General features: G+C 43.0%; 2 protein-coding genes across 7 annotated transcripts; one reads left to right on the top strand and one right to left on the bottom strand.

Moving 5' to 3' along the window:
* Nucleotides 1–19,645: 19,645 nt before the first annotated feature.
* Nucleotides 19,646–35,175, bottom strand: RFC2 (replication factor C subunit 2). The gene is made up of 11 exons (XM_075852886.1): nucleotides 34,972–35,175; nucleotides 34,058–34,127; nucleotides 31,090–31,131; nucleotides 30,900–31,006; nucleotides 28,946–29,047; nucleotides 26,701–26,801; nucleotides 26,459–26,616; nucleotides 25,745–25,810; nucleotides 25,109–25,189; nucleotides 22,593–22,706; nucleotides 19,646–20,068 (listed from the first exon to the last, which is right to left on the bottom strand). The coding sequence occupies exons 1-11, from the start codon at nucleotides 35,070–35,072 to the stop codon at nucleotides 19,958–19,960; spliced, it is 1,053 nt and encodes a 350-aa protein (XP_075709001.1). The 5' UTR covers nucleotides 35,073–35,175; the 3' UTR covers nucleotides 19,646–19,957.
* Nucleotides 35,176–51,058: 15,883 nt separating this feature from the next.
* On the top strand, nucleotides 51,059–179,766 carry CLIP2 (CAP-Gly domain containing linker protein 2). 6 transcript variants are annotated; one of them, XM_075852882.1, is made up of 17 exons: nucleotides 51,059–51,482; nucleotides 79,626–79,849; nucleotides 97,689–98,227; nucleotides 116,623–116,747; nucleotides 138,497–138,710; nucleotides 140,554–140,751; nucleotides 142,756–142,859; nucleotides 147,503–147,563; nucleotides 151,310–151,414; nucleotides 158,869–159,810; nucleotides 162,215–162,272; nucleotides 163,947–164,030; nucleotides 164,368–164,524; nucleotides 173,568–173,727; nucleotides 173,872–174,057; nucleotides 176,003–176,065; nucleotides 178,879–179,766. In XM_075852882.1, the coding sequence occupies exons 2-17, from the start codon at nucleotides 79,738–79,740 to the stop codon at nucleotides 178,888–178,890; spliced, it is 3,120 nt and encodes a 1,039-aa protein (XP_075708997.1). In that variant the 5' UTR covers nucleotides 51,059–51,482; nucleotides 79,626–79,737; the 3' UTR covers nucleotides 178,891–179,766. The 6 variants fall into 6 exon arrangements, with proteins under 6 accessions (XP_075708997.1, XP_075708996.1, XP_075708995.1 ...); XM_075852881.1 differs by having other exon boundaries at nucleotides 51,060–51,283; nucleotides 158,866–159,810; XM_075852880.1 differs by having other exon boundaries at nucleotides 51,060–51,482; nucleotides 158,866–159,810.
* The last annotated feature ends 108,592 nt before the right edge of the window (nucleotides 179,767–288,358 follow it).

Raw genomic sequence — 288,358 nt, 5'->3', positions numbered from 1 at the left:
CCCAGTGCTGGATTCTCAGCTACACTGCTCATTACTGCTGTATAATCTCCTCCATGTTGCTGCTTTAATATATATATATATATATATATATATATATATATATACACATATATATATATAGAAGATCCATATATATATATATATATACACATATATATATATAGAAGATCCAAACATAGGAGCAGCACTGTGTCAATAGCCAGAAACGGTTGGTGCTAGCTTCAAAATATCAAGGAGTGACGGGCTCCTCATGCATATATCCAAGAAAAAGAGACTGGAAGCAGCACTCAGCAAAAAAATGAGAATTTATTCACCCAACACAGCAACGTTTCACTTCCTCCATGGAAGCATTTTCAAGCAGTAAATGAAAACCACACATTGACATATATAGACAGAGCCTCAGCTCAATTAACAGGTGTAATGAATCGTAATAGTTATATAATGTATCAAAAAATACGATATATTATAAAAGTGTAGCAAAAGATATCGTACAGAAACATATGTGTCAATAACTGACATTTAGATGTAAATAATCACAACTGTATTAACCCGTTAGTGACCGGCCCATCGTGTTTCTACGTCGGTCACTAACGGGCCTTATTCCGATGCCATAGACTTTTTACGTCGCGGCATCGGAATAAGTTTACAGAGCAGGGAACTGTCAGATCTCCCTGCTCTCAGCTGCTAGAAGCAGCTGAGGGCTGGGGGCATCCCTGCTATGCCGTGTGAGATCGATATCAGTATCGATCTCACCCGTTTAACCCCTCAGATGCGGTGCTCAATAGCGTGCACCGCATCTGAGTGGTTTTGGAGAGAGGGAGGGAGCTCCCTCTCTCCCCCACAGACACCCGGCGATACGATCGCCGAGTGTCTGTGTCTCCAATGGCAGCCGGGGGTCTAATAAAGGCCCCCAGGCTGCCCGAAGTGAATGCCTGCTAGATCATGCCGCAGGCATGACCTAGCAGATGTTTGTCCGTGTTAAACGGACAGGCAGTAATACACTGCAATACAGAAGTATTGCAGTGTATTATAATAGCGATCGGAGAATCGCATATTATAGTCCCCTAATGGGACTAGTAAAAAAGTGAAAAAAAAGTTGAACAAAGTTAATTAAAAAAAAAAAAGTGAAAAAAATGAAAAACCCAGCTTTTCCCCTTACAAACAGCTTTACTATTAAAAAAACAAAATAAAGTAAAAAAGTTACACATATTTGCTATCGCCGCGTCCGTAACGACCCCGACTATAAATCTATTATATTATTTAACCCGCACGGTGAACGCCGTAAAAAAAATAATAAAAAACTATGGAAAAATTGCTGTTTTCTGCGAATACTGACTTTAAAAAAATGTAATAAAAAGTGATCAAAAAGTCGCATCTACTCCAAAATGGTACCAATAAAAACTACAAGTCGTCCCGCAAAAAAAAAGCCCTCATACAACTGCATCGGCGAAAAAATAAAAACCTTACGGCTCTTCAAATATGGAGACACAAAAACAAATAATTTTGAAAAAAAAGCGTTTTTACTGTGTAAAAGTAGTAAAACATACAAAAACTATACAAATTTGGTATCGTTGCAATCGTAACAACCCGCTGAATAAAGTTATTGTGTTATTTATACCACACGGTAAACGGCGTAGATTTAGGACGCAAAAAAGAGTGGCAAAATTTCAGATTTTTTTCTATTCCCCCCCAAAAAAAAGTTAATAAAAGTTCATCAATAAATAATTTGTACCTAAAAATGGTGCTATTAAAAAATACAACTTGTCCCGCAAAAAACAAGACCTTATACAGCTATGTCGACGCAAAAATAAGAAGGTTATAGCTCTTGGAATGCGATGATTGAAAAACGTAAAAAATAGCTTGGTCATTAAGGTCCAAAATAGGCTGGTCATTAAGGGGTTAAGTGACATGTATGTGTATATAATGGTGAAAACATATTAATTACAGATTAATCAACAATCACAGTATGATACACAGAAGCTGGCACTCACCAATCTAGGTAAATAAGGACCATCTGTCCACGAGATGTCAGTGAAAAAAGAAACATTACGCCGCGATGTACAGGGTCATAGTGCTTGGTTGTGCACGTGTTGGCAGTAGCCAATAGACGGTGTGAGTTGGGGCATGCGCAATATGGCGATTATGGCGCCGAAATTCTTCTTTCTTTTTTCACTGACATCTCGTGGACAGATGGTCCTTATTTACCTAGATTGGTGAGTGCCAGCTTCTGTGTATCATACTGTGATTGTTGATTAATCTGTAATTAATATGTTTTCACCATTATATACACATACATGTCACTTAATACAGTTGTGATTATTTACATCTAAATGTCAGTTATTGACACATATGTTTCTGTACGATATCTTTTGCTACACTTTTATAATATATCGTATTTTTTGATACATTGTAATAACTATTACGATTCATTACACCTGTTAATTGAGCTGAGGCTCTGTCTATATATGTCAATGTGTGGTTTTCATTTACTGCTTGAAAATGCTTCCATGGAGGAAGTGAAACGTTGCTGTGTTGGGTGAATAAATTCACATTTTTTTGCTGAGTGCTGCTTCCAGTCTCTTTTTCTTGGATATATATATATATATATATATATATATATATATATATATACACAGTGAAGGAAATAAGTATTTGATCCCTTGCTGATTTTGTAAGTTTGCCCACTGTCAAAGACATGAACAGTCTAGAATTTTTAGGCTAGGTTAATTTTACTAGTGAGAGATAGATTATATTTTTAAAAAAAACTGAAAATCACATAGTCAAAATTATATATATTTATTTGCATTGTGCACAGAGAAATAAGTATTTGATCCTCTACCAACCATTAAGAGTAGAGATGAGCGAACTTATCAAAAGTTCGGTTCGGCTAGTTCGCCGAATTTCACAAAAAAGTTCGGTTCGGACCGAACTAGTTCTGACCGAACCTGTCACTTACGTGCGCCGAGCATGCTACTGTCCGGGGTGCTGATAGAGTTAATGGGCTGCACTAACTCTTTCAGCAACCTTGACAGTACATGCTCGGCGCGCGGAAAATACAATTTAAATGTAATAAAAAAAAAAAAATTATAATTATCCTCCTGTCTGGCCTCCAGCGATGACGTTTCATCCCTTTCGCCGCTGCAGCCAATCACAGGCTGTAGTGGCGGTCACGCACGTCAGGATGACGCTTCATCCCACGTGACCGCCTCTGCAGCCAATCACAGGCTGCAGCGGCGACATGGATGAAACGTCATCGCTGGAGGCCGGACAGGAGGAAAGTAAGTATGAACGTATTATTATTATTTTTTGGCATGTATGTATGTTGGCATGTATGTATGTATGTATGTATGTATGTTAGCATGTATGTATGTTGTCATGTATGTATGTATGTGCATGTTTGTATGTATATTTGCATGTATATATTTGCATGTATGTATGTATGTTTGCATGTGTGTATGTTTGCATGTATGTATTTTTGCATGTATGTTGTCATGTATGTATGTATGTATGTTGTCATGTATGTATGTATATATGTGCATGTGTGTATGTATATTTGTATGTATGTATGTATGTATGTATGTTTGCATGTATGTATGTATGTTTGCATGTATGTGTGTTTGCATGAATGTATGTTTGCATGTATGTATGTATGCATGTTTGTATGTATATTTGCATGTGTGTGTATATATATATATATATATATGTATGTATGTATGTTGTCATGTATGTATGTATGTTGGCATGTATGTATATATGTGCATGTGTGTATGTATGTATATTTGCATGTATATATTTGCATGTATGTATGTTGTCATGTATGTATGTATGTATGTATATATATGTGCATGTATGTTTGCATGTATGTTGACATGTATGTATACATGTGCATGTTTGTATGTATATTTGCATGTATATATGTTTGCATGTGTGTATGTATGTTTGCATGTATGTATGTATGTTTGCATGTATGTATGTTGTCATGTATGTTTGTATGTATGTTGTCATGTATGTATGTATGTATGTATATATGTGCATGTATGTATGTTTGCATGTTTTTATTTTTGCATGTATGTTTGCATGTATGTTTATATATATGTGCATGTATGTAATTATGTTTGCATGTATTTATGTTTGCATGTATATTTGTGCATGCTTGTATATATGTATGTATGTATCTTTGCATGTTTGTTTGTATGTATGTATGTTTTCATGTGTGTGTGTATGCATGTATGTATGATAGTTTGCATGTATATATGTGTGTATGTTTGCATGTATGTATATTTGCATGTATATATGTGCATGCTTGTATGTATGTTTGTATATATGTATGTATGGCCATGTATGATACTGTCTGCTGGCGCCCTGTATCTAAGTCAACTTCACGGCAGGCTTCTATACATGGTATAACAGTCAGTATCACACATTAAACTGAATCTAAGCCTACGACATGTTTTATTTCATTTTTTTTTACAGGTTTGGTGTTTGGACTACGTCGGTTTCGAGGACTACTTAGATGACGTTTTTTTTCTACAATAAAATGGTTAATGAGGGTTGTGTTGGGGGTGCTTTATTTCAATTAAATATTTTATCTATATCTTTGTCTTTTCAAATTTTATTACTACCACTTTAGTAATGGCCGCTGTCTAAGTGACAACATCCATTACTAAGGCGAGGCTTAGTGTTAGCCGGTGCAGAGGCTAACACTAACCACCATTATTACCCCGGTACCCACCACCACCAGGGGTGCCGGGAAGAGCCAGGTACGATCCAGTACCCGACCATCTGTTGTGATGGTCGGGCTCTGGGGCGGCCGCAGGCTGGTATTATGAGGCTGGGAAGGGCCAAAAACAGTGGACCTTCCCACCCTTGTAATGCTAGGCTGCTGCTGCTGTGTTGTATCTGGCTGGTTATAAAAGTGGGGGGGACCCCACGTCATTTTTTAAAATTATTTATTTACATTTTTTTTTTTTTTTAAAAAAGACATGGGGTTCCACCCAATTTATCATAACCAGCCACATACAACACAGTGTTATTAGCCTGGGAATGGACAAAACCAGTGTCCCTTCCCACCAATGTAATGCCAGACTGCAGCGGCCTTGTATATGGCTGGTTATTAAAAATGTGGGGGACCCGTCTATTGTTAAATTTGTTAAATTCAAAAAAAAAACGACGTGGGGGTCCCCCCGATTTTTATAACCAGCCCGATACAACACAGCAGCAGCAGCCTAGCATTGCAAGGGTGGGAAGGTCCACTGATTTTGGCCCTTCCCAGCCTCATAATACCAGCCTACGGCCGCCCCAGTACCCGACCATCACAACAGATGGTCGGGTACTGGATCGTACCAAGCTCTTCCCGGCACCCCTGGTGGTGGTGGGTACCGGGGGTAATAATGGGTGGTTAGTGCTAGCCTCTGCACCGGCTAACACTAAGTACCGCCTTAATAATGGACGCTGTCAATCAGCCAACTACCATTATCTAGGCACTAATAAAGTTTAAAAAAAAACACAAAGACAATTCTTTTTTATTGAAATAAGAAATCCCCAACAAAACCCTCGTTAACCATTTTATTAAAATTTGAAAAAACGTAGATCTACGCAGTAGTCCAACGAATCGAAGATGTAGTCCAATCGGTACATCAAAATCTGCAACAACATAAAAAAACAGTTATCAATGTGAACAATACCAATACTTCTACTCACCTACACACATATATACACGCACACACAAACAAACAAACAACCATACACAGACACACACATATATACACAAACACAACAAGATATACACACACACACACACACACACACACACACACACACACACACAAACACACACACATATACACGAACTCACACATATACAAACAAAAACACACATATCCAAACACACACACACACACACACACACACACACACACAGTTATACACACACATACACGAACACATATACACAAACACATATACAAACAAAAACACACATACCCAAACACACATATACACAAACACATATACACAAACACACCCATATATACACACAAACACACACCCATATACACAAACACACACATATACAAAAACACACACAAACATCTACACACAAACATATACACAAATACACCCATATATACACAAACATATACACAAACACATATACACAAACACACCCATATATACACACACAAATACACAAACACACATATAAAAACAAAAACAGACAAAGTCACATACCCAAAAACACACATATATACACAAACACACACATACACAAACGCGGTTTCTTTTAAATACTGCTGGGGAACCCGCTCGATACACTATATAAGGCTGCGCTACAGTGCAGCATTTAAAAGAAACAGGATCCTGACCTGTCCATAGAGTTTAAGGCAGCACAGAGTATCTCAGGAGATGAGCGTGCAGATTCAGTGCTGCTGTGAACTCTGCTCTTACCATTACGTAGCTCTCAGTCTGTTACCTCTCCTCCACTCCTGTCCTCCAGAACACCTTCACATGATTGGCAAGTCACCACGTAATGGTAAGAGCAGAGTTCACAGCAGCACAGAGTATCTCAGGAGATGAGCGTGCAGATTCAGTGCTGCTGTGAACTCTGCTCTTACCATTACGTAGCTCTCAGTCTGTTACCTCTCCTCCACTCCTGTCCTCCAGAACACCTTCACATGATTGGCAAGTCACCACGTAATGGTAAGAGCAGAGTTCACAGCAGCACAGAGTATTTCAGGAGATGAGCGTGCGGATCTTGTGCGGGGTGGTGACTTGCCAATCATGTGAAGGTGTTATTGAGGACAGGAGTGGAGGAGAGGTAACAGACTGAGCTACGTAATGGTAAGAGCAGAGTTCACAGCAGCACTGAATCTGCACGCTCCTCTCCTGAAATACTCTGTGCTGCTGTGAACTCTGTTCTTACCATTACGTAGCTCAGTCTGTTACATCTCCTCCACTCCTGTCCTCTATAACACGTTCACATGATTGGCAAGTCACCACCACGCACAAGATCCGCACGCTCATCTCCTGAAATACTCTGTGCTGCTGTGAACTCTGCTCTTACCATTACGTGGTGACTTGCCAATCATGTGAAGGTGTTCTTGAGGACAGGAGTGGAGGAGAGGTAACAGACTGAGAGCTACGTAATGGTAAGAGCAGAGTTCACAGCAGCACTGAATCTGCACGCTCATCTCCTGAAATACTCTGTGCTGCCTTAAACTCTGTGGACAGGTCAGGATCCTGTTTCTTTTAAATGCTGCACTGTAGCGTAGCCTTATATAGTGGATCGAGCGGGTTCCCCAGCAGCATTTAAAAGAAACAGTATCCTAACCTGTCCACAGAGTTTAAGGCAGCACAGAGTATTTCAGGAGATGAGCACGGGCAGCCGTTCGTTTTTCCGAGCCGTGCTTCCATTATGCACACGACCGTAAAAACACCCATTATTGCGGGTCGTAATTACGACCCGCAATAACGGGCTCATAGACTTCTGTTACCCACGGGTACCTTTCCGTTTTCTCACGGGAAGGTGCCCGTGCCGTTAAAAAAATAGAACATGTTCTATTTTTCTATTTTACGGGCCGTGCTGCTATAATTATAATGACAGCACGGTTCGCAAAAGCGGCCGGCTGCCCGTGGCCGGCCGGCCGTGCTCGTAGTTACGAATCGTAATTACGAGCACGGCCCGTAAAATAAAAAAATAGAACATGTTCTATCTTTTTAACGGCACGGGCACCTTCCCGTGAGAAAACGGGAAGGTACCCGTGGCTAACAGAAGTCTATGGGCCCGCTATTTCGGGTCGTAATTACGACCCGTGATAACGGGTGTTTTTATGGTCGTGTGCATGAGGCCCTGTAATGACGGGTGGCTACATGTGTGCACCCGTCATTACGGCAGCGTTGCTAGGCGATGTCAGTAAGGGTATGTGCACACACACTAATTACGTCCGTAATTGACGGACGTATTTCGGCCGCAAGTACCGGACCGAACACACTGCAGGGAGCCGGGCTCCTAGCATCATATTTATGTACGATGCTAGGAGTCCCTGCCTCGCTGCCGGACAACTGTCCCGTACTGAAAACATGATTACAGTACGGGACAGTTGTCCTGCAGAGAGGCAGGGACTCCTAGCATCGTACATAACTATGATGCTAGGAGCCCGGCTCCCTGCACTGTGTTCGGTCCGGTACTTGCGGCCGAAATACGTCCGTCAATTACGGACGTAATTAGTGTGTGTGCACATACCCTAAATAGTCACTGTCCAGGTTGCTGAAAGAGTTAACTGATCGGCAGTAACTGTTTCAGTACCCTGGACAGTGACTACCGATCACAGTACCTGTAAAAAAAAAGACGTTCATACTTACCGGGAACTCCCTGCTTCCTCCAGTCCGGTCTCCTGGCCGTTGCCTTGGTGACGCGTCCCTCTCGACATCCGGCCCGACATTCCATTATGACGATGCAGCCCATGTGAGCGCTGCAGCCAATCACAGGCTGCCGCGGCCTCTGCAGCCAATCACAGGCTGCAGAGGCCTCTGCAGCCAATCACAGGCTGCCGCGTCAGAAAAGGTCGGACTGGAGGAAGAAGAGGGACTCGTCACCAAGACAACGACCGCGTACGTATGAAATGCTTTTTATTTTATTTTTAATCAGCAGCCTCTTTTCTCTATCAGTGATTGATAGAGATAAGTGGCTGCCGATTTGTATAATGTTTTTGACCGGGTTCGGTCAAAACGGGTTCGGCCGAACCCGGTGAAGTTCGGATTCGCTGCGAACCGAACTTTTCCGGGGGTTCGGTTGTCCCGGTTCGCTCATCTCTGATTAAGAGTTCATCCTCCTCCAAACCAGTTACACGCTCCAAATCAACTTGGTGCCTGCATTAAAGACAGCTGTCTTAAATGGTCACCTGTATAAAAGACTCCTGTCCACAGACTCAATTAATCAGTCTGACTCTAACCTCTACAACATGGGCAAGACCAAAGAGCTTTCTAAGGATGTCAGGGACAAGATCATAGACCTGCACAAGGCTGGAATGGGCTACAAAACCATAAGTAAGACGCTGGGTGAGAAGGAGACAACTGTTGGTGCAATAGTAAGAAAATGGAAGACATACAAAATGACTGTCAATCGACATCGATCTGGGGCTCCATGCAAAATCTCACCTCGTGGGGTATCCTTGATCCTGAGGAAGGTGAGAGCTCAGCCGAAAACTACACGGGGGGAACTTGTTAATGATCTCAAGGCAGCTGGGACCACAGTCACCAAGAAAACCATTGGTAACACATTACGCCGTAATGGATTAAAATCCTGCAGTGCCCGCAAGGTCCCCCTGCTCAAGAAGGCACATGTACAGGCCCGTCTGAAGTTTGCAAATGAACATCTGGATGATTCTGAGAGTGATTGGGAGAAGGTGCTGTGGTCAGATGAGACTAAAATTGAGCTCTTTGGCATTAACTCAACTCGCCGTGTTTGGAGGAAGAGAAATGCTGCATATGACCCAAAGAACACCGTCCCCACTGTCAAGCATGGAGGTGGAAACATTATGTTTTGGGGGTGTTTCTCTGCTAAGGGCACAGGACTACTTCACCGCATCAATGGGAGAATGGATGGAGCCATGTACCGTCAAATCCTGAGTGACAACCTCCTTCCCTCCACCAGGACATTAAAAATGGCTTGTGGCTGGGTCTTCCAGCACGACAATTAAAACCACAGAAAAGGCCATACTCACAGATTAGGAGGTGGGTAGAAAACCCGTTCCAAACAGGACGCAACCAGGTCAGAGAATGCTGTTGATGGGAAGTGCCCAGGTGTGTTTAAATAATGATAGCCACTCCCACTAACCTTGAGGGGAGTGGTGTGTTGGGCATGGAAGTAAATGTGTAATAATAATAAATAAATAATAAAGTACTGTGTATAGTGCACATGTGAGGTATAGGGGACATGACTAAGTGTAGTGTGTAGAAATCAGGGCTGGCTGTGAGTGAAACAGAAAAGTGAGTGTAGTGTGTAAAACATGGAGGCATAGTGTTTGGATAGTGAGGCACAGCATATATCGCCGAATAGCAGCCTATTTATAACGCCCATACTGTAAGAGAGCGGGCTGCCCTGCATGCAGTGCCAAACATCCGCACACCAGGTTTTTTTTTTTTTTTGTATATCTTATTTTATTTTTTTTTGTATATTCCAGCATGACAATGACCCGAAACATACAGCCAAGGCAACAAAGGAGTGGCTCAAAAAGAAGCACATTAAGGTCATGGAGTGGCCTAGCCAGTGTCCAGACCTTAATCCCATCGAAAACTTATGGAAGGAGCTGAAGATCCGAGTTGCCAAGCGACAGCCTCGAAATCTTAATGATTTACAGATGATCTGCAAAGAGGAGTGGGCCAAAATTCCAACTAACATGTGTGCAAACCTCATCATCAACTACAAAAAACGTCTAACTGCTGTGCTTGACAACAAGGGTTTTGCCACTCAGTATTAAGTCTTGTTTGCCAAAGGGATCAAATACTTATTTCTCTGTGCACAATGCAAATAAATATATATAATTTTGACAATGTGATTTTCTGTTTTTTGTTTTTTTTATATAATCTATCTCTCACTGGTAAAATTAACCTAGCCTAAAAATTCTAGACTGTTCATGTCTTGGACAGTGGGCAGACTTACAAAATCAGCAAGGGTTCAAATACTTATTTCTGTATATGTGTGTGTGTGTGTGTGTGTGTGTGTGTGTGTGTGTGTGTGTGTGTGTGTGTGTGTGTGTGTGTGTGTGTGTGTGTGTGTGTGTGTGTGTGTGTGTGTGTGTGTGTGTTTGATAGAGATAGGACAGCAGGATTCTACACTTCTCTGTGTGCTATATATAGAAGACATGATAGCAGTTAGGCTCTGTCCACTATCTCAGAAAAAACTGAGAGTTAACAGCCTGCAGAGGGGTAAATGTCTAAAAATGCAGAATAAAAGTCATGCAATGTCCAGAAATAGTGTTATTCCTCATATGACACATAAGACAGCTTATTTTGAAAAGTCACCTGAAAAGTTAGGTATACTTTAAGGTATTAATAGTCCATATGCACTGACATACGACTACTCATGGAGACATGAATTATCCTGTATTTCACATAAGGCGAGCCTAAGCTGCCATCTTCCTTGTCATGGGCCATTGCTATGGTATGTAGTTAGAACTACCCCATCTAAAACGGAAACTTTAGGTTTTCACTACAGCTACCAGCAAGCTCCTGCTTCAAGTTTTATTAATTTGGGTACCAAGTTGTACTATATTAGAACTTATGGCTGGGGTATACTTATTAACATCTTAAATGGAGTCTGTCAGCAGTTTTGACCCTTCCCCCATACTGCTGACAGCGCAAGGTAGGTGACGTGGAAACCTATTTTAACATACCTGTTCATAGTAGTAACGTAACAGAGAGTTTTAATCACTCACGTGCCGTGATGCAGTGTCGGAGCTTTTGGCAGTAAACCTCCCCCCCCCCGCAAACCTCTCCCCTCTGCTCTTGAGTGACAGCTTTAAAGGTCCCCTGCGCCATACAATGTGCTACACCAGTTTTGATCCATCTCCCCCTTTCTTGCAGCTGAAAATATTTTAACATTTCTTTTTTGTGTGTTTGTATCAGGACTAGAAAAACAAAATGTGCTGACACCGATGGTATGGATTTTAAAATCTCCAACAATACAGTAAATCAGAAATGTGAAGATGACAGACCGCATAGTGCATCCTGTAGAGTGAACTTTTCAATCACCTCCTAATTTCTATTTTCAAGACACTGAGAGTGGAAACGAAGATGGAAAAAAAATTTCAATCAAGGAATTCATAGAAACACTACCGAGTTTACTCCCGAGAGCAAAACCATACAATGCGTTCGATTCAGTCTGGCTAAAAAATGAAATCCTGCAAAAAAAGTTGCCATGGGCAACACCATGCAATAGTTTTTATACCAGGCACTCTAGCTGAATGAGCATTGTATTGTCGAAAAACTGTTACAATTACATTGATGAACCCATGTATTAAAATTGTACATAAAACAAGGATTCTTAATTATTTTTAATATGGGGAAGTGACGCTCAAGTTTAGAAAACGTTTGCCTCCTCTGAATTATTTTGTCCTTTGAAATATATTTGCTTTCCATAAAAAGTACAAATGGAAAGTCATGGAGGTGTTCCTACTGCCGTTTGTGTAATAAAAGGCATTATTACAATGCAGCCACAGAACAGACCAGAAGCTCACTGCTATTTTCTCAGGACTAGAGAGTAAACTGCAGGATAAATCTGTATTAGCCAGCAGGGTACGGAGAGAGTACTAGAAGCATCGCGCATGAGCGTTCCCCCTGTTGTGAAAATACACACTCCCGAAAGGACACGTCACTAGTGACGTGCGGTATACTGGGCTAGGACTATCAGCTCCTAGCCCATGTGATCGGTATACAGCACGTCACTAGAGATTGATGGAAAAGGGACGTCAGAGGTCACATGACGCGCAGCGAGAACAGAGAAACAGCACTTTGGAAATAGTAAATTACAAGGTTAGATTCCGGGAGAGACACTAGATAAAGTGCCCCGATATCAATTTAACTCGGAAAACCCCTTTAAATAGCATCTAGCACTCATTTTCTCAGTAGATCCACTAGCAATCTGTCAGAGAAACTAAGGGTCAACTCACACGCTGTGCTAGAGCTGCGGTTAGAGCCACATTGAAAAACTGCATGTGTTTTACCGTGATTTGGTGAGCTTTTTGTTGCGGTTGCGTTTACCGCATTGAAAAACTAACAAAATCCCGGTAAAATTGCATTTTGTTTTCAAATGCAGTTCTAACCGGACCTCAATTGCAATGCGTGAATGGACCCTTGCAAACATTTGCGAAAGAATGGCTCGTTCTAAAGAGCTCACTGAACTCCAGCATGGTACTGTAATAGGATTCCACCGTTTGCAACAAGTCAGTTTGTGAAATCTCTTCCCTCCTAGATATTCCACCATCAGCTGTGAGTGGTATTCAAGTGGAATCGTATAGGAACCCACAGTCACTCAGCCATGAAGTGGCAAGCCACGTAAAGCTACAGAGCAGGGTCGCCAAGTGCGGAGGCGCATAGTGCATAAATGTCGCCAACACTCTGCTGACTCAATAACTGCAGAGTTCCAATCCTCCGGCATGATCAGCACATAAACGGTGTGGCGGGAAATTACATCTCCAAAGACAATGCCAAGCGTCGGATGGAGTAGCGTAAATGTGCTCTGCGGACTGGCGACTCACGCTTCTTTATCTGGCAGTCTGATGGACATGTCTGGGTTTGGCGAATGCCAGGACGTTTCCTGACTGCATTGTGCCAACTGTAAAGTTCGGTATTTTGAGAAAAAATACGGATTTCCCTGGCGCTACTAACTGGTAAAACCCCTGTTGAGTAGCGAGGATTTAAAACAAGCAAATGTAACATCAAATATTGTTTTATTTACTAGACCGGCCTCTTCATCAGGTAAAATACAAATGCTATATATTCCCCTTGCAAAGGTGAAATATATAGCCAACACAAAGTGGTAAAAAAAGTGTGAAAAGGTGCCAGGTCACATGGATGAGTCATGCAGAGGTGTTTGGATGAGTCATGCAAATGTGTTGGACAGGTTAAAGAAACTCAGGGCACTTATAATGTAGTGACAATCTCCTACATAAGGAGATGGGCGATGTAATGTAGGTGACAGCAGTGCTTTTATTTAGAAAAATGATAAATTTTTACCACTTTATGAGCGATTTTTAGCTTTATGCTAATGAGTTTCTTAATGCCCAAGTGGGCGTGTTTATACTTTAGACCAAGTGGGCGTTGTACAGAGGAGTGTATGAAGCTGACCAATCAGCGTCATACACGTCTCTCCGTTCATTTACACTGCACTAGCGATATAGCTATATCGCTATGTGCAGCCACAGAAACAAACACACTATAACGTTACTGCAGTGTTCTGACAAAGAATTTACATTCCCTCCAGCCAGGACGTGATGTGTATTCAGAATCCTGTCACTTCTGTAGCGTCTCGGTGAGATTTACAGCAAGGCAAGCATAATCTCGCGAGATTACGATGTAACCTGTCATTTCAAATGAGATTACATTTGCCTTGCTGTAATCTCACAGAAAAGATTCAGAAGTGCCGGGATTGTGAATACACATGACGTCCAGGCTGGATGGTCATGTGTATTCATTGTCAGGACACCGCAGTAATGTTAGTGTGTGTGTGTATGAGGCTGTACATAACTATATCGCTATCTGCAGAGTAAATGGAGAGAAGTGCATGACGCTGATTGGTCAGTGTCATACACTCCTCTGTACAATGCCCACTTGGTCTAAAGTAATAACACACCCACTTGGGCATTAAGAAACTAATTAGCATAAAGCTAAAAATCGCTCATAAAGTGGTAAAAATAGATTGTTTTTCTAAATAAAAAGCACTGCTGTCACCTACATTACAGCGCCGATCTTCTTATATAGGAGATAGGGCACTTATAATGTGGTGACAGAGCCTCTTTAAAGGAACAGTGTCATCACAAATTATTTTTTTATATGTTAAAGATGTTAGTGCTTTATTAAAAACGTTTATATTCATTTGTGTGTTTGTGTTTTACTTTTTCTTATTTTTACACTTTTTCTTCCCTATGGGGGCTGCCATTTTTTTTCCATTTCTGTCTGTGTCGATTAACGACACATACAGACATGGAATACGGCAGCCACAGTCCCATAGGGACTGCGAACGGCTCCCGTCCCATTGACTTCCGTGTACGGCGTCTGTGTGGGAACTGCGCATGCGCCGCTCCCACACACTCCAATTCGAAATTGGCGCCGTCCGGCGCCATTTTCCTGTGGACCGGAAGTCGCGTCCGGACAGTAATATTACTACTTCCGGTCGCGGCTTCCGGATTTGTGCACTTGGACCAGCGGCAGCAAACGGAGCGGACGGGCCGGAGGGAGCCGCGGCGGCAGGAGCAGGTAAGAGATTTCAATGTATGTTCGTGTTTGTGTGTGTTTACTACTGTATGTAAACCTACTACACTGTGTGTTAGCTCAAAAAATGGCGACACACAGTGTAGGAGGTTACACCGTTCAAACCCCTCGTTTATCCCGGCACTAGCCAGGATAAAGGAGGGGGGGATGCTGAGAGCTCACTAGAGCGAGGGCTTTTAACCCAATGTTGCAATGCTGCAATTTTGGGAATAGCCCCATCTAGTGACCAAAAATGGGTAGTATTATAAATTAGAATTAATTTATAATATTTCCTGACTCGTAAAAAAAATAAAAAAAATTTGAACAATGTTTAATCACCCACACACTAAATGTTTAATTTTTAAAAAAAAAACATGTTTTTCTGGCAACACATTCCCTTTAAGGCTGGATTCACACGAGCATGTTCGGTCCGTAAAGGACGGAACGTATTTCGGCCGCAAATCCCAGACCGAACACACTGCAGGGAGCCGGGCTACTAGCATCATAGTTATGTACGACACTAGGAGTCCCTGCCTCTCCGTGGAACTACTGTCACGTACTGAAAACATGATTACAGTACAGGACAGTTGCCCCGCAGCGAGGCAGGGACTCCTAGGGTCGTACATAACTATGATGCTAGGAGCCCGGCTCCCTGCAGTCTGTTCGGTCCGGGACTTGCGGCCGAAATACATTCCGTCCATTACGGACCGAACATGCTCGTGTGAATCCAGCCTAAAGGTTACTTGGTTTGAAAAGGTCATTAGATAAGACAGACTGTCAAAGTAAAAACAAACATCAAAATACTGCAGAATAGATAAGAAAGGTAGAGGATTTCACGTATTTCACCAATCACAGTGGCATGTACGTGTTAATAAAGTATATAGGCAGAGTTGATAACTGCCGTATCGTAGCATATTTTAAAAGAAATCAAACCTGTGTATAAAATGAAGAAACTGGCCTGCTGCAGTCTGCATGATCGTGCCACTGGAAATGGTAGTGGTGTGTAGCCTGGGAGTTGGAGGCTATGGTGGAGTTATGGAGGGTTGGTGAGTGCTCTATAAAGAGTTACTGTAATGAAATGTAGTCCCATTTTGTAACTAAGGTAACCTGACGCTAGCTGGGACTGTGGAAGCTCAGTGGAGTCAATAGGGAAAAACGAAGAGACGGAGCGGAAGTTTATGTGGTGCTGATTGCTATTTATTCTGGGTCGGTAGCCGTTCTGCGGGGGAATTCAATGATAATCCTTAGATTGGTAAGTTGTGCACCTATTGGGGTCACAGGGTCCAGATCAGTAAGGGGACTGTTGTATGTGCTGGATATACATCAATGTGAGGTAGACATAAGAAAGGAGGGTAAGGGACCTGTTCACAGGGAAACGGCTGGATACGCTAGATGATAGTTTCAGTCAATTCGTCTAAACATGGGGCACCAAGGTATCTAATTTGTAGATCCAATAGACCTCTCTTTTGCATAAAGAGTTGAACCTATTGGGAAGGTGTGCATCTATTTGGTCAATTGGGGTTATTTTTAAACACCCAAAATCCCCTTTATGCTTAAATCTGCAATATTTTGAGACACTGTGCATGAGGAATAGTTTGTTAGTTAGACCTATGTTTATTGAGTCTGCAGTAAAGGGGTTGAATAGTTCTCCCTACATATTGAGCTCCGCAGACAATTTATTAAATAGATTATGAACGGTGATTGACAGTTGTGTGTTTTCTTTATGTTAAATGTATTCCATTATGATTTGAACAAAAGGTGGTAGTATTGTGGGTGATAGTGTGACAGCATAGGCACCTAGGTGTGCCACATTTAAAACACCCCACTTTGATCTTAATTTGGGGCTAAAAGTAAGCACGTTTGGTCCCAATTTGTGGAAAATTTACCCTACTGGGGACTAAAATATTTTTAATAGTGAGAGCTCTCCTAAATGTCAGGAGGGGTTACGGGGGGAAAGTTTTAAGAAAGGGGTCGTGCTGTAGGATGTGCCAATGTTTGGCCAGGCGGTCCTTGATTGTTTTTGTGAGCTATATTGTATGTGGTGATAAAATTAAAATTGAGCTCTGGTTTAAGAGCCGGGGCCCTCCTTGTATTATGTGGATTTTGAAATGTGTTTTGTTTTTCTTGTTTCGGAAGAATGCATTCTTTGTGGGTTAATTTGCGCATTCTTTTGTAGGCTTGGGCTAGTACATATTTGGGATATCCCTTCTCTCTGAAACATTTATACAACACCCGACTCTGTTTTTGGAAGTCTGTGTCTAGTGTGCAATTCTTCCATATCCTTTTATACTGGCCAAAGGAGATATTGCTTATCCACTTGGAGTAGTAACCGCTAGTATAATTGAGGTAGCTCTTAGTATCTACAGTTTTGAAGTGCGTACGGGTGGTGATTTTTTTCCTCTGTTATTGAAATTGATAAATCAAGGTAATCGATAGTGTAAGTAAAATTAATCCCCCAATTGTTGATATTAAAAGGGAGTGACAGAAATGGCTAGCACTTGTTATTGCCCCACATCCGTCTATATAGCAGATATATTGACTATTTTCGATCTGGGATGGGGACGACGAAAGTGCTAGCCATTTGAGTTTGAGAAAAAAAAAAGTAGATTTTCATTTTCACGGCCTAATTCCACTAAATTCTGCAAAAAACCTGTGGGGTCAAAATGCTCACTCTACTGCTAGAAAAATTCCTTGAGGGGTATAGTTTCCCAAATGGGCTCACTTTTGGGGAGTTTTCACTGTTTTGGCACCAGAAGAACTCTTCAAACCTGACATGGTGCCTAAAATTTAATATAAAAAAAAGAAAGAAAAAAGCAGACCCCAAAATCCTGTAGGTGCTTTTTTTTTTGCTTCGGACGCCGGTGTTTCGGTAAATTAGGACCACATGTGGGATATTTCTAAAAACGGCAGAATCTGGACAATAAATATGGAGTTGCGTTTCTCTGGTAAAATCTTCTGTTACAAAAAAAAAAAAAAAACATGTATTACAAATGAATTTCGGCAAAAAAAATAAAAATATGAAATTTGTAAATTTCACCTCTACTTTGCTTTATTTCCTGTGAAACGCCTAAAGGGTTAAGAAACTTTCTGAATGCTGTTTTGAATACTTTGAGGGCAGCAGTTGTTAAAATGGGGTGATTTCTAATATAGAAGGCCCTCAAAACCACTTTAGAACTAAACTGGTACCTGTAAAAATAACCTTTTGACATTTTCTTGAAAATGTGAGAAATTGCTGCTAAAGTTTAGCCTTGTAACGTCCTAGAAAAATAAAAGGATGTTCAAAAAACGATGCACACAAAGTAGGACATATGGGAAATGTGAACTAGTGGGATTTTGTGTGGTATTACTATCTGTTTTACAAGCAGATCCATTTACATTTAAATTCATTTTTGCAAATTTTCTCTAAATTGGTGTTTTTCACAAATAAATTGAATTTATTGACCACATTTTTCCACTATCATAAAGAACAATATGTCACGAGAAAACTCAATCGCTTGGATAGGTAAAAGCATTCCCAAGTTTTAACCACATAAAGGGATTAAAGATTTGAGAAAAAAATCTGTTTCTCCACAAGGCCAAAACAGGTTGCGTCCTGAAGGGGTTAACCTGCCAAACACCTCTGCGTGACTATATACCTGGCACTTTTTCACCCATTTTTTTTTACCACTTTGTCTTGGCTATATATTTCACCTTTGCAAGGGGAATATATAGCATTTCTATTTTACCTGATGAAGGCCGGTCTTTCCTTGAAACGCGTAGTAAATACAACTAAATCTGATGTTACATTTGCTCTTTTTAAATTCTCAAACTCAAGAAGGGTTTTAACATTTAGCAGCGCCAGGGAAACCAGTTTTTTCCTTAAACTTCTCAAATTACCATTTACCACTGGGACCCTTTGGATCCGGATCGGAACCCAGGCTGCAGCGATATTTTAAAATACGCTTTCAAGGATGTCGTGCTCCTAGCACAACCAACCAGGTCAGCAGAACTGATCACCTATCTGTGGCTTTTTTACTATATCATTTGATGCACTATGTGAGGTTTGTGTTGTTTTTTTCTCCTCTATGGTTTAATTGTAAAGTTTGGTGGAGGAGGGATAATTCTATGGAGTTGTTTTTCAGGGGTTGGCCTAGGCCCCTTAGTTCCAGTGAAGCGAAATCTTAATGCTTCAGCATACCAAGACATTTTGGACAATTGTATGCTTCCAACTTTGTGGGAACAGTTTGGGAAAAGGCCTTTTTCTGTTCCATCATGAATCTGAACTAGTGTCCATAAAGTCATGGTTGGGTGAGTTTGGTGTGTAAGTACTTGACTGGCCCCCACAGAGCCTTGACCACAACCCCATCGAACACTTTTGGGATGAACTGGAACAGAGATTGTGAGCCAGGCCCTCTCGTTCAACATTAGTGTCTGACCTCACAAATGTTCTTCTAGATGAATGGGCAAAATTCCCACAGACACTCTCCAAAATCTTGTAGAATGCTTTCCCAGAAGAGCAGAATCTGCAAAGTAGGGACTAATTCCATATTAATGCCTATGGATTTAGATTCAGAGGTCATAAAAGCTCCTGCAGTTGTAATGTGTAGGTGTCCCAATACTTTTGTCCATATAGTGTATGTCTATCAAATCTTGAGTGGTTTCCTCTAAAAACAACTGCAGAGTATGGAGAAAGTTTGTGAGATGCACTTTTATTTTTTTTTAACTTTCAACATAGTCCAATGCAAAATGATGAATAAATCATTAATATCTATGTTGGTCCATTATTAAAGGACAATACCATTCCACATTTAACAAACAGGTCATCTTGAAAAAAAAAATATTTAAAATTAAATCAAACTATACATTTTGAAACCTGAAAATATTTATGGAGTACACTATACAGCAATAAAGTATATATATATATATATATATATATATATATAAAAAACGCAACTCAAAATACTTGTGTCAAATCCGCAGCTATAGAACAGCAGTACTGAAAAAACACAGAACGCTATGAGCTTGTAGGCACCGCAGTCTTCTGACATAGCCGAGCAAGGAGTCCAGCCATCTGTAGCAGAGAATTCACACCCTCTGCAACTTTCATGTGCGTATAACCAATTTCCTGAAACAAAGATAAAGGTCAGTATTTTCACAAACACTATAACAAGCTTTAGAGGACTTGCCACCTCTCCTGACACGACTATTTTTAGTAAATACTTGTATTACTCAGAAAACAACAATTCTGGAACATATTTTCTTAAAACCCCTTGACATGGGTCAGGCAGCGTACTCGGCGAGTTCACGATTGGCACCACAGTGTAGTGAATGCGCATGCGTTCCTACATCTTAGTATAAAAGTAAGAGTATAAACAATATGTCCGCCATTGTAATTGCCACTACTGCGCATGCGCTGAGGATGCCCTTGTTGCACTGAAATGCTTGCATAAACGTAATAAGAGTGTTTTTAATGCAAAGCAGGCACCCTGGGGAACAAGGAAAACATTTAAAATCAGGTTAGCATGAACTATATTAGCATACGGCTAGTTCAAAACAGAAGTTCTGGTGACAGACTCCCTTTAACGGTTTCGGCAATTTTTTTTTAACTTTTAAAAAGTTAATGTAAACCATATTTACTAAATTTTTACCACCAAAAGAAAGTACAATATGTGACAAAAAAAACAAAATGTCAAGAGTCACTTGGATGCACAAAACAATTACATTATTCCGATAAATTTACACGTCAGATTTCTAACATTTGTATGTGTCCTTGAGGCCCAAACAGGCTGGGTCCTTAAGGGGTTAATGTTATGGCTGAACGGTGTAAACTGCAAAAGATTCCCATGACGTTGGTCTAAGGTTTTGTATGTGCTCATGGCAAAACACGATTGTGAACAGAACGGTGGACAGGGTCTCGTTCACTGTATGAGTACATACGATGTTAAACATTGCAGAATAAGCGGGCACTGTTACATGGATTGTACATGTCTATCTACATATTGCAGATAAGGTTTGCAGCAGAAACCCGTCCCATACATCTGACCTGCTGCAGAAACAACCTCATTCAGATGCTAGAACTGAAATCACCGGAACCTTCAATATAAAAAGTCTATTTTAGGTCTTGTTCAAGGTGTGATTTGATGCAGATTTTGCATGTATTTTTTAAGCCAAAACCAGGAACAGAAGAAACACATAAAGGAGGGCCCTAGGGTACACAAAGTATAAATACTGCACAATTTCCAACGGATGTTCTGTGTAGAGACAATGCAGCATTTTTGCACTTCGTTTCCGCTAGTCAATTTCCGCACTTCATTTCTGCATGTGGATGAGATTTGTTGAAATTGTATCCACTTTACCGCTTCGGTCATATTCCTCAATAAAATCTGCAGCCAATTCGCCCTGTCTGCACATACACTCAAAGTTTCTCCTCTCCTGGATCGAAATTCTGCTTTGGGCTTAAAGAGGCTCTGTCACCAGATTCTCAAATCCCTATCTCCTATTGCATGTGATCGGCGCTGCAATGTAGATAACAGTAACGTTTTTTTTGGTTTTTTTTATAAACATTAATTTTTGGCCAAGTTATGAGCTATTTTATATTTATGCAAATGAGCTTTGAAATGGACAACTGGGCGTGTTTTTTTTCGTATGTCCAACTGGGCGTGTATTGTGTTTTTAACTGGGCGTGTTTACTTGTTTTACTAACTGGGCGTTGTGAATAGAAGTGTATGATGCTGACGAATCAGTGACCAATCAGCATCATGCACTCCTCTCCATTCATTTACACAGCAGCATCACGTTCTTACTAGAACAATGTGCAGCCACATACACAAGTGTCCTTATAATGAATACAGATGACCTCCAGCCTGGACGTTATGTGTATTCAGAATCCTGACACTTCTGAATCTTTTCTGTGAGATTCCAGCAAGGGAAACGAAATCTCGCAAGATTACGAGGTAAACGAGATTTCGTTTCCCTTGCTGGAAATCTCACAGAAAAGATTCAGAAGTGTCAGGATTCTGAATACACATGACGTCCAGGCTGGAGGTCATGTGTATTCATTATCAGGACACTTGTGATCGTTCTAGTAAGAACGCGATGCTGCTGTGTAAATGAATGTGTTAGCATGATGCTAACTGGTCACTGATTCGTCAGCATCATACACTTCTATTCACAACGCCCAGTTAGTAAAACAAGTAAACACGCCCAGTTAAAAACACAATACACGACCAGTTGGACATACGAAAAAAAACACGCCCAGTTGTCCATTTAAAACCTCATTTGCATATATATATATATATATATATATATATATATATATATAAAATAGCTCATAACTTGGCCAAAAAAAAACGTTACTGTTCTCTACATTGCAGCGCCGATCACATGCAATAGGAGATAGGGATTTGAGAATCTGGTGACAGAGCCTCTTTAAAAAAAAAAAAAAGGCAGAATGCTAAAGGCCTATGTCTGTGGAACTGCTGCATACATTTAAGTCTATGTTCACAGCAGATCCATAATCTCCCATACAAAATTGGTGAACCACATTGGTGTATTACAAACGCAATATTCTAGAGCATGACTTGGATATGTATACATCCCCTTTATTAAATACCAATATTCTTATAGAAGTCCAACAGATTGTGGAATACCTTAATAAACTCCAGTTTGAGATACTCTGCCATCTGGAAAGTCTTACAGACCCTGAAGATATTGCCTATAATATCTTCTGGGGAGTAACCAAGTTTCCATAGATGAGCTAAAATCTGTAAAAGAAGAAATACACAGTATTTTATTGTTAATCTATGGTATGACATGGGCTCCGGTTGCAACTTGTGTAGTAATAATCTTAAGCAGTGTTGAAAAAAAACAAAACTACAGTAGCAGTTCCACAGAAACAAAACCAGCTTAGTCTTATACTTTCCAACAGTCCAAATAGAAAGATTAGCAAAAGAAATCTGCACGCTTCAATGCATACAGGTGTACAGCGGCAAGTCAGGGTCAGCGAAACGAACAGTAATGAAGACGTACGTTGAGAAATAGCCAAATGTTTAAGATCGATTAGTCAGGGTATATTCTTCCTGCGCCAGGAATAAGTCCATCGGGCCCAGATCTTGCAACTTAGCCTCTGCATTTCTATGTACACACATTTTTAAAGGACAGGGATAAATTAACGTTATATATCCAATCCTGTAAAGACGATATCCTAGGTGTTCACCAGTAATTTACAACATTTTTACGTGCCTGAAATCGTACTTAATTGACAGAAATCTTATCAACTTGGTGTGGAAAAGTATCAGGTGAATAATAAACAGAGTTTAGGATCCTCTGTTATTGGGACACCCAATTATCACCAGATCCTAGGAAAGGACCATAGCGGGTGTTCCAGATTGGGTGAGACACTTGGCACACACATCAGGAGAATCTGTCCTTTATTTATGAACTCTAGCCTACCCTGTAAAGAATATTATTTAGTTAGGTATAATTAAAGTAACCAGCTGGGGAACATATAGGGTGAGCTTACACTCATCGGTCAAACTCTCAGTCTCTCTCCCACTGCTCCCTGGTCGAAAACAGCTCAGACATCAAAAATCCATGAAGTCTGCATAAAGAACAGATCTATATCGCTCTCTCTCTCTTAACAGGGGCATCGAGGAGGAAGCAAGGAATGGAAAAATCATTGGTGACCAGAGTGATCCCCGGGAACTACATCTGTATAGCGTGGGGCACAATTGTCGGTAGGGCAGATGGAGTAAGTGCAGTATGTTCCTTTGTCTATAAGCTGCTGGATGGATCTGACAAGGTTCCCTAAGAATATCACCCATATAGTGGACTACCACAGCTGTACATTTCTGGACACAGCATTGTGTAGTTAGGACACAAACCAATTACATATCTATGGTACGTTCCCACGTTGACGGAAACCGTGCCAAGTCTTAAAATTGATTTCAATGGGAGAGACACGTTTTTTTCCTGTGAGTAGAGAAAACGCTTGCAGGAAAGAAGCATCATGCCCTTTATTCAGGCGTTTCTGACCTCTTATTGACATCAATGGGAGGCAGAGAAATCGATTTTCGCAGCGGAAAAAGGAAGGAATTTGGTGGCAAATTTTTCCGCCTACAAAAAGCTCAAGTGTGAACTAGGCCTTAAACAGTTGTGTAAATTTCAAAAATGTACAGACGTTGTGAAACAAAATGCTGCATTTTAAGTAAATAGAAGTATTTATTATTCTCTGCTTCCTGCCATGGTCTTTTTTTTAACCCCTTAATGACCAGGCCTGAAAAGGTCTTAATGACCAGCTACATTTTAAAGTTTTTACCTCTCTGCCGCCTTGTTTTATGCAGGAGAAATTGTATTATTTATTTTTTTATGGCGTGAATATAGGAAAAAGCGATTCTCTGCATAGTTTTTCTTGTTTATTTTTTATCCCGTTCAGGTTTCACGCTAAATATCCAGTTAGATTAATTCTTCAGGTTATTACGGTAGTTTAGATACCCAATATGTGTAGGTTTTTTGTTTTTATTTAGTGTAGGGGCAATAAAACATTTTATGCAAAATAATGTTTTTTTTGTTTTTTTTTAACCCCATTAAGGGATGACTATTTCTAACTTTATTTTTTACTTATAATGTATTAGCATACTCCTGTATGCTAATACATTATACTGTGTCACTATGACACAGGCTTCTTTTAGGGCAGCACATAGTGTGCCCTTACATAAGGCAAACTGAACAGACAGCTCTGGGGTCCTTTCTAGGTCCCCAGGGCTGACTGCAGAGGGATTCCCTGGTCTTTGATCACGTCACCGGGTTTCCAGTGTCGCAATAAAAGTGGGGAGTTCCCTTTGATCTTGCCGTGGTCACGGACCGCAGCGATCAAAGGGTTAAACAGCTGGGGTCTGATTGTTTTCCGACCCCAGCTACGTTCAGCAGGTGGCTCTAAGATCAGGAGCAGTTAGTTACAGCTCCTGCTTAGAGGAGGAGCGCTCATCAGCCTCTTCTACAGCAATGCCAAAAGACGTCGCTGTAGATGAAGCACTAGCACCGCCGTCAAAAAAGACGGTGGGCGGTCGTTAAGGGGTTAATTGTAGTTTACATGCTCAATCATCAAAACAATTGGGTTAACTTGGTATAAAGAGGTGTAACAAATACCATTAAATATAAAACAAACCTTGTATGCTTCATCTATGTTTGCATTCACACAGTGCTGCAACATTTCTTTCACCAATAATGGATGTGGTTCATCACAAACCTGGATAATTATAAATAATTAGGTTAGGGTCCAACTTCTTATAAAAAACAAAACAACTAAAACCCTAAGATTCAGGAGATTTCTTAGCTCAGCAAACCCCATTACAAGGGCAACTCAATAGTGTTCTAAAAATTCTTGCAGTTGCCAATAACTCATAAGTAGAAGACTAAGGCCCCATGCACACGACCGCAGATTTCATCTGTAATTACGGACCAATTCATTTCTATGGCCGGCGTACACCTTCCCATGTGTTTAAAGGAAGGTGTCCGGGCCATAGAAAGCTTCCGTGGAAAAATAGGACATGTTCTATTATTTTTTATTTTACGGACCGTGCTCCGATATTTAATAATGGGAGCACGGCCTGCAAATGCAGACGACTGAGTGGCAGGCCGTAGCCACGGACTGGCATTACGGCTACAGCCATGTGCCTTAGATGTATAGGCTTTCTTCCAGAAATAAAAACACCTAATGAAATTCATTAACATTTTAGAAGGAAGGAAAGCAAAATATAGGATGGTATTATTTTACTTTACTTATTTACTGGGAAGCACTTGCCTTAAATACATTTGTACTGTTTACAACCCCAAATCCTGTATGTGTGGACTGCACGTTATTCAATGCCTAGAAGAGGGGGGGGGATAAATGTTAAATACATATACATAAACAAAGTCAACCATAATGGAAAAGTAAAAAAATAAATATATGAAAATTATATATACTCCAAAGTATATCTACAGTAACTGCAAAATAACCAATTTGACATTTCAGATTTAACACTTGTTAAAAGAAATCTGTAAGCAGAACAGGCGCCCTTTAAAAAGTTACGGCATCCAACAAAGGCCCTAAGGAAACCAAGCAAGCAAAAAGCACAACATATTTGGTAATTCACGGAACCTTTGGCTGACTGGTCCTATATATGTAGGCGGCAGGTTTTCTACGACTAAAAATAACCAGTTCCACTCATCTGAATAGAGTGTTTTTTGCAGCAAGAACAGATTTCTGAAAGCCCCATTCAAATTGATGCAACAGTCGCAGACATTTTTAGAAGAAATCTGCCACACGCGACTTCCCCCTAAAACTTAAGTAATACATTGTATGTTAAAATTTCATATCTAAAAACTGCTACACAGGTGACTGAGGATAGATCTACAGGGAACTCGTGTATAAATGTGCACTTCATGCTTTGTAACCTAACTCAAGATTAGTACAGAACGCCGACGAGCAAATTCAGAAGGAATCCTCCCAGACATACAAACGCCATATTGGTACCTGTCTCATGTCTCCTTGTGCAGTAAATACAACGGCCTCAAGGCCATCATCTGTACATTGAACATTCTCTTTTTCCACAACGGTCATCAACCTAGCAAGAACCTGTGCGTCCGTTAATTTTGTGTAGCGGAGAACAGCACAGCGAGACTGGATAGGCTCTGGTTAGAAAATAAAGAAAATACACGCAACAACTCAATATCAAAACTAGATACTCAAAGCATGTAAAGCAATTTTAAAAATACCTATAATTTTATCAGAGGCATTGCAGGCCAGAGCAAAGCGTGTTGTTTTGGAGTAGATTTCCATGGTTCTTCTCAAAGCTTGCTGCGCTCCATCTGTCATGCTATATGTCAAGAAAAATAAAACATTTCAGCAAACAAGAAAAAAAGTTCATGGGTAGGGAGTATGGCAACAACAATATTCAAGGAGCGTGATGTATAACATTATATATATATATATATACACATACACACACACACACACACACACACACACACACACACACACACACACACACACACACACACACACACACACACTACCGTTCAAAAGTTTGGGGTCACCCAGACCATTTTTGTGTTTTCCATGAAAACTCACACTTATATGTATCAAATGAGTTGCAAAATGACTAGAAAATATAGTCAAGACATTGACAAGGTTAGAAATAATGATTTTTATTTGAAATAATAATTTTCTCCTTCAAACTTTGCTTTCGTCAAAGAACGCTCCATTTGCAGCAATTACAGCATTGCAGACCTTTGGCATTCTAGCTGTTAATTTGCTGAGGTAATCGGGAGAAATTTCACCCCATGCTTCCAGAAGGCCCTCCCACAAGTTGGATTGGCTTGATGGGCACTTCTTGCGTACCATACAGTCAAGCTGCTCCCACAACAGCTCTATGGGGTTGAGATCTGGTGACTGCGCTGGCCACTCCATTACAGATAGAATACCAGCTGCCTGCTTCTTCCCTAAATAGTTCTGGCATAATTTGGAGATGTGCTTTGGGTCATTGTCCTGTTGTAGGATGAAATTGGCTCCAATCAAGCGCTGTCCACAGGGTATGGCATGGCGTTACAAAATGGAGTGATAGCCTTCCTTATTCAAAATCCCTTTTACCTTGTACAAATCTCCCACTTTACCAGCACCAAAGCAACCCCAGACCATCACATTACCTCCACCATGCTTGACAGATGGCGTCAGGCACTCTTCCAGCATCTTTTCAGTTGTTCTGCGTCTCACAAATGTTCTTCTGTGTGATCCAAACACCTCAAACTTCGATTCGTCTGTCCATAACACTTTTTTCCAATCTTCATCTGTCCAATGTCTGTGTGCTTTTGCCCATATTAATCTTTTCCTTTTATTAGCCAGTCTCAGTTATGGCTTTTTCTTTGCCACTCTGCCCTGAAGGCCAGCATCCCGGAGACGCCTCTGCACTGTAGACGATGACACTGGCGTTTTGCGGGTACTATTTAATGAAGCTGCCAGTTGAGGACCTGTGAGGCGTCTATTTCTCAAACTAGAGACTCTAATGTACTTGTCTTGTTGCTCAGTTGAGCAGCGGGGCCTCCCACTTGTCTTTCTACTCTGGTTAGAGCCTGTTTGTGCTGTCCTCTGAAGGGAGTAGTACACACCGTTGTAGGAAATCTTCAGTTTCTTGGCAATTTCTCGCATGGAATAGCCTTCATTTCTAAGAGCAAGAATAGACTGTCGAGTTTCACATGAAAGCTCTCTTTTTCTAGCCATTTGGAGAGTTTAATCGAACTCACAAATGTAATGCTCCAGATTCTCAACTAGCTCAAAGGAAGGTCAGTTTTATAGCTCCTCTAAACAGCAAAACTGTTTACAGCGGTGCTAACATAATTGCACAAGGGTTTTCAAGTGTTTTCTAATCATCCATTAGCCTTCTAACACAGGTAGCAAATACAATGTACCATTAGAACACTGGAGTGATGGTTGCTGGAAATGGGCCTCTATACACCTATGTAGATATTGCATTAAAAACCAGACGTTTGCAGCTAGAATAGTCATTTAGCACATTAACAATGTATAGAGTGTATTTCTGATTAATTTAATGTTATCTTCATTGAAAAAAAACTGTGCTTTTCTTTCAAAAATAAGGAAATTTCTAAGTGACCCTAAACTTTTGAACAGTAATATATATATATATATATATATATATATACACACACACATACACAATGCCGTCGTGTGTGCCCCATGGCAGAACAATATTCACAAATGTGCTATAAAAATATTCCACTTCACAAAGAGGACAGAGTAGCTGTACGTGACAATGATCATATTTGGTTGATTTATATTTTATATTGTATGTCAGTGCCTGTATTTATGCCATTATGTTTAAATGCTTGGGTTGGTGTGCAGTGGAGGTGATAAAAGGAGTATTCCAGTTATAACAAGTTAAGTAAAACAATTATCACAAGGAACCGAAAAAAACGTTATAAACTATAAATAGAGAAAATCAAGCACCTGTCCGCTTCATCCAAGATGATAACTTTATGCCGACCTTTTGGAAGTGTAACCTTTTGCTGTGCAAACATTTTAATTTTGTTTCTCACCACATCAATGCCTCTGATAAAGATAAAAAAAAAAAAAGGTAAGGCAACACAATTAGCATACAGTGTCTTCCTAGCATCATCATCAATTGTTAGAAATTGTAAATTAAGGAATATGTACAATAGGACTCCTTTAACCCTTTCAGGACCAGACTAATTTTAGTTTTTAGGCTTTTGCTTTTTCCTCCCCGCCTTCAAAAGGTCGTAACTCTTACTTTTTCTTTGACACAGCCATATGAGGGCTTTTACGGGACAAGTTGTACTTTCTAATGATACGATTTAATATTATGTGTGATGTACTAGGAAGCTGGAAAAAAATTGAGAACGGAATGGAATTGGGAAAAATAAATCATCAGCTCCTCAATTTTCTTATGGGTTTAGATTTTACAGTGTTCCCTGTATGGTGAAAAAGCACACGTTATCTTCATTCTGCGGGTCTGTACGACCACGGTGATACCAAATTGATATCGTTTTTGTTATGTTTTAGTACCTATAAAAAAAAAATTGTAAAGGTTCGAAAGAAGCTGAAAAAAAACTTTTTGCATCGCCATATTGCGACCTCTGCAACTTTTTTATATATTTCTGTGTACAGAGCGCAGTCGACTGCACTAATGATTCAGTCAAGACAACGGAACCTTTTCACAACAGTGACAAACGGAAACCATTAGCAAAGTTTCCGTCACCATTGAGATCACTGGTGATGAAAACGGAAGTTAAGGTTTCCGTTTGCCTTTCCGTTGAGGGGTTAACCCAAAGGAAACCTCAGACGAAACCCCTCCACGGAAGGGCAACGCGGATGTGAACAGGGCCTAAGGCGTCTTTTTGTACGTGGAAAGATGTAGTTTTTATTAATACAATTTTGGGGAATGTCGGGTATTTAGATCACTTTTTAATTAAATTTTTTGGAGGGGATTGAAGTGGCCAAAAAACAGTGATTCGGCCATTTTTACCTTTTTTTCCCGCTGTTCCAGATGTTCACTGTATTTGGTAAATATTTTTATCGTTTGCGCACTTTCGGACGTGGGGGATACCTAATGTGTTCATGTTTATTATTGTTTATTTTTATATGTGATCAAGGGAAAGTGGGGGGGTGATTTGAATTTTTTAAAAACGTAACTTTTTTTTTTACTTTTATTTAGATTCCTTATGCCATAGACTGTAATATTACAATATTGCAGTCTATGGCAAAATCAGTGCATTGCTATTGATACCTGCCACAAGCAAGTCTCAATAGCAATCTTCCTAAAGCAGGCCTGGGAGAATTCACAAGGCTCCCAGCTGCTATAGGAATATACCGGCTACCCACAATCTCACCGTGCGGGAGCCGGTGACCGGCCACGAAGTGAATGTAAAAAAAACCCTCAGATGCCGGTGGTCACGTCTGACACCAGCATCTGAGGGGTTAAATGCTTGCGATCAGAAATGTTTACACAGCAGGGACCCGGCGGCTATGGCGCCCGCTCTGCTTCTGAGCGTGCGCCATATTTAAAACATCCTTTCCCGACGTAAACCTACAGATTAGTGACAGGAAAAGGTTAAAGGGGTTTTCCAGGATGCGAAAAACAGTGCCACATCCATCCACAGGTTGTGTGTGGTATTGCGGCTCACTTCAATGAAGCTAAGCTACAATATTAGATAACCCAAGGAATGGCAGGGGCGCTATTTCTTGAAGAAAGCAGCCATGTATCTATAATCCTGGACAACCCCTTTAATTCAGCTTCAATGCGACTAAACAGATGCTGCATTAAAAAACACACAGTGAAAGTGATCTTAGATTCTTTTTTCACAGTATATTTCAGCTATTCTCGTTTTTTTCCATCTGTAATTGGTGATCTTGTATGGAGAGAGTGAGCAGATATTTAACTTACCGATCATTTGAGGCATTGAGCTCCAGAACAGCATCTTTGAGTGCTGGACCCAAGAGTGCACGAGCTAAACATAAAATACTTGTTGTTTTACCAGTTCCCGGCGGACCCTGTGCAGGAACAAAAGTGGATTACTATACACAACTAGACATTAGATTGCTTCAAAAGAGGGAATGCAAATATGGATACTTACAGCAATGATGATATTTGGAACATTTCCCTCTCTTGCAAACACCTAGTAAATGAGATGTCTTATTAGAGTGGTTCTGTAAGAGTTCACTAACAGTAGGTCATAGACAAACAATTAGGTTATTGTAACAGATCCGGAAAAAGAGGTCTTTTCAATTTTATGTTTTTTAAAACACTACTACCTTTTCAGGATGGCACCGCAGAAAAATTCAAACTTAAGTGGGCGTCCCGTCCCCCCGGATCGCCACGAAAAGCTGCGTGATATTTGTTTTTATATATGGGAAATGTACAGTTGCAAACAAAAAGCAAGCAAACCCTTGGAATTAGATGGATTTCGGCATTGTTTACTAGTAAACATGGTCTGTTTCTGATCGGTGTCGTGATTTTAGACAAATACTATATAAGGGTTCTCTAACACGGGCCGACATGGGCAGTGTAAACAAGCACCGATTAACCAGACAGCTCGTTGATCGGCGCTCGTTTGTTCCTTCCACAAGGAGCTATGGTTTGGGGGATGAGCGATCGTTACTATGATCGCTCGTCCCCATAGATTTTTAGGTTTACACAGGGAGATGTGCTGCCGGTTTATCGGCTGATCGTTGGCCTGTTTACACGGTTTATATGAACGCTCGTTTGCCCGATAATTGGCCTTTGTAAAAGGGCTTTCACTAAAAACACAAACCATTTAATTGTTCATGTCTTATTAGGCACATTGAGTAAACATCAGTGTTGGGTGAAAACGTAAGTGAACCCTTGAATTGTATAACGTGTAGTTCTCCTTTAGCGGCAATGACCTCCCCCAAACGGTTTCTTGTAGCTGCAAAAAAGATTTGCACAAAGTCGAGGAGGAATTCTGCACTATTCTTTCCTGCAAATGTGTTTCAGTTCATCAATACATCTGGGATGCCTTGCTGGAAAAACCCTTGGCATCCCAAAATACAAATCTTTTTCCACCATTCTTTAGTTGATTTACTTGTGTGCTTTGGGTCATTGTCTTGTTACATCACCCAACATCTCTTCAGCTTGAGTTCATGGACTGCTCCCAAACATTCTCCTGTAAAATGTTTTGATACACCTTTGAATTCATTGTTAGCGCAATGATCGCAAGGCGACCAGGCCCAGAGGCAGAAAAGCAGTCCCAAACCATGACGCTTCCTCCACCATGCTTTACAGTGAAGGCCCCTTTACACCGGCCAGTGCAGCGAGTGCCGATCAATGAGACATCGTTGATGGGCTCTCGTTTGCTCCTGTCCCACGGAGCTATGGATGGGGACAAGCAGTCGCTCGTTCCCATACATTATTATGTCGGCAGCACTTCTCCGTTTACACATATAATAATATTACTTTTGCACGATAATATTTAACTTTTTTAAAACGATACGGCCAGCAGATTAAGCATTTGCTTGTTCATCTGCTGATCGTTCCCATTTACATAGGGCAATTATCGGCAACGAGCGTTCTATAAACCCTTTGGGCTAAGGTTTTGGTGTTGTGCAGCGTTCATTTTCCTCAAAACATAGCGGTGTGCTGAAAAGTTCCACTTTTGTCTCAGTTGTCTGTGGAATATTTTCCCAGCAGCATTGTGGAACATCCAGGTAGTCTCAGGCAAACTTGAGACAGGCCACAATGTTGATTTGGACATCAGCGGCTTCTTTCGTGGTGTCCTTCCATGAACTTGCAGTTTGTAGAGTCTTCAGTAGGTCTTTTGCTATTACCCTTGGGTTCTCTCTCACCTCTTTCAATATCGCATGCTGTGCTTTTGGAGTGATCTTAACAGGACACCCCCTCCTAGGGAGTAGCAACTGTCAGGAATGCTCCCTTTATAGAGAATTCATCTAACCGTGGATTGATGTACACCTAGGTCTATAGCAATGCTTTTGTAGCCTTTCCAGCTTCATGCACCTCTAACACATGTTCTGAAAGTTGTTTATATCAAGCCATGGTTCACACTAACCAATCTTTCTTACGGAGAACAGATTTGTCAGTAACCAGGCAGTGTGTGCCTTTATTTAATGGGCATTTCACCTGTGTAACCCACACTTCCAATCTCATCACCCAAATTAAAAACACCTTTTGCCAACTAGCTCTTGGTGAAATCAGTAAATGGGTTTTCCCATAAATCGACACTTAATCACCTATCCGCACAATAGGTGATAAAATTCTGATCGGTTGGGGGTCTAAGCTTTGACCCCCCCCCCCAGCGCTTTCTTGGTCTCACCTTTTGCGCCCCATATGAATTGGGTGGTACTGCGCATGCTCGGCCACCGCTCCATTTACTTTCTATGGGACTTCTGTAGATCGCGTCCAGCAGCCCCATGAAAAATGAATGGAGCGGGAGGGGGGGGGGACCCCTTTAACACTAATTGCTCAAAGATCTCCACACACTGTGGATGTTTACTCAATAAAAGACATGAACAGTACAACTGACTGTATGTTATTAGCTTAGTTACATTGTGTTGGTCGATAATTGCGAATAAGATAACAACCAGACCACATTGTATTGGTAACCAATGCAGAAATACAGGCAAATCCAAAAGGGTTCACTTACTTTTTCTTGCAACTGTAAGTAACTATATGGAATAATTGAATCAAAATTTAGTTCGGGGAGGTTCCCCCCATGTAAACGCTGGACATATTGCACAAACGCGAGGATCTAAAACATCAAAGGGATTTTCAAATTTGCTTTGACTAGAAAATGGTCCCTGATCATTCGCTACGTTTACTTACTATTTGATCAATATCTTGCGACCTCCATTTGCATTAGCGGTGTAATGTGGTTTATGACTAATTGTATCCGTATTTTTATTTCCTACACCGGTTTTGTATGGATGTACATAACTCAGTGTTTTGTGCACCAAATAATCATTGTTAATAATGTAATATTTTAATTATTTTTAAAGCACAATGGCACTATTCAATCGTAATATTCCCTGGGAGCCTTCAGTGTTCAGATGCGAAGAGAAATCATTTACCTCAAGTCTGCTAACCGTTTCTTCATTGCCAACAATTTCATTCAGTTTTATTGGCCTGTATTTCTCAACCCTAGGTAAAGGAAGCACTTATCAGTATATGATTTTGATGCAATTATTTTTAATATATGGCTCTTGTCTCATCATATTGATAGTAGCAGAGCGGTGTAGATGTACATCTTCTCCTATGCATGGACGTGCCTATTCTACCACACACAGGTCCTAGACATGTATAGGACAGTCCTCATCACCAACTCTCCCCCACTTTGTGTACAGTGAGGCGGGATTGAGACACCAACTGCTGCCTAAGTGTGGGACCCTCTTATCGCCCCGTGTCCCACAGCAACACACCGTTAAACATATTATAGAGTATGAGCCCATTTACAGTGAGCAAAGCAGCGATCCAGGCAACCTCCTCTATAGTGAACAGGAATTTTAGGTTGAGGGTTTTGCGAAGATCAACTACAACTTTTTTCCTCATAGAGACACACTAAACTTACAGTATGGTCATGGCAATTTCACTGTGACTCACAGGTGACATTGTGACTCACAGGTGACACTGACACCCAAGCTAAGTTTTCTATAGCTGTGTCAGAATTGTATCATGGCCCCTAGTAGCTCAATCTGTAGTGGCCTGATGTGCCCCTTGTCTGCAGTGGAGAGTGACGTCATCATGTATTCCAGCAACAACCCTCCATGCCATCTCCCTGCTGACATCAGAAACTATTCCTGTTTACTGCAACAGATGAGGAACTTCAAATGAATAGCGGAGTCTTAAACGTTTGTATTCATTTTATCTCAACCAACAAAAAAAGCGACAACTGCTTCTCAATGTGAAGGAGATGCAGCGATCCTGACTGGACTATAAACACTCTATGAAGCCCTCATGCTGCCAGTCCCGTTCTCATCGAACTCACCAGGGCAGCTCGTACGTTACAGCCGGACCCTTACTCCCTGATACAGTCTGCTCTTTGCTTCCCTGCACCCCGGGTTGCACGTCCTCCATTTCTACTTCCATGTTTATTTCCCGCCGGCGCCACACGAACGCAGCGCGCTGTCAACATTACGTCAGCAAAGCGCGCCTTCTTCTGAGTCTGCGCACTGGGGAAAGTTATGACTAAACTGTAGCTGGCGCTGGTTTAGGGGCAATCATGCATCGCTAGAACGTCGCGTATCTAACGACATTATCCAAAATATGAATACAAAAAATCCGTGAAGGTATATTTCAGAGCGCAGTATTGTATTTGCCACGTTCCTTGCATACTGTACTATTCACGGACACTTTAGTGTCTTGCGCCCTCTAGCTGTCATATTTCCACATAGCATGAAGTGAGATAGGTCATAGCCCCATTCTTTCTGTACACTTTGTAGCAACCTTTTTATCATCAAATAATGTAAAGAAACGTATTCCTACAGGAATGCACTTGTTAAGAGCTGTGCAAGAACAAGTATAAACTATATTGTTTACTTACAGGGAGTAAAAATCTATACTGACACACTGTCCTTGTAATCCATGCATCCCTGTCACATGACAAGGACAGATTTTTATCTCCTGAAAGTAAACAATGAAGTATAATAGACGAATGTAAACAATGAAGTATACTAGACGAAAGTAAACAATGAAGTATACTAGATGTTGCCGACGCTCTGGGTGGGGATTTCGCTCCTGGAGAAGCCCCTGGCGTCTCTATCCATATATTGACAGTGACGTCAGGGGCTGCTCTTGGAGCGGAATCCCCGGCCAGTGTTGCCGACGCTTTGGCTGGGGATTCCGCTCTTAGAGGGAGCTCCAATGGCGCTATCTAAGTGGGAGTAGCACTATCTTCAAGGGGTGAGGCATTATATGGGCACAATCTACAGGGGACACTGGCGCTATCTACATGGGCACTGTGGGACTAAGTGACCACTGGCACTTTATATGAGGACACTGGGACTAGGGGCAGCTAAGAGGGCATTATACTGTATTTGGGCAGCTATAGGGGCATTATACTGTATGGGGGCAGCTAAGGGGGCATTATACTGTATTTGGGCAGCTATAGGGGCATTATACTGTATGGGGGCAGCGATGGGGCATTGTACTGTATGGGGCATTGTACTGTATGGGGCAGTTAAGGGGGCATTATACTGTATGGTGGTAGCTACGGGGGCATTATACTGTATGGTGGCAGCTAAGGAGACATTATACTGTATGGTGGAAGCTAAGGGGCATTATACTGTATTTGGGCAGCTATGGGGACATTATACTTTATGGGGGCATCTATAGGGGCATTATACTGTATGGGGCAGCAGTGGGTGTGTTATACAGTATGGGGCAGCTATGAAGGCATTATACTGTATATGGGGAATCTGTGTGGGCATTATTATCGCGTGTGCCCCCTCCATACATCGCCCCCACCACCATGACATGCAGTTATTTCATGGGCAGTGAAGGGGTTAAAGAGGACCGGTTACTTCATGAAATAACAATTCTGGAGCATCTTTTCATAGACCTTTGAGTTGTGCAGTTCCTCTGTTAGCATTTTTACAGGTTTACATATTTATTGTACAAGTTTTACCTGTAAAAACCGCACAGGCAAAAACCACTTCGCAAACCGCAGCAATTCGTGTTAAAACTGTGTGTGTGTTTTGCCGCGATTTTTGACCACGCAGCCAAAAATCTCTCATCTAAATTCTAAACCCTTAGGCCTCATGCACACGACCGTAGCCATCTGCACGGCCTGGATTTTTGGGTCGGCCGGCCACGGAATGTCAGCCACGAGCCGCCCGCAAAGGCCATTATTTTCAATGATCCCGGACCGTAGAACACGGCCGTAATAAGGCTTGCCCGTTCTTTCTGTGTTCCGGGCTCCGGGGCCATGCACGGACTGTGAAAATCACGGTCGTGCGCATGGCCCCATAGGAATGAATGGGGCCGCAATTTCCCCGAAAATCCATGGGGGAATTGCGGCCCCATTCATTCCTATGCCCCATGTCCGTGTGTCCGTCCGTGTGCATGGGGCCTTATTCCTCCTCGAAATTTATGAATAAATTGACAACTGGGTGTTACCAGTTAGGGGCATGTCCCTATACAGTGTGACACTGTCCTGTCAGTGCTGACATTGCCAGAACGTGTAGGGACACACCCCTTTGATAAGGGGAACAGTAAAGCCTAGTTGTCAATTTGTTCATACATTTCTAGGAGCAATAACAGAGGAACAACAGAGACTTCTAAGAAAAGCTTCCCCAGAATGGTGAATTCATAGGGAATAAAAGTGTAAGGGTATGTTCACACGCAGCGTTTTCAGATGTAATTTGGGCATTTTACGCCTCGAATTACGCCTGAAAAAACGGCTCTATTACACCTACAAACATCTGTCCATTGCTTGCAATGAGTTTTACGGTGTTCTGTTCCCACGAGGTATAATTTTACGCGTTGCTGTCAAAATACGGCGCGTAAAAAGACGCCCGCGAAAAAGAAGTGCATGTCACTTCTTGGGACGTTTTTGGAGCCGTTTTTCATTGACTCCATTGAAAAACAGCTCCAATAACGTCCGTAAAATACGCTGCGAAAAACGCGAGTTGCTACAAAAATGTCTGAAAATCAGGAGCTATTTTCGCCTCAAAACAGCTCCGTATTTTGAGACGTTTTTGGTCACTGCGTGTGAACATACCCTTACATGTCAAGAGAGCCAACAGGTCCTCTGTAACCACATTAGTGACCAGCTTATTTTGGCCCTTAATGATCAAGCAATGTTTTACATTTTTTCATCGTGGCATTCATACTTACATTGATACTAAATATGTATACGTTTTTTATGTTTTACTAATTTGCACAATAAGTATACTTTTAAGGAAAATTATTTGTATTTGCATCGCTGCAATCCAAGAGCCATAACTTTTTGATTTTTCCATCGATCTAACCATATGTGGGCTTGTTTTTTTTGCAGGACGAGATGTAGTTTTGATTGGTACTATTCTGGGGTACGTGGGACATGTTGATTAACTTATTACATTTTTTGTGGTAGGGGGTTGGAAAAAAACAATTCTAAGGTTTTTAGAATTTTTTTTCTTTTGTTGTTCACCATGGGGTTTAAATAAGTGTTAAAATTGTCCTGGCTCACTTCCGGGAGGCGGATCTAGTGGCTGGCCGCATTTTAAGGAGCTCCTGCGCCCAATCACATAGATGGACCCCAGCGCTCCTACAATATAGTGGGTGATACCCAGAATAGCCAGCACGGCGCAGGAACGTGTCGGGCATTTCCCGACCAGTTCACTCTTTATCCCCGGATGTGGACACGGTCTTAATTCCGGCTGGACCGGGATGCAGCGGCCGGTATCGGCCATCTTCTTTTTTTTTTCCTGGGCCATTGCGCACGGAGTAGGCGCGAAGGCCGCGGGCAGCCGGGTGGCCGTGAGGACGGCCATAGAGGCAAACACAATCTGACCAGATGACTGTGTGCCCGGAGGAGAACGTCATTATAATTCGGGCTAGACTGGAGTGCAACGACCTATACGAGCGGCCTTCTTCTTTCCTAGATAGAGGCACACAGTGCACGCGTGGAGGCCACAGGCAGCCAGGATAGAGGACTGGTGGTGAGTGCAGCCACAAATACACACAGTCTCTAGATCGTTCTTAGGCTTACTAACTTCATATAACTGACAGTCTATTGCTACTTGTTTATATATCTCACCTCTAGTGAATCTATAAGCTACAGTGTGATAACTGGACTTTCTCATTTCAACAGTGCTGTTTCTGAATACCATTGTTAAAGAGGCTCTCTCACCACATTATAAGTGCCCTATCTCCTACATAATTGTATCTGCGTCCTCAGGATGCACATACAATTGAATACTATGGCAGAGCAGTAACTATCTGCTTTCTGCTCTGCCTTTCACTCCTCCTGGAGCACCGGAATTCCCGGCTAAAGCATTGCCGATGCTCTGGCATAGGATTCCGCTCATAGAGGGAGCCACTGATGACTTCACTGTCCATATATGGCAGGGGATTCTGCTCATAGACAGAGCCCCTGATTTCACTGTCCATATAAGGGCAGTGACGTCAGGGGCACTTCCAGCAGCGGAATTCCCGACCAGGACCGGCCTTAGGATAAATGGCGCCCCGTGCGAAATTATCTTTCAGCGCCCCACACCATCATAAAAAAAGGCCCCTTAAAAAGGTATAATGCCCCCCACAGTATAATGCCCTATATAGTGCCCCCACACAGTATAATGCCCCTTTAGTGCACCCCATACAGTAAAATAATATTTAATAATATAATATATTATAACCACTTCAAGGACACAGTACTTTGTCCTCCAATTGTGCCCACACTGTATTATGCCCTCTAAGTACCACACACAGTATATTGCCCCCTGTAGTACCCCTACACAGTATAATGCCCGCTTAGTGGCCCCCACACAGTATAATGCCCCCCACCCCTGGCTGCCACACACAGCCCCCTCCCCTTGTAGATAGTGCCCACCTGTAGATTGTGGCATACAGCCTCCCTGTAGACAGTGCCATAATCCCCCAACTCCTCCTTGTAGACAGTGCCATACAGCCCCCACCTCCTCCTTGTAGACAGTGCCATACAGCCCCCACCTCCCCCATGTAGACAGTGCCATAAACCCCCCCACATCCCCCTTGTAGACAGTGCCCCGAAACAAAAAAATAAAATAGGCAACTAGGCCCCGATCCCGACGAACTGAGCTGCTCCATGATGGGATCCTTGTGTAGGCCAGCGTGATCCTGTAGCCTAGTATAGAGTTTCCCAACATTTTCGGACTTGAGGCACCCTTGGAGAAAAAAAAATTCCTCAGGGCACCCCTGCCAAAAATTGTTTTGAGAAAGACAGAAAACAGCTAAAACAAGCACTAGACACGTAGGGTATGTTCACACAAAAAAAATGATCATCAGCCCCAACTCACAGTAAAATTACCATCAACCCCCCACCCACAGTAAAATAACCATCAGCCCGCCACTCACAGTAAAATTACCATCTGCCCCCCACTCAAAGTAAAAAAAAACATCAGCCCACCACTCACAGTAAAATGACCATTAGCCCCCACTCACAGTAAAATGACCATCAGCCCGCCACTCACAGTAAAATGACCATCAGCCCGCCACTCACAGTAAAATGTCCATCAGCCCGCCACTCACAGTAAAATGACCATCAGCCCACCACTCACAGATTCCCCCTGTAGATAGTGCCACACAGCCCCCTGTAGGTAGTGCCACACAGCCACCTGTAGGTAGTGCCACACAGCCCCCTGTAGATAGTGCCACACAGCCCCCTGTAGGTAATGTCACACAGCCCCCTGTAGGTAGTGCCACACAGCCCCCTTCTAGGTAGTGCCACACAACCCAAAACCCCCTTGTAGATAGCACCCCCGCTCCTGTAGATAGCACCACTGTAAGCTCCCTGAAGGAGCGGAATCCCCCTGTGGGTAAAATAACCATCAGCCCCCACTCACAGTAAAATGACCATCAGCCCCGCACTCACAGTAAAATGACCATCAGCCCGCCACTCACAGTAAAATGACCATCAGCCCGCCACTCACAGTAAAATGACCATCAGCCCGCCACTCACAGTAAAATGACCATCAGCCCACCACTCACATTAAAATAACCATCAGCACGCCACTCACAGTAAAATGACCATCAGCCCACCACTCACAGATTCCACCTGTAAGTAGTGCCACACAGCCGCCTGTAGGTAGTGCCACACAGCCGCCTGTAGGTAGTGCCACACAGCCCCCTGTAGGTAGTGCCACACAGCCCCCTGTAAGTAGTGCCATACAGCCCCCTGTAGATAGTGCCACACAGCCCCTTGTAGGTAGTGCCACACAGCCCCCTGTAGGTAGTGCCACGCAGCCCCTTGTTGGTATTGCCACGCAGCCCCTTGTAGGTAGTGCCATGCAGCCCCGTGTAGGTAGTGCCACGCAGCCCCTTGTAGGTAGTGCCACACAGCCCCCTGTAGGTAGTGCCACGCAGCCCCTTGTAGGTAGTGCCACGCAGCCCCTTGTAGGTAGTGCCACGCAGCCCCATGTAGGTAGTGCCACGCAGCCCCTTGTAGGTAGTGCCACACAGCCCCCTGTAGGTAGTGCCACAGAGCCCCCTGTAGGTAGTGCCACACAGCCCCCTTGTAGGTAGTGCCACACAGCCCAAAACCCCCTTGTAGATAGCACCCCCCTCCTGTAGATAGCACCACTGTAGCTCCCTGACGGAGCGGTATCCCCCTGTGGGTAAAATAACCATCAGCCCCCACTCACAGTAAAATGACCATCAGCCCCGCACTCACAGTAAAATGACCATCAGCCCGCCACTCACAGTAAAATGTCCATCAGCCCACCACTCACAGTAAAATGACCATCAGCCCGCCACTCACAGTAAAATGACCATCAGCCCACCACTCACAGATTCCCCCTGTAGATAGTGCCACACAGCCCCCTGTAGGTAGTGCCACACAGCCCCCTGTAGATAGTGCCACACAGCCCCCTGTAGGTAATGCCACACAGCCCCCTGTAGGTAGTGCCACACAGCCCCCTGTAGGTAGTGCCACACAGCCCCCTTCTAGGTAGTGCCACACAACCCAAAACCCCCTTGTAGATAGCATCCCCGCTCCTGTAGATAGCACCACTGTAAGCTCCCTGAAGGAGCGGAATCCCCCTGTGGGTAAAATAACCATCAGCCCCCACTCACAGTAAAATGACCATCAGCCCCGCACTCACAGTAAAATGACCATCAGCCCGCCACTCACAGTAAAATGACCATCAGCCCGCCACTCACAGTAAAATGACCATCAGCCCGCCACTCACAGTAAAATGACCATCAGCCCACCACTCACAGTAAAATGACCATCAGCACGCCACTCACAGTAAAATGACCATCAGCCCACCACTCACAGATTCCCCCTGTAGGTAGTGCCACACATCCGCCTGTAGGTAGTGCCACACAGCCGCCTGTAGGTAGTGCCACACAGCCGCCTGTAGGTAGTGCCACACAGCCCCCTGTAGGTAGTGCAACACAGCCCCCTGTAAGTAGTGCCATACAGCCCCCTGCAGATAGTGCCACACAGCCCCTTGTAGGTAGTGCCACACAGCCCCCTGTAGGTAGTGCCACGCAGCCCCTTGTAGGTAGTGCCACGCAGCCCCTTGTAGGTAGTGCCACGCAGCCCCGTGTAGGTAGTGCCACGCAGCCCCTTGTAGGTAGTGCCACACAGCCCCCTGTAGGTAGTGCCACACAGCCCCCTGTAGGTAGTGCCACACAGCCCCCTTGTAGGTAGTGCCACACAGCCCAAAACCCCCTTGTAGATAGCACCCCCCTCCTGTAGATAGCACCATTGTAGCTCCCTGACGGAGCGGTATCCCCCTGTGGGTAAAATAACCATCAGCCCCCACTCACAGTAAAATGACCATCAGCCCCGCACTCACAGTAAAATGACCATCAGCCCGCCACTCACAGTAAAATGACCATTACCCCCGACTCACAGTAAAATGACCAGATTTTGCTAACCCTACACACCCCACCGCCCCCAAGGGGGTGTGTTTTTTTTTTTTTTGGGCGTTAACTGGTAGATTTTAGGACCTCATTAAATCCCACCAAATTTCAACCCTCTACCTTGAGCCGTTCAAAAGGTATGATTGTGTTCCGGAACTTTTGATGTGCACTGTATATATATATATATATATATATATATATATATATATATATATATATATACATACAAAAAAGAGAGATAGAAGCAGCACTCAAAAAAACTCTGGTTTATTCATCCAGCATCCACTGCAACGTTTCACCTCTATGAAGGCTTTTTCAAGTCAGGTGTGTTAAAGCATACACGTGTATATATAGGGGGCAAAGCCCAGACAATCAGTGTTACAAATCAGTACATAATTAATAAAAAATATAAAAATACATAAATATTATAAATATAAAGTGACAAGTGAAACAAAATTCAGATAGTGAACATGAGTTATGACATGATGCAATAATACAAACAGATGACGCAACATGGCTAACATATAAAAATTGATCTTTATAATTGATTAAACCAACACAGTGTAATTGATTAAAAATTAGATCATCTGGCACTCACCGATCTATGAAAGGAAAAAAGGTAATCATGAGACTCATATGTAACGCACGTAATCGTCCATAGTCATCCAAACCGGCGTTAAACAAACCATACTGCGCATGCCCGCAGGGAGCGCATAGATTGGATAAACTGAACGTCAAATCAAATAACGTCAGGGCAACATGGAGCAGCAGAACCTCAAGTATATCTCGCGAGATTCAACTATAGAGACATCCCTTGTTTGGTATTCAAAACTGCCATCTTTAAAGAGGGAATATCGCAATCCCAGCCAGGTAAATTCATAGTTTAACCATAACCTATTTTTGTTACATAAAAGAGGATAGTTATCTCAAAAGGGGAATTTATAAGATCCAACATGTCATTCCAACAAGAGGGAAAACGGTCCGTTCGCATTTACGCAAACAACGTCATTTAGACAATTTTCGTTCAGGCACTTATAAGGTATTCAACATCCCGGTACAGATTACATCTCTCATTATCCATAAGAGAGTAACCTGTCTCCAGTCACCACATAGACCTCCAGCGGATATATCATCCCCAAGAGATTTTATAGTGGGTACTATTAGGCGAATAAACCTAATTGACTCTATCAGAGCGTGTCATATTCTAATGACTATTATTATTAAAAGTTTATTAGTACCATCACTGCTGCCAATCGAGACGCCACCAACCTCATAGTGGATACACATACAGGATCAGAATTAGTCAGATTTAAAATATAGAAAAAATGGACAGATTAATCCAAGGGTATTATTCATACTTGTTTTACTAGCTGGGCGTTGTGAATGGAAGTGTATGATGCAGACGAATCAGCATCATCCACTTCTCTTCGTTAACACCCAGCTTCTGGCAGTGCACAGACACACAGCGTGTTCTCGAGAGATCACGCTGTGACGTCACTTCCTGCCCCAGGTCCTGCATCGTGTCGGACGAGCGAGGACACATCGGCACCAGAGGCTACAGTTGATTCTGCAGCAGCATCGGCGTTTGCAGGTAAGTCGATGTAGCCTCTGTCGCCTGGTGCCGATGTGTCCTCGCTCGTCCGACACGATGCAGGACCTGGGGCAGGAAGTGACGTCACAGCGTGATCTCTCGAGAACACGCTGTGTGTCTGTGCACTGCCAGAAGCTGGGTGTTAACGAAGAGAAGTGGATGATGCTGATTCGTCTGCATCATACACTTCCATTCACAACGCCCAGCTAGTAAAACAAGTAAAAACGCCCAGATGTTACACACACAATACACGCCCACTTGGACTAAACTTTAAACACGCCCAGTTGTACTTAAGAAAGGCTCATTTGCATAAATATAAAAATGGTCATAACTTGGCCAAAAATGCTCGTTTTAAAAAAAAAAACGTTACTGTAATCTACATTGCAGCGCCGATCTGCTGCAATACGAGATAGGGGTTTGAAAATCTGGTGACAGAGCCTCTTTAACATAGGACCCCTTCTTTGATATCACCTTCACAATTCTTGCATCCATTGAATTTGTGAGTATTTGGACAGTTTCTGCTTGAATATTTTTGCAGTATGTCAGAATAGCCTCCCAGAACTTCTGTTTTGATGTGAACTGCCTCCCACCCTGATAGATATTTTGCTTGAGGATGCTCCAAAGGTTCTCAATAGGGTTGAGGTCAGGGGAACATGGGGGCCACACCATGAGTTTCTCTCCTTTTATGCCCATAGCAGACAATGACACAGAGGTATTCTCTGCAGCATGAGATGGAGCATTGTCATGCACGAAGATAATTTTGCTACGGAAGGCACGGTTCTTCTTTTTGTACCACAGAAGAAAGTAGTTAGTCATAAACGCTACGTACTTTGCAGAGGTCATTTTCACACCGTCAGGGACCCTAAAGGGGCCTACCAGCTCTCTCCCCATGATTCCAGCCCAAAACATGACTCCGCCACCTCCTTGCTGACATGGCAGCCTTGTTGGGACATGGTGGCCATTCACCATCCATCCACTACTCCATCCATCTGGACCATCCAGGGTTGCACGGCACTCATAAGTAAACAACACGGTTTGAAAATTAGTCTTCATGGATTTCTGAGCCCAATGCAACTGTTTCTGCTTGTGAGCATTGTTTAGGGGTGGCCGAAAATAATAGCTTAATGCACACATGCAAACCTCTGGAGGATCCTACACCTTGAGGTTTGCGGGACTCCAGAGGCACCAGCGACTTCAAATACCTGTTTGCTGCTTTGCAATGGCATTTTAGCAGCTGCTCTCCTAATCCTATTAATTTGTCTGGCAGAAACCTTCCTCATTATGCCTTTATCTGAACGAACCCGTCTGTGCTCTGAATCAGCCACAAATCTTTTCACAGTACGATGATCACGCTTAAGTTTTCTTGAAATATCCAATGTTTTCATACCTTGTCCAAGGTATTACACTATTTCACGCTTTTCGGCAGCAGAGAGATCTGCTACACGCAGATATCAAAGAAGGGGTCCTATGTTAACATGTAACTTGGCCTGTTACGTTTTTTTTTATTGAAAGAGCTGTTGATTTCTGTAAATATGACCTCCTGATGCTGCAAATTCAACAAATTACCATTTTAGTTCTCTTTACAACCTTTAAAATGTTTTGATCTCTGTTGTCCACAATAATGTGAAACAGTGCATTTTGAGTTTTTTACTTCTAAACAAAATCTGTTATCATTAGTAGATTTGTGCAATAAAATTTGCATTATACTCCAACGGTTGATGGCTTGAAGATTATACTGACTGCCATTTGCATCGACTATTTAGGAAAATCAGCGAAAAATAACATTTGCATAATAATTTGTAACGCGGTGTAGTGCTACACCGCACCGCCACCACTTGTATATAGTGCTACACAGCGCCCCCATTGTATATAGTTCAACACAGCACCCCTTGTATATAGTGCTACACAACACCCCCTTGCATGTAGTGCTACACAGTCCCCCTTTGTATATAGTGCTACACAGCGCCCCCCTTGTATATAGTGCTACACAGCCCACCCCCCGTATATTGGCAGACAGCCACCGAAAAAAAATTGTACTTACCTTGCCCCGTTTCCGCGACGGACGGGTCAATGCATTACTTCTGGGCGGGACACATGCGCAGACCAGCATGATGTAGTTACGTCATCACGCTGGCCTGCGCAGGGAGTCTTCCCAGCGCCTTATAGGCTGCAGGCCTAATGTGGCCTGCATACTATAATATTCATGTAATGGCGGGGTGGGGAGACAGACTGGTGAGCCCTAATCTACCCGCCACTCTGTCCCTGCCTACTTGCACGACCTGTCCTAGGCGACGGCGTACAACTGGGCGACGGTCCCTACGCTCAATATGTGCATGACAGACAAACAGACAAGGGTACACAGAAGTTAAGGGAATTGGGGCAGTTGCCCATGGCAACACTGTGAGCATCAAGAGTAGTGAACGAGCCGAGTCAAACCAGGAGTGTACGAGGTACCAAACGCAGAGCAGGGTCAATTTGAAGCAGAGGTCAATAGTAGTAGCAGTAACAGCAGAGCCAGGAAACAAGACAGAATCACAGGCAAAGGAAGAGCAGGAAATGAAGGTATAAATAGACCGAGGGCGGGAGCTAGCTCCGTCTGGCCAGGCTGTGATAGGTTCTCCCACTCCTCAGCCAACCAGCCTGAGTGGTAGCAGACCAAGTCACTCTAGCAGGCCTAGGAACAGATGCAGGGTGATTAACCACGGGCGTCGACACAGAAGCTGTGTCAGGCAAATCCTTTACAATACGGGTCAGGTGGCGCGGGCCCCGTAGCAGCTGCGGGCAGGATGCCCTAAGAGGATGAGAGTCCTGGGCAATTCTCCAGTTTACCCCCCTAATGCCAGCCCTGCCCATTACTTTGGCGGAGAGAAGGGAAATAATGAACGCAACTTTGGCCTCATCAGAGGGGAATAGGTGAGCACGTAACCTGAAATGGATGGTACACTGATTGATGAACCCTCTGCAGGTCTTGGGATCACCGTCATAGCGAGGAGGTAGAGGTAATAAAAGTGCAGGACCAAGGTAGGCATGAGGAATAGCAGGCGGTGGAGCAGCATGAACAGCCAGAAGAGGTGCAGGAGGAAGATCCAAACGACTTAGGATGGAGTACACCGCATGTAATAGTTGATCCTGACGTGCCCGCTGGTCACGCATGGCCGTTTGCATAATTTATACGTTGGGCTTGGGGTGGCCAGCGGGGTTCCATGGCCTGAGCATACTGTCATGGTCCTGGGGTATGTGGACCCACTAGGCCGCTCCGCCGTAGCGGAGTGGCAGCTGGCCAAACAATAGTTTAAATTATGCAAAAGTCCTTAGCACAAGAGTACCTGTAAGAATCCGGACAAACACGAGGTGTAGCAGACGCTTTGGCACAGATGGTTCGTGGCACAGATTATGCTTGGTGTGGCAGATGACACTTGACGTAGCAGAAGACACGGGACGTGGCAGATGACACTGGACGTGGCAGATGACACAACACGACTCCAACACTAGACTTCAGCTCAGGAACAAACACAGTTACAGGATATGGGAAGCAGGATACGGGAACACTGGGAACAGAATACAACTAAGGGAATATTTGCAATACGAACATAGGTAGACAACAACAATGCTCAGAGTGGAAGGGCAGTCCCCTTTTTATAGTCCAGGGTGATCTGGGGTTTGATTAGGTAACTATTTGCATGTGTGCGCGCTTGCCCTTTAAGGCCGGGAACGAGCACTCGCGCACCCTAGAGGACAATGCAGAGCAGTACGGCATCTCCGGGAGGGAGACGCTGGCAAGAAGTCAGAGGTCTACGGTCACGGCCGTCGGGAGGTGAGGGCCGTTACAGACTGCTCCAGAGTCCAGTGGTGGCATGCTTTACACCACTCCAGCCGATGCTTGGCATTTCGCATAGTGATTTTTGACATGTGAGCAACTGCTTGACCATGGAAACCCATTTCTTGAAGCATCTGTTGCACTGTTCTTGTGCTGCTGTGACTTCCAGATGCGGTTTTGAACACTGGAGTGATGCAGGATAGGCTATTTTAACGTGCCGAGCACTTCAGCACTTGGCAGCCCCACTCTATGTGGTTTGCATGGTCTTCAATGAGTTTGTGCGGTCTACCACTTTGTGTCTGTGCTGCTATTACTTCTAGACGCTTCTACTTCTAAATTTCACAAAGTGACTTGAGACAAAATATATAGGCGTGTTTATGTTAGTGATATTATTATTATTATTCTATTATCCCCAGGGCCGTATTTAGAGTTGATACTGCCCTGGGCACTTTAAGTGCTAATGCCCCCCCCCCCCCCCCCATAACTCCTGAAGTTACAGAAACAGCATAGCTCGCTGACATGGCGGCTCCAGCGCTGGACCCAGGAAAGGTAACTATAATAATTGTTTTGCCTTTTATGTGTTACTAATGTTTTTCTTTTGTGTTGGTTTGTGTTTTTTTACAGGTTTGGTTGTTGAACTACGTCGGATTCGAGGACTACTTCGATGACGGCGTTTTTATTTTCAATAAAATGGTTAAAGAGGGTTGTGTGGGGGGGTTTTATTTCAATAAAATATTTTTTCTGTGTTGGAGTTTTTTTTAACTTTATTACTACTGCCTTAGTATTGGCGGCTGATATACAGCGTCCATTACTAAGGTGGGGCTTAGTGTAAGCCGGTGAAGAGGCTAACACTAACACACCATTATTACCCTGCTACTCACTTCCACCAGGGGTGCCAGGATTAGCCTGGTGCAATCCAGTACCCGACCATCTAAAGTGATGGTCATGTACTGGGGTGGCTGCAGGCTGGTATTATGAGGCTGGGAAAGCCAAAAAAACGTTGGCCTTCCCACCCTGGTAATGCTAGCCTGCTGCTTTGTTGCAACTAGCTGTTTATAAAAAGTGGCGGGGACCCCATGTTGTATTTTTCAATTATTTAAAAAAAATAATTACATCACTGCTTAGTTTATTGAGCTCTGACTGCTTAGTTTACTGAGCCAGAATTTTGGCACATCTCGGGTTTACGTAGTGTGGGGAATCCTTCAGATACAATGGAGTCCCCATGCTAGGTGTTACTAGCGTCGGCGGGGCTCACCAATTATATTTCCGTTGATGCAGGCCTGGTTTGTTCTGATCAGGCCTGCTCCAGCAGAACGACGGCAGGCGGCGCGATAATGTAATTTTGCGCGCCTACGCCACAATAAATGCGCTGAATGATAACAAAGGGAACTGATGGTTTCTTTGACTTACCAATGCTTTCAATTGTATCCGCTTCCTGAGGCGGATACAATTGAAGTACATTTATACATTACATACAGTACATTTATACATACCTGACCTGGTACGGTGCCCTCCTGCTATGCCGTCTATTCCCCACAGCACTTATTAAGTCTTAAGGCTCTATTCACATGACAGGGTCCAGGTGTTGGCCGATAAATATGGCTGTTTTGATCAGTTTTCCCCTCTCCCCCTGTAGATAGCGCTACTGTAGCTCCCTGCAGGAGTGGAATCCCTCTGGCCAGGGATTCCACTCCTTGAGGGAGCCCCTGACGTATCTGTCCATATATGGACAGTGACGTCAGGGGCTCCCTCTCACCCTTAGAGCAGAATCCCTTGCCAGAGCGTCGGTAACGCTCTGGCCAGGGATTCCGCTTCAAGAGGAGCCCCTGACGTCACTGTCCATATATGGATATTGACGTCAGGTGCCTCTCTTGGAGCAGAATCCCCGGCCAGAGCGTCGACAACTCTCTGGCCGGGTATTCCGCTCCAGGAGGAGCCCCTGACGTCACTGTCCAGATATGGACAGTGACGCCAGGGGCTCCTCCAGGAGAGGAATCCCTGGCCAGAGCGTTGGCAATGCTCTGGCCAGGGATTCCGCTTCAAGTGGAGTCAATGTCCACATATGGCAAGGGATTCCGCTCTAAGAGGGAGCCCCTGATCTGATGTCACTGTCCATATATGGACAGATACTTCAGGGGCTCCCTCTAGGAGCGGAATCCTCGGCCAAAGGGATTCCGCTCCTACAGTGAGCTACAGTGGCGTGCTATCTATGGGGGTGGGGGTGCTATCTACAAGGTGGCTGTGTGGCATTACCTACAGGGGACTGTGTAGCACTACCTACTGCAAAAAAACCTCTCCCTCCTCACATGCACTTCGACTATCCCTGCAGTGTGAATTGGGCCTTAGACACACCCAGTGTTCTGGGATTGGCCACAGCTGCTCATTATTATTATTCTAATATCCCCAGTGTTGAATATTTTTACATTATTATTATTATTATGTAGGCATGTTTACGTTATTAATATTATTATTCTATTATCCCCAGTGTTGATTATTTTTACATTATTATATAGACGTTTATGTAAGTGATATTATTATTCTAATAGCCCCAGTGTTGAATATTTTACATTATCATATAGACGTGTTTACGTTAGTTATATTATTATTCTATTATCCCCAGTGTTGATTATTTTTACATTATTATATAGATATTTATGTTAGTGATATTATTATTCTATTATCCCCAGTGTTGATTATTTTTACATTATTATATAGATATTTATGTTAGTGATATTATTATTCTATTATCCCCAGTGTTGATTATTTTTACATTATTATATACACATTTATGTTAGTGATATTATTATTCTATTATCCCCAGTGTTGAGTATTTTACATTATTATATAGACATGTTTATGTTTATTATAAATATACTAACCAAAACAAATCTGAATTCTATGCCTATGACTCATCCAGTATCATATCCATGGCCATGGCACACAAGAGGAGCAGCAATATTCTCTTGTAGCTATAACTGAGGAAATCTGAGCCTTACAAATCTGCCCTTCCTCCTGGCTTTAAAAAAAACTGCCGGTCTGGGAAACAGAAGTCCCCATTCTGTGCTGCCTCATAAAAACAGCTGGATTTCCCCTCCTCCTCCTCCTCCCTGTGACTGGCGATCTCCCCTCTGCTTCCTCTTTTGTTTCATACATTCAGTAATGCAGACTGAGTGCTTGTGAGGCAGGCAGGGAGGGCATCCACAGCACAGCTCAGCCTTCACATTCGTTGTAAGGACAAGTGACTAGACACAGGGCACCCTACTATAATCCATACCATGCCACACAGCTCTGCCTGCTGCATAGGTTCTGTATGTGCCCTCCTTGGATCCCAGGAAGAACAAGGTATGATCTGAGCCCTGTGACCATAGTGAGCTGCTGCTGTCACTGCTGTGCCCACTCTGGCCACGGCTTCCTCCCCCACGTTGAGTCCTTTGCCTGCAGGGAGTGGCTTTGCTGGGAGAGCAAGGGGCTGACTGCAGGGCTGGGCTGGGACTCACAACATCTGATACCCAGGCTTCAGTGGATGCTGACATGTCAAGAGGTAAGGGCATGATCTGCGGGCATTGCTCGGGTAGTGGGGTGGGCATGGCAAGGGTGTGTAGAGGAGTTACCAGTAACCCTCAAAGATCTGCAACAAAGGAGGTAGAATGCAGCTGGTGTGGCACCGGTGCTCTGCTCCATGCTGCCTGGCAGATAGACTGGGCATGTTGCTGGCCGGCTCTGGGGCATCAAGGGGTCTGAATGGCACCTAGTCACATCTTGAGACCTTAAATCGCAGATGTGCGGCCGCTGAAAAGAGTATAAAAAAAACAAAATGACATTTTCAGTTCCTGCTGGGATGAAGGCTGTATGGTTAAGACACAATGCATCTGTTATTATTGTGATGAGAGGAAGACTGGAATTTATGACACATTGGAAAACAATCAATCAATAGGTAAAGACATAGATAATGTATTTAATATATAATATAAGTAATGGGATGTCAGTAGATTATATAGATAACAGATGGAGTAACAGATTATGAGATGGATGGATGGATGGGCGGATGGGGAGTCTTATATGTGCTGCTACATTAAAACGAATATATGTACTTATATTGTAGCTACTATTTTCAAGGGACAATGGAAGATGGGGTTTGTTGTATACAATGCTGCAGCTGTGAAGACCATATAGTGCTGCAAACTATTAGTGGCCATTTATGTCACTTCTCTGCCCTTCCTGATAGAAAATGTAACATGGTCCATGTGGCAATATTATGTTTCAATGTGACTCGTATTATATAGTCTAACCCAATGACATGCAGCTTGTTTCTGTTGAGACTGACATCTCTATGTTCTTTTCTGATCTCGTAATGTAGAAATATGACCATTTTTGTTTGATTTTTAGTTTATTTTTGTTGAGATAGTAACATTTCTCAGGACCTACTGTATCACATATAAATCTTTCTGACAAAGCTCTGTGGGAAAATATGGCCCATCACGTCACTGTATCCTGGACTGTATTGCAGCAGTTCTCATATTTGGTAGCTACACATTTCTCCTGAGATCTAATCTAGAGTTAATCACTTTTTATTTTCATTCTTACTTATTTTGTCACTTTATCCATACATATTAATTGTGGTGTAGCTGACTGGATAACCACCTGGTTGACAGTATAACCACCCGCCTGACAAAGGGGGCAAAGCCCCCTATTCTGTTTATTCTATCCATGAGTAAGCAGATGTATCAGAGCCAAATTCCACAGCCACTTAGATGAGGAAGCCTCCTGGACTTAAAGCTGATGGGCCATCCCATTAGGGAGGACCCATTTCCTGGCATATTGGACCTCATATCAGGATGACACTGCAGTCATACTTTTAGATCCTGACATAACAGTTAGAGGAATGCAGTACCAGAGCCACATAATAAGTGTATGATTTGTATGTCATATAGTCTGCAATTATTATAGTCATATATTATTATAGCCATATAGTCTGCAATTATTTTTCACATGTGGGTACCCACTATTTAAGTGTAAAAGTCAACTCTAATGCTTGCTAATTTTAATAATGTATTTGTTGAATAAATTCAATTATTTTAACATCCAAATTTCATTCTCTAGGTGTAGATTCCTACTAAATAGTAAATGTGTACTATATTGATGCCCTCATCATACTATGCCATGACACTAGAATTTGCAGTGGAAGATCTTTGCCCTGTATTATGTAAAGCTGAGATGATAGTATGTGTAGACTTATTTGGACATACTGTTATTTAATTGAAATACACGTCATACTGTAGGGTCTGGGTTATTGTTATTGCTTGAAATAGTTGCAGGAATTTGGGCAAGAGATTATGTTGTAATTCGTCTGTTGGGGGAGGGTAAACGTTTTTAAACAGCTAATTCCATAGATTGGGAATACAGGCCAAACTCCACAATCCGCAATAAATAGTGTAATTACTTCCTGTCTCTCTTTACGCTCCTCAAGTGCCAAATCCAATCAAAGAAATTCGACTTTTTTTGTTTAGTATAATGTTTCATTCTTTAGTCTATTAACGTCTGGTGTATTATTGTAATGTGTTTTCAGTAGAAGCCGGATAAATATAATTATTATACAGTGTTTCCTATCACATAACCTTAGATGGAAGGTTCACCCGACCCAAGAGTGCATGTGGGGAATAGGCAGAGTGCATTGTGTTTTATGATCCTACCTACTTCCTGCTGAGCAGTTCGACTTAATAGCTGTCTTAACCATTAAATATTATGTTTTACTTTCTTTATTGGTGTTTTGTTGGTTTTTGAGGGTGTGTGCTCATCTTTGGTGAATTTACATGTTAGGGGCTTGCATAAATAATTACAATTAATATATACTTATCATCAAACAATCATTTTCTTTCTGGTCTTCAAGGAATTGTAATTCTCTTCCTCTTCCCTATAAATAATGCAAGTTGCTAATGGGTTGACGGCATTTCCAGACTAGGATACCTTGGCTATACTGAAAAAGTGCTTGTCCATTTTTTTCATAAACTCTGCTCATATCTTCAGTAGGGAATTATAGGTTACTTGTAATAGTAAAAAATCACAGCAGTGAAGCACTCACTCAACTGTCACCTTAAGACAGGGTTGTCCATTGCAGCACCTCATGGACTCTATGGTGGATGGGGCCCATTATCATGTCAGTGTCTCTATGTGTGTCCTTTCTAATTTCTGTTGTTCCTTTACTCCCAACACGTCAGGGACGTTAGGGAAAAGAAGGATCGGGCATGTTGGATATTTACATGTCCGATATTTTATTCCCTCCAGAGATAGTGTTTCTAGGGCGTCTGGCAGTGATTTATTCCCCACTCCCAATTAAAATAAACATGTTTGCTCTCCTGAGCCGAGTGTGCAGGTTTATAGGCAGATATAGCTGTTGGTCAAACAAGTTTTTGTTGGAAAACTGTCTAATGTGTATGGCTGGCTAACTCCACACATTTGTTGTTGCAAGTAATTCATGCTTTCATTAGAGCTAGAAGTAATTCCTCTAAATCTAATCTGAATTGATAATACTGATATGAATATTTAGATAATAAACTATAAGGATCAAATGTTTGCAGGCTATATTTGAGCTTGGTGAAGAAGGCCTATGATTTAAATCCATTCATCGTTGTAGAGATATTCTTTTTTTTTAGTTTCAATCTTACCTATTGTGAACACGAATAATCTTGGTTTGGATACGTTTTTATAGCTGGACATACATTGTGTGATCACGCGAAGAGTCAGCTACCATAAGCTGGAAGGCTCATAATAGCTGTGCCAGAGAAAGGGAGCATAAAGTTGTTTAAGGGATTACTGGAGGCAACATATTAAATTAATAAAATACCACAAGTCTCCAGTATACTGAACCTCTAGGTCATCAGGAATAGAACAGCAAAGAGTGAATGGGAGTGGATGCTGACCTCGGTGAAGTCCGCCATTGCTGAAAAAATGAGGGGCTCCAATTCCCCATTCTTGGTTGTCCCTCTCCATAGATATAAATAAGAGCGTCTGAAACAACCGAGCACTCTTAGTTGACTGTTCCCTACGGTCCCATTCACAGTGACAGCTGAGTGAGTGCACTTTGCTGTTTACATATTACATATTCATATCTATGGAGAGGGACATCGACTCTCTGGTTGAGAACGGGGATTTGGAGCCCCTCGTTCTCAGCAGGTGACGAAGGTTGGACCCCCACCTAAGGTAATTTATGACCTGTCTGATTGACATGCCATAAAAGTTAAAAGAGAAACCAAGCTCTGAATCCAGGTGCTTTTGGAGCTGATTTTCAAAGCGTTTTTGTTTTTTGCAAGTGTTTTTTAAGCGTATTTTGAGGCATATTTTCAATGCAATTTTTGAAGTTTCAATGGGAAATGGGGAAAATCAGCTTGTTAAATGCCTTAAAGAGGCTCTGTCACCATATTATAAGTGCTTTTTTATTTAGAAAAATTATCAATTTTGACGGAGTTATGACCTATTTTAGATTTTTGCTAATGACTTTCTTAATGCCCAACTGGGCGTGTTTTTACTTTTTGACCAAGTTGACGTTGTGGAGTAAAGTGTATGACGCTGACCAATCAGTGTCATACACTTCTCTCCATTCATTTACTCAGCACTTAGTAATCTTGCTAGATCATGATGTGCAGTCACTTACTCACACATTAACGTTACTGAAGTGTCTTTAGAGTGAATAGACATCACCTCCAGCCGGGACGCGATGTCTATTAACAATCCCGACACTTTGGTAACGTTTGTGTGGGACTTAATGACAGCAAGCGTGATCTCGCGAGATCTGCCTGTAAGCTGCCATTAAGTGTTGGGATTGTGCATAGACATCGCGTCCTGGCTGGAGGTGATGTCTAGTCACTCTCAAGACACATCAGTAACGTTAATGTATGAGTATGTGACGGCACCTCGTGATCTAGCAAGATCACTATGTGCTGAGAAAATGAATGGAGAGAAGTGTATGACACTGATTGGTCAGCGTCATACACGTCTCTTTACAACGCCCACTTGGTCAAAAAGTAAAAACACGCCCAGTTGGGCATTAAGAAATCATTAGCATAAATCTAAAATAGGTCATAACTCCGTCAAAATTGATAGTTTTTCTAAATAAAAAACACTGCTGTAATCTACATTACAGCGCCGATCACATTATGTAGCAGATGGGGCACTTATAATGTGGTGACAGAGCCTCTTTAAGTGCCATGTACTCTTTTTTTTCAGGGTGTATTTTTACCCACCTTTTTTTTAAAACTGGTGTAACATTATGTCTTGTATGAACTACATTACTTTTTACCATTGCAAAGCATTTTCAAAGTGTATTTTGGAGTGTAATATGAGCGTTTTACGCTTCGGAAATACGCAGGAAAATATTGTTGTCTGAACTTGTCCTCAATGGTTTATTATGTGATTAAAATCTGTCTCATCTGCCAGAAACTTTATCTGATTTGCTTAAAACTTTTGGTATGACAATCACTATTATCTCTATGGTTATAGTGTGTCAATAGCAAAAAAAGATCAGAAAGAAAACTCCATTATAGGGAATAGGCTTTTACTTTGTCATGATGAGAAAGAAAATTAGGCGTCAGTTAGCTGTAGAAATTGGTGACATTTATGTACCAATATTTTGCCTGATGCTAGGAAATCACGTGTATAGACAGGTGTCTGTTTTTATTTGCATCTTAGGCCATGTTCACATGGCACAAATCCTATGTGGATCTTTTAGAAAATACGCAGAAGAAATCCACAGCTGAATCGGATTTCTGCAAAATATAGGCTAGCGGATCCGCATGTGGATTGGTTCATTGTTCCACGTGTATGTTTTCCTGAGTCTGTGAATGGGCTATAAAATACTTCATTTACATGAAGTGCCGATGGAATGTTTGTAGATTGTGTCCGAATTTAGGTGTGGAATCTGAACTGAAATCCTGACAGAATCCTCAGCATGTGAATATTGTTTTAAGTTGATCTGACCTAAAGCTACTTTATCATAAAATATTTTTAGTAATTATTATCAGTCTCGCATGTAATCTGGTTGTCAGGGTATGTCATTGTCTTGACACCTTGTAAGCTGTCAGCAGCACTCAGCTAATAAGACTGGCGTATTTTATACCAGTCTTAGTAACGGAGATAATTGCCATGATTTGCACCAAATTTATTAAAGGGTTTATGCCTCTTAATAAATTTGGTGCATTTTGTATTGTCTAAGAATCAGAAAACCGGATCAAGGACACTGAACAATTCTTATCAGCTAAGGTTGTACAGATATGATTTTTAAAAGAAGTTTATGGCTTTCACTAGAGAAATGTGGCAACCAAATCGACTTAAAGCAGCGGTTGACAGGTTTTTAGGCTACCACCATATTAAGAAACGTAGGTGTTATATATACTGTGCAAACTACACCACTGGGGCTCAGATTGTGTATGAATTTCCGAGTCAGGTGGACTTATACTATCAGACAATTCTCTAACAGAAACCCACATTAATGTAGTTAGTATTTATGCTTTAAATGGGTTGATTCATCACAGACATTGGTGGCTTATCGCTAGAATATGGCATCAGTGTCTGAACCGCAGGGGCCTGACAACTATGACCCCTGATGATCGCTAGCATGAATTGGCAGTAGTTCTAGGAAAGGTCACAAGTATCGGACCCCTGACTATAGGACGTTAGTGGGATATCCTAGCTATAGACAACCCATTTAGTACATCACAAATTGATCATACATTATAATCAAACTTTTAAAGTTATGTACAAATTGAGTTGCCTATCACCACAAAAACAATGCTGTCTTTGATTTTGGTTTATAAGGCATATTCGTTAACCTGAAGTATATACAGGGTATCTACTGTATGTCATGCATTAGCACTTAGTTACGATTCTGCAGCAGTGTCTTAGGGAGAAACAAATATAATGGGGCGGGACAAGAGCCACTAAAAAAGACAAAAAATTCCATTAGACTATAAATGGGGAGCAATCATGCTTGGACTGTCTGTGTTCAGCCGACCCCCCCCCCCCCCGCCCCACCTCCCTGAGCATTTGTATGTTTCTCTGTCATGTTTTGAAGGTTTTTAAAAGGACCCGGATAGCAAGTAGCAATGCTACTTTGAAGAGGAGGCTGGCAAGGTGTGGTGAAGGTCACTGCTTTCCTTATATACGTAACTTTGTATCATTGGTCCGTTGAAGTAAACTTGTTATGTCAAATACATCTCTTTGTTACTGGCAGAACTGAGTCTAAGCAGATAGACAGGGTGCATTGATGTCTGTCCATGAGAGAATGTGCTTTCCTCTGAATGAGCTTTGATACAAAACTAGTGCAGTCCTGGAATGCCTCATTTGTATTCAGGGTGGATGTAGTCTGCACTACATAGTCACAGCTGCCACTTACACTTTATGTAGACTTCTCCTATTTGGTTTCTCTATCATCCCACAAATTCATTGACAATGGTATTGTCATTGTCATTTGTTAAAGAAAATTCAGTATCATTATTTAACTAAATTAAATCACCCGTTTTTGTTTTCTTTAGAATGGAATTGAAGAGTGGGTTTATATTTCTATATTTCTATGTAAAGACATATCTTGAGGACAACTCACCTACTATTTTTTAGCCTCTTTTCCTGTAAACTTCACTAAAATTTTCTTATAATAGCTTATATATTACCTTAGAGTTTGTATCCTGAGCCAAAGAAAATGACTATATCCTTTTATAATTTTCACAGGATTGCACCACATTTGTGACTCACGCTTACAATAATTGAGTTTGGGTTCTCTGGCTTCCTGTTAGTGCTACTACTACTTTAATTTCATACATGTGTCTCACTGTATACCCTTCTAGTAAGAGATGACAAGGCCCACTCAGCTCTAATCTGCCTCCCCCAAATTATAGTATATGGCACATGTAATGTATAATAGAACATGAGGGCAGAGATGACAAGAAGCAACGATAAGCTATTATTTCCTGTTGAAGAAAAGCCAAGGCATGTTTTCCTGGAATGCTTACCCTATTCTAAATTTAGTTTGCAAAAGAGATCAGTAACTGTAATGGTACAGTAGCTATTGAATGGTACAACGGCAAAAACTTGATTGAACTGCAACTTGTGGATACACTAATTGTATCTGGTATTCCACAATTTGTTAATTAAAGGGGTATTCCCAGAATCGACAATTAACACCTTTCCACAGGCAACTGGATAATTGTCTGATCGCAGGGGGGCCGCACCGCTGGTATAACCACCTATCGTGAGAACACTGCTCCTATGCCCCTTCATCTTCCTCACTCCTCAACCACAGTCAGGAGGACATTGAATGGTAAGTATAATGTTACTTTCTGCAGGGCCCTGTATCTAAGCCTACCATATGTTAGGCTTAGATAGAGGGCCCCAGCAGACAGTAATCCTATACAGTATGCATATTACTGTACAGGAGACGTTGCCAAAATGACACCCCCCTTCTCTGACATCACTTCCTGCTCTGCAGCTATTGGCTAACGCTGTACCTCACAAACTTCCGGCTCTGCTCGCCCCCTGTACACACTCTGCACAGAGCTCTCTGCTTCATATCAGGTTGTTTTTCCTGGTCCAAATTCAGGAGCATAGTGCTCTCAGTATTACCAGTATTAAGTAAAGAGTGCTCTAAGATGGCAGGCAGACTCGGAAATCTATAAAGTGGCTTCAGCCTGTAGCTGCAAAGCATGGGGTGAGTGATGTCAGAGAAGGGGGCGTCTTATTGGCAACTTCTCCTGTACCAACCAGTAGAATGCATACAGGACTTATTACCTTGCAAACTTGCACTTGAGGAACAAAAGGAAATAAATAATGAATGGCCCCAGTATGTCAAAAGACCATAGTAGCTCCATTTTACCAATGATGAAACATTTTAAAGTTTCCCTTTAATAAGGGTCTATTATATATTTTTCAGTCACCTGTTAGTTGCCCATAGATTGTAATGGAAATCAGTGTCCTTATACACAGCAGTAAATCTGAACAAGCAGAGCTGTAAGTATAGGGGAGAGACACTGCAGCAATCTGGGCCTCTGATATGAAAATGGATTATACACTAGCATTAGACAAAGCATCTAAAACTGCAACCACACATTATAGCTGTGTTCTTATTGGGAAAAGCTATGCCAGGAGAAAGGAGGGGATTGAATGTTCAAACCTCCTACACTGTGTGTTGCCATTTTTTGAGCGAACACACAGTGTAGTAGGCTTACATACAGTGTTAATCACACACGAAAACACGAACATACACAAACATAACTTACCTGCTCCTGCCACCGCTCCCTCCGGTCCGTCCGCTTCGTCTGCTCCCAGTGCTCGCTTCTGAACAGATGTCCGGAAGCCGCGACCGGAAGTAGTCATCTTACTGTCCGGCCACGGCTTCCGGTCCATAAGAAAATGGCGCCGGATGTCGCTCGGCCGAAGACCTTCCATTTGGACTGTGTGGGAGCGGCGCATGCGCCGTTCCCACACAGACGGCGTACACCATAGTGAATGCGAACGGCTCCCGTTCGCATTCTCTATGGGGATGTATGTGCCGCATTCCATCTCTGTATGTGTCGTTAATCGACACATACAGAGATGAAAAAAAAAAAGTAAAACACAAACACAAATAAATTAAAAAAAAATTAATAAAACAATAAAAGCAAATTGATATAAAAAATTTTTTTTTCGCGACACCCTTCCTTTAATGTGTTAAAAGTCAAGATAAAGACGGCTACATCTGTAAGCAAAACTTATGGGTTAGTGAGTTCAAGACCACAACTGAAAATCTACTTCATGCCATTATATTTTGTATCATATTACATTAAAATTGTAATTACCCGGCATTGATATTGTATGCCCTTCAAAATTTCTTAAAAAGTCTGTCTGTATGAATGACACTGCACCAAAACTATGAATGACGACACTGCAGCTTCCCTTTATGGGGCCCCATCTTCCTGTGTTGCTGTTTATGATTGAGCTGGACCAGGGAGGATAAAGTGACTTGGGTGTATCACAGACAACAGCGAGCTGCGAGCCCTTCATACATGGCCTGCTTGACATTCACCAAAAAAAAACCTAGAGATACCAACCAAAATTAAAGATTGGTACACAGAAATGGTGAGTTCTTCTAGTGTACTCCATATTACTTACATACTTACTTACCTTTAGGCTCGCTATACTGTATGGCTAGCTTAAAGGTAAAAGAGGTATGTAAGTAATATTCTGAACGAGCATGGGCCATACACATTACATAGCTGTCCACCAAGTGCTCGTTCAGCTAACAGCTATTTCCTTTGACCTCCCTATAAACATGCGCACCTGTCTTAGGAGAGGGGAATAGAGAATGGGGGTGACAGAGATGTTTTATTTCCTGCGGGAACAAAATCAGCACATGGAAATCAACATTAGCAATCCTCCTTTCCCCTGACATCTGCTGGGGACTGTCGAGCTGCCCCATACACATTAGATCATCAGCTGTTCGCTCTGAAATCGCCAGGTTCAGCGACCTTTGATCTAATGTGTATATAATGTGTAATATTGCTTCCCAGAGAACCCCTTTAAACTGCAATTAAATAATATAATGTTCTTATGGAAATCTTTCATGTGAACCGGAGGAGCATTACAATAATGATATGCGAACTTAATGGGAAAAAAAATATGAGCTTTCTCTTTACATAATATCCCTGTGTTAACAATATAACCACACAATATTTATCATCGTGTCCAAATGGAAAGTGGGAGGCATTTTTGGCCATTTTTTGGAGCATTTTCGCATGGACGTAAGAATTCAGACCTTTTTCTATACCAAATTTAGCTCTGGGGGCCTCCCATTTCTCTAGATCATCTTTGAAATGTTTCTACACCTTGATTGAAGTCCATCTGTGAAAAATTCAATTGATTGGACATGATTTGGAAAGACACACCCCGATCTATATAAAGTCTCACAGCTGACAATGCATATCAGAGCAAAAACCAAGCCATAAAGAGGAGGAAAGAACTGCCTGTAGAGCTCAGAGACAGGATTGTGTAGAGGCACAGATCTGGAGAAGGGTGCAAAAAAAAATTTTGATGCACTAAAAGTTCCCAGGAGCCCAGTGGCCTCCATAATTCTTAAATGGAAGAAGTTTGGAACAACCAGGACTCTTCCTAGAGCTGGCTTCCCCACCAAACTAAGTAATCAGGGGAGAAGGGCCTCTGGCTGAGCTCCATAGATCCTGTGTGCAGATAGGAGAAACTTCCAGAAGGTCAACCATCACTGCAGCACTCCACCAATCTGGGCTTTATGGCAGAGTGCCCACAAAGAAGCCTATCCTCAGTAAAAGACACATGAAAGCCCGCCTGGAGTTTGCAAAAAAGCACATAAAAGACTCTCAGACCGTGAGAAACAAGATTCTGCGGTCTGATGAAACCAAGATTGAACTTTTTGGCCTCAATTCTAAGCGTCATGTCTGGAGGAAACCAGGCACTGCTCATCACCTGCCCAATGACATCCCTACAGTAAAGCATGGTGGTGGCAGCACCATGCTGTGGGGGTGTTTTTCAGCGGCTGGGACAGGGAGATTGGTCAGGGTTGAGTGAAAGATGAATGGAGCAAAGTACAGAGATATTCTTATTGAAAACCTGATCCAGAGTGTTCGGCATCTCAGACTGGGCTGAAAGTTCACCTTCCAACAAGACAATGACCCTTAGCACACAGCCAAGTCAACACAGGAGCGGCATAAAGACAACTGTGAATGTCCTTGAATGACCCAGGCAGAGCCCTGACTTGAACGCAATCGAACATCTCTGGAGAGATCTGAAAATGGCTGTCCACTGACGGTCCCCATCCAACCAGGCAGAGCTTGAGAGGATCTGCAGAGAAGAATAGCAGCAAATACCCAAATTCATTTGTGCAAATCTTGTTTTTCCTTTTCAATAAATTGGCAAAGATTACTAACATTTTGTTCTTACTTTTTCATTATGGGCTATTAAGTGCAGAATAATGGGGAAAAACTTGTTTTTTTTATTTTAGCACAAGGCCTCAACATAATAGAATGTAAAAAAAATTGAAAGGGGCTGAAGGCTTTCCGAATGCATTGTATACTTGTTTTACAATTATGTCAGTGTTACTGTGTGGGCCATGCCATATGTCTGTAAGGAACTCACCTGTTCACATATATGCACCTGTCAATAGGCCTGGCCGTTGTTGTCACTGTGAGCTTTATCCACTCGGAAGTCAAGCCAGCTTCTGTTTCTGGCCCTGTCTGGTGCTAGTTGTAGTTTTAGGCCCTAGCTTTAATTTTCCAGTTTCTTTAAAGAGGCTCTGTCACCAGATTTTGCAACCCCTATCTGCTATTGCAGCAGATAGGCGCTGCAATGTAGATTACAGTAACGTTTTTATTTTTAAAAAATGAGCATTTTTGGCCAAGTTATGACCATTTTTGTAGTTATGCAAATGAGGCTTGCAAAAGTCCAAGTGGGTGTGTTTAAAAGTAAAAGTCCAAGTGGGTGTGTATTATGTGCGTACATCGGGGCGTTTTTAATACTTTTACTAGCTGGGCGCTCTGAAGAGAAGTAACATCCTCTTCTCTTCAGAACGCCCAGCTTCTGACAGTGCAGACCTGTGACGTCACTCACAGGTCCTGCATCGTGACGGCCACATCGGCACCAGAGCCTACAGTTGATTCTGCAGCAGCATCAGCGTTTGCAGGTAAGATCGACTTACCTGCAAACGCTGATGCTGCTGCAGAATCAACTGTAGCCTCTGGTGCCGATGTGGCCGTCACGATGCAGGACCTGTGAGTGACGTCACAGGTCTGCACTGTCAGAAGCTGGGCGTTCTGAAGAGAAGAGGATGTTACTTCTCTTCAGAGCGCCCAGCTAGTAAAAGTATTAAAAACGCCCCGATGTACGCACATAATATACACGCCCACTTGGACTTTTACTTTTAAACACACCCACTTGGACTTTTGCAAGCCTCATTTGCATAACTACAAAAATGGTCATAACTTGGCCAAAAATGCTTGTTTTTTAAAAATAAAAACGTTACTGTAATCTACATTGCAGCGCCTATCTGCTGCAATAGCAGATAGGGGTTGCAAAATCTGGTGACAGAGCCTCTTTAAATATGGACTATTTGACCTGACCTTAAAGAGGCTCTGTCACCAGATTTTGCAGCCCCTATCTGCTATTGCAGCAGATCGGCGCTGCAATGTAGATTACAGTAACGTTTTTATTTTTAAAAAACGAGCATTTTTGGCCAAGTTATGACCATTTTCGTATTTATGCAAATGAGGCTTGCAAAAGTACAACTGGGCGTGTTGAAAAGTAAAAGTACAACTGGGCGTGTATTATGTGCGTACATCGGGGCGTGTTTACTACTTTTACTAGCTGGGCGTTGTGTATAGAAGTGTCATCCACTTCTCTTCACAACGCCCAGCTTCTGGCAGTGCAGCACTGTGACGTCACTCACAGGTCCTGCATCGTGTCGGCACCAGAGGCTACACTTGATTCTGCAGCAGCATCAGCATTTGCAGGTAAGTAGCTACATCGACTTACCTGCAAACGCCGATGCTGCTGCAGAATCATCTGTAGCCTCTGGTGCCGACACGATGCAGGACCTGTGAGTGACGTCACAGTGCTGCACTGCCAGAAGCTGGGCGTTGTGAAGAGAAGTGGATGACACTTCTATACACAACGCCCAGCTAGTAAAAGTAGTAAACACGCCCCGATGTACGCACATAATACACGCCCAGTTGTACTTTTACTTTTCAACACGCCCAGTTGTACTTTTGCAAGCCTCATTTGCATAAATACGAAAATGGTCATAACTTGGCCAAAAATGCTCGTTTTTTAAAATTAAAAACGTTACTGTAATCTACATTGCAGCGCCTATCTGCTGCAATAGCAGATAGGGGTTGCAAAATCTGGTGACAGAGCCTCTTTAATTTTTCCTTACAATTCCCTTGCCTAGCCCTCTTCTTCTGCTTTTGTCGGACTGTTCCTCATCTTCTGTCCAGTAACTCGACTTGGTCCTGTCCATGATTCTGTATTGCGTTTTCTGATTGCTGCCGACCCTAGATTGTTTGACTAAGATTTTGTCCCTCTGATTTTGAATTTACCTTGGCCGTCATTGACAATTCGGCCTAAAGATTAGAGTTTTGTGTCATTGCCACTGGCAACCACATGCTCCAATGGCTATTACTTTGCCTTGGTTTCTACAAATGTATCCATAGGTTAACTCCCGGTAAACCATCCTACACCAAGGTTGGAGTACCTAGACCCAAATCACTGTTTGGGCTGTCCTGTAGGGTAAATTGTACAATCCAGTAGTTTCTCTGGGTGTCTCTAGGACCAAGCATTACAGTGACTACACTATAACCATACAGAGAATTCTGTAGTGCTTTACACTTAATAAAGGTTAGTAGCGTTGGTTGGAAGGGTGATTATCATAAAAATTATTGCATACTTAATTACTTGTTATCATGTGTACTTTTAAATAAATTAACTACTGGGTGTTACCGTTCCTCTTTTCAAAGGGGTGTGTCCCTATACCTTCTGACATTGTCAGCACTGATTGGACAGTGTCACTCTGTGTTGGGACACACCCCTAACTGGTAACACCCAGTTGTCAATTTATTCATATATTTCTAGAAGGAATAACAGAGAAATGACACAACACAGAGTTCTAAGAAAAGATGCTCCAGAACTATTATATCATGGACGATACAAGTATATACTTTAACAGACATGTCAGGAGAGCAGACAAGTTCTCTTTAAGTTACCATGTACATTATTTTTCCCATTACAATATGCTGACTTACTGGGATACCCATCATTGTATCAACGTTTTTGTCTCGTATCTTATTTGCGAGCTAAGAAACGTCAAGCTCCTCTTACTTTGTAAGCAGAAGAAGTCAGCAGACTAGGATTCCCATCCATGGAACTAAAAGTTAGAGACCTTTCAACTAAAAGCAACATTATCTTTGACTTTCTATGAACATTTGCTCAGAATTTCCTGAGAAGGATGAGAAGAGAAAACTTCATGTTACAGTGCATACGATGTAGAAATCTTTAACTTGATTCTGATAACTTGCTGCAACGTGATATCACACAACAAAAGCCATTGAAAAGTCATTGAAAAAGTCAAGATAAGAGATCTAGCCATTGCTTATTTAATGCATTAAAAGTCAAGGTAAAGACGGCCACATCTGTAGTTAGCAGGAGTTGATATTTGGTATGCTTGATGTGGTACACTGACCGCAGAGGGGGTAACAAAAAATGGCGATAGAGGCAGCACTCCTTGTGAACGATTCTTAATTTTTACCTTTGCAATGTTTTAGCTCATAGAGAGACTTTTACAATTGTGGTATTTCTTTTAAAATAGGCACTGATGAATAGGTGAGTAAGAATCAGTTATTCACGTAGCAGAGGATAATTATATGGAGCTTATTTATACTGTTTTGAACGTTGACAGAATATCCCTCATAGTTCTATTGGGAATTGTCATCAGCATATTGGACAATTTGTTTCTTTTTTCAGGGAAACACCCTAAGAATTGGCTGGAGTGGACATGATTTCAATGTATGATATATCCCATTTGTTCTATCACGACTGCAGTTCATAGTAAACAGGTTCTAATATCAGGTTCTAGTACTTTGTAATATTTGTTATAGATTTTTTCAGGGTATACTGGTTCATGTTAGTGAAATAATGTTGTTAAAACTTGGCTTATCTCTTGGTCTGTACATAAGACATAAAGATTATAAGAACACTAAAACACTAAAAATGCAAACAAAATAATAAAATAACCCAGCAATTCCTCCCCTAATCTCCTGCTTTTTGTTGATTCTGTTTGGTCTCATATTACAATTAATACTGAGAAATATATAAATACCTTTTTTTTGTGTGTCCCAGGAGATCAGCCATTCACCCCTCGTCACAAACCTGTGTCTGGCTAAAAGACAACTGGCTGCAGCAGGTTCCTCCCCCTCTCCCCGGTCTGCAATAGGACACAGATTGTTAAGCTCTGCCCCTTTGCTAAGTCCGCCCCTCAGCCTCCCACCAACAGAAAATTAACCCCTGTGTTCTCTGCAGAATCTCTACAAGACTGTTTGTTTCAGGAGTATGCAGAATATTCTGCAGAGTGACAAACAGTGTGGGAAAATATATCTCTTTTAAACTTTTATCACTAATTTCTAGGTTTAGTCTTTAAGGTGGTGTGCAATGCCAACATATGTTGCACACCTATCATATGCATTCCCGCCATGAATTCTTCCCCATATATCAGTTGTGCCCTGCCACAACTGACCCCTGATCACCAGCAGAAGACAACCCCAACTGAAGCGGTATGTGGAACAGATAACTTGCCACTAGAGCCTGTCATCACTTGAGCGTTAATTGACAAATAACTTTTTAGTCCTTATTGATTATATTGTCTACGTGTGCAATTGTATTAGAAGATTTTACAAAGCAATTAAACTGTAGAAATAGCACATAAAATCATATTCTCTAGAGGGCCCAAAGTATCTTTGTCCAACTCCATCATTACTCATCTTGACTATTACTTTTTATCCCATTTACCATTCTGGCTTAAAGAGGCTCTGTCACCAGATTTTGCAGCCCCTATCTGCTATTGCAGCAGATAGGCGCTGCAATGTAGATTACAGTAACGTTTTTATTTTTAAAAAACGAGCATTTTTGGCCAAGTTATGACCATTTTCGTATTTATGCAAATGAGGCTTGCAAAAGTACAACTGGGCGTGTTGAAAAGTAAAAGTACAACTGGGCGTGTATTATGTGCGTACATCGGGCCGTGTTTACTACTTTTACTAGCTGGGCTTTCTGATGAGAAGTATCATCCACTTCTCTTCAGAACGCCCAGCTTCTGGCAGTGCAGATCTGTGACGTCACTCACAGGTCCTGCATCGTGTCGGCCACATCGGCACCAGAGGCTACAGATGATTCTGCAGCAGCATCAGCATTTGCAGGTAAGTAGCTACATGGACTTACCTGCAAACGCCGATGCTGCTGCAGAATCATCTGTAGCCTCTGGTGCCGACACGATGCAGGACCTGTGAGTGACGTCACAGATCTGCACTGCACATACAGCAGACATAGAATGGTGACAGCACCCTGCGACACTAATGCCACCTAAACCACTAAATATAAATAAATATGCACTAAAGCTAAATCTACTTACAAATAGGGAGGTTCTTAGTGCACATTTTGATCAAAAAGTGTTAGCCCACCTGCCCCGTTCTGCAGCATGTATAATGAATTGACAAACTTTGCACCCACTAATATAACTCTTTGAAGACGTCTTAAAAAAAGTTTTGTCGTGCATGTGATAGATGCACTTTTAGAGGGAAACAAAGGGGCACGCCATACTACTAAACACTCCCCCGCTTCTCCTCCTATCCTTTAGATCACAAGGTTATTTTTAGAAATATATATTTATATATTTAGTGTATACATATATATGTATATATATATATATATATATATATATATATATATATATATATATATATATATATATAACAGGGATCTGCAGTAACTCTCTTTGGTAACCCATCATAATGTTATAGTTATAGATCAAATCAAATACGGAAAAACACAAGCGTGACGCAGGAGATTCTAGCAGTAGAGGTGGAGAGAGCAGACATTTGGCTTTGCAAGTGACAGTAGAGGTGGAGAGCAGGCATTTCTGCCAGATGACTATACTCAGCTAATCCATTTTGTGCCAATTTTTGTTTATCTGCCTATTTGTCAGATATAGAATGTGCGCCCTGTTTTCACAATGTAACCAAAGAAGCAGCTGTCTGTCCTTTCTCTTCATACATCCTACATGTCTAGAATCTCAACAAAACATACTGTATTTGTATGTCATAACCAGGGAGAGAACTGCACATTTTTTAATTCCATGATTACTAAATATGAAAGGCTTTTTCCCATCTTATAAAGTGATGGCATATCGCTAAGATATGCCATCACTGTATGATCGGTGGGTGTCCAATATCTTGGACCCCACTGATCCTTAGAATGAAGGGGTTGCTGCGTCCTCAAAGTTTTCCCTGTGCAGCGGCGCTCCCGGTTATTTGATTATGGAGGGAAAACTTAGAAGGGGATGCAGCTTTGTACCCCCTCTATTACTTTGCAGTCACTTTGCTCCTATACGTTTTATAATTATATGGCACATGCGATTTTTGCTTCTCACAATGTGAGATGCAGCAGAAGATTACATTCACAATTTATTTCAAAACCAAAAATAAAGGCCTATTTTTGTATGTTCTGGTCTACAAAGATTTGTACAACATCTTTTTAGAACTTATCACCGAATATAGATGTGAATATTATACTTTGCGTTGTCACAGCTCTATTCCGTAAGTTTCCAAACTTTGAATATAGTGAACTGGGACAGCTTCATACAAGCATACATGAAGTATATTAAAAATAATTTTAATTTCTTGTTGATGCCACGCCTATGTGGTAAGCTAAGTATCATCATGGGAGGAGGAACAACTTTTCAGGTTAGATTTTATTTAGAGTAAGCAATGAGAATTACAAAGCTTAAAGAGGCTCTGTCACCAGATTTTGCAACCCCTATCTGCTATTGCAGCAGATAGGCGCTGCAATGTAGATTACAGTAACGTTTTTATTTTAAAAAAACGAGCATTTTTGGCCAAGTTATGACCATTTTTGTAGTTATGCAAATGAGGCTTGCAAAAGTCCAAGTGGGTGTGTTTAAAAGTAAAAGTCCAAGTGGGCGTGTATTATGTGCGTACATCGGGGCGTTTTTAATACTTTCACTAGCTGGGCGCTCTGATGAGAAGTAACATCCTCTTCTCTTCAGAACGCCCAGCTTGTGACAGTGCAGATCTGTGACGTCACTCACAGGTCCTGCATCGTGACGGCCACATCGGCACCAGAGGCTACAGTTGATTCTGCAGCAGCATCAGCGTTTGCAGGTAAGTCGATCTTACCTGCAAACGCTGATGCTGCTGCAGAATCAACTGTAGCCTCTGCTGCCGATGTGGCCGTCACGATGCAGGACCTGTGAGTGACGTCACAGATCTGCACTGTCAGAAGCTGGGCGTTCTGAAGAGAAGAGGATGTTACTTCTCTTCACAGCGCCCAGCTAGTAAAAGTATTAAAAACGCCCCGATGTACGCACCTAATACACGCCCACTTGGACTTTTACTTTTAAACACACCCACTTGGACTTTTGCAAGCCTCATTTGCATAATTACAAAAATGGTCATAACTTGGCCAAAAATGCTCGTTTTTTAAAAATAAAAACGTTACTGTAATCTACATTGCAGCGCCTATCTGCTGCAATAGCAGATAGGGGTTGCAAAATCTGGTGACAGAGCCTCTTTAAAGGGTTATTCCCAAAATCATTAAATGTCACCTAGACACATTATAGGTGATAATTTTCTGATAGCCCCCCCCCCCACCGATTGTGAAAATGGGGTTTCCGAACCTCCATATCCTCCTCACTGCCTTACCACAATGAGGAGCACATTGAAAGGAACGGCAATCTAGCACGCACACTCATTCAAAGACTATGGGAATGCAGTACAGTGCTCAGCTGTTTCCGGTAGTCCCGTAGACATTAAATGTAACGGCAGGCGCATGCTCTACAGCCTCTCCATTCAAGCTCCTTTTCACTACAGGGGGTACAATGAGGAGAATCTGGGGGTTGGGGATCCCCGTTCTCATGATCGGTGAGGGGTTCAGCGGTGAGTCCCCCAGCGATGAGACAATTATGACCTATCCTGTGGAAAGGTGTTCATTGTCTATTCTGGGACAACCACTTTAAAGCAGATCAAAGTGAAGCTTTGGGCAAATTTTCATAATGAGTTAAATGGACCTACTGGAATCATTTAACCTACATACTCTGGTCCCTTGAATGTTAGTTTTCAAGGTGCACTCACTATACACTATAGGTCCTTAAAGAGGCTCTGTCACCAGATTTTGCAACCCCTATCTCCTATTGGATCGGCGCTGCAATGTAGATAAGAGTAACGTTTTGTTTTTTTATAAACGAGCATTTTTGGCCAAGTTATGACCATTTTTATATTTATGCAAATTAGGCTTTCTAAAGTACAACTGGGCGTGTTTAAAGTTATGTACAAGTGGGCGTGTATTGTGTATGTACATCTGGGCGTTTTTATTCTTTTACTAGCTGGGCGTTGTGACTAGGAGTGTATGATGCTGACGAATCAGCATCATCCACTTCTCTTCGTTAACACCCAGCTTCTGGCAGTGCACAGACACACAGCGTGTTCTCGAGAGATCACGCTGTGACGTCACTTCCCCAGGTCCTGCATCGTGTCGGACGAGCGAGGACACATCGGCACCAGAGGCTACAGTTGATTCTGCACCAGCATCAGCGTTTGCAGGTAAGTAGCTACATCGACTTACCTGCAAACGCTGATGCTGCTGCAGAATCAAATGTAGCCTCTGGTGCCGATGTGTCCTCGCTCGTCCGACACGATGCAGGACCTGGGGAAGTGACGTCACAGCGTGATCTCTTGAGAACACGCTGTGTGCCTGTGCACTGCCAGAAGCTGGGTGGTAACGAAGAGAAGTGGATGATGCTGATTCGTCAGCATCATACACTCCTAGTCACAACGCCCAGCTAGTAAAAGAAGTAAAAATGCCCAGATGTACATACACTATACACGCCCACTTGTACATAACTTTAAACACGCCCAGTTGTACTTTAGAAAGCCTCATTTGCATAAATATAAAAATGGTCATAACTTGGCCAAAAATGCTCGTTTATAAAAAAACAAAACGTTACTCTTATCTACATTGCAGCGCCGATCTGCTGCAATAGGAGTTAGGGGTTGCAAAATCTGGTGACAGAGCCTCTTTAACAGCACAAGAAATAAAAGAATGGCTGCATGTTACTGGGCTGTGCAGGAGAAGTTGCCAAAAATGTGTCGTCTGCAGCTTCTATGTATGACAGAACATAGCTTTCTGAGCCTAATCTGTCAATGAGCTGCTTTGACTGCTCGGCTGACAGCGGGTCCTGTGTGCTCCTGAGCGATTTATGAAGCTCAGTTCTGATCAAGTCAAAGTGGATCCAAATGTTTAGAAATGAGCTTAGATAATGAGCAAACTGTCAGCTGAGACGACAGTGCAGCTCACTGACGGATTTGGTTCAGAACGGCTTTTTGCAGCTTTTATGTATTGTAAAACATAGAAGCTACAGAACTGAAATTTTTATTAATAAACATTAATTAAAAACTTATTTTTACCACTAAATAAATTCTTTCCAATATTAATTTTAAAAAAAGCTCCAAAGGTGTCCATAGTCTTTAAGGTAACCTCTAGTCTATGTAGCTGTATGATGGTTTTTTTTTTGTTTTTTAGGTTTAGGAAAACTTTCTTAGGCCCTATTCACACGACCGAAGATTTTGTCTGTAATTACGGTCCGTAATTACGGTCCGTAATTATGGACCAGAATTATGGACCCATTCATTCCTTTGGTCGACGGACACCATCCCGTATATTTACGGGAAGGTGTCCGGGCCGTAGAAAGCTTCCGTAAAAAATAGGACATATCCTATTTTTTTTTTACGGCGCGTGCTCACATACTTTATAATGGGAGCACGGCCCGCAACTGTCCGCGGTCGGCCGTGCCCATAATCATAGACCGTGATTACGGGCACGGTCATGTGCATTTTACGCACAAATTTTACGCAGCGTGTGGATGCCATTTGTTAAATCACACCCACTTTGCTGCTACTGTATTCTGCTGCGTATTTTCCGACTGCATTTCTGGACAGAAAATATACAACAATTCCGTTACGTATGCACAAGCCCTAGGGCTACTTTAATCATCTAGGAAACCCTAGTGATAACAGTATGCCATTAAAAGTGAATACATAGAATACATGAAACAGGAAAAACATGTCATAAAGGCTGTTAGTAATTTTATCATAATCACAATGCTACTATAAAGGATCATAAAGCTTTATACTTAATGATAGTATATATTCCAATAAAACTCACAAAGTACTTCTCTTGTATATTTCTTGGATATGAATAAACCCCACTTTTTGAAAAATTGTTCAGCCCTTTAGTTTTTGTGTTTTTTTGCTTCTATTTTGTCCATCTCCAGGAACCTTCTCAATGGTGTTAGAATGTCATCCATTTGTGGGAGGGAAGGTTGTAGGCACTTCTGTAATAGACACCATTTTAAAAGTACTGCTACTATAATTAATGAATATGAACCTGAAGACAGCGTTGCATAGAATAGCAAGGTTCCATTGGCAGCGAGACGCTAAAAATTCCTATGATAAAAGTCAATATGGCTTTCCAGAATGACTTCACTTGATCACATGTGCACATGCAATGAAGTGGGTCAGCTTTAAGGAGGCTACACTTGGGACAAGCAAACAAGCGATCTATAGAATTTGGATGTGGGGGATATTAAAAGCATATCTCTCTCTCTCTAAAAAGGACATGGCTGAACTAGAGCGGGTGCAAAGACGGATGAGGGGCGATCTAATTACAGTGTACAAACATATAAATGGACAATACAGACATCTTTCTAATGATCTTTTTACCTAGGCCTGTAACAAGGACTAGGGGGCATCATCTACGTAGAGAAAAAAAGGTTTCCCCATAATCATAGACGGAGATTCCTTAATGTGAGAGCGGTGAGATTATGGAACTTTCTGCCACAGGATGTTGTGGTGGTTGATTCTTTGAACAAGTTTAAGAAGGGCCTTGATGCCTTTCTTGAAAATATAATATTACTGGGTATGAGAACTAGATTCTGGAGATGGGACGTTGATCCAGGGATTTATGCAGGGACATATTTGCAGTCAGGGAGGAATTTTTCTCCTAATTTGGAAATTGGCATCCCCCTTATTGGGGTTTTTGCCTTCCTCTGTATGAAAACATTAGGATTATAGGTTTGACTTGATCAACCTGTGTCTTTTTTCAACTTTCTCAACTATGTAACTACATGTATAAGACTATCAAACTAATTTGTGAGAATATATGTCTCAGGTTTTTTTTAAACAGATAGCCCGAACTAGAGAATATTGTAAATGACTGCCCCATTGGAGTTGGAATTGGGCCAAAGAGCTCTGTGAGGTTGAGCCATCTATGGTCCTCACTATGCCATAAATATTTTAAACAGTAAATGTAATTTCGCCTTCAATTCTGGAACAATTTATTGGTGGTACACTGCGTAAAACAAGTGTTATTTCATAATGGTAAATACTTCAAAATTTGTAAATATAATTTAAACTTACGATGGAGCTCATTCTATCATTTCACTGTTAAACATATTGTGCATTTACAATGTATAATTAATGTTAATATCACTTAAAAATATTTGCAGCAGCATTATTACATTGAGTGTAATTTACCTATATAAATCATTAATGCATCACATTAAATTGTTACATATTAAATTTTGCAAAAATGATTAGTGTTTTTGCCTATTGGCCATAAAACAGCTCTTGGAAGCGAACGTTAAGAGCATTTACTTGAATCCCATCTTACAGTTTTGGAGTTATAAATCATCTCTATAGCTTTTCGGAGTTCCGCTGTTTACTTTATAGTCTAGATAATATTAAAGGTAGGATAACAGTGTTATGCTCTGTTCACATCTGCGTTGGGGTCCCGTTCTGACGTTCTGTCAGAGCTATCCGTCAGAACGGGACCCTGAACAGACACAAATTGACACAAACTAAAACCTCTGGTTTCCATTTCAATGGTGACGGATCCGGTGTCCATGGTTCAAATAGTTGACTACGCTATTTACGTTTATGTAGACTTTTTATACTGTTTGGATTATTAACATATAATGTCTGTGTGTCGAGGGGGAATGTCTAATGTCAGTCTAAGACTTTAGGGTCACATTTGTGTCTCCTTTTAGCAAGAATTTTAACGCTAAGGCTACATTCACACTACCATTAGTATATGTTTACTTCTCTTCCGTCAGAGGAAAAGAGGATTGAAGGATTAAACGGAAAGCAACGGTTCGGTTAGAATTACCATTGCTTTCTGTTTGTCTCCGTTCGCTAGGTTTCCGTTTTGTTTTTTTCATGGAAACAAATGTTCTGCAGACTGCACTTTTGCTTCCGTCAAAAAAATAGGAAACCTGGCGAACGGAGACAAACGGAAAGCAAATGAAACAAAAGAATTACCATTGACGTCAATGGTAATTCTAATGGAACCCTTGCTTTCCGTTTAATCTTTCGATCCTCCCTTCCTCTGACGGAAGAAAGGTAAACGTATACTAACGGTAGTGTGAACTTAGCCTTAGGTTTACCTTTGGTGAATTTGTGTGTATTAGGGATATCACAATTTCCTAATATAAGCATATTTTTGGAATTGCTCCCTTTATGAGCAAACAAAATGGATAACAGCCCATGCCTCCTAAAATACTGCATCGGGGACTGGGGGAATATAAATGTAGTCCTGTTCTATTATTGAATCACTCCTATTTATAAAGGGAGTGATTCTGATAATAAGTTAGGAGCTGTTTTTCAATCATAGGTTCACCTCTGACCCATCAAAAGTGAATCTACACCTATAGACTTGAAGTACACCTATTTAGCGACTTCCTCTGGCCATAGTACTTTATTACGTTGTATTAAAAAGTATTATTTTTTGATAATCTCAACTCCATATAAATATCACAAAACCCCTGAATGTACTGGAGAAGAATAATGGCTGAGATGGGTCACCTTGATGAAATGTCACATACAGTCAGAGACATGACTAGCTCGAAGCTTTGCAGCAGTAGTCTTTATCACTAATAAATCAAACATGACATTCCCTTCTACAGAGCCCATATTTGCTTCACTTTCCTTATCTACCAAGTCAAAGCAGATGTGATAAATTAGTTTGATAACGTTATTAAAATCTGTTAATCTTCTACAGAATCGTTGGCAAAAAAAAAAAGTTTATATGATATAATGGCCTAAAAAATAATTTGAAATTGTATTATGACATTTATTGTATTTTTTTCATTGCGCTAGTTAACCCGTATGTACTTATAAAGCTATACAGCACCCAGAGAGATGTTAGAGCTATTTCAATTATAATATTAAGTAGATGTATACTGAAAAGGGGAAATTCATAACCACTCATGTGATGCCCTCTTCTGGTGGTATGGCCCATGAAAGCTGAGCTCCTTTGTAAATAATAATGTCTCTTTTTTTGTAACCAAACCTTGTAATGATAAAACAACCATGTTATCTTTATGTTCTCTCTTTTTTTCTTTGACTGTTCTAATTCTAATTTTCTGAGAGACTAAATTTTGGGTTTTCATTAACTGTTAGCCATAATCTTCAACATTACAAGAATAAAAATGCTGGAAATAGATCACTGCGTGTAATGAATCTATATAATATGGGAGTTTCACTTTTTGAATTGAATTACTGAAATAAATTAACTTTTTGATGATATGCTAATTCATCGAGAAGGGCCTGTATACGCCATATGTTCAGTTTAGGTATACAGGACACCAAATTGAGTTCCACTCTTCATCCCTATTAAGCTAATGTAATTGCTGCAGTCATATAATGGCATTTTATGAACATTATTATTCCTGAATAAAAAAAATTATAATAATGACTTTTATTTCTATGCTGCCAACACAGTCTGCAGAGTTGGAAAATACTGCAAGACAAAATCATCTACAAATTGTGAAACCATAGGAGAAAGAACCCTGCCTATTAGAGCCCACAATCTAAACCTCTGGCTGTCCAACTGTTGTTAAACTATAACTCCCAGCAAAGAGAGAGTTGAAGCTGGGAGGAAAGGCACAGGTCGGAGACCATTGATCTAAAAGAATTATGTTGTCAATATGTTGCATCTGATAGATAGTATCTTTGAAGGCAATGTAAACCTTTTAAGGAATTTTTTTTTATAAATCAATGTTTTATTTTATTTGAAGTTTTGAATTGGATTTTATAAAAAATAAATTTTTACATTTTGACATACAGCTTCTATGTATCCTTGATACATACAAGCTGTATCTTGCGGTCACATCTGAATCCGTTTGGTTCATGAACTTAGATGTGATCGATAATAGCTGGATCCTGCGTGTCTCTGACCAGCGCTTACCCAAAGCCATCATTCCCTGAAATGACGCAATCACAAGGTACAGCTTCTTTGTATCCAGGATACAGAGGAGCTGTTTGTCCAAAAGTTAACATTTTTTTTAATAAAAAACAATTCAAAACTTATTCCAAATAAAATAAAACATTGATTTATAAAAAATAATAATAATAAAAAAAATGCCTTCAAAGGTTTACAAAGCCTTTAATGTAGTTTTAGCATATTAGTAATGCTGCCTTTTTGCAATTGTTTTGGGAAGGTACGTGGCGGTATGATAGTGATATGTTTGTGAAGGGGTGTACTAAAAATAGTGTGTTATATGTATATTTGTGTGTTTTTTTTAGCAGCTACTAGCCGGATAGACTTGCCAATTTTCTTTTTTTAGAAGTTATATTATTTAGTTCCTGCCAACTTCATTCCCATGCTGTCTGCCTGCACTAAGTCTTTCATTATGTGACTGTCAACTGTCTGCCACATGCCATACAGAATTTGGAACTGATTATGTTTGATGGATCTTCCTATAAAATGTCGTTTGCTTTTTTTTACAGACATGAACTAACACGCATGCTGTGTTGCCAAGTTATTGGCTTTTTTGAATAGCTCATTTAGAGCTGTACTTTCTAATAATACATATTATTGTATTATTTTAGTGGAAGCCCAAAAAGTAATCAAATAGATATATTTCATATTGGAGTATTTTTAACATTAGTTCCTGTGGATAGGTAATAAATGAGGATTATGAGAAGACCCCTTAAAAGTCAAGTGGGCGATCTCACTGAATCATTGACAGCCATGTCAACATGAGTTTGCATACAGAGATAGCTGTCAATTACTGAGTAGTACAACCCACTGGACTTCTAAGCCCAAAGTGAGCCGGGATTTAACGGAATACAATACAAGTTATACAATCTTTTCCCACATAACAAGATATATCAAGCTGCTCGGCTCCTCCTGTTCTATAAATGCTGCCTGCAGATCAGCATGTTCAATGGGACAGGTTCCCTTTAATTTTTTCTGCTGGAATTCTTCAGAGTGTGCTCAAATCCACAAAGATATTATCTGCCGATTGTGAATGGGGTTTTAGAGAAATTCTATTAACTGGTAATTGTACTGTACATTTTGTAGTGAATTTTTTTTCCAAAAAAATCTCCAAAAATATCTGTGGGAATACATGCATAGAGGACTGAAACCATTGTGTACTAGCAATACTAACACGCCAGTGTTTCCGTAAAATCTTGACTGTATAAATGCAAGCTACAGAGCTGACTCAGCAGAGACCATTGTTGCATTTTTACCACTGTCAATATGTGGAGATTGTTGCAGAACAGGAGCAAACATTTCATAGTTTCAGGTTTCTTTCACGCTTATTACAATATACATAGACATCTGCTGTAACACTTACCATAAAACAATCCAGTAAAATGCTAATGCTTTTCACACATGTGCAGCTGTGGCTACTGGTGCTACCAGCTTAAACCTCTGCAAGTTGGCTTTATATCGAAACAAAATAACAGACCCTTGAGTCAGCTTCCCATGACAATGATTGCTTTTTTTTATTTAGTAGTATTAGTACATTTACATATTTTTACTATTAGTTATAGGCTCAGTCGACCCTAATTACGGGAAAATAGAAACTTTTGAATGAGTGAAACATTAAAGGGAATCTCCTGTTCAGAACCATCTTAAATTAAAGAGGACCTGTCAACTCTCCTGACATTTCTATATTAGTAAATACTTGTATTCCCCATGGGATAACCGTTCTGGGACATATTTTCTTAGAAAACTGCATTGTGCCATTTCTCTACTATAAATATATGAATATATTGACAACTGGGTGTTACAGTGCCATTCCCCTTGTCAAAGGGACTTATCCCTACACAGTCTCATTCTGTCAACACTAATTGGACATAGTCAGTCTGTGGGACCCCCCCCCCTTTTTCAATTGGTTACACCCAGTTGGCAATTTATTCATACATTTCTAGGAGGAATAACAGTGGATCGACACAAAGTAAAGTTCTACGAAAAGATGCTTTCGAATTGTTATTTCATGGGGAGTCTCATAGACTTACATAGAGAAACTGGCTTCCGGTCCACACATAAGACGCTGTGTGAATCGGAAAGTCAGTTTACAGGTCACGTGACTGAACTGGGGAGCCGAACAGAGCCCATGGATTGAAAGATAGACACTCAGTGAGAAAAATAAATATAATTTACATGCATAAGATGCCCATTACAAACGGGCATAGCAATAAAAATTTTCATGGGAGTTCTTCTTTAAATGCATTAAATCTTAAAGGGCTCTTGTCATGGCAGAGGTGCACTTTAAATAGTGAGATCTACATGATTTTCCTAAAAAGTTAAACTAGAGGACACGTCATCCAGTAGAATTGGACAGCAGGGGGATACAGCAGCGACTTTTCTCAAATAATTTGTCTCAGTGAAGAAAAAGATTTACTTCCATCCTAAGAGCCAAAATGTAACCCCTTAACATTGACGTTAATGGGTTGTTGTTTGGCTTTTAGGACGGAAGCAAAGTGCAACCATATAGCTATTCCATGATCTTTCATCTTTATTTGAATTCAGAATGCACAGCAATGTAAAAATTATCACTTCTATCTTTTAGGTAACTAAACATGGAAAGCAGTGTCCATTACACAGCAGCCTAACAATTCCACGTGAAAAGATTCTGACGGAAGAAGACAAGCTACGGAGAGGTTGAAACTACTGCTGCAATAATGCTGAAACCAAGCGGACTAAAAATCCCAGGGAGGGGAGCAAAACACTCCAGCCCAGTCGGAAGGTCTTCAGCTGGATCTGGTGTTACTGGCAGCACCAGTTCTAAAGAAGGTACTTGTTAGTCTACATGTGGATGAATTGCGTGAGATTTTCCATGATTTTCTACAGTGCTGAGTTACAGGTTACACCCAGATGTTCTTGGATGGTCATAGAAAAATTAGGTTAGGGCTACACAGTGACACAGAACTGCTGTCTTTAGGAATACATAGAATAGCAGGTGTTGCTCTCAGTTTAATGGGATTCTTCAGTGATCTTTGGGAAAGGTTTTCCTGATCTAACATGTCAAGATATGATCCCGTCCTTGACTCTAAATAGACAGCTTATGTACACAGCTGTAATATGGTTGTGTTCATGAGTGCTTAGACTAACAATCTCATCTTTAGTATTTGATTGTAGGGTTGTCACGATACCAGAATTTGGACTTCGATACCGATACTTTGTGTAGTATTGTGATTCTCGATACCAAAATGATACTTGGCCAACAATAATAAAAAATAAATTCCTTCCATTTTCTGTGAGGCACGTGGTGTGATGAATTTTGAACCTCCATGTGCCTCACATTAATAGTAATTAACCCCAGCGTCCACATCATAAATGACGGCATCAATTTGTTGTGCAGGTTATTACGGTTGTGATTATACTGAATATGTGTATATTTTATCTATTGAGACTTTTATTATAATGTTTATTTTAAAATGTGTGTGTATTTTTTTTAATGTTTTTATTAAAACATTACAATTAACAATATTTTTTTTTATTTTTCGATTTTTAAACGTTCATTTACTGCTATATATCTATATGCCAGTACATTAGTCTGTGTAGTGATAGTACACAGGCTGTTAGGACATACCTAAATATGCCCTAACAACAGGAAATATGGTCAGACAGCCCTGGGGTCCTTCAATGGACCCTGAGCTGTCTGCCCATATATAGTATGTCCCTAGATCACGTCACAGGGATTCAGTGTGACGCGATCAAATGGGTATCTGCCTTCTGATTTTCCGGTCAGCTTTGATCGCAGCATTGAAGGTAATAGCGGCAGAGATGAGAGGTTTCTCTGATCTCTGCCGTTAGAGCGGGGCTGCGGCTGTGAAATACAGCCACGGGCCCACTCCTGAAAACAAGTGTGTGCACGCGGTCAGCATATGGGGATGCGGTCGGCGCTGCACTAATGAGCGGCGGCGCAGCCACTGAAGACAGAACATGGGGGTGTTTTGCAGTGCACCCACCATGTCCTTTGTCTTCATTGTTGGCGCTAATTATTGCAGCGCCAGCCATATCACCTCATGCTGAACGTGCACGCACACTTGTCAGGGGCAGGTCAATGGCTGTATTACACAGCCGCAGCCCCGCTCTGACTATATTCATGTATTACAATACTAAGCTTTACGGCCACACAACTTAGTATCGAAATACATAAATTAACGGTATTGAACCGTTTGAGGGTGCACGGCATAAAAATAGTATTGATATTTCGATGGATCGTCAAACACTACTTGATTGGAATGCATGTTATGGGCCTAATCATTGTTAACCCTTTAAAGACACAGCCTGTTTTGGCCTTGTGGACACAGATGATTTTTTCAAATCTGACATGTGTTACTTTATGTAGTAACAACTTTGGAATGCTTTTATTTATCCAAGCCATTCTGAGAAACTTTTCTTGTGACAAATTGTACTTTATATTAGTGGTAAAAATTGGTCGATATCACTGTTTATTTGTGAAAAACACCAACATTTTGAAAAAAAATTGCAAAAATTTGCATTTTTCGAAATTTTAATTATCTGCTTATAAGAGAGATAGTAATACCACACAAAATAGTTACTAGTTAACATTTCCCATATGTCTACCTTATGTTGGCATCATTTTTTGTACTTCCTTTTCTTTTTCTAGGACGTTACAAATCTTATAACTTTAGCAGCAAATGCTCACATATTCAGGAAAATTTACAAAACATAGTTTTTTAGGGACCAGTTCAGTTCTAAAATGGGGTTGAGGGCCCTATATATTAGAAACTCCACATAAATCACCCCATTTTAAAAACTGTACCCCTAAAAGTATTTAAAACAGCATTTAGAAAGTTTCTTAACCCTTTAGGCGTTTCACAGCAATTAAAGCAATTAGAGATGAAATTTACAAATTTCATTTATTTGCAGAAATTTTATTTTAATCCAAACACAACTCAATGTTTATTTCCCAGATTCTGCAGTTTTTACAAATATCCCACATGTGGCCCTAGTGTGCTACTGGGTTCAAACACATGGTTCAGAAATTAAAGAGCACCTAGTGAATTTTGTTGGATTATATTTTAGGCACCATGTCAGATTTGAAGGGGTCTTGTGGTGCCAAAACATAGGAAACATCCCCAAAAAGACATTATTTTGGAAACTACAGCACCCAAGGAATTAATCTAGTGGTGTAGTGAGAATTTTGACCCCACAGGTTTTTTGCTAAAATTATCGGAATTAGGCCTCATGCACACGAACGTATTTTTTTCCTCCCGTAAATACTGGCGTAAATACGGGTCCTTGGTCACACGTATTCGACCCGTAGTGCACCAGTATTTACGGACCCGTGCCTGTAAATACAGGTCCAGTGTCACCAGTATTCCACCCGTATTTACGGGCACGTTTTCGCTGCAAAATTGCACTGCACTAATCGGCAGCCCCTTCTCTCTATCAGTGCAGGATAGAGAGAAGGGACAGCCCTTTCTGCAGTAAAAGTAAAAGAAATTCATACTTACCCGGCCGTTGTCTTGGTGACGCATCCCTCTTTTGACATCCAGCCCGACCTCCCTGGATGACGCGGCAGTCCATGTGACCGCTGCAGCCTGTGATTGGCTGCAGCAGTCACATGGGCTGAAATGTCATCCCAGGAGCCCGGACTGGAGGAAGAAGCAGGGAGTTCTGGGTAAGTATGAACGTCTTTTTTTTTTACAGGTTGATCTATATTGTAATCGGTAGCCACTGTCCAGGGTGCTGAAAGAGTTACTGCCGATCGTTTAACTCTTTCAGCGCCCTGGACAGTGACTATCCACTGACATCGCCTAGCAACGCTCCCGTAATTACGGGTGCACACATGTAGCCACCCGTAATTACGGGAGCCCCATAGCCGTGGCCAATAGAAGTCTATGGGCCCGTAATTACGGCCCGTAATTACGGGCGTTTTTACGTTCGTGTGCATGAGGCCTTAGGAAGTGAAAATTTTTCATCTTCATAAGGAATAAACGAGAAAAAGCACCCTAACATTTGTAAAGAAATTCCTCCCAAGGGAAATATTACCCCATATGTGGTTATAAACTGGTGTTTGGACACACAGCAGCGTTCGGAAAGGAAGGAGCCCAATTTTTGAATATTTTTTCCATGTCGAAATTTGCAAAGCCCCTGAGGGACCAAAACAGTGGAAACCCCCAAAAATTGACTGCTTTGGGAAACTTCATCCCTCAAGTAATTCATCTAGGGCTATAGTGAACATTTTGACCACACAGGGTTTTTGCTGAATTCGTTTGAATTGAGTGGTGAAGATGAAAATCTATGGTTTTTTCTAATAAAACGTAGCCCACTTTCCTCCACAAAGGATTAAAGGAGAAAAAGCACCCCAACGTTTGTAAAGCAAGTTGTTCAGAGTATGGCTATACCCCATATGTGGTCATAAACTTCTGTTTGGACACACGGCAGAGTTCAGAAGGGAAGGAGCGCCATTTGGCATGTGGAGCTTCAATTTTGCTAGAATGATTTTTGGGTGCCAAGCCCCTTAGGTACCAAAACAGTGGAAATCCTCCAAAAGTGACTCGACTTGGGAAGCAACACCCTTTAAGGAGTCTATCTAGGGGTGTATTAAGAATTTAGACCCCACAGGTCTTTTGCAAAAATTATTGGAATTAGCCCGTAAAAATGAAAATCTAAAATTTTCCACTAAAATGTTGAATTTTTCAATTTTCACAAGGCATAAAAGAGAAATAGCACCCTAAAATGTGTAAAGAAATTTTTTTCTGGGTATGACCTATGTGGTCATAAAGTGCTGTTTGGACACACGGCAGGTCTCAGAAAGGCAGAAGCGCTATTTGGCATGCAAATTGTGCTAGATTATTTTTGGTGCGCCATGTTGCATTTACAGTGGTCCTGAGGTACCAGTACAGTGGTCCTGAGGTACCAGTACAGTGGTAACCCCTTAAAATTGATTCGATTTTGGGACATACACCCATTAGGGCATTCATCTAGGGGTGCAGTGAGCATTTTGACCCCACAGATGTTTCATAGATTTTATTAGAATTAGGCAGTGAAAATGTAAAAAAAAAATTTTTTCCAAAAATATGTCATTTTAGCTCCCAATTTTTCATTTTCACAAAAGGTAATAGGTGAAAAAACTCCACACAATTTATTAGTCAATTTCTCCTGAGTACGGCAATACCCCATATGTGGCCCTAAACTGCTGTTTGGATACACAGCAGAACTCAGAAAAGGAGCGCCATTTGGATTTTGGAGCGCAGATTTTGCTGGATTGGTGTTTGTGTTGCATGAAGTGACTCCGATTTTGGAAACTCTACACCTTAAGGCACTTTATAAGGGGTGTAGTGAGTATATTGACCCAACAGGTGTTTTTTCATTAGAAATTAATGCGCAGCAGAAGGTGCAAAGTAAATATTGCAATTTTCCACTGATATCCCATTTTAGTGCACAATATGTTATGCCCAGCTTGTGTCACTGAAGACAAATACCTCATAAAATGTTAAGCAGGTTCTCCCGTTTATGGGAATGCCATATATGTGGACGTAAACAGCTGTTTGGGCACGCTGTAGGGCTCAGAAGGGAGGAACGCCATTTGGATTTTGCAGCGCAGATTTTGCTTTATAGTAGTTCTGTTTAGGGTTTTACTGGTATTTCAGTTTATAATGTGGAGGCATATGTAAGCTGGGCAGAGTACATCAGGGCATAATAAGAGGGTATAATAATGCGGTAAATAAATAATAATTCATGTCGCACTGATTAATGGTGCCGAATCTTATCCCTCTTTTGTGTCGCCATATTCTGAGATCCATAACCTTTTAATTTATTTGTCGACGGAGCTGTGTCAGGGCTTATCTTTTGCGAGACAATCTGTAGTTTTCATTGGTACCATTTTTGGGTACATGTGACTTTTTGATCACTTTTTATTCAATTTTTTGGCAAACAAGGTGACCATCAATTCTGGCATTGTTTTAAGTTATTTTTTTACGGCGTTCACCGTGCGCTATAAATGACATATTAACTTTATTCTACCGGTCGATAATAATTACAGCGATACCATATGTATATAGGTTTTTGCTATGTTTCACAGCATTTGCACAATAAAATCACTTTTTTTAGTCATTTATTTTTGTGTCACCATATTCTGAGAGCCATAACTTTTTACATTTTTCCGTCAAGAAAGCTTTGGGAGGGCTTGTTTCTTGCGGAGTAGGCTTTAGTTTTATCGGTTCCATTTTGGGGTGCATGCGTCTTTTTGATCACTTTTTATTCCACTTTTTTGGAGGGGAGGTGGCCAAAAAACAGCGATTCTGGCATTGGTTTTTTTTACCGCATTCACCGTGCGGGAAAAATAACTTCAAAGTTTCATAGTTCCGGTCGTTATGAGCACGGCTATACCAAATATGTATACTTTTTTAAATGTTTTCATTTTGTTTCTATAATAAAGGTCTCATTATGGGAAAAAAAGGCAATTTACTTTTTTTAACATAAAACTTTTATGTTTATTCTTTTGTACAACATTTTTATTACCTTTTTTAACTTTGTTTTTTGTTCCACTAGGGGACTTGAAGACCTGCACTGCTGATCTCTATTCTAATACATTGCACTGCCTACCTAGTGCAATGCATTAGAGCTGTCAGTGTCACACTGACAGCGAGTCTATTAGATCTTGTCTCTGCCAGGGCTTAATAGGCTTCTGTACTCAGCAACTGTAGGCATCCCAGCGATCGTGTCAATGAGGTGCCGATCGGCCACAATCCACCTAGATGCCGCAGTGACTTTTGACCGCGGCATCTAAGGGGTTACTGGTGGGGATCAGGGCTAGCTGCCATTACAGCAAGGTGTCAACTGTAACATACAGCTTCTGAGCGAGCGCACAATCACTGCCACTTACAGTTACGTGCTGTTTCATTAAGTACTAAACTGCAAATTGTAACTCTACGTGGCATGACGTTAAGGGCTTAAATGCATAAGTGAAATATTCTGCCCATTTTTTTAAATGAAGGCTGACCTATGAAGGGCTACTCTAACATATGAGCCTCTTATTGGAATTGCTCCCTTTACAAGCAGGAGCCAAGTCGAAATTTCAATAACTTCCCTCTAAGACTACCAGTAGACACTAGGAAATAAAGAAGGTAGGCAGCACTCAGAAGGTGGAGATAAATCACCAATGGTTTATTCCAGTGTTCGATGTTTTGGCTTATGAAAGGTATGCTTTATAAAGGCTTACACAAGCCGAAACGTCGCACACTGGAATTGTGCTTTAGCTCCACCTTCTGAGTGCTGCCTACCTTCTTTATTTCCTTGTGTAATTTTCGGGCTGATTGGGACCATGCCCCAGGTTTGGTGCGCCATAGAAGCCATAGGAACTACAAGGAGTGTTGTTCCCATCATTACGTTATACCAGTAGACACAGTCTATTTTATGAAAGCCTTAGTCGACTACGCTATTGATTCCATCAAAATGACAGAACCCTTGCACAACTGAGACAAACAGAAAACATTGGCACTTCATCTGTCATCATTGAAACCTATGGAGGACATAGCAGATTGCAGGTTACAGCCTGTTTTGCGCTTGGAATAGCGCTCCTTCTTACCTCAATACAAAGAACTGGCACATGATCTGTTCCTTCCAAAGACTTTACAAAGGATCAGGGGACATTAATTGGTATGGAAGTTTCAGACATCAATATAGGAAAGGGTTTTTCACAGTTAGAGTGGTCAAACTAGGGAACGCCCTTCCCAAGAGGAAATAATCGCAGATACTATGTCAGCATTTAAAAAAGGGTTAGATGATTATTTACCGAAAAATGGCATTGAGGGTTATAATTAATCTAGATGTGTATCAAGAAAGGTTAAACTTGATGGACCTGTGTCTTTTTTCAACCTATGTTACTATGTAACTAACTTGCTAGACATATTAAACAGCTTTACTTATGTCAACTGCGCCAAAAAAGTGAAGCACACAATTGTAGGGGTTGTCTCATTAACCCCTTCCCGACATTTGACGTACATGTACGTCATGGAAAGTACTGACTTCCCGCATCTTGCCGTACATGTACGTCAAACGTTTGGCACCGGCTCAGAAGCTGAGCCGGTCCCATCATCACCGGATCTCAGCTGTATCTTACAGCTGACATCCGACTGTAACGGCGGGGACCGAAATTAGCTTCGATCCCCGCCATTAACCCCTTAAGTGCAGCGCTCAAACGCGATCGCTGCACTTAAGGTGTTTGCAGCTCATCGGAACCCCAGTAATGAAATTGCCGGGGTTCCGGTGGCTGCAATGGCAACCGGAGGCCTAATACTGGCCTCCCGGTCTGCCTAGCACCGAAGCCGGTCAAGATCCGGGTCAGGAGCTGATCCGGCGTCATCAGCGGTGGAAGTCAGCTGTACTGTACAGCTGACATCCACCTGTAACGGCAGGAACCGGAGCTAGCTCCGATCCCTGCCATTAACCCCTTCGATGCAGCAGTCGAAAGCGATTGCTGCATCGTAGCGGTTACAAGCAGATCGCCAGCCCTGACAGGCAATCGGGACTGGCGACTGCTGTTATGGCAACAGGAGACACAATGGTCTCCTGCTCTGCCATTACGGAAGCCGATTTAGGCCCCGCCGGGAGGCGAAGCCTAAACGGCTTGCTGTCAGTGAATGACTGACAGATCTAATACATTGCACTACATAGGTAGTGCAATGTATTAGAAAAAAAAAAATCTGACCGTTGGACCTTCAAGTCCCCTAGTGGGACTTGAGAAAAAGTGTAAAAAAAGTATAAAAAAGTGTAAAAAAAAGTGCAAAAAATAAAAGTTTGAAAACAATAAAAGTTTCAAGTAATCAAATAACACACAATCCCCCTTTTACTCTTATCAAGTCCTTTATTATTGAAAAATAATAATAAACCATATGTATTTGGTATCGCCACGACCGTAACGACCGGAGGTATCAAAATATTATATTATTTATTGCACGCGGTGAACAGCGTAAAAAAAACCCGTAAAAAACGTTACCAGAGTTTCTGTTTTTTAGTCACTTTGCCCTACAAATATTACAATAAAAAGTGATCAAAAAGTCGCACGTATCCAAAAATGGTACCTATAAAAACTATAGCTCGTCCCGCAAAAAACAAGCCCTCATACAACTCCGTCGACAAAAAAATTAAAACGTTATGGTTCTCACAACTTGGCGACAGAAAAAATACATTCTTTTTACAAAAGTAATTTTATTGTGCAAAAAGTTGTAAAACATAAAAAAGTTCTATAAATGAGGTATCGCCGGAATCGTACTGACCCGCAGAATAAAGGTAACATGTAGTTTATAATGCGTGGTGAACTCTGTATAAAAAAAAAACAAAAAAAGCTGTGCCAGAATTGCGTTTTTTGGTTTACCTGGCATCCCAAAAAATAGGATAAAAGGTGATCAAAAAGTCACATGTACCCCAAAATGGTACCAATAATAACTACAGCTCGTCCCGCAACAAACCAGCCCTCATACCGCTACGTCTATGAAAAATAAAATTAGTTATGGCTCCAATAAGTCAGGAAATAAAAAAATATGCAGTTGTGCCCGAGGAGAACATTTCTTCTGTTTCAAGAGGCGATTTATCAAGGACCTAAAATTAGGGAACCAGGAAGGGAGGGCCCAATCATATCCGATGGAAGCGACGGTGCCCGTATTATACCAGGATAATACTTTCCCAGCAAAATTCCCCAAACTACAAAGGCGCGGAGTGTGGACCAAAAGGGGGATAAGAAATGACACCATTTATCAGTGCGACACCGGCCTGTGCAGAAAGGATTGCTTCACAGCGTAACACACATCTATGGATTATTTTTATTTTTTTATACCACCTGACTATGCCCCTTATATACTCCGCCCCGCTTACATGTACCCCCACATTATAAAACACCAGCAATACTCAAACAAATATAGTACCAAGCAAAATCCGCTCTCCAAAAGCCAAATGGTGCTCCCTCGGCCCTGAACCCTACAGCGTGCCCAAACAGCAGTTTCCTTCAACATATATGGCACCGTCATACCCGTGAGAACCCTTTTAACAATTTTTGTGGTGTGTGTCTCCAGCGTCATAAGCTGGGCATGACATATTTGCCACTGAATGGCATATCTAGGGAAAAATATAAATTTTTAATTTGCACCATCCGCAGCGCATTCATTTATGGAAAAGACCTGTGGGGTGAAAATGCTCACTACACCCCTTAATAAATGCCTTGAGGGGTGCAGTTCCATAATGGGGTCACTTATCAGGGGTTTCTTTTTATTATTTCACATCTGAGCCTCTGCAGTTGTGAACCAATACTTTGTAAATCGCCAAATTAGGCCTCCACTCCGCATGGTACTCTTCACTTCTGAGCCCTGTCATATGTCCAGACAAAAGATTAGGGCCACATGTAGGGTGTTTCTAAAACCGGGAAACACCGCATAATAATTAGAGAGCTGTCTTGTTATGGTGGCACAAGCCGGGCACCACATATTGGCATATCTATGGAAAAAAATCCCATTTTCACTCTGCAACATTGAGCGCACACTAATTTCTACAAAACACCTGCAGGGTTAAAATGCTTACTACACCCCTTGGTAAATGCATTGAGGGGTGTAGTTTACAAAATGGGGTCACTTCTGGGGGGTTTCCACTGTTTTGGGCCCACAGGTGCCCAGAAACCAATCCAGCAACATCTGCACTCCAAATGGCGGTCCTTCCCTTCTGAGCCCTGCCGTTTGCCCAAACAGCAGTTTATGACCACATATGGGGTATTGCCGTACTCGGGAGAAATAGCTTTACAAATGTTGGGTTCTTTTTTTCCTTTATTTGTTGAGAAAATGAAAAAAATTTGCGCTAAAGCTACGTCTTATTGAAGAAAAAGGACTGTTTTTATTTTCACTGCCTAATTCTAATAAATTCTATGAAACATCTGTGGGGTCAAAATGCTCACTACACCCCTAGATGCATTCTTCAAGAGGTGTAGTTTCCTAAATGGAGTCCCTTTTTGGGCGTTTTCATTGTTTTGTCCCCTCAGGGGCTTTGCAAATGTGACCTGGCCTCCGCAAATCATTCCTGCTAAATGTGATCTCAAAAAGTCAAATAGTGCTCTTTCCCTTCTAAGCCCTGCCGTGTGTCCAAACAGCCGTTTATTACCACATGTGGGGTATTGTTTTACTCGGGAGAAATTGCTTTACAAATTTTGTGGTGCTTTTTCTCCTTTAGTCCTTCTGGAAATGAGAAAAAATTAGCTAAACCTACATTTTCTTTGAAAAAATGTAGATTATTATTTTCAGGGCCTACTTCCAATAATTTCTGCAAAAAAACTGTGGTGTCAAATCGCTCACTATACCCCTAGATAATTTCCTCAATGGGTGTTGTTTCCAAAATGGGGTCACTTGTGGGGGGTTTCCACTGTTTTGTCCCCTCAGGGGCTTTGTAAATGTAACATGGCCTCCGCAAACCATTCCTGCTAAATTTGAGTTCCAAAAGCCAAATGGCGCTCTTTCCCTTCTCAGCCTCGCCGTGTGTCCAAACAGCCGTTTATTACCACATGTGGGGTACTGTTTTACTCGGGAGAAATTTCTTTACAAATTTTATGGTGATTTTTCTCCTTTAGTCCTTGTGGAAATGAAAAAAAATTAGCTAAACCTACATTTTATTTGAAAAAATGTAGATTTTCATTTTCACAGCCTACTTGCAAAAATTTCTGCAAAAAACCTGTGGGGTCAAAATGCTCACTATACCCCTAGATAATTTCCTCAAGGGGTATAGTTTCCAAAATGGGGTCACTTGTTTGGGGTTTTCACTGTTTTGTCCCCTCAGGGGCTTTGTAAATGTGACATGGCCTCCGCAAACCATTCCTGCTAAATGTGAACTCCAAAACCCAAATGGCGCTCTTTCCCTTCTCAGCCACGCCGTGTCTCCAAACAACCGTTTATTACCACATGTGAGGTATTGTTTTACTCGGGAGAAATTGCTTTACAAATTTTGCGGTGCTTTTTCTCCTTTAGTCCTTGTGGAAATGAGAAAAAAAATCGCTAAACCTACATTTTCTTTGAAGAAATGTTGATTTTAATTTTCACGGCCTACTTCCAATAATTTCTGTAAAAAACCTGTGCGGTGAAAATGCTCACTACACCCCTAGATAATTTCCTTGAGGTGTCTAGTTTCCCAGATGGGGTCACTTTTGGGGGATTTTGACTGTTTTGGCACCGCAAGAGCCCTTCAAACCTGACATGGTGCCTAAAATATATTCTAACAAAAATAAGGCCCCAAAATCCACTAGGTGCTCCTTTGCTTCTGAGGCCGGTGTTTCAGTCCAGTAGCACGCTACGGCCACATGTGGGATATTTCCTAAAACTGCAAAAACTGGGCAACAAATATTGAGTTGCATTTCTCTGGTAAAACCTTCTGTGTTATAAAAAAAATTGTATTAAAAATGTATTTCTGCAGAAAAATATGAAATTTGTAAATTTCACCTCTACTTTGCTTTAATTCCTGTGAAATGTTTAAAGGGTTAAGACATTTTCTAAATGCTGTTTTGAATACTTTGAGGGGTGAAGTTTTTAAAATGGGGTGACTTTTTTGGGGTTTCTAATATATAAGGCCCTCAAAACCACTTCACAACTGAACTGGCCCCTGTAAAAATAGCCTTTTGAAATTTTCTTGAAAATGTGAGAAATTGCTGCTAAAGTTCTAAGCCTTGTGAGGTCATAGAAAAATAAAAGGATGTTCAAAAAACGATGCCAATCTAAAGTAGACATATGGGGGATGTTAATTAGCAACAATTTTGTGTATTATAACTGCCTGTCTTACAAGCAGATACATTTAAATTGAGAAAAATGCTAATTTTTGCAATTTTTCGCTAAATTTTGGTGTTTTTCACAATTAAATACTGAACATATCGAGCAAATTTTGCCAGTAACATAAAGTCCAATGTGTCACGAGAAAACAATCTCAGAATCGCTTGGATAGGTGAAAGCATTCCGGAGTTATTACCACATAAAGTGACACATGTCAGATTTGAAAAATGAGGCTCTGTCAGGAAGGTCAAAAGTGGCTAAAGAGGGAAGGGGTTAAGGCAAACCTTGTCCATATACTCTACTAGGTATGAGACCCGGGGCGATCAACCGATCAGCTGGTCTCAATTGAAACAACTCCTTTAATACAGCTGTCCTATATTACTAGACACATTTCTAGACACTTTTATCGAAAGTTTTATGGCTACATTTAACTTCCCCCCGTTATCTGTACATCTATGGCTCCCAGATTAATTTGATTGGGGCTATTATCATTAGGAAATAAAAATGTAGGAGACAATTGACTACAAATAAAAGGAATAGAGAACTGGCCACAAGAATGAGCCAAGAGAAGACAAACATAAACATTGTGGTTTGGATGCTACACTCAGCTGTTCAGTGGAATTCCCACAAGCAGAAACTTCTCCATTCTAATATTGAATTTAATAAATCTAGTGTATTCTGTGTAAAAATAAATATGTGAGAAATATGTGGGAACTAATGGGATGAATGCAGTTTATGTTTAATGATCATTGTCATACAATGTAAATAGTTGCTAGAGATAACAATGGTAATAATAAAATAAAGACAACCGGTAATGTGTTTTGTGCTTGAAAACTATGATCTGAATTACAACGGAATGATTGCTGATGTCAGTGCTTTGTTTGTTGAGCGCATTGCAATGCTGAACAAGACCAGAGCTGAGGCTAGCATTTGGCTCAGTAACAAAATCTCACAATGAATGATGCGGCTTCTTTTTATTCTCTGATGGAATTTAATGTTACTGGTGAAACTTGGTCATCATGTTCCCATTGTGGATTCCTGGCTGGAATCTTGCAGGACTGTTTATGCTTATGGATTTCTTTGTATGGCATTTTTTTATACAGTAACTGGGTTAGAGATCATGAGTAGGCAGACTATTCTGCATACATAAACTTTAGCATAGGAAAGGTCTGTGCAGTATGGTGCAGTCATAGGATTTCACCTCTACCCCAAGGCATGTTTCCACGGTCAAGCAACCACACACCAACCTAATGTTACCATGCACAAAGCTGTGGGTCATCTATAGTGATGTAATCATCTGGCTTTTTGACTCTGGAGCGGTGGAAGTGATGAATGACACTTTGCCGTCTACCAGTCACCTGGGTGAATCTAAGTTTGGCCAGTAAAATTGTTGCTGCATAAATGTGTAGTGCCAACTGTAATGTTTGGTAAAGGAGGAATACATGTCAGGGAAGGGAAATTGTAATGCTACAGCATACAATCACATTCTAGCAAATTGTGTTCCTTCATCTTTGTGGGAACATTTTGCAGAAGGCGGAAACATGCCAATACCCCAATATACAAAGCAAATAATTTGCCAATATTAGTGTGAAAGAACCCCATTAATCACAATTGGGATGTTAGAGAACATTGACTGCTAGTCTTCTGGCCTTTGTTTTGAGATTATTTAAAGAGGCTCTGTCACCAGATTCTCAAATCCCTATCTCCTATTGCATGTGGTCGGCGCTGCAATGTAGAGAACAGTAACGTCTTTTTTTTAAAAAAACGTTCATTTTTGGCCAAGTTATGAGCTATTTTATATATATGCAAATGAGGTTTGAAATGGACAACTGGGCGTGTTTTTTTTCGTATGTCCAACTGGGCGTGTATTGTGTTTTTAAATGGGCGTGTTTACGTGTATGACGCTGACCAATCAGTGACCAGTCAGCATCATACACTCCTCTACATTCATTTACACAGCACATAGTGTTCTTACTAGAACGATGTGCAGCCAGATACACAAGTGTCCTGATAATAAATACACATGAAATCCAGCCTGGACGTCATGTGTATTCAGAATCCTGACACTTCTGACTCTTTTCTGTGAGATTTCCAGCAAGGGAAACGAAATCTCGTTTACCTCTTAATCTCGCGAGATTACGCGTGGTTTGCTGTAATCTCAGAGAAAAGATTCAGAAGTGTCAGGATTCTGAGTACACATGACGTCCAGGCTGGAGGTCATGTGTATTCATTATCAGGACACTTGTGTATGTGGCTGCACATCGTTCTAGTAAGAACCCTATGTGCTGTGTAAATGAATGGAGAGGAGCGTATGACGCTGACTGGTCACTGATTGGTCAGCGTCATACACGTAAACACGCCCAGTTAAAAACACAATACACGCCCAGTTGGACATACGAAAAAAAAACACTCCCAGTTGTCCATTTCAAAGCTCATTTGCATATATATAAAATAGCTCATAACTTGGCCAAAAATGAACGTTTAAAAAAAAACAAAAAACGTTACTGTTATCTACATTGCAGCGCAATAGGAGATAGGGATTTGAGAATCTGGTGACAGAGCCTCTTTAAGTGCACAGTAAAGGTGGTCAGAAATGGACAGCATTTTTTCATCAGTTATTAAAATAATTGTACTGTTAAAGAATATCCCCAATATCGCTGGTGTTCTTGTCTCCCACCAGTAGTTTCAATCTAAAGGTGGAAAACAGTTGGCAGATGGGGAGGTATTGCCAAGGCAATTGTAGGGCACCCAAAGCCCTTTTTTTCCAAATCACCTATGCAGGAGAGGCTTTAGGTACCTCATCAACTACACCTCCTAATATGCCAGCTTTGTCTCCCCCGTCACATTAAAACTTCTGGCAGGAGATGAGGGGGCTAGCATAATTGGAGATACAAGTGTTTTTATAGCCATGTAAATGCTAGTATTGAAGACCTCCTATCTAACGCAACTGTTATTGTCTCTAAACCTCCTCAGCCCATGATAAGGGAAAGTTATTTCCTGCCTATTTTTCAATTTCCAGCAGTTAATGTAAGAAGAAACATAGGATAATGCGAACAAGTCTGTTCCTGGCTTCGAGTACTTTTCCATTTTGTGAGCTATTTCATATTTTATATGGGAAATAAAAACCAATGCAGGAGCAGTTTCCATGACTGCCCCATAGCTTTGCTATTTTTATTCACTTTAGGGCTCTGTTCACATCTGTGTCGGAGGCGCTATTGCAGATTCTGTCAGATTTGAGTGGAAAAATGTATATTGCATTCAGCACTATTCTTTATGTCAAAACAACGGACACTACTATGGAACCCATCTGCCCCTATTGTAAGTCACTGGGGTCCATTGGTCGCCAGTGGTATTCATTGTATGATAGATCCAGCACCACGTACAGGTTTACATTATAAACGGAAACCAACAGCATGTGAACAGAGCCTTACCTAAAGTTGTTTTAAAGTAATACTACCATTGTGGTGAATGTACAACATTGTATTTATGAAGAAGAAATCTGTCAAGCAGTGAATTTTCTTATTGCTAAATTATATTATATTAAACTTCAATAACTGAACAGTCAAGTTACTAAAAACAAAATCTGTCATACAGCTCATATCAGTATTTCTGCCATCACTGACATTACATCTGGTGCTTCCAGCATACACACTTATATATATATTTATACAATTCCTAGAAAGTGAACCTTTTTATTTGGTAGTCTCTGCATTAGAGAAAGTGTGTTTTTAATGGATCCCTCTATTGTTATAGATATTGAATTTATTTATTTTAGTTGTCATGGTGACAGAGTCAGAGAAATGCTTTCCCCTCTTAGCTGCGCTCATTGTCTCTGATTTTCCTTGATACAATAGGTGTCCTTCTAGTATACTGAGCTATGGTAAAGCTAATGTTTAAACCATTGTTTGGTAATGTACTAGAAAGCAGCAGTGTTGTAGCAGGCAGTTACGATTATACCATGTCTTGAATGCTCCTTCTTAAAGGGGTTGTCTCATTATGACAACTCCTGTCCATACTGTATGTAAGAGGGGGGCACCACCCCTCGATAAACTGGGCACTAGCAGAGGATGGGAAACACTGCGCTACCAGAGCCTTTGAAGCTCAGCTGCCATCAGCTCCCTGACTCTTCATCTAAGAAAGTACTCTATGCTCACTACCGTCCTCGTTTTAATAACCTCTGTCCCGTTCCTCCTATACTACAGTACGATGTCCTATTGGATGCAGCTGTAGTGCCACCCCCTATTTTCCACTGCGCTGACAGTCATACACATTCTCTGCAGTAACGGGAGAATTTCCTGACAGAAACGGATCTTGTAAGGCAACAGAGACTCGTCGGCTGCCCAAGTAGAGATAGACTATCCCAGCATGCGGCTGCTAGTACCCTCAGCTGCTACCCGCATTGCCACCAATGTTAGGCCAGGATCACACAAACACTTTTGATGCAGTTTTTGGCTCCGTTTTTTGAGCCAGACATAGGAGTGGACACAAAAGAAAGGAGATGCATCAGTTTTTTCTTTATACCTTTCCTTCCTTTTGGATCCACTTCTGGCTTTGGCTAAAAATAACGGAGCCAAAAACTGCATCAAAACTGAGTGTGTGATCCTGGCCTAATGCTGACAATAATTCACACTGGGAACCATCAGAGAAAGACACCAGACCAAGTGAGCATGCAATCAAGACACAAAAGGTATTCTTCGACCTGCTCTTTATCGAGGGGATGTGTTTACGTCACCTCCCCTTACACATATGCCCAATTAGGACATATGGACACGTTCTATAAGCCACAGTAGAGAGCCGCTCTAGACAAACTCACTCTGGAAGATCCGGTCTGTCCTGGTATTAAATAGATGCCCATTTATTTGAATGCTCGATAAAGAGTAAATGTAGTATCAGCCAGTTCAGGCAATAACAGCTGATCGCTTGAGGTTTCTGAAGCTGGACCGCAGTGATCAGCTGTTCACCACCCTAACTTCAGTATAAACAAAACTTATAATAGTCCTTCAAATTGTCTGGGGTATTAGGCTTTGTTCATACCAAATAAACCATACGTTTTGCCAGGACATTGGATCCTAATGGAATTCTACTAGTATATAGTAATTCAAGTATTATATAGTAAGTCAATAGTAAAAATAAGCATTGAGATCAGTATGTGGACAGTGGAGCCCATGTTGTGACCCTTCTGATGTGTGATTTGCTTAGCTACTATTGACACCTCAGTTGATGTTCTAGCATCTTAATACATAATGTAAAGACACATTCTGCCTCTTTCTAAAACCAAGGAATCCTTCCAAGGATTCTCCTTTATTTATGTAACTGATTTACTGAGGCAGGAAGAGCAAAAAAATTATCTTCACCTGCACCCAGTGATCACTAATATTATATGAAACATAAGTGGCATGAATTAAATCCCCACCTTTCCCCTGTCACTGCCAGTGACAGACAGTTCATGACCAGTGTGCCTAGGAGATATGTAGCTGCAGACCAGAATTTGATCTCTTTATTACCAGCTTTTAGTAAATTAGGTCATATGGTTATTAAAGGGGATTTCCTATTACAGATGTTTATAGCATAGCGACAGGATACACAATAAAGCTCTGACTATTCTTGGGATTGGTGGGGTCCCAGGGTTGGAAAAACCCCTTTGAGGTATACTACTGGCATTTCTATACAGCATTCTACATGTTACTTGTATAAATGCATAAGGGAGGGGAGAAATTGTAGTATGTAAAGTAATAGTATGTTTTATAACTCTCCCAGTCCTGTTAATTTGATAACTTGACAGTCATTTATGTTCACAATAAATAATATGTATTATGTGGGTTGCTTAATATTTAAACTTTCTTTTCTTACATTCTTTTTCACAGGTTCACCATTGCACAAACAGGGTTCAACTTCTTCAGTCGGTGCTGAAAAATCAGGATCCAAGATCACTGAAGTGGGGGATGAGTTCCTGGGAGACTATGTGGTTGGTGAACGTGTATGGGTCAATGGAGTAAAGTCTGGAGTAGTACAGTATCTAGGAGAAACCCAATTTGCTCCAGGTCAATGGGCTGGTGTTGTTCTGGATGACTTTGTTGGAAAAAATGATGGATCTGTAGCTGGAGTACGCTATTTTGAGTGTCAATCACTACAAGGAATATTTACCAGGCCTTCTAAGCTGACCCGACAACCTGTGGCAGATGGTACAGGGAGTGATTCACATTCAGTGGAGTCTTTGACAACTCAGAACTTGTCTTTGCATTCTGGAACTGCCACGCCACCTCTGACCACTCGAATTGTGCCACTGCGGGAGAGTGTGCTAAACAGTGCCATAAAGACAGGAAACGAGTCGGGTTCTAACCTTTCAGACAGTGGGTCAGTGAAGAAGGGTGACAAGGATCTGCGCCTTGGAGATCGTGTTCTGGTCAGTCACTTTCCTAATTTTTTTTTTTAATATCAAATACATTTTAGCTAGAATTGTCAATTATAAAATGTTGTTATTTGGAGTAGTTCACCCACCAAGTATTTATACATGCATGAAATCAGTATCTACAGTATATAAAAATACAACATAAGGGCACTGATCAACATTGGTAGGTTACTAGGTTATTGTGCAATAGGTTTTTAATCCAGAAGTGAAGTTTGTGTTGAATGTAAAAACACAATACGATGTGTAGAATCCTAAATCCAAAATACAACACAGGCAACAGAATCCTTACTGCAAAGTATTATTTATTTATTTATGGCAACATCTTGTGCACACAAAAATGGCAACATTTCGTCCCTGCAGCCTTGGGCCTTTCTCCAGGATTGAAAAAAGCCCAAGTTTGTAGGATCGAAATGTTGCCATTTTTGTATGCACAAGATGTTGGCATAAATAAATAAAAACTTTGCAGTCAAGGATGCTGTTACCTGTGCTGTACTTTGGATTTCGTGTTCAGGAGAGAACCTTCCAGATAAGGCTTCGTTCACATCTGCGTTGGGATCCCGTTCTGACGTTCTGTCTGAGGTTTCCGTCAGAATGGGACCCTGAGCAGTCACAAACTGACACCAACGGAAACCGGAGGTTTCCGTTTCCATCACCATTGATTTCAATGGTGACGGAGCCGGTTCCCGTGGTTTCCATTTGTGTCTGTTGTGCACCGGTCCCGTCGTTCCAGAAGCAATAGCGTAGTCGACTACGCTATTGCTTCTCTATTGCAGAACGACGGGTCCGGTGCACAAAAGAGACAAACGGAAACCACAGGCACCAGCTCCGTCACCATTAAAATGAATGGTGATGGAATTGGAAACCTCTAGAACAAAGCCTAAGGCGGCTTTGCATTGCGAAAGTTTAGGAAGGAGTTGCTGTTCTTACATTTTTTGACTACACAAGTGTAGAACGCTGTCTTCTTGAAAGCGTTTTTTTTATGGGGATTTAGCATTTTTTTTATAATAACGATCTCTGTGAAAGTCATTCATGAAGCTCATGCCCATCGTTTTCTTCTGTCTGTAAGGAGCATTGAAAGGAAATGTGCCTTTTAATAATTTGAGAGGCACCTTAACCTTGTCTGTCTTATCACTTAATAGCCTCATGATGATGATGTGTCAGAACGCCTAAATCAGGATTTTGTCTGGAAGTGAGATTCTGTTTTCTTGTTATATTTTATGTGATGCTGCACCTTATATCCTGTTAACCTATTGCTCAGGATGGAGCTGATAACATGATATCACACCTCTGCTCCTGGTAGATCAACTATACGGCAGCTCATGAAAAGAACAAAAATGCAGTGTGATTGTCAATTCAAGGATGGATTATGGGGAGAGTAGAAGGGGCAATTGTCCTGGGGCCTTCACCACCCCATGTAAAAATTCTAATTTCAGCAGGAAGGGATGTTGACAACTATACCAAATATCACTGTGAAAATCCTGTATGATTTGGAGGAAGTCTACAGGCCCATATGGTGTGAATAAATTGTCCCCAGAAGTTTTTCCCAAAGATTAGTATTTTTTTATATAATTTAAACCCATTTATTTGTGATCTATTCTCTTTTTCTGTATTTTTTTTTTTTTTTTAAAAAGTAAGGGCGCATTTTCTCCCATTTTTCAAAGGGGCTTCCAACCTTGATCAAGCTCCGTGTCTGTTCGTTTATCTATCGCTCTAGCTAACTATCTATCCATCCATCCCTTTCTATTTCATAGATATAACATAGTGAGATGTCATGCCTCTGCATTCAAAAGATTCACAGTGGGGCCACACACATGGCTCGGAAAAAAAACTATCTGTCTATCTGTCTGTCTGTCTGTCTGTCTGTCTGTCTGTCTATCTATCTATCTCTGTATCGTTTACTGTCATCATTGTTTTTGTTATTCTTACGACTACTATAGTCATTATTAACATTTTACTTAGGCTCTGTTTACATCTGCATTGGAGTTTTCGTTCGGAGCCTTTGACGTAGATTCTGTCATATTTGACAGCCAAAATAGTGATGTGTGAAAAACTTTGCTATCAAAATGACGGATTTAGCACTGTGTCCTTGTTTTCCTAATAAACAGAAACCAGGGCGCCGTGAACAGAGTTTATAGAATATTAGATATGGCATAGTAGATTAAATGGAAATCTTCAATTCATCAGACTTTTGAATTGCAGACAGTACAGGTTAGTAGATATTGAATAGAATTAATTTGTAGGAACTGTGTGTTTATCCCGAGCATTAAATCATAGAACCCCTTTAAATTGGCTGTACATATGATGTTTCCAGTTGATTCCGGCAGCATTGTTGCAGTCTTGATGTTCATGAGTAGCTAACTTGTACTGCAGATGTTTGTCCTTACAGTACTATATTACCATGTGGCAAACAGACACCAAAATGTGGGAGAGCCGTCATTTAGAGGAAATGATGCACACTGTCTAATGATCTCAAAAACAGCTCTATAAAAACATACGGCAGTTTGGTTATGGGATAAATGGCTATTAATATGTGTAAATATACTTCTTATTTACATAGTAAAAAGAATACTATAAGTTCTATACATTACATACACATTTAGACAATCGCTATAATACAGGAAGGGGAGTGCATCCTCATCTTGGTGAGAACAGAACCGTTTACTCAGAACAAAATTTATTGAGCACTTCCTCTCCCAAAATAGACTGCTTAGTCGTATGTCAACTTGAGTCCATCCAGAGAATTATGCAGTTAAAAAAGATGCTAAAAAGTGCATTTACTTTTCTTTATGATCCTTAGTTTATTATAACAATTTCCCATCTTTAGTTGGAGATAAAAATATATTACATTTTCACGTTTGGACCTCATGTTACAGTATATATACATATGGGTCGTCCTATCACGTGGTAGTGTAACAAGATGCCACCGTTGCAACAAGTCAGTTCATAAAATGTCTTCCCTCCTAGATATTTCACAATCAACTATCAGTGGTATTATTGCCAAGTGGACGTGTTTAGGAACCACAACAACTCAGCCATTAAGTGCCAGACCATGTAAAGTTACAGAGCCGGGTAGCCAAGTCCTGAGGTGCATACTGCATAAAAGTCGCCAACGCCCTGCTAACTGAATAACTCCAGAGTTCCAAACCTCCTCTGGCATTAACATCCGCACAAAAATGGTGCACTGGGAGCTTCATGACATGGGTTTCCACGGCCAAGAAGCTGCATGCAAACCTTACATCACCGAACACAATGCCAAGCGTCGGATAAAATGCTGTAAAGGATGCCGCCAGTGAACTCTGAGGCAGTGGAAATGTGTTTTGTGGAGTGACAAATCACTCTTCTCTATCTGGCAGTCTGATGGACGAGTCTGAGTTTGGCGAATGCCAGGAGAACTTTACCTGCCTGACTGCATTGTGCCAACTGTAAAGTTTGGTGGTGGGGATATAATGCTATGGGGTTGTTTTTTAGGGGTTGGCCTAGGCCCCTTAATTCCACTTAAGACAAAATCTAGACGGTTCAGAATGGCTAGACATTTTTGACAATTGTATGCTTCCAACTTCGTGGGAACAGTTTGGGGAAGGCCCTTTTCTGTTCCAGTATGTCTGTGCCCCAGTGCATAAAGCAAGGTCCATAAAGGCATGGTTGGGTGAGTTTGATGAGGAAAAACTTGACTTGCCCAAACAGAGAGTCCTGACCTCAACTCTACAACACCTTTGGGATAAACTAGAATGGAGATTATGAGCCAGGCACTCTCGTCCAACATCTGTGTCTGACCTCACAAATAAAGAGACACACTCCAGAATATATGGCACTTCAGTAGCTTGTTAATTCAGTAGCATTGTAAAATGACAATGCTACATATACTGATCTATTATACCACCTGGTTGCTACTGGAGCTAGTTAACAGCTTATTGAACACCCCTAAATTTCGACTCCTACAATTCAATTCTTTGAGTTAGGTTTTCTTTTCTTTCTTTTCAGATTATTGCACAGTGCCCTATTTTTTGTGTTGTTTTTTTAATTTTATTTTTTTAAGTTCTTCTCAAGTTTCAGTGTTTTCTTCCTGGCTCTATTGTCATTCATTCCTAGGTTTAGTGTCCCTTTAATTGACCTAATTGTGGAGTACATAAAATCAGCTGCTTATATATAATATATCTTTTTTCTAGCGTTGTATAAATGTTCTTCTTGGTACAACGTTATTAAATGGATAAACTAAGCATTGAGCATTAATCTGCTAGAATAAGCACTGAGAACCTTACAAAGCTGGTATTGCTATGCAGACTGTAGTATTTTAGTGACATTGCACTGGTCTCTTAGTTACAGCATAGAAAAATATAGTGTGTGCAGGGTTTTACTCTAAATCTGCATGTAAAACCCTCTGATTTCTGTAATTCACAGAAGGACTACAATGAACATAAAGTCAGCCTGTGTTCTCATGTGCCCTTATGTCGTGAGAACTGGCTGATTTTACAATGTAGCATGACAACCGGTCTTCACCAGCCAGTGACTACCTAATTTTTGCAGCGTCTAAAGCAGGGGTCTCAAACTCGGCCGGGTAAGTGGGCCGCATATAGAAAAAATGGGAAGTTGACGGGCCGCATTACTTTCAAATTTGATACAATACAAAATTATTGTTAATCAATTAGTTATTTGAACTACTATAACACTATATTACTATAATAATAATAATAATACATTACTATAATAATAGCGCTAGGTTTAAAATTTTAGATATTTATCCACGTGCTTATTTCAACAATCCAGCTTTCCAGTTTAAGTGTCGCTAAATGCAGTCCAGCAGCTCAGTTAGCACACATGTCAAGATTGGGCAGCCCCTTTTTAGATAGTGCCACAGTGCCCTCTGTGGATGCTGCCGCAGTGCCCTCTGTGGATGCTGCCGCAGTGCCCTCTGTAGATGCTGCCACAGTGCCCTCTGTAGATGCTGCCACAGTGCCCTCTGTAGATAATGCAACACACCCCTAGATAAGGCCACAGTGCCCTCTGTAGAGAAGGCCACAGTGCCCACTGTAGATAATGCCACAGTGCCCTCTGTAGATAATGCAACACACCCTTAAATAATGCCACAGTGTCCTCTGCAGATACTGACACACACACACACACACACACACACGCGCACACACACACACACACACACACACACACACACACACACACACACACACACACTTGTAGATAATGCCACAGTGCCCTCTGTAGATGCTGCCACAGTGCCCTCTGTAGATGCTGCCACAGTGCCCTCTGTAGATAATGCCACAGTGCCCTCTGTAGATAATGCCACAGTGTCCTCTGTACATACTGCCACAGTGCCCTCTGTAGATGCTGCCGCAGTGTCCTCTGTAGATGCTGCCACAGTGCCCTCTGTAGATGCTGCCACAGTGCCCTCTGTAGATAATGCCACAGTGCCCTCTGTAGATAATGCCACAGTGTCCTCTGTACATACTGCCACAGTGCCCTCTGTAGATGCTGCCACAGTGTCCTCTGTAGATGCTGCCACAGTGCCCTCTGTACATGCTGCCACAGTGTCCTCTGTAGATGCCTCCACAGTGCCCTCTGTAGATGCTGCCACAGTGCCCTCTGTAGATAATGCCACAGTGCCCTCTGTAGATAATGCCACAGTGTCCTCTGTACATACTGCCACAGTGCCCTCTGTAGATGCTGCCACAGTGTCCTCTGTACATACTGCCACAGTGCCCTCTGTAGATGCTGCCACAGTGTCCTCTGTAGATGCTGCCACAGTACCCTCTGTAGATGCTGCCACAGTGTCCTCTGTAGATGCTGCCACAGTGCCCTCTGTAGATGCCTCAACAGTGCCCTCTGTAGATGCTGCCACAGTGCCCTCTGTAGATGCTGCCACAGTGCCCTCTGTAGATGCTGCCACAGTGCCCTCCGCAGATGCTGCCACAGTGCCCTCCGCAGATGCTGCCACAGTGCCCTCCGCAGATGCTGCCACAGTGCCCTTCACAGATGCTGCCACAGTGCCCTTCACAGATGCTGCCACAGTGCCCTCCGCAGATGCTACCACAGTGATGTCAGGGGCTTGCCCAAAGCTGGAGTCCCGGAGCAGAGCCGCTTCTAGCACTCTGCCTGGGATTCCAGCTCTGCTCCTGACATCACTGTCCATATATGGACAGAGATGTCAGGGGCAACCCCAGAGCTGGAGTCCCGGGCAGAGCGCTAGAAGGCTCTTGCTGGGACTCCAGTTGTGCTCCTGACATCACTGGGACTCCTGCTCTGGGGAAGCCCCTAACATCACTGTAGCTCTATATTAGCGCTCTGCCCGGGACTCTGCTCTGGGGAAGACCCTGACACACTGTCCATATATGGACAGCGATGTCAGGGAATTCCACAGAGTCCCGGAGCAGAGCCTATACTAGTGCTCTGCACGGGACTCCGCTCTGGGGAAGACCCTGACACACTGTCCCTATATGGGCAGCGATGTCAGGGAATTCCACAGAGTCCTGGAGCAGAGCCGATACTAGCGCTCTGCCCGGGACTCCGCTCTGGGGAAGACCCTGAAACACTGTCCATATATGGGCAGCGATGTCAGGGAATTCCACAGAGTCCCGGAGCAGAGCCGATAAGCGCTCTGCACGAGACTCAGCTCTGGGGAAGACCCTGACACACTGTCCATATATGGGCAGCGATGTCAGGGAATTCCACAGAGTCCCGGAGCAGAGCCGATACTAGCGCTCTGCACGGGACTCCGCTCTGGGGAAGACCCTGACACACTGTCCATATGTTGACAGCGATGTCAGGAAATTCCACAGAGTGCCGGAGCAGAGCCTGTACTAGCGCTCTGCCAGGGACTCTGGCTCTGGGGAAGCCCCAGACATCGCTGTTCATATGTGGACAGCGATGTCAGGGAATTCCAGAGTCTCGGAGCAGAGCCGCAGATGACAGCCCCAGGGGACGCATGAGGCCCGCGGGCCGCGTGCTTGATACCCCTGGTCTAAAGATATATTCAACACTTAACTAAAAGGAGAATAAATCTCATCTATAAAATAGTAGCCAGTACTAATACACGTGCAACACTTGACAAGCCGGTACTACCACTACTATGCCCTTACTTTGGATTTGATATATCTGGAGTTCCAGGCACCTTTATATATATAATATGTAACCACTTATATGGTCTGCAGAGCTACTGTGTATTAGGCTAGATTCACACGGGCGTTGCGCATCTCCGAGGTGCATCCGTGCTCTGCACTGCGGGATGTAATATCACGCATCCCCCATAGACTAGACTACAGATAGTACGGGGCAAGGCATGAACGTGCCGATTACGCTGCCTGGCCCCTGTCAATCAATGTAAGAAGGGAGGGGCGGTTGAACTGGGGAGCGACGTAAGAGCGTTTAGGTGCAATGGTAACGCCCTCATTGCACCTAAATGCTCATTAGCACAAACTTAATAAAACGTATTTCTCTACATGGGAGGCAGTAGGCAGAAAATGAAAATAAAGCTAGAAACAGGTTAGTGTCCTCTACAATACACTGTTACTAGTTTATCTCGGACATTCTGGTTACAGACTCCCTTTAAGCATAGAACAGATCTAATTTATTTGTTTTTCTCCTTAACATGAATGAAATGGAAAAAGACTTTGGGCCTCAATGATCAAAACTGTCAAACAGAAGATCTCTCCTTGTTGCCTATAGCAACTAACCAAGCAGACCGCAGCTTTAATTTTACTGCTATTGAAAACTGCACAGCGATTGGTTGCTATGGGCAACAAGGACTGGTTTTCTGTTATAATAAATGAGGATCTTTGTTGCAAACAGAATATGTACTCCTTACTAGGCGCGGAGTTGGGGGGGGGGGTGGATTTGTTAGGTCACTGCACTGTATCATACCAGGCAGGAAATGTCCTTGATGATGAACTATGTCAGAAATGCAACAACATGGTAAACTGTGCCTGTAAATGAGAAGTCTAGACCTGCCTCACTCTTTTTCTCGGACAATAGTTAACTAAATGCTGTTATTGCATTTACTATTAATGGGCGAGAACAAAATTAAGCTTTAACCATATGTATTCTGAGCAATGGAGCAGAATTTTTCATAATTTTTTATGATTGTAAGATAGTTTAACCAATGGCAATAATCGTTACGTCTATGGTCAGTTTAAAGTAAATCTCTACCTTGTATTATTATGTTGTTTTTACGGTTAAATGTTTTTCACTGATTCAATTCTTAATATATCGTTATAGCGGTTGGAGCCCTGTTTATGTAATACACAGCTCCAAATCTCCTACATAGAAATAGATGTAACAGATCACAGGCTGGCTACCTGCAGTTGATGTTACAACAATTTAACCAATAAAACAGTATGCAGTAAGCTCATACGCTCCCCCTGGTGGCAGCTGCTGGTAACCAGCCTGTTATATTTTTAAATCTATATTTATGCAGGGGATTTGGAGCTTCTGTGCCAGAAAAAAAAACAGCTTCTACCACTATATAGATATTTGAAATATTAATTGTATTCTAGGATGGACATTCACTTTTAGTTAAAGAGTCTGCAGTCATATTCAGACTTTAATTTTAATACAACAGTGTTTGTTACAAGAAGGGGAAATACAAAGTGTACTGTTTAAAGAAGTAGACAAAAATATACTTTAGATAAAATTCTTAACTGATGTTAACAATCGGCAGATGCAGCGAACGCCGATCAACGAGACATCGTTGATCGGCGCTCATTTGCTCCTGTGACAGGGAGTTATGGATGGGGACGAGCGGTCGTTACGCCGATCGCTTGTCCACATACATTATCATCATGTCGGCAGCATATCTCCCTTTTTACACAGGGAGATGTGCTGCCAACAACAATATTTCCCTTTTTTAAAACGATATGATCAGAAGATGATCGAGCGTTTGCTCGTTCATCTGCTGATCGCTGCCCTGTTTACACAGGTCAATTATCAGCAATGAGCGTTATACGAACGCTCGTCTGCACGATAATCGGCCAGTGCAAAACCCCCTTTACACTACCTACATTATGAAGTGTGTCGCATAATAATGTTACACACAGATACATATACACGATGTAAGCCTTACATCAGAGTACAGTTTTCAATGGAGTAAAATGTAGATTCACATACTTATATGAGCACAATATAAACAACATCCATCATTATCAGAGTGTATGGGTATGTTCACACGATGAGAGGCATTTACGTGTGAAAAGACAGACTGTTAACAGTCTGTTAGGCAGAAAATGAAAATAAAGCTAGAAACAGGTTAGTGTCCTCTACAATACACTGTTACTAGTTTATCTCGGACATTCTGGTTACAGACTCCCTTTAAGCATAGAACAGATCTAATTTATTTGTTTTTCTCCTTAACATGAATGAAATGGAAAAAGACTTTGGGCCTCAATGATCAAAACTGTCAAACAGAAGATCTCTCCTTGTTGCCTATAGCAACTAACCAAGCAGACCGCAGCTTTAATTTTACTGCTATTGAAAACTGCACAGCGATTGGTTGCTATGGGCAACAAGGACTGGTTTTCTGTTATAATAAATGAGGATCTTTGTTGCAAACAGAATATGTACTCCTTACTAGGCGCGGAGTTGGGGGGGGGGGGGGTGGATTTGTTAGGTCACTGCACTGTATCATACCAGGCAGGAAATGTCCTTGATGATGAACTATGTCAGAAATGCAACAACATGGTAAACTGTGCCTGTAAATGAGAAGTCTAGACCTGCCTCACTCTTTTTCTCGGACAATAGTTAACTAAATGCTGTTATTGCATTTACTATTAATGGGCGAGAACAAAATTAAGCTTTAACCATATGTATTCTGAGCAATGGAGCAGAATTTTTCATAATTTTTTATGATTGTAAGATAGTTTAACCAATGGCAATAATCGTTACGTCTATGGTCAGTTTAAAGTAAATCTCTACCTTGTATTATTATGTTGTTTTTACGGTTAAATGTTTTTCACTGATTCAATTCTTAATATATCGTTATAGCGGTTGGAGCCCTGTTTATGTAATACACAGCTCCAAATCTCCTACATAGAAATAGATGTAACAGATCACAGGCTGGCTACCTGCAGTTGATGTTACAACAATTTAACCAATAAAACAGTATGCAGTAAGCTCATAAGCTCCCCCTGGTGGCAGCTGCTGGTAACCAGCCTGTTATATTTTTAAATCTATATTTATGCAGGGGATTTGGAGCTTCTGTGCCAGAAAAAAAAACAGCTTCTACCACTATATAGATATTTGAAATATTAATTGTATTCTAGGATGGACATTCACTTTTAGTTAAAGAGTCTGCAGTCATATTCAGACTTTAATTTTAATACAACAGTGTTTGTTACAAGAAGGGGAAATACAAAGTGTACTGTTTAAAGAAGTAGACAAAAATATAGTTTAGATAAAATTCTTAACTGATGTTAACAATCGGCAGATGCAGCGAACGCCGATCAACGAGACATCGTTGATCGGCGCTCATTTGCTCCTGTGACAGGGAGTTATGGATGGGGACGAGCGGTCGTTACGCCGATCGCTTGTCCACATACATTATCATCATGTCGGCAGCATATCTCCCTTTTTACACAGGGAGATGTGCTGCCAACAACAATATTTCCCTTTTTTAAAACGATATGATCAGAAGATGATCGAGCGTTTGCTCGTTCATCTGCTGATCGCTGCCCTGTTTACACAGGTCAATTATCAGCAATGAGCGTTATACGAACGCTCGTCTGCACGATAATCGGCCAGTGCAAAACCCCCTTTACACTACCTACATTATGAAGTGTGTCGCATAATAATGTTACACACAGATACATATACACGATGTAAGCCTTACATCAGAGTACAGTTTTCAATGGAGTAAAATGTAGATTCACATACTTATATGAGCACAATATAAACAACATCCATCATTATCAGAGTGTATGGGTATGTTCACACGATGAGAGGCATTTACGTGTGAAAAGACAGACTGTTAACAGCTGCCTCGTTTCACACGTAAATGCTCCTCCACGTAATTTACAAGGCGTCTGAGACGCTCTGAGACGCTCGTAAATCTTGAGCTGTGCTTCATTGAGTTCAATGAAGAACAGCTCAAATTACGTGGCAAAGAAGTGCCCTGCACTTCTTTGCCGAGACAGTCAATTTACGCGTCGTCGTTGAACAGCTGTCAAACGACGACGCGTAAATTACAGGTCGTCTGCACAGTACGTCGGCAAACCCATTCAAATGAATGGGCAGATGTTTGCCGACGTATTGTAGCCCTATTTTCAGACGTAAAACGAGGCATAATACGCCTCGTTTACGTCTGAAAATAGGTAGTGTGAACCCAGCCTACGTACTGGATAAAGGCCCTTTTACACCGGCCGACACTCGGCAGTGAGCACCGGTCAACGAGACATCGTTGATAGGCGCTCGTTTGCTCCTGTCACATGGTGCAATGGATGGCGACGAGCAGTCGTTACTCCGATCACTCGTCCCCATACATTATTATCATGACGGCTGCGCGTCTCCCTGTTTACACATGGAGATGTGCTGCCAACAACGATAATCTTTTACTTTTTTAAAACGATACGACCAACAGATGATCGAGCGTTTGTTCGTTCATCTGCTGATCGTTCCCCTTTTATTAACGCTCGTCTGCCCGATAATCGTCCTGTGTAAAACCCCCTTAAGGCTGTGCTTACATGCTATGAATCTGTGAAGATCCGACTTGTGATCTGATTATTATGATTACAGGTAACAATTCTTTGATAGAATGCAAATGATTCCATTATATGGCTAATCAGTGTTTGACAATGGGAGACCATCCATTCTTAAGGGGGTTTTACACTGGGCAAGTATCGGGCAGACGAGCGTTCATAGAACGCTCGTTGCCGATAATTGCCATTTGTAAACAGGGCAGCGATCAGCAGATAAACAAGCAAACTCTCGATCATCTGCTGATCGTATCGTTTTAAAAAAGTTAAATATTATCGTTGTGGGCAGCACCGCCGACATAATAACAATGTATGGGGATGGGCGATTCGGAGTAACGATCGCTCATCCCCTTTCATAGCTCCGTGTGACAGGAGCAAACAAGCGCCGATCAACGATGTCATGTTAATCCACCGGAGCAGCGAGCGCCAATGATCGGCCGGTGTAAAAGGGCCTTTTTACAGACAACCTAAAATTACTCTTCTTTAGGACCTGTTCATATTAATTTTTATGCAGATGACCTAAAATGATGCAAAGATTGGGCCGGTCTAAAGGCCCATTTACACAGGCCAATTATCGTCCAAACGAGCGTTCATAGAATGTTCATTCCCGATAATTGGCCTGTGTAAACAGGGCAACGATTAGCCGATGAAGGATCAAATGCTTGTTCATCGGCTTATTGTATCGTTCTAAATGCATGAACTCAGGGGCGTAGCTAAAGATTCATGGGCCCTGGTGCAAAAGTTTAGCTTAGGCTACCCAGCCCTCGACAACTTATTTTCCTGGCCGATGGTATTGGCCCGCCCTTTATCTTAAGCTAGATCTTTGGGTCTCTTAAGTGACCATTCGATGCAGCACTAGCAGCTAGAGACAATGCTAGGGTCTTAAGAGATCATATGCTTTGCCCCCCCCCCAAAAAAAAGTCTACGCCACGGGATAGGATTAGGTACAGTGGCTCAGGAGGCAGTATCAAACATAATAGGATTAGATACAGCAGCTCAGCATACAATGTCACACAATGGAGACGTAGATACAGCCGCTCAGCAGACAGTATTACACGAGAGGCTTAGATGCAGTGGTTCACTATATAGTATCACACGAGAGGCTTAGATACAGCGGCTCACTAGACAGTGTTACACGAGAGGATTAGATACAGAAGCTCAGCAGACAGTATTCCACGAGAAGCTTAGATGCAGCGACTCAGTAGACAGTATTAGGCTATGTTCACACGGAGTATTTTGGGGGAGGAATATCTGCCTCAAAATTCCGTTTGGAACTTTGAGGCAGATTTTCCTCTCCCTGCACGCCGATTTTCGGGCCGTTTTTCGCCCACGGCCATTGAGCGCCGCGGGCATAAAACAGCGCGAAATACGCTTTCTCTGCCTCCCATTGAAGTCAATGGGAGGTCAGAGGCGGAAGCGCCCGAAGATAGGGCATGTCGCTTCTTTTTCCCGCGAGGCAGTTTTACTGCTCGCGGGAAAAAGACGCCGACGCCTCCCATTGAAAAACTCGGCAAAATACTCCGTGTGAACATAGTCTTAGGGTATGTGCACACACACTAATTACGTCCGTAATTGACGGACGTATTTCGGCCGCAAGTACCAGACCGAACACAGTGCAGGGAGCCGGGCTCCTAGCATCATAGTTATGTACGATGCTAGGAGTCCCTGCCTCGCTGCAGGACAACTGTCCCGTACTGAAAACATGATTACAGTTCGGGACAGTTGTCCTGCAGCGAGGCAGGGACTCCTAGCATCGTACATAAGTATGATGCTAGGAACCCGGCTCCCTGCACTGTGTTCGGTCCGGTACTTGCGGCCGAAATACGTCCGTCAATTACGGACGTAATTAGTGTGTGTGCACATACCCTTACACGAGAGGCTTAGATACAGCGGCTGAGTAGACTGTATCACACTAAAGACTTAGCTACAGTGACTCAGCAGACAGTATCCATATACTTACCCTCCTTGCTCCTGTAGGGTCCTCTTCAGCTCCGGTGCAGCGCTGGGTTCTGACACTGTTTGGCTTTAGGACGTTATGTGCCCCAAGTATACAATTTACTGACACTGAGCGGCATCAGGATGCAGCACTGTGCCGAGAGCCGAAGAGGACCTGATTAAGGAGCGAGGACGGTAATTATATGGAGGAGTTACTGTAGTAACAGTGGCACGTGTAGTTTCACCTATTGGAAACTACATAGGTCCCAGTTACTACAGACAGCATAGTGCAGGGAGGGGATCATGAGCAGCGGATTTTTCTGTGAGTATGTTGTAAATTCTCAACAAATCCCTTCTAAAATCTACATGTGTCACATGCAAACGTTGCCAAGGATTTGTGCAATGCAAAGGGTGAAATCTGCTGTGGAACTCTGTGCAATTCTGAGATATAAAAGGCATGTTGTGGATTTAAAAATCTGCAGCTTGCGCGGATTTTTTCAGTATTCTTGGGGTTTTGAACATATAAACATGGCCGTAGACCATGTTCATGTGGCACGGATTGGCAAAATACAACTTGGATATTTTTTAGAAAAGCTGTGGCAGAAATCTGCATCTTAAACTAGGATTTTTGCCGCAGATTAACCCCTTTGTAATTCAATGAAGCTAAGGGCCTGTTCACATTACCTTTGCCTTCCGTTTGGTTTTTCCGCTCATCTGTTTCGTCAGGGGACAGATTAACGGAAAGACAAAACGTAAAGTATAGTTTCCATTTCAATGGTATTTTATTTGTTTTACTTTGTGTCCATTCCGCTAAGTTTCTGTTTTTTTGACGGAAAGAATAGCGCAGCACACTAAAACCTAGCAGAATGGAGGCAACCAGAAACCAAAAAAATACAATTGAAATAAATTCCCTTCAGCTACGTACCTCCCAACTGTCCCGGATTCAGCAGGACAGTCCTAGATTCCAGGCGGTTTCCCGCTGTCCCGAGCAGCTGGGGGTTTGTCCTGCTGTCAACTGTATCTGTGTCCTCAGGATGCACATACAGTTGAAACCAATTCTGAAGCAGGGAACCATCAGCTCCCTGCTTCAGAATTGGTTCAGAGCGGACCAGAGGGAGCTCCTCCGCTCGGCGAGGATTCCCCGAGCACAGCGCTACTTTAAGCACTGTGCTCAGGGAAGCCCTTGATGTCACTGTCCATATATTTACAGTGACATCAGTGGCTATTCCTTGAGCAGAATCCCCGTTGCCGATGATCTGGCCGGGATTCCGCTTCTAGAGAAAACCCCTGAGGTCACTGTCCATATATTTTCATGGACGTCAGGTGCTCCTCCTGGAGCGGTATCCCCGGGCAGGGTCGGCAACAAGGATTCCGCTCAAGGGGTAGCTACTGACGTCACTGTCCATATAAGGACATTGACATCAGAGCTTCCCTCTATGAGCGGAATCCCCAGCCTATGCTCTGGCTGGGGATTCCGCTCCTAGAGGGAGTACCAATGGTGCTATCTACATGGACGCTGTGGCACGATATAGGGGCACGATATAGGGGCACTATCTACAGGGGACACTGGCACTATCTACATGGGCACTTGGTCACTAACTACAAGGGCACTGGCACTAGGGGCAGCTAAGGGGGCATTATACTGTGGGGGAGCTATGGGAGCATTATGCTGTAAGGGGGCAGCTTTGGGGCCATTAAGCTGTATGGGGTAGCTATGGGGCATTATACTGTATGGGGCAGCTATGGGTATTATGCTGTATGGGGGAATTTGTTTGGCCATTATACTGCATGGCGGTATCTGTACGGGCATTATACTTCATGGGAGAATCTGTGTGGGCATTTTATAGTATTGGGGCATCTGTGTGGGCATTATACTGTATGGGGGCATCTGTGTTGCCTTTATATTGTATGGGTGCATCTATGGGGCAGTAAACTGGTGGCAGCTAAGGGGGCATTATACTGTGGGTGCAGCTATGGGGGCATTATGCTGTAAAGGGGCAGCTTTGGGGACATTAAGCTGTATGGGGGCAGCTATCGGGCATTATACTGAATGGGCATTATGCTTTATTGGGGAATTTGTTTGGCCATTATACTGCATGGCGGTATCTGTATGGGCATTATACTGCATGGGGCAATCTGTGTGGTCATTATACTGTATGGGGGCATCTGTGTGGGCATTATACTGTATGGGGGCATCTGTGTTGGCTTTATACTGTATGGGTGCATCTATGGGGCAGTAAACTGTATGGTGGCAGCTATGGGGGCATTATACTGTGTGATGGCAGCTATGGGGGAAATAGACTATGTGGGAGAACTGGGTGGGTATGGGTGGGGATTGGGTGGGATTAGAGCCGTTGCAATGTTGTCCCTTTTTGAGATACTTGAAAGCTGGGAGGTATGCGGCTACTAGGGTGGATACGCTGTGTGCTTTTAGGCAGCGTATCCGCCCTGTGTGAACATTCCCTGATTGCTATCCTGTCAGTGACTTAGGGATTTGATGCGTTATTGTGCCGCAATTTTCAAAATCGTGGCACAAATGGCACAATAATGCTGCGTTTGCGAAGATCGTGGCAAAAAATGCAACAAAATCGGGAAAATTTTTTAAATTCATGTAAACATGAGTGATTGGGGGAGCACTTACTGTAGGAGCCCTGTAGCAATGGTTACATCCCTCTGCAGTCTCTAAGGAGCGGGGGAATCGTTGATGCCTGCTGATTGTATTGCAAACTGCGTGTACCTAGTAATGTCTCAGGAGACGTCCTGACTTGTGTGTGGGATCTCTTCTCTGCTGGTGGGAAGCAGCTGCTTTCTTTCATGTTCCGCGGGCCTCCGGTCTTCATGCTGCTTGTGCAGCAGCCTCGTTATCACTTTTTTATCCCCTGGATTTGGGGCCCAGTCACAAGTGCGACCTCTGTGACCCCTATAGCTACGCCATAAACTTTTATCATTGTCGGCAGCATTTGCATCACCATTGATTTCAATGGTGACGGATCCGGTGCAAATGGTTCCTGTTTGTTTCCGTTGTGCAAGGGTTCCGTCGTTTTGACTGAAGCAATACCGTAGTTGACTACGCTATTCATTCCGTCAAAACTACGGAACCCTTGCACAACTGAGACAAACGGAAATCAATGGTCATGCAAAAAAAACCTATGTTTTCCGTTTTATTTCAGTCAGGGTTTTGTTCTGACGGAAAGCTCAGACGGAACGCCTGACCGGAGCCCTGACACAGATGTGAACGAAGCCTAAACTGGAAAACCTCTTATTTTCTCCACATTCAACAGAAATAAAATAACAGAACAGAAATAAACAGATCAGATCTCCTAGAGATATTTATCATCAGCTTCTATTCCTATGGAGAATGTGAGATTTTTCATTCATATCTTTGGTAATATGAGGCATGTTGGAATCATCATTCTTCATAGCTTCATAGTGTACTCTGGTTTTCTGTGACGCAAGGTAATCACAGACATACCTTGAAACTCATGAGGCGCAATACAAAATCTAAAATAGGTCCCCCAACAATTATATGTCTTTAACAGTACAAGGCATGTTATATGGGGCCAAGGGACCTTATCCGACCCCTCAGGCTCCAGTACTGAATGCGACTGCAACCTCTGGATCCCCTATAGTTACGCCACTAAAAGCAATGAAGCATAAAGTAGGTTCTACCATCTTTATAACAGCCATAGACATAGATGCTAAAACTGAAGAAAGATCAAAAAAGTTCTGGCAATATTGATTTGGCCATCACAATTTTAAATGCCAGTTCCATAACGCATGGACATTAGTTTTTCTGTCAGCAGATCCTGTTCCTATAAGGATTAGCTGTCAATTCAATGTCTATAGGCGCTGACGGTTCACCGGCTAGAGGATTGACCTTGCGGTTTTCTTTTTGCTCGTCCTCAGAGAATTCCAGCGTCCACTCACGCCTCCTCCTTTCATAGGAAAAATGTTGAGGTTCAGCCAAGCTGAATGTGGTTGGGTGTCATTACCAGCAAAACTACATTTCTCCAGCAATTATCAAACATCTATGGCCGGCATTACACGGCAGAGGTGTGTACAGGAGGCTGTATGGTGGGACACGAAGTCTTCACTGTAGTGGGACATCGTGGACATTCTGTGTTCCTCTATGTGGCACCGTATATATCAGAGATATTCTCACCTACAAGAGATATGGTATTTGCAACATGGCATCCAATGGGAACATGCTACATTTTTTGTGTCAGATTTGTACAGAATTTTTCTGAAAAATCTCCATATGAAATTTTAAGCATATAGAGGTACAGTAAATAGTAGAAGGATATCGGTGCCCTATTACAGCCTGGTAAAATTCAGAGTTTTTATGAAGCCATAATACGATCATATGCATGAGGATTTTCAGTGCCTTTTCTGACCTTAAAGGAAAGTCTGATGTGAAGTTGAAAATCTAGTAGTATCTTAACATATTCTAATGTGCATTTTTGGCTTAGATTTAGTGTCCTATTAAACAATAACAGATTCTAATCAGTCGTCCAATAGATTGTAACACTCTACAGCTCTATCACTGCTGTATTAGTATTGGATATGACTGACGTACCTAACATTGAAGAAGGGCCTGATTTTTCTTATTGATCATTGATTTATTTTGCTGTTCATTGCTTATCAATGGTACTTACAGATTTATATTTTTCTATTCTAAGCCGAAGTGGTTGTGCTCAATGTGACAGAATTTATTTAAAGTGTTTTTTGTTTTTTTAATAACGTGCAGTGTGTGTTGCCTTGCAGGTTGGAGGCACAAAGACAGGAGTAGTACGCTATGTCGGAGAGACAGATTTTGCAAAAGGAGAGTGGTGTGGAGTGGAGCTGGATGAACCCCTGGGGAAGAATGACGGAGCTGTGGCTGGTACCAGGTATAAATGCATTATATCCTTAACATAAAAGGGTAACATTTCCAGAATTGCATTAGTAAAAAGTAAATATATAATGACTGAAATATAGTATTCTGACTGACATACAGGGCTTGGGGCAGCGGACATCTGGGGCAATAATCTCTATAGTCTTTCAGTATTGTCACTGAGAAAGTGTGCACAAGAACATGCACACTGTTACTGAGATTAAAAAAAGACACAGGTCCATCAAGTTCAACCTTTGCCAGATCATTTATACATCATTCAGTGCTATATTAGTTATAAACCTCAATGTCATTTGTCATTATATAGGCATGTAGCACTTTTTTGAATGCTGTCATACTATCTGCCATCACTACCTCTTGGGGTAGGACATTCCATAATTTAAATGGTTACTAACTTTTCAACAGACTTTGCACAAATTAACAGTACAAGCGAATTTAAGAAACTTTGTAATATATCCTAATATAGAAAAAATGCCTCTTTCTCCACTTATCAGGCTCCTTCCCTCACCCCTCTCTCCTACCTGTTCACTCACTCTGACTTTACAGCTAAATCTGTCTCCTGAAGATGAGATGGCCTATCAACTCACTGAGGGATCAGGTTAGAGCTGCCAATAGAAGTCTATGGAGAAGGGAGGAGGCAGCAGGAGCAGAGTGAGAGTGATGCAGAAAGACACACACAGAGATGCTACTGCAGCTTCTAGTAAGTCTGATTCTGTTTCACCCTAGTACTGGATTCACAGCTACACTTCTCAGTACTGCTGTGTAAGCCTATCTGCCCCTCGTGTGTGTTATACATAAATTATTGACTGCGCATTTGAGGGGTTAAACAGCCAAGAAAAGCGCGATCGCTAATCCCGGCTGTTAGTCCCGGGTGTCCCCTGCAAAATACAGCTGACACCTGTAGCGTATGAAGCGCGCTACAAACATCACCCCCCACACCCGCTCGTAATGGCACGTCCGGGTGCTTGAACGGGGTTAATGCAAAGCAAGCACCCTGGAGAACAAGGAAAACACATATAAAATCAGGTTACCGTGAACTATATTAGCATACTGCTAGTTCAAAATGAAGTTCTGGTGACGGACTCCATTTAAAGGGGTTTTCCCAGATTATAAATTATCACCTTTCCACAGGATAGGTGATCAATTTCTGATTGCTGGGGGCCCCACCGCTGGGACCCTACCCCGGTTTTTTATGCGGATTTCGACGCGGTCTCCGTATTAAAATCAGCACCAAAAAAACTCAGTGTGAACTGCCCTGATGGTGGTCCTTCTATTGTATAAAAGATAGTCCATCATAATAATTTGTAATAGAGAATTCGTGTAAATCTATTGATTTGTCTAACTACATCTTTTTCTTTTTAACAGTTTTATGAAGACATTTGTGAATTTACCATTTTAAATGTAACTACATAATTTTATTTTTATGTACAAGAGCTAGATTTTTCTGATACAGAGCTCCAAATCTCTTGCTGCCCTTCACACAGCCATATTTCTTGTACAGCACTTTAAAATTGTGTACAGCTCTCCTTTAAAGTCTATGTACACCTTTGAAATATTTTTTTTTTTTTTTAAATAAAAATGTTTATCAGTCTGTTTGGTGAAACATTCTAAATACTTTTTATTAAAAATTCTTTCTATTTTGTGAGATACAGCTGCTCTGTATTCTGTACACAGCAGCTGTATTGTGTGCTAAGGCTGGGTTCACACGACCTATTTTCAGACGTAAACGAGGCGTATTATGCCTCGTTTTACGTCTGAAAATAGGGCTACAATACGTCGGCAAACATCTGCCCATTCATTTGAATGGGTTTGCCGACGTACTGTGCCGACGACCTGTAATTTACGCGTCGTCGTTTGACAGCTGTCAAACGACGACGCGTAAAAATACAGCCTCGGCAAAAGAAGTGCAGGGCACTTCTTTGGACGTTTTTGGAGCCATTTTCTCATAGACTCTAATGAAAACAGCTCCAAAAACGGACGTAAAAAACGCCGCAAAAACGCCACGAAAAACGCCGCGAAAAACGTGAGTTGCTAAAAAAACGTCTGAAAATCAGGGGCTGTTTTCCCTTGAAAACAGCTCTGTATTTTCAGACGTTTTTGGTCACTACGTGTGCACATACCCTAAGACCTAAATCCGTCAGGTCAGCGCCACTGACGGGTTCAGTGTCACGCAGGATCCACGTTATATCTACCACATCTAAGTTATGAACAGCTCGATCCTGCGTGACAGAGGCACGCCGAACCCGCAGTCACTGAACCCATCAGTGCCGCTAACCAAACGGATACAGGTTTCAGCGCTAGATACAGCTACTCTGTATACAGGATACAAAGCAGCTGCATCTCAAAAAGTAAAAATAATTTTTAATGAAAAGTATTTAAAAAGTTGCACAAAAAAAAACAACGATTTCAAAGGTGTACATAGCCTTTAACCCCTTCAGGACCAAGCTCATTTTGGCCTTCAGGACCAGACCCATTTTTTCAAATCTGACATATTTCACTTTATGTGGTAATAACTCCGGAACGCTTTTACCTATCAAAGTGATTCTGAGATTGTTTTCTCGTGACACATTGGACTTTATGATAGTGGAAAAATGTGGTCGATAAATTCAATATTTACCAGTGAAAAACACCAAAATTTGGTGAAAAATTGCAAAAATTTGCATTTTTCTAAATGTAAATGTATCTGCTTGTAAGACAGGCAGTTATACCACACAAAATTGTTGCTAATTAACATCCCCCATATGTCTACTTTAGATTGGCATCGTTTTTTGAACATCCTTTTATTTTTCTAGGACGTTACAAGGCTTAGAACTTTAGCAGCAATTTCTCACATTTTCAAGAAAATTTCAAAAGACTATTTTTACAGGGGCCAGTTCAGTTGTGAAGTGGCTTTTAGGGCCTTATATATTAGAAACCGCCAAAAAGTCACCCCATTTTAAAATCTTCACCCCTCAAAGTATTCAAAACAGCATTTAGAAAGTTTCTTAACCCTTTAAACGTTTCACAGGAATTAAAGCAACGTAGAGGTGAAATTTTCAAATTTCATTTTTTTTTTGCAGAAATTCATTTTTATTCTATTTTTTTTGTAACACAGAAGTTTTTACCAGAGAAACGCAACTCAATATTTATTGCCCAGATTCTGCAGTTTTTAGAAATATCCCACATGTGGCCCTAGTGTGGTAATGGACTGAAGCACCGGCCTCAGAAGCAAAGGAGCACCCAGTGGATTTTGGGCCTCCTTTTTATTAGAAAATATTTTAGGCTCCATGTCAGGTTTCAAGGGCTCTTTCGGTGCCAAAACAGTGGAAATCCACCAAAAGTGACCCCATTTTGGAAACTACACCCCTTGAGGAAATTATCTAGGGGTATAGTGAGCATTTTGACCCCACAGGTTTTTTGCAGAAATTATTGGAAGTAGGCCGTGAAAATAAAAATCGTCATTCTTTCAAAGATTATGTAGGTTTAGCTAATTTTTTCTAATTTCCACGAGGACTAAAGGAGAAAAAGCACCACAACATTTGTAAAGCAATTTCTCCCGAGTAAAACAATACCCCACATGTGGTTATAAACGGATGTTTGGACACACGGCGGAGCTTAGAAGGGAAAGAGCGCCATTTGGCTTTTGGAGCTCAAATTTAGCAGGAATGGTTTGCGGAGGCCAGGTCGCATTTGCAAAGCCCCTGAGGTACCAAAACAGTGAAAACGCCAAAAAAGTGACTCCATTGAGAAAACTACACCCCTTGAGGAATCCATCTAGGGGTGTAGTGAGCATTTTGCCCCCACAGGTGTTTCATAGATTTTATTAGAATTGGGCAGTGAAAATAAAAAAAATCCTTTTTCTTCAATAAGACGTAGCTTTAGCTCCAAATTTTTAATTTTCTCAACAAATAAAGGAAAAAAAGAACCCCAACGCTTGTAAAGCAACTTCTCTGGAGTACGGCAATACCCCACACGTGGTCGTAAAATGCTGTTTGGGCACACGGCAGGGCTCAGAAGGGAAGGAGCGCCATTTGCTTTTGGTGTACAGATTTTGCTGCATTTGGTTTCTGGTCGCTATGTTGCATTTGCAAAGTCCCTGTGGGACCAAAACAGTGGATCCCCCCCAGAAGTGACGCCATTTTGGAAACAACACCCTCAAGGTATTCACCTAGGGGTGTAGTGAGCATGTTAACCCCACAGGTGTTTTGCAGAAATTCGTGTGCACACGATGTGGGAGAATGAAAATGGGAATTTTTCCTTAGATACGCCAATATGTGGTGCCCGGCTTGTGCCACCATAACAAGACAGCTCTCAATTATTATGCGGTGTTTCCCTGTTTTAGAATCACCCTACATGTGGCCCTAATCTTTTGCCTGGACATTCGACAGGGCTCAGGAGTGAAAGAGTACCGTGTAAAATTGAGGCCTAATTTGGCGACATATAAAGTATTGGTTCACAATTGCAGAGGCTTTGATGTGAAATAATAAAAGAAACCCCTGAGAAGTGACCCCATTTTGGAAACTGCACCCCTCAAGGCATTTATTAAGAGGTGTAGTGAGCATTTTCACCCCACGTGTCTTTTCCATAAATGATTGCGCTGCGGAAGGTACAAATTAAATAGTTTCCCTAGATATGCCAATTCAGTGTCAAATGTCATGCCCAGCTTGTGCCACTTTTTTTTTTATATACACCGTTCACCGTACGTTATAAACTACATGTTACCTTTATTCTGCGGGTCAGTACGATTCCGGCGATACCAAATTTATAGAACTTTTTTATAACTTTTTGCACAATAAAATTACTTTTGGAAAGAGAATGTATTTTTTCTGTCGCCAAGTTGTGAGAGCCATAACTTTTACATTTTTTCGTCGATGAAGCTGTGTGAGGGCTTGTTTTATTTGCGAGACGAGGTATAGATTTTATCGGTACCATTTTTGGATACATGCGACTTTTTGATCACTTTTTATTTCAATTTTTGGAAGACAGTGACCAAAAAAACAGTAATTATGGCAGTGTTTTTGAGGTTTTTTTTTACGGCGTTCACTGTGCGGAATAAATAACATAATATTTTTATAGTTCAGGTCGTTACGATCGCTGCGATACCAAATATGTATGGCTTTATTATTTTTTTCAATAATAAATGACTTATAAGGGAAAAAGGGCGATTGTGTTTTGTGTTATTATTTGAAACTTTTATTGTATGTTTTCCAACTTTTATTTTTACTTTTTTTACACTTTTTTTTACACTTTTCTTTAGTCCCACTAGGGGACTTGAATGTCCAACTATTTGTTTGATGTTCTAATACATTGCACTACCTATGTAGTGCAATGTATTGGAACTGTCAGTTGTTCACTGACAGCAAGCCGATTAGGCTCCGCCTCTGGGCGGGGCCTAATCAGCTTACGTAATGGCAGACAGGAGTCCATTGTTAGGGCTCCTGTTGCCATGGTAGCAGTCGCCAGCCTTGCCATCGCATGGCAAGGCTGCCGATTTTCTACAAACCTCTAGGATGCAGCGATCACAATGGATCGCTGCATCGAAGGGGTTAATGCCAGGAATCGGAGCTAGCTCCGGTTCCTGGCGATAGATCGGGGTGTCCGCTGTTACATACAGCGGACACCCACTGCTGATGACGCCGGCTCAGCTTCTGAGCCGGAAGCTGAGCCGGCGCCATCTTGCCGATGTTACCGGAAGCCTCCTGGGCCCCGCCGACGACGGGGCATAGGAGGATTCCGTTACAGGCTGATCGGGAGGTAAGCATTAGCCCTCCGATCGCCTTTGCAGCCACCGGCAACCCAGCGATCACGTTGCTGGGGTGCCGGTGGCTATAAACTCCTCACATGCTGCGATCTCTATTGAACGCAGCATGTGAGGGGTTAATCGGTCGGATCGGATGCTAGCTCCGGTCCTGGCCGATACCTTAGGGTGCCAGCTGTAACATACAGCTGTCACCCGGTGGTGATGTCGCTGGCTCAGCTCCTGAGCCAGCTTCATCTCCATGACGTATATTTACGTGAAAAGGCGGTAAGCCACCGATTTTAATGACGTATATATACGTGATCCGGCGGGAAGGGGTTAAGGCTTACTCTCCGGACAGGCTTTGTATGTCCTTTGATTTACTATGTTATAAGGTTTTCATTTTATTGTTTCTATTTATATATTTTTTGTTTGCAATGTATAAGATTTTGCGGTCAAACACCCGCTGCTTGTGTTGGGATCATCCAAGATTTTTATGTCTTATTATACTTGTCCAGCTTACATTCCTAAAGTCTGGAAACGGAATAAGGAATGGAACATTTCTGCTAAGCTATTAGATAAGTCAGTGTAATAGTGGAGAAAAAGATACAAAGACAAAATACAGTTGTATCTGGGTGAAAGCCAAAGCAGATGGGATTAAACTAAATACAGGTTGATATAATGGTGCGCTTATTTGTAAACTATGTGTTACAGTCCTGTTACCGAAAAACATCCTTGACTTGTTTTCTGCTCATAGATTTCATAGGACTGGAATGGTCAGGGTGAATGGAAAAAAAAATAAATGCTGTAATGTGCAGATGTTGAACAATAAAGCTGCCTTGTAGACTCGGCTAAAAGTCCTGTAGGCAATGACATTTATTCTGGCACGTTCATCTATAAATTGCAATCAGAATGTTTCATTTTCTTCAAGTTTTGGGAAAAATAGATAATGACTAAAAGGCCATTTATGTAACATAGATTGGATACATACACGTCTTTATGACCAGCATGCTAACAACAGACTTTCAGCATCAGTCTTAATTGTACAAACAGTTTTGTATGAAATAAACTTTTTTTTTAATGTTCATTCATCAATAAAGGAAATCAAAGAATTACAAAAAGATTAAAATTGTTAAAAACAATTTAGAAATTGCTATCAATAGATTATTTAATGATATCAGTTTTGTCACTGTAATATTCCATAAGCAGAGCCAGTTCATGAGTCCGCTGTATTCATGAGCCTTACGCTTACACTATTCTCCAATGTTCACCATCCTCTATATACACAATAATATATAAGCTGTGTCACGGACACTGGGTTTGTGGACCCACTAGGCCGCTCCGCCATAGCGGGGAGGCAGCTGACCAGGTCACAGTCTATGCGAAAGTAAAATGGCAGACAGTAATGCTTGGGTACCTGAATTAGTCCGGGCGGTGGCTGTGGCTTCAGCACGGGTGGAGGCAGGTGCGGCAAGTGGCGCCAGACGTGGCGGGCAGTATCCGATGAGCGGTAGACACTTGATGTGGCAGATGACACTTGACGTGGCAGATGGCACTTGATGTGGCAGATGGCACTTGACGTGGCAGAAGACACTTGACGTGGCAGATGGCACTTGACGTGGCAGATGGCACTTGACGTGGCAGAAGACACTTGAACGCGGGTAGGCACAGGAACAATACGGAATACAGGAACGGTAACAGGGCACGGGTAACAGCTGGAACGGGAGACACTAAGCCACCATTTCCGAGACAGACTGGGAAAGACTAACAACGCTCAGGCAAGGATTAGAAGGCCAGGGGCCTTCTTATAGACCAGGAAATCGTGGCAGTTGATGATGATGACGATTTCCTAATTGCGCTCGCTGGCCCTTTAAGGCCGGGCCCTACGGGACCCAGCCGGACGGAGCGGAAGTGAGCGCTGGCATCTCCTAGGAGGGAGACGGAGGCCAGCGCTCACAGATCCATGGCTGCGGGCGTCAGGAGGTGAGTAAACCCGACGGCCCGCGGCCATGGGCGCTACAAGCTGGCATCATTCCGCTGTAGAAGGTCGAGGGGCAGCCTATGGTTCATGGATACAGAGGACTTATAAGCTGGTTGTGCTTATTGGCGCAGCATATTGCTTTTATAAAAACAGGTGCATATTATTTACCAAACACAGTACGGTGGATCTTTACCTGTAATATGCTATAATATGGGATATGGGCTGCATATTAAAGAAACACATTAGCTAAAAATAATGTAGGGCCTAAGGTAGTAGTGAATGCAATAGGGTTTCTTCATTTGGAGTTCTTTAAATACTTGGGTCATGCACCTCCCCTATCAGGACCTGCACTAGTCCTAGCACAGTATATTAGTTTTTCCCAGAGCGTTCCTTTAAGGTGACTTTATTATAGGATTGCTTTTTCACTCCCTGGACCTGATGCAAAGTCAGTTACTGATGCAGCCACTTAGAGAAATTACTTACCCGTATTGTGTGACACAGTTATATGTCAGCATGCAGTTACAATTTTTATTGTTTTTATTTTCGGTGACGATTAATTTCCAAACATATCTTTATAAGTGTCAGAGCTCAGAGCCCACTAGTGGGAAAGAGGGTGGCTTAGTAGCTTACTGGAAATGGTTTGATCCAGTATCAATTGAACTCAATAATAATCCATGTCCGGTCAACTTCTAATATAAACCTAGTGGGGCCCTAATTTTATAATATCCCAAACCTTCCACAATACAAAAACATACTTTGACTTTTCCTATGAAAAGTATGTATGTGCTAAGATTTTGTGCCCTACTTTGGACACATACTAATGTAAGCAAATACTTTCTCTTTATAGTGTTATGAAATATGCTGGTACTATACAAATAGATAATGTATTTATACTGTCTTATGCCTTATATGCTGTAAGTATACTAGTAATACTGTAGTCTGATCTCCCTGATTTGGAAGGTGGTCTCTGATATAGTTGACCTTTACAAGCCAGATTTATATTCAGAACCTCTAGAGGTGCTAGAACTGGCAATATCTGGGTTACGTCTTTCCCTTTGGAAAGTGGGGGGTATTGGCAAGATAGGAATGCTTTGGCAAGATGATCATCAGCTACAGTATCCCCCCTCTTACGCCCCCTCTTCTTGGGGCCAGAGTGAGAGAGGAACTTTTTAATAATAGTAGGGGCGCTGAGGTTCTCTTCTGGCTCCCAGGACCTCTCCTCAGGACCAAACCCTCTCCAGTACACCAAATAGAAAGTCCTTCCTCCTACCCTCTTGCGGTCCAGGATCTCCTTTACCTCGAATACATCAGAAGGACCGCTGGGAGCAACTGTGGAACTAGAGGTTGCTGTAGCGGTTCAGGACCACTGGTTTCAGGAGGGACACATGGAAGGAGTTAGGGATTCTGAGGGTAGGGGGCAGCCGCAGCTTATAGGAAACAGGGTTAATTTGTTGCAGGATCTCGAAAGGAACAAGGAACATGGGAGCAAACTTGTATGAAGGCATCCTCAAGCGAATGTTCAGAGAGGACAGCCAGACTTTAGTCCCAGGAAGATACTGAGGCGGCTCTCTTCTCTTGGTATCTGCCTTACGCTTCATGCGATCTACCGCCAGCAAAATAGAGGACCGGGTCTGTTGCCAGATTTGCAGGAAGTCCCCATATGCAGAGTCAGCAGCGGGTACCTGAGATGAAGTCGACACTGGAAGAGGAACTCTGGGATGTTGACTGTACACGATGTGAAACGGAGTGGAGGTGGTGGACTCACTTGTGTGGTTATTATATGAAAACTCCGCCCATGGAAGAAGCTGTACCCAGTTATCGTGCTGTGAAGAGATGAAGTGGCGGAGGTAATTTTCCATGATCTGGTTGATCCTCTCAACTTGCCCATTGGACTGGGGGTGATAGGCAGAGGAAAAGTCCAAACTCACATCCAGGAGTTTACAGAGGGCTCTCCAGAACTTGGAGGTAAACTGAACCCCCCGGTTGGACACAATGTGAAGAGGCAAGCCATGCAAGCGGAAGATGTGCTGAATGAAGGAACTTGCCAGTCGAGGAGCAGAGGGTAGGCCGGTCAGCGGGATAAAATGTGCCATCTTAGAGAACCGGTCCACCACCACCCAGATGGTGTTGCATCCTGCTGAGAGAGGAAGGTCCATGACGAAGTCCATAGCGATGTGCTGCCAGGGGGCACTGGGTACAGGCAGGGGTTGAAGCAGGCCGGCAGGCTTGCTGTGAGTCACTTTGTTAGAGGCACACACCGTGCAAGCAGAGACAAAGTCCAGAACATCCTTAGGTAGCGTGGGCCACCAGAAGTGACGAGCGATCAGGTCTTGGGTTTTACGGACACCGGCGTGCCCAGCTAGTTTAGAACTGTGTCCCCAGCGGAGAATTATTTTTCTGTCTGCCAACCGAACAAAAGTTCTCCCCGGAGGGATATTTCTAAGCTGCAGAGGATTGGCGGTGACAACGCAGGATGGGTCTATGATCGTCTGAAGGGACTCCACCGTGTCTTCCGTTTCAAATGATCTGGACAGGGCATCGGCCCTCACGTTCTTGTCAGTGGGACGGTAGTGGAGCAGAAATTGGAAACGGGTGAAGAACAGTGACCACCTGGCTTGACGAGGATTCAGTCTTTGAGCGGACTGAAGGTAAGTGAGATTCTTGTGGTCGGTGAAGATCAGGATGGGGTGAGCAGCGCCCTCCAGAAGATGTCTCCACTCCTCCAGAGCCAATTTGATAGCCAGTAGCTCCCGATCTCCAATGGAATAATTGCGCTCAGCAGAGGAAATCAGTCTTGAGTAGTAGCCACATACTACTGCCTTTCCTTTGGAGCTCCTCTGGAACAGAAGTGCGCCTGCACCAACAGAGGAAGCGTCCACTTCCAGTGAGAACTGCTGAGATGCGTCAGGGTGATGGATGATCGAAGCTGAAGTGAAGGCTTTCTTGAGGCTAATGAATGCGGACTCTGCCTCTGGAGTCCATACCTTGGCGTTCACACCCTTCTTGGTAAGGGTAGAGATGGGGGCGGTCAGAGAATAAAAGTTCGGAATAAACTGGCGGTAGAAATTGGCGAAACCCAGGAACCGCTGTATGGCCCTTAGGCCTTGAGGACGTGGCCATTCCAGGACAGACTTTAACCTCTCAGGGTCCATCTTAAGGCCTTGATCCGAGATGACATAGCCCAGGAAGGGCAAAGACCTCTTTTCAAAGGTGCATTTCTCTAACTTGGCATACAAGCGATTCTCTCTTAGTCGCAGAAGAACTTGACGAACATGCCTCTGATGGGTCATCAGATCTGGGGAGAAAATTTGAAAATCATCGAGATAAACTACAACACACGTATAGAGGAGATCTCGGAAGATGTCATTAACGAACTCCTGAAATACTGCGGCAGCGTTACACAGTCCGAAGGGCATCACTAGGTATTCGTAGTGCCCATCGCGGGTGTTAAATGCCGTCTTCCATTCGTCACCCCGGCAAATCCGGATTAGATTATAGGCCCCCCGCAGATCTAGCTTGGAAAAAATTTTGGCTCCTCGTATGCAATCAAACAGCTCGGAAATGAGTGGCAACGGGTATTTGTTCTTGACAGTGATCTAATTGAGACCACGGTAGTCAATGCAGGGTCGGAGAGATCCATCTCTCTTTTAAACGAAGAAGAATCCTGCCCCGGCCGGGGAGGAAGATTTTCGAATAAAACCCCTCTCCAAGTTCTCCTTGATATAGGCTGACATCGATAAAGTCTCTGGCAAGGAGAGAGGATATACTCGTCCACGGGGAAGAGAAGCATTGGGAACCAGTTCAATGGAACAGTCATAATTCCAATGTGGAGGCAACGTCTCAGCCTCTCGTTTGCAGAAGACATCCGAAAAACTGTCATACTGAGAGGGTAGATCGGAGAGTGACTGAGGCAGAGGGGGCACAACAGGATGGACTTGTGACAGGCAATGGCTATGGCATCTGGAACCCCATTGAACAACTTCTCCAGAACGTCAGTCGAGTGTCGGGGCGTGTAGACGGAGCCATGGCAGACCCAGCAGGATAGGATTGATAGCCTTGGGTAGGACCAGGAATGAGATCTGTTCTGAGTGAAGAGCTCCGACCCGTAATGTCAACGGCTCAGTGATGAGCATGATTGGATCAGGCAACGGTAGACCATTCACAGAGGCAACTGCCAGGTGTCTCTCCAGACGGACTGTGGGTAGTTGAAACCGATCCACTAGATCTTGGTGGATAAAATTAGCAGCCGCTCCAGAGTCAAGATAGGCGGAGGAAGGATGTGATGCCTGTCCGGTGACGATGGCCACAGGTATCGATAATTTGGAAGAGGTTTTAACGTTTGGAGACGTTCCACCTAGAGTTGCCTCTCCAACCCTAGGTACTGGAGTTTCCCGATTTCTGTGGGCATTGGCGCACAAAATGACCTTTGAGTCCACAATACATACAAAGTCCAGAGGAGCGTCTGCGCTGCTTCTCCTGTTCAGATAACCGGACTCTGTCTACCTGCATGGGTTCCTCAGGTAGCGCACTAGGAGTGGACAATAGTGGTCTCTGGGCAGAGGGTGCTGGTCTGTGGGCCCGGCTCTCCTGACGAACCTCTTGAGAGTGCTACCGGACTCTCGTATCAACCCGGGTGGCTAACAGGATGAGGGCATCCAAGGTAGAAGGAAGGTCGCGGGCTGGCAGTTCGTCCTTGATGTGAGAGGACAGTCCCTGCCAGAAGGTCGCCACCAGTGCCTCATTGTTCCATGCCAGCTCAGCTGCTAGGGTATGGAAGGAGATCGCATACTCCCCTACTGTGGAGTCTTCTTGCTTGAGGGTCAGCAGAGTGGCTGCGGCAGAGGATGTTCGACCCGGCTCCTCGAACACGGCACGAAAGGACTGCAGGAACAAGGCTAGGTCCGAGGATACAGGTCCTTGTTGCTACAAGATTGGGTTCGCCCATGCGAGGGCCTTGCCAGCGAGGAGGGAGATAATGAACGCTACTTTGGCCTCCTCGGAGGGGAAGAGATGAGGCCGTAGCCTAAAATGCACCGTGCATTGATTGAGAAATCCTCTACATGCTCTGGGGTCACCGTCGTAGCGAGGAGGAAGAGGCAGAGGAACTGAGGATCCGGAACAAACAGGGGGAGCAACAGGCAGTGGCACGGCAACAACTTCAGGAGGAAGAACCGGGGGTGGAACCGCGAGTAGAACCAGGCGGACCAGAATAGAATTCACCGCCTCAAGCAGTTGATCCTGACGTGTGCGTAGGTCCTGCATCTCTGTCTGAATCTTCTGTACTGGGGTCTTGGGCTGGCCAGCGGGTTCCATGGCCTGAGCGTACTGTCACGGACACTGGGTTTGTGGACCCACTAGGCCGCTCCGCCGTAGCGGGGAGGCAGCTGACCAGGTCACAGTCTATGCGAAAGTAAAATGGCAGACAGTAATGCTTGGGTACCTGAATTAGTCCGGGCGGTGGCTGTGGCTTCAGCACGGGTGGAAGCAGGTGCGGCAAGTGGCGCCAGACGTGGTGGGCAGTATCCGATGAGCGGTAGACACTTGACGTGGCAGATGGCACTTGACGTGGCAGAAGACACTTGAACGCGGGTAGGCACAGGAACAATACGGAATACAGGAACGGTAACAGGGCACGGGTAACAGCTGGAACGGGAGACACTAAGGGACCATTTGCGAGACAGACTGGGAAAGACTAACAACGCTCAGGCAAGGATTAGAAGGCCAGGGGCCTTCTTATAGACCAGGAAATAGTGGCAGTTGATGATGATGGCGATTTCCTAATTGCGCTCGCTGGCCCTTTAAGGCCGGGCGCGAGCGTGCGCGCGCACCCTACGGGACCCAGCCGGACGGAGCGGAAGCGGAGCGGAGCGCTACAAGCTGGCATCATTCCGCTGTAGAAGGTCGAGGGGCAGCCTATGGTTCATGGATACAGAGGACTTATAAGCTGATTGTGCTTATTGGCGCAGCATATTGCTTTTATAAAAACAGGTGCATATTATTTACCAAACACAGTACGGTGGATCTTTACCTGTAATATGCTATAATATGGGATATGGGCTGCATATTAAAGAAACACATTAGCTAAAAATAATGTAGGGCCTAAGGTAGTAGTGAATGCAACAGGGTTCCTTCATTTGGAGTTCTTTAAATACTTGGGTCATGCACCTCCCCTATCAGGACCTGCACTAGTCCTAGCACAGTATATTAGTTTTTCCCAGAGCGTTCCTTTAAGGTGACTTTATTATAGGATTGCTTTTTCACTCCCTGGACCTGATGCAAAGTCAGTTACTGATGCAGCCACTTAGAGAAATTACTTACCCGTATTGTGTGACACAGTTATATGTCAGCATGCAGTTACAATTTTTATTGTTTTTATTTTCGGTGACGATTAATTTCCAAACATATCTTTATAAGTGTCAGAGCTCAGAGCCCACTAGTGGGAAAGAGGGTGGCTTAGTAGCTTACTGGAAATGGTTTGATCCAGTATCAATTGAACTCAATAATAATCCATGTCCGGTCAACTTCTAATATAAACCTAGTGGGGCCCTAATTTTATAATATCCCAAACCTTCCACAATACAAAAACATACTTTGACTTTTCCTATGAAAAGTATGTATGTGCTAAGATTTTGTGCCCTACTTTGGACACATACTAATGTAAGCAAATACTTTCTCTTTATAGTGTTATGAAATATGCTGGTACTATACAAATAGATAATGTATTTATACTGTCTTATGCCTTATATGCTGTAAGTATACTAGTAATACTGTAGTCTGATCTCCCTGATTTGGAAGGTGGTCTCTGATATAGTTGACCTTTACAAGCCAGATTTATATTCAGAACCTCTAGAGGTGCTAGAACTGGCAATATCTGGGTTACGTCTTTCCCTTTGGAAAGTGGGGGGTATTGGCAAGATAGGAATGCTTTGGCAAGATGATCATCAGCTACAGTATCCCCCCTCTTACGCCCCCTCTTCTTGGGGCCAGAGTGAGAGAGGAACTTTTTAATAATAGTAGGGGCGCTGAGGTTCTCTTCTGGCTCCCAGGACCTCTCCTCAGGACCAAACCCTCTCCAGTACACCAAATAGAAAGTCCTTCCTCCTACCCTCTTGCGGTCCAGGATCTCCTTTACCTCGAATACATCAGAAGGACCGCTGGGAGCAACTGTGGAACTAGAGGTTGCTGTAGCGGTTCAGGACCACTGGTTTCAGGAGGGACACATGGAAGGAGTTAGGGATTCTGAGGGTAGGGGGCAGCCGCAGCTTATAGGAAACAGGGTTAATTTGTTGCAGGATCTCGAAAGGAACAAGGAACATGGGAGCAAACTTGTATGAAGGCATCCTCAAGCGAATGTTCAGAGAGGACAGCCAGACTTTAGTCCCAGGAAGATACTGAGGCGGCTCTCTTCTCTTGGTATCTGCCTTACGCTTCATGCGATCTACCGCCAGCAAAATAGAGGACCGGGTCTGTTGCCAGATTTGCAGGAAGTCCCCATATGCAGAGTCAGCAGCGGGTACCTGAGATGAAGTCGACACTGGAAGAGGAACTCTGGGATGTTGACTGTACACGATGTGAAACGGAGTGGAGGTGGTGGACTCACTTGTGTGGTTATTATATGAAAACTCCGCCCATGGAAGAAGCTGTACCCAGTTATCGTGCTGTGAAGAGATGAAGTGGCGGAGGTAATTTTCCATGATCTGGTTGATCCTCTCAACTTGCCCATTGGACTGGGGGTGATAGGCAGAGGAAAAGTCCAAACTCACATCCAGGAGTTTACAGAGGGCTCTCCAGAACTTGGAGGTAAACTGAACCCCCCGGTTGGACACAATGTGAAGAGGCAAGCCATGCAAGCGGAAGATGTGCTGAATGAAGGAACTTGCCAGTCGAGGAGCAGAGGGTAGGCCGGTCAGCGGGATAAAATGTGCCATCTTAGAGAACCGGTCCACCACCACCCAGATGGTGTTGCATCCTGCTGAGAGAGGAAGGTCCATGACGAAGTCCATAGCGATGTGCTGCCAGGGGGCACTGGATACAGGCAGGGGTTGAAGCAGGCCGGCAGGCTTGCTGTGAGTCACTTTGTTAGAGGCACACACCGTGCAAGCAGAGACAAAGTCCAGAACATCCTTAGGTAGCGTGGGCCACCAGAAGTGACGAGCGATCAGGTCTTGGGTTTTACGGACACCGGCGTGCCCAGCTAGTTTAGAACTGTGTCCCCAGCGGAGAATTATTTTTCTGTCTGCCAACCGAACAAAAGTTCTCCCCGGAGGGATATTTCTAAGCTGCAGAGGATTGGCGGTGACAACGCAGGATGGGTCTATGATCGTCTGAAGGGACTCCACCGTGTCTTCCGTTTCAAATGATCTGGACGGGGCATCGGCCCTCACGTTCTTGTCAGTGGGACGGTAGTGGAGCAGAAATTGGAAACGGGTGAAGAACAGTGACCACCTGGCTTGACGAGGATTCAGTCTTTGAGCGGACTGAAGGTAAGTGAGATTCTTGTGGTCGGTGAAGATCAGGATGGGGTGAGCAGCGCCCTCCAGAAGATGTCTCCACTCCTCCAGAGCCAATTTGATAGCCAGTAGCTCCCGATCTCCAATGGAATAATTGCGCTCAGCAGAGGAAAACAGTCTTGAGTAGTAGCCACATACTACTGCCTTTCCTTTGGAGCTCCTCTGGAACAGAAGTGCGCCTGCACCAACAGAGGAAGCGTCCACTTCCAGTGAGAACTGCTGAGATGCGTCAGGGTGATGGATGATCGAAGCTGAAGTGAAGGCTTTCTTGAGGCTAATGAATGCGGACTCTGCCTCTGGAGTCCATACCTTGGCGTTCACACCCTTCTTGGTAAGGGTAGAGATGGGGGCGGTCAGAGAATAAAAGTTCGGAATAAACTGGCGGTAGAAATTGGCGAAACCCAGGAACCGCTGTATGGCCCTTAGGCCTTGAGGACGTGGCCATTCCAGGACAGACTTTAACCTCTCAGGGTCCATCTTAAGGCCTTGATCCGAGATGACATAGCCCAGGAAGGGCAAAGACCTCTTTTCAAAGGTGCATTTCTCTAACTTGGCATACAAGCGATTCTCTCTTAGTCGCAGAAGAACTTGACGAACATGCCTCTGATGGGTCATCAGATCTGGGGAGAAAATTTGAAAATCATCGAGATAAACTACAACACACGTATAGAGGAGATCTCGGAAGATGTCATTAACGAACTCCTGAAATACTGCGGCAGCGTTACACAGTCCGAAGGGCATCACTAGGTATTCGTAGTGCCCATCGCGGGTGTTAAATGCCGTCTTCCATTCGTCACCCCGGCAAATCCGGATTAGATTATAGGCCCCCCGCAGATCTAGCTTGGAAAAAATTTTGGCTCCTCGTATGCAATCAAACAGCTCGGAAATGAGTGGCAACGGGTATTTGTTCTTGACCGTGATCTAATTGAGACCACGGTAGTCAATGCAGGGTCGGAGAGATCCATCTCTCTTTTAAACGAAGAAGAATCCTGCCCCGGCCGGGGAGGAAGATTTTCGAATAAAACCCCTCTCCAAGTTCTCCTTGATATAGGCTGACATCGATAAAGTCTCTGGCAAGGAGAGAGGATATACTCGTCCACGGGGAAGAGAAGCATTGGGAACCAGTTCAATGGAACAGTCATAATTCCAATGTGGAGGCAACGTCTCAGCCTCTCGTTTGCAGAAGACATCCGAAAAACTGTCATACTGAGAGGGTAGATCGGAGAGTGACTGAGGCAGAGGGGGCACAACAGGATGGACTTGTGACAGGCAATGGCTATGGCATCTGGAACCCCATTGAACAACTTCTCCAGAACGTCAGTCGAGTGTCGGGGCGTGTAGACGGAGCCATGGCAGACCCAGCAGGATAGGATTGATAGCCTTGGGTAGGACCAGGAATGAGATCTGTTCTGAGTGAAGAGCTCCGACCCGTAATGTCAACGGCTCAGTGATGAGCATGATTGGATCAGGCAACGGTAGACCATTCACAGAGGCAACTGCCAGGTGTCTCTCCAGACGGACTGTGGGTAGTTGAAACCGATCCACTAGATCTTGGTGGATAAAATTAGCAGCCGCTCCAGAGTCAAGATAGGCGGAGGAAGGATGTGATGCCTGTCCGGTGACGATGGCCACAGGTATCGATAATTTGGAAGAGGTTTTAACGTTTGGAGACGTTCCACCTAGAGTTGCCTCTCCAACCCTAGGTACTGGAGTTTCCCGATTTCTGTGGGCATTGGCGCACAAAATGACCTTTGAGTCCACAATACATACAAAGTCCAGAGGAGCATCTGCGCTGCTTCTCCTGTTCAGATAACCGGACTCTGTCTACCTGCATGGGTTCCTCAGGTAGCGCACTAGGAGTGGACAATAGTGGTCTCTGGGCAGAGGGTGCTGGTCTGTGGGCCCGGCTCTCCTGACGAACCTCTTGAGAGTGCTACCGGACTCTCGTATCAACCCGGGTGGCTAACAGGATGAGGGCATCCAAGGTAGAAGGAAGGTCGCGGGCTGGCAGTTCGTCCTTGATGTGAGAGGACAGTCCCTGCCAGAAGGTCGCCACCAGTGCCTCATTGTTCCATGCCAGCTCAGCTGCTAGGGTATGGAAGGAGATCGCATACTCCCCTACTGTGGAGTCTTCTTGCTTGAGGGTCAGCAGAGTGGCTGCGGCAGAGGATGTTCGACCCGGCTCCTCGAACACGGCACGAAAGGACTGCAGGAACAAGGCTAGGTCCGAGGATACAGGTCCTTGTTGCTACAAGATTGGGTTCGCCCATGTGAGGGCCTTGCCAGCGAGGAGGGAGATAATGAACGCTACTTTGGCCTCCTCGGAGGGGAAGAGATGAGGCCGTAGCCTAAAATGCACCGTGCATTGATTGAGAAATCCTCTACATGCTCTGGGGTCACCGTCGTAGCGAGGAGGAAGAGGCAGAGGAACTGAGGATCCGGAACAAACAGGGGGAGCAACAGGCAGTGGCACGGCAACAACTTCAGGAGGAAGAACCGGGGGTGGAACCGCGAGTAGAACCAGGCGGACCAGAATAGAATTCACCGCCTCAAGCAGTTGATCCTGACGTGTGCGTAGGTCCTGCATCTCTGTCTGAATCTTCTGTACTGGGGTCTTGGGCTGGCCAGCGGGTTCCATGGCCTGAGCGTACTGTCACGGACACTGGGTTTGTGGACCCACTAGGCCGCTCCGCCGTAGCGGGGAGGCAGCTGACCAGGTCACAGTCTATGCGAAAGTAAAATGGCAGACAGTAATGCTTGGGTACCTGAATTAGTCCGGGCGGTGGCTGTGGCTTCAGCACGGGTGGAAGCAGGTGCGGCAAGTGGCGCCAGACGTGGTGGGCAGTATCCGATGAGCGGTAGACACTTGACGTGGCAGATGGCACTTGACGTGGCAGAAGACACTTGAACGCGGGTAGGCACAGGAACAATACGGAATACAGGAACGGTAACAGGGCACGGGTAACAGCTGGAACGGGAGACACTAAGGGACCATTTGCGAGACAGACTGGGAAAGACTAACAACGCTCAGGCAAGGATTAGAAGGCCAGGGGCCTTCTTATAGACCAGGAAATAGTGGCAGTTGATGATGATGGCGATTTCCTAATTGCGCTCGCTGGCCCTTTAAGGCCGGGCGCGAGCGTGTGCGCGCACCCTACGGGACCCAGCCGGACGGAGCGGAAGCGGAGCGGAGCGGAGCGCTACAAGCTGGCATCATTCCGCTGTAGAAGGTCGAGGGGCAGCCTATGGTTCATGGATACAGAGGACTTATAAGCTGATTGTGCTTATTGGCGCAGCATATTGCTTTTATAAAAACAGGTGCATATTATTTACCAAACACAGTACGGTGGATCTTTACCTGTAATATGCTATAATATGGGATATGGGCTGCATATTAAAGAAACACATTAGCTAAAAATAATGTAGGGCCTAAGGTAGTAGTGAATGCAACAGGGTTCCTTCATTTGGAGTTCTTTAAATACTTGGGTCATGCACCTCCCCTATCAGGACCTGCACTAGTCCTAGCACAGTATATTAGTTTTTCCCAGAGCGTTCCTTTAAGGTGACTTTATTATAGGATTGCTTTTTCACTCCCTGGACCTGATGCAAAGTCAGTTACTGATGCAGCCACTTAGAGAAATTACTTACCCGTATTGTGTGACACAGTTATATGTCAGCATGCAGTTACAATTTTTATTGTTTTTATTTTCGGTGACGATTAATTTCCAAACATATCTTTATAAGTGTCAGAGCTCAGAGCCCACTAGTGGGAAAGAGGGTGGCTTAGTAGCTTACTGGAAATGGTTTGATCCAGTATCAATTGAACTCAATAATAATCCATGTCCGGTCAACTTCTAATATAAACCTAGTGGGGCCCTAATTTTATAATATCCCAAACCTTCCACAATACAAAAACATACTTTGACTTTTCCTATGAAAAGTATGTATGTGCTAAGATTTTGTGCCCTACTTTGGACACATACTAATGTAAGCAAATACTTTCTCTTTATAATGTTATGAAATATGCTGGTACTATACAAATAGATAATGTATTTATACTGTCTTATGCCTTATATGCTGTAAGTATACTAGTAATACTGTAGTCTGATCTCTCTGATTTGGAAGGTGGTCTCTAATATAGTTGACCTTTACAAGCCAGATTTATATTCAGAACCTCTAGAGGTGCTAGAACTGGCAATATCTGGGTTACGTCTTTCCCTTTGGAAAGTGGGGGGTATTGGCAAGATAGGAATGCTTTGGCAAAATGATTATTTGGTATCCTTTCAATTTCTTAATACCACTTATAATATTCCACACACGGAATTCTTTAAATTATTGCAAATTTGACATCTACTATATTTGACATCTTCTTGCTCAGGCAACTATACCTAGTCTTTTCAATGTTTGGCTTCCCAATCTTATAAAAAGGCATCTCGAGATGCTATCAATTGATAAAGCAGGACAAGGTTGACCCTCTTTCCCATTTAAAAGAAGTTTGTGAAAATGATCTAAACTTACAAATATCAGACAAACCATGGCTCTCGTCTTTTAGCCTTACTTGCAAAACTTCAAAATGTATTACACATCTAGAGAACTCCTGATTTTTTTTTTATAATTACAAAAAAAATCCCAGATTTTCCACTTCTTGCTGGAAGTGTAAGGCATCAGAAGGGACTTACCTCCATCTCTGGTGGGAATGTCCTGTAGTCAAGACCTTATGGCTCAAAGTGTTCAACCTGCTGTCACAGTTTTGTGAAGTACAACTTTCACCGGCTCCGGCCTTGGCTTTACTGGGGTTAGGTTTGGAGCTATTTCCCACTGATCAAATCACGACTATATCACATTCCTTAATCACGACTACATTAAAAATTGCTCAACATTGGAAGGAAGACTGTCAACCAACATTGAAAATGATAATTACAGGTATAAATGACAACTGTTGGCATGAACTAATCTATGCCAGTGCCAATTGTAATCGCTCTATACTAATAACTAAATGGAGGTTGTGGCTTGATAGCTCACATAGCACTATTCCACCATCCTATTTCTAGATAGTAACTTATTATATCTGAAAGTTTTCCCTCTGATTATAACTATTATTGAATTCAGATCTGAGAATTTCTGTATTTGCGAAAACTCCTCTTGTCGCACTCTATTCATATGAGTTTTCGCCTTGTTACATATGTACTTCACTTCTCATTGGCCATTACTATGTCCACATAGAATACATTTGTTACGTCTCGTTATTTAAAGGAGCTTTATTAATAATAGTACATTGACAATTAATTGACTATTGTGTCGTTGACATTCGTCTGTACTCATTATTTTATGTACTTAATATATTATTCAATAAAAATTTAATGGAAAAAAAAAAGTAATACTGTAGTCTGAGAATGATTTTTATATTCATTATGTTCCAGTCTATATTGTCAGTTAATATGATCTGGTCTAGAACAGGATAACAACATTTGATGACTTTTACATACAACATGAAACACGTTTTCAACACTATAAATGACTATGTTTGCTTTTCTCTATAGATACTTTCAGTGTCCACCAAAGTTTGGCCTTTTTGCTCCAATTCACAAGGTGATCCGCATTGGTTTCCCATCTACCAGTCCTGCCAAAGCTAAGAAAAGCAAGAGAATGGCCATGGGAGTGTCAGCGCTCACTCATAGTCCGAGCAGTTCCTCTATCAGTTCAGTGAGCTCGGTTGCATCCTCTGTAGGAGGCAGGCCCAGCAGGAGTGGCTTGGTAAGAAACTGTTCTTAAAATGAAACTCCACCTATTATCTTGAAATATAACATCTTTGTAATATACCTTTTCAGTTTGTTCTTACTCTGATCTATAGGAAAAAAATCTTCTGCTGCTCCTCAGAAGTAGTAGTCAACAAGAAGGCTGAAGACCCTTTAAACCAGCCGAGACATCGTTGACCGTTTGCTCCTGTCACACGGAGTTATGGATCGAGATGAGCGGTCGTTACTCCGATCGCTTGTCCCCATACAGTATTATCATGTCAGCAGCGCGTCTCCCTGTGCTGCCGACAATGATAATATTTTACTTTTATTAAAACGATACGATCAGCAGATGATCAAGGGTTTGCTCGTTCATCTGCTGATCGCTGCAACGAGCGTTCTATGAACACTCGTCTGCCCGATAATCGTCCTGAATAAAACCCGCTTAAGTGGTACTGACAAATCGTGCTATAGCTTTTTTTTTTTTTAGATAAACTTGCCCTCAGTGTCAGTCTGCAAGATTTTCTGCAGCTCCTGAAACAAACAGTCTTGTAGAAATCTTGCAGAGAACACAGGGGTTCATTTCATGCTGATCTGTACCCATTTTCATTCAGCAGGCAGCTGAAGGGGTGTATTTGGGATTGTAGTATTTGTCCTCTTGTTGCAGATAGGGGCATGCGGGAGGGCTCCTGTCGGCCAAGTCGAGCATGTATGTGGGGAGTCGGGAGAAATAGCTGACGGACGAATGACCATTCGGCCAAAAATTATCTAATGCATATGGCCAGTTTTACAGTCAGAAACAGGTCTGATCTGAAGTTTGGACACACTTCTTATCATTGAATTCAGGTGTTTCATTCAGCCTTATTGCCACAGGTGTATAAAATCAAGCCCTGAGCCATTCAGTCTGCCTGTACAAATATTTGTGAGCGAATGGGTCGTTCTAAAGAGCTCACTGAATTTGAGCGTGGTACTGTAATAAGATGCCACTGTTGCAACAAGTCAGTTTGTGACATGGCTCCCTTCCTAGATATTCAACTATCAACTGTAAGTAGTATTATTGCAAAGTGGAAGCGTTTTTGAACCACAGCAACTCAGCCGCTAAGTGCGAGACCATGTAAAGTTACAAAATGGGATCGCCGAGTTCTGAGGCGCATAGTGCATCAAAGTCGCCAACTCTCTGCTGACTCATTAATTTCAGAAACAATTGTTATGGTGTTCCTGTTGCACACTACTAAACAATCAAAAACCAGAGCAGGTATAAGAAGAAAGTTAAATCCACAACACTCAAAATAAAAGTACAAAAATTTGATTATTATACGGTTCTAAACAGTTTAAGAACTCACAAGCTAGTAGAAAATCCTTAGTAAATGTCCTTTCCCCTGCACATATGCAAATAGGAAATTAATAAATTCCCAAAAAGGTGCACAATTCCTCCTGAGACCTGTAGTTCTATGACGGCTAGTCCAGATCTTCCAAGCTTTTGCCACTTCAAGTAGTTACGGCAGGTTACGGATTTCTACGTTTCTGAGATTCAAAAAAGGAAATATAGTGCAACATTGTTTGGACAATTTATGAAAACACAAATTTTATTCCCATACTCACAACGGTTTAAAATATTCCAAACATGTAATAAAGGTCTTAAAAAAGCGGCACACCAAACAAATCCAGCCTGACCCTGGGTTTCACTCTTCTGGCTTCTTTCGGGGCTTGTCTCAAGTGGAGGGGATACACTTCCTCTCCTCTGTGACTCCTCCTCTTTCTGCTCTGTAACACAGATGTGTGCACAAAACGAGATGTGAACTGAGCGTAAGCGGAATATTTATTGACGGAAATAAATAATGATCCTTTTGAACTCCCCTTAGCTTACAGAAACATCTTCACGCTATGCAAGAAAAATCTCTGGTACAACTGCGTTGCAGGAGGCTCTAAAAGAGAAACAGCAACATATTGAGCAGCTATTGGCGGAGAGAGACCTGGAGCGAGCAGAGGTGGCAAAAGCCACCAGTCACATTTGTGAAGTGGAAAAGGAGCTGACACATTTAAAAAACCAACATGAGAAGGTACGTAGAACACCAAAAGAATCTCTTCTTGCTAAAATCACTATGTCAACTCTAGTGTAATATGGAATACAGGTATTACATAGATGGGGCAATATTACAGCTCTCTATGTAGGCTTAAAAATAAACTCACTTGAATCAATTTAATATATTACCTAGGCGTGGAAATATTGCTTGTGCTTTTTTTATGGTGACATTTCCCAAAAAAAAGAAATAAGATGTCAAGTGCAAACAAGAATACATCAGATACATCCATTTTCTTTGCCCTTCCTCCATATTTTACTGTTTTATAGGATCTAAGGATATCTTCACAGGCCTAAAATATAACATTTTCTTATATTAAGTATTTTATATTGAATTGCACAGACATTATAATAAGTTTAGAAAGTAAAACATTTTTAACATATTGAAGATTTAGTTGTCAGAATTTCATAAAGCGCAGCGACTACAAGGACACGTTCACTGATCACACAAAACTGTGCTGTTGATCAGTCAATTCCACTAGGTTTTTACAGTGTAAAAGCTTCTATAAATGGCCACATGAAATCTTATATAAGCTTTTGATGTTTAGATCCTACACCAGATGTTGTTTTTGTAGATCTTGGTGACTTTTTTTTCAGGCCATTGTAGCAGCTGTTTTTTATCAAATGAGTCCATGTCACCAGATAATGTTAATCTGACAGTCTTTGAGGGTTTTTAAATCATTCAAATCAACTACATATATCACTGAGTTTTACCAATTTTGTTAATTGTTGATCGTTTGCCTTTTCTTGTAAGTTGCTCTTTTTAGGGTATGTTCACACGCTTAACAAAAAACTTCTGAAAATACGGAGCTGTTTTCAAGGGAAAACAGCTCCTGATTTTCAGACATTTTTTGAGCAACTCGCGTTTTTCGCTGCATTTTCGCTGCGTTTTTTACGGCCGTTTTTTTAGCTGTTTTCAATAGAGTCTATGAAAAACGGCTCCAAAAACGTCCAAAGAAGTGTCCTGCACTTCTTTTGACGAGCCGTCATTTTACGCTCCGTATTTTGACAGCGACGCGTAAAATTAAGGCTCGTGGGAACAGAACACTGTAAAACCCATTGAAAGCAATGGGCAGATGTTTGTAGGCGTATTAGGGGCGTTTTTTCAGACATAATTCCAGGCGTAAAACGCCAGAATTATGTGAAAACACTGCGTGTGAACATACCCTTAGATGTACACATTAATCATGTGTAACTGGCCATACACAGGAGATTTATGTTTTCAATGGGGAGCAGGGAATACGACAATGTCAGACACTTCTGGTATCAATTTATCTTCTGCAGATACAAAGGATTAGGCATGCTGAAGGCCAACATTGCTGATCTCTCATTCCCCTGACATCAGAGGAATCAGGAACAAATCAGAAGGCCCTATACACATTAGATCATCGGCCGATCCCCTCAAAATTGTCGGGTTTGGACAACTTTTATCTATGTAGTTTGGTCAGCTTAAAGGGTTTTCCACTGACATATCCACAGGATATGTCATAAATGTCAGATAGATGCGGGTTCCCAGCTCTGGGACCTGCACCTATATCTAGAACGGGCCCCCTAAACCCAGTTCTACCGCTCTGTGTTGTGGTTTAAGCGTGTGATTCGCGACCATGAATTACAGAAGCACACTGAGCTATGCTGTTTCCGTAAGCCCCATAGAACTAAAAAGTAGTTACGGAAACAGCGTAGCTCGCTTGCTGAGCTACTTCCGTAACTGCCATTCTCTACTATGGGAGTTACTGAAACATCATAGCTCAGCGAGCTACGCTGTTTCCGTAATTCATGGTCGTAAATCATACGCTTCAGCGGGAACACAGAGCAGTAAAACGGGGTTCAGGGGACCCCATTCTAGAGATAGGTGCAGGTCTCAGAGGTGGGACCCGCATCTATCTGACATTTATGACATATCCTGTGGATATGTCGTAAATGTCTCTGATGGGAAAACACCTTTAATGCTTATTTTCAACCACATTATATTTTTGTTTTTTAGTACATTGCAGAGGCAGAGGACAATCTTCAGAGGGCTCGTACCATGGTGGAAAGCACGCAGAAAGAAAAAGTTGAACTACTTAATCAGCTTGAGGAGGAAAGAAGGTAAATTCATATCAATTCAATATCATATATGTTTTTTTGTTTCTAGTAAACAGTGGGGGGGGAATTTATCAACATTTTTCAGGCGCAGAAAAATGGCAAACGGCGCAAAAGTCGCAAAAATTGGCACTTTTGTGCCGCTTTCGCCGCTCCTGACACTTTTCTAAAAAAACAACACAAATAAAACGTCGAAAAGTAGGTGGAGCTTAGCAGAAGTAGGCGGGTCATCTGCTGCCCAACACATTTACCATAATTTAGTATTGTGTATTATGGCGCAAATTGACACCAGATCATACCTGTGGCAGATTTCACTTTCTGGGGCATAGACGGCCAGAGATACACCTAATTTATTAAGAGGCATGCACATTATGTAGATATTTTTATATATATATATATATATATATATATATATATATATATATATATATATATATATATATATATTTATGTATAAATATATATATAAATACACTCCTCAACATTGAAATTACAACCCCAAGGAGAGCAAGCCATAAGGTCATGCAAATCGTGGAAGTAGCAGGTGTCACTAGGATCTGAAAATTATCAAAAATTTTCAAGCACCTCGCTCTAATCTGTGGTATGTGGGAAGGGAAAAAAAAAGCCAAATTGAAAGCAAAGTTTTTTAGCCACATGAAACCTCAGAAATTGGATGAAGTGGTGTGTGATGATTGTGCGATTCCTTCTGTACGTCGACATGCCAGTTATCGCCACTTGTCGTAAACTGAGAGGGACAAAATCCTTGAACTGAGAGATCTTAGTTTATCACTCCGACAGATCGCTACGCGCCTAGGCTGAAATGTCAGCACTGTTCAACTTTGCATGTCCCGGACGTTGGAAGAACAACAACAAACGGGAATGACAGCGAGAGGTACACGGAGGCAAAACTCCCCACAGACGGATCGTCTGATTAGAAGAATGGCGCATAGTGATGCATTCTGTACTGAAAGTGAAATTGGACGTCACATCCCAAGCCTATGGTGGCAACCAGTGTCGACACAAACCATCATAAGGAGTTTGCATGACATTGGAATACAAGCCAGATGTCCAGCTACAGGTGTTCCATTGAACACACGCCACCGCTCTCAAAGGCGATCATGGTGCACTACAAGACAGCAATGGAGGCTGGAATGAAGGTATATCCTCTTTAGTGATGTGTCCCACTTTTGTCTCGGACGCAATAATAGCCGGAGATTGGTCTGGAGACCACGTGGGCAACGCCATAAAGAGGCCTTCACAAGGGAAATAAGGCGTTTGAACAAAATATAGGGAGACTGCGCTACTCCGAAATCTTTGTCTTTCTGTGTGTAAGCCGGCTGCCACCCACTGCGTTCCCTGGGAAGATAAAAGAATATATGCGCCAGGCAGGTAAGAATGGATAATACTGAGAGATGATTTCTTTCGAAGGATTTATCTTTATTCGAATGATGACGTGTTTCTGGACAGTACCGGTACAACAATATTTAGGCAGGTGGTACATGGCAAAGTAACATTCACATGAATGCCCAAAAGGACCCAAGGTTTTCCAGCAGAACATTGCCCAGAGCATCACACTGCCTCTGCTGGCTTCCCTTCTTTCCATAGTGCATCCTAGTACCATCTCTTCCCCTGATAAGTGACGCACATGCTCTCGGCTGCCACATGATGCAAAAGAAAATGTGATTCATCAGACCAGACCACCTTCTTCTATTGCTCTATAATTCAGTTCTGATGCTCACATGCCCATTGTACGTGTTTTCCGCAGTTCATAGGGTTCATCACGGGCACTGCTCTGTGTCCTGACACCTTTCTATCTACCATAGCCAGCATTAAATTTTTCAGCAATATGTGCCACAGTAGCTCTCCTGTGGGATCGGACTAGACATGCTAACCTTCGCTCCCCATGCATATCAATAATACCTTTGGCGACCAATAATTTGTTGCTGGTTCACCGGTTGTCCTTCCTTGGACCACTTTTGGTAGGTACTAACCACTGAATACTGGGAACACACTACAAAGACTGCCCTTTTGGAGATGCTTGGACCCAGGTGTCCATCTATCACTACTTGAAAAAATCGCTTAGATCCTTATGCTGGCCCATTTTTCCTGCCGCAAACGTATCAACTTCAAGAACTGAAGTTCTTGCTGCCTAATATATTCCACCCCTTGACAGATGCCATTGTAATGAGATAATCCATGTTATTGACTTCACCCACAAGTGGTTTTTACGGTTATGGATGATTGGGGTCTATTTATATATATATATATATATATATATATATATATATAATGTGTGTATATATATATATATATATATATATATGTATGTATATATATATATTTATAAAGTGTAGATAAAAATTTGAGTAACCTTCTTAGATACATTGGTTTAGTCATCTTGTACTAATCCTAAATTTCAGTCTGCAACCGTAAAAAGAATGTAGCAGATTTGTGAATGAAGTTCTTGATACAACATAAATTAAAGAAGCACTGCAGTTTTTTTTTTATTGCACCTTCCATTTGAACATTGGTTTTTCAGTGGGGTGCTGTGTGCAAAAATACTTACCGATTCCCGCATCTTGTATTTTTCGGGTCTAGCGCCGCTCACGTGATCTTCCCTCTGACTTGACTGGAGTCACTGTGCTTTTGAATAAAACGGAACTCAGGCTCTCAATGCATTCCTATGGGAGCCAGAACAACCCGTTTTCTGAAAAGCAGTGATTCCAGACCAGGTCAGAATGACGTGAGCTGTGCTGGACCCAAAAAACTATAAGATGCGGGGATCTGTACGTTTTTTTGCACACAGCACCCCACTGAAACACCAATGTTCAAATGGAGGGTGCAATAAAAAAAATAAAGTGGAGTGCTTCTTTAAAGCACTGTCTTGGTTACAAGTTACAAGTTACTTAGCTTTTTACACAGAATAATTCTATTTATATGTTTTACGATGGCCAAACATGACCAGTTGTCTAGATAGTGGCAGCACAAAGCCATATTTTTTTTAACAAATAGTTTTTCATTTGTGAAAGTGGTAAAACACAAAAAAAACTATATGAATTTGGTATCGCCTTAACCACATCAGCCCGTAAAAGAAACTTAACATATCTTTTTACCCCACGAACGCCATCAAAACGAAACCCAGTTTCCCAGTACATTATATGGTACATTAAATGGTGCCATGAAAAACTACAACTCGTCCCTCAAAAAAAATCCCTCATACATCTACGCTGATGGAAAAATAAAAAAAATTATGGCTTTGCGAAGGCGGCGAGGAAAAAATTTAAATCTAAAAGTTGGCCTGGTCGGGTTAAACTTGATTATAGTTCTATTCAATTCAGTTCTAGTAAATCTAGAAATGAATGCTTAAAAAAAAACAGAAAATAAAGTTGCGCACACTATTTGGCAGTCTCCAGTATTATCGGTATGTTCCTAAAGCAAACGGTCTTGTAGAACTCCTGTGTAGAACAGTGGTTAATTTGCTGCTGATCTCTTCCATTTTTAGCAGGTAAATGGCTGATGGAGCTTAGCCAAAGGGGTGGATTATACCAATCTTTGTGTCTTACTGCACAGAGGGCAAAGAATAAGGCTCCTGCTGCAGCCAGTTGTCTTATGGGGTTATTCCCAAATCAGACATTTATGGCATAACCAGAGGATATTAAAGGGGTTATCCTATTAATTATTTTCATACCAAAAGTGCAGATATTCTGTTGATAGCTGTTTTAAACTCATTTGCAGTGTTTTTAACATAAAAAATGATTCTCATATTTCTTTGCTTTCCTGTGTCTCGCTTAATGCCGCTGCTAACCTTTGCTGCTTGGGGCGGGCTCCGAGCAAATTCTGTATCCATCCCTCTCTGGCAGCTAATAATATAGTCCTGTCTTACTTTCCTTGCAGATAGGTAACATGAGATTCAGAGTAGTAAAGATACATACTGTGTGACTTTCACAGTATGTATTCCCTTAGAAACCAATGAAAATATAATTAAATAAAACAATAAAAACTGAGTGGACAAGTCCAGGGTAATTATCTGTTATCAGGATGCAGATATTTAAAATCCTAACAAGCTGAGAAGAAGGAGACTGCTCAGCTATAATTCTACTGCATAGACTCTGCTCCTTCCCTGACAAGCAGGGAAAAAGCTATTTCTATTGGCTGCTCTGACGTGAATAGAGAATCACTGTGTTGAGACCTGGTTGTGGGAGAGTGAGTGAGCATGCATGTCCACTAGCACTCAGCTCAATAGATGGACTATCACATTGCTATACACTGTGAACACCAGGTGGCGCCATACTATGTAAGTAAATGTCATAACGCGTCACTAGATGGTAAATGGCAGTGTACATTTTTTTTTTTAATGATCTATACAATAATAATGATATTTAATGAGAGGAATTGCTGAGGTTTTTTTTAGCTGTTCATGTCAGAAACCATGTGTACATCTCCAAAAATCAAATGTAAACCTTTGTATAGGTACCAGTTTATTTGTGTGCATTATAATGAGAGAAAAAAATACATCCTTGGTAATGGATAGTTGGTAAAATTCCCCATTGGTAGTAATAACCCAGTAATATACATAGCAAGAATTGACTCTTTGTAATTTACTTCTTAACTTCTTTTTATGAGGAATAACAATCTTTTTCAAAACTTAGGAAAGTTGACGATCTTCAGTTCAGAGTGGAAGAAGAGTCTATCACAAAGGGAGATCTAGAGGTATTGTGTGTAACTTGGCTTCCAGTTTATATGATTCTATTGAGGTATTGAAATTAACGATGTAACTGACATGTTTCTTGGCTAAAATCTGTTTTTAAGAGAGTTTATATTTTAGGAATACTCTAGGAAACCAAAAGTGTAACACAAAATATCAGTTCTTCTAGGGACATAAACTATCAACACACATTTTACCATATTAACATTGTATAAAGAGTAGAACTTTAATAGCGTGCCATTACATTGACTATTGAATATTCTATAAATAGTGATATTTTAGACCTGTCCTGCCCTTAGTGAGTCCATAAAATTGACTAGAAAATTGTAAACCCTAGTGATTGATCAATAAAGTGTTTTCTGTTACTGCACTAATGCATTGCTTTGTTGTCATTGAGTAAAGGCCAATTTACAGGGGCCAATAATCGGCCGAACGAGCTTTCTAACTAACACTCATTCCCAATCAATGGCAGCGATTGGCTAACTTACAAGTATATCCTCGTGTGTCAGCTGATCTGATGGTTTATGCGGCCATAAAATCATCGTTGTTGGCAGCACATCTCCCCTTGTATACATGGGGTGTGCTGCCGACAATAATACAAGCTGGATTGGGACCAACATTCGTCCCCATACAGTTTGCATCGGTCTGTGTGAAAGGGCCTTATATCGTCGATCGGCGCTCGTTAAGGGCTGAAATCTGCCCGTGTAAACTAAGCTTAAATTTTCATGTACACATTGGGAAAAACATTCACCTGGCATTTATAGGATCATAGACCTAAAGGGTATGCTATGAATATATTTTTAGGTAAAAGGACAAGGCCATAAAGTGCATGAAAATGATTGGTGTTTATCACCCTTTGTAAATCCTTTACATTTTAAAGTCAAGATTTCAAACTTTTGAAGTTGTCGGGTTGAGTCATTTTTTTAAGATGTGACAGCCTTGTGACATTAATGGTGCAGATAATTGTTCTTATTTCCATTTCCAACTACTAAAATAGAGATGCAATCAGTACAGGTTTATAGACAATAGTACCAAAATGAAATTAGATATGTAAAGGTTTTTTATCTACTCTCCTCTAAGCTTACTCCTCTTCGACAAACATTTTCTAAATGGTTAGGCTATTGAATACATTATACTGCACAGTCATGTTTTTTACACTTTTAGGGTTATAACTTGGATGATTTCCATTCGTTTCACATTCACGGTAGGAAAACAGCTTTTTAAGTATTAGTTTCCCTTCTGTATAAATAGAAAAATCACAGCGGAGGGGCCTTGACAGCATGTTAAATCTGCTTGAACAATGACATACGTCATGGGGCTGCTGGGGAGTACTGGCAGCTGAGATCAGCATCACATCGTAACATTATATTACATGTACACTATAGCTTGTTCTCACAGAGTTCATTCATGTCTGGTTCTCTAGAGATCCCCTTTAACCAGTAAATATAAGAATACACAAGTTAATGTATCATTTAATTTTGACTGGTCGTTTCCTGGTTTTACAATGTAAACATGCAGTAAATCACAACGTAGAATTGCACAGAATTGTAAAGCATGTACTTCATGTTCAGAAGTCTCCAGTACTGATATTTTGAATGCACATCTATACTTGAGATGCATCCTGCTCTTATCTGTGCATTTTTTGGAATAATAATCATGTTTTCCCCGCCACAAAATTCTGGCACATTGGCTCTTTGTCACAATGTCTTCATTCTTTGTAGTTCATCCTCCCCGATGGCCCCTTCCATTGACATTCACTTGAATAGAAACACATTGTGGAATGACATTCAAGTCCCTTTCTGGGGAAAGCTTCCGAGCTCAAAGATCAGATTTCTAATTGAAATAGTTAGATACTTTACTCAATGGGATATTTTCGGTCTGTTAATTCCAGGATCACAAAGTTAAAAAACTAATCTAAATGACGTTGTTTTTGGAGATAATTTACTCATGGCAAATTTTGTTTTTATTGAAGCCCAAAAAATTTAATAGTCCCTGTAGCCGTTGATGGTGATTGCGCTGATTTGCGGTGCTGTGTAGAGATCGCTGAGAAACGGCCACGGATGATTTGCCATTTCTGCAGTTTGCCAGCATGACACAACTCTACAGAAAGAGAAAGCTTTAGATGTATCAATGTTAGCATGTTTTAGGCTGGTGGTTGAACAAAAAAGGTAAGTTTGTGCCAAAACTAGGATAGAGGGATGTAGGAGAGATCATTCCAATCTTACTTAGCAGTGTGCTTGTATACAGCGATTTCTAAGAGTGGGATTATTGATTATAATAGATCTACTTTCATTCTGACTGCATCTTCCCAGAATCTGTCTCGGCCTTTATATGGGTTCATGTATTATTTTCCCCTAAAAGTTCAAACAAAACACAAGTAATAAACCACTATTCAACCATATTTTAGTTATACTATATCTGATTTTGAGATGGCTAAAGGGGGTTTTGCACTGGGCGATTATCGGGCAGACAAGAGTTCATAGAACGCTCGTTGTCAATAATTGTGCTGTGTAAACAGGGCAGCGATCAGCAGATGAACGAGCAAACGCTCAATCATCTGCTGATCGTATCGTTTAAAAAAAGTAAAATATTATTGTTGTCGTCAGCACATCTCCCTGTGTAAACATAGAGACGTGCTGCCGACATAATAATATTGTATGGGGATGAGCAATCGGAGTAATGACCGCTCGTCCCCATCCGTAGCTCCGTCTGAAAGGAGCAAACGAGCGCCGATCAACGATGTCTCGTTCATCGGCGCTCGCTGCACCGCCCGCTTATCGGCCGGTGTAATAGGGCCTTAATAATTGGCCACCAAAATAACCACTCTTGTCCCTACCACCTGGATTTTCACCAAACTTCAGGACCGTTCACATCTGCGATGGAGGCTCTGTTAGGGGCCTCCGTCGCAGATCCGGTATGGATTATCGGAAACAATAGCGTAGCGTGCTGCACTATTGTTTCGGGTAAATTAATGTACACCCTGACGGAAAGCCGACGGAACCCATTGAAGTCAATGAGATTTGTCGGTCGCCAACAGTATCCGTTGTTCAACTGAACCATTGCTTCCGGTAAGCCCTTGTTCTGCTCCTCTGACGGAGCAAAACAATGGAATACCACAGCACAGATATGAACAGCCCCTTCCCCAGTCTAATAAGTAAGACAATTGTAATTTATGCATTGATACAAACTCTGCTTCCACATCAAAGTATAACTAGGCAGATTTATTCTTCAAGATTCTTAGAAAGATGAGTGGCTAACCTTATGGGAGTTGTAATGGTGGTCATATTGGTTGTTACCAAGCTTTACCAGAAACCAATACTGACAGACAGTTTGAAAGAATAAAATAACTCAAAGATAAATAATGGTGATTTCTCTTTAATGTAGAGGGGCATGCCCAATAAATATATTTATAGACTATTTTCAGCTAGCCACAGTAACTAGATTAGATTATTACATATGTGATTTCAGCTCACTAAAACAGGATGTCAATTTCTAAGCACTTGTTTTCCTAATACTTCCTTGTACAACCAGTTGGCGGGTTCTTCTACAAAAGCTCTTAGTAAAACTGCACTGCTTGCACTGAAATGAACAATAATTGCATCTGGTTCTTCTACCAATATGAGCCGCCAGCTATTATTTTATAATACTCTGCACAGTCTTTAGCTTGTCAACAGTATCCTCTCTTGTAGATGTTGGAAGATGCTGCAACGTTTCATTCCTGCTCTCTCTCTTTCCTATCCCGTGTGTGCAGACACAGACGCAGTTGGAGCATGCCCAAATTCGGGAGCTCGAGCAGAATCTACTGTTTGAGAAGGCAAAAACTGCAAAGCTTCTCAAAGAATTAGAGGACAAGAGGGTACAGTAAAATGGAATCAGTAACCCCTGACTGAAGTCCAGTTCCAGTGTGCTTGCCAGCTTCATTTACACCATTTTGGCCTGATTTTTGTGCTTCCCATTGTTTCTGCCCATACTTGGCTTAGAAACATTTTCGTTTCGCATTCACTTTTTGCACCCTAAATAGTTATTATTTGCTGACCTTTTTCAGACCTAAAGCAGTAGTACTTTAGTTTGCTAGCTTCTGTCAAGTTGCTTTTCGCAAATTTTTAAACTACCCTAATATCTTACCTTTTTTTCTAGATTATATTACAAGTAGCATAAAACTGATCAAAATTAAACATTTGGTGCCATAATCAATGCTGCAGATAGTTTGAGTTAAGGTACAGATTATTATACACAGTACTACTGCTTTTTGTTTGTTGCAAAGCACATGGAATCATTGGGTTTTTGCATCAGCATTTTTTCATTCCTGCATTATTAACAGTTAAGATAGGTATTTATTAAGAATTTAGTCTTGCTCATCCTAATTGACATCATAATTTACAGTAACAACAGTAACATTTTTTTCCTCTAACCCAGTTAAGTCTAGAATTACATTATGTTCCAATTAAATAAAATCTGCCAGTGCTTTATAATCTCCTACATTGATAAATATGGTAGCAGAGGTGCACCTCGATGTTTTTGGGTCATGATGGAAATACTTTTCCTGGACCCATCACCTAAGGCTCTGTTCACACTGATATTATAGTTTCTGTTGTTTACAGGATCCATGATGTAAAGTATATTACAGATCCATTTGAAAGATCTTTTACAATCTGTTATGATCAGTCTGTCCCGTTTACTTATCATAGGTTCATCCGGTTTCCATTTGGAAAAAATAGTGCAACATATTAAGCTATACTGACAGATAAATGTAAACAGAGCATAATCTTTGCCTGCTTCATATTCTGCTGAATGTGATTATAATATGCTAGAAATAGTGTATTAAGACTGGGTTCACACTTGCATGTTTTTGTGGTATGTTATTTGTTAAAAAGTTACTTATTGTGATGTATCAGTTAATAGATCCTATTAAATTCTGAGGAACATGAGTCATTTAGAGGCATCACAATAGTTTTTTTCTTTATCAATGAAGTCAATGGGAGAAAGATTTAAAAGACTTATGAAAACTGATGCTAACAATTTATCATCTGTTTTTGAAACAGTTAAGATCAGTTGAAGAGAAAAAACATACTTCAAAAAAATGCATGTGTGAAACTGGTTATCAATATTAATTTATATACTGTGATAGCTCTGTATACAATTAATGTGTGAGTGGCTTGATAAGTCATTGGGTCCATCTTTTTCTATGCAGCTTTAGAAATTTTTGGGCTTCTCAAATAGTAGGAGCCCAGTGGCAACTGCTGCATGTACATTGCCTATAACTATACCACTACTTTGTGGTAAAGCAAAAAAAAATAATAACGAAACATAATTGTAAGACATAATTCTTTAGATGTAGTTAGTGATCGTGAGGTCCTGGACTGGTCAGAGCGGTTCCCTCTGCATTACCAGAGGTGATACTTGTGGCTTAGAGAGAAACCAACACATTAGGGCTCATGCACTTGGCCAATGTTACGACTCAGTACATAGGTATTTGCCTTTAAAAGCCTTGCAGCGTCCATGCCGTCCTGTACAGACTCCATGCGCGCCATGTGCACGAGCCCTAAACAGTTTCACAAAGTTCTAGTGAGTAACCGTGTTGTTTACTATAACAGAATTTCGACAAACATAACCAGTACAAGACCTATATCTGGAAGTTCCATTAAGTGTCATACAATAGTGTTCTTAGTAGGGAACATCCCCATTAGATAAGCATGGCCCAAAAGTTTATTAAATAAAAGTTTGGCCAAAACTGGGCAACATCTTTAACGTTAATATACTTCAGCTCACGCATATTAAAAAAAAGTCCAACATTTTAAATTACTGAATGGTGGAGATTCTGGAGATGGTGAATTTAGATGCCCCATACCCCGTTAGCACTTCTACTAGGTTAGCCGTTTTGTTAGCATTTAAGATTATAAAATCATAAGAATAAAATACAAAAATATCTATAGGGGAACAAATATGTTCAAACCTTGTTGTCAATTATAATAATTCAATATTAATATCAGATTACTAGGTAAATTGGCAGGAACTTTCTAATACCTTACTTTTTCCTCATTTGAATTCAAGCCTTTTTTCCATTGGAGAATTCAACAATAAATGGGTTTTGACTTTAGCTACAGAGTACATTTTCTTTCCATAATTTTTCGCCCTTAATTTGCATTAAATAATAAACAGGGATTTAGTATCACATCATAAAAGCTGTATACCATTATATCATGCTTTTGTGTATTATTTCATGTCTTGGCCTATTTCTGAAAAGTTAATATCTCAAACTACGGATTTTGTACATTAAGGTTACACATGATAGCACGGTTTATACAGCCAGAAATTCTACTTCTAGTGATAGATTTTTTAACAGGATTTATATATTTATTGTATCCCAAGAACTTACTACATTTTCACCAATTTTTTTGGGGTTTTATGCAATAGTATTGTATTTCATTGTGTTATACTTCCACAAGTTCATGACATTCAGTATTGACTTAAAGGGGTTTTCTACTTTAGACAACCTCTTTCCATATGCTCCGATGGTTCATATTGAAGAACTTTTCCTCTAAGGGAGACATCTTACCAATACATCCCATTCATTTCTCTCACAGCATAACTAGCCAGGCTTTTCCCCAGCGATAACAGCTATTCACATGGGCAGGGGTGTAACTAGGAAAGACTGGGCCCCATAGCAAACTTTTGATTGGGGCCCCCCTCCCCTGGGTATCACACAACCTCCCCTTGTAGATAGTGCCTCCCTGTAGATCCCGCCACACAGCACCCCCTATAGATAGCACAATACAGCCCCCCTGTAGATAGCGCCATACATGCCTTACAGCCCTCCTGTAGATAACGCCATACAGCCCTCCCCTGTAGATAACGCCATACAGCCCCCTGTAGATAACGCCATACAGCCCCCTGTAGATAACGCCATACAGCCCCCTGTAGATAACGCCATACAGCCCCCTGTAGATAGCGCCATACAGCCCCCTGTAGATAATGCCATACAGCCATCCCCTGTAGATAACGCCATACAGTCCTCCCCCTGTAGATAATGCCATACAGCCCCCTGTAGATAACGCCATACAGCCCCCTGTAGATAACGCCATACAGCCCCAAACCCCCTTGTAGATAACACAATACAGCCTCCCTGTAGATAACGCCATACATCCCCCCTGTAGATAATGCCATACAGCCCCCCCTGTAGATAACGCCATACAGCCCCCCTGTAGATAACGCCATACAACCCCAAAACCCCCTGTAGATAACGCCATACAGCCACCTGTAGATAACGCTATACAGCCCCAAACCCCCCCTGTAGATAACGCCATACAGCCCCCCTGTAGATAACACCATACAGCGTAGTCCTGTCAGTGGCAGATTAATGAGAACCTTTCACCTCCCCATACATGCACAAACCCTGGGGCACTTTAAAAAAAAATTCTACCTCCCTCCATTATTTAGATATCAGTGCCATTATATCTGGCGCCGATATTTAAATAACCCCCTGAACTGTCAACGGGGTGTATACTGGCAAGGGGGCGTGTTACTATGGCTGTGACACTGTCCAATCAGATATGGACAGTGCCACTGCAAGAGCGAGCAGAGAAAGTGCACGCTCTCTCTCTTCAGCTTTGAAGATCAGTCTTTTCACCCGAACTGGCAAGGGGGTGTGTCACTGCTATGGACAGTGTAAGAGCTGTGGAGAGGAGAGCGCGCTCTCATCTCTTCAGCTCTTGTGAGAGATCAGTCTTGTACTTTGTCTGCCAAACTGGCAAGGGGCGTGTCACTGCTACGAACAGTGTAAGAGCTGGGGAGCGCTTACACTGTCCGTAGCAGGGACACGCCCCCTTGCCAGTTCGGCAGAAGACTAATCATGAAAGCTGAAGAGTGAGAGCGTGCGTTCGCGCGCACACTCTCCTCGCTCTTGCTGTAACACTGTCCATATCTGATTGGACAGTGTCACAGCTATAGTAACACGCCCCCTTGCCAGTACATGCCTTGTTGACAGTTCAGGAGGGAGGTAGAAAAAAAAATGTCAAGTGCCCCAGGGTTTGTTCAGCCCTCCCCATTACATGCTGCACTCAGCTTCACATGTATGGGGAGGTGAAAGGTTCTCTTTAAGTAGACCATAGGCCATTGGCTGATCCACAAACTTGGGCCCCCCTTCTCCACTGCCACCTTGCCACACAGTGTCTATGGTCAACACCACTTTTCTGTGCGAGCATTGACAAATAGGTTGCTATCATTGCCCTTGTCAAAGGGCTGTGTCCCTACATACTGACAGTCTGCAATCAGTTCTGACAGCATCACACTGTGTAGGGACACATCCTTCTGACAATGGGAATGGTAACACCCATTTGTCTATTAGTCCTGAGTTGCAGAGAGACTTTTTGTGGAATACAAGGATTTCCTGTAACAGTCATGTCAGAAGAGGTGACCGTTCCAGTGACTCACAGGTGATGTCTTCTGTGGAAGTCATTCTCTTTTCTTCTCCATCTGACACAGACCGTTATGGCGACTTCTCCTGACCACTGCAGTTTCCTGCCGAGACCTTTTTGCCTTTCCCTTCTACAGTCACTTCCAGCCCCTAAAGAAACACAAAAATTCAGACACTAAACCCCAGAAATTGTTCCATACCCCAGACCAGACCCTTAAGGAAATTCACACCCCAGGTCCATACATTAAATCAGACTAATAAATTCGGACCCTAGACCAGACCCTAGAATACATACAGACCCCAGACCTTCTAAACTATTGCAGTCCTCAGGTCAGACTCCCCTAAACAAATACAGACCCCAGAAGAAGCACCCTAAATAGATATAGACCAGACCCCTAAATACAGACCCCCCAGACCTGATCCCCTAAACTAATAATGAACACAGACCTGACCTCCTAAACTAATACACACCTCAGGACAGACCCCTAAGTACAGATCTCCTAAACTGATACAGACCCCCTAAATACAGACCCCTAAACTGATACAGACCCCCTGAATACAGACCCCTTAAACTAATACAGACCACAGGCCAGACCCCCTAAATACAGACCCCCCCAGGCCTGATTCCCTAAACTAATACGGACCCCTTAAATACATACCCCAGACCTCCTAAATACAGACCTCATAAATAAAGACCCCCTAAATACAGACCACTAAACTAATACAGACCCCAGATCAGACTCCATAAACTAATATAAACCCCAGACCCCTAAATACAGACCCCTGACCCCATAAACTAATACAGACCCCATAAATAAAGACTCCCTAAATTCAGACCACTAAACTAATACAGACCTCAGATCACACTCCCTAAATACATTCACACAGACCTGACTCCATAAACTAATATAGACCCCAGACCCCTAAATACAGACCCCTAAACTAATACAGACCCCTGACCCCTAAATAAAGACCCCCTAAACTAATACAGATCCCACCCCAAACCCCCTAAATACAGACATTTTCTTATGTGATCCAAGACACAGATTAGAACATGATTCAATACTCAATATACATACCAAAATTCGACCTTGACAGAGTAATATATCCCAGAAAGACAATTATGTAGATAAAAAACCTATTTTTTATTAATTATCTGTTAAAAAGAAGGCACAGTGAAAAATTTATAAAAATAGAAACAACATGAAGCTGGTAAGCATACAATGGTAATGGACTCTACACACAGGGTATATAGCAATGTCAATATATCCAGTGTTGAGACCAATAGGCAACCCCTAGGTGTGAGACGGCTGGTATACTGTTGCTAAGACTCACAGCCAGGTATGCCCTGTAATTCTGTTCTAAATAGTTTTCACCACTTACTTTGTTCACATTAACTTTCCTTTTTTTAAATGTGTCACTATATCACTTTGTGTTAACAAAGGAAACTCTTCTTAAAAATCTATATATCCATTGACTATTTGGTATGTTACCTACATTACTTCGATTCACATAACATAGGGGTTGCCTATTGGTCTCAACACTGGATACATTTATTTTGCTATATACCCTGTGTGTAGAGTCTATTACCATTGTATGCTTACCAGCTTCATGTTTCTATTTTTATATATGTTTCATTGTGCCTTCTTTTTAATAGATAATTAATAAAAAATAAATTTTATATCAACATAATTGTCTTTCTTAGTTATATTACTCTGTCAAGGTTGAATTTTTGTATGCCCCTAAATACAGACCCTTAGACTTGACTCCCTAAACTAATACAGACCCCAGACTCCCTAAATACAGACACTAAACTAATACAGATCCCAGACCCCTAAATACAGACCCCCTAAATACAGACACTAAACAAATACAGATCCCAGACCCCTAAATCCAGACCACCTAAATACAGATCCTTAAACTAATAGACCCCTTAATACAGACCCCTTAAACTAATTCATCCCCCTTATACTTACATGGCAGCTCACAGACTTCTCTATTGAGTCTTGCTGCTCTACTAGGATGTGCCTATGTGCTCATGTGACCTGCAGGTCTCTCAACAGTAACAAGAACTGCAAACATAAGGTCATAAGGTCACGCACCTTTAAGGGGTTGTCCACTACCGGACAACTTATGACCTATCCACCGGATAGGTCATTAGTATATGATCGGTTCGGGTCCGACACCTGGACCCCAGGCCGATCAGCTTCTCCCGCTGCTGCCGGGCACCGGACGTCCATACTGGAAACAGATGGCTCCGGTCATGGAATAGTGACTTGAGCTGCAGTACTGCAGCACGGCTGCTGAGCAATGTACAGAGCAGGCAGCCGGAGCAGCTGATCGGTGCGGGGTCCGGGTGTTGGACCTGCACCGATCATATACTGATGACCTATCCGGTGGATAGGTCATCAGTGTTCCGGTCGTGGACAAACCCTCTAAATAACAGCCACTTACTGCAACCGCTTTATGGAATGTTTTGGTTGATGTGGTAAAAGAAATGTTGAAGCTGAACTTTATTAGAAAACCGAGAGCTGTGGGTCAGTCACTTCCTTTCAAGATCTTGCTAACAACTAGATTGCTATATTCACTTCAGTTTACTTATTATATACTTAATTTCTTAACAAACACATTCTAACACCCAATCTTACTCCATGTTTAACTATTTTACACCAGGGCTTTTTATCGTTTTAATTATTTTGCAAATATAAAAGTAAAGTTAAAGCTAGTAATTGACATATTTATTATAAACATTAAGTAAAATATTAAACCTTGGTGTAAAACAAAATCACTAAAATGTACTGTTTAAGAGTGTATAAAGTTTAAGCATTTGGACATTTTACACGTTAGAATATTACCCATAAACCAAAATAATGTATTCAATTATTTCTCTGTAGCAGACAACGGTAGCAGAGCAGACAAGAATTCAACAACTGGAAGAAGAGCTCAACCTTCGTCGCATTGAGATTGAAGACCTTCAACACTGTTTAATAAGCTCCAGTCAGTCAGATTTACCAGAACATAAAATTGGACTTCAGACTGAGGCCTTGCGTTTACGAGACCAGCTTCTGTCTGTTAGTAAGGAGCATCAGAAGGAGAGTAGTCAGCAAAGAGATAAGTATGAGGAAAAGATAAGAAGATATCAACAAGAAATTGAAAAATTGAAGGCTTTAAAGGAGAAGCATGTCCAGGAGATTGGAGAACTGAAAAAAAGGCTAGAGCAGGCCACAAAAGAGAATATAGGAATGATGGACAATTGGAAGTCTAAATTGGACAGTTTAGTTTCTGATCACCAGAGATCTCTAGAAGATTTGAAAGGTTCCTTGGTTACCAGTCCTGACTCTCAACACAAACAAATAGTAGAGCTTAAAGCTAGTGTAGAAAGCCTAAAAATGGAGCATCAACTAGAAATTGAAAACCTGAAAGCTAAAAATGAGATTGAAATAGCAGTCTATAACAAAGAGAGGGAAACTCTCAAAACGAAACTACAGGAGATTAGGGACGAAGTCGATGAAGGAAATAACAACTGGAGGACACAGCTAGAATCAAAAACCAATCAACACCTCAAAGAGATTCAGGATATTAAAGACAAATATCGAGAGGCAGAGCAGCAAATGTGTGTCTTACAGAAGGCACAAGTTGGGTACTATGATCAGACACAAGCCATTGCCTTCTTAAAAGAACAGATTTCGGCTGCTGAAAAGAAAATGCAAGATTACGACATGCTCCAGAAAGCAGACATAAGAAATAATCAAGAGATCCAAAGACTACAGGAGAGAATTTTGGTCTTGGAAAACAAATTGCAGTCAATAGAGGCTCTTCACTCTTCACAAAATCCTAATGTAGGATACTATAATTTCTTCCTATTTTTACTAAAACTAAGTAATTTCATTAGTAGATGAAATTTATTTTGACCAGTGTATCAGGATGAGTTGTTGTAATATGGCACAAGTAAGGCCGAATTCACATAGTTTTAGTGTCCTTATGGCCTCCGTCGGGGTGGTATACGTCGGTATACCTTTTTGTTTTTGATAATGGATTAACGTAGTGCACTACGCTATTCAATCCTGAGGGATTTCGCAAAAAAATAAATATATACTGTGAGGTATGTTTTTATTAACATGGGAGCCTATGTATGACAGATGCCACTGTTTGACATCCCTCAGAGATATATGTTAAACATATACCTTGGGGAGAGTCTCCAGGCAGGGCATTAGGTTGCCTTTGGCACAGGGATTCTGACCCTGGGGAAGCCCCGTATGTTACTGTCCATATATGGACAGTGAAGTTAGGGGCTTTCAACTACAGAGTCCACGGCCAGAGCATCAGAAGCACTCTGGCCGGTATACTGGGACTGGTGAAGCCCCTGATTTCATTGTCCATATATGGGCAGTGACGTCAGGGCCTTCTCCAGGAGCGGATTCTGGCATCTTAAAGTTCCTAACGTCAGTGTGAATATTTGGAAAGTGAGGTGAAGGGCTTCCCCAGCATCAAAGGCAAGCGCTCTGGTTGGGGACGCATTGTAGATCCTGACTTCACTGTTCGTATATGAAATCCATATATGAAGTTCGGGCAGTCGCTACCTTCGTTCGGAGGTAAATGTCGGGTCTCTTCCAGAAATATACCTCTGGTGGAAGGAAAATTACGTAATGTAAACCAGGCCTAAATGACTTGTAGTTTAACTAACCTATAATAATTATAAAAATGATTAATATTTTATCACGAAATACAAATATAAAATTTAATTAGACCAGTAAGTGCAGTTGCACACGACCGAGTGCCACGTGAAAACTGACCCGACTCTCCGATCCGTGGAAAAATAGAACCTGTCCTATCTGTCCACGGATCACGGACGGACCCGGCCAGCACACAACGGTCATGTGCATTAGGCATAAGGCTTACCTATCAAACTTGCTGAAGACATACAGTCTTTACTGTAAGAAAGATAAACAAATAAATATGTTTTTGCAATCAGATATATCATAGGAATAACACTGGTTGAGGTGACTCTTAGGTGATTGTAACATTCATTTTAATGGAGAGTTAGCTGCACATGTTCGCTTATCTCTCCATAAAATCCAGCACCGGGACCCCATCAATAAGTCTTTCAAAGTGTACCACCAACTATGCGAACATTGTTTTGGTTTTTACATCCACAATTCTATGCTAATTAATGTAACCGTTTCAGGTCAGGGGTATTTTGGTCCTTCTCAATCAAACACATTTTAGCTGTTTATAGTGCATTAGTTTAACAACTACAGTACCAGTCAAAAGTTTGGACACACTCCATGTTTTTTTTATTTATTTTTTTATTTTCTACATTGTAAATTCATATTGAAGACATAACTATGAAGCTGAATGAGAGAAAGATAAAAGTGTGCAAAGGTACCATCAAAGCAAAGGGGGGCTACTTTGAAGAATCAAAAATATAAAACATATTCTATTTTAACACTTTTTTGTTTACAACCTAATCTCATATGTGTTCCTTGTTAGTTATTCTGTCTTTAATATGATTCTACAAAGTAGAAAATAAAATAAAATAAAAACCATAGAATGAAAAGACGTGTCCAAACTTTTGACTGGTACTGTATACATTTTTCTTTTTTGGACTATAGATGTGAATTTTTGCAGTATTTATTCAGTACTAATACTGTTTTTAATCATTTTTTATATAAGTTTTCTCTTTGCTTATAAATTTTAGGCTTATAGTTTGTAAAGGTAGTTAAGAAATTATGCTTTTTAAAATTCTAGCTTTTTTATAGTAATATAGTGTAACACTAAAATAGATGTTATATGTGTAATCACCATTGTTTAACCTTCATTTAGATAAATAATTTTTTTTAGGGTAATTGGGTTAGTGCTAGCAGTACGGCAACGATTGGTGGGTAGTGTTTTCTTTATTCACATGGCCACTGGGACCAATAGAGGCAGCAGCACTGTCTCGCTTCAATACACAGCGCTTATTGAACACTGTGTATATGAAAACAGTTTCTGACAGTTGGGCACCTGATATTCGGTTGCCCAATGACTTGGGCGCAGCTGACCTAAACCCGTGACATGCCTGATTAACATGAATTTGGTCTTGAACTCATCTACATAGAAATATCGTTGAACATTTAACGTGAAAAGATTCTCCACTGTTACAATTAGAATATCTGAAATAGATGATGATATTGCAATAAATCCTAGTGAAAAAAAACAAAGTTCATTTGTCTTGGACATAATTCTATATCTTGTGTTTTCCAGATGATTGAAACAAATGATATTTCAGAAGAAAAAATTAAAATGAAAAACACAGTGGAAGGTATAGTTTTCATCTGAATTTTGCTATTCATGTTGCCTCCTCTTCTGCGTTTTGGACCAGATTCGCCGGTTGGCCTGTCACTATTGACGTTAAGCACACTGATACACAAGCCAACAAGGAGACTATTTTCCTGCTTTTGTTTAGAAGTCTACAGGAACACAACTTTCAGTGTTAGTCTAACATTAGGATCTACTGTCTTCTCTGAGTCTACCTGTAGATTGTTAACTACTGCTTGGCAACCACTACATCAAATGAGTTGTTTGGTTTAATAAATTAATTTAAAGTACCCCACTATGTAATTCTGAATTAATAGGATGTCCCTCCCCCATTCAGGAGCGTCATATATTAGCCAGAGTAGAGAGAAGCGACAAAGAGAGTCCCTCACTCTGGAGGACCCAGTACATCCATGCATTACATGTACAGCCTACGTATTTAAATTGGGACTGTATAATACTTTGTGGTGGAACTCTAGGGAAATTAAACATTTGCTGGCAGGTTCCTCCACTGATTACAACTGATCGTTCGGGGATCTAGTTTATCATCAGTGGCTCTTTCTGACAAAAAAAAAAATTGTCCAAAGTTGGAGAACCCTTGTTTTTTTTTAACATTTCCCACTTGCTGAACTAATTATTTAATTGTTTTTGGTATAATATATTGCACCTTATTTGTTCTCTAAAATATAGGAAGGCTCTAGAAATACTGCATAACGTACACATATGGAAAGTGCATACACAAAGCACAAAGTAGTAAGCAAATTCAGTGACGCTGGACCCGTGTACAGAGACTGATAGCCAGTGACAGTCCAGACTTTCGCAGAGCGTGGTAGAGCTTGCAGCTGTTGTGTAACGTAGAGTAGTCCGTCTCAGATGTGAAGCCAGTGAGTGCAGTCTGCAATATTTATTCCGCCAAGAAATGTGTAGTTTTTTATTTTCCAGGCACATTTATCTATGTAGCATAAGTTGGCAGTGGATTAAAATTTTTAGTATCTAAGGTAACATCACGTTTTTATAAGACACTAAACAGTAGAGGAGAAAAAACAAACACAAAGCGCACATAGTGCATCAAATTATATAGTAAAAAGGGCACAGATAGGTTATCAGTTCTGCTGACCTGGTTGGTTGTGCTAGGAGCACAACATCCTTGAAAGTGTGTTTTAAAATATTGCTGCAGTCTGGGTTTCCGATCCGGATCCAAAGGGTCCAAGTGGTAAATGATAATTTGAGAAGTTTGAGGAAAAAACTGATTTTCCCTGGCGTTGCTGACTGGTAAAACCCTTCTTGAGTAATGAGGATTTGAAACAAGCAAATGTAATATCAGATATTGTTTTAATTACTACGCGTTTCAAAGCCGGACCGGCCCCTTTATCAGGTAAAATACAAATGCTATATGTTCCCCTTGCAAAAGTGAAATATATAGCCAAGACAAAGTGGTAACCACTTTACCTAATGAAGAGGCCGATCCGACCTTAAAACGCGTAGTAATTAAAACAATATCTGATATTACATTTGCTTGTTTCAAATCCTCATAACTCAAGAAGGGTTTTACCAGTTAGCAGCGCCAGGGAAAATCAGTTTTTTCATCAAACTTTTCAAATTACGTTTTATAAGAGGTAGAGTCAATTATGACAATTTGCGTGCTAAAAGTTTCTGCATTTTTTTCTCTTTATGTATTCAGATTTGCAGCTCAAACTTAGTAAAAGGGACAAAGAGGTATCATCCATGTCTGCTCATATTGAATCTTTAAGGGTACAAATACATGGTAAGTTTACATCTTTGGTGACTCCTGAGTTAAAGAGGTCTAGTTTTGGGAATTTCCTTAATATAATTTTATTATGGATGGCTTCTCTGTGGGCCTGACCTAGAAGCTGCAAGGAAATAGCTTTAAATGCCAGGAAATCTCTGGGTAAAATGTCACTTTAGACTAATTCTAGTTAATTGCACACATTAGTACTTTGGGTTATATTTTGCAATAGTCTCTAGCACTGTGCCATCTTATAAGACAACCAGTAGTTTTCTGTAGTCATATCGTAGTAAGAGCTGAATGATAAGAATATATTATATTATTTACTTAGTAAATCTTTTCATGTAACCAATAGCACTTGAGAGCAAATGTAAATCCGGGGACAAGAAGGTGGATTCATTAGTAAAGGATAATAAAAAATTGGAAGTGGAACTAGAGGCTTTTTCCAGGAAGTCCCATGATTCATCAGGCCAATTTGTCATTATCAGCCAAGAATTACTCAAGAAAGAGAGGTAAGTGAAACTAGACTATAACACCAGACTCAGGCTACAATACTGAGTGCAATATCATACAGGTTGCTTTATATTTTTATAATACACATCAGTCTGTAAATAATATTTGTATATACATTAAATTCTGATTTTGGAATCTGTTCTCTTTCTGCAGTAGCAGTCTATTGCAGATTATTTTTGCAGGAAGTTCCTTCTCCTGTGTCAACCACTGAATGTGTATTATACATTTACATGTTCCAGCATGTCAAAACAACATAATACACACCTCAAATGCTGCAGACCGCTCCCCCTTACTCTTTAAAAAGAGATTCTGCAGCAGCAGAGGTGTGTTTTATAAGTAATAATGTACCTTACTTTTAAAGGTAAAGAACGTTAAAATTAATTTCGGAGTTCCATGACCTGTGTATAATTTACTGTACAGTGGGGTACATTATCCCATATGTTTTTGCCTATATTTTGTAATTCTCTTTTTCTGACAACCTTACATAGTTACATAATTAGTACTGTTGAAAAAAAGACACATGTCCATCAAGTTCAACAAGGGATGGGAAAAGGGAAGGGACAAATTTCTTAACCTGACACGTTAAAAAAAAAATGAATTAGAAAAAAAAATACTTGACTGACACACAATGACTCCTTGTCTTTTTTTCAAATTCTTTTATTTTCCGTTTTCCACAACACAAACACGATAGTGCAAACATAAGCAGCACAAACATCGGCTCGCAGGCCAGTATATGTTTCTACAGTAAGTGCAAGAAGAACAACAACGCACAGCTGATACAGTACTTGAAACGGACGACCTATGCATCCTGAACCCGCAGCCATTCACATTGGTCCGTGAGTGGACATATCAGAAAAAGAGAAAGAAGCAAAAGAGGAGATGAGACAGAGGGAGAAAAGGGAGGGAAGAAAACTGACATCGCCCCCTATGCCTCGGGATTATATTCAAGAAGTCACGATGTTCCTGAACTCAATCGAAGATTGGAATCAGTGATACCATGTTTTGAGAAATTTAGTCCCTCTCATGGATGACTCCTCGACTTAATTGCACTGATAAATCTCCTCAATGGGAAGATTCCTAGCAAGATTTAGGGCGACTTCACAGGCTGTGGATTTTCGGTGCGGAATCTGCACCAAACATCTGCAGCAATTAATAGTACAATACTTGTGGTTGGGAAAAAGAATTACGGGCAAACTGCAGATTTTCAATTCTGAAGCATGACAAATATACTGCAGCTTTGTTGTGGATTTTCATCGCAAATGTAATGCTTTACAATGCATAGGTTGAAATCTGATGTAAACTTGCATGTGACACATACAGATTGTACCATGGATTTGTGGTTAAATCCATGGCGGAAAAAGTCTGCAGTATGTGGACACTTTAGGATGGGAATTAATGATATTATCTGTGGTAATCTAGGGCAGTAAAGGAAGAAAAATGTACCAATAATATCATTTTATTTAATCTAAACAGGTCCAATAGTCTTTTTTGACTAATGTAGCAGTATAAGCCCTTATTCACACGACAATGAAAAACGGCCGTGTGATGGCCTTCTTTTTAACAGCCTTCACATGGCCGTTTTCAGAGCAATGATATTCTATGGGTGCATTCACACGGCTGTTTTTTCAACGGCCCGTGAATAATGGCCGTTAAAAAATAGGACATGTCCTATTTTTGGGCCATTTTAATGGCCTGACGGCCCCCATAGAAGTCAATGGATCCGTTTTTAACAGCTGTCAATACATGTAACAACCGTTAAAAACGGATCTGTTACATGGGGATTGGCAAGGGAACTACTAATTCCCTTGCTGGCTATCGTTGGCATACTCACGGTTGCGGCGCTTCTTCAGGTGTGGTCACTCGTCTTCACGGGTTTGAAGGCGCCTCGATGACGTCATCGCCCCGTCGCGCTGCCTTGCCAGATCCCGTGCAGATGAGTGACCAAACCTGAAGAAGACAATAGACGGCGCTGCACTCGTGAGAATGTGGCATCATGTACAGGGAGGCTGGTGTGGCATCTACAGGGAGGCTGGTGTGGCATCTACAGGGAGGCTGGTGTGGCATCTACAGGGAGGCTGGTGTGGCATCTACAGGGAGGCTGGTGTGGCATCTACAAGGAGGCTGGTGTGGCATCTGCAGGGAGGCTGGTGTGGCATCTACAGGGATCTACAGGGAGGCTGGTGTGGCATCTACATGGAGGCTGGTGTGGCATCTACAGGGAGGCTGGTGTGGCATCTACAGGGAGGCTGGTGTGGCATCTACAGGGAGGCAGGTGTGGCATGATCTGCAGGGAGGCTGGTGTGGCATGATCTGCAGGGAGGCTGGTGTGGCATCATCTACAGGGAGGCAGGTGTGGCATCATCTACAGGGAGGCAGGTGTGGCATCATCTACAGGGAGGCGTGTGGCATCATATACAGGGAGGCGTGTGGCATCATCTACAGGGAGGCGTGTGGCATCATATACAGGAAGGCTGTGTGGCATCATATACAGGGGGGCGTGTAGCATCTGTGAGGGTTTAGCATCAGGAGAGGTTGGTACAATGGTTTCTTCGTAGTCAGAGACAGGGACACAGTGCATTAAAGTTCATAACAGGGCTTTGCCTGTGTTTTATTCTTGTCAAAGAAAACAGCCTCTTGTACAACAAGGCAAAATGCAAAATAAATCCTGCTCGTCTGAGCACTAACTAAACAAGCTATTATCTAACTATACCAAGTGCCTTCCTACCAGGCACTGGACACAAAGTAACACAGGTCTTTACTCACATAGAATACAGATTACTCCAGACTTAGTAGTCACCGGTCTGAGTCGGGGGGAGGGGATCTTTACACACTGTGTCTGCACCTTTTTATATACCGGCTGCAGGTGCAGCTAATTGAGCAGCAGCCTTGTCCTACAAACAGAGATGGACTAGGGATTGGGGAACCCGTCCTGCTCTTCCCCAATCCAACTCCAGGCCCTTTTTTCCGGCTTTTCCTTAAGCCGAGATTGGAAAGCTAGAGCTTTCTATTGCAAAAAAATACTCATTCCCTGGAGCCTAGGATACATATGACAGGATTCTAGGGGAAATGTACCTTTCCTCAATGACTTTACCTGTCACTGTCTCACATACCCTCTTCCTCTGTTCGAGCCCGTGGGATCGGACACATTTAGCTACAAGGCAGTGTGTCCTAGACAAAGCGTCAGCATTGCCCTGCAGTTTTCCTGACCTGTGTTCCACAGTATATTTGAAGTTCTGCAAAGTAAGAAACCACCGTGTAACTCTTGAATTTCTCTCTTTAGCTTGACACATCCACGTTAGAGGAGAGTGGTCTGTAACCAACCTAAACCGACGACCCAATAAATAATATCTCAGGGACTCAAGTGCCCACTTAATTGCCAAGCACTCACGTTCAACTATGCTATTGTTTTTCTCAGCCAGGGTAAGTTTTCTGCTTAAATAGGTCACAGGATGTTCCTCACCACCCACCTCTTGTGACAGAACTGCTCCGAGCCCCACATCAGAAGCATCAGTTTGGACAACAAACTTTTGAAGTCAGGAGTGACTAAGACTGGTTGGTTACACAGGGCCAGTTTCAACTCTTGAAAGGCGCTTTCAGCCTTCGTGTCCCACTTGACCATGACAGACTTACTTCCCTTGGTAAGATCTGTCAGGGGCACTGCTGTGCTGGCAAAGTTTGGAATGAACCTGCGGTAATAACCTACAATTCCTAGGAAAGCTCTGACCTGCTTTTTGGTTGAGGGCTGGGGCCAGTTTTGTATAGCCTCAACTTTGTTGACCTGTGGCTTTATTACCCCTCTCCCAATTATGTACCCCAGATAATGTGCTTCCTCCAAGCCTAAGGAACATTTCTTTGTGTTTGCTGTTAACCCCGCGGCTCTGATGCAGTTTAGTACTGCTTGTACTTTTGGTAAGTGGCTTTCCCAGTCATCACTAAAGATTATAATGTCGTCCAGATATGCCGAAGCATACCGAAGATGGGGTTTGAGGACTATGTCCATTAACCTTTGAAAGGTCGCGTTAGCCCCATGTAGCCCAAATGGTAAACAAATATATTGAAACAGACCATCCGGGGTGATGAACGCAGTTTTCTCTTTGGCGCCCTCCGTGAGGGGTACTTGCCAGTAGCCTTTGGTTAAATCAAGTGTTGAAAAATACCTTGAATGGCCCAGTCTCTCTATTAACTCGTCAACTCTTGGCATTGGGTATGCGTCAAACTTTGACATCTCATTTAACTTGCGGAAGTCGTTACAGAAACGTAATGACCCATCTGGTTTCGGAATCAATACAATGGGACTTGACCACTCACTTTTTGACTCTTCAATAATCCCAAGGTCTAGCATTTTCTTGACCTCCTCAGATATGGCTTGTCTGCGAGCTTCAGGGACTCTGTAGGGTTTCAAGTGGACCCGAACCTGAGGCTCGGTCACAATGTCATGTTTTATTATACTAGTCTGTCCTGGCAGTTCTGAAAACACGTCTGTGTTTCTCTGCACAAACTCTTTTGTCTCCTGTTTCTGTGGCTTTGCGAGGGATTCTGACACATACACATCTGGGTTAAGACTATAGGGGGTACTTACTGCCACGAGGGTCTCTCTGTCTTTCCATGGCTTAATTACGTTTACATGGTATAACTGTACTGTCTTCCTTTTACCTGGTTGGTAAACTTTATAATTTACATCCCTCACCTTTTCAATTATCTCATACGGCCCTTGCCATCTAGCAAGAAATTTTCTTTCTACGGTTGGCACTAAGACCAACACTCGATCACCAGGGTTAAAATTTCTAACTTTAGCAGTTCGGTTATACACCCTGCTCTGAGCATCCTGAGCTTGCTCCGAGTGTTCCTTAACTATAGGCATGACCGCAGCGATTCGGTCTTGCATCAACGTGACATGCTCAATTACACTCCTATAAGGTGTGGACTCTTGCTCCCAGGTTTCCTTGGCTATGTCAAGGAGACTACGGGGTTGTCTGCCGTATACAAGTTCAAAAGGAGAAAACCCTGTGGATGATTGAGGAACTTCACGTACAGCAAACATCAAATAAGGCAGAAGACAGTCCCAATCCTTCCCATCCTTACTAACCACCTTCCTGAACATGCCTTTTAATGTCTTATTGAATCTTTCGACAAGACCATCAGTTTGAGGGTGATATATAGAGGTACGCAGGTGTTTAATTTTCAGCAGTTTACATAATTCCTTGGTGATTTTGGACATGAAGGGAGTTCCCTGATCGGTAAGGATTTCCTTAGGTAAACCAGTACGGGAAAACATGTAAAACAACTCTCTTGCAATGGCTTTTGAAGAGGAATTTCGCAAAGGGACTGCCTCAGGGTAGCGTGTGGCATAGTCCAACACCACTAGGATATATTGATGTCCTCTAGAGGATTTGACTAAAGGGCCGACCAGATCCATGGCAATTCTTTCAAAAGGGATCCCAATGATAGGTAAAGGCATTAGCGGACTCCTAAAATGTGGCATAGGAGCCGTTATCTGACACTCCGGGCAGGACTCGCAATACCTCTGAACTTCCGTATATACCCCCGGCCAGAAGAATCGTTGTAAGATACGCTCTCTGGTCTTTTCGCAACCTAGATGTCCCCCCAGCACGTGTTTATGAGCCAAGTCCAACACCATTCTACGATACAGTTGGGGTATCACCAGCTGTTCAACAACCTCCCCACGTATGTTATCTATCCGATACAGCAAATCCTGGTTAACCGCCATGTGTGGAAACACCTTATCAGCCCCTGGATGTTGAGGCACTCCATTTAATACCTTAGTATTTTCCCTGGCTTTTAACAATGTGGGATCTCTAAGTTGAGCAGTCCCAAAATTGTCACGTGATACATTTAACTCTGGTATATCAGAAATTTCCTCCTGCTCATCCGTTTCACCAGCAAAAACAGCCAGGGGAAATTTATCAGGCTCAGTGGTCAGCCCTACTGCTGGCACTTCAGCATCCTCGTTAAAGGGTTCTGGGCTAATCACAGCGCACACATTAATACCATCATTAACATTTACAGTGGAGGTTACATCTTTCTTCCTCCACAAGTCCCAGAACACTGGGAAGTCTCTCCCCAGGATCACACTGTGCATCAGGGACTTGACACACCCACTTCACGGTAAGCGATTCCACAGGAAGTCTCTAGAGTGACCAAAGCGGTGGGGTATTCTTTAGTGTCCCCATGAATGCACAGGACCCCTATACTATGTCCTCTGAATGTTCCAAGGTCTATCAGGCTGGCATGCACCAGGGTAACCAGACTCCTGGAATCCAGCAAGGCACTCACAGTACACCCTTCCACTTTTACGACACACATTTGTTGTTCAGTCTCGTAAACCGTCTCAGCAGAACAAACAGGACGTGCAAACAAGGATATTCGCCTTGCTGCATCACACTCCATTGGCTCAGTAGTCAGGGGACAATTGGCAGCAATATGCCCAGGTCCATAACACCGCCAGCACTGTATGCGGCCCCGGTCCCCCACTTGAGACCCTGGTCTGGCCTTCAGTGTCTCTCTGGGATTTCTTCCCTCCGTCTGCTCCCCTTCTGAGCCACCTCCCTTAAAGACATTTCTCACCCCTCTAGTAAATGGAACAGTCTTACCGGTGCTCCGCACTATTTGCTGTTCCTGGGGTTAGAACATCCAGGCGGTACTTCTTGGAGTAGATCCTGAGTAGCTCTGTACCTTTCAATCAGGTTCACCAGCTGTTCCCAATCTGTAGGATCTCCTTGACCGACCCAACGCTGAACCTTTGGTGGTAAGGAGCGGATGTATTTGTCAAGCACCACTCTCTCCACGATCTGCGCAGGGTTTGATTCCTCTGGCTGTAGCCATTTCCTTGCAAGATGGACAAGATCATACATTTGTGACCGGGCAGGTAGGTGTTCCACAAAAGTCCAGTTGTGCACCTGTCGAGCACGCATATTCATATTAACACCCAGACGGGCAAGGATCTCACCCTTCAGCTTGGAGTAATCCTTGGCATCCTGCTCATTAAGATCAAAGTACACCTTTTGCGGCTCTCCGGTTAGGAAAGGTGCCACCACTGCTGCCCACTGATCTGAAGATAACTTCTCTCTTTCTGCCACTCACTCAAACACCATGAGATAGGCCTCAACGTCGTCGGTGGGTGTCATCTTCTGCAGAGATGTCTGTACCGCTGCACGAGTGGTTTGGCGCAAACCATGAGGCCCCGCTGACCTCTCCACTGAGGCCTGAATTTGGTCTTGCAAATGGCGATTAATTTGCTGCTGTTCTTTTAAGGCCAGTCTGTGGGCTTCACCCAGCAGAATATTGGTTTCAGCCTGTGCACGCATGGCCTCCTCATGCACCATTCGCTGAGTCGCGCTGGCTTCTTGCAGAGCTGTGCTTATCTTCTCCTGGTTGATATTAGCCTGAATCAGCTGCTTAAGTGTTTCATCCATTTTAACAGTCTCTTTTTCTAGCCCTGTTGCCGCCTTCACCCAAGACATACACTTCCAAGCACTCCCGGGGGTGGGGGGAGAAAAAAAAATTGTGCTGTTGCCCCCAGCAACGATTTTCCGCTTGGAGCAGAAAAAGTCCTTTTTAAATAGGTATATGTCTCTTTGAGACCGTGCCCGCATCCTCCACCATATGTTAGGGTTTAGCATCAGGAGAGGTTGGTACAACGGTTTCTTCATAGTCAGAGAAAGGGACACTATGCATTAAAGTTCATAACAGGGCTTTGCCTGTGTTTTATTCTTGTCAAAGAAAACAGCCTCTTGTACAACAAGGCAAAATACAAAATAAATCCTGCTCGTCTGAGAACTAACTAAACAAGATATTATCTAACTATACCAAGTGCCTTTCTACCAGGCACTGGACACAAAGTAACACAGGTCTTTACTCACATAGAATACAGACTACTCCAGACTTAGTAGTCACCGGTCTGAGTCGGGGGGAGGGGATCTTTACACACTGTGTCTGCACCTTTTTATATACCGGCTGCAGGTGCAGCTAATTGAGCAGCAGCCTTGTCCTACAAACAGAGATGGACTAGGGATTGGGGAACCCGTCCTGCTCTTCCCCATTCCAACTCCAGGCCCTTTTTTCCGGCTTTTCCTTAAGCCGAGATTGGAAAGCTAGAGCTTTCTATTGCAAAAAAATACTCATTCACTGGAGCCTAGGATACATATGACAGGATTCTAGGGGAAATGTACCTTCCCTCAATGACTTTACCTGTCACTGTCTCACACATCATATACAGGGAGGCGTGTGGCATCATATACAGGGAGGTGTGTGGCATCATATACAGGGAGGTGTGGCATCATATACAGGGAGGCTGTGTGGCATCATATACAGGGTGGCGTGTGGCATCATATACAGGGAGGTGTGTGGCATCATATACAGGGAGGTTTGTGGCATCATCTACAGGGAGGTGTGTGGCATCATATACAGGGAGGTGTGTGGCATCATATACAGGGAGGCTGTAAATAGTGTCTAGGTGAACATGTGACCTGCCTTTGGGTGTTTTCAGGGGGCTGGGACAAAAAAAGCCCGACCAATGAAATTCATCAGTTTTTTTAACGGCCATGAAAAACTGATGCAAAATGGATGTCAAACGACCATTAAAAACGGACAGACGGACTGGAAATGGATGAAAATTTAGAGACACACTGATGCAAAATGGCCATGAAAAACTGACAGTTGATCAGTTTTTAATGGACATTTTTTTTCACTGTCGTGTGAATAAGGCCTAAGTATATCTTCATCGGGATCGGAGCTCCATTTTTCAGATGGAGAGCCCCAAATCAACTGGTGGATAGCACACTGAATACTACCTAAATACATCTGTATAAAGCAAGCACGCAGACTGGCGGCTGTAGGCAAAAGGATTTTTATTATTTAACTTAATGGTGGCTGTAGCATGTGGCACAGTGAGCTTATGTTGTGGTTAACAATTAAGTTGACCAAATCCTTTTTTTAATGAATATGTGTGAAATGTAAAAACTAAGCACCAAATGCTATTTTGATTGTCTTGCATTTTTTTTCTGCTTCTCATTGACATACCAGGAGTCTAAACGAACTCAGGGCTTTACTACTTGAGGCCAACCGGCATTCACCTGGGCCAGAGAAAGACCTGAGCCGAGAGGTCCATAAGGCAGACTGGAGATCTAAAGAACAGAAATTAAAAGAGGAAATCAAAGCACTTAGAGAAAAGTTAATGGTTTTGGTGAGAAACTTTTCATCTGTAGTTGTTTTTAATATACGTTTGTCTTTGAAAGAATTATATAGTAAATTTTGGTTGTTAATGTTACATATAACAAATTTTACGTAATAGATGCATGTCTTAATCTAGTTTATTTTTATACATCAGGATAAAGAGAAATCAGGGGCAGATCAGAGGAGATACTCATTAATAGATCCATCTACTGAATCAGAGGTGCTAAGATTACAGCATCGCTTAGTCAGCACTGAAGATGCTCTTCGATTAGCTCTAGACCAAGGTCAACAAACGGAGAAGCTTATGGAGGCCATGAGAAGCAGTGCTGAAAGTTTTCAGGTAAAATCCTCACACAGTTCTCAAGTAGTTCACATATATAAGGGTCCACTTGATTTTGGGTATCAAGTATCTTACTAAAAGGTCATGTTACATCTGAGGTCAGACAGCTGCCTATCTATAACATAAGTATTTTCTAAGAGTCCTCTTATGTATATGGAATCTTTTATCTCTAGTAATTTTTCATTGAATTTATTACATCTCTCTGAGTGACATGCACAGATATACAGCAAAAGATGATGAGCTGTATGATGGCAGGTATAGAAAAGGCATTTGTACATTTAGTAATTGGATATCTGAATTTTAACCTCTTAACGCCGAAGGACGGATATATCCGTCCTCTGCAGCTGCTAGTTCGCGCAGGAGGACGGATATATCCGTCCTGTGATGGCGCGGGTACTGACACTGTACCCACGCGATCAGCGGCAGGAGCACGGCTGTTATACACAGCCTGGCTCCTGCTGCAACTGCCGGAATCGAAGCGCGCTCCGATTCCGGCAGTTTAACCCATTAAAACAAGGAATTTTTTTCTAAAAGGCTTTTTATTGTGCAAACGTAGAAAAAACATATAAAACACTTACATATTTGGTATCCCCGTAATCGTGCCGACCCATAGAATAAAGTGAACATCAATGCTGGAATAGCTGCTTATTTTCAATTCTCTCTTAAAATAAAGTTAATAAAAGTTAATCGATATATTATAAGCATCTAAAAATGGTACAATTACAAAATACAACTCGTCCCGCAAAAAACAAGCCCTTATACGGCTATATAGACGGAATAAAAAAACAGTTACGACTCTTGGAATGCGACCATGAAAAAACAAAAAATAATCCTTGGTCATTAACGTGCAAAATGGCCCGGTCATTAAGGGGTTAAAGCGGCTTTTGTTTTGTTTACAGAGCCCCCAACAGTAAAATAATTACCGTTTCACCTCTGTTCCTGCAATGCAGTTTTACTCAGTACCCTATCTCTCTCTCTCTGTGTGCCCATTACATGTCTATAGTAGCCTATCACCCCCTGTCAGTAATCGATTCATTATATCAATAGATAACAACATGCAGATACTCGTAATCCACCTTTAGTTTTTTACAGCCATACAATTTTTTACTGTATTTTTGAAATTGGAAACCCATTTTGCTTGCCTGATCATAACATATATTTAATTAGGGACAGAAAATAAACAGACAATATTCAGCAAAGTAGTGATAGTAATCTAATTTACACATACACCATCTACTTATTAACAATAAAATACACCAGAAGTTATTTTGCTGCATCTATTTTAGAATGTATATAGAGTGCAGCTCTACTATTACACATTTAGCACAAAAAAAAAACAATCACTAAAAGCAATTAAAAAATTTTGTTTCTATCCAGAGTTGTATTGCTTTATTTCTGGAAATAATCCGTGATTATTTGATATTATATATTATGTAATAATCAGTGTTTAGGGGCATTGCTGCTTTCCATCATCACTGCTGACAAGCCTTTTTTTTCTTGTGGCAACTTGAAGCTGGCATTGCTACTTGTATGAAACAGCTTCCATTGGGTTTCTCACAAAAATAGCTGAATCACATTTATAAATACACAAGCCCTCAAGTCTACATAACTAGAGGGTGTGCTGACCACAGGCAAGAAGTAAAAGTAAAATTTGTTCTTACCATAAATACTTGTGAACTGCTCTTTAGCTGGCAAGTATTAGTATCATAGTTATCTGAGCAGTCGTGTCCCCCCAATTATAACTTAAGGACAACTTGTATAATAAGAATTCTCTGGAAGGTAATGACTTGTTTTGTTGGCAGCTGATTTGAAGCTCCTTTTTATTTTATGGCTCACTTCACTGTTTTAGGTCTTTAGTGTCTTTTCATTGATGTAGTAAACAGAAGCTTTTTCCAATAGCAATTTTTTTTATTATTTTTTTTATTTCTTTTTTCATCTGTGATAGATGACTGGAAACTCAGGTTCTGCCAATGGTATCCATCAGCAAGACAAAGCACATAAACAAGAGGTATTCTAAATTTAAGATGACACTAAACATAATAAAGAAAATACATTTAATTGAAGCTTCAGGAGCCAACAACATATGCTTCTTAGTTTAACTTAGTTCAAATAGTTGTAAACCTAAAGTTGCTGCAACTTTTACTTACGCACTGCTTAACTGGTTGACGAGGCAGTTGCCGCATCAGGACGCGCGTACTCGATTAGCTGATCGTGCATTAAACAGCAAAGTGTGCCCATGCAATCAGAAGCGGAGCAACGAATGTAATACACAGATGCAGCTCCGCTCTAATAGAGAAGATCAGAGGGTTCACTGAATCCACTGTTAACCCTTTGAATGTCGCGATTAATGCGGATTGCGCATTCAACGGGAAAGAGTGAGGGGGAAAATCCCTGTGAAGGATACCTAGTATCTACAGACAGCCCAGGGGCTATTGAAGGACCCCAGAACAGTCTAACCATATTTTGTGTTGTTAGGGCATACTTAGGTATGCCCTAACAACTGCCTATGTACTATTATTAGGGTACCCACACCTGTAGGGATTTGTTGTGGATTCTCCGCAGCATTTCTGTAGCAAAATCCGCACATTTTACGTGCAGATTTTGCTGCAAATTTTACCCCATCTACATTGAAGAGGGTGAAATCTGCAGTGAACTTCCACAAAAGAATGAGGATTCAGCAGATATGAAAATCCACTTGCCTGTAAAAGTCTTCTGTTTGCAAATCTGGATGAAAACTTGGCAACAAATGCGTTATTTGCGCTAAATATACTGGCATTTAGATATATACCAGTATATTATAGTTGGAAAAATAAAAGTTAAAAATTAAAACACCCCATTTGGGATTTAAAAAAATGTAAAAATGAATTAAAAAAAGTAAAGTTAAAAAAATATATATTGGTAAGGAAAAAAACATGTACGTTTTTTTTTTAAAATAAATAAACTATATTAAATAAAAAAAGTTACAAAACATAAAATATATGATAGACACATACTTGCTATGGTCACGACCATAAAAGCCTGTACAATAAATTTATAGTGTTAGTTATTATAATTGGTATATATTGATAAAAAAGCTGTAGCAGAATTGTATTTTTTTGTCAGCATTTTTGTCAAAATAAACATTTACATAAATTAAACACTAATGTATATGTACCAAAGAATTGCATCTACATAAAGTACAACTTGTCCTGCAAAAACAAAGCTATATACAGCTACAGTACATCAAACAAAAAATGCAGGAATGCAAAGAGCAAAAAAAATTGGGAGGAGGACAAAATTGGCCCGGTCTTTAGGAAGTTAAAGGGTTATTGTGAACTCAAATATTTATAGCTTATCCACAGGATAAGCCATAAACGTCTGATAGATGCGGGTCCCATCTCTGGGACCTACCGCTATATCGAGAACGGAGGTCACCCGACCCCGTTTTGCCTGGTAAGATAGCGGCTGGCTGCTGATTCCAGGCCGGGACTAAGGGGAAAGGTGCTGTTTCCGTAACTCCCATAGAACAGAAATCGGCACGGCCACCTCTCAACTTAGGTTCTGATGACCCCTGTTCTCGAAATACAATAGGTGCGGATGGGACCTGCATCTATCAGATATTTATGGCAATTAGGAATAACCCTTTAAATGATGCTATGTTCAGGAGCTACAGAGCACTAGGAGTGGCCACGTATAGTGTTCTCGTGGGTTTCTGGACCATTTACTACAGAAGAGGTTGCCCAGCATTTGAAAAAATGGTATGTTTTTTTTCCCCCCAGAAACAGCACCACATCATCCATGGATTGTATCTTTTATTGCAGTTCATCTCGATTCAAGTAAGGCTCTGTGCACATCACGTTTTTGAACTATGTTTAACGTATACGCCGGGAAAAGCTCCCTACGTATTCATTACACATGGGCTGTGAAAGGTGTCTTAACAGTGGCATCCATCACCATAGAGTTTAATTGTACGCTTAACGTATCTGCCATGAACTCTTCTGACCCTGGTTATGACGTATATGTTATACGTATACCATTATAGTCTATGTGTGACAGATGCCACTGTTAGACATGGGTTTAATGCATACATGCACTACAATGGTATCCGTTTAAGGTATACGTCATAAAAAGTCATTGAGAAGACCATGACTTATACTTTAAACATATTCCTGTGAAGTATGCCATACAGTGGCATACATCACCCATAGGCTCCCATGTTAAAAAAAAATGTATACTGCGTGGAGATGGAAAAGTGTAGTCTACTACAAAAAAAAAGAGATATACTAACGTATACCAGCCTGACGGAGCCCAGAAGGACAATCTTATGGCCTCTGTCAGAGTAATGGAGTGTTATGGACATGTTTAGTGTGTATGTAGGGAGCTTTCCCAACATACACGTTAAATGTAGAGCCACAAGGTAGTGCGCACAGAGCCTAAATCAAACTAACTTGCAATAACATACACAGCCATGGACAGATGCAGCACTTTTTCTGGGGAAAAAGCAGATCCTATTTTGTAATCCTGGACAACCCCTTCAAGTAGTTTTCTGATTTGGAGAACCACATGTTACATTAGAGGTCCCTTTCAACAAGCTGATGGCAGGGAAGTCTTGCTGATGCGATACCCCATGATCACCCGTTATCACTGTGCTAACTGGAAACTAAATGCTCATTTGATGAACAAAAGTAATTCCTCCATGGAAGTCATTGGGTGTCAACGATTTTCAGTGGAATTTAGCAGTTTTAGAGAAGAGGTTTAATTGGATTTTATATTACCTAAAACACATTTAATAGAGTATTATGCAATGTTTCTAAAATTTGTTGTATGTGTTCTTTATTTTAGGAAAACCATTGATGTCAAAAAGAAAGAATACTCACTATATACTTTTTTTAATTTTTGCAAGAATCTTCTCTGTAGTGGGACTGACATATCAGAAACTCTTGTGCAGTATTCCTGTATGAACAGTGTTGATTTATATTGATAGATCCTCCCAGGACAATCATCTGGTGGTACCCTGCTGTGTAGTGGAAAAAGCTGGAACCATTATATCCTTACCCAGAATCTTGCCAATGGCCTCTGTAGGTTGGCTAAGTAATGTTACCAGTTCTGAAGCGACGTTCCCACCTCAATGATTGAGACTTAAGATTATATGAACGGTTTTGGAATTCTCATGGCATTTGTAATTTAAACACTAAGGAAGAAAATGACCATAAATATCCACTGGTTTGTCTACGACCAATAATTGTATTTAATAATACCAAGAACATATGCTTCTGCCCACTCTAGATGGGACAGCTTTACAACATGGGCTACAATACATCATGAATACGATTTATTAGAATGAGTCAATGTTTAATTAAAGAAGAGGTACATATATTTCTTTTTTTATTGTAAATATCCTATTTTATTGTTATAATGGCCACTGTATAACAATACTCTACAAAAAGCTTCCCGGCGTATGAGCCTATTGATAAATAACTAGACAAATATGAGTAGTTAACATGGTTCTAGCCTAATGGATTTATGCCTAATGAAATGGAATATATTGCCAATTAATCATGGACATTTTTAAGGTACTTTTTGTTAACTTATGTCTTTGAGTTTAAGTCTTACTGATTTTATGTTGCATAAAGAAGTTTTGACCAAGAATATTTTATGTTAGATAGAGTTCAATACATAAAAATGTAAGATATGTCTTTTTAAATAAATGTAATTCCTTATTTATCTTAACACAGCAAATGCCTGTATTTCTCTACCTGCCTAAAACCGATGTTCATTGCAAAATCCTGCGTTGAAACGCTGCGTCATATAGAAACTTTAATTTGTGTGATCATGTGTCCTTTTGCCAGAACTGTCAAAGGGCCACTAAACCCTATGTCAGCCGATATAAAATAAAAACTTAGATAACACGCTGCTAATATAATTAATAAATCTGTATGGAAATGGTTCTGGTGGTCATCAGAACTGTAAAAATGTGTTGTATAGTAGTGATCATGGGGGAAGACATTTTCTTGGCATCCTTTTGAGAGCTCTACAGTCAGTCTCTCACCAACCTAAAAAGTGGCTGACAAAAGGGAATTGTATCACTGGTATAAAAACAGATCAAAAGATAATCTTTATTAGTAAGTAGGTTAAAATCTACCCTTGCCTATATCCATACACATCAATTGAAGGTCACAAAAATATAAATTTTTACAATATTGTATCAATCATATAAAGAAACATGAGATACATTTCTTCCATAAAGGGAATGGCTATAGTCTTACTACGGTTCTGACGTTCTTGTCTTAGGTAATTTTTTGGCAGATGTCCCTGCTGTTTCCCTAGGGAGTGGCTGTAAATAACAAATATAGGACAATTGCCCTGATAAAAGCATCTTTTTTTCTAAAACAATACCCAGGATGACCCTCAATAACCCTAGTCTCTCAACACGTTTCCTTTTAGAGTATTCCTAAATTGTACGTTATGGTAAAGCTTGTCTAGGGGGTTACCAGAACACACAATGCTGTTGAAACACACATATGTACAGATATGAGCGGTACTGCTGCCAGGTACCCAGGCAAATAAGGGGCCCAAACTCACCTCTGGGCTGCAACACACCCATTACCCACCAGTCATACATGGGAGCAACTAAGTTCCACTTGTAAAATGTATTGTTTTATATTTAAACCTAGCTCCCAACATGATGCCCTTCATTTGACATACTTGTAAATGCATAATGGACATAATAGGGAGCTGAAGGCTCTTCCTGAGAAAAGAACATCACAAGCACTGTCAGTTGCCATTCCCTATATGTAGCAAATGTATCTCATTGTTTAATTATATAATTTATACTATATTGAAGCTGTTTTACATGTAGCACATAAGCTTAATAACTAATCACCAGTAAAAGTTAAGTTGTACTCCGTTTTTGTACCAGAAATATCTTGGACGATCTAAGGCCCAGTTCACACTGAGTTTTTTTAACGCTGATTTTGACGCGGAAACCGCTTCAGAATCAGCGGCAAAAAACTTCAGAAACCACCTTCCATGGATTTCAAATAGGAGGCGGGGACGTTTTTCCGCTGCGGTTTTAAGCCATGCTCTTTCTTGCCGCGGTTCCACCTCTGACCTCCCATTGAAATAAATGGTAGGCAGAGAGAGAATTTTTCATGGCATTTTTTGCCTGCGGCGCTCAACGGCCTCGGACCAAAAACACGGCAAGAATTTGCAGGCAGGTAAAAATCTGCCTTAAAATTCCTGAAGGAATTTTGAGCCAGATTTTTCTGCCTGCATAAGTACCCAGTGTGAACTGGCCTTAGAAGGAATGTTTTGGATGTGGTACTAGGGAACAATATATTATATTTTACTGCACAACAAATTAAGATGATATTCTTTAGGCTTAATGTGCCTTTAAGTTAGAAGCATGAATTACAATTTGATCTCAGGAGCAGAGCTGGAATCCCAGGCAGAGTGCCAGAAGCGGCTCTGCTCCGGGACTCCAGCTCTGGGCAAGTCCCTGACATCACTGTGGTAGCATCTACAGGGGGCACTGCTGTGGCAGCATCTACAGGGGGCACTGCTGTGGCAGCATCTACAGGGGGCACTGCTGTGGCATCTAAAAAGGGGCTGCCCAATCTTGACATGTGTGCTAACTGAGCCGCCAGACTGCATTTAGCGACACTTAAACTGGAAAGCTGGTTTGTTGAAATAAGCACGTGGAGAAATCTCTCAAATTTTAAACCTAGCGGTATTATTATAGTAATGTAGTATTTTTATAGTAGTTCAAATAACTAATTGATTAACAATAATTTTGCATTGTATCAAATTTGAAAGTAATGCGGCCCGACCACTTCACATTTTTTCTATATGCGGCCCACTTACCCGGCCGAGTTTGAGACCCCTGCTATAGTAGTATCTGTTTCAGCATTTATCTGGTTGCAAATAGCAACATTTTATAATCCAATGCCACCCTCTGTGGATCATTAGATTTTAATGACAGGTGTAAAATGTAACCCTTGTACTAACAGTACATATACCTTCAAAAAGTTAATTTTATGCTTCTCGAAATCTGGTTGCTTGATTGTAGTGTATCTAGAATGGATAGATTTATATGCTGGATTTTCAGGGTGAATATGCCACTTTTTTTTCTGTGTTTTAAAACGCATGTAAAAAGACGTTTGTGTTTCAAGTGTTTTATGGCCTTTTTTTCAAGCCTTTTTATTTGGTGTTTTTTTATTTAGTGTCATTTTGTACATGCATTTTTTTCTAGCGTTTTTGAAGTTCAATAGAGAAGCCTATGGGAAAAAATGCTAGAAAAATGCCACACCTAGAGCATCCTGCACATTGATAAAACACCACTGACCCCAAAAGCATTGTCAAATTTGTCCACATGCTTTAAACTACAATTTGGCTACAGCAAAAAATGACACCGAAAACAAGTCAAAACAATATGTGTATAAACCGGACTAAAGCTGCAGGTAAGTGCTGTTTCCTGGCAGTCATTATGGGGTCTATTTGGGCTATTTATATCTGCTGTTCAGTGGGGCTTACATTCCAAATTCCCTATATGTATGTTTTTGAAGTGTGGAAGGAAACCAGAGTACCAGGGGGAAACCCACACAAACTCACAGAGAACATACAAACTCCATGCAGATGTTGCCCCTGGTCAGATTTTAACCCAGTATTCCAGTGTTGTTAAGCACATCCCCCTTACATTTCCATATGTTGCACTTTAAGGGTATGTTCACATGCTGTGTTTTCAAGCGTATTTCGGGGCATAAACGCCCCAAAATACGCCTAAAAAAACGGTAGTTAAACGCCTACAAGTATCTGCCCATTGAATTCAATGGGAAAAACAGTGTCTCGTTCAGGCAGGACGTTTTTTTACACTGCCGTTTTAAAAAACAATGTGTAAAAAACGCCACGTAAAAAGTATGTCACTTCATGAGCCGTATTTGGAGATTTTTTTCATCAATGTCTGTGCCGGAAGCAGATGGCTCCAGTCACAGTATAGTGGCCAAGCTGCAAGTGAATAGGAGCAGAGTTTCTGTTTTGCAGCACAGCCTCTATGCAGTGTACGAAGCCACCTGCTCCTAGGACTGAACAATGCATAACATCAAGTGTCCACAGGCAGCCGAAACAGCTGATCAGCACGGGGTCCAGTAGTCGGACCCCTACCGATCATATACTGATGACCTATCCTGTGAATAGGTCATCAGTATGAAAAACCGATCCGTGCCCGGACAACCCCTTTAACGCAACAATATATATTACATGGTTGTACATTCATGGTTTCACAGTGTCATAATATCTGATGACCAGGGTTAGAGAAATTGGAACTGCCAGAATGAGTTTATCGCCAGGCCTGCCTCATTTTAGAAAGGGTTTGTCGAGATGGGACATCTCTAACGTATACGAGTACACTTCTGTATTCAATAAATGGTCCTTACTAATGTCGGATTGATTAATCATTAGGTATTACTCATAGCATGTAGCCCTTACTAGCAGTATCTACCACATAGGACAAGAGCACAGTCAGTCATTTTTACTGTCTTTATGACATGTATGTGCTGTTAACAGTGACCTGGACTATGGAAAGAAAAAAATCCTTCCCTTAAATGACATTATCTTTTTTAATTGCAATTTCCTGGCACCGATATGTCCATATATAAATGTTATTAGTTTACTTTTACTCCCCAGGCATGCACGGCGCAACGATGAAGCCAGGCAGAGTACACCTCACTGCACTGCGCATGCCCGGGGAGTACTAGGCATCGGTGCATCCGTGAGAGTTGAAGGTGGCTGTAAGTAACCTAGAGTGGCCAAGGGGAAGGTCGATTAAGCAGGGATATGGCAATTAAGCCTAGAAGGCAAGGTTTGAAGACCGTACTCCTTGACTTTTCAGGATAGCGTCACCATACCCATGACTCCTCAATGGTAATTAGCATACAGCGCACCATTTTAAAAGTTGATTTTCTATATTTTGCTGCATCAGAAAAAATAAATATATATACAGGGGTATGGTTGGACATCGTAGAAAGAAAAAAAAAGCCAGAAATTTTATGTTCATTCCATCTCCAAAAGGAATAAAGAGAGAACAAAAAGTTGTATGCACCCCAAAATGGTACCAATAAAAGTATTAACTTGTCTCGCAAATAACAAGCCCTAACAGTTCGGTCTGCCTTAAAAGAAAAAAGTTATGGCTCTCAGAATATGACAACACAAAAACATGTTGTTGTTGTTTTTTAAAGCGTTTTTATTGTGCAAAAGTAGTAAAAAAATAAAAAGACTGTATACATTTGGTATTGCTGTAATTGTACTGACCTGCAGAATAAAGTTTACGTGTGAATTATATTGCACGGTGAATGCCATAAAAACGAAACCCAAAAAAACAAGTAGAGCTGGTTATTTACACCCCCTTTACTTTATTTGTACCCCAAAACAGTGCTATACAACTTGTCGCAAAAAAGAAACTGTCATTCGGCCATGTCAACAGAAAAATAAAAAAGTTATGGCTCTAGGAAAGCGGGGATGAAGAAAAACTATAAATATCAGCAAGTCTTGAAGGCTAAATCTGTCTGCGGCGCCAAGGCGTTAGACTGTTACAAATGTACACAATGACCATTATTGTAGAAGAAAACATCTTCATATTAGGTTAGAATCTAGAAACATGGAGTCTCACAAGGCAAAACACAGAACCCCCCCCCCCCCCCCAAAAACGGTTTCGTTTCCCCAGGAAACTGTGGCAAACTACAACCCAAACACGTAAAGAAATAAAACCTGAAGAAAGTCAGCAAATGACTCTGATTCTAAAAAAAGAATCCTTAGCGCAATTAGAATACTTTACAATTCAAAAATCCAGTCTAATGTGTCTGTGTATTTCCATAAGTCCATTTTGTTACATTTTTTGCTGCAAAAAACGCTGTTTCTTACGAAAATTGCTGCGATAAAGTAACAGATCCCAATGAAAAGTAAATAGGGTAAGTGAGTGCTTGCTTGGATCCATCAGTTTTATCACCGCGTCATGGCTTTCATTATAAACGTAAACTGTGATGCTAGTGTGGACAGAGCATAAGGTATATAAAGAAACAAAATTACGTATTTAGCCATTTTGTTTCTACTTTAAATGTTAATTATTTTAATACATCAAATTATTTGAAAACAATTTGACATTTTCTATTACACATAAACATCGAGTGGTTTGCATTTAGGTATACGTTAACATCCCCCCACTATATGGTGCTGTTTACTTCTGTCTGCCAACTTGTAGTAGTAGAATAAGATTTTTCCATATTTTGTTATATATCTAAATAGGATAGAAACACAGATTTAGCAATGGAGATAAATTAACAAAGTGATAGAAATTCTGTTTTTTTATTATCGATAAGATGCCCACATAAGCTATTGGATCCAACAGGTACCACTGAATGGCCCCCAAACTCACACTGGGGTCATTGCTTTTGTTATTACCGAAATCATAATGGATCATAAAGGATTCCTTTGATTTATAATGGATCAATAAGGTTTACTGGAAAGAATAGTAGACTCAAATATAATGGTGACTCCTCTCAGTCTCTACTATTCAACCAAGAGGGATGTGCTGTTTTGTAAAAAGTGCACAAAGTAAATAATTTCGGCGTCACTGACCGATCTTTTAGAAATCTTTATTGTAGCATAATTACAGACATAACATGCAGAAGATGTAAAAGGATTGGCCCATGGCCGTTTCTCATACTCTTACGCTTTCTTAAGACTAAATCACATGAAAATGTCCCTCATGTTATATCCACAATTTGAATCGTGGACAAAATGCTAAGTAGCAAAGAAATCCATAGACCTTATTGCTGGTATTTCCTGCTTTGTGAAATAATAAGAACTTAAAGGGGTTGTCCACTTTTTATTTTTTCTATTAATTTATTTATAGAATAGAAAATCATACAGATTTCTAATATACATGTATTTAAAATTCTGCTCACATACCTTTCTTATATCAGTGCACTTGCCTCTGTCTACAATAAAATAAATGGTATAGCCCTCAGATTAGTCCATAAAAATACACCTATAGCAAAACTGAATGAACTAAAGATGGCGTCAGTCATGTGACACACTGGCATTAAGGTAACAAAATCTAATAGGGATAGACAGTTATTTTAACATCTTCCCGACATTTGTCGTAAGTATACGTCATGGAAAGCCAGTGCTTCCCGCAAAATGTCGTATATTTAAGACAAATGGATGGCACCGGCTCAGAAGCAGAGTCGGTGCCATCATCCCTGGATGTCAGCAGTACCTTACAGCTGACACCCTGCTGTAATGGCGGGGACTGAAGTTAGCTTCGATCCCCGTCATTAACCCCTTAAATGCAACGGTCAAAAGCAATCGCCGGGGTGTCGGTGGCTGCAATAGCAACCGGAGGCCTAATAGTGGCCTCCCGGTCTGCCTAGTGCAGAAAACTTCCAGCCAACCGCCTGGGAGATGAGCGGCCGTCATCAGCGGTGGATGTCAGCTGTAACGGCAGGAACCGCAGCCTGCTCCGATCCCTGCCATTAAGCCCTTAGATGCAACGATTGAAAGCGATCGCTGCATCTTTGTGGTTGTCAGCAGATCGGCAGCTTTGCCCTGCAATCGCACGGCTGACGACTGCTACTATGGCAACAGGAGACCTAACAATGGCCTCCTGCTCTGCCATTACGGAAGCCGATTAGGCCCCGCCCGGAGGAGATGCCTAATTGGCTTGCTGTCAGTGAATGACTGACAGATCTAATACATTGCACTACATAGGTAGTACAATGTAATAGAAAAAAAAATCTTACAGTTGGACCTTCAAGTCCCCTAGTGGGACTAAAGAAAAGTGTAAAAAAAAAAAAAGAGTAAAAAATATAATAAAAGTTTCAAGTAATAAAATAAAACACAATCACCCTTTTTCCCTTATCAAGTCCTTTATTATTGAAAAAAATAAACCATGTATATTTGATATCGCTGCGTCCGTAATGGCCTAAATTATAAAAATGTTATGTTATTTATTCCACGCGGTGAACGGCGCAAAAAAACCCCGTAAAAAACAATGCCAGAATTGCTGTTTTTTGGTCACTTTGCCCTACAAAAAATGAAATAAAAAGTTATCAAAAAGTTGCAAGTATCCAAAATTGGTACCTATAAAATCTACAGCTCATCCTGCCAAAAACATCCCTCATACCACTAAGTTTATGAAAAAATAAAATATTAGTTACGGCTCCAAGAAGTCAGGAAATAAAAATATGCAGTTGTGCAAGCCCCTTGGGAACATTTCTTCTGTTTCAAGAGGCGATTTATCAGAGCCCTAAAATTAGGGAACCAGGAAGGGGAGGGCACAAACATATATGCTGGAAGCGAGGGTGCACGTATTATACCAGGACAACACTTCCCAGCAAAATTCTGCAAACTGCACAGGTGCCGAGTGTGTACCAAAAGGGGGATAAGAAAGGACACCATTTATCAGTTATTTTATTGTTATTTTTTACCCCATTATTATACCACCTGATTATGCCCCTGATGTACTCTGCCCGGCTTACATGTACCTCCACATTATAAACTGAAATACCAGTAAAACTCCAAACAAATCTACTACCAAGCAAAATCTACGCTTCAAAAGCCAAATGGCTCTCCCTCCCTTCTGAGCCCTACAGCGTGCCCAAACAGAAGTTTACTTCCACAAATATGCCACAGCCATACCCGGGGTAACACTTTTAACAATTCTTGGGGTGTGTCTCCAGTGGCATAAGCTGGGCATGACATATTTGCCACTGAATTGGCATATCTGGGGAAAAATTTAAATTTTTACATTGCACCTTCCGCAGCGCATTCATTTATGGAAAAGACCTGTGGGGTGTAAATGCTCACTACACCTCTTAATAAATGCCTTGAGGGGTGTCGTTTCCAAAATGGGGTCACATCTCAGGGGTTTCTTTTTATTATTTCACAGAGCCCTGCAATTGTGAACCAATACATTGTAAATCGCCAAATTAGGTCTCAATTTCGCATTGTACTCTTTCACTCCTGAGCCCTGTCGAATGTCCAGGCAAAATATTAGTGCCCCATGTAGGGTGATTCTAAAACCAGGAAACACAGCATAATAATTAGAGAGCTGTCTTGTTATGGTGGCACAAACTGGGCACCACATATTGGCATATCTATGGAAAAAATCCCATTTTCACTCTACACAATCGAGTGCACACTAATCTAATTTCTAACAGCCATTTATGACCACACGTGGGGTACTATTTTACTCAGGAGAAATTGCTTTACAAATGTTGCAGTGCTTTTTCTCCTTTAGTCTTTGTGGAAATGAGAAAAAATTTTGCTAAACCTACATTTTCTTTTAAAGAATGTAGATTTTAATTTTCACGGCCTAATTCCAATAACTTCTGCAAAAAAGCTGCAGGGTCAAAATACTTACTATAACCCTAGATAATTTCCTCAAGGGGTATAGTTTCCAAAATGGGGCCACTTGTGGGCGGTTTCCATTCTTTTGCCCTTCATGGGCATTGCAAATGCAACATGGCCTCCGCAAACCATTCCAATTTGAGCTCCAAAAGCCAAATGGCGCTCTTTTCCTTCTAAGCCCTGCCGTGTGTTCAAACAGCCGTTTATGACCACATGTGTGATATTGTTTTACTCGGGAGAAATTGCTTTACAAATGTCGCAGTGCTTTTTCTCCTTTAGTCCTTGTAGAAATGAGAAAAAATTAGCTAAACCTACATTTTCTTTGAAAGAATGTCGATTTTCATTTTCACTGCCTACTTCCAATAATTTCTGCACTAAACCTGTAGGGTCAAAATGCTCACTATACCCCTAGATAATTTCCTTGAGGGGTGCAGTTTCCCAAATGGGGTCAGTTTTGGGGGATTTCCACTGTTTTGGCACCGCAAGAGCCCTTCAAACCTGACATGGTGCCTAAAATATATTCTAATACAAAGGAGGCCTAAAATCCACTAGGTGCTCCTTTGCTTCTGAGGCCTGTGCTTCAGTCCATTACCACACTAGGGCCACAAGTGGGATATTTCCTAAAGCTGCAGAACCTGGGCAATAAATATTGAGTTGCGTTTCTCTGGTAAAACTTTGTGTTACAAAAATTGGATTAAAAATGAATTTCTGCAACAAAAAAAAATGAAATTTGTAAATGTCACCTATACCTTGGTTTAATTCCTGTGAAACGTATAAAGGGTTAAGAAACTTTATAAATGCTGTTTTGAATACTTTGAGGGGTGACATTTTTAAAATGGGGTGACTTATTGGGAGTTTCTAATATATAAGGCCCTAAAAGCCACTGCACAACTGAACTAGACCCTGAAAAAATAGCCTTTTGAAATTTTGACATTTTCTTGAAAATGTGAGAAATTGCTGCTAAAATTCTAAGACTTGTAACGTCCTAGAAAAATAAAAGGATGTCAATCTAAAGTAGACATATGGGGGATGTTAAGTAGCAACAATTTTGTGAGGTATAACTGCCTTTCTCACAAGCAGATACATTAAAACTTAGAAAAATGCTAATCTTTGCAATTATTAACTAAACTTTGGTGTTTTTCACAATTAAATACTAAATGCACCGAGCAAATTTTAACAGTAACATAAAGTCCAATGTGTCTCGAGAAAACGATCTCAGAATCGCTTGAATGGGTAAAAGCATTCCAAAGTTATTACCACATAAAGTGACACATGTCAGATTTAAAAAATGAGGCTCTGTCAGGAAGGTCGAAAAAGGCCAAAGCGGGAAGGGGTTAAAAATCATCTAGAGACAGTGAATACATGCACAGTGAAGCAACTGTTTATCATTATTCCTATTCAGTAGCCCATGGATGTGTCCTCTATTGTACCCCAACACATTGTGTGTGGGGGGGGGAATCACATGACTGGCGCCATGATTAGTCATATTCAGTAAGCCTGTGGATGCATTACACATGACTGATCTGTGGACTATACCATTCTAATGTGAAAGGGGCGTCACGGACTATAAGAAATGTATGTGAGCAGAATTTCTAATACATGTATATTAGAAAACTGTATGATTTCCTATTCTACAAATAAGTTAAAAAAACAACAACAAACTGTACAACTCCTTTAACTGGTTGCAGACGCAGGATGAGAATGCTCGACCTGAGCGGCGGGTTGTTGCCGCATTAGGACGAGCATACATAGACGATCATAGACAGCTGATCGTCACGGCTATCGGTGGTGGGACCAATCGCGGTCTTGCCCCCCTCTGGAGATCGCTGTGATTGGTCAGTCACTCCAGACTGACCATCACAGCAGAAAAAGTGAATTGCCGCCTTCATCTGTGACGGATCTCCTCATTTCTGTCACAGTTGTGACATTTCTGAGGAGATCCGACCTGAGAGATATTAGTGTGTCCCCTCACAACTGTAAAACAGTACACAAACCCGTTTTTTAACCCCATAAAGCTCCCTGATCCATCTCCCCTCCCGTTTCCTTCTGGGGACCTGTCAAAAGTAATTTCGTTTATTAAAAAATAAAAAATAAAAATCTAAAAAAATTGTTATTTCAAATTAGGCCGCTTATTACACTTCTGAGTGAAACATTTTCAGAGGCATACATCCCAAATAAAAACATTGCCATAGATGAGTCTCTCGTGCTCTTCAAAGAATGGCAATGATTTAGGCAATACTTGCCAAGTAAAAGGGCAAAGTACGGAATAAAAATGTATAAGCTCTGTGAGAGTGAAAGTGGGTACTGTAATGATGGGGGTAGGGAAACAGACAAGTGAGCCCTAATCTACCCGCCACTCAGTCCCTGCCTACTTGCAACGACCCGCCCTAGGCGACGGGGTACAACTGGGCGACGGTCCCTACGCTCAGTAAGTGCACAACAGACAAACAGACAAGGGTACACAGAAGCAAGGGAAAAGGGGCAGTTGCGCATGGCAACACCGTGAGCAACAAGAGTGGTGAACGAGCCGAGTCAAACCAGGAGTGTACGGGGTACCAAACGCAGAGCAGGAGGGTAGTCAGTAAGCCAGGGTCAATATGAAGCAGGGTCAAATAGTTCAAGAAGCTGCAGCAGGGCCAGGAAACAAAAACGAGAAGAATCACAAGCAAGGAGGAACAGGAAAGGCAGGTATAAATAGACAGAGGGCGGGAGCTAGCTCCGTCTGGCCAGGCTGTGATAGGCTCTCCCACTCCTAAGCCTGCCATCCTGAGTGGTGGAAGATGGAGTCAGTCTCACAGACATAGAAGCAGGTGCAGACTGATTACCTATGGGCGTAGACACAGAAGCTGTGCCTGGCAGATCCTTAACAGTACCCCCCCTTTTATGAGGGGCCACCGGACCCTTTCTAGATGGACCTGGTTTATTGGGGAAACGAAGGTGAAACCTCCTGACCAATACCCCAGTGTGAACATCCCGGGCGGGTACCCAAGTCCTCTCCTCAGGCCCGTATCCTCTCCAATGGACCAGGTACTGGAGGGAGCCTTGGACCATCTTGCTGTCCACAATCTTGGCCACCTCGAATTCTACCCCCTCAGGGGTGAGAACGGGGACAGGAGGTTTCCTCGAGGGAGCCAAGGACGGGGAGCAGCGTTTAAGGAGGGAGGCATGAAACACGTTGTGTACTCGAAAAGATGGGGGCAACTCCAGTCGGAAGGAGACAGGATTGAGGACTTCAATGACCTTGTACGGCCCTATAAACCGGGGAGCAAACTTCTTGGACGGGACTTTAAGGCGCTAGTTCTTTGACGATAGCCACACCAGATCCCCGACCATAAACAAGGGGTTAGCAGAACGTCTTCTATCTGCCTGAGTTTTTTGTATGCTCTGGGACGCCTCTAGGTTCTTCTGAACCTGGGCCCAGACTGTGCACAGTTCCCGATGAACGACCTCTACCTCAGGATTGTTGGAACTACAAGGTGAAACGGAGGAGAACCGTGGATTAAACCCAAAATTACAGAAAAAGGGGGAGACCCCTGACGAGTTACTGACCCGGTTATTAAGGGAAAATTCGGCGAGGGGAATGAATGAGACCCAATCATATTGACAGTCAGAGATAAAACACCTTAAATATTGTTCTAGAGACTGATTAGTCCTCTCAGTTTGGCGATTAGTTTCAGGATGGAAGGCAGAGGAGAAGGACACATCAATCTCCAACTTTTTACAGAAGGCTCTCCAAAACAAAGAAACAAATTGTACCCCTCTGTCAGAAACAATATTGACAGGGACCCCATGGAGACGCAGGATGTGTTGGACAAACAAGGTAGCTAACGTCTTAGCATTGGGTAGTTTCTTGAGGGGCACAAAGTGACACATCTTACTGAAACGGTCTACTACAACCCACACCACCGACTTGCCTTGAGATGGAGGCTAATCGGTGATAAAATCCATGGAGATATGTGTCCAAGGTCTCTGGGGAATGAGCAAAGAACGTAGTAAGCCCGCTGGTCGGGACCTGGGAGTCTTGGACCTAGCACAAACCTCACAAGCGGCGACGTAGGCCTTAACGTCTTTAGGCAACCCAGGCCACCAATAGTTTCTGGCAATGAGGTGCTTGGTACCCAGGATGCCTGGATGACCAGATAGTTCGGAGTCATGATTTTCCCTAAGTACCCTTAGCCGGAATTGCAGGGGAACAAACAGCTTGTTCTCAGGAAGGTTCCCGGGAGCTGAACCTTGATCAGCAGCAATTTCAGAGACTAAATCAGAATCAATAGAGGAAATGATTATACCTGGAGGCCAAATACAAGCAGGATCTTCCTCCGAAGGAGGGCTGGCCATGAAGCTACGTGACAGTGCATCAGCCTTAATATTTTTAGACCCAGCCCTATAGGTAACCAAAAAGTTGAATCTGGTAAAAAATAACGCCCATCGAGCTTGCCTCGGGTTTAGCCTCCGGGCAGATTCTAGGAAGACCAGATTCTTGTGGTCGGTAAGGACCGTTACCTGGTGCCTAGCCCCCTCCAGGAAGTGGCGCCACTCTTCAAATGCCCATTTAATGGCTAAGAGTTCGCGGTTGCCAATATCATAGTTACTCTCAGTGGGCGAAAACTTCCTGGAGAAGTAGGCACAGGGACAGAGATGGGTGAGGGACCTGGTACCCTGGGACAAGACAGCCCCCACTCCCACCTCGGACGCATCAACATCCACGATAAATGGCTCCATTTGGTTGGGCTGAACCAGCACTGGGGCCGAGATAAAGCACTTCTTAAGGACCTCAAAAGCCTGGACAGCCTCAGGAGGCCAGCGGAGGAGATCAGCACCCTTGCGAGTGAGATCCGTAAGAGGCTTAGCGATGACCGAGAAGTTAGCAATAAATCTCCTGTAATAATTAGCGAACCCCAAGAAGCACTGTTACGCCTTCAGGGAGGCAGGTTGGACCCATTCCGCCACAGCCTGGACCTTGGCGGGGTCCATGCGGAATTCATGAGGAGTGAGGATTTGACCCAAAAATTGTATCTCCTGCACCCCAAACACACATTTTTCGGTCTTCGCAAACAGTTTGTTTTCCCGAAGGACCTGGAGCACCTTCCTGACATGCTCAATGTGGGAGGACCAGTCCTTGGAAAACACAAGTATGTCATCAAGGTACACTACAAGAAATACCCCCAGGTAATCTCTTAAAATCTCATTTATGAAATTCTGGAAGACCGCGGGAGCATTACACAACCCAAAGGGCATGACGAGGTGTTCGAAATGACCTTCGGGCGTGTTAAACGCAGTCTTCCACTCATCCCCCTCTTTGATGCGGATAAGGTTATACGCCCCCCGTAGATCAAACTTAGAGAACCATTGGGCCCCCTGAACCTGATTAGAGAGATCAGGAATCAAAGGAATGGGATACTGGTTCCTTACAGTGACCTTATTCAAGTTACAGTAGTCAATGCATGGCCTAAGACCACCATCCTTCTTCCCTACGAAGAAGAAGCCAGCACCTACCGGAGAAGTAGAGGGGCGAATGTAACCCTTGGCCAGGCATTCCTGGATATACTCTCTCATGGCTTCACGTTCGGGACAAGAGAGATTAAATATCCTACCCTTAGGGAACTTAGCTCCTGGTACCAAATCGATAGCGCAATCATATTCTCTATGAGGAGGTAGCACTTCAGAGGCCTCCTTAGAGAAAACATCAGCGAAGTCCTGAGCAAACTCAGTAATGTCAACATATGTCTCATGGGACTATAATATATAAGGGCTAAGTCACCAGCGAGTGCGGGTTATTATGCTCCCCAGTAACAAATAGAAACTCCAATTAACATTGAATAAAGCACAAGAGAAAAAGGAGTCAGATACTATTAGAAATATAAATTGCCAAAGGCATAGAAAAATACAACTTTTATTAGGACAATACAAAATACATGGTTAAAACAGACTACAAATCAAAGAAACTGTATATCTCCAAATGTATAGGAGGGGAACTAGGGTCGCAGTAGTTATGAGTGAATGTACAAAGAAAGGAGCATTTTCTCTAAGAGAAAGTATGTCAATCGCTCTAAGGTAGTTTTAAAGTAAGTATGCAGTGAGAGCCAAAATGTACATACATTCATATCCAATATTATTACATATTATCAAGACGGTAAGTCTTATAGCAGGCAGTGGGAAATAGCAACAGCAATACATAGTAACAGTAGTAAATAGAGATAGTCTCTGTACATCCACACCTGTTGTATTAAATAGACATCGGGTAATTAGCTCAGCCTGTCTTAATCACAAATACAGGTAAATACGTATGCAAGTTGTAAATGACATTAAAGGTTTTTAAATTGCAATGGAGCCAGCACAGCTACTAACCCATATAGTTCCACCGATATAGTAACTCCCAGGTATGGAGAGACCCCAACGCGCGTTTCGCGTGGATGGCTTTTTCAAGGGGTGTTCTGAGTCATTTAAGTTATGCCTCTTAAGTATAATAGGTCAAGGAGTCAGCTGATCTCATCAGCAAATAGGGACGTGGATTCAGCCGTGCGTGTCAAAGTCAAGCCATCGCGAGACTCACGCTTAGAGCCGTCGAGACCCGACCACGCATGCGCGGCTCTAGAAACCGCGCACGCGCGGACGCGTACAATCGACAGTCCAGGCGAGATCCAGAGACGACAGGAACAGCACGCACGGATGAGAGGGAACAAGGTAAGAGAGAGACACTAAGTTTTCCAAGGGAAAATTCAGAGGTCATAATGCCATTGTGGATGCCAGTTAAATATGGACCGGATCGTGAAGGTGTCACAGTGATCCAGGTACCAGACATGATCTACCATACGGATACATAAACATATCATACTAATATCGTCAAATCAAGCACTGTAATTAGACAAACATATCCCACAGTATGTAGTGATGAAAACAATGAATACTAAAAGAAAAGGTGCTCCAACATGAACAAAATTTTAATTACAAGTGTTTATGTAAACGCATAATAAACTCATAATAAATGAGCCAAAAGATATAAAAATAAAAGAAAAAAGGTGATCTGGACATCAAACAAAACTGTTGATGATATGATGCTGACAATAATTCAAAAAAGGGAGTCAGCAATTACTAATTATAGTGTTAAAGATAATAAAAAAATTAAATAATAAAGAATTGAAAAATAATTGAAAAATAAATACATTGTGAAGAAGTGAAAAATAATATTTATATAGGTATTTCTACGTAAATAAACCTACAAAAATACATTATATGTGTAATAGCTTAAACCAATATATCAAACTATAATAGAACACCTAAATAAATATGATAAAATAAGAAATAAAAGATGGTGATTCATAATAAATAAAAATGTGATCAAATGGATGTTTCATCAAAAAATAAAATTATCTGTAAATAAATCCATTCATACAGTGCTAAGCACAGAAGATGTCACTTAGTGCAAATATATTAACAAACAATGAGTATTCATTATTAACATATCAGCATCATATAAAAGTTAGAGATGATTCCAAAATATGCGGCATTATAAAAGATAAAGATCTCTCGCACATGAATCCAGCCTCTCAAATCCCACAAACGGCGGTCACAAGTAGTTTAAGGCATACTCGATCAACAGTAAAGGAATAACTAAACAGAACAAAAACATATATTAATAGACATACAGTTAAAACAAATTAAAAATACACATAGACAGAGAATTTATAGGAATGAGACAAAACTTAGTGTCTCGTTCAGACCAACAGGGGTCATAGTGCCCAGGGTGACAATCCACTTACATTCCCTCTGAGCCAGTAGTTTTTTGACATCACCACCTCTAATACCAGAGAGAACTCTATCAATGCCCCATGCCTTAAAGGATTTTGGATCACAGGCATGGTGCATTTTAAAGTGTCTCGGGATTGTTTTAAGGAGTGTAAGATCGTCGACATCTCTCGCAGCCACTATGTCACGCACGTGTTCCCGTATTCTGACACGTAGTTGTCTTGAAGTCAGGCCAACATATACCTTTTGGCAGTCACAGGTGGCGTAATATATAACATTCATTGTACTGCAAGAGATGTAATGTCGAATCTTAAACTCCCTGTTATCAATCATTGACACAAAATTAGTTGTACGGACCATATTCTTGCAGGACAAACAGTCACCGCAAGGGTAACAGCCGTGTCTAGGGGTGCTTGATGTGAATGGGTTGCACTGTCTTGGTACATAATGGCTTTTCACTAGCATGTCTTTCAGATTCATACTCCTTCGAGCTGTCATTAAGGTTTTTTTTTATAGATTTCCTGCCAGTACGGGTTCTGAATGCAAAATTGGCCAATGGTTTTCCAACACAGATCTCATCACATGCCATTGACTATTATATGTAGTGATGTATCGAATACTGTTATCATCACCTTTCTTTTTATTCGTTCCCAAAGGATGTAGAATTGAGTCTCGGCTTGTAAGTTGTGCCCATCTATAGCCCTTCTTTATGCTTCTATGACTATACCCCCTGTCCAAAAATCTTTCTTTCAAATCTAAGGATTGCTTCTTAAAATTTACTTCTGATGAGCAAATACGCCTCATTCTCAGAAATTGACCAGTAGGGACGGCACCAATCGTCGACTGGCTGTGGGCAGAAGTGGCATGAAGTAAGGAGTTAACCGACGTCTTGGAGACGGTTTGGAGACGTCCCATGTTATCCACCTCAATGCTAATGTCCAAGAAGTCAACCCTGTGTTGATCAAACACATAGGTTAGCTTTATATTCATGTCATTGATGTTAAGACACTGCATGAAGTGTGTAAGTTGTATCTCCGTCCCCTGCCAAATAAACAAGACATCGTCAATGTATCTCATCCAGCATAGCACATGGTCGACGGCGTGGGCACCGTCACCATGAAAAACCTGCCTCTCCCAAAAACCGAGAAACAGGTTTGCATATGACGGTGCGCACGCCGCCCCCATGGCCGTGCCTTGTTTTTGTACATAGAATACATCCTTAAAGACAAAGAAGTTATGTGTCAGGATGTATTCCAATAGTTCCACAACCAGTCGACAGGTGGGACCGTCCCAACTGCTCATCCCCAGAAAAGCGCACAGCATTCAAGCCATCGCTATGTCGTATGCTGGTATATAACGACTCAATATCCGCTGTCACCATGATCATATCGGCGTCTAGATTGACACCATCAATCCTTTTTAAAACGTCTGTTGTATCTTTCACATGAGATGGTAGACATTCGACCAGTGGTTTTAAATAGTGGTCAATGAACCTGCAGATGGGATCGCAGAGTCCTCCTATCCCTGACACTATAGGGCGTCCTGGGGGATCTGTCATACTTTTGTGAACCTTGGGCAGAAAATACAAGGTTGGGATTCTTGGGTATTGAGTCATTAGTCCAGACAGTATATTTTTTGGAATAATACACTTCTCATGGGCTAAAGTTAGAATTTTACATAATTCCACTGAGAAAGTCGCCAATGGGTTATGGGTTAGTTATCGCTAAGCTGCCTGTAAGCCTCCTTTTCATATTTATCAGTTGGCCAGATCACGATGTTCCCACCTTTGTCCGCCGCCTTAAACACCACATCCTCATATCCTTTTACATACACTTCGGAGGCCTCCTTAGAGAAAACATCAGCGAAGTCCTGAACAAACTCAGGTAGCGTGTTCACCTCCTCAGGGGGAGAAATAGAATTAACAGAAAAACATGACGTCAAGCATTCATTACCCCATTTGGTAAGATCCCTAGTATTCCAGTCAAACGTGGGATTATGCAACTGCAACCAGGGAAGGCCTAAAACTAAATCGGACGATAATCCCTGCATCAACAGTACAGAGCACTGCTCCAAATGCATGGAGCCAACAAGGAGTTCAAAAACAGGGGTATGCTGTGTAAAATAACCATTAGCAAGAGGAGTGGAGTCGATACCCACTACCGGGACAGGTTTAGGCAAATCAATCAAAGGCATAGCTAGAGACATAGCAAATTCCACAGACATGATATTAGCAGAAGACCCTGAATCCACGAAGGCACTGCCGGTAGCAGACCTACCACCAAAAGAGACCTGAAAGGGAAGCAAGATTTTATTACGTTTCATATTTACGGGAAATACCTGTACGCCCAAGTGACCTCCCCGATGATCACTTAGGCGCAGAAGTTTTCCAGCTGCTTATTGTAATGATGGGGGTAGGGAAACAGACAAGTGAGCCCTAATCTACCCGCCACTCAGTCCCTGCCTACTTGCAACGACCCGCCCTAGGCGACGGGGTACAACTGGGCGACGGTCCTTACACTCAATAAGTGCACGACAGACAAACAGACAAGGGAACACAGAACCTTAGGGAAACGGGGCAGTTGCCCACGGCAACACCGTGAGCAACAAGAGTAGTAAACGAGCCGAGTCAAACCAGGAGTGTACGAGGTGCCAAACGCAGAGCAGGAGAGTAGTGAACAAGCCGAGTCAAACCAGGAGAGCACGAGGTACCAAACGCAGAGCAGGAGAGTAGTCAGCAAGCCAGGGTCAATACGAAGCAGGGACAAATAGTACAAGAAGCTGCAGCAGGGCCAGGAAACCAACAGAGAAGAATCACAAGCAAGGAGGAACAGGAAAGGCAGGTATAAATAGATAGAGGGCAGGAGCTAGCTCCGTCTGGCCAGGCTGCGATAGGCTCTCCCACTCCTAAGCCTGCCATCCTGAGTGGTGGAAGATGGAGTCAGTCTCACAGACCTAGAAGCAGGTGCAGACTGATTACCTATGGGCGTTGATAAAGAAGCTGTGCCTGGCAGATCCTTTACAGTACCCCCCCTTTTATGAGGGGCCACCGGACCCTTTCTAAGTGGACCTGGTTTATTGGGGAAACGAAGGTGGAACCTCCTGACCAATATCCCAGCGTGAACATCCCGGGCGGGTAACCATCGTCCTCTCCTCAGGCCCGTATCCTCTCCAATGGACCAGGTACTGGAGGGAGCCTTGGACCATCCTGCTGTCCACAATCTTGGCCACCTCGAATTCTACCCCCTCAGGGGTGAGAACAGGGACCGGAGGTTTCCTCGAGGGAGCCAAGGACGGGGAGCAGCGTTTAAGGAGGGAGGCATGAAACACTTCGTGTACTCGAAAACATGGGGGCAACTCCAGTCGGAAGGAGACAGGATTGAGGACTTCAATGACCTTGTACGGCCCTATAAACCGGGGAGAAAACTTCTTGGACGGGACTTTCAGGCGCAAATTTTTTGACGATAGCGACACCAGATCCTCGACCATAAACAAGGGGTTAGCAGAACATCTTCTATCTGCCTGAGTTTTTTGTATGCTCTGGAACACCTCTAGGTTCTTCTGAACCTGGGCCCAGACTGTGCACAGTTCCCGATAAACGACTTCTACCTCGGGATTGTTGGAACTACCAGGTGAAATGGAGGAAAATCGCGGATTAAACCCAAAATTACAGAAAAAGGGGGAGACCCCTGACGAGTTACTGACCCGGTTATTAAGGGAAAATTCGGCGAGGGGAATGAATGAGACCCAATCATATTGACAGTCAGAGATAAAACACCTTAAATATTGTTCTAGAGACTGATTAGTCCTCTCAGTTTGGCCATTAGTTTCAGGATGGAAGGCAGAGGAGAAGGACAGATCAATCTCCAACTTTTTACAGAAGGCTCTCCAAAACAATGAAACAAATTGTACCCCTCTGTCAGAAACAATATTGACAGGGACCCCATGGAGACGCAGGATGTGTTTGACAAACAAGGTAGCTAACGTCTTAGCATTGGGTAGTTTCTTGAGGGGCACAAAGTGGCACATCTTACTGAAGCGGTCTACTACAACCCACACCACCGACTTGCCTTGAGATGGAGGCAAATCGGTGATAAAATCCATGGAGATATGGGTCCAAGGTCTCTGTGGAATGGGCAAAGAACGTAGTAAGCCCGCTGGTCGGGAGCTGGGAGTCTTGGACCTAGCACAAACTTCACAAGCGGCGACGTAGGCCTTAACGTCTTTAGGCAACCCAGGCCACCAATAGTTTCTGGCAATGAGGTGCTTGGTACCCAGGATGCCTGGATGACCAGATAGTGCGGAGTCATGATTTTCCCTAAGTACCCTTAGCCGGAATTGCAGGGGAACAAACAGCTTGTTCTCAGGAATGTTCCCGGGAGCTGAACCTTGATCAGCCGCAATCTCGGAGACTAAATCAGAATCAATAGAGGAAATGATTATACTTGGAGGCAAAATACAAGTAGGATCTTCCTCCGAAGGAGGGCTGGCCATGAAGCTACGCGACAGTGCATCAGCCTTAATATTTTTAGACCCAGCCCTATAGGTAACAAAAAAGTTGAATCTGGTAAAAAATAACGCCCATCGAGCTTGTCTCGGGTTTAGCCTCCGGGCAGATTCTAGGAAAACCAGATTCTTGTGGTCGGTAAGGACCGTTACCTGGTGCCTAGCCCCCTCCAGGAAGTGGCGCCACTCTTCAAATGCCCATTTAATGTCTAAGAGTTTGCGGTTGCCAATATAATAGTTACTCTCAGTGGGCGAAAACTTCCTGGAGAAGTAGGCACAGGGACGGAGATGTGTGAGGGACCTGGTACCCTGGGACAAGACAGCCCCCACTCCCACCTCGGAAGCATCAACCTCCATGATAAATGGCTCCATTTGGTTGGGCTGAACCAGCACCGGGGCCGAGATAAAGCACTTCTTAAGGACCTCAAAAGCATGGACAGCCTCAGGAGGCCAGTGGAGGAGATCAGCACCTTTGCGAGTGAGATCTGTAAGAGGCTTAGCGATGACCGAGAAGTTAGCAATAAATCTCCTGTAATAATTAGCGAACCCCAGGAAGCACTGTAACGCCTTCAGGGAGGCAGGTTGGACCCATTCCATCACAGCCTGGACCTTGGCGGGGTCCATGCGGAATTCATGAGGAGTGAGGATTTGACCCAAAAATGGTATCTCCTGCACCCCAAACACACATTTTTTGGTCTTCGCAAACAGTTTGTTTTCCCGAAGGACCTGGAGCACCTTCCTGACATGCTCAATGTGGGAGGACCAGTCCTTGGAAAACACAAGTATGTCATCAAGGTACACTACAAGAAATACCCCCAGGTAGTCTCTTAAAATCTCATTTATGAAATTCTGGAAGACCGCGGGAGCATTACACAACCCAAAGGGCATGATGAGGTATTCGAAATGACCTTCGGGCGTGTTAAACGCAGTCTTCCACTCATCCCCCTCTTTGATGCGGATAAGGTTATAAGCCCCCCGTAGATCAAACTTAGAGAACCATTGGGCCCCCTGAACCTGATTAAAGAGATCAGGAATCAAAGGAAGGGGATACTGGTTCCTCACAGTGACCTTATTCAAGTTTCGGTAGTCAATGCATGCCTAAGACCACCATCCTTCTTCCCAACGAAGAAGACGCCAGCACCTACCGGAGAAGTAGAGGGGCGAATGTAACCTTGGCCAGGCATTCCTGGATATACTCTCTCATGGCTTCACGTTCGGGACAAGAGAGATTAAATATCCTACCCTAAGGGAGCTTAGCTCCTGGTACCAATTCGATAGCGCAATCGTATTCTCTATGAGGGGGTAACACTTCGGAGGCCTCCTTAGAGAAAACATCAGCGAAGTCCTGAACAAACTCAGGTAGCGTGTTCACCTCCTCAGGGGGAGAAATAGAATTAACAGAAAAACATGACGTCAAGCATTCATTACCCCATTTGGTAAGATCCCCAGTATTCCAGTCAAACGTGGGATTATGCAACTGCAACCAGGGAAGGCCTAAAACCAAATCGGACGATAATCCCTGCATTAACAGTACAGAGCACTGCTCCAAATGCATGGAGCCAACAAGGAGTTCAAAAACAGGGGTATGCTGTGTAAAATAACCATTAGCAAGAGGAGTGGAGTCGATACCCACTACCGGGACAAGTTTAGGTATATCAATCAAAGGCATAGCTAGAGACATAGCAAATTCCACAGACATGATATTAGCAGAAGACCCTGAATACACGAAGGCACTGCCGGTAGCAGACCTACCACCAAAAGAGACCTGAAAGGGAAGCATGATTTTATTACGTTTCATATTTACGGCAAATACCTGTGCGCCCAAGTGACCTCCCCGATGATCACTTAGGCGCGGAAGTTCCTCCGCCTGCTTATTCTTACGCCCAGGACAGTTGTTCGCTTGATGCTTGTCATCCCCACAGTAGAAGCAGAGACCATTCTTCCTGCGGAACTCTCTACGTTGTTGGGGGGACATGGAGGCCACGAGTTGCATAGGTACCTCCGAGTCTTCAGTGGAAGAACGAAGCAACGGAACCACGGGAGGCATCATGGGGGAGTCAGAGGAGAAAACACCAAGACGTTCAAGTCGTCGTTCCCTGAGACGTCGGTCAAGTCGTACCGCTAAAGCCATAACCTGGTCTAGGGAGTCAGAAGAGGGGTAGCTAACTAGCAGGTCTTTCAGGGCATTCGACAGGCCCAACCTAAACTGGCACCTTAAGGCAGGGTCATTCCACCGAGAAGCTACGCACCACTTCCTAAAGTCAGAACAATACTCCTCAACAGGTCTCTTACCCTGACGTAAGGTCACCAGCTGACTCTCGGCAAAGGCAGTCCTGTCAGTCTCGTCATAAATGAGTCCGAGAGCAGAAAAGAAAAGATCAACGGAGGAAAGTTCAGGGGCGTCAGGAGCCAAGGAGAAGGCCCATTCTTGGGGCCCCTCCAGGAGTCGGGACATAATTATACCCACCCGCTGGCTCTCAGAACCTGAGGAGTGGGGCTTTAAGCGAAAATAGAGCCTACAACTCTCCCGAAAGGAGAGAAAAGTCTTCCGGTCCCCTGAGAACCGGTCAGGCAACTTGAGGTGGGGTTCAAGAGGTGAGGTGAGGGGCAATACCATGGTAGCATCAGGCTGGTTGACCCTCTGAGCCAGGGCCTGGACCTGTAGGGAGAGACCCTGCATTTGCTGAGCCAGGGTCTCAAGGGGGTCCATAGTAGTGTCAGGGACCAGGGTAGACTAGGTATATGGGCTTGTGAATATGTAATGATGGGGGTAGGGAAACAGACAAGTGAGCCCTAATCTACCCGCCACTCAGTCCCTGCCTACTTGCAACGACCTGCCCTAGGCGACGGGGTACAACTGGGCGACGGTCCCTACACTCAATAAGTGCACGACAGACAGACAAGGGAACACAGAACCTAAGGGAAACGTGGCAGTTGCCCACGGCAACACCGTGAGCAACAAGAGTAGTAAACGAGCCGAGTCAAACCAGGAGAGTACGAGGTGCCAAACGCAGAGCAGGAGAGTAGTGAACAAGCCGAGTCAAACCAGGAGAGCACGAGGTACCAAACGCAGAGCAGGAGAGTAGTCAGCAAGCCAGGGTCAATACGAAGCAGGGACAAATAGTACAAGAAGCTGCAGTAGGGCCAGGAAACCAACAGAGAAGATTCACAAGCAAGGAGGAACAGGAAAGGCAGGTATAAATAGACAGAGGGCGGGAGCTAGCTCCGTCTGGCCAGGCTGCGATAGGCTCTCCCACTCTTAAGCCTGCCATCCTGAGTGGTGGAAGATGGAGTCAGTCTCACAGACCTAGAAGCAGGTGCAGACTGATTACCTATGGGCGTTGATAAAGAAGCTGTGCCTGGCAGATCCTTTACACTTATTCTGACGCCTAGGACAGGTGTTCACTTGATGCTGGTCATCCCCACAATAGAAGCAGAGACCATTCTTCCTGCGGAACTCTCTACGTTGTTGGGGGGACACGGAGGCCCCGAGTTGCATAGGTACCTCCGAGTCTTCAGTGGAAGAACGAAGCAACGGAACCTCGGGAGGCATCATGGGGGAGTCATAGGAGAAAACACAAAAACGTTCAAGTTGTCGTTCCCTGAGACGTCGGTCAAGTCGTACCGCTAAAGCCATAACCTGGTCTAGGGAGTCAGAAGAGGGATAGCTAACTAGCAGGTCTTTCAAGGCGTTCGACAGACCCAACCTAAACTGGCACCTTAAGGCAGGGTCATTCCACCGAGAAGCTACGCACCACTTCCTAAAGTCAGAGCAATACTCCTCAACAGGTCTCTTACCCTGACGTAAGGTCACCAGCTGACTCTCGGCAAAGGCAGTCCTGTCAGTCTCGTCATAAATGAGTCCGAGAGCAGAAAAGATCAACGGAGGAAAGTTCAGGGGCGTCAGGAGACAAGGAGAAGGCCCATTCTTGGGGCCCTTCCTGGAGCCGGGACATAATTATACCCACCCGCTGGCTCTCAGAACCTGAGGAGTGGGGCTTTAAGCGAAAATAGAGCCTACAACTCTCCCGAAAGGAGAGAAAAGTCTTCCGGTCCCCTGAGAACCGGTCAGGCAACTTGAGGTGGGGTTCAAGAGGTGAGGTGAGGGGCACTACCATGGTAGCATCAGGTTGACCCTCTGAGCCAGGGCCTGGACCTGTAGGGAGAGACCCTGCATTTGCTGAGCCAGGGTCTCAAGGGGGTCCATAGTAGAGTGAGGGACCAGGGTAGGCTAGGTATATGGGCTTGTGATTATGTAATGATGGGGGTAGGGAAACAGACAAGTGGGCCCTAATCTACCCGCCACTCAGTCCCTGCCTACTTGCAACGACCCGCCCTAGGCAACGGGGTACAACTGGGCGACGGTCCCTATGCTCAGTAAGTGCACGACAGACAAACAGACAAGGGTACACAGAAGCAAGGGAGAAAGGGCAGTTGCCCACGGCAACACCGTGAGCAACAAGAGTGGTGAACGATCGAGTCAAACCAGGAGTGTACGGGGTACCAAACGCAGAGCAGGAGAGTAGTCAGTAAGTCAGGGTCAATATGAAGCAGGGTCAAATAGTTCAAGAAGCTGCAGCAGGGCCAGGAAACCAAACAAGAAGAATCACAAGCAAGGAGGAACAGGAAAGGCAGGTATAAATAGACAGGGGGCGGGAGCTAGCTCCGTCTGGCCAGGCTGTGATAGGCTCTCCCACCCCTAATTTTAAACCAAAAAAGGAAATCTTGAAATCATGTAATAAATTTCATCAAAATGCAATTTTATTAAACAAATTATACAATTTATTATACATCAGTACATAGTACAAAGATAACCCCCCTCCCAAGTATATACTATAGACATTTTTAAAATAGGTTAAAAGAAAGCCAGGTGATTCCCGATATAATATCGTAGGTAATGAGTTGTAATGATTCCTCACAAACTATATCACCACTCTCAGGTAGAATACAAATTAAATACCATGTGTGTTAATGTGTACACTAATCAATCAGAACAGTGCTGTATGTGTTACTTTATACATAACACACAAAGCACAATCAATTTAGAGCAATGCTAGATAACGATCGATAAATGTTTGCTCGTATGTGTTACTGTATACACTGATCATTCAGAACAGTGCTGTAAGTATTGCTATGTAAATGCCATATAAAGCACAATCAATTTAGAGCAATGCTAGAAAACTGTGTGCTCATACGGAATAGTATGGCCGTTCTGGTAATCCTATATCAAAACAGTGTAAGAGAGAGGATAAGAGTGCAACAGATAACACACACTGGTACAAAGTTACTAGTGGTTGAAAGTCGATATACCTGAGGAGGACATGATGATGAGAATGGAGTGGGACACCTGGACACCAAGCACCTCGACGCGCGTTTCGCAACCTTCGTCAGGAGAGGTCTCCCACTCATAAGCCTGCCATCCTGAGTGGTGGAAGATGGAGTAAACATAATTGTATGGCGACATACTTATAATTATTTATATAGGGGACGGTACTTACTGCCCCTCTATTTATGAATGGACTCACCTCTCTTGATGTGGACCTCCCTTATGATGTCATACTAGGTGGATCTGTTACATTATACTTATCATAAGTTGATGCATTCCTGTCATCTTGGTGACGTTTTGATGGAGGGTTGTTGTCATGTATTACATGTGTTATCTTCCGTCCAAGTTACGAAAAATTTGATCTGCGCATGCGCCAATGAGCCGTGCACTTTCATACATGCCTCATTTATCTCCGACTTGGTTTACTACATATATACTAAATTTAAAATTGCCAGTTTGCGCCAGCGTTTATAATTCCACTCACTTCTGTATTTCACTTACTTTTTGTCTCTGAGTACATACACTGTGCAGTTGCGCCTGCGCCGCCCCTGCTGTCATTTGATGGGAATTTGCTATTCCCTTTCTGAGTCACTGCAAATGAGATCTGCGCATGCGCCGTTTGGCGCCGCTATACTTGGCGTGACACACATAGACTAAGTTCAATTTTGTGCCTCTGCGCCTGCGCCCTAGCCCTTGTGCTATTGGTCAACCTTATATAGTTTTCCATTTGCGGTTTCTCCCTCTCCACACTACGGACCTGTCTCCTATGACAGGATTGGCTGTCCCGCTGACACACCCCCACCAAACGTCAGTTACTGGCCCATATCAGGAGCTTCCGTCTCGCCGCGTCGCCATTAGCCCCGTGTACCCCTGAGGACGCTACTCTGTAGCGAAATATGTCGGGGGGGCTTTCAAATTCCTTTTAATTCCTACCACTGACCGGTTTCACTATGCTATCTATTTAGTTGACTTTTGTCAAGCAATCTAACCTACTACACTTGTCAATGCGTACCTTATCGGTAGCTACTCTATGCCTGCACCACAGGCAAAATATTGTCATCCGGTCTTCTGGTAGTGAGAATTTTAAATTTGTGTGTGTGGTCGTCTTGCTATAAGTAGCTAATAAAGATTTACTTTTAATTTATATTGTTGGGTAGTTGGGAAATTAGGCTTGTCGCCTGAGGGCGACACATTCTTCTCCTGCAATTCATTAGTGTGCCTGCCAACTACCTGGGGTCTCTTTCATTTCTCTGTGTTCTAGTTTCCTAAATGGGCTCACTTTTGGGGGTTTCCACTGTTTTGTCCCCTCAGGGGCTTTGCAAATGTGACATGACCTCCGCAAACCATTACAGCTAAATTTGAGCTCCAAAAGTCAAATGGCGCTCTTTCCCTTCTGAGCCCTGCCGTGTGTCCAAACAGCCGTTTATAACCACATATGTGCTATTGTTTTACTCAGGAGAAACTGCTCTACAAATGTTGGGGTGCTTTTTCTGCTTTTGGTTCTCGTGGAAATGAGAAAAAATTAGCTAAACCCACATTTTATTGAAAAAAATGTCGATTTTCATTTTCACGGCCTACTTCCAATAATTTCTACAAAAAACCTGTGGGGTCAAAATGCTAACTATACCCTTACATAAGTTCCTTGTGGGTGTAGCTTCCTAAATGGGGTCACTTTTGGGGGGTTTCTACTGTTTTGGTACCACAAGACCTCTGCAAACCTGGCATTGTGCCTAAAATATATTCTAATAAAAAGGAGGCCCCAAAATCCACTAAGTGCTCCTTTGCTTCTGAGGCCTGTGTTTCAGTCCATTACCACTCTAGGGCCACATGTGAGATATTTCTAAAAACTGCAAAACCTGGGCAATAAATGTTGAGTAACCTTTATCTGGTAAAACCTTCTGTGTTACAGAAACAATGGATTAAAACTGATTTTCTGCAAAAAAAATGAAATTTTTACATTTCACCTCCACTTTGCTGTAATTCATGTGAAGCACCTAAAGGGTTAAGAAACTTTCTAAAAGCTGTTTTTAATACTTTGAGGGGTTAGGTTTTTAAAATGGCGTGATTTATGGGGGTTTTCTAATATATAAGGCCCTCAAAGTCACTTTAGAACTGAACTTGTCCCTAAAAAAATAGCCTTTTGAAATTTTATTGAAATTGTGAGGAATTGCTAATAAAGTTCTAAGCCTTGTAACGTCCTAGAAAAAGAAAAGAATGTTCAAAAAACGATGCCAACATAAAGTAAACATATGGGATATGTGAACAAGTAACTATTTTGTGTGGTATTACTATGTCTTACAAGCAGAGACATTTAAATTTAGAAAATGCTAAGTTTTACAAATTTTCTCTAAATTTTGGTGTTTTTTACAAATAAACACTGAATGTATCGACCAAATTTTACCACTAATTTAATGTCCAAGGTGTCACAAGAAAACAATCTCAGAACCGCTTGGATAGGTGAAAGGATTCCGAAGTTATTACCAAATAAAGTGACACGTCAGTTTTGAAAAAAATGGCCTGGTCCATAAGGCGAAAACAGGCTGTGTCCTTAAGGAGGTAAAGTATATGTGTTATGATTACAGATAGAGATGAGCGAACCGGGACAACCGAACCCGGTTTCGGTCCGAACATCGTGAAAAGTTCGGTTCGCAGCGAATCCGAAATTCACCGGGTTCGGTCGAATACGTTTTGACCGAACTCGGATTATGAGTCACTGATTTTCCGGTACGCGACATCAGGAGATAGTCACTGTCCAGGGTGTTGAAAGAGTTAAGCGATCGGCAGTAACTGTTTCAGCACCCTGGACAGTGACTTCCGATCACAAGATACATCAACGTGTAAAAAAAAATAGAAGTTCCTACTTACCGATAACTCTGTGCTTCTTCCTCCAGTCCGACCTCTCGGGATGACGATTCAGTCCAAGTGACCACTGCAGCCAATCACAGGCCGATCACAGGCTGCAGCCAATCACAGGCCAATCCCAGGCTGCAGCGGTCACATGGACTGCCGCGTCATCCATGGATGACGCGACAGTCCATGTGACCATTGCAGCATGTGATTGGCCTGTGATTGGCTGCAGCGGTCACATTGGCTGAAACGTCATCCAGGGATGTCGAGAGGGACGCGTCACTAAGGCAACGGCCGGGAGACAGGACTGGAGGAAGAAGCAGGAAGTTCTCGGTAAGTACGAACGTCTTTTTTTTACAGTTTGCTCTATATTGTGATCGGAATTCACTGTCCAGGGTGCTGAAAGAGTTACTGCCGATCAGTTAACTCTTTCAGCACCCTGGACAGTGACTATTTACTGACGTCGCCTAGCAATGCTGCCGTAATGCCGGGTGCACACATGTAGCCACCCGTCATTACGGGTGCTCCATACATGATTTTTATGGGCTTTCTTGAATTACAGGTTCGGTCCGAATCCAACTTTTTCAAGAAATTCGGCGAACCAGCCGAACCGAACTTATCATAAGTTCGCTCATCTCTAATTACAGACAATCACCAATATAATACACCTGTACAAATATCACTACATGAGAGAGACTCATCACAATAAGGAACCGGCTCCATTAGAAATAGAATGAGCACGCACAACCCACAGCGTTCCTAAATTGTCCCTGTGCATGCTTGAACTAATCGAGCTGTCAAAATCTGATCACCATACTGCACATGTCCGCGCATGCGCAAACCCCATAGACCGCACAGCGGCCATGTCCAAATAGGGCATATTCAAATGAATGACGTATGTCTAAACACACAGAGAGAAGCATGGAAACAGACAACGGGCACTAATGGTGTCAATTCTACACGGGAAATAGTAGATCTAAATGCAAGACCGTCAAGTCAGACAGTCTATATTGAGTACATATATATATATATATATATATATATATATATATAAGATCCAAACATAGGAGCAGCACTGTGTCAATAGCCAGAAACGGTTGGTGCTAGCTTCAAAATATCAAGGAGTGACGGGCTCCTCATGCATATATCCAAGAAAAAGAGACTGGAAGCAGCACTCAGCAAAAAAATGTGAATTTATTCACCCAACACATATCTTTCCTAAGATATTAGGTATATGTATAAGGGTTTTAATTTGAATCTCAGAGTAGGTAAGGAAAAAATTGGTTTGAGACACATTGTCAGTTAAAACATATGGTATCTGTGAATATTTTTGTGGGTGAGAGCTGTTATAGGTAATCAGCTCAGATCAAGGTAAAAATCCCACTGTAACGTGTAATACCAAGTGCAAAATAAAATGTACTCAGTAGCTACAAATTTTCTAGGTGCCCTGTTGAGCGGGACAGAGAAGTTTTTCTCATATAAAAGTGTTTTTTTTATTACGTTTAAGCGCCTGTTATTGTATGTATTTAGAATAACTTTTATAGAGTATGCAGATGTTGTTAGCACCAGATGAGCATTTATTTTAACAATTGATAAAGGTTGGGTCCCCAGCAAGTGCCAACAAATTTAAGACAAAGACTCAAAAATGATGAACTTCATCACTCAGATGCAGCAGGCACAGCCTCTGCCTGAATACAACGTGCTTATCATGAACTGAAGGCAGTGTCACAACTCTAAGCAGCCGTGCAGACAAACAACTTGCTGGAGGAAGAGGATTTCGATGGGGAGGGATTCTAGCAGTCATAATAAAACTTCACTAATCCGCCGACAAGAGAACTCACCCCAGGCTCACAGCATGAGGTGCTGTGTACAGCCCAATAACGTATACTAACAAGAGACGGGGTCTGACAGATGAGAACGATCAAACCAAGTCCTGTTGATATCAGCAATCGTCAAGGTGAAGTAAAGGTGAAAGACCTGCGTGAACCAGTCAGCAACATCCAAGTGTTTTACAGCGGAATATAAGTAAGTGACCAGGAGGTGGGTAATAATAAATTCCCCACTGGACACCACCGTAAGTCTGACTCCACAACTGTGTGGGGTACTCAAAGGGTGACAGTCAGTGCAGAGCAGAAGACAAAAGAAGACAGAAGAGGATGAAAATGTACAGGACTTGTCAATGCACTGATGGGACCCAAAACCCAAAACCTGAGGGGAAATACATAAGATTGGTGATGGCATTATATTATTAAGTTGTGGCCCTATTGTTTATATTGTTTGAGGTTTATAATCATAATATACAATCTTTAATTTAATATGAGAGAAAGGGGGGTCTGTGATGGATGGTCCATTTGCTTATATTCTCTGTATTAAATTAGATTATGAATTCTCAAACAAGATGCCGGATTGTGCAGAGATGTAATTTCTATTCCACCTGCAATGACCTTCTCCCCCCTATTTCAGAAATATATCACCTCTGAATGTTGCTTCTGTAACCTTGATAAGTTAGCAGTTAGTAGTCTGGCTGAACGTCCAGACATGAAGTTATCACATTCCTTTTTAATTTGTTCCTATTTCACTATTCACATACATACTTCAAATAACTCCCACAACTCCTCCATTTAGAGAACAAGCTATTGTATTCTTGCCAAAGAATTTGCAGGTGTTAAGTCTAACGTAAGCACCTAACGAATTATCATCATCATATTACATTTGAAATGTAATGTATGTCTGTGATTGGCTCAATATGAAATATTCTCAATTTATGCTATTGGCTGAATCAGAGTTATTGTTATATTCTAAATGATTGGCTAAAATCAAGCCTATTCCCCTTTTGAAAGATATTATTGTAATTGTTTTTGGCAATAAACCTCAGAGGAGTATTTTTGAACATAATAGCAATGTCTGTGCCTTTACTTCTCTCCGATATATATCGATATAACCTATGATCTGGATCTGGATAAATTCCCAGAATCTGTTGGAATACTCGTCTAAAATGTCAATCTTTTATATTTTGAGCCATGACTCCCTCAACAGTATTGATCACAATCCACCATTTCTCTTTAATGCTTTGCTTAAATTAGTTGCTCGACATAGCAACCCCTTCTCTGGAGAATGTTGGGTCTGGATCCTGTAAGTTGCAGCAGGCCACACATTTTGTTGAAGGAGAAATATAGTATTACTTGGTGCCCATTCTTAGTGGCTCTAGGCTCTGACTAATAAAAGGGTTTTCCAACAGGGACCACCGATCTATGATGTCCATATGCCATTAAAGGTCATATGGACAGTGGTTGGCATCATGAGAAAATTCAAGGCATGCCTGACCTGACGCTCCGTTCATACAGGACACTTGGACCCCCGTTCCCTATATCAGTCTGGGTCCCAGCAGACCCCTAGCGGTCAAACACATCACTTATCCTGTGGATAGGTAATAAGCTGTTGTGGTGGGACAACCCCTTTAATGTTTTCATGGAAATCAAACATTTGCCATTCTTCACTGGCCTGCATTGTGTTCTGAGCAGGACATGCACTTTTATTTAGTTTCCCAATTGTGGGCTCAGAGACTTTTATCTTTCCCCAGGAAAGGCCATGTGTAAAGGAACTGTAGTGCTCATCAAACAAAAATGAAAAAAATTAAAAAAATAACTGTGAGGAAGTTCTCAGGATTTTATAACACATATTCATCACCCCAAGTGATGGGCCTTTGAAATGTAAATTAATCAGAATTTATGCAAACATTAGGAACATTCTATTGAATCTTAATAAGGTGGCCCAATTATAAGAAAATGTAACAATGGGAAAATGTGTCTACAATACAAACAACAAAGGCTGCATATTATGTGAATCAATATGATTAATTAACATGGAAGAAAGGATAAAGGAATAGTCCCCGTACATCTGAATCAGCTCAGTTATTATTTTATTATTCTAATATAAAGCCTGTAATCCTTATATTTGTAACATATCCAGGTAGGTATTATGGGAGAAAATTCTCACATTTTTGTTAACCAAATTGACTAAAATGCCACTAAACCTTGCATGACCCAACCAGGAGGCTAAATCTGACAATCTTTATGTGAAGATAAAGTTAATAGGAAAACTATTGACAAAATGATACACTGTGTTATGTCTAGTGCAGAGCCTAAGGGGGTGGTACATGACACAGAAATTCAAAAAACACTAAAGGGAGAATCCTGCAAGAGGCATAACACAGTGTTTCCGTTCTGCCTACAGTGAATCAGTGAAGATATACTATTTAACTGGTTCCCAACCGCTCACTGTAAATTCACGTTGGTGCTTGCTGGGCTCTGTGCAGCGCCAACGTGATCGGTGGGTGTTAACAGAGAGATTGGGTGTCTCAGAGTGCCGCTGACACCCGGATTGTGCTATTGACACCTGCCTCTGGTCCCGGAGACATGAGAGGGACCTGATTGGTTCAGGTCCTGGTCATGTGATGGTCATGATTGGTTACCATGACCATCGCAGGGAAAGTTTATTGTAGCAGCAAATTTTCCCGGGGATCGACCGCGGGTGTTGCCACTGGTTGTCATGGCAACTGGATGCCATACAATGGCCTCCGGGTCTGCCATGCACGGAAGACTATCAGGACCAGCCAGAGGCTGGTCCTGATAGTTTTCCTGTCTGAGTGACTGTTAGCGTCACACTGACTGTTATAATACATTATTGTCACGAGGCGGGGTGTACCACGTAGCAGGATGGCAGCTGGCCAAACAGGTATGTTACAGAGTCTATAGTCCAGAAAAGGGTACCTGAGACAGTGTAGACAGTAGCAAGGCAGGCTCGGCTGGGACCAGGCAGCAGGTATACGTCAGGCGTGGAGTAGTAGAACAGGCGTGGAGATACAGCACAACACGACAACAGCTCAGCACGGCAGTAGACCAGGATGGTACAGATAGCACGGGAAATATATAGGATACACACTTAGGAGACCATGTGCAAGACAGACTAAGGGAAACAACAACAACAACGCTCAGGCGAGGATAAGAAAGGCAATGACCCTCTTACAGTCCAGGAGTTCATGAGTTGATGATGATAATTTTCAGGTGATAGGCTTGATACCCGGAAGTGAGTGCCGGCGCCTCACAGGGGGACGACGCAGCACAGCAGTAGGACATCCATGGCCACAGTCATCAAGGGGTAAGTTAGAACAACAGAGCGCGGCCATAGACGTTACAGTATCCCCCCTCTTACGCCCCCTCTTCTTGGAACCAGAATGGGAGAGAAACTTCCTTATGAGGACAGGGGCATCGATGTTCTCCTCTGGCTCCCAAGACCTCTCTTCTGGGCTGAATCCACTCCAATCCACCAAATAAAACGTCCTTCCTCCCTACTTCTTGGTGGCTAGAATCTCCCTTACCTCGAAAGTCCCTGACGAACTGCCAGGAGCCACTGCGGAACTAGGAGTCCTAGAGTAGCGGTTCAGGACCACGGGCTTCAGCAAGGAGACATGGAAGGAGTTAGGGATCTAGAGTGTAGGAGGCAGCCGCAGCTTGTACGACACCGGGTTAATTTGTAGCAAGATCTCGAAGGGTCCGAGGAACCTGGGAGCAAATTTGCAGGACGGCACCTTCAGCCGGATATTCTTTGAGGACAACCAGACTCTTGTACCTGCAAGAAACTGAGGAGGATCCCGTCTTCTAGTATCTGCTTTACTCTTCATGCGATCCACCGCCAGCAGAATAGAAGATCGGGTCTGTTGCCATATTTGCAGAAAGTCCCTGAAGGTCGAGTCAGCTGCAGGCACCTGGGACATAGTAGAGACAGGAAGAGGTATTCGAGGATGTTGGCCGTAGACTATGAAGAAAGGACTGGAGGTGGTGGACTCACTAGTATGGTTATTATAGGAGAATTCTGCCCACGGGAGCAGCTGCACCCAGTCATCATGTCGTCTGGAAACAAAGTGCCGCTGTAATGACCGGGGGATAGGGAAACGGACAAGTGAGCCCTAATCTACCCGCCACTCTGTCCCTGCCTACTTGCAATGACCCGCCCTAGGCGACGGGGTACAACTGGGCGGCGGTCCCTGCACTCAGTAAGTGCACGACAAACATACAAGGGAATACAAGCAAGGGAAAGGGGCAATTGCCCACGGCAACACCGTGAGCAACCAGAGAGGTGAACGATCCGAGTCAAGCCAGGAGTGTGCGAGGTACCAAACGAAGAGCAGAAGAGTAGTCAGTAAGCCAGGGTCTGTATGGAGCAGGAACAAAATAGAAGGAGCTGTAGCTGGGCCAGGAAACCACACGAAAAAGAATAACAAGCAAGGAGGAACAGGAAATGCAGGTATAAATAGACAGAGGGCGGGAGCTAGCTGAGTCTGGCCAGGCTGCGATAGGCTCTCCCACTCCTAAGCCTGCCAGCCTGAGTGGTGGAAGCTGGAGTCAGTCTCAGGGATGTAGATTCAGGTGCTGACTGATTAATTAAGGGAGTTAACCCCGAAGCTGTGCCTGGCAGATCCTTTACAGCCGCAGATAGTTCTCCATAATTTGGTTAATCCTCTGGACTTGCCCATTGGACTGGGGATGATAGGCCGAAGAGAAGTCCAACTTTACACCAAGGAAGTGAACTTCGAAGTGAACTGGACCCCTCGATCCAAAACAATATGAAGGGGCAAGCCGTGCAGACGGAAGTTGTGTTGTATGAAGAGGTCAGCCAGTCGAGGGAACAAAATGAGCCATTTTAGAGAGTCGATCCACCACCACCCAGATCACACTGCAACCCGCAGAGAGAGGGAGATCTGTGACAAAGTCCATTGCAACATGCTGCCAGGGGGCATCGGGCACAGGCAGTGGTTGGAGTAGACCAGCTGGTCTGGAGTGGGCAACTTTATTAGCTGCGCATACCGTGCATGAGGAGACGAAGTCCCTGACGTCTTTGGGCAGCGTGGGCCACCAGAACTGATGGGCGATTAGGTCTTGGGTCTTGCAACTCCCTGCGTGACCTGCCAGCTTGGGGCTGTGACCCCAGCGAAGGATTCTTCCTCTGTCTGCCAGACGTACAAAAGTTCTTCCTGGAGGAATGTCACTAACCTGCAGAGGGTTCACAGAGAAGATGCAGGAAGGATCAATAATATTCTGTGGAGACTCCACAGTGTAAATTCACTGAATAAATTGATATAAATATAATTGTGCTCCCACAATATGAGAAAATTAGAAGGTTCACTGAAGTGACAACTGAGTAAAATATACCTTTTAATAGTAACTCGTTTTAAAAACAGGGGTAACACACCACTGTGAAGTAAGCCCCACCGTGAAAATTTAAAAACGTATTAAACAAGAAACACTGAGTCATTATGATAAATATATCTCAGTGTTTGTAACAATGTTTCACTGGAACCAGCATTTATCCTGGGCACAACAGTAGTACAATCCCCAAAATGCACCAGTGTCCGTAAACAAACACCGGATCTCCTAGCGCTGGGTGTAACACAATGCTAGGGTTCTCTGAAGTAACAATTGAGTAAAAAATACCTTTTAATAGTAACTTGTTAAAAACAGGGGTAACACACCACTGTGACATAAGCCCCACCGTGATTATTAAAAAATGTATTAAACAAAAAACACTGAGTCATTATGATGCATATATCTCGGTGTTTGTAACGATATTTTATCTGGAATCAGCATATATCCAGGGCACACCAGTAGTACAATCCCCAAATAAAGCACAGGTGTCCGAATAAATCGGATCTCCTAGTGCTGGGTGTAACACAATATGACTGTCCCCAATGCAAACATTCCATAAACAATAAACGACCCTACGCGTTTCAGATACTCATCCTCAGGGGTCCGTATCTTGGTAACTCTGGCCTCTTCACCAGCGATAGTGATATTCAACAGCAGATATTCTGCTGTGCGTCACGGCACTCCACTACCGACCTGCCGACAAGAATGTGAGGGCCGATGCCTTTTCTAGGTGATTCGAAACAGAGGACACTGTGGAGTCTCACTGAAGTGACAACTGAGTAAAATATACCTTTTAATAGTAACTCGTTTTAAAAACAGGGGTAACACACCACTGTGAAGTAAGCCCCACCGTGAAAATTTAAAAACGTATTAAACAAGAAACACTGAGTCATTATGATAAATATATCTCAGTGTTTGTAACAATGTTTCACTGGAACCAGCATTTATCCTGGGCACAACAGTAGTACAATCCCCAAAATGCACCAGTGTCCGTAAACAAACACCGGATCTCCTAGCGCTGGGTGTAACACAATGCTACTGTCCCCTATGCAAACATTCCATGTACAATAAACGACCCTACGCGTTTCAGATACTCATCCTCAGGGGTCCGTATCTTGGTCACTCTGGCCTCATCACCAGCGATAATAATATTCAACAGCAGGTATTCTGCTGTGCGTCACGGGAAGATGCTCGTATCGATGTCAACGGCATACTTCATTGCAGGCGCTGGGTTACTATAAGCACCAAAACTCCACCCCTCGTATTTGGCGGCGCTACATGAACTGACCAATCACAGCACCCTCTCGATTCGTGACACCTGCCCATGTGACCCCCCGCCATCAGCTGACAGCCAGGGGTCATCATCGACCGCATCAAGCCGAACGCGCAGGCGCAGTAGAAGTCAAGGACGTATCGCCCGGACTGCCAAGTAAGAGGAAGGTAAGAGCAAAACGATAATTTGTTTGTAAGTATATCTTGCGGGACAGTTACCCACCGCAAGTGGACTACCTCAAAAAACAACTCTCTAGTTTATAAACACATATTAGGTGGACGAGATTACGGAATCCCTCCCATTTAGAATTTCTGACAAAAGATCTCTTTATATGTTGGCTGGCCAATATGGCCATATCAAACATAGTACACTATGCAGGATAAAACCACACACCCAAAAGGCAACCCAAGGTGAATATTGGCCGCCTAAAGAGGAATGGTATTACATATTAGATAAAACACGTATAATTAGTCTGCTCGTTTAAACCCGCTGGTTGTATGCATGCCAGTCTATGGATCCATTGGGCTTCTTTGCGTAGAATTAAATTGTCCAAGTCACCTCCTCTTTTTGGGGGTCTAATGAGTTCAATTGCTTGAAACTTTAAACATGCTGCATGGCCTTGGTGTTTAGCATGCACATGCTTAGATATTGGGGTGTCCCTAGCATGGATAATGTCTCCAACATGCTCCCTTATCCGGCGCCGAAATTGTCGTGCCGTTTTACCCACATAATTTAGGGGGCATGGGCATGTAATAAGGTAAACCACCCCTGCTGTTTTGCAATTGACAAAATCCCGAATGTTGTACTTTTCCTGTGTTGCAACACTGGTAAAGCTATTCCCTTTGAGAATGAAGTCACAAGCTTTACAGCTACCACATCTAAAAGTGCCTGGTATTTGTCTATCCAGCCACGTACCCCTAGGTAAAATGGGGTCAAAACAGCTGTGCATGACTCTGTCCCTAATGTTTTTCCCTCTCCGATACGTGACAGAGGGCCACTGTGTGATCTGATCAACCAAATCTGTATCAGAACTGAGAATACGCCAGTACCTTTTCAGGATTTGCATAATATCATTTTGTTTAGAATCATAGGTGCCTATGAGTCTCGTAACTTGTTCTTCTTTACGTTTTTTAGGAACCAGAAGACATTGCCTGTCTGCGTCCCTTGCTCCCTCATAGGCCTTTCTGATTGCACCCTTGGGGAAACCTCTATCCTTCAATCTTGTCTTGAGTTCCTGAGCCTGACACTCAAAATCACCCATGGAGCTACAATTCCTGCGTACTCTCATAAATTGGCCTTTTGGAATGCCACGTTTGAGGGGATAAGGATGACAACTGTTCCATTGCAAGAAACTATTGGTTGCTGTTTCTTTCCGGTGTACCTTGGTACGAATTGTGCCTTCTCCTGTTTTTATAATTAAAAAAGTGGTGGTAGTGGTGGGAAACAAAAATACAGGGGAGGTGCTAGAGGTAGAAATAGAGGCCGTGCTAGAGCCTCTTCTAATAGTGGCAATAATTTTTTAGCCAACAATCCCCCCATTTCCCGCTACATGCTGAGGGGACAAAAGGATTAGTGAAGGGAAGTAATATGGATAGGCTACGAATCATAAACCTATCTGAATACATTTTGAGTGCATCAGAGAGTACGCTATTAGAAAAGGGACTTTCCTTTGTCCCCACAGTTAAGTTTGACTCATTTTCTTGGATAAAGGATCTTAATTTGTTTGCTCGCAAACTCAAATGGATCAAATTCTTCAAACACCATAATAGAAAAAAATGCATTGAATTGGGGTTAGAAGAATCTGATATGGAAGGCCTGGTGGCCTTAGAGGGGTTACTAGAGGAATCTGGTAGAACCCCAGGTCTAGGTCCTTTCACCAATCTTAAATTGAAGAGTAGGAAGCTGCCACCTATAGGAGATTTTACCAATGTGGATTTATTTGTGGAGATGGTGGGAGATGAGATCAAAAATCTTAGTCAGGACAATAGGGGCATAGACAACAACCTGTCCTGGTCTGAACGAGTAGCTCTGACCACTTTAGAGAAAAAACAAAATATTGTTCTAAAGGCATCTGATAAAGGTGGGAACATCGTGGTCATGAGCAGAGATGACTATAAAAAAATGTGTGAGGATATTTTACTCAATCCTGACTGTTACACCATTTTAAAGGACAACCCCACAGCACTGTTCAAGAAAGAGTTGCTGGGCATTCTGAGTGATGCAAAGAGCAGATCTTTGATCAGTGCAAGCGAGTTTGGGTTCCTGTTCCCAAAATTTCCCATCATGGCGTGTTTTTATAGCCTGCCCAAAATCCACAAAGGGTATCCCCCCTTACGTGGCAGACCTATTGTTTCAGGCATCAATAATCTAACTCAAAATGTGAGTACATATGTTGATCAGGTGTTGCGCCCTTTTGTCTTGAGTCTCACATAATATGTACGTGACACTATGGATGTTCTGAAACAGATTGACGGTATTACTTTGGAGAAAGACACACTGTTGGCTAGCCTGGATGTTGAGGCGTTGTATTCATCCATACCTCACAAATTGGGTTGTAAGGCGATCGAGTACTTCCTTGGATCAAGGGGCACTCAGTTTGCAGCCCATAACCAATTTGTTTTGCAGTTATTACAATTTGTTCTTGAAAAAAATATATTTATCTTTGAAGACAAGATCTTTCATCAGCAATGTGGCACTGCAATGGGGAGTCCTGCTGCTCCCACCTATGCAAATTTATTTCTTGGCTGGTGGGAGGAAACAATTGTCTTTGGGGACAATTTTTCTAAATGGACTTCGTCCGTTGGACTATGGATTAGATATATTGATGACGTGCTGCTTCTTTGGAACTCTACAGCAGAGGAGTTCCATAGTTTTGTAGCAGCCCTCAATACAAATGATATAGGGCTAAGGTTCACATGTGAGATCAGTGAAAAAGAATTGTCTTTTCTGGATTTGAAAATTATAAAAACAGGAGAAGGCACAATTCGTACCAAGGTACACCGGAAAGAAACAGCAACCAATAGTTTCTTGCAATGGAACAGTTGTCATCCTTATCCCCTCAAACGTGGCATTCCAAAAGGCCAATTTATGAGAGTACGCAGGAATTGTAGCTCCATGGGTGATTTTGAGTGTCAGGCTCAGGAACTCAAGACAAGATTGAAGGATAGAGGTTTCCCCAAGGGTGTAATCAGAAAGGCCTATGAGGGAGCAAGGGACGCAGACAGGCAATGTCTTCTGGTTCCTAAAAAACGTAAAGAAGAACAAGTTATGAGACTCATAGGCACCTATGATTCTAAACAAAATGATATTATGCAAATCCTGAAAAGGTACTGGCGTATTCTCAGTTCTGATACAGATTTGGTTGATCAGATCACACAGTGGCCCTCTGTCACGTATCGGAGAGGGAAAAACATTAGGGACAGAGTCATGCACAGCTGTTTTGACCCCATTTTACCTAGGGGTACGTGGCTGGATAGACAAATACCAGGCACTTTTAGATGTGGTAGCTGTAAAGCTTGTGACTTCATTCTCAAAGGGAATAGCTTTACCAGTGTTGCAACACAGGAAAAGTACAACATTCGGGATTTTGTCAATTGCAAAACAGCGGGGGTGGTTTACCTTATTACATGCCCATGCCCCCTAAATTATGTGGGTAAAACGGCACGACAATTTCGGCGCCGGATAAGGGAGCATGTTGGAGACATTATCCATGCTAGGGACACCCCAATATCTAAGCATGTGCATGCTAAACACCAAGGCCATGCAGCATGTTTAAAGTTTCAAGCAATTGAACTCATTAGACCCCCAAAAAGAGGAGGTGACTGGGACAATTTAATTCTACGCAAAGAAGCCCAATGGATCCATAGACTGGCATGCATACAACCAGCGGGTTTAAACGAGCAGACTAATTATACGTGTTTTATCTAATATGTAATACCATTCCTCTTTAGGCGGCCAATATTCACCTTGGGTTGCCTTTTGGGTGGGTGGTTTTATCCTGCATAGTGTACTATGTTTGATATGGCCATATTGGCCAGCCAACATATAAAGAGATCTTTTGTCAGAAATTCTAAATGGGAGGGATTCCGTAATCTCGTCCACCTAATATGTGTTTATAAACTAGAGAGTTGTTTTTTGAGGTAGTCCACTTGCGGTGGGTAACTGTCCCGCAAGATATACTTACAAACAAATTATCGTTTTGCTCTTACCTTCCTCTTACTTGGCAGTCCGGGCGATACGTCCTTGACTTCTACTGCGCCTGCGCGTTCGGCTTGATGCGGTCGATGATGACCCCTGGCTGTCAGCTGACGGCGGGGGGTCACATGGGCAGGTGTCACGAATCGAGAGGGTGCTGTGATTGGTCAGTTCATGTAGCGCCGCCAAATACGAGGGGTGGAGTTTTGGTGCTTATAGTAACCCAGCGCCTGCAATGAAGTATGCCGTTGACATCGATACGAGCATCTTCCCGTGATGCACAGCAGAATACCTGCTGTTGAATATTATTATCGCTGGTGATGAGGCCAGAGTGACCAAGATACGGACCCCTGAGGATGAGTATCTGAAACGCGTAGGGTCGTTTATTGTACATGGAATGTTTGCATAGGGGACAGTAGCATTGTGTTACACCCAGCGCTAGGAGATCCGGTGTTTGTTTACGGACACTGGTGCATTTTGGGGATTGTACTACTGTTGTGCCCAGGATAAATGCTGGTTCCAGTGAAACATTGTTACAAACACTGAGATATATTTATCATAATGACTCAGTGTTTCTTGTTTAATACGTTTTTAAATTTTCACGGTGGGGCTTACTTCACAGTGGTGTGTTACCCCTGTTTTTAAAACGAGTTACTATTAAAAGGTATATTTTACTCAGTTGTCACTTCAGTGAGACTCCACAGTGTCCTCTGTTTCGAATCACCTAGAAAAGGCATCGGCCCTCACATTCTTGTCGGCAGGTCGGTAGTGGAGTTCGAACCGTAATCGAGCAATGAATAATGACCACCTGGCTTGATGAGGATTCAACCGTTGAGCCGTCTGTAAATAGGTCAGATTCTTGTGATCCGTGAAGACTAGTATAGGGTGGACTGCGCCTTCCAGTAGGTGTCTCCACTCCTGCAGGGCCAGCTTGATGGCCAGTAACACCCGATCCCCAATCGAGTAGTTGCACTCTGCGGAAGAAAACAGTTTGGAATAGTAGCCACATAGCACAGTCTTGCCTTTAGAACTTCTCTGGAACAACAGTGCACCTGCACCAACAGAGGAAGCGTCCACCTCTAAAGAAAACTATAGGGACACATCAGGGTGGTGAAGTATAGAGGCTGACGTGAAGGCTTTTTTCAGGGTCTCAAATGTGGCTTCAGCCTCCGGAGTCCACATTTTGGCATTCATACCCTTTTTTGTGGGGGAAGAGATGGGGGCTGTCAATGACGAGAAGTTGGGGATGAACAGCGGGTAAAAGTTGTCGAATCCCAGGAAGCGTTGTATGGCCCTTAAGCCTCGGGGGAGTGGCCATTGCAGGACAGGCTTTACCTTCTCAGGGTCCAATTTGAGGCCCTGATCGGAGATGATGTAGCCCAGGAAGGGAAGAGATCTTTTTTCAAACATGCACTTCTCCAGCTTGGCGTAAAGATTATTCTCCCTTAAACAAAGCAACACCTGGCGGACATGATTCTGATGAGTTACTGGATCTGGGGGAAAAAATAAAAATGTCATCGAGATACACCACAACACAGATATAGAGGAGATCATAAAAAATGTCATTGACAAATTCTTGCACAGGCCGAAAGACATCACTAGGTATTAAATGCGGTCTTCCACTCGTCACCCTGACGAATCCGAATCAGGTTGTAGGCCTCCGCAAGTCCAGTTTAGAAAAAAAAATTGCCCCCCGTATGCGATCGAACAGTTCCGAAATTAAAGTCAAAGGGTACCTGTTCTTCACCGTGATCCGAATGAGGCCTCGGTAGTCAATGCAGGGATGGAGGGATCCATCCTTCTTCTTGACAAAGAAGAACCCGGCTCTGGCCAGGGATGAGGATTTACGAATGAAGCCCCTCTCCAGCTTCTCCTTAATAAAGGTCGACATAGACTGAGTCTCTGGTAGGGAGAGAGGGTATACTCTACCGCGAGGAGGGGATGAATCAGAAACCAAGTCAATCAGAAAATCATAGGCACGATGAGGCGGCAAGGTCTCTGCTTCCTTCTTGTCGAAGACATCAGCGAACTGAGAGAAACACGGAGGCAACCCTGCCAATGACTGGTGCGGAGAAGGCTGTGGTGCATGGATATGACCCAGACAGCGGTCGAGACACTTGGGACCCCACTGGAGAACCTCTCCGGAGTTCCAATCCAGGACTGGGGCATGCAAACAGAGCCAAGGCAAACCCAGCAGCATGGGGTTGACGGCCTTGGGCAGAACAAACAGGGAGATGAGCTCAGTGTGAAGAGCTCCCACTTGAAGTCTCAATGGCTTGGTAACGGAAAAAACTGGATCAGGCAAAGGCAGTCCATCTACGAGGCAACGATCAACGTGGGCAACTGGAGAAGATCCACAAGGTCTTGACGGAGTCCAGGTAGGCAGAAACCGGATGGAGCCTCTCGCCAGTGACGATGGTCATGGCAATAAACAGTTTGGAAGAGAGTTCACGATTAAATGCAGTAGCGCCCAAGGTTGTCTCTCCAACCAAACCTAGGCGTTGGGGTTCTTTGGTTTCTGTGGATACAGACACACGCCATGGCCAGCGAGGCCACAATACAGACAGAGACCAGAGGTGCGCCTGCGCTGTTTCTCTTGTATAGACAATTTTCAGCGATCCACCTGCATCGGCACCTCGGGCGTAGCAGTAGATGAAGGCAAGAGGGGTTGTTGAAAGTTGGGCGCAAATCTAGGAAGCCGTCTTTCCTGTTGCATCTCATGAGACCTCTCCCTGAGCCTTATATCTACCCGAGTAGCCAGCAGAATCAGGTCGTCCAAGGCAGGTGGTAGGTCTCGGGCAGCAAGTTCATCCCTGATCCTGGGCGACAGGCCATGCCAGAAGGATGCAACCAAGGCCTCATTGTTCCAGGACAGCTCTCCCACCGGAACTGGATGGTGTATTTGCCCACGGAGGAGTCCTCTTGGCGAAGGTTGAAAATAGCCGTGGCTGCCGAAAAACACGTCCTGGCTCATCAAAAACAGTACGGAACAACCGCACAAACCCCTGGAAGTCTCGAGTCTCGGGTCCCTGACGTTCCCAGATTGGGTTCGTCCACGCCAGGGCCTTGCCAGCAAGTAGGGACATAATGAAGGCGATCTTGGTTCCGTCCGACGGAAATGCTCGGGTGTGCAGGGTAAAATGGATATAGCATTGGTCCAGAAATCCCCTGCACGTACTTGCATCTCCATGGAACCGAGTAGGTAATGGCAGCGAGAACCCGAACCGGAAAGGCCAGGAGAAGAAGCAGGAGGGTCGGTCGGAGGAGCTTGTATAGAGGAAATGGAAGCAGTTAGCACCCCTAGCTGCTGCGCCATGGAGTCCACTGCTACAAGAAGTTGATCCTGTCTTGTTCGGAGATCCTGCAGATCCGCCTACATGGCTTGGGAGGGTGACATGCCCTTAAATTGAACAGCGGGGTCCATGGCCTGAGCGTACTGTCACGAGGCGGGGTGTGGACCCACTGGGCCGTACCACGTAGCGGTATGGCAGCTGGCCAAACAGGTATGGTACAGAGTCTATAGTCCAGAAAAAGGTACCTGAGGCAGTGTAGACAGTAGCAAGGCAGGCTCGGCTGGGACCAGGTAGCAGGTATACGTCAGGCGTGGAGTAGTAGAACAGGCGTGGAGATGCAGCACAACACGACAATAGCTCAGCACGGCAGTAGACCAGGATGGTACAGATAGCACGGGAAACAGGATACAGAATACAGGAACGGGAAACACTGGGAAGCTGGAAGACACTTAGGAGACCATTTGCAAAACTGACTAAGGGAAACAACAACAACGCTCAGGCGAGGGTAAGAAGAGCGGTGACCCTCTTATAGTCTAGGAGTTCATGAGTTGATGATGATTATTTTCAGGTGCGCGCGCTGGCCCTTTAAGAGCGGGCACAAGTGCACGCACCCTCCGGGAGACAGGCTCGATACCCAGAAGTGAGTGCCGGTGCTTCACAGGGAGAAGACGCAGCACAGCAGCAGGACGTCCATTGCCGCAGTCATCAAGGGGTAATTTAGAATGACAGACCGCGACCATAGATGTTACAATTACACTACCTAGTGGAACAAAAAATAAAGTTAAAAAAAATAAAAACTGCTTTTTTCCAATAATAAGTCTTTTATTATAGGACAAAAATGAAAATGTTAAAAAAAAAGTACACATATTTGGTATCATAAAACTATAATATTATTTTTCCTGCACGGTGAAGAGCCCAAAAAAAAACAGAATCTCTAATTTTTGGGTCACCACCCCTCTCAAAATATAGAATAAAAAGTGATCAAAAAGTCACATTTTCCCCCAAAAAAGTACCAATAAAAACTACAACCCATCCCGAAAAAACAAGCCCTTACACAGTTTTTTATAAATGAAAAATAAAAAAGCTACGACTTTCAGAATATGGTGACACAAAAAATTTATTATTTATAAAAAAAGTGATTTTATTGTACAAACGCTGCCAAACATATAAAAACTATATACATATGGTATTGCCGTAATTGTATCGACCCACAGAATAAAGTAAAATCTCATTTATAGCGCACAGTGAACTCCATAATAAATAAAGCATTTAAAACGCCAAAATCTTTGTTTTTTGTTCACCTTAGCTCTCATAAAATTTTTAGAAAAGTGATCAAAAAGTTGTATGTAGCAAACATCGGTACAATAAAAACTGTTGCTTGTCCCACCAAAAATAAGCCCTCATACCGCTCAATCAACCAAAAAATAAAAAAGTTATGGCCCTCAGAATGTGGTGAAACAAAACAATATTTTTTTTAACAGATAGATTTTTCTTTGTAAAAAAAGATTAAAATAAACTATAGAAATTTGGTATCACTGCAATCGTATTTAGCCGCAGAATAAAAGTTAGGCCTGGTTTACACGAGCATGTGCGTTTTGCGCACGCAAAAAACGCGGCGTTTTGCCTGCGCAAAAGGCACTTGACAGCTCCGTCTGTCATCACCATATGATGTGCGGCTGCGTGGTTTTCGCGCAGCCGCCATCATTATGACACTCCGTTTGGATGTTTGTAAACAGAAAAGCACGTGGTGCTTTTCTGTTTACATTCATAGGTTGACAGCTGTTGCGCGAATCACGCGCGTTACACGGAAGTGCTTCCGTGTGGCATGCGTGATTTTCACGCACCCATTGACTTCAATGGGTGCGTGATGCGCGAACAACGCACAAATATAGGACATGTCGTGAGTTTTTTGCAACGGACTCACGTTGCACAAAAATGACGGACTGTCTGCACTGCCCCATAGACTAAGGGTATGTGCACACGGTAGCTGGATTTTACGGCTGAAATGACAGACTGTTTTCAGGAGAAAACAGCTGCCTCGTTTCAGCCGTAAAAGCTCCTCCTCGTATTATGCGAAGCGTCTGTGACGCTCGTAAATCTTGAGCTGCTCTTCATTGAGTTCAATGAAGAACGGCTCAAATTACGTTGCAAAGAAGTGCCCTGCACTTCTTTGCCGAGGCAGTCAATTTACGCGTCGACGCGTAAATTACAGGTCGTCTGCACAGTACGTCGGCAAACCCATTCAAATGAATGGGCAGATGTTTGCCGACGTATTGTAGCCCTATTTTCAGGCGTAAATCGAGGCATAATACGCCTCGTTTACGCCTGAAAATAGGTCGTGTGAACCCAGCCTAAGGGTATGTGCACACGTAGTGACCAAAGACGTCTGAAAATACAGAGCTGTTTTCAAGGGAAAACAGCCCCTGATTTTCAGACGTTTTTTGAGCAACTCGCGTTTTTTGCGGCATTTTTCGCGGCGTTTTCGCTGCGTTTTTTACGTCCGTTTTTGGAGCTGTTTTCATTGGAGTCTATGAGAAAACGGCTCCAAAAACGTCCAAAGAAGTGTCCTGCACTTCTTTGACGAGGCAGTCATTTTACGCGTCGTCATTTGACAGCTGTCAAACGACGACGCGTAAATTACAGGTCCTCGGCACAGTACGTCGGCAAACTCATTCAAATGAATGGGCAGATGTTTGCCGACGTATTGTAGCCCTATTTTCAGACGTAAAACGAGGCATAATACGCCTCGTTTACGTCTGAAAATAGGTAGTGTGAACCCAGCCTAACATAGGTCCGTACGACACGAGTGAAAATCACGCGCGTTGCATGGACCTATAGCACGCTCGTGTAAACGAGCCCTTAAAGAGGCTCTGTCACCAGATTTTGCAACCCCTATCTGCTATTGCAGCAGATAGGCGCTGCAATGTAGATTACAGTAACGTTTTTATTTTAAAAAAACGAGCATTTTTGGCCAAGTTATGACCATTTTTGTAGTTATGCAAATGAGGCTTGCAAAAGTCCAAGTGGGTGTGTTTAAAAGTACAAGTCCAAGTGGGCGTGTATTATGTGCGTACATCGGGGCGTTTTTAATACTTTCACTAGCTGGGCGCTCTGATGAGAAGTAACATCCTCTTCTCTTCAGAACGCCCAGCTTGTGACAGTGCAGATCTGTGACGTCACTCACAGGTCCTGCATCGTGACGGCCACATCGGCACCAGAGGCTACAGCTGATTCTGCAGCAGCATCAGCGTTTGCAGGTAAGTCGATCTTACCTGCAAACGCTGATGCTGCTGCAGAATCAACTGTAGCCTCTGCTGCCGATGTGGCCGTCACGATGCAGGACCTGTGAGTGACGTCACAGATCTGCACTGTCACAAGCTGGGCGTTCTGAAGAGAAGAGGATGTTACTTCTCTTCACAGCGCCCAGCTAGTAAAAGTATTAAAAACGCCCCGATGTACGCACCTAATACACGCCCACTTGGACTTTTACTTTTAAACACACCCACTTGGACTTTTGCAAGCCTCATTTGCATAATTACAAAAATGGTCATAACTTGGCCAAAAATGCTCGTTTTTTAAAAATAAAAACGTTACTGTAATCTACATTGCAGCGCCTATCTGCTGCAATAGCAGATAGGGGTTGCAAAATCTGGTGACAGAGCCTCTTTAAGTTGTCATTTTTACAGCACAGTAAAAGCTGTAAAAATGAAACACAAAAAACAATGGAGGAATCAGAGTTTTTTTTTCCAGTTTCCCAGTACATTGTATGGTACTTTAAATGGTGTCAATAGAAACTACAACGCCTCTCGCAAATAGTAAGCCCTCACCCCACTCTATTAAATTTTGAAATTTCACCTCTACTTTGCTTTAATTCCTGTGAAACTCCTGAAGGGTTAAGAAACTTTCTGAATGCTGTTTTGAATACGTTCAGGGGTGGAGTTTGTAAAATGAGGTGAGTTATGGGGGTTTTTTAATATATCTAATATGTAAGCCCCTCAAAGCCACTTCAGAACTGAACTGGTCCCTGAAAAAATAGCCTTTTCAAATTTTCTTCAAAATGTGAGAAATTGCTGTTAACCCCTTCCTGCATTTTCACGTACAGTTACGTGATGGGAGCTGGTGTTTTCCCGCAATTCCACGTAACTGTACGTAAAAGAGATGGAGCTGGCTCAGGAGCTGAGCAAGCGACATCACCGCCGGGTGACAGCTGTATGTTACAGCTGGCACCCTCAGGTGTCGGCCAGGACCGGAGCTAGCCTCCGATCCGACCGATTAACCCCTCACATGCTGCGTTCAAGAGAGATCGCAGCATGTGAGGAGTTTATAGTCACCAGCACCCTAGCAACGTGATCGCTGGGTTGCCGGTGGCTGCAAAGGCGATCGGAGGCCTAATACTTACCTCCCGGTCTGCCAGTAACGGAATCCTCCTATGCCCCGTCGTCGGCGGGGCCCAAAAGGCTTCCGGTACCATCGGCAAGATGGCGCCGGCTCAGCTTCCGGCTCAGAAGCTGAGACGGCGTCATCAGCAGTGGGTGTCCACTGTATGTTACAGCGAACATCCCACTGTAAAGGCAGGAACCGGAGCTAGCTCCGATTCCTGCCATTAACCCCTTCAATACAGCGATCCAATGCAATCGCTGCATCAAAGTGGTTTGTATGAAATCGGCAGTCTGCCATGCGATGGCAAGGCTGGCGACTGCTACCATGGCAACAGGAGGCCTAACAATGGCTTCCTATCTGCCATTACGGAAGCCGATTAGACCCCGTCCGGAGGCGGAGCCTGATTGGCTTGCTGTCAGTGAACAACTGACAGTTCTAATACATTGCACTACATAGGTAGTGCAATGTATTAGAACATCAAACAAACAGTTGGAGCTTCTTTTTCCCTTATCAAGTCATTTATTTTTGAAAAAAAGAATAAAGCCATACATATTTGGTATCGCTGCGACCGTAACGACCTGAACTATAAAAATATAATGTTATCTATTCCGCATAGTGAACGCCGTAAAAAAATAAACGAAAAAATACTGACATAATTGCTATTTTTTGGTCACTTTGTCTTCCAAAAATTGAAATAAAAAGTGATCAAAAAGTCGCATGTACCCAAAAATGGTACCTATAAAAACTATAACTCATCTCGCTAAAAACAAGCCCTCATACAGCTCCGTCGACTAAAAAATTAAAACCGTTATGGCTCTCACAACTTGGCGACAGAAAAAATACATTCTCTTTACAAAAGTTATTTTATTTTGCAAATAGTTGTAAAACATAAAAAAGTGCTATATCACCGGACTCGGACTGACCCGTAGAATAAAGGTAACAGGTAATTTATAATGTGTTGTGAACGCTGTATAAAAAGAACTAAAAAAATATGCCTCCCAAAAAAAAAACTACAGCTCGTCCCGCAAAAAAAAACAGCCTTCATACCACTACGTCTATGAAAAAATAAAATTAGTTAAAGGGAATGTGTTGCCAGAAAAACATGTTTTTTTTTAAAAAATTAAACATTTAGTGTGTGGGTGATTAAACATTGTTCAAATTTTTTTTATTTTTTGCACGAGTCCAGGAAATATTATAAATTATTTCTAATTTATAATACTACCCATTTTTGGTCACTAGATGGAGCTGTTCCCAAAATTGCAGCATTGCAACATTGGGTTAAAAGCCCTCGCTCTAGTGAGCTCTCAGCATCCCCCCCTCCTTTATCCTGGCTAGTGCCGGGATAAACGAGGGGTTTGAACGATGTAACCTCCTACACTGTGTGTCGCCATTTTTTGAGCTAACCCACAGTGTAGTAGGTTTACATACAGTAGTAAACACACACAAACACGAACATACATTGAAATCTCTTACCTGCTCCTGCCGCCGCGGCTCCCTCCGGCCCGTCCGCTCCGTTTGCTGCCGCTGGTGCAAGTGGAAGCTGGAAGCCGCGACCGGAAGTAGTAATATTACTGTCCGGCCGCGACTTCCGGTCCACAGGAAAATGGCGCCGGACGGCGCCAATTTCGAATAGGACTGTGTGGGAGCGGCGCATGCGCAGTTCCCACACAGACGCCGTACACTGCAGTCAATGGGACGGGAGCCGTTCGCAGTCCCTATGGGACTGTGGCTGCCGTATTCCATGTCTGTATGTGTCGTTAATCGACACACACAGAAATGGAACAAAAAATGGCAGCCCCCATAGGGAAGAAAAAGTGTAAAAATAAGAAAAAGTAAAACACAAACACACAAATGAATATAAACGTTTTTAATAAAGCACTAACATCTTTAACATATAAAAAAATAATTTGTGATGACAATGTTCCTTTAAGGCTCCAATAAGTCAGGAAAGAAAAAATATGCAGTTGTGCCGACCTGAGGGGGAACATTTCTTCTGTTTCAAGTGGCGAATTATCAAGGCCCCTAAAATTAGGGAACCAGGAAGGGTAGAGCCCAAACATATCTGCTGGAAGTGAGGGTGCCCGTATTGTACCAGGACAACACTTCCCAGCAAAATTTCTCAAACTGCAAAGATGCCGAGTGTGGACCAAATGGGGAATAAGTAAGGACCATTTATTAGTGCGACACCAGCCTGTGCAGACAGGATTGTGTCACAGCGTAACAAATATCTATGGATTATTTTATTGTTTTTTTTTACCCCATTATTATACCACCTGACTATGCCCCTTATATACTCCGCTTGGCTTACATGTACCCCCACATTATAAACGGAAACACCAGTAAGACTCCAAACAAAACTACTACCAAGCAAAATCCACGCTCCAAAAGCCAAATGGCGCTACCTCCCTTCTGAACCCTACAGTGTGCCCAAACAGCAGTTTACTTCCACATAAATGGCATCGACATACCCGGGAGAACCCGCTTAACAATTTTTGGTGTCTGTTTCTCCAGTGGCACAAGATGGGCACGACATATTTGCCACTGAAATAGCATATCTAGGGAAAAATTGAAATTTTTACTTTGCACCTTCCGCAGCGCCATCATTCATGGAAAAGGCCTGTGGGTTGAAAATGCTCACTACACCCCTAATAAATGCCTTGAGGGGTGCAATTTCCAAAATGGGGTCACTTCTCAGCAGTTTCTTTTATTATTTCACATCAGAGCCCTGCAATTGTGATCCAATACTTTGTAAATTGACAAATTAGGCCTTAATTTTACATGGTACTCTTTCACTCCTGAGCCTGGTCGAATGTCCAGGTAACAGATTACTGCCACACGTAGGGTGTTTCTAAAACCGGGAAACACAGCATAATAATTAGAGAGCTGTCTTGTTATGGTGGCACAAGCTGGGCACCACATATTGGCATATCTATGGAAAAAATCACATTTTCACTCTGCAACATCGAGTGCACACCAATTTCTGCCAATCACCTGTGGGGTTAATATGCTCACTACACCCCTAGGTCAATACCTCCTTGAGGGGTGTAGTTTCCAAAATGGGGTCACTTCTGGGGGGATCCACTGTTTTGGTCCCACAGGGACTTTGCAAATGCTACATAGCGCCCAGAAGCCAATCCAGCAAAATCTGTACTCCAAAAGCCAAATGGTGCTCCTTCCTTTCTGAGCCCTACTCTGTGCCCAAACAGCAGTTTATGACCACATATGTGGTATTGCCATACACAGGAGAAGTTGCTTTACAAGTGTTGGGGTGCTTTTTTTCATTTATTTGTTGAGAAAATGAAAAATTTTCAGCTAAAACTATGTCTTATTGAAGAAAAAGGATTTTTTTTATTTTCACTGCCCAATTCTAATAAAATCTATGAAACACCTGTGGGGTGAAAATGCTCACTACACCCCTAGATTAATTCCTCAAGGGGTGTAGTTTCGTGAATCGAGTCACTTTTGGGGAGTTTCCACTGTACTGGTACCTTAGGAGCTTTGCAAAAGTGACATGGTGTCAAGAAACCAATCCAGCAAAATCTGTGCTCCAAAAGCCAAATGGCGCTCCTTCCCTTCTGATCCTTGCCGTGTGCCCAAACAGCAGTATATGACCACAAATGGGGTATTGCCGTACTCCAGAGAAGTTGCTTTACAAATGTTGGGGTTCTTTTAATTCCTTAATTTTTTGAGAAAATGAAAAATGTTGAGCTAAAACTACGTCTTATTGGAAAAAACTTATTTTTTTTTTATCTTCACTGCCCAATTCTAATAAAATCTATGAAACCCCTGTGGGTTCAAAATTCTCACTACACACCTAGATGGATTCTACAAGGGGTGTAGGTTCCTAAATGGAGTCACTTTTTTGGTGTTTTCACTGTTTTGGTCCATTAGGGGCTTTGAAAATGCGACGTGGTCTCCGCAAACCATTCCTGCTAAATTTGAGCTCCAAAAGCCAAATGGCACTCTTTCCCTTCTAAGCCCTGCCGTGTGTCCAAACAGCTGTTTATGACCACATGTGGGGTATTGTTTTACTCGGGAGAAATTGCTTTACAAACGTAGTGGTGCATTTTCTCCTTTAGTCCTTGTGGAAATTAGAAAAAAATTAGCTAAACCATTTTCTTTGAAAGAATGTCGATTTTCATTTTCACGGCCTACTTCCAATAATTTCTGCAAAAAACCTGCAGAGTCAAAATGCTCGCTATACCCCTAGATAATTTCCTCAAGGGGTATAGTTTCCAAAATGGGGTCAGTTTTGGGGGATTTCCACTGTTTTGGCACCTCAAGAGCCTTTCAACCCTGTCATAGTGCCTAAAATCTTTTCTAATAAAAAGGAGGCCCCAAAATCCTCTAGGTGCTCCTTTGCTTCTGAGGCCTGTGCTTCAGCCAATAAGTGCACTAGGGCCAGATGTGGGGTATTTCTAAAAACTGCAGAATCTGGGCAATAGATATTGAGTTGCGTTTCTCTGGTCAAACTTTCTATGTTACAAAAAAAATAGATGAAAATTGAATTTCTGCAAAAACAAAAAGAAATTTGAAAATTTCACATCTTACTTTTCCGTTAATTCCTGTGAAACGTCTAAAGGGTTAAGAAACTTTCTAAATGCTGTTTTGAATACTTTGAGGGGTAAAGTTTTTAAAATGGGGTGACTTATAGGGGGTTTCTAATATATAAGACCCTAAAATCCGCTTCACAACTGAACTGGTCCCTGTAAAAATAGCCTTTTGAGATTTTCTTGAAAATGTGAGAAATTGCTGCTAAAGTTCTAAGCCTTGTAACGTCCTAGAAAAATAAAAGGATGTTCAAAAAACAATGCCAATCTAAAGTAGACATATGGGTGATGTTAATTAGCAACAATCTTGTGTGGTATTACTATCAGTCTTACAAGCAGATACATATAAATTTAGAAAAATGCTAATTTTTGCAATTTTTCGCTACATTTTGGTGTTTTTCACAATTAAATACTTAATGTATCAACCAAATTTTGCCAGTAACATAAAGTCCAATGTGTCACGAGAAAACAGTCTCAGAATCGCTTGGATAGGTAAAAGCATTCCGAAGTTATTACCACATAAAGTAACACATGTCAGATTTGAAAAAATGTGTCCTGAAGGCCAAAACAGGCTGCGTCCTTAAGGGGTTAAAGTTCTAAGCCTTGTAATATTCTAAAAAAATAAAAGGACGTTCAAATAACGATGTCAACATAAAGTAGATATATGGGAAATGTTAACTAATAATTATTTTGTGTGGTATTAATATCTGTTTTACAAGCAGATACATTTAAATTTAGAAAATTTCTATAAATTTCTCTATTTTTCACAAATAAATATTTAATTTATCGACCAAATTATTTCACTAATATAAAGTACAACATGTCACGAGACAACAGACTCAGAATTGCTTGGATAGGTAAAAGCATTCCCAAGTTATTACCACATAAAGTAACACGTCAGATTTTGAAAAAATGGCCTGGTCCATAAGGCGAAAACAGGCTGTGTCCTTAAGGGGTTAAACTATATGTGTTATGATTACAGACAATCACCAATGCAATACACCTGTACAAATATCACTACATGAGAGAGACTCACCACAATAAGGAATCGGCTCCATTAGAAATAGAATGAGCGTGCACAACCCACGGCGTTCCTAAATTGTCGCTGCGCATGCTTGAACTAATCGAGCTGTCAAAATCTGATCAACCTACTGCACATGTCCGCGCATGCACAAACCCCATAGACCGCACAGCGCGGCCATGTCCAAACAGGGCATATTCAAATGAATGATGTGTGTCTAAAATCGTCTGTGTCCACAGGGCCAAAACAGCCTGTGTCCTGAAGGGGTTAATAAAACCACCATCAAGAATAAGATAAGAACACCTGTTCTTTAAAGAAGCACTCCAGCAATTTTTGTTTTGCCTATATAGTGCAGCATAGACTTTGATTAAATAATAATATAGAGGCTCCTGTGTATACCTTGTTTTATGTGCCATTTATAGGTTGTCTGCCATCTTGGTTCCTTCTTCCCCTCTTTTATGGTTCTAAAGCAGTCTACATTTCCCATTTGCCTCTGACTTTGCAGAAGCAGAGGGGGCATAGTCTCATCACACTGCACTTGCTCGGCTCGGAGTCCTATCTAAGTGCAGCAAGTTATAAATCAATGACAGAGAACCTCTGTACTCACACAGCAGAATCTCAATATATCCTATGTGATGCAGCTTCAGCCTGTCTCCCCTGCCTCTTACTAGTAATCTAGAAAGGAGGACAAAAAACACAGCGCCACATGGTCCAGGTCACACAGTGTATAGAGAAAGCAGGATAGGTGATATGGACAACCTATTAGAGTTGTGCTACAGCAGGCACAACACTGGTACAGGCAATGGATATGTGATGGAGCTGCAGCTGGGTTCCAAAGCTAATCCACTAGAAAGGGGATATCTTAGAGTGACAGATAGGAAAATAAAAAATTGAGAACCACGATATAGCGCTGCTAACATGCAGCGCTATATCGTGGTTCTCAATTTCTCGTTTTCCTATCTGTCCTACTAGTAATAGATGTTTTTCTGTCAGCCTTACAAGCAGGAGACAGGTAAGAGCAGTGTAAAGCTGCAATTAATAGAAATATACTGTATATTCTGCACACAGCACTCACACATAGTATAGGCAGTTAGTGTGAGTCAGGGGGCATATAACTGCAGCTAATCACTGTATGGACTCACCTATTATATCACTGCACTCCTGGTCCCTTAGATAAGGCATAAATAATCCCTTCAGCAGCATGGAGGACATACAGAGGGTCAATAAGGGTGGAGCTGGGTGGGGATGGGGAGGGGTCACAGAGCTGCCAGGAGGGATTTGATAGATGTTGATGTAATCCTGTATTTCGAAGGAATTCATCTACACAGGGGTGACTGACTTACTATCTACACACGAGAGAATAGTCTATTCTGGTGGTCAGACTGAGATCACATGACACAGCTGCCCATAATGAAAGGGTTCAAAATGTATAGATGCAACTGAGCTAAGAAGAAATAAATAACACTGCAGGAATATTGCTGGTGAGTTAGGCCCCATGCACACGAACGTGTTTTTGCGTCCGCAATTCCCCCGAAAATCCACGGGAGAATTGCGGACCCATTCATTTCTATGGGCCCATACACACTATCCGTGTTTTCACGGGTCCCCGCATGTCCGCAAATCCGTGCCGCACAAACTCAGGACATGTCTTATTACGGCCCGCAAATTCGATGCGGACATGCCCATAGAAGTCAATGGGCCCGTGGAAAATGCGGATACACCTCCGTGTGTCAACCGCAGTTTGCGGATTTGCGGAAGTGTTGCTAGGCGACGACCGAGAATGAGGTATTTGTAGTGCGTCCTGCACCACTGTGTAAAAAATAAGAAAGCCCTTTTGCTGCTTCTGTCTGATCACCTTTTTTTTTTATTTTTTTGTGATCAGACAGATTTTTTTTGGCCCTGTCCCTGTCCCTGTCCCTGCCCTTGGGCCTGTCCCTATCCCAATCCATCCCCTCCCTGTCCCAATCTACACCACCCCACCCCCTCCCTGTCCGAGTCCTGTGCCCACTGAGCGCTGATCAGTGACCACCATCACTGATCAGCATCTGTGCTCAATTTTTGGCGCAGGATTTTTTCTTTTTTAATTTGCACCATCTCCCTGTGTGCGCCCTGCGGCCACGAAGTGCTGGTTAGTGACCGCCATCACTGATCAGCATCCGTGTTTTTTTTTTTTCCCGCAGGTTCTTTCTTTGTGCCTTTTTTTCACCCACACCAATTACCTGTGTGGGTCCTGTGACCGCTGAGCGCTGATCAGTGACCGCCATCACTGATCGGCATTTGTGCTCAACTTTTGGTCCAGGAATTTTTTATTTTTGTCATTTTTTTCCAATTATAAATTTGCACCATCTATCTGTGTGCACCCTGCGGCTACAGACTGCTGATTAATTATCAGCATCTGTGGTAATTTTTTTACGCAGGTTTTTTTAGGTCTTTTTTTCACCCGCAGCTTTCCATAGTGTGCGTAGCAAGTTAGTTAGACTACAGGTTTTTTTTTAGTAATAGATAGCGTCATTTACTGACGGACGTTCAGTTGTTTTTTTACTGACGTTCGTCCAGTAAATTTTTAGAACCTAGTTTTACTGTAGCACGTTAGATAGACTACAGGTTTTTTTTAGTAATAGATAGCGTCAGTTACTGACGGACGTTCAGTTGTTTTTTTACTGACGTTCGTCCAGTAAATTTTTAGAACCTAGTTTTACTGTAGCACGTTAGATAGACTACAGGTCTTTTTCTCTGAGGAGTTTGTTAATTTAATGGTGGCCCAGACGAATCTGTACGCCCAACAATTTTTAACCCAAAACCCCACTTCATCATTTGTTAGGTGGACCCCAGTAGATGCAGCGGAGATGATGACATTTTGGGGCCTTGTGCTGCATATGGGACTAGTGAGGAAGCCAGAGGTTAGGCAATACTGGAGTGCGGATATTTTGTACAGCACCCCAATTTACCGCATGGCCATGGCCCGGTCTCGCTTTGAAGCCATTTTAAAATTCTTGCATTATAATGATAATGCACAGTGCCCGCCCCAGAACGACCCCACATTTGACCGTCTTTTTAAAATCAGGCCACTCATTGATCATTTCCCCACCAAATTTTCACAAGTGTACACTACCAATAAATATATTTCCATAGACGAGTCCCTTGTTCATTTTAAGGGGAGGCTTAAATTCCGCCAATACCTGCCCAATAAGAGGGCAAGGTATGGAATTAAATTGTACAAAATGTGTGAGAGTACATCTGGGTATACACACAGGTTTAGGGTTTACGAAGGGAAGGACTCTATTATTGAACCCCCAGAATGCCCCCCCGTCCTGGGAGTTAATGGGAAAATAGTGTGGGATTTGATGCACCCATTGCTGGACAAGGGTTATCACCTTTACGTCGATAACTTCTATACCAGCATCCCACTATTTAAGTGCCTTTCTGCCAGAAGTACTGTAGCATGCGGTACTGTGCGAAAAAAAAGAGAGAGGCCTCCCTAAAACACTGCTTAGCCAAAGCCTCAGAAAGGGTGAGAGCAGGGAACTATGCAGCGAGAACATGCTGTTCGTCAAATATAAGGACAAGAGGGATGTCCTTATATTGACCACAATTGATGGCAGCGGCAGCACCCCTCTCCCTGAACGAGGTACCACCACAGTGACCCAGAAGCCAAATTGCATCCTGGGCTACAATAAGTACATGGGCGGGGTTGATCTCTCTGATCAAGTACTGAAGCCTTATAGTGCCCTACGGAAAACAAAGACATGGTACAAAAAGCTGGCCGTGCACATTGTACAGATGGCAATGTATAATGCTTACGTACTATCCCGATGTGCAGGCCGGACAGGGACATTCCTTAACTTCCAAGAGGTGGTGATCAAGGCATTTCTATTTGGGAACCAGGCAGGGCCCAAGCACATCTGCTGGTAGCGATACTCCACGCATTGTACCAGGGCAACATTTCCCCAATGAAGTGCCCCAAATTTCGAAGAAGAGAAGGACACAAAAAAGGTGCAGAGCGTGTTCCAAAAGGGGAATAAGAAAAGACACTATTTACCACTGTGAAACCTGCCCCGAAAAACCAGGCCTGTGTATCAAGGATTGCTTCAAAGAGTACCATACATCCATAAATTAGTAATTTCATGATTCATTAACCCCTTTATTATGCCAAAAGCAACATTGCGTCCACACACAAAGCCAGCTAAATCCTAGTTTCAAAAGTCAAATGGCGCTTCAGAGCCCTGCAGTGTGTCAAAACAGCCGTTTATGACCACATGTGGGGTATTGTTTTACTCGGGAGAAATTGCTTTACAAATGTTGTGAGCTTTTTCTCCTTTAGTCCTCGTGGAAATGAGAAAAAATTAGCTAAACCTACATTTTCTTTGAAAAAATGTAGATTTTCATTTTCACTGCCTACTTCCAGAAATGTCTGCAAAAAAACTGTGGGGTCAAAATACTCACTATACCCCTAGATAATTTCCTCAAAGGGTGTAGTTTCCAAAATGGGGTCACTTGTGGGGGTTTCCACTGTTTTGGCCCCTCAGGGGTTTTGCAAACGCGACATGGCCTCTGCAAACTATTCCTGCTAAATTTGAGCTCCAAAAGCCAAATGGCCCTCTTTCCCTTCTGAGCCCTGCCATGTGTCCAAACAACCGTTTATGACCACATGTGGGGTATTGTTTTACTCGGGAGAAATTGCTTTAAAATATTGTGGAGCTTTTTCTCCTTTAGACATCGTGGAATTGAGAAAAAGTTAGCTAAACCTACATTTTCTTTGAAAAAATGTAGATTTTCATGTTCACTGCCTACTTCCAAGTGTTTCTGCAAAAGATCTGTGGGGTCAAAATGCTCACTATACCGCTAGATAATTTCCTCAAGGGGTGTCGTTTCCAAACTGGGGTCACTTGTGGGGGGTTTCCACTGTTTTGGCCCCTCAGGGGCTTTGCATATGCGACATGGCCTCTGCTAACTATTCCTGCTAAATTTGAGCTCCAAAAGCCAAATGGCGCTCTTTCCCTTCTGAGCCCTGCTGTGTGTCCAAACAGCCGTTTATGACCACATGTGGGGTATTGTTTTACTCGGGAGAAATTGCTTTACAAATTTGGTGGAGCTTTTTCTCTTTTAGTCATCGTGGAATTGAGAAAAAATTAGCTAAACCTGCATTTTCTTTGAAAAAATGTAGATTTTCATTTTCACGGCCTACTTCCAAAAATTTCTGCAAGTAACCTGTGGTGTCAAAATGCTCACTATACCCCTAGAAAATTTCCTCAAGGGGTGTAGTTTCCAAAATGGGGTCACTTGTGGGGGGTTTCCACTGTTTTGGCCCCTCAGGGGCTTTGCATATGCGACATGGCCTCTGCAATCCATTCCTGCTAAATATGAGCTCCAAAAGCCAAATGGCGCTATTTCCCTTCTGAGCCCTGCCGTGTGTCCAAACAGCCGTTTATGACCACATGTGGGGTGCTGTTTTACTCGGGAGAAATTGCTTTACAAATATTGTGGAGCTTTTTCTCTTTTAGTCATCGTGGAATTGAGAAAAAATTAACTAAACCTACATTTTCTTTGAAAAAATGTATGTAGATTTTCATTTTCACTGCCTAATTCCAAAAATTTCTGCAAATAACCTGTGGGGTCAAAATACTCACAATACCCCAAGATAATTTCCTCAAGGGGTGTAGTTTCCAAAATAGTGCCACTTGTGGGGGGTTTCCACTGTTTTGGCACCGCAAAGCCCTGCAAACTTGACATGGTGCCTAAAATATATTCTAATAAAAAGGAGGCCCCAAAATCCACTAGGTGCTTCTTTACTTCTGAGGCCTGTGCTTCAGTCCATAAGCACACCAGGGCCACATGTGGGATATTTCCTAAATCTGCAGAACCTGGGCAACAAATATTGAGTTGCGTTTCTCTGGTAAAACCTTCAGTGTTACAAAAAAAAAGGGATTAAAAATGAATTTCTGCAACAAAAAAAAATAATTTGTAAATATCACCTCTACTTTGCTTTAATTCCTGCGCAATGTCTAAAGGGTTAAGAAACGTTCTAAATGCTGTTTTGAATACTTTAAGGGGTGCAGTTTTTAAAATGGGGTGACTTATTGGGGGTTTCTAATATCTAAGGACCTCAAAGCCACTTCACAACTGAACTGGCCCCTGTAAAAATAGCATTTTGACATTTTCTTGAAAATGTGAGAAATTGCTGCTAAAGTTCTAAGCCTTGTAACGTCCTAGAAAAAAAAAATGATGTTCAAAAAACGATGCTAAACTAAAGTAGACATATGGGGGATGTTAATTAGCAACATTTTTTGTGTGGTATATCTGCCTGTCTTATAAGCAGATACATTTAAATTGAGAAAAATGCTAATTTTTGCAATTTTTCGCTAAATTTTGGTGTTTTTCACAATTAAATACTGAATGTATCGGGCAAATTTTGCCAGTAACATAAAGTCCAATGTGTCACGAGAAAACAGTCTAAGAATCGCTTGGATAACTAAAAGCATTGCGGAGTTATTACCACATAAATTGAAACATGTCAGATTTGAAAAATGAGGCTCTGTCAGGAAGGTCAAAAGTGCCCAAAGAGGGAAGGGGTTAAAAATTAATGAAGTGAGTTTGTATAACATACTTACCTCGCCGTACTCCGGTGCCATCTTTTCTTGCAAGCTGCTGCCTCAGTGTATCTCTCAGCAGGGCTGGCAGGGACGTCAATCAGCGCATATGCAGTGTGCACGGTCTTCTGGTCATTCAGAACGCTGGACACTCTATTTGAATCTCTGGTATACTGTACTGGCCTCAGTGCCAGTAATTTGTTTTTTCCCTAACCTGGTTGTTTCTTCCTGTCTCTTTGTATTTGAACTTGAGCTACAGTGTTGACCCGATCTGTTCCTGACTACGTTTTTTGAACACCCTAACACCCTTTGTACTGCATACCATTACTGAACCTTGGACTGACTGACTAACCTATTGCCTACTGCCCCTCTACTGCATACCCAGCTCTGCTACATCTCCATTGCGGAACCCTGGACTTTCTGACTGCCCTATCACTTGCTGCCTCTGTACAGCACACACAGCCCTGCTACATCTCCGTTGCCAGGCCCTGGACTGCCTGAGGACCCTCCTAGTCACTGCACCAGTACCACATACTCCACTCTACTATTCCGCTACCTCATACTCCTGGAAAATGTATAGATTATTACTTTGTTTAAATCCATAGCAACCGTATTCCCTACTTGGCCCTGTTCATATAACAGATATCCAGAGATTTAACCACCAGCAAGTTAGTGGCACTAAAGTTCTGGCCCCAACACAGTACCTTAGACCAGGGGTGCAGAATCTTTTTGGTCAGAGGGCCACATTGTCAGATTGTACCACTCCCAAAGGCTGCAATAAAAGGGGCATTCCCATCTGAGACATTTATGAAACATTAACGGTATGGTAGAATAGGTTTCCATGCTCCACTGTTCAGCACTTCAGAAAAGAGGTGGCCGCACATGAAAATCTTGATAGTAGTTTATAGAAGTTATGGAAACATCGGAGCATTTCACAATTCCCATAAATTACAGTGAGGAGAGCCACACACACTTTCCAGCATGTCTACTCCTCTTTGGAGTGCCAGACCTATCAGACATTTATGGTATATCCTGTGGCTATGCTATGAAAGTCTCAGATGGGAATATACCCTTTAAAGAAACAATCTGGGTAAAAGTGATGCACTGTGGTATGCCTACTGCAGGGCTGAGGGGTCGGTGCATGACACAGCAATCCAAAGCGAACCAAAAAGAGAAGCCCAGTCATGGCCTGCACCAGTAGCGTAAATACTGTGTTAGCAGCCGTAGTGGCCGCTACGGGGCCCGCGGCTTAAGAGGGCTCGTGTCGCCAGCCGACACGCCTCCCCCCCCATATGCCCTGTGGCGCTGCTAGCAGCTGTTATTGCTGCTACAGCGGTAGCGCCGCTACTACGGGGCCCGCGCCACCGAGCCTCTAATACATATGGGCCGGTCGACACAGGCCCTCTCATGCCCGTAGGCGTCGCTAGCACCGGAGGGGGCCCCAGTGCTAGCGACAGCCACCCTGTCTTGCAGTAATTGTACCTGCGTCTATAGCACGCAGGTACAAATACATGCATTAGCGCTGAATGGCCTGGCTTTACAATGACGCTGATTGGCGGGGCAAAATGACTTGCCCCGCCAATCAGCGCCTTTCAACAACGCTAGTGGCACGATGATGTAATTGCGCCGCTTCTGTACTTGAAAGGCGCTGATTGGTGGGGCAAGTCATTCTGCCCTGAATATCAGTGCCTTTGAACGATGCGTTGTTCAGCTCCAGCAGACCTGCATTGCCATCAGACGGCGTGGGAACTGGATCATCTGAGTATGTAAAGTTTTTTGTAATTTTCTAATAAAACTGTGAGTGGCATTATCTACAGGTGGGTTGTCTATATGTGGGGATGTGGGCCACTGTATACAGGGGGTCTATATGTGGGGATGTGGGGCACGATCTACAGGGGGGTCTATATGTGGGGATGTGAAGCAATATCTACAGGGGGGTCTATATGTGGGGATGTGGGCCACTATATACAGGGGGGTCTATATGTGGGGATGTGGGCCACTATATACAGGGGGGTCTCTATGTGGGGAAGTGGGCCACTATATACAGGGGGGTCTATATGTGGGCCTCTATATACAGGGGGGTCTATATGTGGGGATGTGGGCCACTATCTACAGGGGGGGTCTATATGTGGGAATGTGGGCCACTATATACAGGGGGGTCTATATGTGGGGATGTGGGCTACTATCTACAGGGGGTCTATATGTGGGGATGTGGGACACTATATACAGGGGGGTCTGTATGTGGGGATGTGGGGCACTATCTACAGGGGGGTCTATATGCGGGGCACTATATAAAGGGGGAGCTATATGTGAGACACTATATACAGGGGTGGGCTATATGTAGAGCACTATCTATAGGGGAGCTATTTTTAAGCCACTTTCTATAGGGGTGGGCTATATGTGGGACACTATATACAGGGGTGGGTTACCTGTGGGGCACTAGCTACAGGGGGGCCATATGTAGGACACTATCTACAGACGTGGGCTATACGTGGAGCACTATCTATAGGAGAAGCTATATGTAGGGCAGCACGGTGGCTCAGTGGTTAGCACTATTGCCTTGCAGCTCTGGATTCCATATGTGGGCACTATCTACAGAGGGCTGTATGTGGGACACTATCTACAGGGGCTTTTATGTACGGCACTATCTACAGAGGCTCTATGGGGGTCACTATCTACAGGGGGCTATGGGGGCACTATCTACAGGGGGCACGGTCTGTGCGTGTGTGGGACACAGTGTATGGTACTGTTATAATTAGGGACACAGTGTATGGCGCTATTATAGTTAGATGTGCAGTGTATGGCGCTTTATTATATTTAGAGGTGTTGAGAATTTTTACTTCGTTTATAGGTGCAGAAATGTTTTAAAAGTGAGAAGCTGAAGACATCTGAGCGGAAAACTGCAGAAATGGGTCATGGCCAGGAGAAATCCATCATAGAGGTCTGCACCAGAGGGAGAAGAAAAGAACTAAAATCTGAGACGTCACTGATGAGTCACTTAATGTAAATGTTTATTCTGCCTCTAATCAGTACTTTAGTCACTGTATGATCTGCAGCTTTATGATGGGTGGTATAATTTTTTTTTTCGTGAAACAGCATCTCCCAGCATATTCTTACTATTGTTCGGCCCATGCTAGGAGCTGTAGTTTTACGCCGTACAAACCTATGCGGCAGGGGTTGCACTAAATTGAGCTGTATTTGTTCTGGTGTTGTATATATGTACTGAGTTTGGTTCTGGTGTTGTATATATGTACTGATCTTGGTTTTGATGCTGTATTTAAGTACTGAGCTTTGTTCTGGTGCTGTATATACGTATGAGATTTGTTCTGGTGCTGTATATATGTATTGTGCTTTGTTGTGGTGCTGTATATATGTACTGAGCTTGGTTCTAGGGATGTATATATGTACTGAGCTTGGTTCTAGTGCAGTATTTATGTACTGAGGTTGTGTAATGGATTTGCCTGACACAGCTTCTTTGTCGACGCCCGTGATTAATCAGCCTGCATCTGTGCCTAGGTCTGTTAGAGTGACTCGATCTGCTACCACTCAGGCTGGGAGGCTGAGGAGTGGGAGAACCTATCCCAGCCTGGCCAGATGGAGCTAGCTCCCGCCCTCTGTCTATTTATACCTTCATTTCCTGCTCCTCCTTTGCCTGTGATTCTGTCCTGTTTCCTGGCTCTGCTGCTCCTGCTTGTTCTATTGTCCTCTGCTTCTAATTGACCCTGGCTTACGGACTACTCTCCTGCTCTGCGTTTGGTACCTCGTACACTCCTGGTTTGACTCGGCTCGTTCACTACTCTTGTTGCTCACGGTGTTGCCGTGGGCAACGGCCCCATTTCCCTTAGCTTCTGTGTACCCTTGTCTGTTGGTCTGTCGTGCACTTATTGAGCGTAGGGACCGTCGCCCAGTTGTACGCCGTCGCCTAGGACGGGCCGTGCAAGTAGGCAGGGACTGAGTGGTGGGTAGATTAGGGCTCACCTGTCTGTCTCCCTACCCCGTCATTACATAATCACAGGCCCAATACCTTTTCTACCCTGGTCCCTGACACACTATGGACCCCCTTGAGGCCCTGGCTCAGCAAATGCAGGGTCTTTCCCTACAGGTCCAAGACCTGGCTCAGAGGTGCAACCAGCGTGATGCTACCCTGGTAGTGCCCCCCACCTCACCTCTAGAACCCCACCTCAAGTTGCCTGACCGGTTCTCAGGGGACCGGAAGACTTTTTTCTCCTTCCGGGAGAATTGTAGGCTCTATTTCCGTTTAAGGCCCCACTCCTCAGGTTCTGAGAACCAGCGAGTGGGTATAATTATGTCCCAGCTCCAGGATGGCCCCCAGGAATGGGCCTTCTCCTTGGCTCCCGACGCCCCTGAACTTTCGTCTGTTGATTTATTTTTTTTCGCTCTCGGGCTCATCTATGACGAGACTGACAAGACTGCCTTTGCCGAGAGTCAGCTGGTGACCTTACGTCAGGGCAAGAGACCCGTTGAGGAGTACTGTTCTGACTTTAGGAAGTGGTGTGTAGCTTCTCAATGGAATGGCCCTGCCCTGAGGTGTCCGCTTAGATTGGGTCTGTCGAACGCCCTGAAAGACCTGTTAGTTAGTTATCCCTCTTCGGACTCTAGATCAGGTTATGGCTTTAGCGGTACGTCTTGACCGACGTCTCAGGGAACGACGACTCGAACGTTTTTGTGCCTTTTCCTCTGACTCCCCTATGATGGCTCCAGAGGTTCCGTTGCTTCGTTCTTCCACAGAAAACTCGGATGAACCTATGCAACTCGGGGCCTCCGTGTCTCCCCAACAACGTAGAGAGTTCCGCAGGAAGAATGGTCTCTGCTTCTACTGTGGGGATGACAAGCATCAAGTGAACGACTGTCCTAGGCGTAAGAATAAGCAGCCGGAAAACTTCTGTGCCTAAGTGACCATCGGGGAGGTCGCTTGGGCGCACAGGTATTTCTCGTAAATATGAAGCCTAATAAAATCTTGCTTCCCTTTCAGGTCTCTTTTGGTGGTAGGTCTGCCTCCGGCAGTGCCATCGTGTACTCAGGGTCTTCTGCTAATATTATGTCTGTGTAATTTGCTATGTCTCTAGCTATGCCTTTAATTGATTTGCCTAAACCTGTCCTGGTAGTGAGTATCGACTCCACTCCACTTGCTAATGGTTATTTTACACAGCATACCCCTGTATTTGAACTCATGGTTGGCTCCATGCATTTGGAGAAGTGTTCTGTTTTGGTGATGCAGGGATTATCGTCCGATTTGGTTTTAGGCCTTCCTTGGTTGCAGATGCATAATCCCACGTTTAACTGGAATACTGGGGATCTTACTAAATGGGGTAATGAATGCATGACTTCCTGTTTTTCTATTAATTTGGTTTCTCTCGCTGAGGAGGTGAACACTCTACCTGAGTTTATTCAGGACTTAGCTGATGTTTTTTCTAAAAAAGCCTCAGAAGAGTTACCTCCTCATAGAGAGTACGATTGCGCAATCGATTTGTTACCAGAAGCTAAGCTCCCTAAATGTAGGATATTTAATCTCTCTTGTCCTGAAAGTGAAGCCATGAGAGAATATATCCAGGAAAGCCTGGCCAAGGGTTACATCCGTCCTTCTACTTCTCCGGTAGGTGCTGGCTTCTTCTTCGTAGGGAAGAAGGATGGTGGTCTTAGGCCATGCATCGATTACCGGAACCTGAATAAGGTCACTGTAAGGAACCAATATCCCCTTCCTTTGATTCCTGTTCTCTTCAATCAGGTTCAGGGGGCCCAATGGTTCTCTAAGTTTGATCTTCGGGGGGCTTATAACCTTATCCGAATCAGGGAAGGGGATGAGTGGAAGACTGCGTTTAACACGCCCGAAGGTCATTTCGAATACCTTGTCATGCCCTTTGGGTTGTGTAATGCTCCCGCGGTCTTCCAGAATTTCATAAATGAGGTTTTAAGAGACTACCAGGAGGTATTTCTTGTAGTGTACCTTGATGATATACTTGTGTTTTCCAAGGACCGGTCCTCCCACATTGAGCATTTCAGGAAGGTGCTCCAGGCCCTTAGGGAAAACAAACTCTTTGCTAAAACTGAAAAATGTGTGTTTGGGGTGCAGGAGATACCATTTTTGGGTCAAATCCTCACTCCTAACGAATTTCGCATGGACCCTGCCAAGGTTCAGGCTGTGGCGGAATGGGTCCAACCTGCCTCCCTGAAGGCTTTACAGTGCTTCCTGGGGTTCGCTAATTATTACAGGAGATTTATTGCTAACTTCTCGGTCATCGCTAAGCCTCTTACGGACCTTACTCGCAAGGGTGCTGATCTCCTCCACTGGCCTCCGGAGGCGGTTCAGCCTTTTGAGGTCCTTAAGAGGTGCTTTGTCTCTTCCCCAGTGCTGATTCAGCCTAACCAAATGGAGCCATTCATCGTGGAGGTTGACGCCTCCGAGGTAGGAGTGGATGCTGTCTTGTCCCAGGGTACCAGGGGTCTTACCCATCTCCGTCCCTGTGCCTACTTCTCCAGGAAGTTCTCCCCCACTGAGAGCAACTATGACGTTGGCAATCCCAAACTCTTAGCCATTAAATGGGCATTTGAAGACTGGCGCCACTTCCTGGAGGGGGCTAGGCACCAGGTAACGGTCCTTACCGACCACAAGAATTTGGTTTTCCCAGAATCTGCCCGGTGGCTAAACCCGAGACAAGCTTGATGGGCGTTGTTTTTTACTAGATTCAACTTTGTGGTCACCTATAGGGCTGGGTCTAAAAATATTAAAGCTGATGCACTGTCACGTAGCTTCATGGCCAACCCTCCTCCTGAGGAGGATCCTGCTTGTGTTTTGCCCCCAGGTATAATCATATCCTCTGTTGATTCTGACTTAGCCTCCGAAATTGCGGCTGATCAAGTTTCAGCTCCCGAGAACCTTCCTGAGTACAAGCTGTTTGTGCCCCTGCAATTCTGGCTAAGGGTACTCAGGGAGAATCATGACTCTGCACTATCTGGCCATCCAGGCATCCTGGGTACCAAACACCTCATTTCTAGAACCTATTGGTGGCCTGGGCTGCTTAAAGACGTTAAGGCCTACGTCGCCGATTGTGAAACTTGTGCTAGGTCCAAGACTCCCAGGTCCCGACCAGCGGGCTTACTATGTTCTTTGCCCATTTCCGAGAGACCTTGGACCCATATCTCCATGGATTTTATCACCGATCTGCCTCCATCCCAAGGCAAGTCGGTGGTGTGGGTTGTAGTAGACTGCTTCAGCAAGATGTCCCACTTTGTACCCCTCAAGTAACTACCCAATGCCAAGACGTTAGCTACCTTGTTTGTCAAACACATCCTGCGTCTCCATGGGGTTCCTGTCAATATTGTTTCTGACAGAGGGGTACAATTTGTTTCATTGTTTTGGAGAGCCTTCTGTAAGAAGTTGGAGATTGATCTGTCCTTCTCCTCGGCCTTCCATCCTGAAACTAATGGCCAAACTGAGAGGACTAATCAGTCTCTAGAACAATATTTAAGGTCTTTTATCTCTGACTGTCAAGATGATTGGGTCTCCTTCATTCCCCTCGCCGAATTTTCCCTTAATAACCGGTTCAGTAACTCGTCGGGGGTCTCCCCCTTTTTCTGTAATTTTGGGTTTAATCCACGGTTCTCCTCCGATTCACCTGGTGGTTCCAACAATCCCGAGGCAGATGTCGTTCATCGGGAACTGTGCACAGTCTGGGCCCAGGTTCAGAAGAACCTTGAGGCGTCCTAGAGCATCCAAAAGACTCAGGCAGATAAGAGACGTTCTACTAACCCCTTGTTTGTGGTCGGGGATCTGGTGTGGCTGTCCTCAAAAAATTTGCGCCTTAAAGTCCCGTCCAAAAAATTAGTTCCCCGGTATATAGAGCCGTACAAGATCATTGAGGTCCTTAACCCTGTCTCCTTCCGGCTGGAGTTACCCCCGTCCTTTCAGATACACAATGTGTTCCATGCCTCCCTTCTGAAAAGATGCTCCCCGTCCTTGGCTACCTCGAGGAAACCTCCGGTCCCTGTTCTCACTCCTGAAGGGGTAGAATTCAAGGTGGCCAAGATTGTGGACAGCAGGATGGTCCAGGACTCCCTCCAGTACCTGGTCCATTGGAGAGCCTACGGGCCTGAGGAGATGACTTGGGTACCTGCCCGGGATGTTCACGCCGGGTTATTGCTCAGGAAGTTCCATCTTCGGTTCCCCAACAAGCCAGCTCCACCTAGGAAGGGTCCAGTGGCCCCTCATAAAAGGGGGGGGGGTACTGTAATGGATTTGCCTGACACAGCTTCTTTGTCGACGCCTGTGATTAATCACCCTGCATCTGTGCCTAGGTCTGTTAGAGCGACTCGATCTGCTACCACTCAGGCTAGGAGACTGAGGAGTAGGAGAACCTATCACAGCCTGGCCAGATGGAGCTAGCTCCCGCCCTCTGTCTATTTATACCTTCATTTCCTGCTCCTCCTTTGCCTGTGATTATGTCCTGTTTCCTGGCTCTGCTGCTCCTGCTTGTTCTATTGTCCTCTGCTTCTAATTGACCCTGGCTTACTGACTACTCTCCTGCTCTACCGTTTAGTACCTCGTACACTCCTGGTTTGACTCGGCTCGTTCACTACTCTTGTTGCTCACGGTGTTGCCGTGGGCACCGGCCCCATTTCCCTTAGCTTCTGTGTACCCTTGTCTGTTGGTCTGTCGTGCACTTATTGAGCGTAGTGACCGTCGCCAAGTTGTACGCCGTTGCTTAGGATGTGCCGTACAAGTAGGCAGGGACTGAGTGGCGGGTAGATTAGGGCTCACCTGTCTGTCTCCCTACCCCGTCATTACAGGGTTGTTCTGGTGCCGTATTTATGTAGTAAGGTTGGTTCTGGTGCTGTATGCATGTACTGAGCTTGGTTCTGGTGCTGTATTTATGTACTGAGCTTGGTTCTAGTGCTGTATACATGTTCTGAGCTTGGTTATGGTGCTGTATATATATACCGAGCTTGGTTATGGTGCTGTATTTATGTACTGAGCTTTGTTCTAGTGCTGTATATATGTACTGAGCTTTATTCTGGTGCTGTATATATGTCAGAGCCAGGATCTAGTGCTGTATTTATGTACCGAGCTTGGTTGGAGTACTGTATATATGTATGAGCCTGGTTCTAGTGGTGTATTTATGTACTGAGCTTGGTTGTGGTACTGTATATATGTCAGAGCTTGGTTCTGGGTCTGTAATTATATAGGATATATTTATAATAACAGCAGGGCAGATGGAATTGTTCCCACTTTCTGAGCTTGGTGGTTTAAGTGGCTTGTGAACTAAGTGGAGTTCTAAAACCGGATTGTGTTGCTGTACTTCTGTATTGTGTTGCTGTATTTCTGTGTTTGTGAATCTGTTTTGATTGCTAGCAAATAGAAGATAGCAAAAACTCACACAATTTTAAAAAAAAAATTTGTACATTTTTTTTTTTTTCCCTTGCAGATTCGTTCCAGCTGAACAGCTGACGAGGGGGAAGGGGTTAACTGGACACAGGTGGTATAAATTAGTCAGCAGACCTCATTTTGAGCTTGCTCTTTCTGAGCTTGGTGGTTTAAGTGGCTTGTGAACTAAGTGGAGTTCTAAAACCGGATTGTGTTGCTGTACTTCTGTATTGTGTTGCTGTACTTCTGTATTGTGTTGCTGTATTTCTGTGTTTGTGAATCTGTTTTGATTGCTAGCAAATAGAAGATAGCAAAAACTCACACAATTTTAAAAAAAAAATTTGTAAATTTTTTTTTTTTCCCTTGCAGATTCGTTCCAGCTGAACAGCTGACGAGGGGGAAGGGGTTAACTGGACACAGGTGGTATAAATTAGTCAGCAGACCTCATTTTGAGCTTGCTCTTTCTGAGCTTGGTGGTTTAAGTGGCTTGTGAACTAAGTGGAGTTCTAAAACCGGATTGTGTTGCTGTACTTCTGTATTGTGTTGCTGTATTTCTGTGTTTGTGAATCTGTTTTGATTGCTAGCAAATAGAAGATAGCAAAAACTCACACAATTTTAAAAAAAAAATTTGTAAATTTTTTTTTTTTCCCTTGCAGATTCGTTCCAGCTGAACAGCTGACGAGGGGGAAGGGGTTAACTGGACACAGGTGGTATAAATTAGTCAGCAGACCTCATTTTGAGCTTGCTCTTTCTGAGCTTGGTGGTTTAAGTGGCTTGTGAACTAAGTGGAGTTCTAAAACCGGATTGTGTTGCTGTACTTCTGTATTGTGTTGCTGTATTTCTGTGTTTGTGAATCTGTTTTGATTGCTAGCAAATAGAAGATAGCAAAAACTCACACAATTTTAAAAAAAAAATTTGTAAATTTTTTTTTTTTCCCTTGCAGATTCGTTCCAGCTGAACAGCTGACGAGGGGGAAGGGGTTAACTGGACACAGGTGGTATAAATTAGTCAGCAGACCTCATTTTGAGCTTGCTCTTTCTGAGCTTGGTGGTTTAAGTGGCTTGTGAACTAAGTGGAGTTCTAAAACCGGATTGTGTTGCTGTACTTCTGTATTGTGTTGCTGTATTTCTGTGTTTGTGAATCTGTTTTGATTGCTAGCAAATAGAAGATAGCAAAAACTCACACAATTTTAAAAAAAAAATTTGTAAATTTTTTTTTTTTCCCTTGCAGATTCGTTCCAGCTGAACAGCTGACGAGGGGGAAGGGGTTAACTGGACACAGGTGGTATAAATTAGTCAGCAGACCTCATTTTGAGCTTGCTCTTTCTGAGCTTGGTGGTTTAAGTGGCTTGTGAACTAAGTGGAGTTCTAAAACCGGATTGTGTTGCTGTACTTCTGTATTGTGTTGCTGTATTTCTGTGTTTGTGAATCTGTTTTGATTGCTAGCAAATAGAAGATAGCAAAAACTCACACAATTTTAAAAAAAAAATTTGTAAATTTTTTTTTTTTCCCTTGCAGATTCGTTCCAGCTGAACAGCTGACGAGGGGGAAGGGGTTAACTGGACACAGGTGGTATAAATTAGTCAGCAGACCTCATTTTGAGCTTGCTCTTTCTGAGCTTGGTGGTTTAAGTGGCTTGTGAACTAAGTGGAGTTCTAAAACCGGATTGTGTTGCTGTACTTCTGTATTGTGTTGCTGTATTTCTGTGTTTGTGAATCTGTTTTGATTGCTAGCAAATAGAAGATAGCAAAAACTCACACAATTTTAAAAAAAAAATTTGTAAATTTTTTTTTTTTCCCTTGCAGATTCGTTCCAGCTGAACAGCTGACGAGGGGGAAGGGGTTAACTGGACACAGGTGGTATAAATTAGTCAGCAGACCTCATTTTGAGCTTGCTCTTTCTGAGCTTGGTGGTTTAAGTGGCTTGTGAACTAAGTGGAGTTCTAAAACCGGATTGTGTTGCTGTACTTCTGTATTGTGTTGCTGTATTTCTGTGTTTGTGAATCTGTTTTGATTGCTAGCAAATAGAAGATAGCAAAAACTCACACAATTTTAAAAAAAAAATTTGTAAATTTTTTTTTTTTCCCTTGCAGATTCGTTCCAGCTGAACAGCTGACGAGGGGGAAGGGGTTAACTGGACACAGGTGGTATAAATTAGTCAGCAGACCTCATTTTGAGCTTGCTCTTTCTGAGCTTGGTGGTTTAAGTGGCTTGTGAACTAAGTGGAGTTCTAAAACCGGATTGTGTTGCTGTACTTCTGTATTGTGTTGCTGTATTTCTGTGTTTGTGAATCTGTTTTGATTGCTAGCAAATAGAAGATAGCAAAAACTCACACAATTTTAAAAAAAAAATTTGTAAATTTTTTTTTTTTCCCTTGCAGATTCGTTCCAGCTGAACAGCTGACGAGGGGGAAGGGGTTAACTGGACACAGGTGGTATAAATTAGTCAGCAGACCTCATTTTGAGCTTGCTCTTTCTGAGCTTGGTGGTTTAAGTGGCTTGTGAACTAAGTGGAGTTCTAAAACCGGATTGTGTTGCTGTACTTCTGTATTGTGTTGCTGTATTTCTGTGTTTGTGAATCTGTTTTGATTGCTAGCAAATAGAAGATAGCAAAAACTCACACAATTTTAAAAAAAAAATTTGTAAATTTTTTTTTTTTCCCTTGCAGATTCGTTCCAGCTGAACAGCTGACGAGGGGGAAGGGGTTAACTGGACACAGGTGGTATAAATTAGTCAGCAGACCTCATTTTGAGCTTGCTCTTTCTGAGCTTGGTGGTTTAAGTGGCTTGTGAACTAAGTGGAGTTCTAAAACCGGATTGTGTTGCTGTACTTCTGTATTGTGTTGCTGTATTTCTGTGTTTGTGAATCTGTTTTGATTGCTAGCAAATAGAAGATAGCAAAAACTCACACAATTTTAAAAAAAAAATTTGTAAATTTTTTTTTTTTCCCTTGCAGATTCGTTCCAGCTGAACAGCTGACGAGGGGGAAGGGGTTAACTGGACACAGGTGGTATAAATTAGTCAGCAGACCTCATTTTGAGCTTGCTCTTTCTGAGCTTGGTGGTTTAAGTGGCTTGTGAACTAAGTGGAGTTCTAAAACCGGAGTTGAAAAGAGGAGTTGAAGCCCCAGTAAGTACTCTTCTTTTTCTTTGACAATTGTTCGCTGTTTTGGTGTAACTTGGATAATGGATAGCAAGATTGGAGGTTTTCTTCAGTGCACAGTTTGTCATATGTATACACGACTGGAGCCGGAGTTCCAGGGTGAATATCTCTGTGGCAGATGTGAGCATGTTGTTCACCTGGAAGCTCGTATTAGAGATCTGGAGGAGCAGAATGCAACACTGAGGAGGATAGACAATTTTGAGCGGAGCTTGCTGCTCACAGAGCATGCAGTTAGTGGGTTAGAACTGGAGGGTGAAGACATGGGTGAGCAGGATCAGGTAAGTAGCTGGGTTAATGTAGTTAGGGGCAGTAGAAAGGGGTCAAAGACAAGGAAGGCCGATCCGGTTTCTGGCATTCCAAGCAAAATTGCCAGGTTGGGTGATGATGCGAGGGTGTCAGTCTCAGAAAAGGCAGCCCTAGTGGATACTGATCTCCCTAACAGCCGGGAGAACAGCCCAGCTAGTAGTCGGCGGGATGGTAATGCAGGCAAGCCAAGACAATTGATAGTTGTAGGGGATTCTATAATCAGGAAGACGGATAGAATAATTTGTCGCCAAGACCGCCTCAACCGAATGGTTTGCTGTCTCCCTGGTGCCAGGGTTCGGCATGTGGTGGAACGGGTGGACAAATTGCTGGGAGGGGCTGGTGATGATCCAGCTGTCGTGGTCCATGTCGGTACCAACGACAGAATAAATGGTAGGTGGAGGAGCCTTAAGAATAATTTTAAAGAACTAGGCTACAAGCTGAAGGGAAGGACCTCCAAGGTTGTATTCTCAGGAATACTGCCTGTGCCATGCGCATCACAGGAAAGACAGCGGGAGCTTAGGGAGTTAAATGCATGGCTGAAGTCTTGGTGTAGAGGAGAAGGATTTGGGTTCCTAGAGCACTGGGCTGACTTTTCATTGGGGTACAAACTGTATTCTGCAGATGATTTGCACCTAAATGGAAGGGGGTCCGCTGTGCTGGGGGAGAGAATTCTAGCTGGGGTGGCGGAGTATTTAAACTAGGGCTGAGGAGGGAGGTCAATGTAGAAAAAAAAGGGGTAGCCAGGTTAGAGAGGGGTCAGACTATATTGGTGGGGGGAGAAACAGAATGTGGGGAGAGGACTAGACGACAAGATAAGGAGATCCTTTCGTTGCAAAACATCAGTGTAAATAAAAAGGACCGATTAATGTCAAATCACATTTCTGATAATAAAAGTGAAAAACTGACAGGCAAGTTAAAGTGTATGTTCACAAATGCCAGAAGTCTAGCAAGCAAAATGGGGGAGCTGGAGGCCTTGATACTGGAAGAAAATATAGATATAGTTGGTGTTGCTGAAACATGGCTGGACTCTTCACATGACTGGGCTGTAAATCTACAGGGTTTTACACTTTTTCGTAAAGACAGGACAAATAGGAAAGGTGGTGGTGTATGTCTGTATGTGAGAAGTGATATGAAGGCGAGTGTGAAAGAGACAATAGTGGGTGAAGACTGTGAGGAGGTTGAAACCTTGTGGGTGGAACTAGAAAGGGAGGTAAACACTGAAAAAATTACTTTTGGTGTAATCTATAGACCCCCCAATATAACTGAGGAGATGGAAGGTCAGATATATAAACAGATGGAGCGGGCTGCACAGGCGGGTACTGTAGTGATAATGGGAGATTTTAATTTCCGGGATATTAATTGGTGTCATGGTTCGGCTTCAACTGCAAAGGGGAGACATTTCCTCAACCTGTTGCAGGAAAATTTTATGGGCCAGTTTGTGGAAGACCCGACTAGAGGTGAAGCTCTGTTGGATCTGGTCATTTCTAATAATGCAGATCTTGTTGGGAATGTCAATGTTCGTGAAAACCTCGGTAACAGTGATCATAATATAGTTACATTTTACCTATACTGTAAAAAACAAACGCAGGCTGGGAGGGCAAAAACATTTAATTTTAAGAAAGCCAATTTCCCCAGGATGAGGGCTGCAATTCAGGATATAGACTGGGAAGAACTAATGTCAAATAATGGAACAAATGATAAATGGGAGATTTTCAAATCTACTTTGAGTTATTATAGTGCAAAATTTATTCCTACAGGTAATAAGTATAAACGACTCAAATTAAACCCCACATGGCTTACACCTTCTGTGAAAGGGGCAATACATGACAAAAAAAGGGCATTTAAAAAATACAAATCTGAGGGTACAGCTGTAGCCTTTGTAAAATATAAAGAGCTTAATAAAATCTGTAAAAATGTAATAAAATTAGCAAAAATACAAAATGAAAGGCAGGTGGCCAAGGATAGTAAAACAAATCCTAAAAAATTCTTCAAGCATATAAATGCAAAAAAGCCAAGGTCTGAACATGTAGGACCCCTAGATAATGGTAATGGGGAGTTGATCACAGGGGATCAAGAGAAGGCAGAGTTACTAAATGGGTTCTTTAGCTCTGTATATACAACAGAAGAAAGAGCAGCTGATGTAGCCGGTGCCAGTGCTGTTAATATATCAGTTGATATACTGAATTGGATGAATGTAGAGATGGTCCAAACTAAATTAAATAAAATAAATGTGCACAAGGCTCCGGGACCAGATGGGTTACACCCTAGAATTCTTAAAGAGCTTAGTTCAGTTATTTCTGTCCCCCTTTTCATAATATTCAGAGAATCTCTAGTGACTGGTATAGTGCCAAGGGACTGGCGCAGGGCAAATGTGGTGCCTATTTTCAAAAAGGGCTCTAGGTCTTCCCCGGGTAATTATAGACCAGTAAGCTTAACATCCATCGTGGGGAAAATGTTTGAGGGGCTATTGAGGGACTATATACAGGATTATGTGACAATAAATAGCATTATAAGTGACAGCCAGCACGGTTTTACTAAGGACAGAAGTTGTCAAACTAACCTAATCTGTTTTTATGAAGAGGTGAGCAGAAGTCTAGACAGAGGGGCCGCTGTGGATTTAGTGTTTTTAGACTTTGCAAAGGCATTTGACACTGTCCCCCATAGACGCCTAATGGGTAAATTAAGGACTATAGGTTTAGAAAATATAGTTTGTAATTGGATTGAGAATTGGCTCAAGGACCGTATCCAGAGGGTTGTGGTCAATGATTCCTTCTCTGAATGGTCCCCGGTTATAAGTGGTGTACCCCAGGGTTCAGTGCTGGGACCACTATTATTCAACTTATTTATTAATGATATAGAGGAAGGGATTAATAGCACTATTTCTATTTTTGCAGATGACACCAAGCTATGTAATATAGTTCAGACTATGGAAGATGTTCATGAATTACAGGCAGATTTAAACAAACTAAGTGTTTGGGCGTCCACTTGGCAAATGAAGTTTAATGTAGATAAATGTAAAGTTATGCATCTTGGTACCAACAACCTGCATGCATCATATGTCCTAGGGGGCGCTACACTGGCGGATTCACTTGTTGAGAAGGATCTGGGTGTACTTGTAAATCATAAACTCAATAACAGCATGCAGTGTCAATCAGCTGCTTCAAAGGCCAGCAGGATATTGTCGTGTATTAAAAGAGGCATGGACTCGCGGGACAGGGATGTAATATTGCCACTTTACAAAGCATTAGTGAGGCCTCATCTAGAATATGCAGTTCAGTTCTGGGCTCCAGTTCATAGAAAGGATGCCCTGGAGTTGGAAAAAATACAAAGAAGAGCAACGAAGCTAATAAGGGGCATGGAGAATTTAAGTTATGAGGAAAGATTGAAAGAATTAAACCTATTTAGCCTTGAAAAAAGAAGACTAAGGGGGGACATGATTAACTTATATAAATATATTAATGGCACATACAAAAAATATGGTGAAATCCTGTTCCTTGTAAAACCCCCTCAAAAAACAAGGGGGCACTCCCTCCGTCTGGAGAAAAAAAGGTTCAAGCTACAGAGGCGACAAGGCTTCTTTACAGTGAGAACTGTGAATTTATGGAATAGCCTACCGCAGGAGCTGGTCACAGCAGGGACAGTAGATGGCTTTAAAAAAGGGTTAGATAATTTCCTAGAACAAAAAAATATTAGCTCCTATGTGTAGAAATTTTTCCTTCCCTTTTCCCTTCCCTTGGTTGAACTTGATGGACATGTGTCTTTTTTCAGCCGTACTAACTATGTAACTATGTAACTATGTAACTATTGTATATTTCATGGGAACCTGTCTGGTAGTTTTAACCCCTTGAACCACCACCATGAGGTAATACATGACTTGACAATATTTCCAACTGTATGTTTTTTTCAGATGCAGCAAAATCTTTAAAATCCACTTTTAGCACTATATTCTAATTACTCATGGGTCATGGGGCGGTGACGCTATCCAAAAGTGTCACATAGTCCTGCCTCCAAACCCACCATTCCATGTTTGATTGACATCCTCCTGACTGATAAAACTTTCTTGGATGTGCCATTGCCTTGTGGCACTATACACAAGGGGGGCTGTGTGGCACTACACACAAGGGGGAGCTTTGTGGCACTATACACAGCGGGAGCTGTGTGGCACTATACACAAGGGGGAGCTGTGTGGCACTATACACAAGGGGGAGCTGTGTGGCACTATACACATGGGGAACCCGTATGGCACTATTTTCAAGGGGGAGGGCTGTGGCTCTATCTACAGGGGGCAGAGTGTGGCACAATCTACAGGGGTCTGTGTGTGGCACTATCTACTAAGGCGGGCTGTGCTGCACTATCTACTAAGGGAGGGCTGTGTGGCACTATATTCAAGGGAGGGGGGACTGTGTGGCACTATATACAGTGGGAGCTGTATAGCGCTATATACAGTGGGGGCTTTATGCTGATATCTACAGGGGGGCTGTATGGCACTATCTACAAGGGGGAGGTGGGGGGCGCTATGTGAAACGATCTTTCAGTGCCCCACCCCATCATTAAAAAAATGCCCCATCAAAAAAATTATAATGCCCCTTTAGTGCCCCCATACAGTATAATAATAATCTTTAATATAATATATTACAACCCCTTCAAGGACACAGTACACCGCGTTCCAAATTATTATGCAAATGTTATTTCTTGCTGATTTTCCTAAATAGTCGTTGCAAATGACAGTCAGTATAATTTTCAAGCCATCAACCGTTGGAGTACAATGCGGATTTTATTGAACAAATCTCCTAATGATAACAGGTTTTTTTTTAGAAGTAAAAAAATCGAAATGCACTGTTTCAAATTATTATACACAACAGAGATCAAAACATTTTAAAGGTTGTAAAGAGAACTAAAATGGTAATTTGTTGAATTTGCAGCATCAGGAGGTCATATTTACAGAAATCAAAAGCTCTTTCAATCCAAAAAAACTTAGCAGGCCAAGTTACATGTTAACATAGGACCCCTTCTTTGATATCACCTTCACAATTCTTGCATCCATTGAATTTTTGAGTATTTGGACAGTTTCTGCTTGAATATCTTTGCAGGATGTCAGAATAGCCTCCCAGAGCTTCTGTTTTGATGTGAACTGCCTCCCACCCTCATAGATATTTTGCTTGAGGATGCTCCAAAAGGTTCTCAATAGGGTTGAGGTCAGGGGAACATGGGGGCCACACCATGAGTTTCTCTCCTTTTATGCCCATAGCAGCCAATGACACAGAGGTATTCTTTGCAGCATGAGATGGTGCATTGTCAGGCATGAATATAATTTTGCTACGGAAGGCACAGTTCTTCTTTTTGTACCACGGAAGTAAGTGGTCAGTCATAAACTCTACGTACTTTGCAGAGGTCATTTTCACACCGTCAGGGACCCTAAAGGGGCCTACCAGCTCTCTCCCCATGATTACAGCCCAAAACATGACTCCGCCACCTCCTTGCTGACGTCGCAGCCTTGTTGGGACATGGTGGCCATTCACCATCCATCCACTACTCCATCCATCTGGACCATCCAGGGTTGCACGGCACTCATCAGTAAACAACACCGTTTGAAAATTAGTCTTCATGTATGCCGAATAATAGCTTTATGCACACTTGCAAACCTCTGGAGGATCCTACACCTTGAGGTTCGCGGGACTCCAGAGGCACCAGCGGCTTCAAATACCTGTTTGCTGCTTTGCAACGGCATTTTAGCAGCTGCTCTCCTAATCCTATTAATTTGTCTGCCAGAAACCTTCCTCATTATGCCTTTATCTGAACGAACCCGTCTGTGCTCTGAATCAGCCACAAATCTTTTCACAGTACGATGATCACGCTTAAGCTTTCTTGAAATATCCAATGTTTTCATACCTTGTCCAAGGTATTGCACTATTTCACGCTTTTTGGCAGCAGAGAGATCCTTTTTCTTTGCCATATTGCTTGAAACCTGTGGCCTGCTTAATAATGTGGAACATCCTTCTTAAGTAATTTTCCTTTGATTGGGCACACCTGGCAAACTAATTATCACAGGTGTCTGAGATTGATTACAATGATCGAAAGAGCCCTAAGACACAATACCATCCATGAGTTTAATTGAAAAACTAATAATGAAATGTTTATGACACTTAAATCCAATGTGCATAATAATTTGGAACACGGTATATTTTGTCCTCTAATTGTGCCCACAGTATTATGCCCCCTGTAGTACCCCTACACAGTATAATGTCCGCTTAGTGGCCCCCACAAAGTATAGTGCCCCTTGTAGATTTTGCCATACAGCCTCCCTGTAGACAGTGCCATAATCCCCCACCTTCTCCTTGTAGATCGTGCCATACATCCCCCCACCTCCCCCTTGCAGACAGTGCTATACAGTCCCCCCACCTCCCCCTTGCAAACAGTGCCATACAGCCCCCCCATCTCCCCCTTGTAGACAGTGCCCCCAAACAAAAACAAAAATTGTACTTACCTGGGCCCCGACGAACTGAGCTGCTCCACGACGGGATCTTTGCGTAGGTCGGCGTGATCCTGTAGCCTAGTACAGAGTTTCCCAACCTTTTCGGACTCGAGGCTGCACTTGAAAAATAAAATTTCTTCAGGGCACCCCTACCAAAATTTGTATAGAGAAAGACAGAGAGCGGCTAAAAACAAGCACTACACTTGTAGGGTATGTTCACACACGTTTTTGTAAGGCAAAAAAAATCTACTTCATAATTCCTTCAGGAACGGACAGCGTTGTTTGACCTTTTTTTTTTTTTGCGTTTTTTCTTAAAGTGGCTCTGTCACCACATTAATGTGATTGGCGCTGTAATGTAGGTAACAGCAGTGTTTTCTATTTAGAAAACCGAGCATTTTTGATGGTTATGACCCATATTAGCATTATGCTAATGAGTTTCTTAATGACCAACTGGGCGTGTTTTACTTTTTGACCAAGTAGGCATTGTGGAGAGAAGTGTATGACGCTGACCAATCAGTGACCAATCGGCGTCATACACTTCTCCCCATTCATTTACACAGCAGCATTGTGTTCTTACTAGAACACGATGTGCAGCCACATACACACACATTAATGTTAATTAAGTGAATGACAGTGAATATACATTACCTCCAGCCAGGACGTGATGTGTATTCAGAATCCTGACACTTCTCTGCACTTCTCTGTGATTTACAGCATAGCAGGCGTAGTCTCGCGAGATTACGCTGTAAACTGTCATTTACAGCGAGATCTCGCTGTGCTGTGCTGTAGTCTCACACAGACGCTACAGAAGTGGTCTGGATTCTGAATACACATCCCATCCTGACTGGAGGTAATGTATATTCATTGTCAGGACTATATCGCTATGTGCTGTGTAAATGAATGGGGAGAAGTGTATGACGCTGATTGGTCACTGATTGGTCAGCGTCATACACTTCTCTCCCCAACGCCCACTTGGTCAAAAAGTAAAACACGCCCAGTTGGTCATTAAGAAACTCATTAGCATAAAGATAATATAGGTCATAACTCCGTCAAAAATGCTCTGTTTTCTAAATAAAAAACACTGCTGTAATCTACATTACAGTGCCGATCACATTTTGTACAATATAGGGCACTTATAGTGTGGTGACAGAGCCTCTTTAAGCTGTTGAAGATAATACAAAAGACGGAGAAAAAAAACCTCCAAACGAGCGACGCAAGTATTCTCTGCCTCCTATTAATTTCAATTGGAGGTCATCAGCCCGCCACTCACACAAAAATAACCATCAGCCCCCCACTCACAGTAAAATGACCATCAGCCCCACCCCCCACTCACAGTAAAATGACCATCAGCCCACCACTCACCGATTCCCCTTGTAGGTAGCGCCACACATCCCCTTGTAGGTAGCACCACACAGCCCCTTGTAGGTAGCGCAATACAGCCCCCTTTTATGTATTGCCACACAGCCCCCTTGTAGGTAGCGCCACACAGCCCCCTTGTAGATAGCACCACACAGCCATCTTGTAGATAGCGCAACACAGCCCCCTTGTAGCTTGTAGATAGCACCACAGAGCCGCCTTGTAGATAGCGCCACACAGCCCCCTTGTAGAGAGTGCCACACAGCCCCTGTAGAGAGCGCCACACATCCCCCAGTAGAGATCGACATACAGCCCCCTGTAGAGGGTGCCTCACAGCCCCCTGATAGGGAGTGCCACACAGCCCCCTGGTAGGGAGTGCCACACAGACCCCTGGTAGGGAGTGCCACACAGTCCCCTGGTAGGGAGTGCCACACAGTACCTGGTAGGGAGTGCCACACAACCCCCTGGTAGGGAGTGCCACACAGCCACCTGGTAGGGAGTGCCACACAGCCCACAGCCCCCTTGTAGCTAGCACCCCCCCCTTCCTGTAGATAGCGCCACTGTAGCTCCCTGAAGGAGCAAAATCCCCGTGTGGCTGGGGATTCCGCTCCTGGAGCACTCCGCTTGATGTCTCTGTCCATATATGGATAGTGACATCAGTGTAAACTCCTGAAGCGGAATCTCCATCCACAGCGCTACCGATGCTGTGACCGGGGATTCCACTCCAAGAGAAGCTCCTGACGTCTGTGTCCATTTGTGGGCTCTGTGGCACTTCCTACCAGGGGACTGTGTGGCACTCCCTACCAGGGGACTGAGTCGCCGGGCCAGGGCGCTTCTGAAACAAGTAGGGGAATGGAGCCAGCGCAGTTCCCACCTCCACCTGCTGGAGTAATGCGCTCTGTTGCGAAGACACAGGTCGCACACCCCTAAGTCCGGCCCTGTATAGGCGGGGCTATATAGCACTGTGTACAGGGGGGCTGTATGACACATTATACAGAGGGCACTATTTATAAGGGGGGCTGCTTGAGGCACCTGGGGGGGCCCCGGTCAAGAGTATGCTATGGGGCCCAGTCTTTCCTAGTTACACCCCTGGCCTGCACAAAGCAAAACAGTAATAATTTTGCCTGGATTTCTCCTTTAATGCTTAGAATAAGACTTACCTGTCCGTGCTACTATTCACCACTCCTCTTCTCACATGGAAGATGAATACGAGCAGCAATTAGTATCTTACAAGTTCTGCACTGTTAGTGCAGGAGAGAGAGTAGCCGTTGTCTAATGACGGCATTCCATCCTCTGCTTCAGAAGGCTGTCTTTTTGACAGCAGTGTCTTTCTGAACCATCAGGACACAGACAAGCATGTCTGTATTCTGATGGTTGGGGGAAACACAGAATGACATTAAGGGCCGCATGGGCCATAGGTTGTGCATCCCTGCCTTAGACTGTAACCAAAATCACGGGACAAGGTGGGGGGCTAAAAGTAAATTGTGATGCCTGTCCATGCATTTATTTATTTAGTTGCTTAGCACCATTCATAATAAGTCATCAATAGACAGGCGACCAGGCACCAATAACATATATTTTCTTTTACTACCTTCTGTACTATTGGACAGAATCCTTTGAGGGTAAAGCGGATAGAGCAATGTGATTCGGTGTTTAACAACCTATTTACTTTGTACATTTGTATAGTTCTTACACTCCTCAACATTGAAATTGCAACATCAATAAGGAAACGTTTTGGAATTGTGGAAATCACAGGATCGATAGACATGTTAATGATATGCAAATGATAAAAAAAATTGAAACAAAATATTCCAAACATCTGGATTTATTCAATATCGAGTATGAGCGCCACTCGCATAAATACACGCCTTTATATAACTTGGCATGCTATCAATGAGGTTATTAATGGTTGTCTGAGGAATGTTATGCCACGTTGAATGCACTTGGACACGCAAATCATCAAGATTGCCTGCTGGCAGCTCTCTTTGCAATTGCCGACCAATGACGTCCCAGATGTGCTCGATGGGAGAATAGTCCTGAGATGCCACAGGCCATGGTCGCATATTTAGGCCATACAGGCTTCTCACAGTAGCACGAGCACAATGCGGCCTGGCATTATCCTGTTTAAAAACGCCTTCTGGGTTCACTTTGGAGAAATGGCGGTACCAATGGTTCAATGAACCTTACATAATGCCACCCCACACGATAATCACGGGAGTAGGACCGGTGTGACGTTCCCTTGTGAAGACCTCTTCATGGCGTTGCCCACGTGGTGACTAGACCAATCTCCGGCTATCATTGCATCCAAGAGAAAATCAGGACTAATCACTGTAGAGGATATACCTCCATTCCAGCTTCCATTGCTGTCTTGCTGTGCACCAAGATACCCTTTGAGAGTGGTGGCGTGTGGTCAATGGAACACCTGTAGCTGGACGTCTGGCTCGTAGCCCAATGATGGTAACATCTTTTGATGGTTTGTGTCGACACTGGTTGCCTCCCTAGGCTTGGGATGTGACGTCCTATTTCACTTGCAGTACAGGATGGATCACTACGTGCCATTCTTCCAATCAGATGATCCATCCGTTCAGAGGTTCGCCTCCCTTCACCTCTTCCTGTCATTCCCGTTTACTGTTGTTCTCCCGACCTCCGGGACACGCAACGTTGAACAGTGCTGACATCTCGGTCGAGGCGTGTAAAGATCTGCCGGAGTGATAAACCAAGGTCTATCAGTTCAAGGATTCTGTCCCTCTCAGGAGGCATCCCACACCACATGAGGCTAAAAAACTTTGCTTTCAATCTTGCTTTTATTCCCTTCCCACGTGCCACAGATTGGAGCTAGTTGCTAGAAACTTTTATAATTTGCAGATCTTAGCGACTCCTGCTACTTCCTCGATTTGCATAACCTTATGACTTGCATTTCTTGGTGTTGCAATTTCAATGTTTATATGTAGTGGCAGGGCCGGCCTTAGAGTAGATGGCGCCCCGTGCAAAATTATCTTTCGGCGCCCCACGCCATTATAAAAAATGCCCCATAAAAAAGCATAATTCTTCCCCACAGTATAATGCCCTATATAGTGCCCCCACACAGTGTAATGCCCCTTTAGTGCCCCACACACAGTATAATAATAATATTTAATAATGTAATATATTATAACGCCTTCAAGGACACAGTATTTTGTCCTCTAATTGTGCCCACACAGTGTTATGCCCCCTAAGTGCCACACACATTATATTGCCCCCTGTAATGCCCCTACACAGTATGATGTCCGCTTAGTGGCCTCCACAGAGTATAATACCCCCACAGCCCCCCTAGTAGAAAGTGCCCCCTGTAGATTGTGCCGTACAGCCTCCCTGTAGACAGTGCCATAATCCCCCACCTCCTCCTTGTAGACAGTGCCATACAGCCCCCATCTGCCCCTTGTAGTGTCATACAGCCCCACCTCCCTCTTGTACACAGTGCCCCCCACCGCCACCTTGTAGACAGTGTTATACAGCACCCACCTCCCCATTGTAGAAAGTGACATACAGCCCCCACATCCCCCTTGTAGAGAGTGACATACAGCCCCCACATCCCCCTTGTAGACAGTGCCATACTGCCCCCCACCTCCACCTGACAGGATCCTTGCGTAGGCCGGCTTGATCCAGAGATGTCATCATGCCGACTGCGCAGGGATCCTGCCCCTGGGCCTCATAGGCTGCAGGCGCCGCTGTAGCCTGCTACAGAGCTTCCCAACCTTTTCGGACTTGAGCCACCCCTGGAAAAAAAAAATTCCTCAGGGCCCCTCTACCAAAAATTGTTTAGAGAAAGACAGAAAATAGCTACAAATAAGCACTACATTCTTAGGGTATGTTCACACAGCATTTTTTGTAAGGCAGAAAAAAAATCTGCTTTTGAATTGACAGCGTTATTTGATGGGGTTTTTTTTTTGCATTTTTTTTTAAGCCGTTGAAGCGAATGCAAAAGACGCAGCAAAAAAAGCTCCAAACGAGCACCACAGCTATTTTCTTCCTACTATTAATTTCAATTGAAGGTCAGAGATGGAAACCACTTGAAGACCATCAGCCCCTCACTCACAGTGAAATAACCATCAGTCCCTCCACTCATAGTAAAATGACCATCAGCCCCTCCACTCACAGTAAAATGACCATCAGCCCCTCCACTCACAGTAAAATGACCATCAGCCCCTCCACTCACAGTAAAATGACTATCAGCCCTTCCACTCACAGTAAAATGACCATCAGCCCCCCCACTCACAGTAAAATGACCATCAGCCCCTCCACTTACAGTAAAATGACCATCAGTCCCTCCACTCATAGTAAAATGACCATCAGCCCCTCCACTCATAGTAAAATGACCATCAGCCCCTCCACTCACAGTAAAATGACCATCAGCCCCCCCACTCACAGTAAAATGACCATCAGCCCCCCCACTCACAGTAAAATGACCATCAGCCCCTCCACTCACAGTAAAATAACCATCAGCCCCCCCACTCACAGTAAAATGACCATCAGCCCCTCCACTCACAGTAAAATGACCATCAGCCTCCCCACTCACAGTAAAATGACCATCAGCCCCTCCACTCACAGTAAGGCTGGGTTCACACACACTATTTACGGACGTAATTCGGGCGTTTTAGCCCCGAATTACGTCCGAAAATGCGGCTCATTTTTTTTACGCGCCGCTGTCAAAAGACGGCGCGTAAAAAAGACGCCCGCATCAAAGAAGTGCCTGTCACTTCTTGCGACGTAATTGGAGCCGTTTTCCCTTGACTTCATGGAAAAACAGCTCCAATTAGGTCCGTAATGGACGCAGCGAAAAGCGCCTGCACATGCCTTTACGGCTGAAATTCCGAAGCTGTTTTCTCCTGAAAACAGCTCCGTAATTTCAGCCGTAACGGAGGCTGCTGTGTGAACATACCCTAAAATGACCATCAGCCCGTCCACTCACAATAAAATTACCATTAGCCCCCCACTCACAGTAAAACAACCATCAGCCCGCCACTCACAGTAAAATGACCATCAGCCCGCCACTCACAGATGCCCCCTGTAGATAGTACCACACAGCCCCCTGTAGATAGTGTCACACAGCCCCCTTGTAGGTCGTGCCACACAGCCCCCTTGTAAGTCGTGCCACACAGCCCCCTTGTAGGTCGTGCCACACAGCCCCCTTGTAGGTCATGCCACACAGCCCCCTTGTAGGTCGTGCCACACAGCCCCCTTGTAGGTCGTGCCACACAGCCCCCTTGTAGGTCGTGCCACACAGCCCCCTTGTAGGTAGTGCCAAAAATGCCCCCTTGCTGCACAGCCCCCTTGTAGGTAGTGCCACACAGCCCTCTTGTAGGTAGTGCCACAAGGCCCCCTTGTAGGTAGTGCCACACAGCCCTCTTGTAGTTCATGCCACACAGCCCCCTGTAGGTCATGCCACACAGCCCCCTGTAGGTCGTGCAACACAGCCCCTTTGTAGGTAGTAGGGATGTCACGATACCTGAATTTGGACTTCGATACCGATACTTCGTGTAGTATTGCGATTTCGATACCAAAACGATACTTTGCCAACAGTAATAAAAAAAAGTTTGTGTGTATATTTTATGTATTGAGACTTATTTTAATGTTTATTGTAAAAAAAAGGCGTATGTGTATTTTTTAAATTTAACATTACTTTATGTTTTTACTTTATTTTTAAACTTTAATATACTGCCATATATCAGATATATGCCAGTACATTAGCCTGTGTATGTATAGTACACAGGCAGTTGTTAGGACATACCTAAGTATGCCCTAACAGGAAATATGGTAAGACAGCCCTGGGGTCCTTCAATAGACCCTGGGCTGTCTGCCCATATATGGTATGGCCCTCGATCGCATCACAGGAATTCCCTGTGATGCGATCCAGGGGCATCCCCCCTCCTCACTTTCCCCTGAATGCTGCAGTCAGCTTTGATCGCAGCATTCAGGAGAATAGCGGCGGAGAGGAGAGGTTTCTCTGATCTCCGCCGTTATAGAGCGGGGCTGCGGCTGTGTAATACAGCCATTGCCCCGCTCCTGACATTAAGCGCACGCGCGGTCAGCATGAGGTGATGCGGCCGGCGCTGCACTAATGAGCGGCGGCGCAGACACCGAAGACAGAACACGGGGGTGTTTTGCAGTGCGGCTGCCATGTTCTGTTTTCAGTGCCGCCGCTCATTAGTGCAGCGCTGGCCGCATCGCATCATCCTCGCGGCGTGCACTTGTCAGGACTCAGGAGTGGGGCAATGGCTGTATTACACAGCCACAGCCCCGCTCTCATTCATCATGTATTACTATAATTAGCTGTGTGGCTCGAACCATTTGGGGATGCACAGTATCGAAGTTTCGATGCATTGTGCATCCCTAGTAAGTAGTGCCACAAATCCCCGACTTGCCGCACAGCCCCCTTGTAGGTAGTGCCACACAGATCCCTTGTAGTGCCACACACACCCTTGTAGGTAGTGCCACACAGCCCCCGTGTAGGTAGCACTCCCTTCCTGTAGATAGCGCCACTGTAGCTCCCTGTGGCTGGGGATTCCGCTCCTTGACGGAGTGCTTGATGTCTCTGTCCGTATATGAACAGTGACATCAGGGGCAACTAACTCCTGAAGCGGAATCCCTGTCCACAGCGTTGCCGACGCTGTGACCGGGGATTCCACTCAAGGAGAAGCCCCTGACGTCTCTGTCCATTTAGTCGGGGGGTGCTATCTACAGGGGTTCTGCAAAAAAATCTCCTCCTCCTCACATCCACTTCGCGCTATGAGGAGGAGAGAAAGCACGTCTGTGGCAGTTGTCCAGAGGAGTGTCGCGGCACCCCTGGAGGGTTCTCATGGGAACCTCATGTTGGGAACCACCAGCCTAGTAGATCGAAGAGCAGGGAGATACCTGCCTGCTCTGCTATAGTGTTCAATAGTATCTCCTTTTTAGCAGGGCCGTATTTACAACTCACGCTGCCCTAGGCACTAAGCCTGAATATACCCCCATTAAAGGCCTATTTAGTTTAGCCAATTATCATCATGATTCGCTAGTTTCTGACCAATTATAATGATATTTGGTCAGTGGTAACAAAGGGGAAGATCAATGATAAAAACTTTGCTTATCGTTAATCTCAAATGAGAAAAAAAAAAGGTAATACACCCGGCCGTAGTCATAGCGATGCGTATTCTGTTCTGAGCGTAGCCCGGCCCCCAGGGATGACGATGCATCCCATGTGACAGCTGCAGCCAATCAAAGGCTGCAGCGGTCACATGGACTACAGCGTCATTGCAGGAGGCCGGGCTATGCTCAGAGAGAGAGAGAGAGAGGGACTACGGCTGGGAGTATTAGCTTTTTTTTTAAATTGATTTCTGCAGTCTTTCCGCCAAAAAAACTGCACCAAAATTTGGTGCTGTTTTTCAGGTGAAATTCCCTGCGGTTCTCAGGATGTATACACTGTGTAGTTTTACGTATTCACCTTGTGTGTTCCTACCCTTATAATCAAGATGCTCTCCCCCACAAATATTATCTCTAAGGGCTTATTCAGACGAATGGGATATATGTCCGTGCAACGCGCGTGATTTTCATGCACGTGGACGGACCTATATTAGTCTATGGGGAAGTGCAGACATGTGCGTAATTTTTACGCAGCGTGAGTCCGCTGCGTAAAAGTCACGACATGTCCGTTCTTTGAGCGTTTTTCGCGCATCACGCACCCATTGAAGTCAATTGGTGCGTGAAAACCACGCATGCCGCACGGAAGCACTAACGTGCGAACTGCGTGATTCGCACGACAGCTGTGAAAAGGATGAATGAAAACAGAAAAGCACCACGTGCTTTTCTGTTTACAAACATCCAAATCAAGTGTCATAATGATGGCGGCTGCGCAAAAACCACGCAGCCGTGCATCATATGATGCTGCCACACGGAGCTGTCAAGTGCATTTTGCGCAGGCAAAACGCCGCGTTTTTTGCGTGCGCAAAAGGCACACGCTCGTGTAAATCCAGCCTAAGGGTAAGACCACACAGAGCGGCCCTGACACGGTTGCAACGCAGCTAATAACCCCGCCGGCACCATGTTCGGTGCGGCTGTCAAACAGCCTGTTAGTGGCCGCACGTATTCCGGTTACATTCGCACGCGCACTGCCGCTCCATTCATTCTCTATGGGAGCGCCGGAGATAGCCGAGTGCAGTGTTCGGCTTTTTCCAGCGCTCCCATAGAGAATGGATAGGGGGTAAGCTGTTGTAATTTGCAAAATCGTGCGGCCATAAAGGGTGTATTAATTCATGGCCGCACGATTTTGCAGATAAAGGGACGGTTTACCCGCGTTAACGTGCGCCCATGAATCAATACACCCTTTATGGCCGGACGATTTTGCAAATTACAACAACTTACCCACTATTTATTTTCTATGGGAGCGCCGGAAAAAGCAGAACACTGCACTCGGATATATCCGGCGCTCCCTTAGAGGATGAATGGAGCGGCATTGCGCATGCGAATGTAACCGGAATACCCCTTAACGAGGTATTTGACAGCAGCTCCTACATAGTGCCAGCGCGGTTGTTGGCCGCGTTGCGACAGTGTGAGGACTGCTCCGTGTGGCCGTACCCTAAAGAATCCTTTCTCCCCATACATAACACTAAGTTCCCCTCCCCCATGATTCATAATAAGCTCCTACACCACAAAATAAATTATACAGAAGTCCCCCTCCCCACAAAATACATTTATAAAGAATCCCCCCACACTCCTATAGCATTTAGGGCAATGTCCCCTCACATTCAAAATCGATCTGTAAAAAATACACTCACACACACAAAGTACCTCTAACCTAGTCTCCCCTACCCCACAAAATCGATCTTTGCAAAAAAAAAAAAAAAACATCCTGTTACACATCACATAAAGCAACCCCTCTTTCCTCCTCCCTCACACAGCACATAAATAAACATAGATTAAGGTAAAGCTGCTGCTCTTGCCTGGCACTGGAGCTCCGTAGAGGAGTCTTCACTATGGCAGCAGCACAGCAGGAAGGGGCTGCGTGAGGCTCTGAGTCTGTGTGACACTGCAGTACAGGCTGTGCCGATTGGTGGAGCAGACAGAAGCACCTGCTGCTGCTCCTCCAATCTGCGCTCACTTCACACAGCCATGGAGAGGAAGGAACATTTCTCCTCTCTTCGGCTCGTACCCACTGGCGCCCCCCTTACAGCATGGCGGCCGGCGCCCTGTGCGACCGCACGTGTCGCACATAGCTAAGGCCGGCCATGTGTAGTGGTGTACTGTAATAACTTCAGTGTTGCTATTTCATGGTACCTTGTTATCAATCACCTGTAAGAGAAAACCACATATTTTTTTACCACCACGATGGTAGAGCCCATTTTTAAGTTAAGTTAGTAATTTTTTATTAAATTCTTTAATAAAAGAGGTAAAATAAGTAAAATAATGCTGGGCTCTTAAATTGGCTTTTAAATTTATGATGTATCTGGGCAACCTAGCAGATGAAATGGTTAACAACTAAGGTATTGTTCACATATGCTTTCGGAACCCATGTCGGGGGGTCTTCCAGTATTGATGGCCGTCAAAATGACAGAAACCACAACAGAATCTTAACAGACCCAGGGTCGGGCTTAGGTTGGATGGCGCCCTGTGCGGGACTCTCTATTGCTGCCTTCAAGAAATAAAAAACTTCACCACATACTGTATATACTGCACATAAAGACATGTTTAGACTTACAGGCAAATATATATACATATACTAGTCCATCTCAATGAATTAGAATATCATCAAAAAGTTAATTTATTTCAGTAACTCAGTTCAAAAAGTGAAACTCATATATTATATAAATTCATTACACACAGAGTGATCTATTTCCAGCATTTTTTTCTTTTAATGTTGATGATTATGGTAGCAGTTAATAAAAACCCAAAATTTAGTGTCTCCGAAAATAAGAATATTAAATAAGCCCAATTTCAAAAATGATTTTTAATACCGAAATGTTGTCCTACTGAAAATTATGTACAGTATATGCACTCAATACTTGGTCGGGGCTCCGATTCTGCATGAATTACTGCATCAATATGGCGTGGCATAGAGGCGATCACCCTGTGGCGCTGCTGAGATGTTATGGGAGCCCAGGTTGCTTTGACGGTGGCCTTCAGCTCGTCTGCATTGTTGGGTCTGGTGTTGCTCATCTTCCACTTGACAATATACCATAGATTCTCTATGGGGTTTAGGTCAGACGAGTTTGCTGGCCAATCAAGCGCAGTGATACTGTGGTTATTAAACCAGGTATTGGTACATTTTGCAGTGTGGACAGGTGCCAAGTCCTGCTGGAAAATCAATTCAACATCTCCATAAAGCTTGTCAGCAGAGGGAAGCATGAAGTGCTCTAAAAGTTCCTGGTAGACGGCTGCGCTGACTCTGGACTTGATATAACACAGTGGACCAACACCAGCAGATGACATGGCTCCCCAAACCCTCACTGACTGTGGAAACTTCACACTGGACCGCAAAACACTTGGATTGAGCCTCTCCACTCTTCCTCCAGACTCTGGGACCTTGATTTCCCAATGAAATACAAAATTTGCTTTCATCTGTAAACAGGACTTTGGACAACTGAGCAACTGTGTTGGTCCACTGTGTTATATCATGTCCAGAGTCAACGCAGCCGTCTACCAGGAAATTTTAGAGCACTTCATGCTTCCGCCTGTAATGACAGGGTAGGGAGACAGACAGGTGAGCCCTAATCTACCCGCCACTCAGTCCCTGCCTACTTGCAACGACCCGTCCTAAGCGACGGGGTACAACTTGGCGACTGTCCCAACGCTCAGTAAGTGCAAGACAGACGAACAGACAAGGGTACACAGAAGCCAGGGAAACAGGGCAGCTGCCCACGGAGACACCGTGAGCAACAAGAGTAGTGAACGAGCCGAGTCAAACCAGGAGAGAACGAGGTACCAAACGCTGAGCAGGAGAGTGGTCAGAAAGCCAAGGTCAATAACAAGCAGATGATGAGTAGTACAAGCAGCAGCAGCAAGCCATGAAACAAGCATAGAAGACTCACAGGCAAAGGAGGAACAGGAAAGGCAGGTATAAATAGACAGTGGGCGGGAGCTAGCTCCGTCTGGCCAGGCTGTGATAGGCTCTCCCACTCCTAAGCCTGCCATCCTGAGTGGTGGAAGATGGAGTCAGCCTCACAGACATAGGAGCAGGTGCAGACTGATTGCCCACGGGCGTCGACACAGAATCTGTGTCTGGCAAATCCTTTACAGTACCCCCCCCCTTTTATGAGGGGCCACCGGACCCTTTCTAGGGGGACCTGGTTTATTGGGGAAATGAAGGTGGAACCTCCTGAGCAATACCCCAGCGTGAACATCCCCGGCGGGTACCCAAGTCCTCTCCTCAGGCCCGTATCCCCTCCAATGGACCAGGTACTGGAGGGAGCCTTGGACCATCCTGCTGTCCACAATGTTGGCCACCTCGAATTCTACCCCCTCAGGGGTGAGAACAGGGACCGGAGGTTTCCTCGAGGGAGCCAAGGACGGGGAGCAGCGTTTAAGGAGGGAGGCATGAAAGACGTCGTGCACTCGAAAAGACGGGGGCAACTCCAGTCGGAAGGAGACAGGGTTAAGGACTTCAATGACCTTGTACAGCCCTATAAACCGGGGAGCAAAGTTCTTGGACGGGACTTTAAGGCGCAAATTTCTAGAAGATAGCCACACCAGATCCCCGACCACAAACAAGGGGTTAGCAGAACGTCTTCTATCTGCCTGAGTCTTTTGTATGCTCTGGGACGACTCTAGCTTCTTCTGAACCTGGGCCCAGACTGTGCACAGTTCCTGATGAACGACATCTACCTCGGAATTCTTGGAACTACCAGGTGAAATGGAGGAGAACCGTGGATTAAACCCAAAATTACAGAAAAAGGGGGAGACCCCTGACGAGTTACTGACCCGGTTATTAAGGGAAAATTCGGCAAGGGGAATGAATGAGACCGAATCATGTTGACAGTCAGAGATAAAACACCTTAAATATTGTTCTAGAGACTGATTAGTCCTCTCCGTTTGGCCATTAGTTTCAGGATGGAAAGCCGAGGAGAAGGACAGATCAATCTCCAACTTTTTACAGAAGGCTCTCCAAAACAATGAAACAAATTGTACCCCTCTGTCAGAAACAATATTGACAGGAACCCCATGGAGACGCAGGATGTGTTTGACAAACAATGTAGCTAACGTCTTAGCATTGGGTAGTTTCTTGAGGGGCACAAAGTGGCACATCTTACTGAAGCGGTCTACTACAACCCACACCACCGACTTGCCTTGAGATGGAGGCAAATCGGTGATAAAATCCATGGAGATATGGGTCCAAGGTCTCTGGGGAATGGGCAAAGAACATAGTAAGCCCGCTGATCGGGAGCTGGGAGTCTTGGACCTAGCACAAACCTCACAAGCGGCGACGTAGGCCTTAACGTCTTTAAGCAACCCAGGCCACCAGTAGTTTCTGGCAATGAGGTGCTTGGTACCCAGGATGCCTGGATGGCCAGATAGTGCAGAGTCATGATTTTCCCTAAGTACCCTTAGCCGGAGTTGCAGGGGAACAAACAGCTTGTTCTCAGGAAGGTTCCCGGGAGCTGAACCTTGATCAGCCGCAATTTCGGAGACTAAATCAGAATCAATAGAGGAAATGATTATACCTGGAGGCAAAATACAAGCAGGATCTTCCTCCGAATGAGGGCTGGCCATGAAGATATGCGACAGTGCGTCAGCCTTAATATTTTTAGACCCAGCCCTATAGGTGACCAAAAAGTTGAATCTGGTAAAAAATAACGCCCATCGAGCTTGGCTCGGGTTTAGCCTCCGGGCAGATTCGAAGAAAACCAGATTCTTGTGGTCGGTAAGGACCGTTGCCTGGTGCCTAGCCCCCTCCAGGAAGCGGCACCACTCTTCAAATACCCATTTAATGGCTAAGAGTTCGCGGTTGCCAATATCATAGTTACTCTCAGTGGGCAAAAAACTTCCTGGAGAAGTAGGAACAGGGACGGAGATGGGTGAGGGACCTGGTACCCTGGGACAAGACAGCACCCACTCCAACCTCGGAGGCGTCAACCTCCACGATGAATGGCTCCATTTGGTTGGGCTGAACCAGCACTGGGGCCGAGATAAAGCACTTCTTAAGGACCTCAAAAGCTTGGACAGCCTCAGGAGGCCAGTGGAGGAGATCAGCACCTTTGCGAGTGAGATCCGTAAGAGGCTTAGCGATGACCGAGAAGTTAGCAATAAATCTCCTGTAATAATTAGCGAACCCCAGGAAGCACTGTAACGCCTTCAGGGAGGCAGGTTGGACCCATTCCGTCACAGCCTGGACCTTGGCGGGGTCCATGCGGAATTCATGAGGAGTGAGGATTTGACCCAAAAATGGTATCTCTTGTACCCCAAACACACATTTTTCGGTCTTCGCAAACAGTTTGTTTTCCCGAAGGACCTGGAGCACCTTCCTGACATGCTCAATGTGGGAGGACCAGTCCTTGGAAAACACAAGTATGTCATCAAGGTACACTACAAGAAATACCCCCAGGTAGTCTCTTAAAATCTCATTTATGAAATTCTGGAAGACCGCGGGAGCATTACACAACCCAAAGGGCATGACGAGGTATTCGAAATGACCTTTGGGCGTGTTAAACGCAGTCTTCCACTCATCCCCCTCTCTGATGCGGATAAGGTTATAAGCCCCCCGTAGATCAAACTTAGAGAACCATTGGGCCCCCTGAACCTGATTAGAGAGATCAGGAATCAAAGGAATGGGATACTGGTTCCTTACAGTGACCTTATTCAAGTTACAGTAGTCAATGCATGGCCTAAGACCACCATCCTTCTTCCCTACGAAGAAGAAGCCAGCACCTACCGGAGAAGTAGAGGGGCGAATGTAACCCTTGGCCAGGCATTCCTGGATATACTCTCTCATGGCTTCACGTTCGGGACAAGAGAGATTGAATATCCTACCCTTAGGGAGCTTAGCTCCTGGTACCAAATCAATTGCGCAATTTCCTATTCAGAGACCGGCAGCAGCTCCAGGAGCGACATCATAAGGGTAGGAACACACTAGGCGGATATGCTGAGTAAAACTACACAGCTTATCCGCCCCGGTAGCCGCAGGGAATTCTGCCAGCAAAACCGCACCAAATAGTGGCGCAGGTTTCGTGAGGTATGTCCGCTGCGGGAATCCTGCAGGGAAAAAAAAGTTTAGACTTACCCAGGCCGTAGTCCTGGTGACGCATCTCTCTCTTCTGAACGTAGCCCCGCCTCCTGGGATGACGCTGTAGACCATGTGACCGCTGCAGCAGTCACATGGTATGAAACGTCATGACAGGAGGCCGAGCTGTGCTAAGAATAGAGGATCGCGTCACCAGGACTACGGCCGGGGTATGTCTAAACTTTTTTATAAATGTAAAAAAGTACCTTTTTTTTTCTCATGTGTGATTTTTGCGGCAGAACCGCAGCATTTCCGCAACAGAGGAGCGGCGATTCCACAGAATAAATTGACATGCTGCAGCTTAAAAAGCCAAAAGTCACACTGCAGGTCCATTATTTTTGCAGCGTGCGGATGAGATTTGTTCTAATCTCATCCACTCTGCTGCGACTGTGAAACGCTGCGGATTTTCCACAATAAAATGTGTTGCATAAAATCCGCAGCGTTCATGCCTAGTGTGTTCCTACCCTAAGGCTGGATTTACACAAGCGTGTGCTTTTTGCGTGCGCAAAAACGTGGCGTTTTGCGCATGCAAAAGGTCCATAACAGCTCCGTGTGTCAGCTGCGTATGATGCGCGGCTGCGTGATTTTCGCGCAGCCGCCATCATTATGACACTCTGTTTGTATGTTTGTAGCACGTGGTGCTTTTCTGTTTTCATTCATAGTTTATACTGCTGCGGAAGCGCTGGCCGTGATTTTCACGCACCCATTGACTTCAATGGGTGCGTGATGCGCGAACAATGCACAAATATCGGATATGTCGTGAGTTTTACGCAGCGGACACACGGACACACGCTGCGTGAAAATCACTGACAGTCTGCACGGCCCCATAGAGTAACATAGGTCCGTGCGAGGCGCGTGAAAATCACGCGTGTTGCACGGACGTATTACACGTTCGTCTGAATAAGCCCTAACAATAAGGCCCAGTTCACAGAGTTTTTGGGCCTTGATATTGACTCGGACACTGCGTCAGAATCGGCAACAAACAACTTACAAAACCGCCTCCCATTGATTTAATCTGAAATCAATGGGAGCCAGTCGCGGAAAAAAGAAAAAAGCAGCACGTCCTTTCTTGCCGCGGTTCCGCCTCTGACCTCCCATCGAAATCAATGGGAGGCAAAAAATTCATTTTTCGCTGCGTTTTTTGTCTGCTGTCCTCAATCGCCGCAGACAAAAAACGCAGCAAAAAACGCGGCAAGATAGTGTGGGCAGGTCAAAATCTGCCTCAAAATTCTTTAAGGAATTTTGAGGCAGATTTTTTCGGCCTGCAAAATACTCTGTGTGAACAGGGCCATACATAAACAGCACTTTGAGACATTTTACTCACTGTGTCAGAAGAGATGCTCCCACTCCAGTCCTCGTCAGGCGATGTCTTTGGTCCAGATGTCGTCCTTCACCTCCAGGCAATGGTGGGGATCGAAGAACTCCTGCCGCCGCGCAAGAACTGGACCCCTCCCCCTCTCCTTACGCAGCTACGCTCTGGAGGAGGAGGAGGTGGAGTCGGACGAGGAGGCGGAGTCGGACGAGGAGGCGCTGGACGAGGAGGCGCTGGACGAGGAGGCGGAGTCGGAGGACGAGGAGGCGGAGGACGAGGAAGCGGAGTCGGAGGCGTGCCAGCAGGTAATTCGACTGTGCGCCGCTGTCCTGGCTGTTCTTCCCAGTTGATTGGTCACTGTACTTTTGGTGCGTGTGCACCGCATCCCTCTCGGCGGCGGGCACGAGCGGGTTGCTTTACGGCGTGTCCGGTCGTTCGCGCGTGAGCGCGCGTTTGCGGTAACGAGCGCGCCGGTGCACGCTTGTTTCGCGGCGGTGTTAGATGAGAGGGGGGCCCGCAGCTCACGGCGGTGTTTGACGAGAGGGGGGCCCGCAGCTCACGACATTGCTTTGGTGAAAAGAACAGGCCCCATTGCAGGGGCCTGTTTTTTTCTACCAAAGGCAAGTTGCCGCAGTTGCCGGGCCCCCCTTTCAATTAAGTTTGGCCGGGCCCCCTACAGTAGTACCCCTAATACCCCCCTGATGGCGGCCCTGCCTTCCCTTCATATATTCTAAATTTGTAGGTATACCCTGATGCACTCTCGCACAGCTTATCCATCTTCACACCATACCTTGCCCTCTTACCCGGCAGGTACTGGCGGAATTGAAGCCTCCATTTAAAATGTACCAAGGACTCATTACTAGAAATACAATTCTTGGGGGTGTATGCTTAGGAAAACCGGGTACTGAAACGGTCTAATAGGGGTCTCCGTTTATACAAACGGTCAAAACTGGGGTCATCTTGGAGTGGGCGCTGCTCATTAGGAGAAGCGAAGTATTGCCTCATTTTTATTTTTTTTTAGGTTCGAGTTCAGTTCTAAAGTTGCTTTGAGGGGCCTATATATTAGACACCCATATGAAACACCCCATTTTAGAAACTAGACCCCTCATATTATTCACAACAGCATTTAGAAAGTTTATGAACGCTTTAGGTGTTTCACGGGAATTTAGAGCAAAGTAGAGGTGAAATTTACATATTTATTTCTTTTTGTCAGAAAATCCTTTTTATACCATTTTTTTCCATAACACAAAAGCTTTTACCTGAGAAACGCAACTCAATACTTATTGCCCAGATTCTGCAGTTTTGAGAAATATCCCACATGTGGCCCTAGTGTGGTAATGGACTGAAGCACCGGCCTCCGAAGCAAAGGACCACCTAGAGGATTTTGAGGTCTCCTTTTTATTAGGCACCATGTCCGGTTTGAAGAGGACTTGTGGTGCCAAAACAGTGGAAACCCCCCAAAAGTGACCCAATTTTGGAAACTAGACCCCTTGAGGAATCCATTGTAGTTTTCTTGGGGTGCATGTGGCTTTTTGATCAGTTTTTATTCTATTTTTAGGTGGTGTGGTGACTAAAAAACAGCAATTCTACTATTGTTTTTTTTATTCAATTTTTTTTACAGCATTCACCGTGCGCTATAAATGACATATTCACTTTATTCTGCGGTGCGATACGATTACGACGATACCATATGTTAATAGTTTTTTTATGTCTTATGGCGTTTGCACAATAAAATACATTTTGTAAAAAATCATTTTGTTTTTGTGTTACCATATTCTAAGAGCCGGAACTTTTTTATTTTTCCATCAAGAAAGCCGTGCGAGGACTTGTTCTTTGCATAACGAACTGTAGTTTCAATCATTACCATTTTTAGGTACATGCGACTTTTTGATCTCTTTTTATTCCATTTTTTGGGAGGTGAAGTGACCAAACAATTGTGATTGTGGTACGGTTTATTATTATTTTCTTTTACGGCGTTGCCCGCGCGGGATAAATAACTAAATCATTTTGTAGTTCAGGCCGTTACGGACGCGGCGATACCAATTATGTATAGTTTATTTGTTTATTTATTTTTATTAATAATAAAGGACTGATAAGGGAAAAAGGGGGATTTTTACTTTTATCACTTTTAAAACTGTAATTTTTTTATTTTTACACATCTTTTTTTTAACTTTTTTTTTTACTTTATTACTTTGTCCCATTAGGGGACTTGAGGGTAGGAGTCTCAGAGTAGCGCTCACACCCGGATCGCGCTGTTAACCCCTGCCTCTGGTCCCGGAGACATAATCTGGACCTAATTGGTTCAGGTTCCGTTCATGTGATCGCAGGGAAAGTTTGTTGTAGCAACGAACTGGAAAGTTTCTTACTGTAATAAACTGGAAAGTTTGTTGTTACAACAAACTTTCCCGGAGACCGATTGCGGGTGCTGCAGTTGGTTGCATGGCAAAACCGGAGGCCATACAACAGCCTCCGGATCTGCCATGCACGGCAGCCTATGAGTACCAGCCGGAGGCCGGTCCTCATAGGCTTCCTGTCAGTGTGACTCTCAGCGTCACACTGACAGTTTATAATACGTTACACTACCTCACCACGTTCGTAACGATCCAGACTATAAAACTATAATATTATTTTTCCCGCACGGTGAACCCCGCAAAAAAAATAATTGAAAAAAAATGTCAGAATCACTATTTATTTGGTCATCACCACTCCCAAAATATAGAATAAAAAGTGATCAAAAAGTCACATGTACCCCAAAATAGTACCAATAAAAACCTCAACCCGTCTCGCAAAAAACAAGCCCTTACACAACTTTTTTGACTGAAAAATAAAAAAGTTATGGCTCTCAGAATATGGTGACACAAAAAATAAATAATTTTATTGAAAAGTGATTTTATTGCGCAAATGCCACAAAACATAAAAAAAGATATACATTTGGTATCGCCGTAATCGTATCGACCTGCAGAATAAAGAAAAATGTAATTTATAGCGCACTGTAAAAAAAAAAGACAAAAAACATTGTCAGAATTTGTGTTTTTTTGTCACTTTGATTGCCCAAAAAATCTAATAAAAAGTGATAAAAAACCACATGTACCCTAAAATGGTACCAATGAAAACTACAGATTGGTCCGCTACAAATAAGCCTTCACACAGCTCCGGTGGAAAAAAAATTAAAAAGTTCTGGCTCTCAGAATATAGAGACAGAAATTGTGCAGAGTGTCCAAAAGCGGATAAGATCGTGCACCATTAATCAGTGCGACACCGGCCACATATCTATGAATTATTATTTATTTACCGCATGATTATACCCTCTTATTATGCCCAGATGTACTCTGCCCAGCTTACATATGCCCCTGATGTACTCCTCACAGCTTACATATGCCCCCATATTATAAACTGAAATACCAGCAAAACCCCAAATAGACACACACAGAGTCAAAAACGTCTCAAAATTCGGAGCTGTTTTCAAGAGAAAACAGCTCCTGATTTTCAGACGTTTTTTGTGCCACTCGCGATTTTCACTGCGTTTTTCGCTGCAATTTTTACGGCCGTTTTTGGAGCTTTTTTCAATAGAGTCTATGGAAAATGGCTCCAAAAACGTCCCAATAAGTGTCCTGCACTTCATTTTCGTGGCCGTTTTTTTACGCGTAAAAAAAGTTGCGAAAAACGCTCCGTCGGAACAGAGCGCCGTTTTCCCATTGAAATCAATGGGCAGATGTTTGGAGGCGTTCTGCCTCTGATTTTTCGGGCGTTTACGGCCCAAAAAACGGCCGAAAATGTGAACATACCCTTACCAAGCAAAATCTGCGCTCCAAAAGCCAATTGGTGCTCCCTCCCTTCTGAGCCCTACAGCGTGCCCAAGCACCAGCTGACGTCCACATATATGACATTTTATATCCGGGAGAACCCGCTCAACATTGTATGAGGTATTTGTCTTCAGTGGCACAAACTGAGCACAACATATTGTGCATTAAAATGGCATATCAGTGGAAAATTTTAATTTTCACTTTGCACCATCCACTGCGCATTAATGCCTTTGCACACCACGACTTAATAGCATGTCATGGTGCGGAGGGTTATATATGGAGCGGGCTCATGCGCTGCACCCACTCCATATTCTGCAGGTGTCAGCTGTGTATTACAGCTGACACCTGGGACTAACGGACAGGAAGCCTGTAAGAATATTATACTGCAATACATTAGTATTGCAGTGTATTGTACCAGCGATCTAATAATCGCTTGTTCCAGTCCCCTAGGGGGATTAATAAAATGTGTAAAAAAGAAAGAGTAAAAAAAGTAAAAGTTGTTATTAGTGAAAAAAAATTATAATATGTTTCCTCTAAAGTAATGCAAGAAATAAAAAAATAAACATAATTTCTATCGCTGCATCCGTAAAAGTCAGAACTATTACAATATACCATTATTTAACTCGTACTGGGAACGCCATAAAAAATAAAGAATTTGAAACGCCAAAATAGCTGTTTTTTGGTCACCTTAGCGTTTAAAAGAAATCATAAAAAGTGATCCAAAAGTTGTATGTAAAAAAAAAATGGTACCAATAAAAACTACAACTCGTCCCACAAAAAATAAGCCCTCACACCGCTTAATCGACCAAAAATATAAAAAAACTGATGCCTCACGGAATGTGGTGAAACAAAACGTTTTGTTTTTTGAACAGTTTTTAACTTTGTAAAAGTAGTAAAATATAAAAAAAACGGTATAAATTTGGTATCACCGTAATTGTAGTAAGTGTCAGAAAAAAATTTAAGTTGTTGTTTTTACCGCACGGTGAAAGCCGCAAAAACAATGGAGGAATCGCAGCATTTTCCAATTTCAGCCTGCAAAGAATTTTAATTTCCATTTCCCAGTACATTAAATGGTACTTTAAATAGTGTCACTAGAAACTACAACTCCTCCTGCAAAAAATAAGCCCTCACACCACTCTACTGATGGAAAAAAAAAAAAAGTTATGGCTCTTGGAAAGCGGGGAAGGGAAAAAACGAAAATGTCAAAGCAAAAAATGGATCAGTCCTAAAAGGGTTAATTAATTTATACTGAAAAAGCATTTATGACCACGTGGGGTATTGCCGTACTTGGAAAAAATTGCTTTACAAATTTTGGGGTGCTTTTTCTCCTTTATCCTTTGTGAAAATGAAAACATTCAACATTTTTGTGGAAAAAATGTTGATATTCATTTTCACGGCCTAATTCTAATAAATTCTGCAAAAGACCTGTGGGGTCTAAATGCTCACTATACCCCTAGATAGATTCCTTAAGGGGTGTAGTTTCCCAAATGGGGTCAGTTTTGGGGTGTTTCCACTGTTTTGGTACAGGGGCTTTGCAATTGCGACATGACACCCAAAAACTATTCCAGCTAAATTTGAGCTCCAAAAGCCAAATATTGTTCCTTCCCTTCTGAGTCCTGCCGTGGGTCCAAACAGTAGTTTATTAACACATATGGCATATTGCAGTAATCAGGACAAATTGCTTTACAAATTTTGGGGTGCTTTTTCTCCTTTATTCATTGTAAAAATTAAATATTTCGATGATTTTTCAGAAAAAAGTAGATTTTTTAATTTTCACGGTCTAATTCCACTAAATTCAGCAAAAAAAAAACTGTGGGGTCAAAATGCTAACTATACCCCTAGAAAAATTCCTTGAGGGGTGTAGTCTCCAAAATGGGGTCACTTTTGGGGGGTTTCCACTGTTTTGGTCCCTCTAGGGTGTTGCAAACGCGACATGGCACTGAAAACGATTCCATCAAAATCTGCGCTACAAAATCCAAATGGCGCTCCTTCCCTTCTGAGCTCTGCTGTGGGTCCAAACAGCAGTTTAGTACTACATATGGGGTATTGCCGTAATTGGGAGAAGTAGCTTTACATGTTTTGGGGTGCGTTTTATTCTTTATTCCTTGCAAATATTATTATTTTTTATATTTTTTCAGAAAAAAAGTAGATTTTCTCTTTCACAGACAAACTCCAATAAATATAGCAAAAGACCTGTGGGGTCAAGATACTAACTATACCCCTAGATAAATTCCTTGAGGTGTGTAGTTTCCCAAACCGTGTCACTTTTGGGGGATTTCCACTGTTTTGGCCCCACAAGACCTCTTCAAACCGACATGATGCCTAAAATATATTCTAAAGAAAGGAGGCTCCAAAATCCACTAGGTGCCCCTTTGCTTCTGAGGCCTGTGTTTCAGTCCATTACCACACTAGAGCCACATGTGGGATATTTCTAAAAACTGCAGAATCTGGGCAATAAATATTGAGTTGCGTTCCTCTGGTAAAAACCTTCTGTGTTACAGAAGAAAATGTATTACAAATGAATTTCAGCAAAAAAAAATACAATTTGTAAATTTCCCCTCTACTTTGCTTTAATTCCTGTGAAACGCCTAAAGGGTTAAGAAACCTTCTGAATGCTGTTTTGAATACTTTGAGGGGTGCAGTTTTTAACATGGGGTCTATCTAATATATAAGGCCCTCAAAGCCACTTCAGAACTGAACTGGTCCTTGAAAAATAGCCTTTTGAAATTTGCTTGTAACGTCCTAGAAAAATAAAACAATGTTCAAAAAACAATGCAAATAGTAGACATATGAAATATGTGAAATAGTAACTATTTTGTGTGGTATTACTATCTGATTTACAAGTAGATACATTTCAAATTAGAAAAAGCATAATTTTAAATTTTGTTGTTTTTCACAAATAAGCAATGAATTTATTGACCACATTTTTCCACTAGCATAAAGTACAATATGTCATGAGAAAACAATCTCAGAGCCGCTTGGATAGGCAAAAGCATTCCAGAGTTATTACCACATAAATTGACACATGTCAGATTTGAAAAAATGGGGCTAGTCCTGAAGGCCAAAATGAGCTAGGTCCTGAAAGGGTTAATGGGAACCTGTCACATGTAAAATGCCGTTTGATCTGTAGGCAGTGTGTTATAGAACAGGGGGAGCTGAGCAGATTGATATAGAATTTTGTAGGAAAATATTTAGTAGAAGTTGTCATTTATTGATCTTATCTTCTTCTCATTCTGGGCTTAGGAGTCCAGTGGGCGGTCTAACTCAATGATTGAAAGCTATCACTGTATGCACACTTACACAGGGAAGACAGTCAATAAATATGTGAGCCTGCCCAATGGACTCCTAAGCCCAGAATGAGCAGAGGATTAGATCAATAAATTACAAGTTCTATTAAATTTTTTTCTGCAAAATTATATATCAAACTACTCAACTCCTCCTGCTCTATAACATGCTACCTGCAGAAAGAACTGTTTTTTCAACATAACCGGTTCCATTTAATACTTCTCCAAGAGCTAATTGGCAAAATGTGTTTCAATTAAGGTGATGAAATCGGAAGTGTGGGTTTCACAGGTGCTTTGCCCATTAAATAAAGGCACACAGAGCCTGTTCTTCTCAAGAAAGTTTAGTTAGTGTGAATCATACCTCAAGGCAAATACATTTCAGAAGATTTTAGAAGACATGTTATAGATATGCATTACAGCTGTAAAAGGCTACAAAAGCATTGCTAAAGACCTAGGTGTACATCAATCTACAGTTAGTTACATTGTCTACAAATGGAGGAAAAACAGGAATGTTGCTACTCTCTGTAAGGTCTATCGCCATGGACCGTCGATCAGACTTACCCTCTGACTGCCCCGGCCATGGACGTCTGTGTTCTCGGTGGCATCTCCCTCCGGGGAGACGCCGGCACTCACTTCCAGGTTCTAAGACTGTTTCCCGCAGGGCGTGCATACCCGTGCCCGCACGGCCTTAAAGGGCCAGTACGCGTCTAGTTGTTAATAATCAGTAATTAGCCAACAATGCTGCTGGACTATAAAAAGGGCTCTTCCTAATTAATCCTTGTCTGAGCGTTGTTGTATACCTAAAGTTTGTCTTGGAAATGTTCTCCCTGTATTTTCCAGTTCCCAGTGTTACCCGTTCCTGCTGCCTGTACCCTGTCCCGTGCCTCTGTGCCATCTATAGTGAAAGTCAAGTCGTGTCTTCCGCTACTGTCTACATTGCCTCAGGTACCCTTTCTGGACTATAGACATTGTTTGGTACCTAGTTGGCCAGCTGCTATCCCGCTATGCGGTACCGCCCAGTGGGTCCACACCCCGCGTCGTGACAGTACGCTCAGGCCATGGACGCCGTTGTTCAATTCAAGGACCTGCAGGATCTGCGAGCATGACAGGATCAACTTCTTCTGGCAGTAGACTCCGTGGCACAGCAGCTAGGGGCGCTAGCTACTTCCTTCTCTGCTCCTATTCAAGCTCCTCTGATCGACCCTTCTGCTACACCTCCTGGCAGCTCCGGTTTGGATCCTCGGTTCTCGCTGCCATTGCCACCTCGGTTCCATGGAGACGCAAGTATGTGCAGGGGGTTTCTGAACCAATGCCACATCCACTTCACTCTGCACGCCCGAGCATTTCCTTCGGACGGAGCCAGGATCACCTTTATTATGTCTCTACTTGCCGGCAAGGCCCTGGTGTGGGCGAATCCAATCTGGGAAAGACAGGGACCCGAGACCCGAGACTTCCATAGGTTCGTGCGGTTATTCCGTACCGTATTCGAGGAGCCCGGACGAGTCTCGTCGGCAGCCACTGCTATCTTTAACCTTCACCAGGAAGACGCCTCCGTGGGCGAATACACCATCCAGTTCCGGACCCTGGCAGGAGAACTCTTCTGGAACAATGAGCCCTTGGTAGCTACCTTCTGGCTTGGCCTATCGTCCGAGATCAAGGACGAACTTGCTGCTCGAGATCTACCAGCTGCCTTGGACGACCTGATTCTACTTGCTACTCGAGTGGACATAAGGCTCAGAGAGAGATCTCAGGAGGTTCGACAGGAGAGACGGCTTCCCAGACTGGCGCCCAACTTCCAGCAACCCCTTTTGCATTCTTCTACTGCTCTGCCCGAGGTTCCGATGCAGGTGGATCGGCTTAAACTGTCCGTTCAAGAGAAACAACGCAGGCGCACATCTGGACTCTGTTTATATTGCGGCCTCGCTGGCCATGTCGTGCGTCTGTGTCCCCAGAAGTAAAAAAAAACCTAGGATTGGTTGGAGAGACAACCCTGGGCGATACTGCATTTAATAGAGAACTCTCTTCCATACTGTTCATTCCTGTGACCACCATCGCTGGCGAGAGGCCCCATCCAGTCTCTGCCTACCTGGACTCTGGCTCTGCAGCCAATGTCATCTGCCAAGACCTTGTGTATCTTCTTCAGTTGCCCACTGTTCTGCTGGAAAGGCCGTTGATCATTGCCTCGGTAGATGGTCTGCCTTTGCCTGACCCAGTTTTGTCTGTGACCAAGCCGTTAAGACTCCAAGTGGGATTTCTTCACTCTGAACTCATCTCCCTGTTTGTCCTGCCCAAGGTCGTCAACAACGTGCTGCTGGGTTTGCATTGGCTCCGTCTACACGCCCCAATCCTGGATTGGAACTCTGGAAAGGTTCTCCAGTGGGGCCCCAAGTATCTTGACTGCTGTCTGGTGCATGTCCATCTGTCTCAGTCTCCTCCGCTTCAGTCACTGGCAGGGTTGCCTCTTTGTTACTCTCTGTTCTCAGATGTCTTCAATAAGAAGGAAGCAGAGACATTGCCACCACATCAAGCATATGATTGCCCTATCGACTTGGTTCCTGATTCGTCCCCTCCTCACGGTAGAGTATACCCTCTCTCCTTGCCTGAGACCCAGTCTATGTCAGCCTATATTAAGGAGGATCTGGAAAGGGGCTTCATTCGTAAACCCTCATCCCCGGTCGGAGCCAGGTTTTTCTTTGTCAAGAAGAAAGATGGATCCCTCTGACCCTGCATTGACTACCGAGGTCTCAACCAGATCACGGTGAAGAACAGGTACCTATTACCTTTGATTTCGGAACTGTTTGATCGCATACGGGGGGGGCACATTTTTTTTCTAAGCTAGACCTACGGGGGGCTTACAATCTAATCCAGATTCGTCAGGGTGATGAGTGGAAGACTGCATTTAATACACGTGATGGACACTACGAATATCTGGTCATGCCCTTCGGGCTGTGTAACGCTCCCGCTGTGTTTCAAGAATTTGTCAATTACATTTTTCATCATCTCCTCTATGTCTGTGTTGTGGTGTATCTCGATGACATTTAGATTTTTTCCCCAGATCTTGTGACTCATCAGGGTCATGTCCGTCAGGTATTGCTTCGATTAAGGGAGAATCATTTTATGCCAAGCTGGAGAAGTGTGTGTTTAAAAAAAAGAAGTCTCTACCCTTCCTGGGCTATATCATCTCCGATCAGGGTCTCAAAATGGACCCTGAGAAGGTAAAAGGCTGTCCTGGAATGGCAACGCCCCCAAGGCTTAAGGGCCATACAATGCTTCCTGGGATTCGCCAACTTCTACCGTCTGTTCATTCACATATTCTCTTTTTTAAGAGGTCCCATCTCCACCCTCACTAAAAAGGGAATGAATGCCAAGGGGTGGACTCCAGAAGCAGAAGTCGCATTTAAAACCTTAAAAAATGCCTTCACGTCAGCCTCTATTCTTCATCACCTTGATGTATCCCTACAGTTTTCATTAGAGGTGGACGCTTCCTCTGTTGGTGCCAGTGCACTTTTGTTCCAGAGAGGTTCGAAAGGCAAGACTGTAGTATGTGGCTAGTATTCCAAGCTGTTTTCTCCCGCAGAGCGCAACTACTCGATTGGGGATCGGGAGTTACTGGCCATCAAGCTGGCCCTGCAGGAGTGGAGACACTGTAACGTCCGTGGTGGCTGACCACGAACATCTTCCATCCAGTCAACGCCCTTCTCCC

The sequence above is a fragment of the Rhinoderma darwinii genome, chromosome 2, assembly GCF_050947455.1.
Source record: "Rhinoderma darwinii isolate aRhiDar2 chromosome 2, aRhiDar2.hap1, whole genome shotgun sequence".
Classification (NCBI taxonomy): domain Eukaryota; kingdom Metazoa; phylum Chordata; class Amphibia; order Anura; family Rhinodermatidae; genus Rhinoderma; species Rhinoderma darwinii.
The sequence above is the reverse complement of the archived record's forward strand: the minus strand, read 5'-3'. Positions and strand labels throughout refer to the sequence as shown.

Bases quoted from the DNA above. Each gene is read 5' to 3' on its own strand.
- RFC2 (XM_075852886.1), bottom strand. From the start codon at position 35,072: ATGGAAGTAGAAATGGAGGACGTGCAACCCGGGGTGCAGGGAAGCAAA. The intron at 25,190-25,744 runs GCAAGTGCTTCC...ATAATTATCCAG, and splicing joins ACAGTACAAATGTATTTAAG to GTTTGTGATGAACCACATCC. The intron at 20,069-22,592 runs GTATTCCACAAT...TCTTTGTTTCAG, and splicing joins TCAAACTGGAGTTTATTAAG to GAAATTGGTTATACGCACAT.
- CLIP2 (XM_075852881.1), top strand. From the start codon at position 79,738: ATGCTGAAACCAAGCGGACTAAAAATCCCAGGGAGGGGAGCAAAACAC. The intron at 140,752-142,755 runs GTACGTAGAACA...TTTGTTTTTTAG, and splicing joins TAAAAAACCAACATGAGAAG to TACATTGCAGAGGCAGAGGA. The intron at 173,728-173,871 runs GTGAGAAACTTT...TTTATACATCAG, and splicing joins GAGAAAAGTTAATGGTTTTG to GATAAAGAGAAATCAGGGGC.